The following is a 265,518-nucleotide window of genomic DNA, read 5'->3' on the forward strand; positions in this document are numbered from 1 at the left end:
AGAGAGAACACAACTGTTTTTATAGAGAAATAAAACAAGGCTACTGGCCCAAGTACAATTTTTGTTTAAAAAGCTAAAATTTATATTTGTCCATACGGAGGGGTGAGGAGAGGAAGAGGTTAGAGGTAGTGGTGTGGGTGTGGTGTGTGAGTAAAGGTTTTGGAATTAGGAATCCACTCCACCCTGCTGAAATAGTTTAAGGGGAAATGTTAATATACATAATACTATAGCATCTAGTGTATGCTATTTTATATTTAATAACCACCACAAGAAAAAAACTGTGATAGAAGGCTACACCACGCTAGTTGAGAGTTTGGTGACATCACATACCCTTCTGCCTCACTCACGTAGTTACCATTTCAATAGAATCACTTCAAAGCTATCCACTGTAACTTTATCTTCAAGTTACCTGTGCAATGTATTAACCTAATATACATCACAACTTTAGAAAACTTCAACAAAAGTGGATTTGACCAAAAGTAACTCATTTGGAAAGAAATAAACAAACAGCTAAAATTTCCTGATGTGTATGTTGGATATAGCAAAGTGCAGAAGATCCAGGTTTCTAGGGGCCCTCACATTAAGACAGCTAGTCCGAGGTAAAAATGAGATTTTCTTTGAAGGAACAGATGTCTAGAACAGATCTAAGAAAATATTACATATATATTTGAAGGTAAGTTTCTAAAAAAAGAAGCCCAGCTCTTCATTGTCAGTTCTCTGCAGGTTTCCCTCTCAGAGTCAACCACTCTGTTTTCCTAAATACAGTCTCACAGACCAGTAGCTCCAAAAGACACTATGGAATTCACTACTGATCCATTTGCTCTACTTGTCGCCGCCGCCTACGGAATGCCTTTAAGTTCCACTTGGTTGGTTCTAGCATAAAAGGTCCATTGTAGACAAACAACACTGTCATTTTTTCAGCATACGTGAGATTCTGCAGGAGCTATGAAAAATGAAAAAAAAAAAAGTCACACTAAGCAACACCTCTTATACCAAGCATCGCTTTTGTATTAATTAAAATAGATTAACATTTCCCCAAAAAAACCTTTGCATGGTGCTTTTACCATTGTTTGCCACTGACCACATATGCATGTCTCCCAGTGCCTGGAAAATCTGGGATAAGGAAATGAAAGGGTGGAAATAACAAACACCATCACCATTTTTCCACCCTAAGGGCAGGTCTACACCACAGAGACTACAGTGGCAAAGCTAAAGCACCATTGCTACTCCAGTATAACCCTGTAGTGTAGATGCAACCTAAATCAACAGAAGGGGTTTTCCACTGCTGTAGGAGCATCATCTCCCCAAGTGATGGTAGCCAGGTCGACAGAAGCATTATTCCGTCAACATAGCTGCAACTACACCAAGGGTCAGGCCATCATAGCTACATGGCTCAATTTTTCAGACCCCTGAGCATCGCAGTTATGTCATTCAAAGTTTTAAGTGTAGACCACGCTTAAGCTATGTCACACACTGAAGTTTAGGTGACCAATGAAAAAAAGTTGGTTTTTGGTAGATCCCTTGACTGCCATATAATCAGATAATTGGTTCACATCAGCTAACATCTAAATAAATTAAGTTTTGGGATGTAGGAGAATGTTACCTTAATACCTTAACTGGTGATCAAGCAATTTACCCTATAATCTCTCCTAATTTCCTGTAGTAAACAGTGTAGGTACTTGCTGAGACTGCATTAGAGAAGGCAACCCCATTGGTTCCTGCAAACCAAACCTCCCAATTCTGTCAAAGTACTACAGAAAAACAAAACTTGTAAATTACGATCCTTCTTGGGGCTGTTGTTTGGGTCAGAACAAATGTAAACCATTCAGCTGGCTGCCACAGGCACAGACAGTATGTTCCCTGGTCAGTTAGTTCTTCACAGCCCTCCTTCCAGAGAGTGCAGCACAATCCCCTTTCAGGCTCGGTAAGCCATCAGCCTTGTGCTCAGGCTTGAATAGTCTTTCCTCCCTAGATGCAGGGTAGTCTGCAGCCCTCTTTCCTAGGACTGCAGCACTGGCCTTCCTAAGCTCTCCCTAAGCCCTCAGCCTGACTGTTAAGGTAAGTTGTCTCACCTTTATCTTTCTCCTTCGTTTGGGCTACATAATTGCCTTTTAATCCTCATCCCTGTTTCTTGAGGGTCCCCTAGTTCCCAGCAGTGTGTACTTCAGCTTGTTTATACAATCAATTGTTCCAGGGAACCACACATTTCAGAATGCCTGTTCTTAAAGAGGCTGAGCCTTGGAACAGAGTTGGTTGAGCCCAGGCCACAACTATCCTTAAAGGGGACAAACTACCCTGTTTTATATTTTTATTTCATCTCTGTCATAGTCTCAAATGAACAAACCAGAAGACATTTATATAGCACCTATATCAATGCTATTTATTCTTTTATCAAAGAAGTTGAGAGTCTCTCTCTCTTTCTCACTCTCGCACACACAAACAACTCTTTTTGTTTAGTTTTCAGTTACCCACCTTTGGTGTAATAAAGAAATACTGAGAAGTGCTCTCTTTACAAGCAGTCTTCACAACCATTTCAAAAACTCTCCTCTCATTGACTGGGTCCATTCCCTTTAAAAAAAAAAAAAAGGAAATCATATATACTTTTACAGTCCCTCTGGTCATTCTATGAACTCCTGTGGAATGAAGTCTTGTTTCATGCACTAGCAACCTTACCTGATTTATTTCATCTACAACCCTGAAAGGACATCTGTTGAGTTCCTGCAGAGCCATCAAGTACAGCATAGTCGAAACACTTCTCTCACCTCCACTCTGATGGTGAGGAGTCAGTTCATGCAGTTGGGTATTACTACGGAATTTAACTCTAATTCGAATCCCATATTTGTCATATTCTTCCTGTGAGAGTAGCCAGGAAATGTTAGACATCTATAGCTTCCTACAGTGTATCTTATTTGACAATGCAGCAAAAGTGAAAGGAAACCATTTTATGTATGTCCTACATTAGGAGAACAAAGTGTTCAGGGTCAGTTATATATAAACTCTTTCATTCTGTTTTAAACTATGGTTTATCTCTTAGCATTGATCTATTCTTTTTACAGATAGAACTTTTCTCTAACCTATTCCCCAGCTAACCGATTTGATATGTAATTTTAAAAAGAACAAGTTAGTAGAATTTTTGTTCTTATACTTTTTTCCCCCCACACTTGTTAGTAACTATTGTATAGCAAATAAAACATTGTCAGCAAGGTGCTTTATAAATAAAATCGTAATTGAATATCAAAAGTTTCATGAGAGGTTCTGTTGTAATAATTGGTCCTAGAAATTTACCCTAATTGTGAGCTCAACTGGAAAAAGTGAGTGAACGTTTATAAAATGTCACAAAAACCTGTAATAATAAATGTTGATGGGAAAAGGTGCAAAAAGGAGACAGCAGAATTGAATTAGTTTTAACAAAAAGACCTCCTGATTTAACTCAAGGACTGTGCTAAGATTATACCTGGTAAACATTCAAGTGTGGAACTGAAAATCAATTGACCAAACTTCTTGTGTAGGAAATTAGACCTACTAAGTGAACAAAACAACAAAAGATGGGCTATTCTGCCCATCACTTCCTTTGGGGGTTCTTGAAAAGAAAAGAGTTTTGGGGGAAAATTAGCTGAAGAAGCTGTCTGCCAACAACTGCTCTAGCGAGCCTCACCATCATGGCTGCCACCCTCACCATTTCTTGGGGTCCACTGTAGCAGTGCTGAGCTTTTGTCACCCTAATCCCAAGAGATGTCCTGACTAGACTGGGCCAGAAAGAAGACCCACATGAAATTATCTCCACCGGCTTTGGCTGAATCCCAGCCACCACCTGTGATGCGAGACTTTGTTGCCCCTTCCCATGTGTCCCTTTCCCTTCTCCTTCCCCATCTTATTTCATCTCTTCTCTACCCCTTTCATTTTGCCTTCTGTTTAAAGAGAGTCTAGCTTAGCTACCTCAAACTGTATATTTTGCAATTCTCCTGTGAGCCAGTGACCAAAAAGGCAGTCAAAAGCAATGACCTAAAGAGCCCCAGCTAATAAGATCAAATGTGTTTTCCAGCAGTGAGTCAACACCAGAAACAGAAGCTGTATTTTCTATTTTTGCTGATCTTTTCCTTCCCTCTGGTGTGCGCGTCTTCTAGGAAACAACAGCTTTAGCAACAGCAACAATACCACCAGCTATAAACCATCTCAATTTTTTCTCCTATCCCCCCCCCCCACGCCAAAAGGAGTTACCACCATCTCAGAGACTGTCAAACAAGGGAGGTTTTCTTTCTAAAATCTCTCTACATCTATGATACTAAGCATTTGTGAGGTTGCTGTATATACCAAACCCCAAACCTTCTTTTAAATTGTTCAGTGTTGGGCAGTTTCAGGGTCATGTCAACACCTGTGACTCTTTGGAACCATGTATTTCATTGGAATTAATACAACAGTTCCCAGCTTACGCACAAAGACCCTATTTATTGTACCTGACTGATCACTCCAAGCCACAATCATTAGTCAATGGTTTTCATATACTGCACTGATACACTGTGATCTGCAAATCTGGGCTGGTGATTTCTGTTCATCTAAATGGATTTTAGGATAAGATGGATTTGAACCTGTTCATTTAGGTGCTATTAAAAAAAATTCAACTTCATAAGTTTTTTTTATGTCCGCTTGTCCAAGAGTCAGTGTACTCAATTAACACAACTCTGTGTTTCTCATTCTTCATTTCTCTGGCAAGAGCCACGATCTTTTTTCAGAAGATTCTATTAATATCATAATTGGTTTTAAGTGATTATAAGTTAAAAAGCAATTTTTAAAAGTCATTATGCTGTCTCCTCTTTTTTTGAGCCTTTTCTTTAGAACAGTACCAGCTGAATGTAAACATGGATTTCATATTTCATTTATGTTCCTCAGCATTTTTATTGTTGTTGCAGACAAAAGCTAACTGTTAATCGTGTATTATACCATGCTGACTTTTGCACAATAAGTTCTGTAAAAAAATTTAAACAAATGGAAAACTTCTTAAGGATAATTTCCTTTCTGTTAGCAGTGTCTCCCACAGTTCTGGAATCAGGACTGCTCTTCTCTGTGCAGCTCAGAGGCGGATCAAACGTTTTGGCGCTGCACAGTTTGGCCACACATCTTTTGCTCCTGCTTACTTCCAGATGAGTTATTCCTAAACTGCAAAACTTGCACATCATTAAAAAATATTCCAGAGATAGTTATTTCATTATGTACATTAGACCAAGAGGAGGATCATGCAGTAATGATTCTACTTAATATCTGATCCTTGACTCATGAGTAAGGCTGAGAGTGTGTCACGGATGTCACAGATTCTGTGACTTTCCGTGACCTCTGCAGTGGCTGGTGTGCCTGGCTCAGGGGCCACCTAAGCAGCTCAGGCAGCCCCTAGGCCAGTCACACTGGCCACTGCTGGGGCAGTCTGTGGCCACCACATCCTCCCCCACCCCCCACTGCCCAGCAGCGGGAGTTTGGCTGTAGGAAGGGGCAGAGGCACAGGATGGGGTGAGGCAGGCTCTGGGCGGCGACATTCCCCCTCCCTCAGCTCCTAGGTGGAGGCATGGCCAGGCAGCTCTGCATATTGCTACCACTCTGGCAGCTCCCATTGGCCATGGTTCCTGGAGCTGAGGAAGGGGGAATGTTGCTGCTTCCAGGAAGGTGTGGAGCCATGTAGGGAGCCTGCCAGCTCCCCCTAATCCAGCAGTGCCCCTGGATTGCCCCCCCAAGCACCCGTGGTACTCCCAGGCCACGCCCCGCCCCCCATTTAGCCAGGGGTATATAGTAGAAATCATGGGATAGGTCATGGGCCGTGAATTTTTGTTTACTGCCCGTAACCTGTCCATGACTTTTACTAAAAATACCTGTGACTAAAAACAGCCTTAGTCATGAGCCATCTAGGGTGGGTAGAACTGCGGAAGATGCTGCTAGCAGAAAGGAAATTATTGGTAAGAAATTTTCCATTCTGCAGCCCTCGTTCCACCCAGGAGGTTGCTAACAATTTTGTGGAGTGTGCCTTGATCCATTTTGGGATAGGAATCTCTGATGATTTGCAGGTTTCCATAATACAGAGTCTAATCCACCTAGTGATGGAGGATTTAGAAGTTCTGAGTCCCTTGCATGTCAGTTGGAGAGACACAAATAGGGAGCCCTATCTCCTCATGGATTCTCTACACTTGAGATAGATTTTTCAAAGCTCTTCTGACATCTAAAGTGTGCCATGCTGTTTCAATTGGATGCTGTGGTGTTAGACAGAATGAAGGAAGCACAACCTTTTTTGAGGCAGGAAAGGAAGAATCTACTTTAGGTAGAAAGGAATCAGGTGTCCTGAACACCACATTGTCCTCATAAAAAAGGCAGTAAGGCTCCTTGTCTGGCAGACATGACAGCTACTAAGAAACAAGTCTTAATAGATAAATAAAATGCTGAAACTGAAGTCAGAGGCTCAGAATGATGACTTGTCAGGGCCCTCAAAACTTCCTATTCTGGGAAGAGTGGCCTGACCACTGGCCTGGCTAATCAGATTGCTTAAGGGGATCTGGCTGTCTGTGAATTGTCTGCTAGGGATCCCAAGGATCCTGTGAACAGCATGCTATTAAAGGCAGACAGCTGATGCTCAATGGTACTGTCCTGAAGGCCTCTGTCTATACCAGGGGTATATAGTTGTGTGCCGAGTCTTCATGTATTCACTCTAATTTAAGGTTCTGCATGCCAGTAATACATGTCAGTGTTTTATAAGATCCCTTTCTATAAGTCTATAAAATAGAACTAAACTATTGTTGTATGTAAAGTAAATAAGGTTTTAAAAATGTTTAAGGAGTTTCATTTAAAATTAGATTAACATGCAAAGCATCCCGAATCGGTGGCCAGGACCCAGGCAGTGTGAGTGCCACAGAAAATCAGCTCTTGACTAGCAATTAAGCTGCAGCATCATCCTGAAATACAGAATAACTAAGTCAATACAATTTTTTAATGCTAAACAGCAAAGAACCATGAGCTGTTAACCAACTACTAGAACTAAGAGGACAAGGAAAGTTGGGCGAGGAAGAGCCAAGGTTTCCATTTCCATCTACTGCAGTGATCAAAAAGGAACTTGGGGTAAGATCAGGGCTGTGGTTCTTTGTATCCCCTTGGTTCTTGTGATGTGACGAAGCATGTGGGTGGCTCCAACAGTCATTGCTTTTTCCAGAAGGTTCTGCTTTGACAGAGAGGGTACATGCACATTCAGAAAGTTGGGATCTAGAAAGATTTAGACATCCTTAAGAAGAATCTGATAGACAAATCTTCGAAATAAGTGGATTACTCAGCTCCATGTGGCTTTGGAAACTTCTGATAAGACTGACTGTTATATAGCTGGTGGTCCTACTTTCATTCGGTTGAGACACAAATTAGTTAGTTCTAGTATTTAAAGAGAAGTTAGATTTTCATGTATTATTAGTTATTATTCATAGATATGGAAATGTAATCATACCTCATTTTCTGTATGAAGATCAACTTCACCAGCACACTGCATAGAACTAAAAAAATTACTGAACTTTTCATTAATTTGTTCAACCAGCTGTTTCAAAGGTGTTAGCCACCTTTCTTTAACCTAAAAATGAAGAGACTAATGTAAAACAACCTCTGAAAGAATTTACATTTGAAGCTATAATTAACAAAATACCAAATTTAACTATTACAGTAAAATTTACATTAAAAATTGCCCACAAATCACTATACCACTTCATAGATCAAGTAACCACCCGAAACAGACCAAGAACACTGTTATATGCAGCCAGGCACTCAGATACCACAGAATATTCTCTGAAGAGAAAGTCTGGGATATACATCTTAACACATTCAAAACTTTCACCAAACAAGGTGTCATAAACAGATAGCTAAGGATTAACGTCTCTTTCACCTGTAAAGGGTTAACAAACAGTGACCTGCAACACCTGACCAGAGGACCAATCAGGAGACAAGATATTTTCAAATCTCGTGTGGAGGGAAGCCTTTGTTTGTGGGTTTTGGGTTTGGCTTTGTTCTCTCTGGGTCCTGGACAGGACTAGAAGCGCAACCAGGTTTCTGCCAATCTCCCTGCTATAGTCTCTTATCTATTCAGAATTGTGAGTAAGAAAAAAGGCGCTTATAGTCTTTTAATTTGTTTTTCTTATTTGCATATGTGTACTTGCTGGAAGTAGCTTAAATTGTGTTTCTGCTGGAGAAACTTTCTTTCTATTGTTTGTAAGTTGAAAGACCCTGTAACTTTTTACCATCTCAATTGCAGAGATAAGCCTTTTACTTTTTTCTTTTTTTTTTTTATTACAGGTTTTGCTTTAAGACCTGCCTGATTTTTTTCTCCTAGTTAAGGCTCAAAAGAACTGAGTCTGTGCCCACCAGGGAATTGGTGGGGAGAAGGGAAAGAAAGCAGGGAGGGAAAGGTAAATTTCCTCTTTGTGTTAGATTCACGGAACTTGAATCTGTATTGCCCCTGGGAGAAGAGGGAAGAAAAACCTGCTCTCGGCATTTATCTGTGTATCTCTCTCCAGGGAAGAAGGGAGGGGAAGTGGTGATTCAAGGATTTGAATCACGGTGGTCTCCTAGTGTAACCAGGGAGGAAGAAAGGAGGGGGGAAGGGAAATGGCTTATTCTCCTTTGTTGTGAGACTCAAGGAATCTGGGTCTTGGGGTCCCCAGGGAAGGTTTTGGGGGGACCAGAGGGTATCAGGCCGTAGAAATTCCTGATTGGTGGCAGTGCTACAGAATCTAAGCTGGTAATTAAGCTTAGAGGACTTTATGCTAGTAACCATATCCTGGAGGCTAAGGTCCAGAATTGGGAATTATACTATGACACAAGGACACTCCACCAGAGAAGTAGATTGCATCACTTGTTCCACCCAAATACTCCAAGAGATCCTGCTTCAATACAGAAATAAAACCCACTTCAAATGCACACCTCTAATTGTTACCTACCACCCCATATTGGAACCCACACAAGATATCATCACACAACTACAACTCAAACTTGATGGCATGGGCGGTGTGGAGCCCCATTTCAGGGAGGCTAGACCCTGGCTCTGCCCCTCAAATCCCCCTCCCACTCCCCAGCTGGAGACCTCCACTCTCCCCGTGACCAGAGTGCTCCAAGACTCCCTTACCCCACCCCCCCGAGGCCCAAGCCCCAAAACCTACTCCCCCGTCTGTGGCCAGAAGAGCCCCAGGCCAGCCAGAGCCCTGAGCACCCCCCCCCCCCAAACCTGCTCGGAGGAGTCCTGGGGCAGCCAGAACCCTCACAACTGCACCTCCCCTCTGCAGACCCCAAGCCACCCCACAAAAATTCAAAAGCTCTTCTCTTCTTCTCTGTCCTGGAAGGAAGAAGAGCTTTTGCTATGCCCCATGCAGGTTCTAGGGTGGCTGAGGAGGCGGTATGTGTTACTCAGACAGCATCCCGGGTTCATCAGTAATCCCCCTAGAGTCCAGTGAAAGTATTAATAAACCCAGGAGAACATATTGCTGCCTCAGTCACCCCAGAATCTGCATGGGGCATAATAAAAAGCAAAAATTTCACCCGCTAAACCTGCAGCCGGGGTTCCGAAGCAGAGCCTCCCCTGACATATTGTACCCGCTGCCCATGCTCGATGGGGACCCCATCCTGAAAGAAATCTTTCCTGAACCCCCTCTTCTGGCCTTCAAACAACCCCCTCAATCTCTCCAAGCTCATCATCAAAAGCAATCTTCCCACAGATTAGGCCACACTAACTCAAAGCATCACCAGACCTTGCCAGAACAGATGCAAAACCTGCAGACACATCTGCACTGCTACAATGATCAACACCCCCTACAAAACATCTTTCAAGAACCATGGGTCCTACATATGTGGAAAACCTCATCCAGTATACTAAAATGCCCCGATAGCAACTATTTGGGTGAAACCAGACAATCAATATGCTCTGTAATGAACTCACACTAGCAAACGATAAAAGATAAAAACACCCTATCATTTGTGGGTGAACACTTTTCACAATGCAATCACTCTGTATCTCACCTACCAGTCCTCATCATCAAAGAAAACCTGCATAACACTTTGAAAAGATGAGCCTGGGACCTTAAATTAATAAAACTTTGCTAGATACTAAAAATCATGGAATGAACTGAGACACTTGATTTATGGCTTATAACAACAATCTGTAATCCACTAACACCTCCCACCCCAGCTACTTCCCCGACTTCCTTTCCTCCCCATGATTGGAGGAGTGTTAACAGGCCACTTTATCTTGAATGGTCCCTTGAAATATGTGTTAACTACTTATGCTAAATTAACAATCTGTTCCACCTTGTATTTAACAGTGACACTCTTGAGTTAGGGCTTGTCTACACTGGCGATATTAAAGCGGTGCAGCAGCAGCGCTTTGACGTGGCTTGTGTATTCGCAGCAGAGTGCTGGGAGAGAGCTCTCCTGGCGCTCTAAAACAAACACCTCCATGAAGGATGTAGCTCCCAGAGCTGTCTACATTTGCACTTTACAGTGCTGAAACTTGCTGTGCTGGGGTGTGGGTGTGGGGGGGGGGGACGTATTTTTTCACACCCCTGAGCGAGAAAGTTGCAGTGCTGTAACCTGCCAATGTAAACAAGCCCTTAGTTTTCCAGATCTGAAGAACTCTGTATAAGTTTGAAAGCTCGTCTCTTTCACCAACAGAAGTTGGTCCAATAAAAGATATTACCTCATCCACCTTGTCTCTCCAACATCCTGGAACCAACATGGCTATAACACTACTGCATACAGTGGTTGCCAACATTTCATTTTCCCTGGCATCAAAACTTGAAATGTCTTTAAAATGAATATGGTGCATTTTAATAGAAGTATATGCCCATTTATGTTTCTCCTACATTCATTATACTACAGTAATGATTTCATATTACCTGTGAAATGTTTTGCCTATAGCTCTCCAATTCGTTTTTCTTTTCCTCTAGTTCTTCCGTTACTTGCTGTATTTCTTGTGCCCTTCTATTATATTCTTCAACAACCTGTCAAGAAAAAGCATCATCCTTCAAAAATATAGTCTTTCAAATTGACAAAATATATATTTATCAATTCAGATCTTAACACTTGTTTACATATAATTAAGCAGTGTACGTACTGTTTATACATTAAACAGGACATACTGGTCTTTCTAAAGCAAAGAGCAACTAAGCCATGGCTGTATTTCCAGTTAACCCAACTATTTTTCTTTAAACAAAAGGCAGAGAACATGCTGTTCTTTTGGAAGAACCTACTTAAAATTCTAATAGATTCAGAATCTGGCATTCACAGCACATTGTTCCTGCTGTCTAGCTTATTGTTACCAAGAGTTCTAGTACAGAGTGGGAAGCAAGTACAATACAGGAGGAAACATACTGAAGCATTTAGGCCTGTGAAGCAGGAGGCTCTTGATTTCTCTTCATTCAGTAAAGCATCAATTTCATCCAATGTGCTCGGAAGGTCCTGGAATGCCTACAAGAAGCATAGTTTAATGTTGAGAGAGGGTTGAAATATGACTAAAAAGTAGCAAGAAATCGGACAATCAAGGACACGGCTAGTCACTAGATCACTTTATTAAGACACAATCCATTTAAATTTAAGTGGCTAGATTCTCTCCTGAGAAGTGCTTGGTGTGGGGGGATGAGGGAGGGCTGTTGGGAAGCTAACCATGGCTCCCTAATTCTCTGTCTGTGCAGGTATAGCCCCAACCCTGGTGCAACTGTTCTAACCTTGTCACCTGGCAATGGTCCACAAGAGCCCCGCTACTTGAGAACTGACGGAGTGCAGTGGCACTCTGGTCATGCATCCAGAAAGGGGATGGTAGTACAGGAGCTGGCTATGCCAGATGAGAGCTTCCCCACACAGGAGGAATACTCGGCTGCCCAGATACATCCAGGATCTGGGCCTTTCATGTTGGAATAGGAAGGAGAATCTGGCCCAAATTTCTTTTTGTAGAAAGTGAGAATTTTGATTAATTAATTAACCTGATAAATTCTCTCCCTCCCCTATGGTGTATATAGAATAAATAACAAGGAAAAACTTTTTTGTGATCAAGGGATATACCATTTTCATAACAGTGTAAAAATGAACTAAACTTAAAATACTATTTAATTCCTGGGGGGAGTGATAGTTAAGTTTATATAGCACCTGCTTTACAGACATGGTCCCTATTCTTGAGAACAGGACAATTTAAGGGCACAATGATCATGCAAATCGTTACATGAACAGTTCTTTATATTGAAATAAATGGCAATGCTGATGCAAGTCTTATTTTGGAGAAGCATAAACAAATGACGGGCAAAGGGATTAGGTGGAAGACTGAATTAAAAATAAAGAAAAAGGGAAACTTCTTTTGAGAGAGGTGCTTTCCAGACAAACATACACCTCCTGCCCAGAAGAGATCATAATGAATACATGACATAACAAGGGAAGACAAAACAGAAAGGCTGAGGTAGCATGCAGGGTGAAGTGGTCAGAGACAAGATGAACATTCAAGAAAGCTTACTTGCATGTATTTTTAAAAGCATTTATAATCAGGATGATTTTAAAGTGAAGGAAAAGGCAGAGGTGGCATTAAGGGGCAATTGGAGGAAGGGGAAGAGTTAATAAGACAAAAGAATGGAGGAAAGAATAGACAAAAAGAGGCAATAAGCCGATGGAGAGGAGATAGGGGAGGTAAAAACAAAAGGGAGGGAAGACTGTAGAGGAACACTGTGGGCAGGAAAAATGAGGCCAATAGCAGAGGGAGGAACTACAGCAGGGGTGGGCAAACTTTTTGGCCTGAGGGCCACATCTGGGTGGGGAAATTGCATGCAGGGCCATGAATGTAGGGCTGGATCAGGAGGTTGGGGTGTGGGCTCCATCCCGACACTGCTTACCTGGAGCTCCCTGCCTACCTTAGCCCCGCGCCGCTCCCAGAAAGGGACGGCACCACATCCTGCAGCCCCTGGGTGGTGGTGGGGGGGGAGGAGGGAGGGAGGCAGAATGCTCTGTGCACTGTCCTCGCCCGTGGGTACCTCCAAACCTCCCATTGGCTGTGGTTCCCTGTTCCTAGCCAATGGGAGCTTCGAGGGAGGTACCCACAGGCAAGGGCAGCACGCAGAGCCCTCTGCCGTGCCCCCTCCCTCAGGGGCTGCAGGGACGTGGTGCCAGGCACTTCCAGGAGCAGCGGGGGGCCAGGGCAGGCAGGGAGCCTACCTTAGCCCTGCTGCGCCACAGGTGTAGCAATCCTGTGGGCCGGATCTGGCCCGTGGGCCGTTGTTTGCCCACACCGGACTACAGCAACTGGAACAGGTGGAAATTAGTGCAAACAATCAATCAACAGAATGTCCAAAGTTCAGGTTATAGAAGGGTTCTAACTCTGTACTGTGTCCAAAACTTCAATTGGAGCTGCTGGGTGCTTAACATTTTTGAAAATTGCACCACTTATTTAAGCACTCTTTTTGATTTTCCAGCCTATTACTTCCAATATCCCCTTAGAAAAACTCATCATATTATGCATATAATCCCAGGATAGAATCTCTGTAACATTTTTCTGATTTTTAATAAATTTTCAAGTTATGATGTTTTAAAATATTTTCCTGTCACAGAATGAAGTTTTCCTCAACATATTTTGCCTCAACATACTTCCAAAAGAACATGTCTCACAAACTCCAGATTTGTTTTATTGAGAAGTGGGTTTTGTTTGTTTTTAAAGGGAGTGGGCAGAATTACAAAGCTATATAACAAGGACTTGAAAAAAGGGTGCACTTGCCCCTTATCAAAGTAGTCAGGAAAGAGATTAACCAGAGGATCAAAACAGGGATCTAGTGGCATGATCCAAAGCCCATTGACTTCAGTGGACTTTGGATCAGGCCAAAAAGCAGAAAGGCAGGGTAGAGCCCCTAAGGGGAAGAAGAAGTGTTTGCCCTGTCTTGCACTCCACAACTGTAAGAACCTGGGGCAGGAAGCAAGGAGAAATTGGGAACTCACCCTTCTGGCTTTCACAAATGAACTATTGTGCTTTAGGTGCAGGTGCACTAGAAGAGCATAGTTCTGAATATTATAAATGAACAGTCTTAGCTAGCGAAAGTATCTCTTCATGTTATACCATTATACCAGGGCCGGTGCAACCTATTAGGCGACCGCGCTAGGATTTGGGGGGGCGGCATTTTCTTCCGTGGCAACCGTAGCAGTCTGATCTTTGGCCACCCCGGTAGCCGCCGGCATTTAGGCAGAGGGAGTTGGGGCAGGGAGGCGCGGGGAGGGTCGCCTGCAACAAATAAGGGTGGGGAGGGGTGGCAGGCAGGGGACCTCCCCGCCCCAGCTCACCCCTGCTCTGCCTCCTCCCCGAGCATGCCGTTGCTGCTTCACTTCTCTCGCCTCCCAGGCTTACGGCGTCAATCAGCTTAGGCACCGCAAGCCTGGGAGGCGGGAGCAGCGACGGCGTGCTCGGGGAGGAGGTGGAGCAGGGGTGAGCTAGGGTGGGGAGCTGCAGCATGGCTCCCCGCGGGGTCGGGGGGAGCTGCCGCAGGGGGATGCTTCAGGGCGGAGGAGGGGTAGGGAGCTGCCACAGGGCTCAGGGAGGGGGTGGAGCAGAGGTGAGCTGCTGCACGGCTCCCCGGAGCGGGGGGAGCTGCCGAAGGGGGGCGCCTCAGGGTGGGCGGTGGGGTGGGGAGCTTCCGCAGGAGGGGCGCCTCAGGGCGGAGTGGGGGAGCTGCTGCAGGGCTCGGGGATGGAGGGTGCAAGGTGGAAATTTCACCTAGGATGCGAAACATTCTTGCACCAGCCCTGTATTACACCCTTATAAAAATGTGGCCTTTTGTTTTTAACACTTACAGTCTGAAAGTCTTTTGGAATTTCTTGATCAGGGCTGAGATTACATGCATGTCTAGCTTTCCTCATTAGTCCCTTGCACTTCTCCAGAAGAACACGTTTTTTTCCACCCAAGTCAGAAACTTGTTGCTAGTATAGAAGAAATAAAAAGATGTTTTATTTTAAAGAAAATTCCATTGCCTTCAGTTACAGTCAATTGATCTGTGACCCTGCATGAAGTTCAATTGTCTTAGAGAGAGAGAGAACTACAGAAGAAAGTTTAATGACAAAAATGATCAATTTTACACACTCCAACTCCACCATCTTCATTAGAACTAACATACTGGATGTAATCATGTCAGATTCAGAGAGTTGGTTTGTGAAATCACAGCAGATTGTTTACAGGGGTTGAAAATAATCCCTCCCTTCAAAAACAACTATCTTCTGGCTTTTTACAATTTTTGTTTTTTGTTTTTGTAACTAAAAGGATGGCAGAGCTGAGTGAATGAATCAAACTGAGCGCACAATTGTAAAATATATGAATGTGTTTTTCACAAAGAGAGCCACAGTTTTGATTTCTGCCTAGGTCCAGATGTAGATCTCTGCTTTAAAATCTGGTGGTGGAAGAGATGGACTATTGCAGCGTTTCTTTATTTTGCATCATGCCTCCCAACTAGCACTAGTTTTTCTACTAGTCATGACAGAGCCATCTAGTAAATAGGATTTGCATTATGAGGAATATTTAAGTTGAAACTATACAGTACAAACAGATTAGCTGTATATTAAACAGAAAATAATGTATTTTTTCTTCATCTCTCATAGGCTACCTTTATTATTACAGGCAAAAGACACTAAGTAACAGTTTCACAGTAATGACTAAGAGCAAATTTAGAAAAATAGTGCTACATGTGTCTATCAATCAAAGCTAGAATCTCTCTACATTGTAAACTCCTTGGGGCTGGAACTAAGATCTTGTTTTCACTTTTGTTGAAAGCACAAATAGTCAATTATATCCAATTTTCATGTAATTTTCATACATTTACACTCCTACATAAACCAGGAATCACATGGGACAAAAATGTATTAAAATGTATACAGTTAACTAAAGCTCAATACTTGTGTATTCTCCTGGATGAAGTGTCTGTTTCACACTTTAAAAATATACTGACAACCCTATAGAGAGGGTGCTTACAATAAAACTTGTTTAAGTTACTCTCTGTCAATGTAATTAGATTAATTCATATCACTGTTCTAAATAATATAACACAAGTAGTAGTAACAGTCATACTTAAGAAAAATGCAACCTTAGTTCTTGCAGGTGTTCAAGAGTTTGGCATGCATATTTTTGACTGACATTTTCTACACTAGGTATCAATCCAAAGGAGAAATTTTTCTTCCCAAAGCATGTGTAATATACATTCAAACATTTAGGCTCTGCATATGGTGGCGGGGGGGGGGGGGGAGGAAAGGTTGAGAGAGTCAGACAAAAACATATTCCATAAATCCTGAGCAGAAGTGTTCACCTGCATAGCTTGCAAACTTGGCTGTTTTACGGACAAAAGTGGTTCAGTATTTCTGAAGTCAGACAAAGTTGGGCAAATTAACCTCAATGTGCCTATTGCTGCACCCTCTGTAAAATGGAAATCGTATTTCTCTATCATCCTTAAGAGGTAATATGAGATTTAATACATTTTTCTAAATGTTTTGATATCTTCAGAAAAAGGTGCAATAAAACCATGAAGTATAAAAATACCAACAGAGTTAGGGACCTTCCACTTAAGGACAAAATAAATGTTCATAAAATTAGTTCGACAGTTCTGAAGTTATGAAAGTTTAAATCAGCATGTTAAAATATTCATGCTGGGCTTTTCAGATTAATTCAGTGCTAGTTTGGTTTGAGACTCTGAATAACATCAAGCTCTGTTGTTTGTATACCTGAAGACCATGTAACAGTTACCTTGAATGTTAATCCATTCAGCTTTTAATAGTCATTATTTTAAATTTCTGTACTAATTTTCTGAAAACTAGGCTAGTTTTGTAGATCTCATTGCAACTTAAAAATCAAGCAAGGCATGACAACTATTTTGAAGTCTTGCGACTGAAAAAAAAATCAAGCAACGCATTAAAGACTGCATATGTAAAGAACTACCCAGTTTGAACAGGTATTTTATAATGATATAAAAAGTTACTTATTTTAAAGTAGAAGCATAGGAGAAAGTTAAGATGGAATTTTCAACCCTCTATGTAGGTATTTTTAAAGCACAAATTACTGCAATTTCTTGATATCAATTCTACCTTTTTTTAGTTCTGAAAATCTGATTTCTCTAATGTTGTGTTAATGCTTTTTGGGGGGGCGGGAGGGGGAACGACTGTGTGCATATAGACAGAAAGGAAGAATTTATGATGGTGTGGTGTAGCATAAAGCTTATTGTCACAAGTTGGAGATGACCCAATTACTCACAAGCCAGAAGTGAGTTACACAGGTCACTCTAAATGAGTGTCAATGAAACCTACATCCCTCACCACATCTGCTCCACTATGTGTTTATTCATGCTATATATTACAGAAAAATATTTAGGAACATTTTCATGAGTTTTCAAAATGTAACCGGGACTATTTTTTGTATCCCAACACTTTAAAAGCCAATTGCCTTCATGACCATGAGTCCAAACGTACGGGGTTCAAAAGAAGCCAAAAGAACCTGTGAAAATGACGTATATTGTTTTTCTGTACATAAAAATGTCAATTTTATAGTCTGTCATCTCTAGCAATTCCAAGGCTAGAAGCTCCCATTTATAACTCTGCAGGACTGCATGGAACAGGCCTTAAAGCGATGTTTTTAGGCTCATCACTTAATTTTGCCTGTCCAGGCTGTTGGGCAGCTGTAATTTTGGGGGAACACATGTATTTGGGAAGAGAAGGAGGAAACATATTGGGGCAGGTTGATTTTTTAAAAAGAAAAAAAGTAGGTGTTTGAAGCTGTTCTGGGCTACAGGTGTTAGAATAAATACCAGGATAAATGGATTAGTAGGTAGGTGAGGCATTCGAATGTGTGAGATAAATTCATTTATCACGACTGATATTTATTACCTGGCTATCACATCCACAAGAGATGGGTATTTTCTCACACATGCCTAAGTATGTATATAAGTACATACATGTGGAACCTTCTATAGACCCATTCAGTTATGATGTGTTCGAATATTTCATAGAAATGTTAACATTTGGCAAGTACAGTTCATTAATCCCATCCTGTATATAAGGGATGGGAGAGTGCACCTTTGGGCACAGGAAATTACTGTCTGGAATAGATGGGTCCTAGAGGGAAATTCTAGCATAAGGGAGAAGACTTAGGGTGAGCTATGTGTTACTGTTATTTCAGCTGACAATAGAAGAACTAATTCAGGAACTGAGGTTAGTCTGGGCAGTCAGGGAGAAAGTTCTATGCTAGAGTGGAGCTAAGGCATAGCTACTGAGAGGCATGCTACTGGACACTAGAACCCTCTCACATTCTATTTTCATAAGCAATTTGTATTCTTTTACGTTCATAAGCAGTGCAATTGGTTTTGTGGGAAATGAGAAACTAGTCAAATAAAATATAGTAGCCAGTAGCCAATATTTTCCCATGCATGTGTGTTTGAATGCATTCTTAGTGACAGTATTTAAATAATTAAAGATGAGCAATTCATACAGAAGGAAAACAGAATTTGCATTTTCTTCAAACTTGGCCTAAAAGAAAAAATAACAACGTACATACTGAGTTTAATACCAATCATTTAAAAAAATTACACCAAATGAACCTAAAAATTAACAAGCTATCAAAGCAAGACAATTAACAAATCTCTTTCAATCATCATAAACACAAAGACGACTGTGCCAATTATCCAATGAGCAGATGGGGCTAACAATCCTCCCTACTGTTCAATATTGGTCATAAACACACACTTGCTTCTCATGCTCATTAGACAAATTAAATATAAAAAGTTGTTAAAACAACATTAAGGTTCTGACTTGAGCTGCCATGACAAATAAAAAAAACCACAAATATGTTGCTACTAACGTGACACATTCTGAAGCATACACGTTGGGAAGGAAAATGCATTTCAATCCAAGTGTCTAAAATATACCCAATGTGCTGCTATTCCCACGGAATCCCAGTGCTGACAACTCACACATGAACATATGCAGCCCTTTTTCCTCTGGAAGAGGGAATGAATTGGGTTTTATGGGCCATTCAAGTCTTATAACAATATTTTAAAGACTAACAACTTTTAATAAAAGAAATATTAGCAAGAGTTCCCCGGATTTCTCACAGGAGCACCACCAGAAATTTTTCACATGGTATGCATAACTGAACCACTCTCACTTTAACTCAGCACGGTGCCACTCAAGTTTGGCCCACCCACCCTTCCATCACGACCGGGTCAAATCTCAGCGAGTGGCATTGTGAGTCACTGTGCAGTATTCCAGTGTCACTCAGGTTGGGATGCCTGGCACCAGAGCAGCTCTACCCCACCAATCGTATGCACCATGTGTAATGTGCATCCACTGTTTTGGATTTTTTTTTTATTGTCCCCTGCTCTAATCTTCACGAATGGCAGCAAGAGTAAGTGATCTGTGGTTGTCTGTTGGTTATTTGGCCATTAATTTGATGTTTAATCATAATGTGTAGGTTTTAATTTAGTTTCACTACATCATTTCTGTAATACCTCATACTAATTACTACTTTGTGCACCAGTCTGTGTACCTTTGCCCGCAGTTTCTTGAAAACTTTATTTTATTATTTCAACTTTTCTGCTGCATGCAGTTGTCAAACAAGTGATATTGATTCAGGTCACAGGTGAACTGAAAATATGGGACCCCTCTTGCACACACAAATTCTCACTTTGTACTTGCAGGATCAGGTCAGAAATTATGAAAGTTCTCATGTCTATCATATATGCTAAATTCCTCCATACAATTGGTTTATGTGAAATGTTTAGTGCATTACTTTCCAACATTTAAAAGTCAGAGTGTAGGAGAAATGGCAATGGGGAAGAAACTTGCTCCCACTCATTCCGCTAGGCCTCCCCAAAGGTAGGAGTTTAATAAAAAGGATAAGGAAAAGAGCTATGGAGAACTAGGGTCTCAACCCTACCCTACTTGAATGTGCTTTCCTCCAGATCTTCATCAGATCCCATTTGGGTCAGTCCACTACCAAGTAAGTGCTAGTTCTGGGAGGTTGGTCCCAACTGGAGCTACTCACTAGAGGAAGATGACATTTCTAAATGACAGACTGGGCCAAAGGGGCCCACTATGCAGGATATTATGCCAGTTCCACACTGTTTAAAAATGTTTAGGGCACATCTTCACAGAAGAGGCAGCCATCTTGGTTAGCATGGGGATGCAAAGCTCCTTTTCACCTGGAAGGGAAAGGGACTGGAGAACTGATGAAAGCTTCACAAAGCACAAAACCTTAGCAACAAGAGTAGAGATACCTATTACTAAGAAAGAGAACAGAAGCAGCCCATTCCTGAGCGCAGAGGCCTCTGGGCAAAAAGTGTGTTTTCAAAGTTGATTTACCAATACACCAAGAAATAAAAAGCAAAGCTTACCTCTAAAGCTCTTAGTTGTACAGTTGCTGCTTTATAATCAGATTCTAGTCTATTCTTCTTAGAATTCACTGTAGTGCTCTGAAGAACCAAATCCACTTTGAGGATGTTCAGTCTTATGCAATTCTGCAGAGCAAAACACAAAAAACTATAAATTGCCTTTGTCGTGAAACACTCGAAACTGATACATTGTCAGCACCATCAGGCTTTGCAAACCAGCTTACAATATATCAATTTTTATACAAAGTTTTGGACTCCAGATTCAGCTCTCCAACTCAATTTTGTTTTCAGTTTGTTTCTTGAAGCAGCAAGGTGCTTGTTTGTTTAAGTATTTCTTGTCTCCCACACACGGAAGCTAAACTTCTATTTTGTAGCAAAAGCAGAGCTCTGCTGGTGTGCACGATGTGCAACTAAACATATATATTTGGTTTTTTTTAACATTACTTACAGCTGCGAAGGTTATGTTAAGATCTAGGAAAATCCTCTCCTTCAAAGTTACAAAAATTATGAAGTAACTTTTAAAAAAAACTAAGATTATATTATTTGAAAAAAGGTGTGCAATTTTTAAAGGTTACAGCTATTTAAAGAAAAACAAGAGCTAGAGTTCTGTAACAAAAAGAGGGGAAAACAATTACTTGTTGTGTCACGTTTCCAGGCCAACAAGGAGTTCACACTCACCACCTGCTTTGCAATTCTGGTTGCCTAGAATACTATGCTGCTGTGGCTCACAGCCCTGACACCAACAGCCAACATACAAGCATGCAGGCTTTCACCATCCAGTTACTCTTTGCAGGAGGACTTCAACAACCCTTCCAGCACCAAGTGCTCCCCCAAAAACTTCTTTCTGCAATATCTAGTCCTTCTCATTGCTCCTTTAAAGAGACCATACATAGCAGCAGCCTGTTAATTTGGCTGAGCATTTTACTCTTCAGTATGAAACACTGTACTGAGATGGTTGTGTAGCCTAGACTGTTGTATAATCGATATACATTCCTGTGACACATAATTAATAACTATCATTCTTCCATGCAGCTGGGCAATCAAATACCTTCCAATATGTATTGTTGAGGAATAGAAAGTATATTAGAGAGCCAGTTTGCTATGGGGTAGCGGGAAGAGAAAAAATAAAAAATACTCCTCCACACAGGGTGTTCACAGGTCTATAACTGTACATGCCACTTTAGTTGTGCTGTTTATGAGAAGAGGAAAACTAAAAGACGGTTACTCGCCTTTGTAACTGTTGTTCTTCGAGATGTGTTGCTCATATCCATTCCAGATAGATGTGCGCGCGCCGCGTGCACGTTCGTCGGAAGATTTTTACCCTAGCAACACTCGGTGGGTCGGCTGGGCACCCCCTGGAGTGGCGCCACTATGGCACTGGATATATATCCCTGCCAACCCAGCCACCCTTCAGTTCCTTCTTGTTGGCTAATCTGACAGAGGGAAGGAGGATGGGTTTGGAATGGATATGAGCAACACATCTCGAAGAACAACAGTTACAAAGCTGAGTAACAGCCTTTTCTTCTTCGAGTGATTGCTCATATCCATTCCAGTTAGGTGATTCTCAAGCCATACGTAGGCGGTGGGGTTGGAGTGAAATGTGGCAGAATGTAAAACTGCTGAGCCAGAGGCTGCAGCATCTCTTGACTGTTTAGCCAGAGCATAATGCGAAGCAAAGGTATGGACCGAGGACCATGGAGCTGCGTGACAGATCTCGTGGGTAGGTACACAAGCCAGCAAGGCGGCAGATGAAGCCTGAGCCCTGGTAGAATGCATGATGATGTGGCTTGGGGAAATATGAGCCAAATCATAACAAGTGCGGATGCACGCCATCACTCAAGATGAGATCCTCTGAGAGGAAACAGGTAGGCCTTTCCTTTGGTCTGCTACTGCGACAGAGAGTTGGGGCGTTTTACAAAATGGTTCTGTCCGCGCAATATAAACGCGAGCGCTCTACAGACGTGCAGGGAGTGCAATTGTTGCTCCCATTGCGTTGAGTGTGGGTAACATGAAAGGCCGAAACCACCTTAGGGAGGAAAGCCGGGTGTGGTTGTAACTGCACCTTGTCTTTGTGAAACACAGTGTACGGCGGAAACACTGTAAGAGCCTGGAGCTCGGAGACTCGTCTGGCCGATATAATGGCTACGAGGAAAGCTGTCTTCCAAGACAGGTATAGCAGCGAGCAGGTCGCTAACAGCTAGAACGGGGGAGACATAATTCTGGTTAAAACCAGGTTAGGTCCCAGGTTGGGGCTGGGTGGCGTACTTGAGAGTGTAAGCGCTCCAAGCCCTTGAGGAACCTTGAACCCATAGAGTGTGAGAACACGGAACGACCACTTTAGCCTGGGTGGAAGGTAGAGATGGCTGCCAAGTGTACCCTCAGCGATGATACCGCTAGGCCCCGCTGTTGTAGGCCAGAGGTAGGCCAAATAGAGGGGATCGAGATCTCAGTAGGAGTAAGATCAAGCGTTTCGCACCTGAAGGAGAAATGCTTCCACTCGGCCAGGTACGTTGACCAGGTGCAAGGCTTCCTGCTACCCCGGTTTAGTCATGCAGCAGCCACACCGTGAGACTGCAGGTCCAGGTGGCGAAGCCTGCCGTGGTCCTGAGTATGAGGTCTGGGTGGAGTGGCAGGGTAATTGGGTTGGCTATTGACAGGTCGAGCAACTCATAGACTCATAGACTCTAGGACTGGAAGGGACCTCGAGAGGTCATCGAGTCCAGTCCCCTGCCCTCATGGCAGGACCAAATACTGTCTAGACCATCCCTAATAGACATTTATCTAACCTACTCTTAAATATCTCCAGAGATGGAGATTCCACAACTTCCCTAGGCGATCTGTTCCAGTGTTTAACTACCCTGACAGTTAGGAACTTTTTCCTAATGTCCAACCTAAATCTCCCTTGCTGCAGTTTAAGCCCATTGCTTCTTGTTCTATCATTGGAGGCTAAGGTGAACAAGTTTTCTCCCTCCTCCTGATGACACCCTTTTAGATACCTGAAAACTGCTATCATGTCCCCTCTCAGTCTTCTCTTTTCCAAACTAAACAAACCCAATTCCTTCAGCCTTCCTTCATAGGTCATGTTCTCAAGACCTTTAATCATTCTTGTTGCTCTTCTCTGGACCCTCTCCAATTTCTCCACATCTTTCTTGAAATGTGGTGCCCAGAACTGGACACAATACTCCAGTTGAGGCCTAACCAGCGCAGAGTAAAGCGGAAGAATGACTTCTCGTGTCTTGTTTACAACACACCTGTTAATGCATCCCAGAATCATGTTTGCTTTTTTTGCAACAGTATCACACCGTTGACTCATATTAAGCTTGTGGTCCACTATGACCCCTAGATCTCTTTCTGCCATACTCCTTCCTAGACAGTCTCTTCCCATTCTGTATGTGTGAAACTGATTGTTCCTTCCTAAGTGGAGCACTTTGCATTTATCTTTATTGAACTTCATCCTGTTTACCTCAGACCATTTCTCCAACTTGTCCAGATCATTTTGAATTTTGACCCTGTCCTCCAAAGCAGTTGCAATCTCTCCCAGTTTGGTATCGTCCGCAAACTTAATAAGCGTACTTTCTATGCCAACATCTAAATCGTTGATGAAGATATTGAACAGAGCCGGTCCCAAAACAGACCCCTGCGGAACCCCACTTGTTATACCTTTCCAGCAGGATTGGGAGCCATTAACAACTACTCTCTGAGTATGGTTATCCAGCCAGTTATGCACCCACCTTATAGTAGCCCCATCTAAATTGTACTTTCCTAGCTTATCTATAAGAATATCATGCGAGACCGTATCAAATGCCTTACTAAAGTCTAGGTATATCACATCCACCGCTTCTCCCTTATCCACAAGGCTCATTATCCTATCAAAGAACGCTATCAGATTAGTTTGACACGATTTGTTCTTTAGAAATCCATGCTGGCTATTCCCTATCACCTTACCACCTTCCAAGTGTTTGCAGATGATTTCTTTGATTACCTGCTCCATTATCTTCCCTGGCACAGAAGTTAAACTAACTGGTCTGTAGTTTCCTGGGTTGTTTTTATTTCCCTTTTTATAGATGGGCACTATATTTGCCCCCTTCCAGTCTTCTGGAATCTCCCTCGTCTCCCATGATTTCCCAAAGATAATAGCTAGAGGCTCAGATACCTCTTCCATTAACTCCTTGAGTATTCTAGGATGCATTTCATCAGGCCCTGGTGACTTGCAGGCATCTAACTTTTCTAAGTGATTTTTTACTTGCTCTTTCCTTATTTTCTCTTCTAAACCTACCCTCTTCCCGTAAGCATTCACTATACTAGACATTCCTTCAGACTTCTCAGTGAAGACCGAAACAAAGAAGTCATTAAGCATCTCTGCCATTTCCAAGTCTCCCGTTACTGTTACCCCCTCTTCATTGAGCAGTGGGCCTACCCTGTCCTTAGTCTTCCTCTTGCTTCTAATGTATTGATAAAAAGTCTTCTTGTTTCCCTTTATACCCATAGCTAGTTTGAGTTCATTTTGTGCCTTTGCTTGTCTAATCTTGCCTCTGCATTCCTGTGTTATTTGCCTATATTCATCCTTCGTGATCTGACCTAGTTTCCATTTTTTATATGACGCTTTTTTATTTTGTAGGTCACGCAAGATCTCAAGGGTAAGCCAAGGTGGTCTTTTGCCACATTTTCTATCTTTCCTAACCATCGGAATAACTTGCTTTTGGGCCCTTAATAGCGTCCCTTTGAAAAACTGCCAACTTTCCTCAGTTGTTTTTCCCCTGAGTCTTAATTCCCATGGGACCTTGCCTATCAGCTCTCTGAGCTTACCGAAATCCGCCTTCCTGAAATCCATTGTCTCTATTCTGCTGTACTCCCTTCTACCTTTCTTTAGAATTGCAAATTCTATGATTTCACGATCACTTTCACCCAAGCTTCCCTCTACTTTCAAATTCTCAACAAGTTCCTCCCTATTGGTTAAAATCAAGTCTAGAACAGCTTCCCCCCTAGTAGCTTTTTCAACTTTCTGAAATAAAAAGTTGTCTGCAATGCAGTCCAGGAACTTATTGGATAGTCTGTGCCCCGCGGTGTTATTTTCCCAACATATATCTGGATAGTTGAAGTCCCCCATCACCACCAAATCTTGGGCTTTGGATGATTTTGTTAGTTGTTTGAAAAAAGCCTCATCCACCTCTTCCACCTGATTAGGTGGCTTGTAGTAGACTCCCAGCACGACATCACCTGTGTTTTTTACCCCTTTTAGCCTAACCCAGAGACTCTCCACCCTTCCGTCTCCTATGTCCATCTCTACCTCAGTCCAAGTGTGTACATTTTTAATATATAAGGCAACACCTCCTCCCTTTTTCCCCTGTCTATCCTTCCTGAGCAAACTATACCCATCCACACCAACATTCCAGTCGTGTGTATTATCCCACCAAGTTTCAGTAATGCCAATAATGTCATAGTTGTATTTATTTATTAGCACTTCCAGTTCTTCCTCCTTATTACCCATACTTCTTGCATTTGTATATAGGCATCTAAGATACTGGTTTGATCTTGCCTCCCAGCTTTGCCCTGACCCTCCTTCCTCTCTGCCATTATAGCTCGTGCTCCCTTCTATTTCCAACCAATCTCCCAGGTCTTGTTCCCCACTTACCTGTGGGTTTTGCTCACCTGTCCCCGTCGAACCTAGTTTAAAGCCCTCCTTACTAGGTTAGCCAGTCTGTGCGCAAATAAGGCCTTTCCCCGCTTCGAAAGGTGAACGCCATCTGTTCCTAGCAGTCCTTCCTCAAATAGCATCCCGTGGTCGAGGAAGCCAAAGCCCTCCTGGCGACACCATCTTCGCAGCCAGGCATTCACCTCCACGATGCATCTGTTTCTGCCCGGACCCCTACCTTCAACAGGAAGAATCGAAGAGAATACCACCTGCGCTCCAAACTCCTTAACCCGTACTCCCAGAGCCCTGTAGTCACTCTTGATCTGCTCAGCGTCACACCTCGCAGTATCATTTGTGCCCACATGGATGAGTAGCATGGGATAGTAGTCAGAAGGCCAGATAATCCTCGACAAAGCCTCTGTAACATCTCGGATACGGGCCCCTGGCAGGCAGCATACCTCCCGGGATGAACGGTCAGGGCGACAGATGGGTGTCTCCGTCCCCCTCAGCAGAGAGTCTCCAACCACCACTACCCTACGTTTCTTATCAGTGGTGGCAGCAGACCTCCCAGCCTTAGGGGTACGAGGCTTCACCCCCTTAACTGTTGGGGGTGATTTCTTCTCTCCTGTATCAAGAAGAGCATAATGGTTATCTTTTACCACAACAGGAGGGTTCGCAGAAGCGGTGGAGCACTGCCTGCTGCTAGAAGTAACCAGCTGGCTGTGTCCACCCTGAGCCTCCTCCTCCACTGGTGTGCCAGATACACCCTGAGGCATCTCCTCCTCCACTGGAGCGTCAGTAGTCCTGTCAACTGGGACAGCACCATCAGCTGTCTCCACATGGATACTGTCCAGCAATTGCTCATGGACATGGATGTTCCTCAGCCTGGCCACCTCCTCCTGTAGCTCCTCCACCTGCTGCCTGAGAGATTCCACCAGTAGGCACCTTTCACATTGGATGCCACCCCCAGCCTGGATATCAGTAAGTGGAAATTGCAAATTACAGTCTTTGCAAGCCCACACCAGAATCTGGGTAAAAGCATCCATGCTTTGGTGCTCTGTCTGGCTACAGGCACAGGTGGAGGAGACAGAAGCAGTGCTGGAACAGGTGTTGCGGGTCCTCCTCACCATTGTAAGCCTCCCTCTGTCAAACTCCCTCAAATTCCCATCTACAGCTCCCTGTCCGCTCCTCTCTGCTGTAAACAGAAAGGTTTTTGATGTGGCTCAGGTTATGGGTTCAGGGGACCAATGGGTCCCAGATGAGACCAACAAGGGACCCCCCTCCCTTCCTACTCCCCTTCCAAACTCTCTTGCAAAACTCCCTGTTAGCAGCTCCTGGTCGCTTGTGCGCAGCTTTATAAAGCCCTGGCCTGAGTGAATGCCCCGCCCACTGGTTAAGGTTCAGCCAATTACCAGAGGCTTCTAGCTTTCAAACCTTCCTAGTAGCTCCACCTCCAACTGCCAGCTACAGCACACGGTCCTATATAACGTGGTATATCAGTGCTGCCTGGACCATGCTGGAGTGATGATGATGATGCGCGCTCTGCCCCTGCAGAGTTTGAGCAGGACCCAATGAATGGTGGGAAGGCATAACGGAGTTGGCCCTTCCACGGCATCAGGAAAGCGTCCGCGATTGATCCCGGGGAGAGACCTTGGAAGGAGCAGAACATCTGGCATTTCCTGCTCTCGCAGTAAGCGAACAGGTCTATGTGGGGAAAAGTCTCCACTTCTGGAAAACAGAATGCATCACATCGGGGCAGAGCGACCACTCGTTGAGACAGGAAAGACCTGCTGAGTCGAAGTGCCAAGGCGTTCCGAATGCCTGGGAGAAAGGACGCTACCAGATTTATCGAGTGGGCTATGCAGAAGTCCCAGAGATGGATGGCCTCCTGGCAAAAGGGGGAGGACCATGTCCCTCCCTGGTTGTTTATGTAGCACATGGCTGTTGCGTTGGCTGTAAACACTGAGACACCATGGCCTCACAGCTCCTGCTGGAACCCCTGGCTCGCCAGCCGGACTGCTCTCATTTTTGGACATTGATGTGGAATGCCAGCTCCTGAGAAGACCCAAGAGCCTTAAGCTCGAAGTTGACTGAGGTGAGTACCCGAGCTGAGAGATGACGTGTCCGTCGTCAGGGACAGTGAGGGCTGGGGCAGATGGAACGGCATCCCTGCCCACACCAGGGAGGGACTTAGCCACCATTCTAGAGAGCCTAGGGTGCTCGAGGGAATGGTGATTATCATGACCATTGGGTCCCTGTCTGGGCGGTATGCCGAGTTGAGCCACACTTGGAGAGGACGGAGGCGGAGCTTGGCGTGTTTGGTTACAAACTTGCAGGCAGCCATGGGACCCAGGAGACCGAGACAAGTGCGAGCCGAGGTCGTTGGGAAAGTCTGCAGACCTCGGATGATTGTTGCCATCACCTGAAACTGCGGCTGTGGTAAGCAGGCTCCGGCTAGGTCGGAGCCCGGGATAGCTCCTAGGAAGTCTAACCTCTGCGTGGGAACCAAGTGGATTGTTCTATAGTAATCATCAGGCCTAGACGTGTGAATAGGTCCTTGACAATGCCCACATGCTGAGTGATTTGTGTCTCGGAGTCTCCTCGGATAAGCCAATCGTCCAGATACGGACAACGCATATCCGATGTCGGCAAAGGTAGGCGGCGACTACGGCAATACACTAGTCAATACCTGTGAGGCTGTAGAAAGGCCAAACAGCAGAACCGTAAACTGGAAGTACTGACGGTTGGCTAGAAAGCGGAGGTATCTCCTGTGCGGAGGGAAAATGGCGATGTGAAAGTACACGTCCTTCATATTGAGGGCGGCATACCAGTCTCCAGGATTCAAGGATGGGATAATGGTTCCCAGGGATACCGGTTCCCAGGGATACCATGCGGAACTTCCACCTTATCAACTGGTTGAGTCCTCGCAGGTCTAGGATAGGTCTGAGACCTCTGTTTGAGTTCGGGATTAGGGAATAACGGGAGTAAAAAACCTTGACCCTTTCGTCCATCGGCGTCTGCACTTCGTTTAAGAGGAATTGCTCGTGAGAGGGGTCCCGGAAGGGTGACAGAGTTGGAACAAATTGGTAGTGGTACCCATACTCCACTGTGCATAGGACCCAGTGATCTGAAGTTAACTGGGACTACGCCAGGAGAAAGGAGGAGTGGGATCCCGACCTGTAACTGGTACACCGCTCTCGGGCGCACCGTCGAAAGTTCGTCTTTGGTCCCGGTGGTGATTGTGAGGGACCTTGATCTTGGCCCTCTAGGGGTCCTGACAGTCATCTGCGACCATCTCGGCCGTGCTGTCTGCCAAAGTCCTGTCTCTGGCTAAGCACAGAATACGGCGGTGTGGCTGGAGACGGAAAGGCCTGCGTTTGATCGCCGGCGTATGCACGCTGAGAGAGAGCATTAGGACCCTGTTGTCCTTCAGGCTTTGCCGCCTGGGGCTGTCTTTGCCGCGAAGAGGCCTGTACCATCAAATGTTAAGTCCTGAATGGTATACTGCAGCTCCGGCTGGAGGTTTGAAACCTGAAGCCATGAGATGCGCCTCATGGCAACACCTGAGGCCAGGGTCCTGGCTGCTGAGTCTGCTGCATCCAATGAGGCCTGGAGGGAAGCTCTGGCCACCTTTTTCCCTGCCTCCAAGAGGGCAGCGAACTCTTGGCGGGAGCCTTGAGGGAGAAACTCCATAAACACCGTCACCCAGGTGTTATAATTATAGCGGCTAAACAAGGCTTGTTGATTTGCCACCTGCTGTAAGGCCCCTGCAGAGTACACCTTGTGGCCGAGTAGGTTCATGCGCCTAGCCTCCTTCGATTTCAGGGCTGGCGCCTGCTGGCCATGCCATTCCCTCTCCTTAACGGACTGAACAACTAGTGAGCAGGGAGGAGAACGGACATACAAGTAGTCGTACCCCTTAGAGGGAACCATATATTTATGCTTGACTCCCCTGGCTGCAGGCAGGATAGAAGCTGGGAACTGCCACGTAGTATCGGCATTCGCCTGGATGGTCCGAATAAACGGGTAGGGCTCCTCTAGTGGGGCAACCGCCGATAGAATGCCCACTACTGGGTCCTCTACCTCCGGGACCTCCTCCACCTGGAGGTCCATATGGAGTGCTACCCTCCTTAGAAGGTCCTGATGGGCTCTCAGGTTGTTGGTGGGCACATCAGTATCGCGGTCCGGAGCATAAGAGCTGTCCGCGTGGCATGACACTGATGCGCGTCTGGATGGCCATGGAGATGCTGAAAAACCATGGGCAGAGTCTCTGACTCTATCAGACCTTGCCCAACTCGGCACCGGGGACCAGTACCGGGAGGCGTACCGGTACCTGGAATGAGATCCAGACCTGCAACCAGAGCGGTGCCAGGAAGTCGACCGAGATCTCGAGGCTCGACGTCGGGAGCAGCTACAGGAGTCACGGTGCCTGTAGCGGTGCTGGGAGCTGGAACAGTGCCGAGAGTAGCGAGTCGGCAAACGGGATACCAACCGGTGCGGCGAGTGCGACTGGTACCGAGGAGGAGAACAGCACTGGTACTGCAAGTGGTGTCGGGAGCAGGAGTGCCGACGGGACCTGGAGCGTCTGCGGGACCGTGCTCATGAACGGTGCCGCTCTGCTGTGCCGACAGAGGATGGTCATATCAAGGGAGGCTTGCCAAGAGACTGTATTACCTGCACCGGCGGTGCCAGGGTCAGACAGCATTGTCTCTGTCATGGCAATGAGATCCCTCGCCGTTGGGAATGTCTCCGGCATGGGGGAACAGTAGGCTCAACCACAGCGCGTACCGGGGAGCTGTCAGGCACCGGATTCGACGGCCCTCGTGGGACCGGGTTCAACGGTACCGATGTTGTGCCTCAGCAGGTGTCGGTGCCGGGCGATCCGACTTAGACGAGCTCTCTGGCTGTGGTGCAGGTGGCACGGAAGCAGCAGGAGCAGGGAGCTCAACCACGGCACGTGCTGGGGAGCCGTCAGGCACTGGCAGGAGTCGTCATAGGCTCTCTCGACCTCGGAGAGAGGGAGCGGTGCCGAGTTGACTTCGGTGCCGGCGATGGCCGGTGCCGAAAGGCCTTGGCAGTACCGGCAGGGTCCGGTGCTGAGGAGGCACTTCTGCCCGCCGATTGATCATCGCTCGGCGCCAAAGGCGGAGGGGTAAGTGAAAGTCCCGCTCCTTTTTGTTCTCGGCTTAAAAGCCTTGCAAATGGGGCACTTAGCTGTCAAGTGCGATTCCCCGAGGCACTTCAAAACAGGAGTCGTGCAGATCTCCTGTCAGCATCGGCTTGTGGCAGGCCGAGCGTGGTTTAAAACCCGGTGAGCTGGGCCTGGGCTCCGGCACCGGGTGCGGGGAAGGGGCTAGACCCTGAACCCCGCTATTACTAAACTAACTATGCTAGTAAAGAAAAAACGTATAACTATATAAATATATATATAAAAGGATTATAACTATATACACGAGAACTACAAGTAGCTAGGGAAGTGGAGGTTAGCTAAGCAGCGCTCCACTGTTCCAACGATCGACACGGGCGGTAAGAAGGAACTGAAGGGTGGCTGGGTCGGCAGGGGTATATATCCGGCGCCATAGCGGCGCCACTCCAGGGGCCGCCAAGCTGACCTACCGAGTGTTGCTAGGGTAAAAATCTTCTGACAAACGTGAACGCGGCGCACGCACACCTAACTGGAATGGATATGAGCAAGCACTCGAAGAACTACATGTTGATTGATAAACACAGTCATCCTAGAGTGTGCTGTTGTTCTTATAAACTGATATTTTAAAATTTAATTTAGAAAATTGTTTGTTCATAAAAATAATATTCTTTCTGAAAAATTAGTTGCTTATTAATAGCATATCACCTATAAAAATTATTTTAAAAAGTAATTTACAAACCCTGGGGGCCCACCGTGCCTTAAAATTGGTTATCTTCTGCAATTCTCTGTGGTTTTCAAAGTTGCTTCAGCCAGATGATCCTACATGATCTGTGAAAGACTCCAACCACTGCCATTCAGGGCTTATCAATACACTCCAAAACAACTCATCTGTTTGACATGATAAGCAGAAACTTCTTTTAATGCTGGCTACTCAGTGCAGCAGAACCAGCATTATTTCACAGGCAACACCCAAAAAAAAAAAAAATAGATTAGAGGGTTAGCCATGTTAGTCTGTATCCACAAAAACACTCACCCCCAAAGGTGGTAGGAAACAATTGAAGACTTTCACAGAACATGGGAGACCATTTCGCACAAGCAGCACCCCCAAAAGTCTTGTGAATTGAAGATCACTAAGGACACTAGGAAGTTCAGACTTGAAATTAGACGAAGGTTTCTAACCATTAGAGGAGTGACGTTCTGAAACAGCCTTCCAAAGGGAGTAGTGGGGGCAAAAGACATACCTGGCTTCAAGACTAAGCTTGATAAGTTTATGGAGGGGATAGTATGATGAGAGAGCTACTTTTGGCAATTCATTCGTCTTTGACTACTAGCAGTAAATATGCTGAATGGCTTGTGATGGGAAGTTAGATGGGATGGGATCTGAGTTACTACAGAGAATTCTTTCGTGGGTGCTGGCTGGTGAGTCTTGCCCGCAAGCTCAGCGTTTAACTGATCACCATATTTGAGGTCGGGAAGGAATTTTCCTCCAGGGCAGATTGGCAGAGGCCCTGGAGGTTTTTTGCCTTCCTCTGCAGCATAGGCACGGGTCACTTGCTGGAGGATTCTCTGCACCTTGAGGTCTTCAAACCACGATTTGAGGACTTCAGTAACTCAGACATAGGTTCAGGGTTTGTTACAGGAGTGGGTGGGTGAAATTCTGTGGCCTGCATTGTGCAGGAGGTCAGACTAGATGATCATGATGGTCCCTTCTGACCTTAAAGTCTATGAAGAGTGGGAAGAATATCTACTCTGATTATTAAAACTTAAGGATTTTATTTTATGGTTTTCTACCTTTCCCAAAGAAGTGGCTATTACCATTTATACAACAAAGGTGTACACAATATTTATAATATGTATGACTTATTTGCTATTCCAAGAAGTTTAAAGTTACTGAAGGGCCACAGACAAATTGAGAAATAGTCAGTTCTTTAAAAACCCCAGTTCAAAGTAATTTCAGCTACTGCACCTGACCCTCCGTTGATTTTTGTGATTTTACAATTGCATTTTGCAATTTGTAAAAAAAAAAAAAAAAGGGCGGGATATGTCTCAGGTGCTGTGTGAAAAACCCACCTGGAGTAGACAAACTAACTATGCAGAGGAAACACAAATGAAACATGCACAAATGCTGTCAAATAGATAAAAACAAACAAACTAGAAAAAATTACAGAAAAGATTTTTCTTTCTGAATTATCATAAACTGGGGTATTTCTTGTAGGACCAAGAAAATAGGTTCTGAAGTTTTTTTGCTGTAGTATGGCTACCTTAAGATCTGCTATTGTGTGGCCAGGGAGGGTGAAGTGTTCTCCTACAGGTTTTTGTATATTGCCATTCATAACATATGATTTGTGTCCATTTATCCTTTTCTGTAGAGACTGTCCAGTTTGGCCGACGTACAATGCCCCTCTGCTATGTAGCCATCCTGCAGCAAAAAAACTTCAGGACCAGACTTCAAAGAGAAACTGCTGAGCTTCAGTTCATCTGCAAATTTGACACCATCAGCTCAGGATTAAACAAAGACTGTGAATGGCTTGCCAACTACAAAACCAGTTTCTCCTCCCTTGGTTTTCACACCTCAACTGCTAGAAGAGGGCCTCATCCTCCCTGACTGAACTAACCTCATTATCTCTAGCCTGCTCCTTGCTTGCATATATATACACACCTGCCCCTGGAAATTTCCACTACATGCATCTGATGAAGTGGGTATTCTCCCACGAAAGCTCATGCTCCAGAATGTCTGTTAGTCTATAAGGTGCCACAAGACTCTTTGCTGCTTTTACAGATCCAGACTAACACGGCTACCCCTCTGATACTATAATATTTAAGTATCCATGTAGTAAATTGTGCACACCAACAACAGAAAGTGGAGTGAGTTTATATGGGCTACGTTCAAACGAAGCACATATTCATGTAGCAGAAGTAAACGTAGCTCTTTTAACAATAAAAACCTACATTTCAAAACATCTCCCACTATTAAGGCAGCTCCACTTCTCTCCCCTCACCCCTTTTTTATTTTTAACTATACTAGGCCCTTCACGACAACGAAAAATGTATAAAACTAAGAAGGAGCCATACCTTTATGAGTTGCATTAATTCTGTAACAAGTTTTGCTTTTTGGACATTAATTTCTTTGATCCTGGCATTTGTTTGTTGAGACTCCTCTTCTAGATTGATGGCATCTTGCTCCATCTGTTTCAAACTATGAAAGAAACCAATTTATTATTAATACTGATTAAATCACGCTGAGATACCCAGGTTCTTAATCCCAAAGGATCCATCATAAATGAACACATTGAGAATTAGAAGAGGTGCAACTGCCCTTACTAAATAAAGAAAAAGGGGAAATGATTTTTCTGCCTCTTGACTTCCTGCCCCTCCCATCCTAAATGATTCTGTAAAAATTCAGCAGAAAATGTTATCTGTAAAAGAGATCTCATTCTTAACTATGGTTCTAAAACAAATCTTACATTCCTCCTCCATTTCCTTTTTCTATTGTCTGTAAGCAGACTAAATGCAGGTCAGCTTTCCAAAAAAGGTGATAATGTTGCTCTATGGATTAGAACACCATCTCAAACCCAAAACTGAATTTATCCTCTTCCAGAACTTAGATTCTTCTACATGATAACGGTACAGCTATCAGACACTGTCTTTTGACTGTTAAGACTGAGAGTATGTATCACTAAGAGTATGCCTGCACTACAGACGCTACAGTCACACAGCTATGGTGCTGCAGATGTGCTATGGCACGGTAGCGTAGACACTTCCTACACTGACAGAAGGGGTTTCTCTGTTGATGTAGGTAATCTACCTCTCTGAGAGGCAGTTGCTAGACTGATGCAAGAATTCTTCTGTCAGCTTAGCTGTGTCTACAGAGGGGTTAGGTCAACTTAATTATGTTGCACAGGATGCAAAAACTTTCAGACCTGAGTGATGAAGCTAGGTTGACTTAAGTTTTAAGTGTAGGCCTAATTTTAGAGTAAAGACTCTTACAACATCCTTGTCATCATCCCCAAACCAAGCATTTTCAACCCAAGAAATTCAGAATTAAGATTACACCTATAAGAAATCTGAACGTGTTAAGGCAAGTAATGCACAATTAAGACACTCAAGCAATCCTAACTGTACCCTGTAATGTAGTCATTCAGTGAGGATAAAATTACAATTAAGGCATTTTAGAGTGTGTTCCCAAAAAGATTAAACTGATATTTTCCCCCTTATCGCATCATTACAAGGCAGAGTTAAGGCTGTTTTCTTTAATTTCTGTTATATGTATTAATTTATGAAAAACAGCTACTTATCTTCTCTTATTGCACTCACCGCAGAAGAGAGTTTGGAAATTTTGGCCTATGTTTTAAAGCCTGGTTTCTCAAAGTTAGGCACTTAAATAACAGCGGCTTGATTTTCAGAGATGCTGAGTATCTGCACTCTCACTGACTTCAGAAAATTTGGCCACTTATTTAGGAGTCCAGTTTCAAAATTTTGGTCAAATATTTTAAGAGTGGTTACACATTAGCACAAAGCTTCAAAAATTATTTGCCTCCTCTTTTTACTGACAAAAAATATTTTCTCCACTATATGATAAACCTTAAGAAAAAAAGTGACTGAGTTTTCTGGTACTGAAGCAGTGCAACATACAACTGATTAGGAGATCTGAATTAAAGAGAAACTTCAGGATTTTGTCTTCACTCGACTAATGGAGATTAAGCGACAGGATTAGTTTTTGGGAGGAAGGTTTAACTTGCTATAACCCATTCTGGCTGAACAACAAAGCAGAACTGAATCTGAATTTAGAAACTACTGTCTATACTTTATCCTCTAATGATATCCTAGGAAAATGAAGCAACTTTGTAACATTAAGATGCCAGGAGGCTACATGATCACATTTAGGTCAGCGCATTTATCTTTGTAGCACTCGCTATAATGTACTTTATTTCCCATCTCATCAGCAAAAAAAAAAAAAATATAATGGTGTTTCATGAGTACTAAGATAATATTTGAAGATGAACCCTTTTAGGATTGAGGCTTCAGTTTGGTTTTTCAAGTGTTTATGAAACAAAGACCAGATAACATCTCTGTTGATCACGTAAAATTGTGATAACCTTGTAACAGACCAAAACACCCATGGGAAACTAGATTAAGGGTTTGTCTATACACAAAGGTCGTACTGCTTTAACTATATTGGTAGTTGAAGTGTACAATCACATAGTGCAGATGCATGTATACCTGTATAAAGGTGCTTATATCAGTATGCTTATTCCTCTAAGGGAAAATAAATACAACTATTAGGAGTATAAAGGTACCTTTATACTGATATAACAACATCCAGTATAATTATTTTATTTTAATCCTCCTCCTCCTCATTTGTATCAGAAACTGTTTCACCAGTATACAAAACTGTGTGTAGACCAGGCTTAAGAGAACTAATATATCCTCACTCATGACCTCAATCACAGATGAACCTACCTATATTTCAAAAGTGAAAGGTGGGAGAATTAAGTCTCTGCATCACCTATACCACCCCATTTCTGAAGCCTAGCTGCCAACTAGTTCTTAAGAATAAATTATATCTTATCAGAATCAACGGGCTAGAGGTAGCCAAGATACATTTTAGGGATTGCTTGTTATTTCCATTTTGTTATTGAAATGGCCCTAGTCACCAACATACAAAATCATAACTGATGTTAATACTTCAGACTTATTTCTGTATCTTAATGCTGTCTCAGCAAGAGAAAATATTTGCAATAAAACAGGCTCATCAGAAGTCATACCTATCATGTTTCATACTAATTTTTGATTCCAGTTGTTTCCTTTTGTTTTTTCTCTCCAAACGTTCCTTCTTTTGCTGCCTCAGCTCATTATCTTTGCGTTCCAGACCCTTCTGCCTCTCATATAATGTATGCAATTGAGAATCCCGTAACTGGAAAAGTCTATTAATATCCTATAGTAAATAGTGACACAAAAAATCTTTAATATTCTCATTACAATCATACCAGATCCAGGCCAAATAATACAGTTTTACTGAACAAAAAATTGGGAGTATTTCAATCTAAGTACTTCGGAATTTTTTTCGAAACACTAAAATATAGCAGCCTACCTTTAGTTGGTTTTCCAACTGCCTTCTTTCATCTGCATCTACTGTGACAGTGAGAAACTGCGCTGGTCTCAGGGATGTGTTACTAGAAATAGTTTGGTTTGTATAAGCAGACACTCTCACTGAATACCTTTCTTCTGCTGTGTAGATTTGCTTAAATTTGGTTTCTTGTATGACCTAAACATGAAAAACAAAGCCATTTGACAAAAATCTTATGTAAGGCTCACCTATTCTGAACAAGGAAGATTATTTTCAGAATAGGAAATAAACTAACTATGATTTGGAGCGAGGATACTAAAATTAGTCAAGTTTCTGGTGTATGAACATGCATTGCATAAAGGAGATTCAACAAGTTTGTTGCATCATTGAATTTGAAGTTTTTGCTGACAAAGTAGCAATAAAAAAAAATACATCACTCATTCTGTGTTGTCATACAAAGTAAAACAACTTCTGTGATGAGTGAATGACTCCTGTATAGACACAAAACTATATAGGTAGTTCTTTCAGATTTTTGGAGAAGAAAGATGCTATATAAATGTCTATTATGGTATTCCAAAGAGTTACCATTTGAGGTAAGTCCCAAAGCAAAATTGAGACTTTAGTTAAGAACAGATACCTGAAAGGAAGTGTGGAATTTATCACTGAATTTATCATTATTCTTTTAAAATCTCATACCTTTCCTGATATATGGTACTTCATGATTCACTGAAGACACTCAAGATGGAGACATCAGAAATAAGAGAAGCCTCATTACAGCCCATGGTACTGCAATATTTCAGAAGGATTATGTGCCATCCTCAATGAATCACGATGAATTAAGAAGTTTCCAGAATGGAAAATAATTAGAAAATTATTAATTAAAAATCTCTGTACAAAATTCTCCCCACAACCTGGATACTGTGAGGTTACTGAGTACAGAAATCTGTGCTTAACTAAGTCTTCATTTTGCTTTGCAGTTCACCTTAAGGTTGAGAGGGCAATTCCATTCTAACTCTTTTTTCTCCTTCAGGTCTATGAGTAAACCTTCCCATGCTTGGTCTGAGCCCAAAAATTAATTTGTTTGCAACACTGTAGTAAAATGAATTTAAGTATTAGAGTTACTATGAGAGCATGAGGAATACCACACATTTCACTGAAAAAAAAAACAGTTGTGGTGCCCAAATAACTCAAAACAGCCAATATAAAATTCACATAACACCTCACGTTGCTGTGGTCCACACAGCAGAGGAAAGAAAATCAGGCCAAGTTTAAGTGAAGGAAAAGGTTTAAAATTATTAATGTTTGAAATTTCATGTTTGTGTAACCACAGTAGAAAAGTTATTAGCTCCTATTCTGGGCTACAGAAAGTATCATTTATGACTTCAAGTGATATAAAATATTAGGTAAGTGCTACAAGAGGAGTTTTTGTTTCAAAATAAATAGCCGATCACATGATCAGTAGGCAAATTATTGTTGACATTTTGGAACTGGTGGGATTCTCTCACCTGCCACCATGAATGATGAATTGGGAGTGTGACAGTTTCCTGTCAGGGTGGGGGGAGAACTACTTGATACTTGAAAGCATTCCCTTCACAGATATTTTAAAACTGCTGTTCTACCCCAGGTATATCATGAACACATTAGGTTGGTGAACTGGGGGCTCCTTTTCATCCATACCCATAGGATGAGTTGCCAGAAGAGGAGAAAAAAAGTTTTTTGGACTTCTTTCACCTTCCAGTAAGTGCCCCCACAGGACATGCGGAGAAGTGTCATTTCTCACATGGGAAGCACAATTTCCAGCAGAGTTGAGGAGCAGCTGCCAGCTCTCGTCAGCTAATGCACCAGAGATGTGTTTTGGACATAGACGGGCACGCCAGCAAATCTTGAGCATGTAACAAGTGACTCCTTTTTCCTCCCCATCAAAAGGATGGGCTTCAAGACCAGTAGATAGCTCCTTTGAGATAAGGAGGTGAAAGGGAATTTCTTATCTTCTAACCATCTCATCTACCCTGCTGTTCTGTCCCTAACATATGAGAGAGAAAGAGACAGATAACCCCTCTCAGACAAATAAGGGGCAAGCTTCCCTGCCTGGAGACCTTATTCCTTGAATGAGCATTAATTTTCCCTTTCTCCTTATTGAGAAGAACAGGCTCCCTTAGAAAATGTGAATTTCCAACCATAACCCAGAAGAAAAAGCAATTTTTCACTTTGGAATTCCAATCTCTGTGCAAGGTGAAAAACAACTGTTCACCACAAACAGAACTACTGGTGCTGAAGGGAGTATTTCTTATTATAGTCGCAAGTGCAAATCTTAAATGCATAAGTCAGCACTGAGTGAGGTATGGGGGGAAGGAGAGAGAGAGCGCGCATGCACAGGCTTCCCAGGAAGGTGACTCTTTCTGTCAGCCCATTTAAATCAAGTCTAAATTTCTTGTATCTCCTTTATTAAAACAAATAATACAATGAGGAGGTTACAAGACTATATTAGATATAAGACATTTCAAGCAGAAAGTATCTTCCAATTACTGCTCTCAATAGTTCACTGTTTCAAGTTGGGGTCATGAGATTTCCTAGCTCCAAAATGAAAACATTTATTTTAAAATTTGGAAAGCTAGTAAATGTTTGTAATTTATTTTACTTTAAAAGTACCCAGAAACTTTCAGACCTGGCCACCCAAAAAGCGTACTTGGTTACTACAAAACAGATTAATAGTTTTGACTTTTTACCATAATAAACCTCTGAGTTTTAGAGATCTGATTAGTGCATCACTAGGGTAAGCTGAACATTTAACTTCCTGTGAAGCACTACAACCAACAGTTTGCTCCAATGTGTTAAAATCTACTCATTATGTAAGCCACTGGCCTTGGTTTTCTCCCCACTAAGTAGGTGAAAAGTTTTATTTGCACCCAAAATGAACTTTTTTCATATCGATTTTACAGCAACTTTCCTAAATATGGTCTTAAGAAAATCATAGTCCTACTCATGTTATTTAGCACCTCTCACCCTTTCAATCATGCTTCTGGTCTTCTCAGTTCCCACAGGGACATCATGAACACGATACTGGGAACAAAGGTAACTCATCACAGGATGAGGAGCATCAAATAACTCTCGTAAATAAGAGAAAAAACCATATTGGCTGAGGAAGAGAAAAGGTGAAAATCACAAATAGATCTTTAACCAGTTTTGTTTATGACAAGTTAGCACAAATATTCAGAAAGAAAAAAAACATTAGATCTTGAGGTAAGAGTTTGATTTGCAATATAAAGGATGGTGCACAGCTACATCATTTTGCACTGAGACCAAAATATTCAATGTTGACAATAGTTTTAAGGTTAAGTATTTTATTACTTACTGCAACTCTTCAACTGATCTTGAAGGTCTATTTTCAGCACATGACACAGTGGGTGCACATACAGCATTAACTTTTAATTTCTGATGGTCACGCACCTAAATGTTACACCAAACAAGATATTCAGTAACAAAAAACAAGAGTTTTGAGTGAAATTAAAATGATACTAATGTATGAAAAAGATGTATTTCATAGAAGCAAACATTTCCTTTATATTGACTTAACCTCACAACCATGCATCTGAAATTATTCTGACTTCCACATGATAACCAGAGTTATTTACATCCACTGAGGCTTTCTTTTTCTCTACATTCAGTTAGCAGAAAACTGTGGTCAGTTGGCCAGTTGAAAGAAAGAAAAGAAGAGTCCTCCTTATGTCCCCCCCCCCCATTAATGATCAATCTCTTTATTAATGTTGCCTTGGTGACCTTCAAAATCCTGGAAAGAAATTAGTTACTGTAGCAAGAAGATCCTTTCTGCGTCAGCATCTGAGAAATATGTAACAGAGATGTGAACTAACCCCTCCAGAGGTTTAACCGATCTTTTTATCAATTCCTTAAATATATATATTTTCAATTTCAATTTACAAGACAAGACGAAATATCCAGTAAAAAAGCTGTTTCAACAAAAACGTGAAAGGAACACAAACCACTAAAACATATGCAAGCATCCATAAAAACCCACAAATGTGGTGCCCCAACCAGCTGAGTTCTCCAAAAGCCACTACCTAACTACCACCATGTAGGAAAAGCTTTTCAAGAAAATACATTAGTCAAAAAACCAGCAGTCACTGACAGTCAAATTCAGAGCCCACTGTCCCACCTAAGTAGCTGAGCCAGGTATGAGTCAGATGCATAGGGAAGCAAGAGCAAAAAATCCTCCTCTCTGGATTATGAAAAATCTTGCTCTTTTATTTAAATTATGCAAGAAAAAAATCAGGTGGGAGTCTGCATATCTGTGGTCCCAGTACAGTTTACAAAAAAACCCTGATCTTACCTAGCAAATGTATTATTACATAGTGCATAAATTATTTAGTGGTCATAACAAGTATGCCCTAAACTGGAGGGCTCCTGCATCAATATTATTTATTTTAAGCTACATTTTTAGCACGTTATATGACCGAGTACTTGCCTCCCGAAGAAATATTTCCATGTCTTCTTGACTTTCAAAAACAAAGGCCCTCATATCATTTACTGAAATGTGATTTTCAACATATTTAGCATGTCTATTGTCTTTCATGTTTATCTGCTCAGATAAAAAGACAAAGGAGGATCATGGAGCGATGTAATATAATTATAAAAATAAAACACATTAAAAACAACAACATAAGACAGGTAATATCCAAGCCAACATTTAATAAAACAAAGGCAATACTTTGTTCTAAGGCAGGGGTTGTCATAGACAGATAGTTAAGGGTTAATGTCTCTTTTACCTGTAAAGGGTTAACAAACAGGGAACCAAACACATGACCAGGGGACCAATCAGGAGACAAGATACTTTCAAATCTTGGTGGAGGGAAGCCTTTGTTTGTGTTTTTTGGTTTTTGCTTTATTCTTTCTGGGTCCTGTAAGGAACTGGACGTGCAACCAGGTTTCTTGCCAATTTCCCTGCTACAGTTTCTTATATATTCAGAATAGTGAGTAATTTAGTAAGAAAGGCGGTTATAGTCTTTTGATTGTTTCTGTATTTGCAAATGTGTAGTTTGCTGGAAGTATTTTAAATTGTATCTTGCTGGGGGGGGAGGCTTCTTTGTTGTTTTTATAAGCTGACAGACCCTGTAACTTTTTACCATCTAAACTGCAGAGATAAACTTTTACCATTTTTTTCTCTTTTTTTTTTTTTTTTTTTTAAAGTTTTGCTTTTAAAACCTGTCTAACTTTTCCCTCTTGTTGAGGCTCAAGGGAATTGAGCCTGTACTTAACAGGGAGGGAGGGGAGAAGGGGGAATCCCTTTGTTTTAGATTCACAGAGCTTGAATCTGTTTTGCCCCTGGGTGAGGGAGAAAGCGGGGGGGGAAGGGACATTCCTCCCGGTTTTAAGATTCAAGGAGTTTGAATCACGGTAATCTTCCAGGGTAACCCAGGGAGGGAAATCCTAGGAAAGGCAATGGTGAGGGAAGGGGTTTACTTTCCTTGTGTTAAGATCCAGGGGGTCTGGGTCTTGGGGGTCCCCAGGGAAGGTTTCGGGGGGACCAGAGTGTATCAGGCACTGGAATTCCTGATTGGTGGCAGCTTATCAGATCTAAGCAGGTAATTAAGCTTAGAGGAATTCATGCTAGTACCCATATTTTGAACGCTAAGGTTCAGAATTGGGAATTATATTATGATGGGGTAGGCAACTTATGGCACAGGTACCAAAAGGCAGCAAGCGAGCAATTTTCAGTGACACTCACACTGCTTGGGTCCTGGCCACCGGTCTGAGGGGCTCTGCATTTTAATTTTAAATGAATCTTCTTAAACATTTTAAAAACCTTATTTATTTTACATACAACTACAGTTTAGTTATATATTATAGACTTATAGCAAGAGACCTTCTAAAAATGTTATAATGCATTACTGGAACGCAAAACCTTAAACTAGAGTGAATAAATGAAGACTCAGCACACCACATCTGAAAGGCTGCTGAACCCTGCTCTAAGGAACGGTGGAAATATCAGAAAACTCCATTTTCATAGCAAGGATATTCATATGCAGTTCTCATTGGATTTCACTAGTAGCTAGTGAGCACATCTAAACATAAATATAGAAACCCAAGGCCCTGTGAGGAGACAGATGATTTGAAATTTACTAGAAGTTAATCTGGTTTTCTCGAAAGAATTCTCAGACAAAACAAATCCATTGTTTAAGATGAAGGAAGGTTTTTGTACCCTGGTAAAATATGGTAATACTAGGAACATATCAGTACACTAAAATATCATACTATTAGCTGTAAAAGGATCAAGATATGTTTGAGAAAACCAACACACACTACTATATAACTCTATTAAATAGAGCGGCAATTGACCAAAGTTTGATTGCTTCCACTAGTGATTTCAGAACTGGTGAGCTTGTTTTAATTGATTTAAAAGTTTCAGATGTTCCTAAAACTCTCAAAGAAACAGGATTATATTGTACAGTAGAGATTAGGGAGAAAAAGATTCAGATGTTCATGAACACTGTGAAGATTAACTAGCCTTGAAGGAGAAAGGTAATGGCCCTTAGATCAAGATATCTTTTTGATTAACTTGACCTGACAACACTATATCCAGTAGGAGCGAATGATCTGGAAAAGGCAAAAATAATATTTGATTCTGATAACGCAAAACCATTTCCGGCATTTCCAAAACTAGCATGAAGCAGCAAGTTTAGAAGGATTAGTTAAACTTAGTTACTGACTTCTGAGTACCTAAAACTATATAAAATGAACATTACTGACAACTATTAGCAATAACAGGAAAGTCTGGCCAAGAAACAAACCAAGACTGAGCACAGACTGAATGCCTCTATGCCTGCAGCTAGATATAGAAAAGCAGCAAGTGAAGCAGGTGGGGAGCAAAAGTCTTCTTAAAACTTTTGTTCTGAATATTCAGAACTATGAGAAGGCTCGCATATAATCCCAATCACCACTGCTTTCTTAGAAGATTCCCAAATTTCAGAGGAATACAAGAGGGATCTCTCTCACCAGCTGGAATTTGTAGAGGCCACCTTGTAGAAGGGCAGTTCCATTGGAAACCTATATGTTGGATGGCTGAAAATACTCTGTGTTCATCCAGGTAACAACATACCCAAGGTGCAAAGAAGTCTAGTAAAACTTTCACACTTGTTATATTACTTGCATGAAAAAAATTACACATCTTAACCAGCTGCAGACTTTGATTTAAATGTACCCCAGTTTGCTAACTCACTGCAGAACAGTAGATAAGCTAGGGAGCCTCTAGATTTTAAGTTTATAATAGAAATAACAACTAATCCAGAATTTAATTTTTTTTAAGACACACTACTAGCCACTAATTAGTATTATACTCAAGCAAATTTTCTTACTGCAAGCATCATGGGTTCACAGACACTTCTTTTAAATCGGTCTTTGTTCTCCCTTAGCCACAGAAGAGCATTGTGTGTGTCTCGGTATCTCCCTCTGAGCTTATCTTCCTTCAGATTCATCATATTGTTAAACTGTACAATGCGATCAGTTACTCCTGTAATTTTGTTTAAGAAAGTTATATTAAGTCAAGCCTACACATCACAAATAAAGATTTCTAATGTTTAATAATTATAGTGCTACAGTATTATGGTTAGGAAAGAGCGTTTCTTATTTTCATACACTTATGACCAGTATCCCATCCATTCTAAAGCACGTATGCCATTAAAATTTTAAATCCCAGAGCTATGTGAAACAAACAGATATGTGCTTCAAAACAGAGATTAACAATATCCAGGTATAAATATTAATATTCAAATTAATTTTTGCAATAGGCCTATTCTAGGTGCAGAGACATTCAAGTAAACAATTGCCAAATAATACAGCCAAAAATCCTGGTCTGCCACTATCTTAAAGAACACCCAAACCTTCTCCTCCACTACTAGAAAAAGGGAGGAGGAAGAGAATGAAATGTTATACTTGTGGCGAGTAGGGGGATAAGAAACTTCTATTTCAGTACTTTTCTATTTATTTATTTGGTGACAACAGAAAAATGTTGCTGTAATGCAAGAATGGTGTGGGAGGGTTCTTGCCACCCAAGAGAGGAAAGGGAGAACTCATTCTCCCTCTGAAGACACACAGAAGTAGCATTCTTCATGTCACCCCCTTTTGGGAGGGACCTTGAGGTTTCCACATGATAAGAAAAAAATACTACAAAATCTTCCAGGAACACACAGAATGTTTCCAATCTACAGTCTCCAACAATGGGGTAGGAGGACAGTCTTGTGCTTAAGACACTGGACTGGGATTCAGGAGACCATGGTTCAATTTCCTATTTTTCTAGACCTCACTAAGCAGGACAGTCAGTCTCTCTGTGCCTCAGTTTTCCATTGGGGTACTGCAAGGATAAATCCATAAATATATGAGAGGTGTTTTGATACCATAGTGTTGGGGCCATACAGACAAAGAATGTGTGGAAGCAAGTTAATCAAGAAGAGCTCTAAAAAGATAAATTTTAATTCTAGCTCTCAAGTTACATCAAGACAGAACTAACACAAAAGGCCAGGCTAATATTAAAAAGCGCAGTGTAATTCGTTAAGGAAAGGAAAGGCTGGCTTCCAAGTTCATCTAACAAAGGCAGAAGGAGAAACAGTCACTAAAATATTGCCATTTTACACATAGCATCTTGGCACCATGCCACATTTAATTCTAGTTTAAATGAATACCATCAATTTAATAAAATGACCATTTCTGTCTGAATTTTTTTTAACTTAATGTTACAAGTAACATTTAAAATTACTATAATAAAGAAAAACCCTTCTGTATTTTGTTTACTTTATGCATCTGATGTGACTGAAAAGTCAGTTTCAGCATTTCTCCTGTACAGTCTATCAGTTTTCCTTTCATTTGTATGGGGCTTTCACATAGTGAGAGAGAAAAAATAAATTTAAATAGAAAAATTCAATTGGAAGAACATACAAACTGGAACATCTGTGAAGAGCAGGTTTATTGAAACTACGTGCAAACATTTTTTTTTGAAAGACTAGTTTTCAAGTTGATGGTGTCCCTTCAAAAACAAGCTATCCCTGTCACTTTTACAGGCCTTGAACAGATGAAAGCACTATAGAGATGTACTAAGGTTTGAAATGATCTAGTGTTTCAGTTAAGTCACTTCAACACAAAAGGACTGCATGTAGTAACCATAGTAGGGAAAGAATCAAGCAATCTCACTTTTCTTTTCTCTCTCTAGGTTCTCTCTCTCTCTTCGCAGATCACTCATTTCACCATCAATATTTGCCTTTTCTTCTTGCAACTGTCTTAGCTCACTGTTAATAGAATCAATCTGTGGTTGAAGATTCTCAGAGTTTCCTGGACTGTTGAGCTCATTCTGCCAGTCCTCTATCATCTTACGAGCGTTGTGTATTCTCTTCTGTCGATCCATTTCTTCATCGTTTTTTATTCTCAAAGCTTGCTGAATTTCTTCAATCTAAGAGAAACACAAATGTTTTCCCAGAATGGCATTTACAAAATGAATTTTTGCATATTCAACAAAAGACAGATAATTACAAAAGACTGTCGTAACAGATACTGAAATGCTGATGTAGTCAAGCAGGTTTAAAAATATGAGATTCCATCCTTGCTCAAAAACCCACCTAACTCAAACAGATGCCTTTTTGTAAAATAACCAGAATTTGTGCCAGAGTTTTAAAGAACAAACATATTACAATCCCAATCTTTAAACAGATTATTACAGATTTTTAGCCCTGGTCTACACTGGCAGGGAGGGTCAGGAGAGGGGGGTTGACCTAAGATATGCAACTTCAGTCGGCATATCTTAGGTCGACTTTACCTGGCTGTGAGGATGGCGGCAAGTCAACCGCTACCGCTCCCCCGTCAACTCCACTTCCATCTCTCGCGAGCTGGAGTTCTGGAGTCAATGGGGAGAACGTTCAGGGATCAATTTATCCACATCTAGACGAGACGCAATAAATTGATCCCCGATAGATCGATCTCTACCCATCGATCTGGCAGGTAGTGAAGACCTGCCCTCAGATATATGTTTATCTAAAATTATAGTAAAAGTTTCATGCTACTGGATATTTTGAGAATTAGTACAAGATTGAATAAATTCAACATAACAAAATGGAATATGCAACTTGAACTCTCCCTCATGTTTAATTTTCATATTTATTGACTGAGTGCTTAGATAAGGAGCCTTAATGTTGCATTAACAACTTTTTGCATTTAATTTTTTTTAAAACTGTGTACATATAGAAGCTCTCTGATTAGCTAACACAAGCAACTATTCTGTTTCTTCATCTGGTTAGATTTAAGGCACCAGGGTACAGTGGATAACAGTAAGTGAGCACTAGAAAACATTCTAATGTAGCAAAAGTATTCAATAAAAGCAAAAACTTGTACATTCCTTATAATAGAACATTCCTTATAATAGAACATTGCATCTAACTTGAGAAGACAGCTGTTCCATGACAGTGCTCTGTTCTACTGATAAACTTCATTTTCCTCGGGGATAGCAATTTTAAGGAACTCCTCAAGTCTGAGTGCTGAGGGTGCTGGGAGATACAATGAATCACTGCATCTCCTGGATACTCTGTCCCCGTTGCCTCCGAATTTGCCTCTGTACACTTTGGAGGGGCTGTACCAATCAGATGTGGGTCCTTGGAGGAGTGGAGGCTGCAGACAGCTTGCAACACTACATTTAATCTCCGGTTGAACTTTCCATCCTGAGTGGCTGAAATATGAGTGTCATTGATGGAATCCAAACACTGACTCAGCCATAACAATACTAAATTCCACAATATTTACCTGAACACTTCATGTGATGTATTTAGTATTATATCAATGCTCCACCGCACCTGGAAACAAGAATTAAAAAAACCCCACACACATTAAGGTTCTCTTACTTGTTTGTCTTTCTTTTCCATAGCATCTTGTTTTTGTTTACATCTTTGAGATGTGTCTTTGATTTCAGCAGTCTGCATACAACAAAAATAAACGGAAAAAAAGCAAGAAAATAGCCATAATTATTTTGTATATGTAACTTTTTAAAAATAATAGGAAATATGCAAAAATCAGACTTTGGAAGAACATTCTGTTTGGAGCACCAAATATTTACCTACCATAAAATTTATATTTGACAAAAGCTGCACATTCATCAGAAGGAAATTGTTTCTAGACACCAACAGTTGTTTTATTTCATTGTAATTAGTCTAACAATTATATTGTCTATAGTTTGTACAGAACTTACACTTGCAAGTGGTTTAGGAGCCACAGTGCAACATCAGCTACAGAGCTGTACATTTGGATATACTTGCCAATAAAGAAAGGCTCACAACATAATTCTGAAATTAAAATCACAATGCTCTTTAAGGATTGTAAATAAAAGAATTACATTTAGACTGTTATATTTTAACAGGTGGCCTCCTTCTCTGTCTCCAGAACAACTTTCCCAAGGAAGATCTAATTGACTTAGTGCTCAACTGTTACAACAATCCCAGAGTAAGTGGCAGTGTATTGCTGCATTGTCCCAAGAGCAACCCAGGAGAGAGTCTGGGACTCAGAGAATAAGTCTCACTCCCAGGTCTTCTGCAGCTCAAGGAAGAGATTAAACTGTACTGCATCTATATTCTGCATATCTATGCAAGCTGACATGCTTGAGAGTGAGATGGGGTATTGAGCCAATGTATTTCCCCTGCCCCCACTTCTGAGAAGAAAGGGTGTGTGGCATGGTAGCTCTGTAATCTGTTCCCTGACTGAGATGCTATCTGTCATGTGGGTAACTAGGGAGGGGCCATAAGGAGGTAACTTGCGTTGTCTTAAGCCACTCCACTGCCATCCTAGACATGCCACACTTTGGCTTCGTAAATCTTTCTTTTTAAAAAGGCATTTAAAAGGGACCCCACCAATATGAGATTTAATAAGAATTTTTTTTAAAATATATACTAAAGCAGTTTTAGGTACTATGCATGTCTGAGTCCTTCTGGCAAATTTTGTTATTTTAAATCCCATTTTCCTACTTATTTTTTTTTTTAAACGTGTCTTACACTCCCCTGCAACTGTATTCAAGACCCATGCAAACACGAGAAGGAAGTAATTGACTATACAGCAGAAACCGTGAAAAAGACTACACACAAAGGGCATAAACTCCATTGATCTCAATGAGTGTCCTGAATTCAATGAGAGTCCTTCCAGTGACTTCAACGGGCTTTGGATCAGAGTCAAAGTATTTTCAAATTCACAGAGTAAACAGGAAAAAAAACCCTAGAAAAATACCTCCTCTACTTTTTTAACAATCAGTTATTGCACTTAGTAAGTGATGATAAACTGAGGAGTTGCTTGCACAACAGTTGGTAAAAAGTTTTCAGATGCAAAAGTGGATTTTTTTTATGTTATGGTGCCCCTTTAAAAGAAATAGTAAGTGTTAAGTAAAACATCTAAAGTAAGATATATTTTGGATACCTGAACTTGTAATTAATAACAGCACCTGTGTGACAGCACCACTGTCTAGTGGAAGTATACTGTACTGACACACAAGGATTTATCTGTAATTCCCACCTCCCTGAGCCACCAGAGTTGTAGGGCGGAAAAAATCACACTGGCATATAGGGAGCGATGAAAAACTCCTGTGGCAACTGTTTGGTGAAACTCAAACCAATACAAAGAGGGAAGAACAATTCAGAATTCTTTTGCCAGAAGGAAGACCTGACAAATGCAGGATGGTAGTGAGCATCAGCATACTGGGATCAGAAAGAATCTGGAAGGATGGCAATGGATCCAGAATTTAGAAAAACTGGAACACACAATCAGAAGTAGGGTGTCCAGTTTTGAAAGGAGGAGGGAATCAGGAAGGAGAGATGCTCCTAAAGTATTGTATTTTTGGTTGTAGATAGGGAAAGATGCACAAAAGCAAGAGGAGAATGAGATGGGTTTTGTCTTGTTTTAATCTATTTAGTATATGCTCACGCAAAATAAGTTCTTCATCCCTCTGTGTTCTATTGGACTCTAAATTCTGACAGAATATCAAAAAACATTAAGGAGCATTCATCAATATTTTACAGACAAACAATTTCTCTAAAGAACTAAAAGAATGAAATATCTGCCTGGTATTATGAATGAATTGAAAGTACTGTATGGCTGCATATGGATGGAGTTTAAAAATACTGCATTGGAGGCACATCACAACAGGAAGATACACTTCTACTTGGCTCCCTCAGCAATTGGTATCTAGCAAACTTAAGTGTTAAATCTTACCAATAACTTATTTATTTTGAAGACAATATTTAAGACTTCAGCCAATCCTACAATGCCAAAGATTAAGAAGAAAGCCAGCTATTAAGATTTCATGTGAAATTGCCCACTGCTGAGATGAAGGATCTACCATCTTACTGTGAAGCAATTACTGTTTCTGCTCCTGCTGAAAAGTGGACTAAATCAAAGAAAACCTGCCAAAATGTAATGCCTGTTTCCAAAATGTGCAAGAGGCAATAGCCATTATGGATGGGGAAAATGAATTCCATCAACTTCAGAGTAGTGCAAACGGAAGCTAAATAGACAACAGTACTGAAATTAGACCCTTCAGTGTAGAAGCCACTACACGATACATGACCAGACAAATGACTTTTGGGGCTAAAGATTTAAACAGATCTCACTACCTGGCTGCCACATGGAAATACTTGAAACTTATGACCCTGAACTACAGTAGTTACCTACATGATAGATAGCATGTCAGTCAGGGAACAGGTTACAGAGTTGCCATGCCAAACCCCCTTTGTTCTCACAGGTGGATAGAAGGAGAGAGAATGGAGGTGGTGGTGGGGGAGGGAAATTGGCACCACACCATATCTCACTCTCAGGCATTGCAGCTTGCACAGATGTGCAGGATATAGATGCAATACAGTACAGGGACTACTACAGATGACAGAATCTTTATTGAAAGAACATAGTCCACTGCAGTAAGAGAAATACCAAAGAACCCCACCTATCAACTACAAAAGTTACTATACCTCTATCCCGATATAACGTGACCCAATATAACACGAATTTGGATATAACGCAGTAAAGCAGCACTGAGGGGGGGGAGGCCTGTATGCTCTGGCGGATCAAAGCAAATTTAATATAACATGGTTCCACCTATAATGCGGTAAGATTTTTTGGCTCCTGAGGACAGTGTTACATCGGGGTAGAGGTGTATTTTTAAAGCAGGGATAAGGAAAGAATCTTATGTGGAGTTAGATATGTGAGAAATTGTCTTTAAAAAGTCATAGTGTTCTTCCCTAGACCTAAATCCCAGTATTCAGACAAAGAGAGGATTATTAGTACTAATTTAAGACCCCAATCCTGCAGCTGACTGTACACATTTGGTCCGAAGCATCTACACATAGTCATTGACAGGATCAGGGCTTATTACAATATTGAAAATATTGATGCTGTAATCCTCTTTCTCCCCCCCCAACCCCCCCCCCCCCCAAGTAGGCATTCTAGAGAGAAATATTTCTCTTCTGAACAGTTAGCTGCAACACTTAAAAAAAAAAAATCCAAATCCCTCAACATTTTCAAGGTCAGCACAGGGACACTTGACATCAACTGGAAAATTAATTCTAACTAGCTTATGACAGACATTGTTAAATCATATGTACATTTGATTTACATTCATATTTTATATATGTGAATAACCAACTTTATCTGCCTTTCAATTTTTATGACCAAGAAGAAATATATTTTTGTATTAATTTGTCAATTTTAAAAAAAAAAATAGGTCTAAACGGCCTCCTCCTGTGTAAACCCCTTTGAAGCTCTCCAAGAGGAGGAAGACTCAGCAAGGTTCCCCTCACGGATTCTTCCCAAACTGTTCTAGGGGGAAGGCTCTCTCTTAACTTCCAAAATTAGCAGGATTTTATTCCTCCAGATCCTGCGATTCCACCTAAGGCACAGGGTCTTCCCACGCATAGACAATCTGATTTCCTTCCAGCTCTCCAGTCTCTGATCCTTCCCTTACTTCACCTTTCTTATCACCCCCTTAAAATAGGGTTCTTAGCCAGAGAAGAACTATAGAAAAGTTAATATAATATCAGATGCATTAATTTTCCTACAGATTTGCTTTCAGACTTGCCTCCTTCGAACCAGAGATGCCCAGTACTACAGAGGGCTTTTTGCAGGCCCAGGTGGAGCAGTGGGGACACAGACATGGGCATGAAGAGTGAGATCTCAGGGAAACAGTCAGGCTTGTAAATGTTTGATACTGATGTCAGGCACAAATGGCCTGAAGAGAATCTTGTTACACAACTGGTCATAACATGCCTGAAACTGAAACAGAACTTTAAAGTTGGACTGCTTCCACCCATCAACAAACTGAGGATAAACAGAAGATCACACAGTTCTTGGACCAAAAGTATGGATTTATATTGCTTCCCATAACAAAAATAAGTGTCAATCTTTTGATTACAATTATGGAATAACAATATTTTCTATATTGATATAGTGAAGAGATTTTAATCTTTAAGAATGTGTGCAGTTTCTCTGACTTATTTTAGGAGAGGACAGCCATGTGAAGTAGCCTGTGTTAATGTGTACTATTAAACTGGTTGATTCTTTAACATAAAGCAAAAAAGAATGTGAGCATGGTCTTCCCATGATGGTACAACCACTTTAGTTGCTGCCCCGACATCTTCTGCTATTGATGCCAGTGAACTTTCTCTGACAACAAATCAAGGAGTTTTCACATGCCAAGAAAAGGCAGGGTCGGAGCAGAGTGAAAATCAATTACCAATCCCCAAAAGGGAACTACTGGCACAAACAACAATCAGTAAAACAATATCACTAGCTCTATGGCACTACTTACAAAATACTGATCCTGCAACTGTGATATGACAATGAGAATTTAATTTGATGTTCAGGAATTATTCAATTTGTGTGGCCCCCATTAATGTAATATATAACCCCTACTCACCACACTTTTCCTCACAACATAGCAAGAAAATAGGAAAACATTAATACCTCCCCCTTACAAATGGAGCACTGAAACAGAGATAATGAGAATAAATTCCTGGCACCATTAAAGTCAATGGCATCTTTGCCATAGACTTTCGTGGAACCAGGATTTCATCCTAAGTGACTTGCCCAAGATCATACGGAAAGCATATGGCACAATCAGGCACAGAACTCATCTCTGTTAAGTTCCAGTCTGTTGCCTTAACCATCAGACCATCCTTTCTTCCCCAGAATAGAACAGTGCTCCTCAATCTTGAAGAGCACTGTCATCAAAGCGAGTCTTAAACACACCAAATAATATCAGCACAAAATCTTGTGTTAAGGCAATATCACATCACAACACATAAACTGTAAATTAAATCAATCCAACCATAACAGAATTCTAAATTAAATCAACTGTAAAACAATGTTAGAATACTACAGTGAATATTCGATTACTCTTCCATTTGGAATAAATGATGTATTTCCTCTACCACCTCTTTACTTTTTTCCTGATAGGAACACAGATGGAGTACTGCTGAACTACAGGCACAGTTTAGACCTGCCTAATTTACACACACAGGCCTCGATCCCACAATGGAACTACTCACTTGCATAAAGATTAGCGAGTGTTTATAGAACAAGGGATTGGATTTGTTAATCTGACTTCAGAAAACAGATGTACTGATTCAAGTATAAACAACGAGAAGTCCTTGTGGCACCTTAGAGACTAACAAATTTATTTGGGCATAAGCTTTCGTGGATTAGAACCCACTTCATCAGATGCATGGAGTGGAAAATACAGTAACAGGTATAAATACACAGCACATGAAAAGATGGGAGTTGCCATATCAAGTGAGAGATCAGTCTAATGAGACAATGCAATTAACAGCAGGATACCAAGGTGTCAGTAGGTTTCACCGCGGTATAGGGTGGTGGTTATGTGACCATTGCTTATTAGCACTGTAGTGTCTAGGAAGTGGATCTCTTGTGTAGACTGGTCCAGGCTGAGGTTGATGGCGGGGTGGAAATTGTTGAAATCCTGGTGGAATTCCTCAAGGGCCTCCCTCTCATGGGTCCAGATGATGAAGATGTCATCAATGTAGTGCAAATAGAGTAGGGACGTTACGGAACAAGAACTGAGGAAGCATTGTTCTAAGTCAGCCATAAAAATGTTGGCATACTGTGGGGCCATGCGGATACCCAGAGCAGTCCCACTGACTTGAAAGTATAAATTGTCCCCAAATCCAAAATAGTTGTGGATGAGGACAAAGTTACAAAGTTCAGCCACCAGGCTTGCTGTGATAGTATTGGGGATGCTATTCCTGACGGCTTATAGTCCATCTTTGTGTGGAAGAACGTTCATGTAGAGAGCTTCTATATCCATAGTGGCTAGGATGGTGTTTTCTGGAAGATCACCAAAGGATTGTAGTTTCCTCAGGAAGTCAGTGGAGTCTTGAAGACAGCTCAGAATGCTGGTAGAGTAGGGCCTGAGGAGAGTTTACATAGCCAGATAATCCTGCGGTCAGGGTGCCAATGCCTGAGATGATGGGGCATCCAGGATTCCCAGAATAAATGAACACAAATTCGATATCAGGAATTATAACATTAAAAAACCAGTAGAACACTTTAATCTCCCTGGTCACTCAACAGACCTAAAAGTAGCAATTCTTCAACAACAATTCAAAAACAGACTCCAACGTGAAACTGCAGAATTGGAATTAATTTGCAAACTGGACACCATCAAATTAGGCCTGAATAAAGACTGGGAGTGAGTGGGTCATTACAAAACCTAATTTTCCCCATACTAAATTTCCCCCTACTGTTACTGACACCTTCTTGTCAACTGTTTGAAATGGGCCACTCTAATTATCACTACAAAAGTGATTTTTCCTCCCTTGGTATCCTACTGTTAATTGAATTATCTTGTTATACTGACCTTTCACTTGATTTGGTAATTCCCATCTTTTCATGTGCTGTGTATTTATATCTGCTACTGTATTTTCCACTCGATGAATCTGACGAAGTGGGTTATAGCCCATGAAAGCTTATGCCCAAATAAATTTCTTAGTCTCTAAGGTGTCACAAGGACTCCTGTTGTTTTTGCTGATACAGATTAACATGGCTACCCCCTCTGAAACCTGATTCAAATATGTCACTCAGTCAGCTGGTTTGACCCTTTTCCATCACTTTTATCATTCCTATCAGCTCCTCAGCTTTGGCTCCCACATTTACATAGCACATAACCCATAATGAAGAATTTCTTTTCTGTACAAGTTAAAACAAAGATGCTTAATATATTTTCCTGTGTTTTTCACACAGAGCATAACTTCTTCATTAATACAGCTCTATATTTCTAAGAATTATGGCAACAGTTGTTCACAGCAGAATTCCTTCCTGCTTATAGAAATCAGTTAATTAATTAAAAATGAGAAAATGATTAAAACTTAGCAGGATAATACCAAGCTGTGCAAATGCAGCTTTGCATTTAACAAGAATGTAAGACTGTACAGCATTATGAAAATTAATCTCAGGCTTCCAGCTGTTAAATTCCCTTTAAGGAAACACACATACTTTTACAATAAAACTGAAAATAGTTCAATGTGTTTCTTTAAAAAAAGAAAAGACATTTTGAACCACAGCAGCAAAAAAACAAAAAAAAACCTTAACCTTTCCCCTACTCCAAAGAAAAACAACAAACAAACTTTGAGCAGTATTGTGGAGCATGAAATTCAAATATACTTGCATTTATTTATTTGTAATGGTCGAGTTTAGCAAAAACATTGTTGTCTTTGAAGTAATATAACAGTAGACTCAGCCTTTAACAGAAAATGGTAGCATGCACTTTTCTGTTAAAAACACATGAAGCACGTGATAAAAGAGTAGAGCTAATTAAACTTTGTTACAAAAAATAGTTGCTAAAAACTTAGGTTCCAATTCTGCAAGTTCCCCCATGTGAGCAGACATCTTCAGGTGTGTGTTCATTCAGGCGGGAGTGGTAAGCAATCAAATAATTTGGATAAATAATTTTAATTATATCAGTTATTCATTAACTGTTTGCTTTGCCTATTTGTTATTCATAGACTCAAACTTTGAGGCCAGAAGGGACCACCATGGTCATCTATTCTGACCTTGTGCATAATGCAGACCACTGAACCTTACCCACTCAGTCCTCCCTTGTAATAGATCTATAAACCTCTGGTGAATAACTGACATCCTCAAATAATTATTTAATTTAAAGACTTCAAGTTACAGAAAATCCACCATTTAATCTAGTTAAAACGAGCAAGTGACCTGTGCCCCAATGTGCAGAGGAAGGTAAAAAGAAGTTCAGGGTCTCTGCCATTCTGACTTGGAGAAAAATTCCTTTGTGATGCCAAATATAGTGATCATTTGGACCCTGAGCATGTCAACAAGACCCACCAGCCAGATACTACAGTGTATTCTTTCCCAAGTAACTCAGAGTCCTTCCCCTCTAGTGTCTGAGCTCCTGCCACTGGAGATATTTGCTACTAGCAGTTGCAGATGGGCCACAGGTATTGTAGACCAGGGGTCAGCAACCTTTCGCACGCGGCCCACTGGGGTAATCCTCTGGCGGGCTGCAAGGTGTTTTGTTTATGTTGACCATCTGCAGGCACAGCCCCCGGCAGAATCGCGGCCACTGGTAGCTGTGGGGGGGAAGGGAAAGGGAGGGCATGCCTGCGGACAGTGAACTTAAAATGCCTCATGGCTCACTAGTGGATTACCCTGATGGGCTGCATGCCAAAGACTGCCAACCCCTGTTGTAGACAATCTGATTGTAGCATCCCCCCATAAACTTATCAAGCTCAGTCTTGAAACCAGTTGGGTATTTTGCCTCCACTGCTCCCCTTGGAAGCTTGTCCCAGAACTTCACTCCTCTTACGGTTAGAAATCTTTGTCTAAATTCAAGCCTGAACTCTATGGCAAATTTACATCCATTTTGTTCTTGTGCCAATGTTGGCATTTAACTTAAATAACTCCTCTCCATCCCTGGTACGTTGTGATTGGTGAACTAAGCCATTAGTGTTGCTTCTACACCTTTACACATTTTCAGGGTGAATTAAAAAAAGTTTATTTTTTTTAAATCGGACTTATTTAAATTGGATTTTTGGAATTTAAATTAACTATGTTTCTTTTATTAAAAAATAAACCTATTTAAAATTAAATTTGAAACTGACAGCTTATGTTGAAGCCTAAATTTACTATAATCTATTAAAATCATTCACATTAAATAAAAAATATTAAGCAGTATATTTGTGGTAGGGCTGCCAATTAATCGCAGTTAACTCGCGATTAACTCAAAATTAATTGAGATTAATCGCATTTATAAACAATAGAATACCAATTGAAATTTATTAAATATTTTGGATATTTTTCTACATTTTCATATATATTGTATTCTGCGTTGTAACTGAAACCGAAGTGTATATTACTTTTGATTACAAATAAAATAATTGCACTGTAAAAATGATAAAACAGTATTTTTCAGTTCACTTCATACAAGTACTGTAGTCCATCGCTTTGTTGTGAAAATGCAACTTACAAATGTAGAATTTTTTTTGTTACGTAACTGCACTCAACAACAAAACAGTGTAAAACTTCAGCGCCTACAAGTCCCTTCAATCCTACTTCTTGTTCAGCCAATCGCTAAGAGAAACATGTTTGTTTACATTTACAAGAGATAATGCTGCCCGCTTCTTATTTATAATGTCACCAGAATGTGAGAACATGCATTTGCATAGCACTTTTATAGTCGGCATTGCAAGGTATTTACGTGCCAGATACGCTAAACATTTTTGTGCCCCTTCGTGCTTTGGCCACCATTCTGGAGGACATGCTTCCATGCTGATGAATCTCGTTAAAAACAAAAAGTGTTAAATGAATTTGTGACTGAACTCCTTGGGGGAGAATTGTATGCCCCCTGCTTTGTTTTACCTGCATTATGCCATACATTTTATGTTCATAGCAGTTTTGGATGATGACCCAGCACGTTGTTCCTTTTAAGAACACTTTCACTGCAGATTTCACAAAACGCAAAGAAAGTACCAATGTGAGATTTCTAAAGATAGCTACAGCACTCAACTCAAAGTTTAAAAATTTGAAGTGCCTTCCAAAATCTGAGAGCGATGAGGTGTGGAGCATGTTTCAGAAGTCTTAAAAGAGCAACACTCCAATGTGGAAACTACAGAACATGAACTGCCAAAAGAGAAAAATCAACCTTCTGATGGTGGAGTCTGACTCAGATAATGAAAATGAACATGTGTCGTTCCCTACTGCTTTGGACTGTTATTGAGCATGCCCCTGGCATGGTGCTTGAAGCATGAAGGGACATATGAATCTTCAGTGCATCTGGCATGTAAATATCTTGCGATGCCGGCTACACTAGTGCCATGAGAAGGGGCACTTGGGGTGGGATCCAGACCCACTCTGCCCAGCGGCTGCAGGGAGGGGCCAACAGCCACGTGGAGTGTGCAGGCAGGAAACCGCTCTGCTCTGCTGCGCTGCTAGTGGTGAGTAGGGGCCCTGGACTGTTTTAAATGGCCCGGGGGACGTGCGGAGAGGGCAGGGCCAAGGGAGAAATCCGTCCCTAAACATTGCTGGACTGGGCCCCGGGCCAGGAATATTCCTGCTGCCCAGGCACGACGGGCCCATAGGACTCACCATGGTGCTGCGTTGACTTGCAGACTCTAAAATCTTACATTGTTTTAAGTTTAATTCAGTATTTTTGCACATAATTCTAAATTTGTAAATTCAACTTCCATGATAAAGAGATTGAACTACAGTACTTGTATTAGGTGAATTGAAAAATATTTCTTTTGTTTTATTACAGTGCATATACATGTAATAAAAATAAATATAAAGTGAGTACTGTACAATTTGTATTGTGTGTAATTGAAATCAATATATTTGAAAACGTAGAAAACATCAAAAATATTTAAATAAATGGTATTTGATTATTGTTTCACAGTGTAATTAATTTTTTTAATTGCTTGGCAGCCCTAATATGTTGTCAAGTTTTAAAGAAAGTGAAACCACTAAACTGGTGAAAGTCACTGGCTAAGCATCTGGAAACAGAGTTTGCTGAAGTGATAAACCAGCTTTTGACAGCAGCAGCCCCTTCTGCAGGTGCAAAGACAGTATTTTCTTCATTTCAAAATATTCAACCAGTTCAGTTCAATTACTAATTCATTCAAAATTAAGAAACCATTGGGAGTTAAAAAGCAGAAAGCTTGTTTTCCTCTTCCAAGCTATGGATAAAAATTAGGTGCGAGAGGGTGAGATCTACTAGCTCTATCATCTTGAAGGACATAGTGAACTGAACTGATCGTTTCTGGTCACCAACTACAGATAACACTACTTTTGTTTAATAAATCAGTTGTTTTTCATTTAAAACTATGTTTTGATAAATTTTCTGATATGAAAAAAGTTTATGTATCCTACATTTGGGTAATTTTATTTAATAAAAATATTAAAATCCTGCTTCTGAGCATTTTAAATTTAATTTGAAGTTCCATCCAAATAGAGTTCGCAACAAATCACAAATAAAATATTGTCAAGTATCAGAGGGGTAGCCGTGTTAGTCTGGAACTGTAAAAAGCGAAAGACTGTCCCATGGCACCTTATAGACTAACAGAAGTATTGGAGAACAAGCTTTCGTGGGTGAATACCCACTTTGTCAGACTCATGCCCACGAAAGCTTATGCTCCCATACTTCTGTTAGTCTATAAGGTGCCACAGGACTCAGTCACTTTTTAAGTAAAATATTAATCACCTTGTAAATAAGAAATGCATCACTCCATTTTCAATCATCATAAAAATGTAAAAAGTAAGCGTCTGAATAAATGTAAAAAACAGTTATCTTTTTGGTAACTGGTGTTCTTCAAGATGTGTTGCTCATGTCTATTCCACAGTAGGTGTGCGTGCTCGCCATGTGCACTGGTGCTGGAAGTTTTTCCCCTAACAGTACCCATAGGGAGGGTGCGCCCCCGTGACCCCTGGAGTGGCGCCTGCCTGGCGCTGTATAAGGGGAGCTGCGCGCTCCCCCCACCCTCAGTTCCTTCTTGTCAGACAACGCTGACAGAGGGTGGGATGTGGAATAGACATGAGCAACACATCTCGAAGAACACCAGTTACAGAAAAGGTAACTGTCTTTTCTTCTTCGAGTGATTACTCATGTGTATTCCACAGCAGATGATTTCAAGCTGTATCTGTTGGAGATGGGTAGGAGTACACAAGTCCCCAGGATGGAGGACAGCCCTGCCGAACCCGGCGTCATTCCTGGTTTGGGAGACGATCGCATAACGTGAGGTGAACATGTGAACTGAGGACTACGTGGCAGCTGACAAATGTCTTGGATAGGGATGTGGGCCACGAAGGCAGCTGACAAGGCCTGCGCCCGGGTCGAGTGTGTCCTCACAATGGGCGGCAGAGGAACACCAGCCAGCTCATAACAGGACCGGATGCACGAAGTGATCCGGTTGGAAAGCCTCTGGGTGGAGATCGGCTGGCCCCTCGCACACTCAGCCCAGGCAACAAACAGTTATGGCGACTTTCTGAACGGCTTAGTCCACTTGAGGGAGAAAGTAGAAGCCTGCCGCACGTCACTGGATGCGTGAGGCTTGGGGCAGAGGACCAGTAGAAAAATGTCCTAACTCATGTGGTATGCGGAGACCATCTTAGGGTGGAATGAGGGGTGTGGACGGAGCTGGACCATGTCCTTGTGAAAAACCATGTACGGGGGTTTGGAGGTCAGGGCCCTGAGCTCTGAGAATTACTTGTCTAGCTGACGTGATAACAACCAGAAATGCCACCTTCCACGAAAGGTGAGACCAGAAGCATGTGGCCAATGGCTCAAACGGGAGCCCCATGAGACGAGCAAAGACCAGGTTTAAGCCTCACTGTGGAACCGGGAGTTTAGAGTACGGGAAGAGGAGTTCCAGACCTTTAAGGAACCGGCCAGTCATAGCATAGGAGAACACCCTGTGTCCTTGTACTGGTGGATGGAAGGCCGATATGGCCGCCAGGTGCACCTTGACTGACAAGGAGGGCCCAGGGCCTGGCACCCTCAGATGAAGGAGGTAATCAAGGACAAGCTGGAGGGGGCGGACACTGGGAAGACACCCTGGTCTGTCACCCACTTAGAAAATCAGGACCACTTAGCCAAGTAAGCGCGGCGAGTGGAGGGCTCTCTACCTTCAAAGAGGATGCACTAAACCTGTTCTGAATACGCCCTCTCCTCTCCCAACTATTGGGCAGCCACGCCGTGAGATGGACAACCACCAGGTTGGGGTGCAGGAAGCGGCCCTGATCCTGTGAGAGCAGGTCCAGGCGGAGCTGTAACTGCCATGGTGGAGCTACTGCCAGGCTCATGAGGGTCCCATACCAGTACTGCCTAGGCCACGCCGGGGCAATCAGGAGGGCTTGGGCCTTGTCCAACTTTATCTTTTCCAGGACCCTGCTGATTAGAGGGAACAGGGGAAAGGCATAGAGGAGCCTGCTTTACCAGGACAAGAGAAAGGCATCAGAGATAGCACCCCTTCCCAGGCCTCCCCAGAGCAAAACTGGTGGCATCACCCGTTCTGTTGAGATGCAAACAGGTCCACCTGGGGAGTTCCCCACCTTCGGGGGAGCTGGTGGGCCACTTCCAGGTGGAGGGACCACTCATGTTGCAAGGAGAAATCCATGCTTGGGCGATCTGCCCTCTCGTTCTGGCTGCCTGGTAAGTGGAAGGCTTTAAGTGGATATTGTGGGCTATACAGAAGTCCAATAGCCTGAGGGCTTCGTGTCAGAGGGAAGAGGACTGGGCCCTGCCTTGCCTCTTGATACAGAACATGGAAGCCATGTTGTCCGTGAGGACCTTGACTACCTTTCCCTCCAAGCGCGAGAGGAAGGCCCTACACGCCAGCCACACCGCCCTGAGCTCCCTGACGTTTATATGTAGGGTCAGGTCTTGAGCCAACCACAGGCCTTAGGTCTGAATGCTTCCCAGGTGGACTCCTCAAACCAGGTCCGACGCATCAGACACCAGCTCCAATGATGGGGCATTGTCCCTGAATGGGACCCCATTGCTTGGGGTGGACGACCGCCTCAGGGAGGTGATCACCGAGCCTGGCACTGTGAGGACCTTGTCCATCCCATCCATGGCCTGGGAGAAATTTGAGGCCAGACAGTGCTGAAGGGGCCTCATCCTGAGTCTGGCATGACGGACCATGTACGTGCACACTGACATATGGCCCATGAGCTGCAGGCAAACCCTGGTTGTTGTAACCGGGAACCTCGTGACCAAGTTGACGAGACACTTCAGGGTCTCGAACCTGTCTGGTGGGAAAGAGGCCCTGGCCGACACTGCATCTAGAAGCGCCCCAATAAACTTGATGCATTGGACAGGGACTAACGCGGACTTGGTATTGTTTACCAGCAGGCCAAAGGTGGTGCACGTGGACAGGAGGAGCGGTAGATGATCCCACCGGGAGGTGCCTTGACAAGCCAATCAACCAGATACAAGGAAATATCTGGACTCCGCCCCGGCATCTGAGGTAGGCCGCTACCACCAACATGCATTTTGTAAACACCCTGGGGGCAGTGGACAGTCCAAACAGAAGACCATAAATTGGCAATGATTGTGTCCCACCACAAACCGGAGGAAGCGCCTGTGCCTCTCGAATATGTGGATGTGGAATTACACGTCCTGTAGATCGAGGGCAGTGTACTAGTCCCCAGGATCCAGGGACGGGATGAAGAAGGCCAGGGAGACCATGCGGAACTTGAGCTTTACCATGTGTTGATTTAGGCCCCGTACGTCCAGTATGGGTCTAAGCCCCCCTTTAGCCTTCGGGATAAGGAAGTAATGGGAGTAGTACCCCTTGCCCGTGAACTCCTCGGGCACCGCCTCTATCGCTCCTAGTTCCACGAGCCGTCCCATCTCCTGCTCAAGCAGAGCTTTGTGAGGGGGTTCCTCAGGGGGGACATGGGGGCGAGAGGTGGTTGGGCGGGGAGGATGTAAACTGGAGGGTGTAACCCTGGGAGACGGTGTTGAGGACCAATCAGTCCAAGGTGATCTGCGACCATTCTGGGAGGAAAGCACATAACCAGTTGGGGAAGGGAAGCTTTATTGGGGTTGGACCTCTGACGAGGACTAGGGGGATGCCCCTGAACGTCACATCAAAACTACCTTTTCCCCGCCTGCTTGCCCTTAGAGGGTTCAGCCTATGAGGATGACTCTTATAGTCCCGCTGCTTCTCATGGGCAGCCTCGTACTTCAGGAGGGCAGCCAGGGTAGAAATCTGCTGTGGCTTAAATTTAGGTTTTGCTGGAGCCAGGACATATAGGCCCAGTGTCTGGAGGGTCGTGTGGGAGTCCTTCATGCCATGCAGCCTTGTATCTGTTTCCTCTGAAGACAGGTCTTTCCCATCAAACAGGAGGTCCGGCATGGAAGACTGTGCCTCGCTGGACAGCCCAGAGAGTAAGAGCCATGACGCCCGTCTCATGGACACCACTGAGGCCATTGATTGCGCGGCAGTGTCCACAGCATCTGAGGCAGTCTGTAGGGAAGCTCAAGCTGCCATTGCCCCTTCCTCCACGAGCATCCTGAACTCCTCCTTATCATGCCCCTGGAGGGAGTCCTCAAATTTGGGCAGGGAACCCCACAAATTGAATTTGTACCGGCCCAGGAGAGCCTGATGGTTTGCCACTTGTAACTGGAAACTCAAAGACGAATACATTTTTCTTCCGAAAGAGTCCAGTCTCCGAGAGTCTTTGTTCTTTGGGGTCGGGGCTGGATAATCTTGTCGTTCCCTATTGACCACCTTGACTACCAGGGAGTTGGGTGCCAGGTGGATATATAGGTACTCATGCCCCTTAGCGGGTACGAAGTACTTTTGCTCAGCCTTTTTTGATATGGGGCCAACGAGGGCATTGTTTGCCACAGGGCATTCGAAATCTTAGCCACCCCTTCATGGAGCGGCAAGGCTGCTCTGCCCAGTGCTGATGGGGACAACACGTTAAACAGGGAGTCCACAGGCTCTTCCACCTCCTCTGCCTCGAGGTGGAGGCTTACTGCCACCCTCTTTAAGAGGTCTTGGTGGGCCCTAAAGTCCTCCTGCAGGATGGAGGGGGGCGGGGCTGCAATCGCCTCCTCCGGGTGGGGGCAAAGAGGCCAGCGCAGTCTCTCGGTGTCGTCCAACACCAGAGGATCCACCCCCTGGTCGGACACAGGGCATGATGCCGAGGACGTGCGTCCTACCAATGCCTTCGTCAGGGGTCTAGAGATGGATGCCGACAGAGCCTCCAAAACTTTGGCCACCGAGCGAGCTCCCACCGGGGGCTACGCTGGAGCCCACGGTGCCCACTGGTACCACATAGCTGGTCACGACGCTCGGTGCCACTGCACTTGCTGTGGCACCACTGGGGCTGACTGTCCGGGTTGCCCAGTTTGGCTCATCGAAGGGCGGCTATGAGCAGAGACCTGGCTGGCATAGAATCCACTGCTGTCTCTCAACCGGGAGGAGTGGCAGTACTGGGATCTTCAATGGTCACGGGACCGCAATCTTGACATGGAGGACCAGTACCAACGATAATAGCTGTTCCGCAAACGACCTCGACAGGCAGACCCATGACAGCGAGATGACGGCGATCGACGCCCGGGGCTGCAATGTCTTGGCAGAGACTCGGAGTGGGAGTCTGAGTGGGAACGGTGTCAATGACTGTGCCATGACCAACTGCGGTACTTTTTCTGCTACAAGGACCGACAACAAAATCTGCCGCAGTCCCATCGATATCTGCTCTCTGAGGAGGACCGGTGCCATGAGTTCCGGATGGATGGAACTCAGCCCGACAGTCTAGCTGGCATCGGGGGCGATCCACGTGGACTAAGCCCCAAGCGGACACTGGGCGGTGATCAGCATCAGGAACGTTCCCTTGACTGAGACCACTACCGAGCCAGGGGCAACTGTGGAGATCCCAGTGGTGGCTTGCCTCTGGAGAGTGTGGGATCGACACTGGTGGGGCTCTGGGCACCAGCACGGACATGACGTCCTAGGCCACTTGGAGGGTTTTGGGTGTGAAAGGCATCCGGACATCTGGGGAGGCCTGTTCCGAAAAGGCCATGCTACTCTGCTCTACGTGAGTCGGAGGCCAGGGGATCGAGGACTGCCCAACATGGGCCTAGCCTCTTTCCCAGACTTCTCTCGGTGCCACTGCAAGGAGGGAGTCTTGGTCCTCTTGGCGTGTCCTGTGGATGGAGAGCGGTGCTGACTGGTTGAAGGCCCTGGCTGATCACCGCATACCGACACCAGGTATCAGCTCAGAGCGGCGTGCCAGGGTCAGGGTCAGTGCCAACTCCATCAGAATGGCCCGGAGCTCCTCTTACACCACGCCAGGCAGGTGCCACTCCAGGGGCGGCGGGGGGTGCTCCCCCCCCCCGGGTACTGCTAGGGGAAAAACTTCTGGTACCAGTGCACATGGCAAGCACACACACCTACTGTGGAATACACATGAGCAATCACTCGAAGAAGAAATTAACAAACACCAATTTTAGTGCAAAGGCATATCATTATGTTTCAATAGTTACCAACTAAGGAGAATCAATCTTTAGGAAAATAATTAAGAAGTACAAATGTAAAATGATTAAAACTGATTTTTTAAATCAAGGTTTCCTGATTGCTTGATTTAAACCGTGATTAAAATTGGTGATTTAGATTGCTTTAATTCAATCCACCCTGCTCACCATTTTTTAAAAGAACAAATAGCAAATAATGAATACAGTACATCTGATACTCAGGCTAAAATAGTCATAGAAATCTTTCAGGATTCATGAACATTTTCCAATGGTATGAATACATGGCAGTTATCCAAAAACTCTCAAACAACATATTACACCACAAAACATTGCTAAATTAACTGTTTTTATTCATAAATATTATTATGAATCATGGAGGAGGACCAGTTACTATCTGACAAACTCTATCATATAGGTATTTATAATAGGGTTAAATGTAGATGGAGTAACAGCTCAGAAAATCAGTAAGGCCAAAATATTTAAAATTGGATGCATAAAGCTAGCTACCTAAACTAAATTGGCCTGATTTTCAGGAGGTGCTCATCAATCAGAGTTCCCAAATTAAGAAATTAAAGCGCTGCAGGTGCTTGACACATCTAGAAAAAAAAATCAGGCCAAATTAATTAGATCCCTAACTTTATGTACCTAGGTCTGTATATGTTGGCCTAAAGATTTTTAGTATAAGAAAACCATATAGCTGTGTCTATTGCTATGGTGCTTTTACAGTAGTGCACCAAATGTGATCATGGAAAGTGAACTAAGTAGTACCTAACTCCACATAGTCATATTTAATTTCCTTTTAGGGAGGAGAGGCACAAAGAACAGAGCAGGGAAAATGAGGGCAAAAATACTTCCATTAAAATCTCTTCTAAAAACAAGCTACTTCTACTATACAAAAATGAACATATTCTGATTGCTTCATATTCCATTTTCAGCTTTATTAAACACATGGAATGTCTAAATATTTTAACCGAGAATCCAAAATACATACCTTCTCTTTGATTTTTATATCCAAATTCCTCCACTGCTTTTCAACTTCTTGAATTTGCTGTGTCATTGGAGACTGTGTTTGTTGCAGTTTTTTTAATTCTTCCTTTGCATGGTCACGGTTTTGTTTCACCTCCTCATGCTCCTGGCGAACGTTTTCATATTCCTTGCAAGAATTTCAAGCAAAACAATGAAAGCCTTTTACCTTCTGTGGTTAGCTGGATACATATATTATGCCCTTGCAATGCTCATGTTTAATTCAACAAGAATCATGCAAAAAGTCTGTTTTACAGTGACAGAGTTCCAGTAATGGTTCAATTAACTTGCTAGGTATGGATCAGCTTGACCCTGAGATACAATGACCAACCTATTCCCTGCTGATCAAAAGCATGCAATGACATTTGAACAATTTTGCTTTAAAGTATGAGTTTAAACATCCAATTATTCTGTGACTATCCTGACGTGTGTGTGCGTCCTGGACAATACTGAACTTGGAGAGTTTGTCCTGGTTTCAGTACAGCTCACCAGTTGACAACATCAACCCATCATTCCACTGCAACTCCCAACACCAAGATGAACTTGGAAACTCTACTGATATCTACAGGACCCTGAAATGTGAGTTCAAGAGCACAAGAGTCTGAGGTACTCCAAACTCTGGGGCATGCAAAAAACAGAAATGCTCATATTAGGATTTCACACTATTATCTATTGTTTTTGCTGTATGTGTTGCTACCTTTTCCCACATGGATATTAATTTTTCTACTTGTAAACAGAGAACATTTTTGTACTGCTGCCCAAGTTACTTTGAAACATTCTTTGTCAACTCCTTCCAAAATGGTCAGTCTCAGAACAGCAACTTAATCCTCTGGTGACACTGACAGATAAACAGTTTGTTCTCCAGTTACTGTTGTTCAAGATTATTGCAGGGACAGATTTAAAGTCTTGGGATGCACCTCACAATGCCACATCCTTGCCGGAAACATCTAGAAAGTCTTGGCCTATGGACAATGCAGCATCAAAGGTTGAGCCCCAAAGGGTATATAAAGGAGCCATTGGCCTGCCCTGCCCCTCAATTTCTTTCACTATTTCAAAGTACACTAGAAGGCTCAGAAATAGTTGGGAAGGAGGACTGATCATGTCAATTAACCTACACAAGCTAGCACCTCCAAGTTATTCAGTTATAGGTGAATATTGCTTTTTCAAATGTTTTCTTAAGAGAGCTATTCTCTGTGAATCTGATTTGCAAAGATTCTTGTAAAGGTGGGTAGGAGGACCTAACTAAACAAACAAACAAACAAACAAACAAACAAACATTATTCTACCAAGCTGAGTGTCAGATCTTAAGATAAATCTAGAATGACACGTATATATATGAACCAAGTCACAGCTCTACAAATGCCAAGTATGGGAATGTTTCCAAGAGAAACTGTGGAGATTACAAATAAGCAATGGAATATACATTAAGACTTTTGGGAATCATAACCCTCACAAGATCATAACACTTTGTAACTACACCGCCACCCCGCTATAACATGACCCGATATAACACGGGTTCACGTATAGCACGGTAGCAGCTGGGCTCCAGTGGTGATTTAAAGGGTCCAGGGCTCCAGCTGCTGCGGGGAGCCCAGGGCCCTTTAAATCACTGTTGGAACCCTTTTGCCTCTACCCCAGGGCTACAGCAGCGGGGCTTGGGCAGTGCTTTAAAGGGTCCGGGGTCCCCACAGTGGCCAGAGCCTGGAGCTCTTTAGATTACTGCCAGAGCCCTGCTGCTGCTGCTACCCCAGGGCTGTGGCAGCAGGGCTTGCCGGCAATCTAAAGGTCCCAGAACTGCTGTGGGGAGCCCCAGGCCCTTTAAATCACCGCTGGAGCCCCGCCGCTGCTACCCCGGGACTGCGGCAGTGGGCTCGCTGGTAGGTTAAACGGCCCAGGGCTCTGGCTGCTGCAGCTCCCCACGACTGCATTATATCAGGGTAGAGGTGTATATATATTCTCTATGTAGGTAATTTTAAACTATAAAGAATCTGTACGACTACTTGATGGGTTTATTTCCACTAAAGGCAGTAGATAAATGCTCTTTTTACACCTAGGCTATGTAGTAAAGTTTTCCCCAGTAATTAATGTAGTTTTTGGGGGGGGAAAGAGAAGGAAAGTTAAACAGGTGGTTAATAAAGGGATATCAGAGTAGCTCCATAGGTTTCAAGACTGGGAGGGACCATTATGATCCTCTAGTCTGATCTCCTGCATAACAAGGTCATAGTAATACCTGTACTGCACCCAATAATTTGTGGTTGACCTAAACCATGTCTTTTCTAAAAGACATCCAAGCTCCACCACCACCATCGGCATTGCTGTGAGAACTCATGTTCAGTTAGTTATGAATAATGACTGCCAGGTCATTTTGAAAGTCACTCACTTCCAACATAGTCCAGCAACCTGTAAGTATCTAAACTACCTTAGCTAATCATTTGGACTATGAACAAAATCACCAGTGGATCTTCATAGAGAAACTTGATAAAGTGAAATAGTAGTCCAATAAACCGAGTTCAGCCTGACACTTGAGAGGTTTTTTTGTGTCAAAAGATAATCATCATCAGAATAGTAGCAGATGTTGGGTTAATCTGGTTTTGGGCTGCCCACACAGGGAATCTCTTACATTTTGCAGCACATTTGTCTAGTAGAGTGCTTACAAATCTGCATCAGTATCAGCTGCACCTCCAAAACACACTAATGGTTCTGTCCTGTTAAGATTTCAAAATCCATACATGAAGTTGCAAGGATTTTTAGTCCAGGTGTAGCATGCTGTCATTTTCTGTGAAAGAATGGGAATTAGTGAAAAAGAGGATGGAAGCTCCAGATTAGCCCCCAATTGGACTTATTGGTACTGGATATACCAGGAGCACTTCTTCTCCATCCTCTCCAATTTTCCATTATTCTCGGGGTCAGCAGTATTGGAGTTAAGGCATAAAGAAAAGAAAGCATGAAAGGGGAAATAATGTCTTCCTCTTTTGAAGACAGTATATGGTATCCTCTTTCGTTGCCAATAGATCTATCCGTGGGATTTTTCCATCTCAGAAACAAGGAACGAAGCACTTTTTACTTTCAAGACCATTTGTGCTAGAAAGTGAAATTTCTGCTGAGATTGTAGACTAATGTACTCTATATGCCTCACAGGCCAACAGTGTTAAGGACACGATTTTTGAATGCACTACCTTCTCAAGGAATAGCTTTATTACAAGAAGCAGATCTGGCTCCACCCTGGTAGACAATATAGTTCAACTTCATGCTACTGCCTGCTAAATATTTGTATTACTTGATCCTGTACTTGACAGATAACAGACCTGAGAGCCAACTAAACCATTTGTTCCAGTACAATGGTATGTAATCTGACATCTGCCAAGTTACAGAATTTTAATTGTGACTTAACTAAGCAAGCACTCCAACACATGGCAGAGACACCTGTTGACATTACTATACTGTGATTCAATGGTTGGAAAGGTTCAGGTCTTCTCTGTTCAAATCCACTGTGCAAGTGAGTTCAGTGTTCTGAGGGATAGCCACTAGCATGTAGGGGTCAGGCTGACTGCTTCTTGTCCACCTTCAGACCCAAATGTTCAGGATGCCAAAAGTGTGGTCAATGCTTTCTACAAAGTTCTTGGGAAAATTTAAGTGTGCAGGTGTGTCTCAGCTGTGTGAATCTACAAAGGCATTACTCAAAGAACCATTTATTTCCAAATGTAAAAGTCAATTCAGAAATGTGTGTTATGACAAACATTAATTAGTTTTCCCCTTAGTCTCTATTGATTAGCCTTCAAAGTACTGCCCAAATAACAGTGATGTCAATGCTCTTTCCTGATTAACTGTGCACAGCCTGTAGCTGTCCTGTTTAAAGAGATACTTTTTATGCCTTTACCGAGTTATCCCCTACCACTACAGGAGAAATTCACTTCACCCACATAAAAAGAAAAGGACAAAGTTCATCCTCCACTGCCAGGTTGGAACACTATAGCCCATGTCCCCCAGTAGCTGTCCTTTCATAGCATTTGTACTGTGGGTTGGGGCACCTGAGTCACATAACTATGAATCCTGTTGCCTTTCCTCAAGTGTACTCATCAGTGGCTGGCATGGAGGCTTCTTCCTTAATGTATAGAGAGCTTCTCTGTGGTTGCTACACCTGCAACTCCTCTCATACAGCGCCACTACACAGCTAACCTACCGTAAAAGGCCAGGCTTTCTGCACCCTCTGTGAATTTCAATCACTGTAAATGAGATCCAAAAATTTGCCACATATACTTCATTAAAGTTTCCTTCGTGGGCTTAAATGAATGGCATGAAAGCAGAGTAAATATAATAATGACATAATGCCTCAAAATTCTAAACAACCCCAGCTTAATTGATGGCTTTGATTCTCCAATTCTGAGTCAGTTTTGAAATATCACATTTTGTAATTCAAAATAATTCAGACTCTTGTGGATATAAGAAGATGGTTATTAAAGCAAGCCAAAATAATTTATCTTTAACCCAGCAAGTCTCTTATTTATTTTGATTTCTTTAAAGCACTTATGTCCCGCTCTAGGCACCTCTATGACAAAACATTTTGTGAAACTCACTCCAAGACTTACTTCTGAAGCAACAAAAAGACCCATCATTCATTATGCTGTAGGGCACAAGGTGAACAGCTGCTTGGAAATACCACTACCCCATGATACAGTACTGAACGACTGGTCTAGCGGAGGGAGTCACTCTGCCTTCCTTTTAAAGCATGAAGTACAAGCCATTGCTGGAAGTAATAGGTGCAACTAGGCAAAAGCTAAGTGAGGCCAGGGAAAGAACACAATGTTTCAGGACAATTATATACTTTCTGTAATATCGGTAGTGCTTGGGCTATTCTGGGGTGGAAAAAACTTATTTCACTGCATAATAACTCTCTCTTTTTAAAAAGATGGTGGGTTTATAATAGTTTTTCAGAAAAATTGGAAAAAAACAAAACTTACCACCCATGGTCTTTTTCTCTCAAGCATCTCTATTAAATCTAGATGACGCTTGCGTTCATAGTATCTCTCCACATCTTGCTTATACCGTTCATTTCTTTGCTTCATTTTCTCCAAGAAATTAGTTTTCTCTTGCAATGAATTCTGTCAGAAAATATATTTTATACTATTTACTTTGCTCTACTAAAACAACTAAATACAAAGGGGTATGCAGAAATTATGAAAAATATGTCAATGAAAAGAAATTAAGGATTAGACAGAAGTTTCAGAACAGTAGCTTTTTGTGTTTTCACTGCAACTGAATTTCATGTTTCAAAAAAGGGAGAGTCAAGCCATTAGTTACAGCCATCAGTACTGGAAGATGCATGACGACTTTTCCCACATAATTGTGGCATGGAAACTCAAGTTTGATATAGGTAATGAGATGCAAGGTGGGTGAGTCAATATCTTTTATTGGACCAAGTTATGTTGGTGAAAGAGACACGCTTTCAAGACTACAAACTTGAAAGCAAGACTCTTTCACCATCAGAACCTGGTCCAATAGAAGATATTACCTCACCTGCCTTGTTTCTCTAATATCCTGGGATCAACATAGCTACAACAACAATGCAAATAAGAAGTAACCAGAGTAATTCAAACACAACTTAATCTTTAAAAAACAAACATTTTCTGAACAAATTATTCTCTACTGGTCAACAGGAGAGGGGTGAAACTATTTTTAATTACCACCTTACACATTTTGTTCTTTCTTGAATGAATTCTTAACTGAACAAAATATCTCTACTTTCACTACTAATTAGAAGAGATTTTATAACTATTAGTTTTGCATATCTTTATAATTCCTTTATCTATCTTATTTAGTTACATTAACAGGTTATCACAGAGACTATAAAGATATTATATGGCAAATAAAGTGACATTTAATTACACTGCTCTACAGCCAAAATGCTTCTGAAATAGATGTATTCCAACTTTACTAATTCTGGGTCACTGAGAACGAAAATCATGCTTAAAATTGTTGATTGGCTCTAGTTTTCAAGATATACTATTGGGTCAGTATATACGACCCTTGACTTGGGAACGGTGGAGGATAAGTGAGTTATAAAGGGAAGGGATCTCAATTTAAACCAGAAATGACTAAAATACATCTTTGACTGGATCTATGAATAAATCTATGACTGGGTTTGGACAGTACTTGCTTTTTAGGCAAAACAATGAATGATGCAATCTGAAGCTGGTATTGCGTCATACATGATATGAATTGCATCATGTTATTCCTAGAAGTCATGGATGATGCAATCATAACGACGCTTACATCACTCTGCTGAATAAATTCCCTAGATCAGCTCTAGAAATCATCCAGTGTCGTGGTTTCTTATTTGTCAGTGTTTGATTTTGCAAAGGGACACATTTCTGTTTAGCCAAAGTGAGCAGAGATGCCTCGTACTTGTGTGAACAGTGCAGATAACTTCTGCTATGTTTGCGGTGAAGTGACTTTTGCATCACAAAAGCGCGCAGTATAAGTTTAAAGCGCGCACTATGGTTAAGAAAGCCTATCACCTTTATTTTGGCTGCAAAATTGGAGATCAGGACAAGAGGTGGGCCCCACACATATGCTGCAACACTTGTGCAACAAATCTTCGCCAGTGGTTGAACAGGATAGGAAAATCTATGCCTTTTGCAGTGCCAATGATTTGGAGAGAGCCAATAGATCATACTAGCAATTGTTACTTCTGCATGGTGCCTCCAGTTGGGAAAGGTGTGTCAAAGAAGAAAAAGTGGACTGTGCATTATCCAAACATTCCATCAGCTATTCGCCCAGTACCCCACGGAGAAGGACTGCCGGTTCCTGATGCACCAGAATCATTCTCACTTGAGTCAGATGAGGAAGAGGAAGAGGATGAAACTTCTGGTCCTGAACCATCAATGTCACAGGACCCACATTTTCTCCCATCCTCCTCCTCTGAACCACACCTCATAACACAAGGAGAACTGAATGACTTTGTCAGGGATTTGGAACTACCCAAGAGTAAGGCAGAGCTGTTGGGCTCCAGACTACAGCAGTAGAATCTCCTGGCAGGCTATCAGGGCAAATGAAGCCCATCAATGCTTGCAGACTATTGCTGGACAGTGACAAGAGATGCTCCATTTAATGAATACAAGAGACAAGCCAAGAAGCGCTGAGTAGACACTGAATAGGACTAAACTATGTACAACATAGTTTTTTGCCTTTTGTTTCATAATAAATTTTATTCATATAACCCTTTTGCTGATTTTTAAAGTGTTACATAAACAGGACAGGTGAAATATTATCATGTAAAGCAACCATAAACACATGAAAAGACCTAGGTTTACAATTTATGATTAAAACTCTACTATCTACTATATACATAGACATAAAATGTAAAAACTTAAATATCTTAGAAACAGTAGCCAATCAGTTGTTTTAATTGTCATATTTGAATTCAGCACATCAAAATACATAATAAATAGCACATTTTATCTCTGAAGCAGACGACTTCTCAAAAATTGTAGACCAGTGTTATTAGCTTGGTATCTCCATAGTACCTAGTCAATGACACTGTTTGTCATATAATATTCTATCCCTTAAGTTAGGAGCTGTGAGCATGTCCCCACTCAGCTCCATTTCCCTCACCATTATTATTCTTTATAACTGGAAAATAAATTATGTTGTCAACATACTAAACTTTATTCAGAGGACAGGTAGAGCTGAGATAGGGTACTGTTATGTTGTTAAGCATTAACAGGTGTAATTAATTAGTTGTTTGATCTACAGACAATGGCATAAGTGATTGAAGCTGTAGCTGTACTAATGAGATGGCAGAGGCTTTATGTGCACCCATTTTTTTCCCTATGAGTTTTCAAATTTCCCCCCAAATCAATAATGTTCTGGACACTTATGCCTAGAACATTCCCGGAAATTTTGGACGTGATTGGATGTGGCGTTCAAACATTATTGTATTACATACAGAAGACAAAAGCCACTGAAATGAGTTAAAGGCCTTTGCAAGCTTGGCCAGTTAACTCTACCTTGACAGGTTTCAGAGTAGCAGCCATGTTAGTCTGTATCCGCAAAAAGAACAGGAGTACTTGTGGCACCTTAGAGACTAACAAATTTATATGAGCATAAGCTTTCGTGGGCTACAGCCCACTTCATCGGATGCATAGACTGGAATATACAGCAAGAAGATATTTATACATACAGAGACCATGAAAAGGTGGAAATAGCCATACCAACTGTAAGAGGTCTGTCATAAACAGATAGTCAAGGGTTAATAGAACAGAAGTACTTCATGTCTCTTTTGCCTGTAAAGGGTTAACAAGATCAGTGAGCCAGGCTGTCACCTGACCAGAGGACTGATCAGGGGACAGGATACTTTCAAATCTTGAAGGAAGGAAGTTTGTGTGTGTGCGGTTAGATTTTGGTTGTTCACTCTGGGGGCTCAAAGGGACTGGACATGCAACCAGGTTTCTCTCCAATCTCTCCAATACAGGCTCTTATAAGTTTAAAACAGTGAGTACTGGATAGATAAGGCGAGCTAAGCTTATGTTTGTTTTCTTTATTTGCAAATGTGTATTTGGCTGGAAGGAGTTTAAATGTGTATTTGGCTGGAAGGATTTTAATTTGTACTTGTATACTTAGGCTGGGAGGGTATTCCCAGTGTCTATAGCTGAAAGACCCTGTAACATATTCCATCTTAAATTTACAAAGATAATTTTTACTGTTTTTCTTTCTTTAATTAAAAGCTTTTCTTGTTTAAGAACCTGATTGTTTTTTTTGTCTGGTGAGACCCCAGGGGACTGGGTCTGGATCCACCAGGGAACTGGTGGGGATAAAGGAGGGAAGGTGAAGAGAAAGGTTAATTTTCTCTCTGTGTTAGGATTACTCTCTCTCTCAGGGAGAGTCTGGGAGGGGGAGAGAGAAGGAGGGGAGAAGGTGGATTTTCCTCTCTGTTTTAAGATTCAAGGAGTTTGAATCACAGTGATCTTCCAGGGTAACCCAGGGAGGGGAAGCCTGGGAAAGGCAACAGTGAGGGAAACGGTTTACTTTCCTTGTGTTAAGATCCAGAGGGACTGGGTCTTGGGGGTCCCTGGGCAAGGTTGGGGGGGGACTAGAGTGTACCAGGCACTGGAATTCCTGGTTGGTGGCAGCGCTACAAGTACTAAGCTGGTAATTGAGCTTAGAGGAATTCATGCTGGTACCCCATCTTTTGGAGGCTAAGGTTCAGAGTGAGGAATTATACCATGAAAAGGTCAATCAAAATCTACTATGTAGGTACTTACCTCAAGTTCTCTCTCTCTCTCTCTGAAGTTTTTTAGTTCACAGTGGAATTGGTACATTTCTGGTGGGCCAACTGATTTCTCTGTAGCTTCAAGAAGCTCAGTCTTGGACAGTTTTGCAAATTCCCCAACTTTGTCCTGCAAAGCAGAAACCAAAAACCAATGTCATCGCAGGTCTGTTATAATATTGCAAAAAAGTAATATTTTATTGCAATATATTGGCCTATCTCAAGCTAATATACACATACTACACAGAGTTACTTGTCAGACAGCTTTGGAAGTTAGTTAATAAATTATTATTAAATGTGCACCTCAGTTATGTATTACAGCCAGCCCTGTAACTCTGTTATAGTTAGCATATGATCTATTCATATGCATATACTTAGCATATGATCTAGTCATAGTTCTCCTGGCTGAAAAATCTAATTGTTATCAAATTCTGTCCATGGCTTTCTGAGAATCGCTTTGAACACTTCTCCAAACAAAAATAAAAAAAACACCCTCAAAATTTCACTCTGCCACATTCCCAGAATTTGTTCTAAGGTCATTTTCCTGCTAAGGTCTAGTCTACACTGAAAAACTGATTTTAAACAAATTTTAGCTACTGCATTAATAAACATAGTTTAAACACCACCTGATTAAAATAATGTCGGCTGGCATGTTTTAAAATGACTTTTTACCCCTAGTCTAGATAGCGTCATATTAACTTTGCCTGGTCTCAAGTTCAGACATGTTAGGAGGCCAAGTACATAGATAATAGAGCTCTCTGCTACTTTTCTTTTCCCAAATATACCCAGGTTTCTCCTGGCTTTGTTCTGAGAATGTATCATATATTTAAAGATACTTAATACTTTAGATTATTTCTCATCCATAGACTCAAGGCACTTTCCAAACTAGGGCAAATACCAAGACCCCCAATTCAATGAGATACAGGGGGGAAAAGTAATTTGCCCAAGATCACATAACAAGCCTAGTGCAGGCCTCCAGCCTCCTAAACTTGATTACTATCCATTGGGCCATGCCATCTCCAACACATGCTCCCTTTTTTATGGAAGATTACCTAATTTGACAAAAATTAGTGAGCCTTAAAACATTATGCATGCCATACACACCCGCGCACACACAAAAATATTAAAAATCATTCATGAGTCAATCGTTAAAACTGGGCTTGCTTTTTTTTTAAACCCAAACCCTTTTTGGCTTTCCAAAGAGCTACCTCTAGTCCCTCTACTGAAAGGCCACATTTAAAAAGTCACAATCCCCTTCTCCCCTCCCCACCCACCCACCCCACCAAAAAAGAAATCAGTACTCAATTTGTATCTGTTATTGTCTCTCCTACCTGAGGAAGAAACTGGCACAGATTGCCCACTTGGATATTTAAGGCTGCAATCTGCTCCTCTACTATTTTCAGGGTTGAAGGCTTTCTATTGACAAACCACACTGATGCATTGTTTGCTACATGAATCTCACGTGTGATAATGAGATTTTTAGGAGTCTTAAACCTGATTAATAGGAAAAAAAAAGATGTTAAGTGTTAACACTTCAGCAACTTTGGAAATATACATACAGACTGTACTGGTAACACATCTTGTTGCTTTAAAAAAGAAAGCTCCAAAATCTCTGATGGCAATGACTCTATCACTAGCAAGTGAATAATAGCTTTCAAATGTTAAAACAAAAATTACTGGATACTAGAAATAGCCAAATTCAGGAATGTAATAGGAACTGCTGCATATTATCTAATGGTACAAGGTGACAAGTTAATCTTACAAGCCACTACTCACAAAAATAATCCCTGATCACATGACTAGACCCATTAGTTCCTGAAAAATCTTCACTCAACTGAAGCCAATGAGATCATTCGAATATACTACTGTGAATGTATAACTGTTTCAAAAACATGTGTGAACAGTAGCAATATTAACAAGTACTAAAGTATAGTAAATGGATTTTTAAACACACACACAGCTATAGTTTAAAACATCTGAAATGTCTCTGTTACTGCATAGTACAGATTTAGATGTGTATGTATATTCCATATGTATTGTACTCATTCCTGAGGAAAACAATAATCTTATACTACTAAACTAACAAGTATTACTTTGTTTTTATTTTCTGTTTAACACACTAAAAGTGCAGTATACCAGATACCTCACAAATAAATATGCAAACAAGATCTCTGTACTGAAATGCTTACCATCTAATTAGCAAAACATGAGATGTATCAGCAAGCAAATAAGCAGTGAAGTCAGCATTCAATCTTGAAATTGCCATTAGTTTGGTTTAGTTTATTTTTCTACTGTCTATTCAGTTAACACTTCTTTAAAAGGGGAGAATTAGGTTTATAAGGCCTTTCAGAAGAAGTTTATTTTAAGCAGGGACTTAAAGGAGCAGAGCTGGAAAGAGAAGGTGGGGTTCCAAGCTTGAAGGGTTGCATGGAAAGCAGCACTAAGATGCGAGCGGGATAAGGATGTGAATACCTTTTTTGTGAAGCCTACGTCTTTCCTTACAAATGCCTACCATGTCATTAATGATATTCCATTACAGTCACCATCAAGAATGCTTCACCATTGTATACATGATGATCTTGATTTTAGTTATGATCTTAGAGTCAAATTCACCAAAGCTGGCACAGAGGGGTACACATTTCAAGTTCTAAAGGGCATTAGGATCCCATCAGTAGGTAGTCCCAAATTTGATCTCTTCCTCATTCTAATCTTTCATCTGAAAATTTCCCTGTTAAACAAAGTACTGAATTAGATTTGGACTTCTGCAGCTAACACAGCTAATGGTCTCCATAGACCATTAGACCCTCTCCATACTTCAAGTGAGATATGATTGGGTTACTTAATTTATCTCCTTTGACCTGCCTTACTACTTCTCAGAGAACAGTGTGACCTGGAGACCCATTGCAGCACCAACTGCCCCCGATTGTCTTACTTTGGCCCTTTTCACAAGGCTGAATGTCCAATCATATAGCTTTGTATTTGGGAGCATAATCCCATTTTATCTTGATCACTGTATTGGACAGGGCTCATGCAAGGTCTGTCCTCTGTCCCACTTCTTATCAAAACAGCATCTTTAAATACTATGCTGAGATTGACAAAAGGTTATATGCTGCAATATAGTTAATTTGTAAGACAGGTACTATCTTTATTAGGTTGATCTTTTCTATAAGAGAGTGGAAAATTCAAAAAAAAAGATTTAAGCTAGATTTTCAGATGTGCTCAGCACCCACAACTGGGATCAGGATTTCAAAAGGGTGTGGCTCCCATTTAGGCATCTAAATGAACTGGCCAGGTTTCGTAACAGGCTTAGCACTGGGTGTTATCAAATTTTCAGAAATCTTCCTCCATGGGTGGTGAGCATTTGAGAACTCAGCCAGCCACTTCATTTGGGTGCTAAATGGGAACTAAACAAGTTTTGAAAATTTGAGCCTGGAAAAGCATTAAGGGGATCTCTTTAAGGCTTGTAGGCATCCTTTGACTTTGGCAGCATAGTCAATATGTGTCCAAGATCACCTCTTCATTGTGTGTTTTGAAAATCCTCTCCCCTCCATTAAGTAAAAGGTTATCCTTGGCCAAAAAGGTGGTCTAAGTAACTCATTTCAGCAGAATTTAAGTTATTTTGAAGATCTAGCCATTGAAGCTGATCATTGCCCTAGTTAACCTTCAGAAAGCTGTCTTCACCAGTCCACAAACAGCATTAGTATTCTGCTGCTGCTGAAACCTTGCTGACCAGAATGACCGAATTTGTTAATGGTTCAGAAATTACTATTAAGATCCCTCGAGGAGAGTAATGAAATTGTCTAGAATCACTTCTACTCTGCTACTTGGGAGCACTAAGAACAAGCACAATAGCTATTTGGTATAAAGGTAGGGTGGGAGAGAGGACTCAGAAACTGAAGAGCTACTCTTTACTTCCTGCACTATGCCCTCACAACAGCCAAGAAGCTCCAGGGCCGCCCAGAGATAGGGGAGGCAAGTGGGGCAATGTGCCTCAGGCCCTGGGCCCCACAGGGCCCACCACGAGAATACAGTATTCTATAGTAATGTGACTTTTTTTTTTTATGGAAGGGGACCCTGAAATGTCTTTGCCCTAGGCCCCCTGAATCCTCTAGGTGGCCCTGGGAAGCTCTGGGTGAAGGAAGATAATTCCTTCTCCCTTGCAGCCTACAAGGGGAGATACACCATGGAGAAAAATGAAGGAATTCCAATTGATCAGAAACTCCTAGCCACAGACAGATGTGAAAGGTGGAGTTCCACCATCAATTTCTGGGAACAGCACCCTCTCCATTTATGGAAGGAAAGAAAGAAGGAAGAAAATTTTTACTAGTGCTTTGCTGATTCATCCCCATACCTATATTTTACATTAGTCTTTGGCTAATAGATAATCCTCTGGATAGTAGGTGTCTAAAATGTCTCAAGCCCTGTATGCACCATTTAACCTGATACCTGGTTCTCTGCATTTGATCTTAGCTAGATGTTTTCCTACACTTTTGTTAAATCAAGAACATTACAGAAATGTATGACTTTCACAGAGTAAACTGGATATCATCTACATAAGATACTATTCTGGACTCCAGTGATCTTATTCATCCTTTCTCTGATATTTCACTTTGTGCTCTAATTGTGGTATGCCATTAGCCTGTCCCTTCCTCTCCCCATTCATAAAATAGCATTTTACTCTAATCGGTAAGTAGCAATTCTACAGAAAAGGCCATTTTTTTTTTTTTGGAGTTAAATGCACCCACCCTACACATACCTCTCTCATTTGGAAGCTTATTTTACATATGTTTAGATGAGGTATAACGTGGAGATGCCAAGTAGTGCTGTAGGTCTACAGGTGAGATGAAACAGTGGTTCCCAGAACGAGGAAAAAGTGTTAATTTTTTTGCACAGTTCCAGAAACACTGTAACATGACTATCACTACAGTTTTAGTTTAAGTTAATTTCAACGCCTTAGTGTGGTGTTTACTGATCAAAGGTACCAAAGGAAAGTGTACAGAGATTTTTATTGGTTTTGTATGGGCAAGTATTTTTTTTTCCCCAAATGAAGCTGTCTATATTGCAGAATGTTGATTTTTGCCATATCTAACGTGAAATGTTTTCACACTGCATATTCTTAATTGTCAAAGTATATATCACAAGTAACAACATTTCCATACCTTCAATTAAAATTTGCTGACCATATCAATATCACACTGACAATTGCATGCCCATAGTTTGTACCAGATAGTGGGCATATATAAACGTACATGAACTCCTAATTTAATGCTTCTCCATTGTAAGTTTTACTACATACAATGTAGCATCTAGTATGCCCAATGGAAGATTTTAATTTGTAATTGCCTTTACATGTACCACTAGCCTTTGAAATATTGTATAAACTAGCTTTTTAATTCAGTGACACTTATACACAGGTCAGTATTACTGTTAGATGACAATACACAGCTTCATACAAAGTTTCAGTCAAAGTGCTCACTAAACAAAAATGGTAATTTTGATAGTAAATTTAGAACTAATTCATATCTAATTTAGCACAGGTCTGTATACTTGTACAAAATGAAAAATGGTGGCAATGTTAACAATATACATTGGGAATTTTATCTCTATAGGAAAGTTTCAGTATATGAAGACATGGAAGTACAAGTCCCTTTAAAGTTCCATCATGTGATGTGCCACCAATGCTCTGTCACAGGGGCTGATTTCAGAAATATGCAAGCAAGTTGAATTTGGCATGTCAGACTTGTACTGAACCAAGGAAAGAATAACAGACTGAATCTGATCAGAGACCATCACGTTCACCTACTTCTATTGCCACCACAGCAAGCACGTCCTGCAGCGATTGGTCCTGTTGCACTATTTGCATAGAAAAAAAAACAAGACAGCAACAAATCTAATGGAGGCAACATTTCAAAGAGATGACGTTCTGCAGAATATCTGTGGAAGACTTAATTGCTAAAGATACAGTTTATCACTCAACATGCCTTTCTTCTTATTTGAGTAAAATGAATCAAAATAAAACCATCTAGTTACGTTGCAACAATATTCACCTTCCAACATTGCATTTCATCACCTGATTGAAGAGACAGACAATGATCTTATGTACCATAAGGCTCTTCTCTTGTCTAAGCTGCTAAAGAGATATTAAGTTCTGCCTCCTTCAGATGTAGAAACTGCAAGCTATTCCAGTAGCAAGTTACAGACAAAATTAGAAAAACACTATGGTTCTGTAATTTCATTCTATGCACAGTATGGACAAGGCAAGTCTACCATTGTACTGTGGAGAACAGTAACATTAGACGATACTACTCAAGCTGCTAATAATCTGAAGCAGGAACTCAAGTCATTCAAAGATTTTGGGAATGTTCTTTTGGTGAGTGAGCCTGATGAACTACTTTCAAACATACAAGTGGTTTTGCATAATGCTGCTTCAATCCTTTGGTCTGAAATAGCTGAAACAAAAGCCTCAGAATATTATCCAAAGCCAGGTGATTGTCATTTACCAAGGTCAGCTACTTTTGTGCCCCAATTGGTATAGGACAGTGGTCCCCAACGCGATGCCCACGAGCGCAATGGCGCCCGCGGGAGCATCTTAATGCGCCCGCGGGAGCATCTTAATGCGCCCGCGTCCTGGACCTCAGGAGAGTACCTTCTGAAATGCCACTGAATTTCAGCAGCATTTTGGCGGGGACGCCTCTCGATGACGATGCTTGTCGCCAACAAGTGATGTCATCGAGAGGCATCGCCCCCGAATTTTGGCAGGGGCGCCTCTTGATGTCGCTTGTCTATGGCAAGCAGCGTCATCGAGAGGCGTCGCCACCGAAATTCGAGGGCAACGCCTCTCAATGACATCACTTGTTGGTGACAAGCGTCGTCATCGAGAGGCGTCACCGCCGAAACGTCGCTGAAATTCGGTGGCATTTCAGCGGGTGCTCTCCCCGCGTGCAGGACGCGGGCACATTAAGATGCCCCTGCAGGCGCCATGGCACCGCGTTGGGGACCACTGTCCTATACCAATTGGGGTACAAAAGTAGCTGACCTCGGTAAATGACAATCATCTATGACAGGGGAAGGTCTCAGAGCCCAGGATCCAGCCCAAGCATCCATAAAGTTGCAGTATAGTCCTTCAACCCGAGCCCAAGCCCCACAAGGCCAAGTCAGCTGACCCAGGCCAGCTGCAAGTGTTTTCTATACCAATAGACAAAAATGTAGAGAGACCACTGATAGAAAGAAGGCCTTCTACTCAATGGCTAGAGTGGTATTTCAAGAACAGTCTGCAGATATTTCTTATGATGCTGGACTACCATTGAACCATGGGAAAGAAAAAGACACTTTCTCCAGGCAATCAGAATTTCTTATGCAATCTGAAACATTTGAAAAATCTAGAACACCTCCAGAACAGAATACGCATGAAAAAGTATTTGAGAATAACTCATTACCTACAAATGAACACTGGCTGAGATCTCCGCTGTGGTCTCTTAAGACTACTACCTCGTGATGTCCTACCAATACCAAATGACAATGATATAGTGAGAGACAAGGTGGGTGAAGTAATATCTTTTATTGAAGCAACTTCTGCTGGTGAGAGACAAACTTTCAAGTTTACACAGAGCTCTTCTTCAGGTCTGGGAAACTAAATTAACTAACTAATGAACTCAAATTTCAAGGGACCATTAGTTAGGTGATTTAGTTTTCCAGACTTGAAGAAGAGCTCTGTATAAGCTAGAAAGTTTGTCTCTCTCACGAACAGAAGTTGGTCCAATAAAAGATACTACCTCACTCACCTTGTCTCTCTAATATCATGGGACCAACATGGCTATAACACCACCACATATAACAATGGGCGATACAATCACTTGAATGTGAACAGTATTTTGGACTGGTTTCAATCACAAGCTTTCACGATAGAAGAGCACCTACACGGCTGGTGCATATGCACTAACTCTTGCTCCAAAGAGCAAAATATGCCACATTTATAGGCAAGCAGCAGATATGATTGATTTGGTTGACTTAACGTACTCCTGTGGATGCCAAACCAGCTGCCATGGCCACAGTCTACACTAAAATATTGAAAGGTAAAGAAATGTCAGCAGCTTTAGGACAACAGCATGCTGTTCAGACCAGAGATTCAGACCATCTATGTTGTTGCTCAACAAGTGAAATGGACCTTCCTAAGTGAACTTGATACCAATGTGATTCGCTTGGGTGGTTTTCACACCCTGTGCTGCTTTACTGCATGTCCTGGGAAATTTTGAGGAGACTCAGGATTGCTAGACCATGTTGATTCTGATGTACATGTAGTTTGTGCTGCAGATCAAATGCTTGCTGGCAAGCAATTCAACCATGCTCTATGTGGCTTGACTTTAGCATCTGTGGCCTGGAGCATGCTGTACAAATGTATTATTAGATTTTGTTTTATCCTTTAGATGGCTATTGTAAGGCTGTGAAGTCAATTTTATGTCCTGAAATACACAGAGTCATTAAACTAACAGAAAAGAACGCAAATATTTTGCACTGATCATTTTAACATGTTGACGGTGTCACTGTTTATCCCCATTTCTATGATAACCTTAAATTAGACACAAGCTTTCAGATAATGTATGACTTCAAGTTAAGCATGTAGACAAGTGTTTGCAGCAGATGTTAACATTTTTATTACAACTATTTGTAGTGACAAAATCTTACTTCCAAAACAAAATGTATAAGTATAGTTTAATTGTTAAGTGATTAAAAATAAATACTAGCCAAGTTTTTCAAAAACAGGACGTTAAAAATATGCTCCTAAATGTTTAGGCACCTTATTTAGGATGGCATTTTCAAAAGCATGAAAAGTAACTTTGGAGCACAATTCCCAATGACTTCAAACCCTGATGAAGGAGTATAGCCTACTCAAAAGCTCTTCAGCTTTTTTAACTTGTGAAAGTTCAATGTATCAGATGGCAGAGTTGGTTTCAATTATCATACAAGGGCTCTTTGTATCAAATTTTGCATTTGATTGAATTGTTCCCCCAGTAAGGATGTTACTGAGACCCTATACTTGTCATTTTCAGCACAAATTTTTGTAATGTGAGATTTTTCAGTAAAAGAAGTCTATGTAAAAAACTTGCTTTAGGAAGGGCAGCACTATCTGTCCCTGAGATTTTATTACATTTAAGCCATTTGACAGGCTATCTTTTATCACATATAGCATCTACATACCTTGTTCAAATAAATATAGCTATGCTGAGAATAAACTAATTGAGGTTTATTCTTCCAAGAAGATTCACTTATCCCATCAGTAACGCATAGGGTTTGCAGTCTACTTTGTGACTAACCACAAATGTCTAGAATTCACTTCCACTGTATATATGCATGTCCCAATCATGCCACTTTCCTCTGCCTTTCTTTACCTTCTTGTACTAAGATCTACCTTAATTAGTTTTGATATGGTGCTATTATTTCTTGTTCTTTTCTTACCACTTTCTGCCTCTATTTACAATACTTTGTATCATCAGAAGCTAGGGATCTATCATATTCAGTTTCTTTCTCTTCCCATTGTCTATGTATTCCTTGAAGAGCCTCCTGGATTTTGCTAATTCACTCTTCCTGTACCACCCACAGTGTGATAGGCCTCTCTCTGAGACAGTATTCTCTGCATGACAGCAAAATTCTCATTCTCTGACTTGTATGGAGAGACTTCTGTTTATACCTGCATTGGTGACTGCACTCACTTCTTCTCACCTATCGGGTTTTAAGAAGAGAGTGTCCCTAAACTATGCTGTACTAAGTGTTCACCTTTCATTCCTTTGCCTGTGTAACAGGGTAGTCTGACTCCTTTAAGGGACATTTTGTTCCAGGAAAAGCCAGTTCTGTTCTAAAACTTGGAATTGTGGGATCTGCATTTCCCCAGAAGGAGAGTGAAAGAAGTATTATGATAGAGGTTGCTCCATAGTAGTTTACCAGTGAGAGATTGGCTACTCAGACTCAAGTAAGCAGGAAGACTATCACTTGATTGAACTACATATTTTGTTACCAATAAGCGACATGGCAGGCAGAATTGTAGAAAAGAGATCTTTATTGCATATGCTGAATGGCCAGAGTTAAATGTTGAGGCTCTAGAGTTTGAGCAAACAGCTTAACTCCACCTTGCCTTCTTGAGCCTGGTGCACACGTAAGTAGGTCTTTGACCCTCTTCACCAAGTTCCATACACCCCTTGCATTTTCCCCATGTTATGAGCAAATTAACATACATAATTAACTTCCAGTTCCACTTATACTATACTGCCTGTTCTTAAAGGGGTTGATCCTCAGAACAAGGTTGGCTAGCTCTATTCCACAAGAAAACATAATGCCCATTTCTGTTATAAAACCACAGTATTTTGTCTTTAAACTGTATGTTACAACATGTAAATCCTCAAACACACCAGAAGAGGAAACTAAAACATACAAAGAAGAAAATCTCAAAAGATCTACTGGGGTGAAGTAGATTCTTTTAAGTTCTACCTTTTCCTATTATTGTCTATTCGCCAAAAGTGTTGTCTGGTATTATATTGTCCAGGTGAAAGACTGTTTCACCATCTTTAACAAACAAAACACACACCTACACCATCCCACACCTCCTTTCTGGTGATGCAGTCCTTGCTATCTTCCTTTTATACTATCCTACAAATTACTCATAGAATCATGCTATTAGGATGATGATTGTACTCTGTTTCCATGCTCAGGAGAAAAAAAAACATCCCCTTTCATTAGCCATGATTTCCCCCATTACAGTTTCTCTCCTTTGATTTAAATAGGAGAGCAACAGAACCTCATCTTGAGCTAAGGAAGCAATTATTCCATATTTCTTCTTTCTTTCTCCAATTCTGCAACAAAATTCCCACCCATCATCAAGCCATGCAGATGTTGGCAGGTCAGTTATTGCTTGTCCTAGAACCAACTTCACTGTTTCCTCAAGACCTCGGATAACCTCCTTCAGTTCCCGCCCCCAGGTAATCAGCTGTCACCTTGGCACCTCTTTCCTACCCAAGCAATATTTTTACTAGTTTACCAGCTTCTAATATCACGTCCTGTGCTTGGTTTCAAAGAAGTCTCTTTGGAATGGATCAGTCTTTGTTCAACCACCCCATCCAGGTTTGAGGCCAACTGTTTGGTCCCTTTTAGTCTACAGGAAATGTTATGCTACTTTTTATTACTTTACCCTGCCTCTCCTCCCTCCCTATTCTTCTGTCTGTTGTCTTTTCTGTTTGTTTGATGCAGTCTAAGTTCTTCGGGGCTAGGACCCACAAGCACTATGCAAGAATATGTTGCAATGTAAGGTTGGAGAAAGGTTCCTGGAGAGAGTTTTACTTTTATTTTTTATTAAATATAGAACAATTGGATATAATCACGTTATATTAATGGTTAAAATAAGGGTTTACATAAAACAGTATTTGCATCATAACATTAAATACACCAAAATCTAACATGATTAAGTCAAGGCACTTGCTTTCTATATACGACTTTTCTTTCCTTTTCTGCATGCCGGGAGCCTCCCTTAAAAATTAGGCAAGCTGCAGCAGAAAATGACAAATCATTAGCTAGCTAAGGGATCATTTCTTACAAACCAGTTACCTGACACTTTAAAATGTATTATACTAAGCTTGTGCTTCAAGAAAGTACTCTTTTCACACCACAAATCACCAGTGCTTCAACAGATGTTGACTACAAAACTTTTTACAAATCTGTTTATTAAAACAAAAACACAAGATAAAGTCAGCTAAAATGGTTTTAGTACTTACAGTTCAATTTCAACCAAGCCTTTTGAGCACCCTCGCTTTACATACAGACCAACCTGCAGAGCAAAAGTTACAGGAACCAGTATTTTAAAGTATTAAATACAAAAGGTATCTATTAAAAATATATTTAAAAATCAGACTTACAAAACAATTTAGATTTAACAACTGATTTGGAATAGGTATGCCAATAACAAGTACCAATTTACAATGCTACATGCATACAATCCCCTCATATGTAGTTACAAAAAAGATTACAGCTGGGCAATCACTAGAGAAATCCTGTTACGAGGAAATCAGAATTTTATACAAAACTTCTGCCTGCTTGCCTGCCCCCCTCCCTCCCTCTCTAAAGCTTCAGTTTCTTCTACAGGGGAAAGAGAGAGTATGGCTCTTTTTTGTCTAAAGAGCTCTACAACAGTTTTTTGTACTTCATGATCTGCTCCAAGACTGATACCCTATAATAGACTGGCCCTTGAATCAAGTTACAGAGAGGAAGGATTTTCAGACAAAGTCATACTGCCTACTGCTGGAAAATACAAATGAATGTGATTAAGAGATGAGTACATTGATTCGGCCCCAAACCCACCTATTTTTACAAAAAACTGAACCCCTTGGGCATGTGGAAGAAAAAGTCATTAAGAAGTCTGGAATAGGTAAAGGGATTCAGCCAATTCCTGACAGCTGTATAAGCCATCCATTATCACTAAACCAACTTTAAATATACCCTCTTAATTTTCAAAAATGCATATTAAAAGGTCAAACCAACAAATAAGCAGATTAGAAAATCCTACTGCCTATTCAAAAGGTCCACTTTCAATATATCATAAATACACTACACTTTTATAAAGAAGTGTATTATTAAAGAAAAAATGAAATTTTATTCACCTGTAACCAAAGTTCTTAAAGATGGACTCTACATATTCATACTCACGGAATACGCTGACAGTGCAGCTCTGATGGTGGAACTTTCTTTTAGCAGTGCTCATTGGAGCATTTTACTATCAGGGCTGCAATGTCACTGCAACATATGAATAGGATGTGCAGAGCCCACCCAAAGAAATACATTTAGGGATTCTCTACACATGGAGTTGTTTCCAATTAACCCCATATGTTGACATTCTTACTCCGGAATAAGAGTTATTTGTTCCTGCTTAGTTGAACATATATCTAAAATGCATTAAGATAAACAGCTACAAGGCACTCTTACTGGATTAAGGGTGTTCATATTGCCAATAATGCTGTCAGTAACATATTTCAACACTCTATAAGGCTCTTACCCAAAAGCATTATGTACCCCAAAATCATCTAATCTGCTCTCTAACACAACGCCATTTGATATCAATCATCAAGAGATAAGCACCTCAGACTTTCACAGACTCCATGCATTTTGGAAGTTCTGATGAAAAAAATACTTAAGTGATTAAAGTAGTAAAGTGAAACACTAAAAAGTTAGAAAATGTAGGAATTAACACTATTCCTACATGCTTCAATTTCTCTAAGTAGGTTAAATTTAAAGAGGTCCCAACATGAATCAAGTTCTTCCAGACTGAACACAAAAGCTCAGTCAGGTTGATAAGCATCAGACCAACATTACAGCTGAGCTGGACAATCCAGAGAGGTTTTGTTTCTGCAGCAGATTGACCTGCTGAGGTATAATTATCCACTTGGAGTTTACAAAGCACCAGAATTATGGTTATTCCCTAAATCATTAAATTAAATGTCTAGATCTCAAAAATTTGCACTCACCTTGTCCGCACGCCCTATGAAAGAAGGTTTTCCTGCCAATCCCAGACAAATGGCACAAACAATGCTTGACTTTCCTGTTCCATTAGCTCCTACTATCATGTTCAAATGGGGTCCTGGACACACTTCACAATTATCATATGTTCTGAAAGAAACCATCATTTTAGGTTAATAGACAGTGATATAGACCAGAAAAATCAATCACAGTTTCATGCAAAACAAGCATATTTGCCTCAGTACCATTCTGACATTGTTTAAAATATGATAAAGCAATACTTCGTATTTAGAAAAGTCTTCAATCTTAGGTTTTCTAGAAAAGCTCAACACATGCAAAAAAACTAATCACATATCTAACACAATATAATGAAAATATACCAGCTGCAGCACATGTCTGTCCTTTACCATGATGACTGGGGAAAATGAAAACTTTAGAGTAAAATCCTGGCTCCATTGAATCAAATGAATAGCCTCCCCCTCAACATCAATGGAGCCAAAATTTCATCCTTAATATTTTACCCATCTGTCAAAACAAAAAAAAACAAAAAAAGTTAGTCTTTTAGGGAAAATGGACAAATTGAATTTTGCAAGGCTGATTTAAACACTTTTTGTTCAGTTGATTGTTTCCAAGTCTGTCAGATTTGACTCAGGTAGGCAGAGGGCTGCCTCTTGTAGTTGCAGATCTTAGGCCTGGTCTACACTATGCGTTTAAACCGAATTTATCAGCGTTAAACCGATTTAACCCTGCACCCAGCCACACAACGAGGCCCTTTATATCGATATAAAGGGCTCTTTAAACCAATTTCTGTACTCCTCCCCGATGAGAGGAGTAGCGCTGAAATCGGTATTGCCATGTCGGATTAAGGTTAGTGTGGCCGCAAATAGACAGTATTGGCCTCCGGGCGGTATCCCACAGTGCACCATTGTGACTGCTCTGGAAAGCAATCTGAACTCGGATGCACTGGCCAGGTAGACAGGAAAAGCCCTGCGAACTTTTGAATTTCATTTCCTGTTTGCCCAGCATGAAGCTCTGATCAGCACAGGTAGCGATGCAGTCCCAAATCCAAAAAGAGCTCCAGCATGGACCATACAGGAGATACTGGATCTGATCGCTGTATGGGGAGACAAATCTGTTCAATCACAGCTACATTACAGAAGACGAAATGACAAAGCATTTGAAAAAATCTCCAGGCTATGATAGACAGAGGCCACAGCAGTGTGCGCGTGACAAGCGTAACGGAAAGCCAAAGAATAAATGGACGCTCAAGGAGGGAGGGAGCGGGCACTGAGGACTCCAGCTATCCCACAGTCCCCGAAGTCTCCGAAAAATATTTGCATTCTTGGCTGAACTCCCAATGCCTGTAGGATCAAACACATTGTCCTGGGTGGTTCCGGGTATATCTCGTCAATTTACCCCCTCTCCTTCCCTGTGAAAGAAAAGGGAAAAAAAATCGTTTCTTGACTTTTTTCAATGTCACCGTATGTCTACTACATGCTGCTGGTAGACGCGGTGCTGTGGCACTGAACAGCAGCATCCTCTCCCCTCCCCTCCCCTCCCCGGTGGCAGACAGTACAGTACAAAATGACTGATAGCCGTCCTCATCATCCTGTGAGTGCTCCTGGCTGGCCTCGGTAAAAATGGGAATGACTCCGGGTCATTCCCAGCAGATGGAACAGAACAGCTGGTAACCGTCTTCATCATAGCAACTGGGAGCTGAGTTTCATCACCCCCCCCCCTTTCATGTCTAAAGAAAAGATTCTGTACTGCCTGGACTATCATAGCAGCTGGAGGCTACCTCCCCGTCATTTTATCTCACTAAAAAGTCAGTGTTTCTTATTCCTGCATTCTTTATTACTTCATCACACAAATGGGGGGACACTGCAACGGTAGCCCAGGGGGGTTGGGGGAGCAGGGAAGCAATGGGTGGGGTTGTTGCAGGGGCACCCCTTAGAATGGCATGCAGTTCATCATTTCTGCGGGATTTGACACGGAACAACTGTGCTCACTGGTACACTGGCTCTGTAGTACACTTGCCCCATATTCTAGGCAGGACTGACTCTATTTTTAGATAAAACATAAAGGAGGGAATGACCCGGGGAGTCATTCCCATTTTTGTCTTTGCGACCTCAGCCGACCTCAGCGAAGGCCAGCCAGGAGCAGCCATGACAGCAGCAGACAGTACAGAACGACTGATAACTGTCATCTCATCACCAATTTACAATGGCATAACAAACAGTACAAAGGGATGGTAACTGTCTCTGCTACCTTGCAAAGACAAATGAATGCTGCTGTGTAGTGCTGCAGTACCGCCTCTGTCAGCGGCATCCAGTACACATACGGTGACAGTGACAAAAGGCAAAACAGGCTCCATGGTTGCCCTGCTATGGCATCTGCCAGGGCAATCCAGAAAAAGGGCGCAAAATGATTGTCTGCCGTTGCTTTCACAGAGGAAGGAATGAGTGACGACATTTACCCAGAATCACCCACGACACTGTTTTTGCACCATTATGCATTGGGATCTCAACCCAGAATTCCAATTGGCGGGGCAGACTGCGGGAACTATGGGATAGCTACGGGATAGCTACCCACAGTGCAACACTCCAGAAATCGACGCTAGCCTCAGTAATTCGGCGGTGTGCGCCCATGCATTGTGCTTTGTGTGGCCACGTGCACTCGACTTTATACAATGTTTTACAAAACCAGTGTATGTAAAATCGGAATAATCCTGCAGTGTAGACATACCCTTAGAAGGCATAACCTGTACTAAAGGCCTGTGTGATGCCATAGCAAGCCAGATCTAAGATCTGCAGCATAGTTCCCAGCTTCTGTCAGTAGACTGAAATTTCCAGTCCAATAGGAAATTTGTGATAAATTCATTCAGTTACAAAATCTGAGAATTTTAATTAAAACTAATATTAAAGAGCTCTTTGGGTAGAGACAATGGTTTTGTTACATGTTTGTACAGTGCCTAGCACAGTGAAGTCATGATCTATTACTGGAGTTCCTAAGTGCTAATGCACTACAAATAATTAATACAATGAGTACAGTCAGTATTGTACCTCCTGTGCCATTTATTTTTACATTAAACTCAGTATCTTTTACTGTCCATTCATTTTCAATTTTCCAAATGCCAGAGATTTTACTGACAACACTTAGCCGCAGTGTAGAAGAGCTCAGTGATATAAGTAATGGCTTGTCTCCATGTATAGCGGTACAGCTGCACCACCGTACCACTTCACTGCAGACGCTACTATGTCATCAGGAGAGCTTCTCTTGTTGGGGTAGTCTGTCCACCTCCTCGAGGGGCAGCAGCTATGCTGGTGGGAGAAGCTCTCCTTTCAACACAGCACTGTCTACCCAGGGGGTTAGATTGCAAGTTATACAGACAGTAGTCTGTAAAGCAAACGTTGGCTAAAGGATTTGGCTGCTGGGGCTTTTGGCACCTGAAGGAGTGAGAGACAGGCTGTGGAGCAGACAAGTAGCTTAAATATTTCTTCTTTAAATGATCAGCAGTTGACTACTTCATGCTGAGGCTTAAACTGCCATATTTTAGGAGTCAGTGTTAATCTATTGTGATACATAGGGCAGTCCACACCTCCAAAAGCAGGTGTTTCCCAGTCTGCTTGTAGAGTCAAGAAGACATCAGTACTGACTTTACATTTACAGCCATAATGTTAGAACAGTTTTTCTTGGAGATGTGGAACACGAAAGACCTGGGAAGGACACAGCAGAAACTAGTCAGTACATGACACCTTGCCCAAGCCATTTGTGAATGATGGCCAGGCGCTGTCCAACGCTGAAGGTACAGTCAGTGACACACCCGCTGCCACAGTTTTACAAGATAGCCAACACTCAGCCACTCTAGTCTCGTGAAGCCACTAGTACAGGGGTAGGCAACCTGTGGCACACGAGCTGAATTTCAGTGGCACTCACACTGCCCAGGTCCTGGCAACAGGTACTGGGATCTCTGAATTTTAAATGAAGCGTCTTAAACATTTTTAAAACCATATTTACTATTGTTGTATACAAAGTATACATAGATTGTCTGTCTATCTATCTGACAATCTGACTTACAGAAAAAGATCTTCTAAAAACGTTAAAATGTCTTACTGGCATGCAGAATCTTAAATTAAAGGGAATAAATGAAGACCCCACACACCACTTCTGAAAAGTTGCTAGTGCGAGGAACTAGGCCAGCCCCAGTAGCCAGAGCCCCAGCAGTTAGAGCCCCAGGGCTGGGGAGGGGAAGGGAGAAGCTGCACCGGCCAACGAGGTCTGCTCACACGTCTGGGGGGCAGGCCCTCGCATCCCCACACCGGAGCCAGGCTCCCTCCCACTATCGCGCGTGACAGCAGGACAGTCCCCTTGGCGACCCAGGGCGGGCCGACAAAGCCTGGCGTGATCCCCTGACTCCCGGAGCTGGGCCCTTAGCCGAGTGCCATTTACCCCGTCCTCACGGCCCAGCCAGCGGCGAGGGGGACTCGCACTGCGGCCGCAGTCCCCCAGTACGAGTCGCTCCCCCACCTCGCTCTCTCCCGCCGCCTCCCCTCGCCCCGGTGCAGAGGGCGCCGCACTCACAAGAAATTCTCCATAGTGACCTTGACTATAGAGCCCTCAACGAAGCGCGACTGCGGCTGCCCCCGGCCGCTTCCCTCTGGCCCGGCAGCCCCCGAGCCTCGCTTACTCCACCCGGCGCCGCTGTCGCTAGTGGCTGCCCCGAGTTTCCGTTTGCCCGAGACCGCCATCTTTCCGCCAATCCGAAGCACCGCCCACCACCTGAAACTTTTGTCACGCCCGACACTCGCGCCCTATTCCCATTGGTAGACAGAGTGGGACGGAAGCGGAGACGCATAGTCCATTGGCTGATGAAACACCATACGTCACGTGAAACGTCAGTGGTAGAGAGATGGTGGGGAGGGGCCAATTCATGACTTTCAGTTCAGTATGAAGGGTCCGTTCGCGCGAGATCGATGGGAGGAGCCTTCACACAGCCGGCCAGGGCACGTGGTGCATTTGTGACGTTGGTTGTTGCGGGCTCCCCTTTTAGAATTTTATATGGTGATTGTAGGGGTGGGGGTGGGTAATAGCAAGACAGCCCGGGGGGGGGCCAAGAGGGGCAATTGGCCCCAGGCCCCGCAAGGGCCCCTACGAGAGTTTTTCGGGGCCCCTGGAGCGGGGTCCTTCACTTGCTCCAGGGGGCCCGGAAAACTCTCGCGGGGCCGGGCCCAGAGCTTCTTCCGCTCCCGTGCTTTGCCGGGGGGGAGGGAGGGGGGGTCCTTCTGCTCCGGGGGGAAGGACCCCCTGCCAGCGAATTACCGCCGAAGAGCGGGCTGCACTTCGGCGGCGGGTCCCGCTTCGGCGGTAATTCGCCGGCGGAGGGCCCCCGCCGCGGGTCTTCAGGGCACTTGGAGGTAGGTCGGAACGGAAGGGTCCCCCGCCGCCAAACAGGGCCGGCTCTAGAATTTCGCCGCACCGGGGGCGCCCTGCCGCTTGCCGGTCCCGCGGCTCCGGTGGAGCTCCCGGAGGTGTGCCTGCGGATGTTCCACCGGAGCCACGGGACCAGCGGACCCTCCGCAGGCACGCCTGCGGGAGCTCCACCAGAGCCGCCTGCCGGCCCCAGGCCCCCGGAATCCTCCGGGCGGCCCTGGGTAATAGCGTCCCAACTTGAACCCTTGTTTCCGCGTAGACGCGCGCCTCATTTGCATACGACGGAATCACAGAGGTTTGTCTTCCACCTTACAGGAAAACTGCCTGCGCCTCGCAGCCTGCTGTGCAGCCATCAAAGACTACACTGCCCAGCACGCAGCGCGGCAAGCGGGCACAGCCGTTCCCTGAGACCGGCGGAGCATTGCATGCTGGGACACGCAGTTCTCTTGAGACCCTTACCCGTCCCCTACTGTGAGGGCTGCTGCTCTCTGGTTTGGGGTGAGAGGCGGTCTCTGTTTTCCCTGGCGGGGCTGATTGCCCCATGCGCTAAGTAGCCTCAGCCTTTCGGGCTGGGGAAGAAGGGCAATTGCTCACCCCACCAGTTGCCTTCACCCAGGTGCATGAGGCAAGCCTGAAACTGCCTAGAGCGGTCTCGGACACTGGGGTTCGGGATTCAAGTGGCGGCGGCAGCAGCTCTCACTGCTGTGCAATGTGCCAGGACAGGCCCCCGCAGACTGCTGCACCGCTTGTCCGACGCTGCTTCGGTGGAGGTGGTCAGTTACGCTCACGTCACGGCGCTGACACCTGTGGACAATGTTTTAAGTGGTGTATAAAAATGCTAGACTTCTAAAGACTATGATGGGTGAACTGAAGTGTCTGGTAGTATTAGGTGAGAATATTGATGTAAATGAAACATAGTGGACTTCTGATAATCCATAGGACACTAATACCATAGTGTAAAATATATAGGAATGACAGACTAGGTTGCACCAGAAAGAAGAGAGTCAAATATAGTAAAAATCTTAAATGAATTAAAACTGCATGCTAGAATCTCTGTGGATATAAATTTCATACTTGAATAATAAGAGTATAGGAGTAGCAATATAATACCGACCAGCTGACCAAGATGGTGATTATAACATGCTCTGGGAGATTAGAGAATAGATATTTTTATCAGAATAGAAAACAGTAATAATGAAGGATTTTAACTATCCCCATATTGACTGGGCACATGTCACCTCAGGACAGGATGCTGAAATAAAGTTCTTAGACACCATAAATGACTGCTTTTCGGAGGAGCTAGTCCTGGAACCCACAAGGGGAGAGGCAATACTTGATTTAGTCCTATTAATTTCATTAAGGCAGTCCTATCACACCATGTGCCAGCAAGAGGATCTTCAGGAGGGAAGGTGATCTTATTTTGGAGAAGCAAAGGGCAGGAGAGAAGCTCGGAGCAGGGCTCAGATGATTTAGAGTTAGTCAGATGAAGAGTTCCTGGCCTGGACATAGGCTAGCAGCTGGTCTCTTAGTATTGTTTGCTGACATCATATCCGTTTACATTTTGATTATAGCTCAAAGTGCCATTTTTAATTCACTCCTCTATCCCCTCCTTGATATTTGAAATTGGGAAGCGTAAAAAGTATTGCTATTACAAAAAAACACATTAAGGTGATTTCAAACTGAGGATGGTGTTATTGTCTTTTCCACAAGATGGCAGCATAATCTAGCAGTTCTTCCACAGAGAAAGAATTTTAAAGGCATAGGGGATATACAGTAATTAATAAACAACTCCTTCAGGAATATGCACGATTTAGCTATTTGCAGTCAACTAGGGAGCATGGGCAGAGATAACCAGCTTCCATTTTGAAGGCTAATTGTAAGGAAAATTAGTCATAGGGATTGTTCCTAAAAGTCATTGGTTATTCAACATCCTTTCCCCTTTTTTTGAGGAGGACCGTCAACAGATTCACGTTAGGGATGGGTACAGGTATTCCACCATCACTATTGGAACTAGCAGGACTTCCACCAATGGCATTAGGGTTTCTGCAAGTTCCTTTCCTTACAGCTGAGCTAACACTCTCAGCTGCCAGTGTAGCTTCCAGACATAAACAGTGGGGCAACTAGATTAATGAGTTACATGAAAGTAAAACTGGAGTAAGAGTGATGAACCAGGCCCTTATGTTAAACCAAGATTAATCTAATACTGGTCCAGAATCTGGTCTCATTTACACTAGTGTAAACCCAAAATAACTATTAAATTTGATATAAACTGGATTTACACCAGTGTAACTAATAAGAATTTGTCCCTCTGAAGTAATAAAAATATGCAAAAAGATGAGGTAATGGAACATACACAAACAGCAAAATACGACAATATTACAAACAAAGAGACAATGGAAAGGTCTGTCCTGCTCTCAGGACAATGCCAGTTTTACTGCAATACAATTTGTTTCCAGAACAACCAAATATAAACCATTGATTGTTTGGGATCCTGTAGTTGCTTTTGAGGGCTCTGTTTACAAAGGTATACTGGAATAGTCCACAGAACTGGGCTCAGCAGTTGCATGCAGATTTATTTTTAAGGCTTCTGAAGAGATTTTTAGATGGCTGATTTATATGACATGTCACATAGTTTAGGTATCAGCCTCAATTCTTTGCTTTGCTGTGGTCCAGTTATGCTGCTCCAGTGATGCACGGTGCCATATAATAGATGAAACTGGCCTCCAGATCCAGGATAGTCCTCTGGTGTTGGTGGTTTCCTACTTGGCAGAGACTGATGGAATGACTATGCTGTCTCCCTCCCCTATCACAGCATAGAGACTTGCCAGTTGGGGGAGTATTGTGCATGCGGCCTCTATTCTTAATTGGCCATGGCCATCAAGGGGTCATGTGCTGCCCTGAGGCTGTGAATTCAGGGGGCACAAAGTGGCTTAAAGGCAACTTTTCTCTTCCCAGTGCAGTGGTTTTCAATCTTTTTTCATTTGTGGACCCCTAAACAATTTCAAATGGAGGTATGGCCCCCTTTGGAAATGTTAAGACATAATCTGCAGACCACCCACTGTTCTATAGTAACAACAACATTTTGTGGACCCCTTTGACATAGTCTATGGACTCCATGTTTAAAATCACAGGAAGTATTGGTTAATTAACACATCAATATATTGTATTCAACAAAATCAAATCCTTTGATTGTGCCTCCAATGTTAAAAAAAACACACCAAAAACCTACCTGACTGGAGGCATAAGGTAAATCTACACAGCAAAAATAAAATCCTTGCAGCAGCGATTCTAAGAGCCTGAGTAAACTAACTCGGTCTTGCACTATGGGGTAAAAATAGCAGTTTAGATGACTTTTGGGCTCGGGCTGGAGCCCAGGCTCTGAGACCCACCCCTATCACCAGGTTTCAGAGTCTGGGCACCACCCCAAGCTCAAACATCTACACTGCAATTTTTAGCCCTGTAGTGCAAGCCCCAGAAGCCCGAGTCAGCTGATGCAGGCTATGAGACTTGCTGCCTCAAGTCTTTTGTGCAGTGTAGACTTACTGATAGAGGGCCATATCTTCAGATGTGGCTAAGGAGTGTTCAGTGCAGCTTGTGGAGGTGGGGGTCGTGGATTGGACTCTAGATGCAAATTAGAGCAGCCTGAAGGCTATTCCAATATGCACCAGGTGCCAGCAGTCCCAAGGGACCATTACAGCAGCTGGGGATCACAGGTGTACAAGGGAGCATTGGCCACTCCTGTTTCCTAGGCCACATACCCTGTTTTAGCAGCCAGAATGGGGATTGGCATAGGAACTGTTACAGCATCTACATACAGAATCCTCCTGTAGCTGGTTACATTGGCTTTTGGGCTGCTCTGGGCTCCTGCAATGCCAAATGTACTGGAGGATCCAGCCCATAATTTGTTCTGAAAATTCTAGGCTTGTTTGCATATCATCATGGCAATAACTAGAGAACATAGTGTTTGAAGTACAGCAATAAAATAAGACATTATTTAAAATTACATTTTATTAGATAGTTTGGTAATTTTAAAACAACCATATTGTAATACAAAACACACATATAATGTCTTAAGAGTTAACAGATTATGTGAGTTAAGTTTCTTTTTAACATAAATGCAAAACATTTGTAGTTTGGTAAAGTATATAAAAAGTGTGAGTGTAGAAACTGACATTTAAAAAATGAGGCCTGCAGTCCAAACAAAGAGTGCCTCCTCTATTGCATACAAACCAACAGCAGTGTATTTTAATATAATATTAACTTACACTGAATCACACTGGAACATTGATGGAAGTCCTTTTGTTATGCACATTGATGGCAAATAGATTCATTATAGTAATTAGTCTGGCAAAGAATAGTGAAAAATCCATTCATATGGAACATTTAAAGTATTACCAGTAAAAGACTACATTTTCCCAAAGAGATTTGTCATCATGAATAATTGCTTTCAATGTGTAGGATATTATTAATATCCAATATTATTTACTTATTTCAAAATATGTATATGTCTTGAAATAAAAACAAAACCCACTTTCTATCCAAAACAAAACATTCATTGAATGCAGATTTAAGATAACACAATATCTGATTTTAATTGTGCCCTTTTTACCTTCTTCTCTTTACCTATGCGACAAAAAAGATTTACCAAAAAGCATTAGTATTTTATTGCTTGATCTGTGCAAAATGGGAAGCTTTTATATAATAACTAATATCACACGCAAAAGAGAAAAAATCCAATAAGAACAGTCTAAGACGCCCTGAGTCAGTAACTTTGTTACAAAGGCCAAGGACAGGAGTGTGCTGAGTTCTTCCTATACATAGGTGACATATTCAAAATAGTCCAGTATTTATCATTTTATACAAAATGGGGGGGGGGGAAATTGTGTAGTTTCTCACATATAACTTACATGGTGCTTCATTCATTTCAGCAGAACTTACTTAATACTCAATTTCATTTAAGTCATCAGAATCCCCAGATGAATGCTGAGTAATTTCTCCCATTTCTAGAACAGAAAAGAGGGAAGAGTATTAAGTGTTTCTTTATCACTTTTACATACACAGAACTGAATTACTGTGTTGGATTTTGAGCAAAAGACTGGGCTTACACCCATGTACCATGGGATCTTTACTTACCACAAGCTATCAGGACTCTTGTTTTACGCCTCATCCCAAAAATGGCTCCTCCAGCAGCACGGTGCTCCTTAACACCACACTACTGTGGGACTGATTCAGTGTTGACTCAGAAAAATAGCAGGGACTCACTAAAACCACTACCTGTAGTACCTAGGTGTCTCCTAAAAGAATTATACACAAATATAAAATTTACCGTTACAGGGTCCAGCCTGAAACAGAATATCATCTATGGCAATGTCACTTCTTATTGACACTCCACGGACTGCTTCAATAATAATCTGTAAAAACAACCCATATGGTTTTCATAAATATCACAGCTAGAAAAAAGTACATCTTTTAAAAAATGCAAAACCCTGATGCAGGCTACTATAAGATATAATGCAACCCCAATGCTGTTCTAAGAAAAAATTATATGTTCAGTGATTAGCATATTTTAATAGACTTCATTCTAATTGGTTAGAGAACTGGGATGCATGTGACACCCAGAAAAGGCCAATCAAATCTCAGAATTTGGTATGGAACTGTTTTGTCCTAAGGATGACTGATAAATAATCAGTTAGTTTTCATGCTATAATGCTTCTCTTGTTTTTTCATTGCCTGAGTGTTGTCCTTATCACCCAGGCAAGTTGTGAGGGCAGAAGTTTGTGATAAACCAGAAAGTTTACTCCTTACTTACTCTTACTCCTGTAGTTGAATTTAGCTCTTAATAAAAAGCAAAATTTTTTCTAATTAATCTCTAGACATTTAAGACAAAATGAACCCATCAGTATATGTTTTCTATTAATAGTTAATGCATTTTGGGGCTAATCTTGCTCCAATAGACATTAGAAATGTTACCACTGACTTTAATAGTAGCAGATGCAGGTTCTTATTGTACACACCACAGTTAAAATCCTGGCCTCATTGAAGTCAATTGCAAAGCTCCATTGACTTCACTAGGGCCAAGATTTCACTCTAGAATTACTGAGGCAAAGCCACAAGAGGAAACACAGCAAAAGGGGTCTCTGTGCATTTAATTTTTTATTTGTTAAGTTCTAAGTGTGTGAGGGATTTTTTTATAAACCAAATATAAGATCTGATACCCTTGGGTAGCTAAATTCTTCTAAGCAGCCTATCAACAGAGAATTCTTGTCAGCAGAAGTATGAGTTCTCCTTGATAATAAGCAGTTGTCTCTGTTCTGGATAGTTTACAAATTGAATTAAGCATTGCAAAGGAATACAACGTGGGCATATTTCGTTTGGTTGTGTGTATGCATCTGCTTGTTTGTTTCATTTACACAAGGGCCAAGATGGAGCAATTCTGATGAAAGCCAGGAGGTCCTGAATAGTAAGAGTGTGATAGGAGAGTCTATTTTTCATCCAAGTTACATAATTTTAGAGGTCTGGCTGTTGGTTAAGGAGTATGGAATAACTGAATCTAAAGATGAGTTGCCAGATGAGGTCACATAATAGATGACCAATGGCTGGACAGATGACATTGGAAACTAAGGGATGTGCGCCGAGACCCACAGAATGTGCATCTTAACCAAGAGAGATGCATCATTAATGAGTCAAAATTTCAATGAATTGAGAGTTTATTGATCTATAGTGACGTTGAAAGAGAAATCTAAAACCAGTTGTGGAGAAGAAATACATGCAAAAATGAACAGAAATATTAAAAAGGGACTGAAAGATTTTCTTCCTTTAAGATTTTTATGTGCATATCTATGCAATCAAGGTATTTGGGTCAATAAGGGTCTAAGTTATTTTTGTTGTCATCTTCTGTAAATCAACATACAATTAGATTTAATAATCATTCATAGTAAAATATTCCAAGTAGCACAACCTTGTCTATTACATCATCTTCCAGCTGTTTTATTTCCTGTTAACTTGCACCAGTGCATTTCTAACCTTCATATCTGGATATTCAAAATTGGTTCAAATACATCTCTAAATTTAATGTCAGTGGGGCCCAGACTTTCATAATTATGCACACACTTTCATGGCTTAGTTGCACATGCAATGTAACTGCATGAGCAAATGACCAGTTGGACTTGCACAATCAATTAATGTAATTACATGGGCAATCACGGTAATTTTGGCTTCAAAAAAGGCATGTAAATATGCCTGCAATGGAAAATGTGCAGTTCAGAAAATCTAGATCTATCAAGAATGATTATTATTAGGGTCCAGTCCCATGAGGTGCTGAGGGTCCTCAAATTGCACTGAAATTAACCTGGAGTTTAGGGCAGATGGCGCCTCTCAGGACTTGGCCCCTAATTGGCAGTTACATCTTCAGCTCAAGCTTTGTGCCAAATTCAGAAAGCCACATACTTGAAGAGGCCTTGAGAATTGTACCATAGTTTTGCAATTATGCCAACTCCAGAGAAGGTTGTTTTGCAGTTGGAGAAAATAAAACATTTATGAGCTTGAGATAAAAATGTGATCTAGAAGATATAGCTAAGACCACTGGCAAGAAAGGGTGGAACGATATCATTTAACTTAATATATACAAAAACAGACATGATCAGTAATATAAATTGAGACATTCATGTTTGCAACCCACTTATGACTGTATCTGGTATATTCCCTCCCTCTTATAAATTGGGAGAAGTTCTCCAGTATTTCACCTTGCTCAAATTAAATGCCACATGCAGCACCAGTCAAGAGATCCTGAACAAGAAGCATCTCAACACTTTCTCTGTCATGGACAGAAGAGGACACAAGCTCTGAATAGCCTCATGAATTTGATTTCCTCCCTCTAAAATCTCTAGATCTCATTGAAACCCCACCTATGTCAGTTTTTAATTCAGACTTCAAGTGGAGCCCAGTCTCTGAGCTAAAAAATGAATCCCAGAGAACAGTGCAATTTAATCTTCCATGTGGCTCAGTCTTTTGCTTACCTTATGGTATTTATCACATTCATATTCTATCAGTCCCCTTAGCCATGTGATGCTCTGTTCACCTCTCCTTCTCCATAAGAGGGTTTCTTCACTATCACCTTCCTTTTTCACATAAACATTTAACAATCCAGTCCCAGCTCCATGCATGTGATAGAAAAATGTCAAGCACTGCTTTCCAGAGATCCCTCTTAGTGACCTTGAAGTCAGACGTGCTTTCTGTCCATAGATCATATTGGATGCCTCTATGTACATGTAGTATCCTTAAAAAAATACAAGACCAAATAGTAGTAAAACAAAATGGTTCTTTCTCTCAGTATGTTCAATAATAAGCCTGTATGTGAAACCTGTTTAATAAATGCACGCTCTTGTTCACAATACAGTTCAGAAGTGGATGACTGTGTTAGTTATATAGTAAAGCAGAGTATATAAATGATTAATGAAAAATATTTTTAAATTAATATACACTAAATGAAAAAAGTGTACACAAAGAAATAATCTAACATGAATGGTGATAAAGGGATAACACTGGAAATAATAAAGGTCTGAAGTATATAAATATGGAAATATATATTTAAAATATACACTGTTTAAAATTTTTGCTTATGCAGTAGAGTCGTACTGGTGGAACTGAGCGGAGATTTTTTACCCTGGTGTATAGTACTTGAGTATAGTAAGAAATACTGATTTAGATCAACCTCTAATAATTCAAATAATGCTATGAATTTAACAGAAGTAGAGATTTAATTATGTTAATATATGGACCAAATTCTGCCTTCAGATGAATGAACAGGGGATCTTTCTGACTGCAACTGTTCTTAACCCAGGGGTATGGCACGAGAGAGGCAGAATTTCACTGATCTGAGAGTTTATTGATCTCCTGGAGTACAATGGGAGTTGTGTACATGCATCAGAGGTCAAAATTTGGCCTATATTTAGAATTGCTGCTTTTGATAAATCTAAGGAATAAAAATAAGTCTTTGCCACGGAAGACATCAATCATGTGTCTGTTTCAGTGAACAAGATGTAAAGATACAAGTCGAGAGAACTGATTAGCCACAGTGCATAAAGGATTATGCTCTGAAGTCTGAATTGTGGGAAAATTGGTTATTAATTGGTAGAAGACAAATGATTTTTCCTCTGAGGGCCATCACACAGCTATTTCAAGCTGGAGCATACTGATATATCAGAATACTGGGAAGCTTCCCAATGTCCCATCTGTTCTGCATGGAAACTATATTGCATGTTGAGGCACACACTCCACCAGTAACTGGTAAGTTAAAATTTTGCAGCAGCTGTTCCTGTGGTCCCACTGCTCCCTTCTTGTCATGTTGGCAAGGAAAAGCTGCCCTTCCACCCCTATGAATAATAGAGTTTACAACACTTTTGGGGAGACAGGGAATTCTTAAGGATCAGTGAGACAAGAGGAGAGCAGAGAATGGCAGGAACAGCTGGTAGATGCTCTGAATGTCTTTGATGATATTCAGAGTCATATTATCTAAAATCATTCTGAAGAGGTCCTCTGTGGCCAAGATTTTTTTCCTTTTTCTTTTTTTTTTTTTTTTTTGGTGGTGAGTGGCAGCAGGAGAGAGGAGAGAAGATGAGCAGGGGTGGAAGAGTAGAAGAATATCTACAGCTGCGGATCTTCAAACAAAAGCGCACTCCTTGTCATCTGTCAGAGGAAATTCCCAAGGCTATTATACAGAACTGAATGCATGCTGGTTACAGAAATTTTAAACTACTGTTTTGCTTAAAAATTATTCTTGAAGTAAAAATCCATCCAAACTCAGAACTAGTGTCATTAGAGTAAGTTATATAACAAAGCAATAAAGCCCTTGGTTTCAGTTTTGAGAGCCAAATCAAGTTATAAACTAGCTGGAATGTCTAGATCTGATCTAGATTTCATTATCCCATGTTTGTAAAGTTTCCAGTATATTTGGGTGAGCTAAATAAGTGAAACGATGATCATTTTGAAAAATATTTTTATGTGACAGAATTAAGACTGACAGACCAAAATCACTCTCTTTCAGCCCCTTTGAAAATCCTCTTGGCTGTCTCAATGGTTAGTGGTTTATACAACCAGACAATAGATCTGAGTTCAATTTCTGCTTCAAAGATCATGAGCACTTTGAATAGAGCACACTCATTTCCTAGGGTGGAGAATCTCTTTACAATGTCTCCTTCAGCAAGTAGATGGGCTTCAGTCTTGGGAAATATGGGTCCTGGAATATGTACTAGAAAGGGGATAATAGATGACACCACGTAGAAAATCCGGCTGGGAGAGAAACAGTAAACAAACCTGCGCCCTACATTTCTTTATGACAGTGGTTTTCAACCAGTGGTCCACAGACCCCCAGGGGTCCAGAGACTATGTCTAAGATTTCCAAGTGTCCACACCTCCATTCAAAATTTGTAGGGGTCCACAAATGAAAAAAAGGTTGAAAACCACTGCTTTATGACAATATAGCCTGGTTATGAAACAAAACAAAGCTGGCAAAGCTGATTTAGTGTAGTCCTTTTAGATTACTATATATAGAAAAGGAAGACTGTATAGTACAGTGATAGTCTACACATACCTATACAGGTACCACACCACATTTAAAAAATATTCAGTCAAATGGATTTAAAAAAACACTTGGAAAAATATTTACCCTGTCTTTCTGGCTGGATTCATGCAAATCTAGTTTATGCAAAAGAAGTGGGTGTTAAAGATGGCAAAGACCTACTGGTATTAGGTCATTATTTCATAGCCTGCCAGAGTAGGATTGTTTCCTATGCTACATTTTCTAGCATTTTTCCCAATTTTAAATGGACCAAGAAATAAGGCTTCCATCATTTCCTTTTGGAGACTATTTCACAATATTGAAGGCATCATCATTAAGACATTTTTTCCTGTTATTCAGCCTAAATTTTCCCTTTGCATAATTTAACCATAACAACTGCATCAAATATGCTCAAACTTATAACTAATTTGGTTGCTTCCATTTTTCATTTCTAATATAGCAGGAGTTTGATTTGAGCTTTGGCATTCCTGAAATGTATTAATACTTCTGCCTACATGTAGCACTGGCTAGCACTGATTGTGGGAGAACATAATTGCTTTGAAGACTGAAAACTACAAGTGAGGTTAAAACTCTTCCATGTATATTCTCAGTTCAATGCTCAGGGCTTTGGCCATGTAGTCCACATTGACATGAAGGGAAATTGTGTAGCTGAAGCTCTGTAAACAGTCAAGAATATTCTCCTCCTCCATTAGCATCTCTTTCCTTTCCTGCATTAACACAGAATTTTCCAATCCTGCCCAGGACGTAGCTACTGGAAGGGCTTTATTAAGAAATGGAAAAGTGATGTTCTGCTGAGTATACACTTCTTCTGTGCACAAATATCCCTCTAGACAGAGTGTGATTAAAGAAAAGGCATTTTTGGTATTTTGTTAACTAGAAACAAATTAGTTTTGCAGGTGCTCTTGAATGCAGCTCTATAATCCTCTACATACTCAATTGAAACAACTATGTTTAACAGTGTTAGTATGGTTTAAATTCAGTTGTACACAGACAGAGTTATAACAATGTTTGGCAAGTCATTTTGGACAATCCCAAGCTGTGTTATAATCAGGCTAAAAATATGTTCATCATAGCAATCAGAATTGTTATAATTCAACTCAGCTACTGAGTTTAAGCTTTACTGCATGAATTTCAGCCCTGTGCAAGAGGCCCAACAGAAGTCACCACTTAAGTCTGCAAAAGTATTCGGAGAGTTTAAGCAGTTATGAGCTGGGTGAAACCTTACTAACGGTTGAACTCATCCTTCAGTTGATATATCTGTAAGCAAAAACCCCACCAAAGACAAAAGGTGTGCATGAACCTGCCCCAGGAGTTTTTGGATGAGGCAGGGATGGGAAAACTTTTTGGCCCAAGGGCCACATCTGGGTGGGGAAATTGTGTGCAGGGCCATGAATGTAGGGGCTCAAGGTAGGGGGCTGGGGACTTGGGTGCAGAGGGAGTGCGGCAGGAAGTTCAAGGCAGGGAGTTAAGGGACTCAGGGCAGGGGGATAGGGTGCAGGAGGGGTGTGGCAGGGGCTTCATGGCAGGGAGTTAAAGGATTCAGGGCAGGGGATTGAGGTGCAGGTGGGGTTTGGGGTGTGGGCTCCGGCCTGGTGCCACTTACCTTGAGCTGCTCCAGGGTGGCAACAGCATGCAGCAGGGGTAAGGCAGGTTACCTGCCTGCCCTAGCCCTGTGCTGTTCCCAGAAGTGGCCAGCATGACCGGTAGCAGCTCCTGGGGGTGGGGTCGGGCAGCCAGCTCCGCTGCACGTTGCCCTTACCTGCAGGTACTATCCCTGAAGCTCCGATTCGCTGCGGTTCCCCATTCCCAGCCAATGGGAGCTGTAGGGGGTGGTGCCTGCAGGTGAGGAAAGTGCACAGAGGCCTCTGCTCTCCCCCAGGGCCTGCAGGGACATTGTGCCGGCCTCTTCTGTGAGTGGCACAGGGCCAGGGCAGATAGGGAGTTGGCCTTAGCCCTGCTCCACCATGGGGCTGGCGATCCCGTGGGCTGGATTAAAAGCCCTGACAGGCCGGATCCGGCCTGTAGGCCATATTTTGCCCTCCCCTGGGCTGAGGGATGTGTTTGTGCACACAGACATGTAGAGATTATATAGAAACTGAGGTTAGACAAGAACAGAGCAGCCTGAAGGAGCAGCTGAAAGCACAGTGGCTGACCCTGGAAGAAACCTCAAAAGAGGATTTGGGATCAAGGGTGCAGGCTAAAGAGTGTTCTTAGTGCTGTGAGTGTCCTGCTATTTGATTCCTTCTGCAGTTCAGGGACACAGGACTTTGTACATTCTTTGTAAATAAAGCTACATCAAACAAATACCTATCAACAATTTCCACTCCCAACCAGAACACCTACAGGGCCCAAACTTTGATGAGCTGCTTAGGTCAAAAGTGGGCCACATGGTACATAGGCCTTAGGCTGGCCTTCAGCACAGTGATTAATTTAATCCATTATGCTGCAGACAGCAGAATTAGTTTTAAGGACTTACACTGGTGTAAGTGAGCCATAACCCAGGGGCTGCGCCAGGACCCAGAACGCCAAGTGCATGCTTGGGGTGGCAAGCCACAGGGGGGCGCTCTGCCTGCAGAGGGTCTGCTGGTCCTGCGGCTTCGGAGGACCTCCCGCAGGCACGCCAAAGCTGCGGGACCAGCGGACCCTCCGCAGGCAAACCGCCGGAGGCAACCTTCCTGCCGTGGTTGGGGTGGCAAAATCTCTAGAGCCGCTCCTGCCATAACCCATACTATATTAAAGCAGCCAGGTGACAGCAAGCACACGAAAAGTCCTGCTAATTAGATTGCTCCTTGGTGAATTGATGTAAAAGGCAATCTGAGGTAGAATTCTCTTCTTCAGGACAAGCAAGCTTTAACTTAGACACAAGGCAAACTGCTTTATAATTTAGGTCTGGTTAGGGTTGCCACAATCTTTTTCATGTTTTTGTGAATCTTTGAATATTTTAAAAGTAAAAGGACACCATGAGTCCACTCTCTCCTGTTTGAAATTACTTCTGTATAATTAATGAGCTAGTAAAGGGCAAAAATTCTAGTGCCTGCACCTTTGTTCTCTGAGGTAAACAGCTATTCTGTGTATTTTATAAACACCTGAAAGGCATCCTTCAGATCAAGCAGTGAGACAATATATTGGAAAGTTTTATACTACTAATTTTCTGACTCATGGAAAATACTAATATGTATCCTGTTTAATATAGCCAGTTAGTTATCTCATTGTTTTGGGTGGAGAACATGCAGTAACCATTTAGGTTTGTCCTTTCAGTCTCTTGTTTTAGTCTTCTGAGATCTAGGAGGGTAGAATCCTTCAGATTTTGGAAGTATAAAGAAGAAAATAAAACCATTTCAGATGAAAACAGAGTTGCCAGCCATGGAGGATGGGCTTATTGGGGCTGAAATTTCTCCTCTGTCAGGGCAATTGGAGGTCAAGAGGTACAAAACAGCTCCCTTGATTCCCCAGGCCCAAATATCCATAGGGTATTTTTTTGTTCCTCATCTCTGGTCTCTTCTCTCGTCCTTGAAGCAAGGAGTTCATGCAAAAGGGCTGAGTGCCCACCCCTTTATCTTGCCTCTTTCCCCCCTGTGGAGGCCTCACAGAATCTACTGCAGCTCTGTAGTGACTGTGGACTTGGGTCAGAGTCTAGGCTCAGTGTGAAGTATAGACATACCCTGTAACTCCCACATAGCTGCTATATCTTCAGAATATTTGAAACTAGTGCTAAGCCCCATATGGAGGGATAAGGGGCTCCTTTCTCTTATATAAGACAGGGCCAGGATTTGGCATTTACGGTCAAATTCTTCCTTTGTCTGCACGTATGTGTCTATCACTGAAATCAGCATAGCCCTGGCATACACATACAAGTTCTAAATTTTCACTTAGCTTTTACAGCTTTCAGTCACACCCTGGATCAAATCATTAGCTTGCCTAAAATGGCATAGCTCTACTGAAGTAATATAAAATAGCTGTTTTGAAATCAGTGGAGGTATGCTGATTTACAGCAGCTGAGATTTTCGCCCTCTGTGCATATCCAAAGCCTGCTGCAGAAAGAAGAAAAAGAAATTAATAAAAAAAAAAAATAAAACAAAAAGCAAAACCTACTTTATTTGCATTTTGAAAACACCACGTTTTGTCTAGCGTTTGTGTGAACATTTATTATAGTAACTAGAAAGTGTGTTTAATACTGACAGACCAGAAAGCCAAGCTCTGTTTAGCCACCGAGAATTTAGAGCACAGACACTGGTAGTTTGCACTTCCTCATCGATATACCCAGACACTGTTCTGATGGACTACCGCAAGACGGGAAGGGTCCGTTTCTGCATTTCCATTCAATCACTGATCTCTCTATTACAAACACCAACTAACAAAGGTGGGAACTCTGATGCTATTTGTGTTGTGAACACCTTTCGCCTCTGACAGCCAACTCATTTCACACAATCCAAATAAAGACGAGAAAGAGAGTAAGAAACAGAGCCTATCATCTGATCCTTCGGTCCCATGGTTGATACTGTCCAAGAAGTTGCCTCAGTCTCTATATTATAAAATCTTATGTTGAGAGATTTAAAAATACTTTGTATCATTCACTTAAAATTAATCCTTTTTAACTAAAGTCTGCAGTACCATCCCACCCCAGCACAGAGAACAGGCAAGTCAAAAAGGTAATCTCTCAATGTGCATGCATTAGCTATCATTAATGGAATATATGCAAGAACATCCAGAGAAAGACAGACACCTGAGTTCAAAAATGAAGGGAAAGACTATGCTCATCACATGGTGTTAGAAGCACCCTTGACTAAGCTGTGTTAAAAGTGGCAATGACGGCTGCCTTAAAGCAGGCTGTATGTTCAAGAATGAGGAAAGGTGCTATCTAGTCCCATGTAATCCAGAGTAAAAAAGAGGCAAACCAACAAGGAAAGAAGTGGCCCAGAAAGAAGAGGCTGATACTGCATTACTCTGCACTGAATTCCAAGGGGTCACTTACAGCTATATCCCAGATGCTGTAAGTGCACCCATATGCTATCCATGTCTCCCACTTTCACTATTATAGGATTTCATTTGACTTTACCGTAAAATTTGTAATGCAATTAAACTGTAGCAATCATCATCACACATATTGATAAAGGGATGAGGGCTGTTAGCAACGGGTACTTGATTTGTAAGAATAAGTCAAATGATGAGTGAAATTAAAAATAATTTCACTACCACCGAGAAGAAGTCCCTATGGATGGGCACATAACATAGATTAAAACATTATCTTCCCAAACACAGCTTATCTGAAAGATCCTACTATGAATATAACAGATTTCTTGCTTGTTTGTTTTTTCAGAGTTTTGTTTTGAATAACTATTTTGGATACGAAGGGTAAAAACCTTTTTACTTTCCTCTAGAATATCATTTCAAAGGACATTCTCATTTAACTGTCACTCTGCTCTGAAAGTTCAATGAGAAGCTTAACTCACCCACCCCAGTAGTGTGGTCTCCTTTTGGTCCAGTGTAAGAAGTGGGAGTTTGACCCCTCCTCCTATGCCAACTGCTTCGGTTTCTTCTCTCCTGGGTAAATGCACATTCATCCTTTTCAAAAGTACATTCTCCAGGAAAAGATGACCACATCTCTGCAGTGAAAGAACACTGAGTTACATCTGAAACTGTATGGTTGGATACATTACTTATATAATCTATTTTATCCATCTCTTTACAATGTCTCTTTATGCATAGAGATATTTTTGATATACACACAGTGTATGAGAGAGAGAGCTCCAAACCCCCTATTTTCACAGCTCTGGATCCTACTCTGGATCTGAATTTCACAATTTGCACCCTTCTCTAACATATATTAATATTCTTTTAAACAACCCTGCTGTTCACCTGATAGGTCATCTGCTTGCTGTGGCCCTGATCCTGCAATGGGATCTGCTAGTGTCAGGGCTGGCTCTAGGTTTTTTGCTGCCCCAAGCAAAAAAAACAAAACAAAACAAAACAAACTTCTGAGAGCGCAAGAATGCCAGAATGCCGCCCCGGGAATTCGGCCGCCCCAACCACCCAGAATGTTGCTCCGGGAATTCGGCCGCCCCAAGCACATGCTTGGTTTGCTGGTGCCTAGAGCCAGCCCTGGCTAGTGTAGGCCCATCCACCAGTGTGACAACCCAATGAGCTTAATGGAATCTGGGCATACATAAGGGACTGCACCAGTAGATCCTACCATAGGATCAGGGCCTATGTTCCCTGAAGTCAAATGGAAAAGATTTAGCCTGCTGAGACCACAGTACAGGATTCTATGTTTCCTTTATTTCAGCTGATAATAGCACAACAATATGCATTCCCTAAACTACTTTAGCTGTTTGGAATATCATTACATGATGCAGAAGAAATAGACAACCCAGAATTCAGATCCTGGCAGGAATGTAAAAGGAGGAACCGCCTTTCAGCTATTCTATTGTAATTTATTCATTAATAGTTTAACTTGCTTTTACCCTAGACTTTCCCTTTATTCCTCAACCACTCTGGCCTGTTGGGATATTGCAGACATTTTTGCTTGTATCGGCCATGAGTCCCAACATGTGAAGTAAGTAATCCATATAGGAATATCAGTTTAAGTATGTAAGGAACAAGGGAGTGTCTGTGAAAATTCTGTCTAAAGTACAGTATAAGAAACATGTATTTAGTCATATACTGATTGGATTTTATTGCTCTTTCTCCAAGCTACTTTTCCCCTTTTTATTCAGCCTGCAGTGGTGGGAAATGAGAGTAGTACCAACTCCTCACCTCTCCAAACTGCCCCTTATATTCTAATCAAAATAGCTCAAGATTACAATAAAATCATCATAAATACCAATACAAAGGTTGATTCTGATTTTTATTGTAAAGAAGACTTTTAGGACCAAATTTAGCTCTGGATTAAGCACATACAGCAACCACTGGAGACAATGGAGTTAATCAGGATTTACTCTAGTGCCAAAATTTGGCCCTCACAGTACATGAAAGCAGCATTACTTCAGTACTTGATTGACATCCACGAACACCAGTGTTAAAGCTAGCTAGGGAATGAGAACTTAATATAATTTTGTTAGGAAAATGGACACAAAAGCAGGCTTTTTATAGCAAGGACTGAGATTGGACAGTGGCTGTAGCAGAACAAAAACGTATCAGATTTCAAATGCACATTGTCTTACCAGTGGTTTGGCAGCTTCCCAGGCTCACTGATATGTCATCGAGTGCCACCAGTCCACAATCCCAAAAGCTTTTGCACCAGCTCAAAAACACCACCTTCAATTTATGAAGAACATAGGTCTCAGGCATATTTAGTGAAACCTGGCATTGTAAGCAGTCCTGAAATTTTAGACTTTTCTTGGTGCATTAATAATTTAAGTGCTGAACATTTTTTCCCAATAATTCTTGTCATATCAATGTGATTAAAACATTTAAATTAACTGATTTTTAGACATAAAAATATCCGACAGTACCAATAGAATCATTTTTCTTCATTTAATTTTTTAAAGCTAATGATCAGTCTAAAAATAGATGCCACTAATTTAAGTTCTCTCCATACACTGTTATTTTATTAAGGCACACATCTTTATTAATATAGGAAAATGAAAATGTCTAATCTTGGATCTCACTTCATTAAATTTCCTCTGCAAAAAAACCAGTACAATTTTAGATTGTTTTCTATTAAACTAAAAGAAAATTTTCACCCCAAGAATGGTTAGAGTTGAATCAAATATGGGCAAAAAGGCATATTACAGGTTTGACAAGATCCATGTTATTCTACAATTTCTGAAAATGAGATAATATAATATAGCCAAGAACAGAAGCTTTTTATGATTACATTCAACTCTGATAAACTGAAAAATTACATACGGTATTCTGGTTTTACAGTCTAAAAGTCTAGCATTCAGTTTGGTTTCATGCAAACTGAATACTAGACTGTACATGTACAGTATTATAGTGACTGTACATGTCACTCTAGAGCACTGGGATTTTGAATTCTCTGGATTGTGTACACAATGCTCTGGTGCATTTAGCCAGCAATTCAGGGGCAGAAGCGGGCCTCAATGCAGGGAAGCTGGTGTTTCCAGAAGGTTGCTGTAGAGCAGGCAGAGAAGGGGACTCCACATCCTTCTGAATGGACTCTTCACTTACTTCTCATAGGCCAGTGCAGAGGTGGGGATTAGATGGGGAAAGGGGTATGACTAGTTGGTCTATAATTACATAAATCCAATGATCACAAACTATCAACTAAGAGGGGTTGCAGCTCTTATTACAAACAACTCAGGGACCATAATAGCAACTGTAGAAATGCTGACTGGCTGTTTCACACAATGCCTGTGCATTGGGAGGATGAATACAATCCTTCACAACTCCTGCATATCAGCAGATCCCACGCACAAAGCCTGTTTACTTGTGTAACAAGTTTCAAACATTAAAGGGGCATTTTCTCCTAAAGAGAAACATGATTCTGGGGGAATATCCTGAATGACATGTGCAGCTGTGATACATTAACATTCCATTAGTGGAATGGATGTACTTGGTACATTCAACAACTTAGCAACAGTCTTTGTATGCTATTACAAAAGAGGGACTCCTCAGATGAAAATGTTTTAGTGCCAGCTCTTTCATACTATGGAGACAGTCCCCAGTCCTAGGGTCTAAAACTCTTCTCTTACTTTTTTATTTATAGTCTTGAAAATAAGAAAATATAAACTGCTGCATGGGATTTTCTGTTAGTCTTTGTATGCTTCTTCCAGCACCAACTAAAGTTGCTCTCACATGCCCATCACAGCAGCAAGCACAGAGCAAGGTTTCTCCTCCACTAACTTCTCCTGACCATCGGGGGCTGCTGTGATTTCAGCACTGAGGCCAGGGAGATTTCTTCTCCACTCTGAGAGCTGCAGGTGCCTGGCTAGAATGGTGCCAGAGTGTGAAGAGGAAGTGGCAGCAGCTGGGATGGAGTTAAGAGAATGGTACGGGAGACAAAATGGCCAAGCAGGCTGGGAGGGACAGTGTACTGCTGTGTCTTTGCTCTCTGAACAACATGGATCAAAAGGGAAAAGCTTGGGGGCAAAATAAGAGAATGGGGGATTGGGGCAACAAGCTAGGGGAACAAGGATTCCTTCTGAGCCCTTGTAGCCCCATTCTACAGCCTTCCCCCCAGCCTTCTCTCTCTCTCTCTCTCACACACACACACGCATGCACGCACAGTTGCACCTTGCACCCATGCTGAGTGTTCCAGTGAGAATGCTGCTTGAGGACAGTACAAATATTGCACTGGCACGATTGGCAAGAATAAAGCCATTGGGAATTAAAACAATGTTATGGATGCACCAGGGATGTAAAATGTTAACAGGTTAACCGATAAGGATGAGTCTTATTGGTAAGGTATTCCAGTTAACATTTAAACTCTGCTGCAGGATCCCGGCTGTCACGCTGCCCCATACCCCTGCCCATGGTCCTAGCTGCTGCACCCTCCCCCTCACGCCCTGGGTCCCAGCTGGTAGCCACAGGTCCCAGCTGCCGGCCCCACCCCCAGGGTCCTGGCTGCTGACTCGTGCCCAAGATCCCGGCTGCCAGCCCTGTGCCCTGGTATGGGGCGGCAATGGAGTCCCCATTGTGGGGCCGGCAGATGGGACTCCGGATGCCGGGCCAGCAACAGAGTCCCTGGTTTGGGGTGGCAGGAGAGCCCCAGGCTCACACGGTAGCAGCCAGGACCCCAGATGCACAGGGCAGCAGTGGAGCCTAATGGTTAAACATTTAACCGGTACCATTTTAATAGTTTAAACGTTTACTTTTTTTAAACGCTATGGGATGGCCACCAGAAAAGGCCCAGGTATGCTTCAAAAATAAAGACATACAGTACTGGGCTTATAGAAATTAAATTGCTCCATAAAATGGGATTCTCTACAAACCAGATCATATTACTATGCTGCCAGAGGTTGAAAATGCTAAGCGTACTCCATAGCGCCCATCTAGATACCGAGAAGTGTAAGAGGAGTCCAAGATGTCCTATTTTGGCCAGGCATGAATTCTGCCATGAAAAATAAAGTATTCAAGTATGTAATCTGCAATCAATACAGCAAACAGAATGCAAAAGAACCACTGAAACAATGTGAGATTCCTGATTGCCCTCGGATCAAGGCTGGTGCAGATCTATTTGAATTAATCAAAAAAATACAAAGCTTATTTGCTGTACGTATTGCTGCAAAGCAGTAGATGGGCAAATAATAAAAATTGTGTATCTGACCGTAACAGAAGTAATTTGCTTCAATCATTTTTGGGAAACTTTTCAAAGCTATTCTATTGTGATGAGGCCATGACTTAGTGGCTAGGTATGTTTCTCATGGCTGATTCACACTCCAGTACAAACTGTTAATCCCTCAGCTGCACATTTGAAGTTCCCTGCTCACTTACAATTTTTGGCTTATGCTGAAAATTAGTTGTTATAAAAAAAACCATGTATATACTTTTAATCACTTTTCACTGTCTTTAACAGGACCTGTGGTACCTGCTAATATAGTAGTTAAACAGCGTAGTGTCAAGTTGCTTAACCATGTAATATTTATTAAAACCTGCAAATGCATTATGAACAGTCAAATAACCAAACTTAAATCTTTAAAGAATACATGAATTCAGTTGCCTGGCATTAAGCAATTTTTACTGTTTAAAAGCATTTTATATTCAACACCTGTAGTCCCAGCACTACAGATTGTTTATTTTGTGAAACACATAGTTGTGGGGCATCACAAGTGTTCACAACAGCTCAGTGTATAGTGGACTAGAGCAGGGTTCCAGTCTCTTTCCAATCACGTTTTTGAAACCTTTTGCTATGGAGAGATAAAGTTTTCATCTTAATATGATTAAACAAATGATAAGACAATTCTCAAGAAAAAAGCACAATCTATTCATTAAAAATGCAGTGCCTTGGAATAATTGACACAATGACACATATAACCACTATGGCATATGTTAACATCTTTCACTATAAAATAAAAAGTTCAGTGTGGATGACTTTTCGCTACAGAGATGGTATTTTCATAAGCCCCCCAAGTTCCAACTTCAAGAAAGTGGCATGTGAATGGATGAGTCCAGATTTTACAATTCTTAATAGTGAAACAATGTTTCAACACTTTGGGCCTAAAGCTGTGCCCAATTAAATTTTTCCATTGACTTCAATCAGAGCAGGATTCCTTCCTGACCCCAAATCTGATAATGAATATGATGCTGAGCATGTCAGCAAGACAAAAAAGCCAGGCGTCTAGGAAGAGGATTCTCTGTACCACCTCAGAACACTTGCCCTATCATCCATCTCTAAGTGTGGCCACGCTCTGCCACTTCAGAGGAAGGCAAAGCCCACTCCTACTACTTCCTCAGAATACATCTGCCAATTGTGCACTGGGGGGAAAAATTCGTCCTGACCTCTGCAGGCAACAGGCTAATGCCCTGAAGCGTGAGATTTGATTATAATCATTGTCTTAATACAGAGCTGCAAGTGTTAAGAGAACGATGAGGGCAATGCAAGCAATCTTGTTCTCCCCGTGGCCCATAAAACAAGGGGATGAACAGAGGGACTCTAGATTCAGATGCTCAAGGCCAGAAGGGATCATCCAGCCTACTCCCCACCCCCACATACATAATCTGTACAATTTCTCCCAGAATATGAATTAAGGTGTATCTTTTTTTAAAAAGCGTAATCTTGTTTTAAAAATTCCAAGCAATGGTGAGTCCACTGCCTTCCCTGGTAAACTGTTTCAAAGTTTAATTCCCTTCCAAAGGATGCTACAAAATTGCATCTTATTTCAAGGATAAATTTATTTAACTTCAACTTCCAGCTATCAGATCTTGGTATGCTTTAGTCATCAAGGTTGAAATCCCCACCCCACTCTTATGCTCAGATCTCTTTTCTGTGTGTAAGCACCTATACACAGCAATCAAGGCCCCACGCTACCTTTTCTTTGATAAGCTGAATACTGGGAGTTTCTTAAGCCTCACTGCATCAGGTTTGTTTTCCAGGACCTGACTCACTTTTATGGCCCTCCTTTAAACTGACTAGTATTTCCACATCCCTCTTCAACTGCAGACACAATAACTGGACACAGTATTCTAGCAGTGGTCTTACCAATGCTTTGTAGAGAGACAAGAGCACCTCCCTTGGTAATCCCCTTTTTCACATCCACAATTAACCCTTTTTGCCAGAGCATTGCATGCATATTAAGATACTTTTCTTTGACGATCCCCAAGTCCTTCCCTGAGTCACTGTTTTCCAAGATAGAGTCTCATCTCCTACAGGTATAACCTGCATTCTTGATTCCCAGATGTATTACTTTGCATTTGGTTCTTTTAAGAGACATTTTGTTGAATTGTGACCACTTAACCAGGCAATTCAGATTACTCTGTAAGAGTAACCCATCTTCCTCATTATTTACTACCCCACCAATCTTTGTGTTGTCTGCAAACTTTACCAGCAAAGATTTTCTATCATCGTCTAGGTCATTAATAAAAACATTAAATAGTACTGGACCAAGAACTGATCCTCGGGGAACCCATTAGAAACAGCCCTGCTCGTCGATATTCTTCAGTAACAACTACATTTTAATATCTGTCAGTGAGCCGGTTTTTAATCTATCTAATGTGTGCCCTGTTAATTCCATATAAATGCAAATTTTTAATCAAAATGTCATGTGGTACTAGCTCAAATGCCTTGGAGAAATCTAATTATCCTGTATCAAAACAGTTGCCCTTATCAACCAAACCTGTAATCCTGTCAAAAAGAGACAGCACGTTTGTTTGACAAGACCTTCCATGAAACCATGCTGACTGGCATTAATTATATTTTTCGATATACAGTTACCCATTAGATCTCACAGAAAGCAGCATGATGTAATGCTTTTACAATAGGTATTATTCAGTTAAATCCTTGACTGGCCAAGTACTCAACAATTCCCCCAAAAGATCCATTCATTTTAGTTCAGCCTTTTAGCTTTACCAAGCAACAAAGACTATCAAATGTGCAGTTCTGTCCCAGTGTCTCTATGTGTACCTTTAACCCTGCTAAATTCTACCGTTGGTTTTTGAAGTAGTGAGTGACATGCTCCTGCCACGTGGCTTAATGTTTCCATGGCTACTTTGCTGGCTAATGCTCAGGAAAAGTGTATATTCCAACACAGAAGTAGCATAATGCAGTGTGTGAAGTTGTCTGGTGTTCTCTTGACTAATTCCGTGTTTCTGAAACCTTCCTTTAGTTACATTCCTTGTGCCATTGTGAGGAATGGGGTAGAAGACATTTTTCTTTAGCAGATCAAATATATATACCCCTTATTTGTCCCTAACGTCTTTAATTGTAATTTTGCCCATTTAAGCCTGCTTGCAGCTCACCTGTCAGTTGGATGGTATCAGTAGTTTTTCAGTCTTTTGCTTATTTTCATTTCAGGTTTGGCCTCTAAATCTGTCCTTCATACTGCACCTAGATCAGTGGTCACTAATCAATCGTCACGATCGACTAGCCGATCCTAGAGGATCTCCCAGTCAATCACAATCTCCAGCGGTGCAGTGTGGTTGCCCCTAAGGCAGATTCCCTGCCTACCCCGGCCCCATGCTGTTCCCGGAAGCGGCCAGCACAGCTCCTTTGCCCCAGGAGTGGGAGGGAAGGAGGTCTCCCTCTGCACGCTGCTCCTGCCTGCAAGCACTGCCCCCCCGCACTCCCATTGGCTGGGAGAGCTGCAGGGGTGATGCTTGCAGAGAGGGGCAGTGCACGGAGCCACCTGCTCCCGCCCTAGGGGCGCATTGGCCCCTTCCTGCACCCAGTCTGCCCCAGTCCATAGCCCCCTCCTGCATGCAAATTCCCTCCTAGAGCTTGCACCCTTCACCCACTCCTGCACCCCAAGCCCCTGTCCAGGCTCAGCCTAGAGCCCTCTCCCACACTGCAAACCCCTCAGCCACAGGCGCTGACTCTGTGGGTGCTCTGGGGCTGAAGCACCCATGGAGAAAAATTAGTGGGTGCTCTGCACCCACTGGCTGCCAAGCTCCCCCCTTCCAAGGGCATTATGTCCCCGCTCCTCCATCTACCTCCCAGCGCTTCCCACCCAGCCACCGCCAAACAGCTCTTTGGCGATGTGCTGGGAGGGAGGAGTAGGAGTGGGAACCTGGCACGCTCAGGGGAGTAGGCAGGGCCAGGGCAGGGATTTGGAAAAGGAGTTGGAATAGGGGCAGGGAAGGGGAAGATTTGGGTTGGGGTGGGAGGGGGTGGGGCTGGGGGCAAGGAGGGGTCAAGCACCCACCAGCAGGAGCAGAAGTCGGCGCCTATGCCCTCAGCCCCAGCCCAGAGCCTGCACCCCCTCCAGAATGTCAACTCCCTGCCCCAGCCTGGCAAAAGTGAGTGAGGGTGGGGAAAAGTGAGAAACAGAGAGAGGGGAGTGATAGAGTGAGCAGGGTGAGGGTTTGGGGAAGGGGCAGTGCCTTAGGGAAACCCACGATCTATCCCACCCCTTCCCCTAGATTCAAAAAGTGATCTTGGGCATAAAAAGGTTGGAGGCCACTGACCTAGATGATGACTGAGTGTGATCAGATTTGAGCTTTGCAATATTTACATTTATATTAATTTTGACTTAATTTCTTTTCACAGGGTAATTCTTCCATACACAATCCCCAGTGAATTAATGCATGCGATAGAAGAGAGAAAAAGGGCAAAGTGCTCAGCTCATGTTTTCTTTATTTAACATGACAGAGGATGAATATATTTATTATTTCAGTCTAGAATTATTAAAATACCTCTTGAGTTTGTGTGTGATATCCTGGCGGTTAAATTAGGAAACATTATTGGATGCAGTCAGTTGTTGCCAATATTCTTGAAGTTAAAAAGTGCTTTCCTCCTTTACCTCTGCATTTTGCAGTGACTAATGGGAGATGCCCAGGACATTATTCAAGCATCTGTTTACAAATCTTTGCATCAGTTTCTCGAAGCATGTTTGATTTATGTTCCAGTGCTTACTTAATTTCCTTAGTCTACAGCATCAAAAATCGATGATCAAGTCTTGTAATTTATCAGCCACATAACAGTAATTGGTACAGAAGACAACAACATATTCATATTAAATAGAAAACACAAGCATGCAAGTAATTTTCAATGATGATTCAAAACTCATCTCTGCATGATACAGAGTTGGGTTTTAGTTCACAGGTAATATTGAGTTAGGTTGAACGATTCCCCGTTCTCTTTTTCTGTACCTGTACCAGGAGGATTGAGGGTGAAATCTGTATATATGAAGTCTACCTGCTCCTAGAGGGGGTGGGGAAATGGGAGGACCTGCTGTAAGTCTCTTTGCCAAGGAGGAACAGGCAGTAACCCTGACCTTTCAAAGGAGAAAGCACTTGACATAGAAGCCTGCAAAAGAAGCCTTAAGCCTAAAGAGGAGCTAGGCAAAGGACCATTCGGGAGCCCTGCATGAAAAGGGCAAAGCTCTGAGAAACAGGAAGAAAATCCAGCCAGATCATGATGTAGCATAGGAAGCTGGGTTTTTCCTTTTGCACTGTTTGTTTACCTCAGAAAGGAGAGCTTTGGTTCAGGTAAAGAGCTAGACCACCCAATCAGGCAGGAAACTGAGGCACTGGCCCAATCTGAGGATGGGTTGGTAAACTGTGCCCTGTAAGCAGGTTATGTTGCCAGAGACTGACATGCAGTTTAACCTGCAGTAGAGCTGACTATTTGATCAGAGCCTAAAAAAAACCCAGAAATTTTAGTGCTGTAAAATGCAATTGTACTATACACTACTGTACACTTTTGTGAATTTGAAAATAACTTTCAGATGTTTTCAATTATGTTGCTGCTGAGCACTCCCTCTCACTACCCAGCAATAAGTTTCCCTAGTGTCAGTCCCCCAAGCTGATGACTTTGTCGCTGACCACCGCTTAGACTTTGGAAAACACACTGCTGTGCAATGTACTCTGTGAAAATAATGGCATGTGAATGGCTGTTAAACTCAAATCCATCAAAGAAATCTGAACCAAGGATTTCAAAAATTATCAGGGATTTTTTAAAAAAAAATATTGTAAACCTCAAGACTATGAGCAAGAAAAAGATGTTTTTGTTTTAAAACTTTGAATTCTTCACACTTATTTAAAATATGTGGCATTTAGTCTCAATTTTTAAAACAGAACCTCCAAGTGCTGAAAAAACGTTAAATTAGCAAAGAAAGTACGAATTATTTCATTCTGCTGAAGGGCCAGTCCTGAGAAGTGCTGAGCACATTCTGGAGGGCGCAGAATGCCCTTAATTCCCACTGAAGTCTAGATGAGACAGTTCAGCCCCTCACCGCACACACTCAACATCTTGCATGAGTAGGTCCCTTAAGCTCAATTCCACTGAAGTCAACGGAAAGCCTGCCATTGACTATGAGGAGAGTTGGGATGGGCCTTACATTAGTAGGAAAAATTATAAACTTGACATAGTGCAAAGAGATATTAATAATCTTGCCAAATCCAAATATTGCATTCCGATACAAATAAAAATGTGCTAAGGTGTAATGAGCCAGTTCATAACGTTTTCACAAAACAAAAGGTTGGGCCTGATTTTTCACTCTATCACACTGTTTTTACGCAAGTGTAACTATGTTAAGATAAAGTTTCACTAGCATAAAACTCGTATAGCAAAGGGGAGAATCATGCTAATTGGCTCAAGGCTTGTCTACACTGAGGAAGTTGTGCCAGTTTAACTTTAATAGGTTTTTAATCGAACTGGTGCAAATAGCTTTATTTCAGTTTAGCCCAGGTTTATTTTGATTAGCTAAATTGATAGAAATTGATATATGCTTAACTGAAATAAGTCACTCAAACTAAAATAAGAATGTCCACAGTTTAACCACTTGGCTTAAAAATCACACTAGGTTAAATCAGTGCAACTTTCTCACATTACAGATTACTCAGATAAACTGTGTATGTAAATGCTATGGATTGTAAAGAGCAAAAGAAATAGATCTGAAAAGCTGGCGCATATTGACTTGGGAAAGCCTGGTAACATCAGCTAGTAACATTTGGACAAATATTTCTGAAATGCACTTCTGTCCAAGTACAAATAGATTGCAGAATGAAGAAGGAAAATGGGAAGCTCACAGAACAAATTAAAGCCACAGACTTTAGAGCCACTGCCACATCTATATTCAATGGATTACATTATCTAGGAGAGAATGCTGTCTGTAAGGAAAAGTAAATAGACTAGTGACATGTTATGAGTCCCCCAGAGCCCTGCTAGATTTCCCATATTCTATTATAAGTTTGTTCCCTCCTTAATGAAACTGTTTGGTTCTTAGATTTTTGGGGGGAGGGCACGCAGGGGGAGGTTTAGTCATATATCTCTGGCCACATCATTAACATGATAATATCACAAGCTGTTTTAGACACACACAGAACCTCTTGGAAAGCAATATTAAGTGCAGAGAACAAAACTGAGCAAGCAAATAAATGTCAGTTAAGTTGTGCAGAACAAGTAGGTTGGCATAATGGGTATAAAATATTCAATCTTCATCTAGCTGCTGGGATGAGTATAGGAGGATTTATATTTCCTAAGTTTTTAAATGATTATTTTCTTTAACAGCTTTTCTAAGGTGTTATTTTCAAAAGTGGATATCAAATGTCACAGAAAAGTGGATATCAAATACTGATCACCATATTTTGAGAAATCTTATGTTATTTGAAATTTTAACCATGAATTCTCAAAATGGGATTTTCAATAGCTGACGTTTTAGGACTATTTTCTTTGGTTTTGGGGTGAGGTTAGTTTCCCTGCTGCTTTAAGTTGCACACCCACAAGTCCTCATGAAACAGCCATCACCCTTCCAGCTCAGAGACTTCATGGGAGTTACATGTTAGGTAGTCATAAGGCTTTATGCCCTCTTTCACTTGATGTTGGCTGGAGAACTGCCCTTTATAAATGGTGATTTGGCCGTGATTGTCCATGCTTTCATGACTTCCAAGATTGGATTATTTCAACTCGCCATATTCAGATATACAAAACCTTGATAAACTTTGTTAACCCAGAATGCAACAGCCCAGCCGATCAGCAACATCAGCCACCAAGTGAGCATCAGCTTGATGCTGTGTGTTCTACACTGTCTCCCCATAGCATACCAGGTCAGGTTTAAAATCTCAGTTCCAGTCTTCAAACACATCTGTGGAACTTGTCCAAGGTATGTAAGAGAGAATCTCCCTCTCTCTTTTTCCGTGTTAATGATCTCCCCTAGTAGTTGTGTTTCTAAGGAATGAATCTATGTTCCCATCAACTTAAAGGGTGAAGCTCATGAAAGTGGGAGACAGGGATTTCTCAGTGAAACAGTGTGGCTTGCCCCTTAAGGGCTAGAGGTCTGGGGCCAACCAACCATGATTACCAAGGGGGCAACACCTGAGGAGGGATCTGCTGATTCCCTTATAAAATGAGTAGCAAAAAGGGGTAGAGGAAGAGTTCTCAGGGAGAACAGAATGAAGTACAGAGGCTGCTGGAAGTGACTAGGCTCGAGCAGGACCGCCCAGAGGATTCAGGAGGCCTGAAGCAAAGCAATTTCGGGGGCCCATTCCATAAAAAAAGTTGCAATATTATAGAATACTATATTCTCATGGGGACCTTTCTGGGGACCCTCACTTGCCCCCCTCTTGCCCCCCGGCAGCCCTGGGCTCCAGTAGAGAAACTTGGAACTCAGGGACTGAGACTACCAGCAGGAAAGACCTGGAACAGACCTAATAAGGAGGTAAATAGATGGACTTGAAAATTGTCTTGAATGTTTGTTAATTTAATAAAGTAGAATCTGAGAAGGGCTGTGAATGGACAAAAGGGTTTGAGAGTTATTGAAGAAACACCTTGAAAGAGAAAACTGAGGTGGGGGGACTGCTTGCAGGGCTGCCCTGAGGCCATGAGGGGGTGCCCTTGAGATGGCAGGCCTGTTGAAACTCAGCAATAAGGACAAGGTTTTAGAATTCATTCCTGGAGAATAGAATGATCGCTAAATTCACTGCCCTCACAATGGTGTATGAAACTTACCTGTTTGCTTTTGCTTTCCCACAACTATAACTAAAACCAACTATGATGAAGCGTGAAGAAGGAAGAAGAGCAGAAATGAAGACAAGAAAGAAGGGGGCGGGGAGGAAAGGTGAGAAGATGAAGAAAATAAAAACTCAAAGTGGTCTCTGCTATGCTGGGGGAGGGGGAGAATTAGGTTACTGTTTGGTGAGTTTGGTTTTAAATCCATGAGACACACTCAGATACTACAGGGATGGGTACTATGATAAAACCCTGTGTGAATGGCTAGATAATATTAAATGTTAGCTTTCGAAAACTGCTCCGAGGTTTGGAATGTTCTATCAGTCCTAGCAGCACTGCTTTAACCGGGCAGAATTGAGGTGAGTAGGTTAACTTGAGTTCAAAAGCTTCAACTTAATCTCGGGATGTAGAGTTTATTCTATGTTAAATAAAATATTTTTTCCATGGTTACATGCACACAAATGTAAATTCAAGTTGTGTTGCACATGTTTGGAATGCATTTGTTTTAAGTGGATTTACCTACTGTGCGGGGGATGGCTGTCCCACCCCCACGTGAGAGGGGGCTAGAGTAGGCCAGAGAGGCTGTGCAGGCCAGCAGCAATCAGGAGAGGGCTTACTGAGAGCCAATCAGGGCCGAGACTGGAGACAGCCAATCAGGGCTCAGCTGGGTTATACATAAATACTGCCCAGAAGAGCAGCAGGCAGCCAGTCCCAGACCTTCATGGAGGAAGGTCTGTCTCCAGAGCAGGAGACCAGCACCTGGGACAGCTGAGTGCTGGGCAGACTCAGGGGAGTAGAAGGGAACTCCAGCTGCTACCTGCCAGGCTGCAGGCCCTGAGGGAAGGGCTTAGCCAGTGCAAAGAGGCCAAAGGTGAAGTTGTCCAGGGACAGATGGACAAGGGGAGAGAAGGAGAGCAGGGAGGCTGCCACTAAAGGGTCCCTGGGTTGGGACCCAGAGTAGTGGGTGGCCCTGGGTCCCCCCACTTTCCCTTTGTACTGCACCTGGCCATGCAGTAGGGTGGCTGAAACAAAGGGCAACTAGCCCTTGAAACAAGGGGCTAGACTTTCGAGGTTGTGGTTGGTCAGAGGCCAGTGCAAGGACTGTTGCTACCCCACCCCCTGATGGACTAGAGGGCACTGCTGGAGGGCCGCCAAGCAGGGAGCAACACGGGTCCAGACAATGGACAGGACACCACAAGCAGAGAGTGCTCCCCATGAACTGAGCTAATTCCCAGAGGTAACCAGTAGAAGGCACCACGGAGGTGAATCCTAACCGTCACACCCCCACACATCCCACCACATTTAATCCACCCCGTCACATTAATACTGAGATAACAGATTTGGAGTCAATTTCGCTAAAATGAAATGCATTTCAAAGAATCCAAACAGCTCAATGTCATTTTTCATGCTACCATAAACAAAACCTTAATAGATGATGGGTTTGATTCATGCCCATAAATGCCAGGATCTTCCCTCTGACCTCCTCATCCTCACACTTGTTCATAAGAATTGTAAAATTTGAAAATGGTAGTTTTTATGTACAGAACCATATGCACTTACACCATGAGCTAAGGACAGAGTAAGAAAGGGCAACTGAAGTTCCTTCCTTTTCTGAGGTTAAGTCCATCTGTTAACATTATTCAACATAAGCTTTGTGTTCTATTTGAAGTATGTATATTAAAATTTATGACTTGCTTGGGTGACTCATATCCATCTAACTTTTGGCGTGATACTTTCAAAATGCCTTCTGGACAGCAGCAAGCTTCCTGCTCACGGAATTCAAGCCAGCAAACCACTCCCAGACTCCAGTTTGCTAATTCAAAAAGAACCATTAAAAATTATACAAACCAGGATCCTCAAAAGTAGAGAGCCTTTTATTAGGCTGAGACAAGTACTAGCTTCGACAAATACTACTTTGTCTCCAAAATTCATCAGAAAAATCTCAAAATGTACCTTAAGTTTTGGGGAGTAATGTTTGAACCCTACATCATTCCTTACAGTGAGGAGAAAGATGAAGGAAATATGCAATCAAACGTTTTGTAACTATCATTTTCTGGCAATAGGAGTTTTATAAAACTTTCAAGATTCTCTGGCCAAAGAAAGAAACAGAATAAAGATCTGAGTCTCTGACCTTATTTGCCATTAAGGGGCATCCAAGAGATTATATCACCAGAGGCTGTTTGCTATTTCCACAGACACTTACTTAGCCAACCTATTAAGTAACATCCATCAACCAAAAGCTTGATCAAGCAAATTACCATGTACATTTAAAAGTTCTTCCTAGAACTAGTTCTAGACCTGTTCTGTCTCAAAAACATACATGCATCAACTATGATATTTTATAAATAAAATATGCAGAGCTAGTCACAGTGCCTATTATTAAGATTGCCCCATAAGATTATCCCATAAGACAAGACCCTGTTTTCAGTTACTTATAACTTTGCCAAACTCTAACCATTTGGGCTGAAATTTTCCCTGCCAGGTTTTGGGGACTGGCTGGGCAAGAAGACTGGGTCTGGAAGAGAAGGAAAGATTGGGACAGGGAGTCTGGAACTAGAATGAGAAGCCTGTGGAGTGGAGGCTGGTCCAAGGACTTATGGATGAGGAAAAGAAGACTGAGATGTGACAGGCTGGAGGGGATGAGACAGAAAGGATCACATACTGGGCAGGAGGAGGGCAGGGAAGGGCTAAAAAAGAGAGTCTACACCTCACAAAGTACTTTCCTCTATAGCCTAGAATGGAACCCAAGATTCCTGTGTCTCATAGCATTCCCCTGCTGTCAGCAAATATCTGAAAATGTACTGGCAAAGTGTGTGCCTAATCCTCCTCTAGAGCTGGTCCACACAGAAGATAACCACCTATTGTTATCAGTTAATCTGTTAGTTCAAATGGCAGAGGTCTGTGTGATGCATCTAAAAATTCCATCCCTGCTGATGACCCACGTGTCCATATGATGCTACATAATGGAGTTTTTCTTCAGTTTGCTTTAAAAAAAACTAGGAAATTACACACAAATTGTGTAAAAAGAGCAGTAAAAGGTTCCAAAGCCTACCACTCAGAAGTTAGGAAACACCAGAATTAAGGTTGCCTATACCACCTTAATTTAGCCTTCTTTGTGTGTCTGCATTATGGTACAGTCTTTAATTACTTGATGACACACTGGGTGACCCCTGCATCATCCAGTGCATAGAATGGAGTTGCTCTGGGAATGAATCAGGATTGTATAGTAAAAGAAAATGTCTGTGGGGCCCCTGCTTTGTTTGTTGCAAAAGCTAGAAGGTGCGTGGGTAAGGCAGTTGAATACTGCCCTGGAGAACTGGATTCTATTCTTGCCTCTAACACAGAGTTCCTGTGTGATGTTGAGGAATCACTTAAACCAGAAATAATCACAGGCAGTCACTAATAGTGTGATCCTCATTTTCTGGATACCTAACTTGTAGAACTTGAACACAAAGTGCTATGTAATGTTAAGTACTCTGAAAAATCAAGTCCTATGTGTCTCAGATTGGACACTCAAATTTAATGGATACATTTGACCTTAATCTCTTGGTGCCTTAGTTTACCATCTATGAAATGGGGATGATAATATCCCCTCATCTCACGAGGGTGTTATGAAAATAAAGTCATTAATGTTTGTGAAGAACTCAGATGCTATAGTGATGAGCATCAGAGAAAAACCCATGAGGAAATTAATAATTCTGTCTTCATAGCAGGCTTTGAATAGTTTCCAGTAAATGAGGCCTAGGGCCATCCACTGAATAATAAAGAACAAAATATTGAATAGCTACTCAGTAAATGAGCACCATTCACCGTGTGTCCTGAGTGAGCCAGGGGTCCTGTCAAAAGAAAAAGTATGTGATTGTGTAATTAAAGACTCTAATACATATGCATAAGGAGGCCAAATTAAGCTTGCGGAGGCAACCTTAATTTTGGCATTTTCTAACTTTTGAGTATTTGACTTTGCAACCTTAAAGTTCTTTTAATGTAGTTTTGTGTGTGTAATATTTATACACATGTATACGTATGCCTTGTGAAGGCATTATAGGTATTGTCTTCAATAGGCTATTTGTCTAATCGAGAATTTATAAAACTAAACTATATATAGCCATAGAGAAAGCTGTAAAGCAGCGGATTCATTATACAATTAAGATATTCTGTTTTTCGTTATTTATGACAACTACTACATCATTAAGATTGGGCTTATAGTGGAAACTAAGTTGCAACTTTGCCTTCCAGTCAACAAAAAAGTCATATCAGCCTTAAAATGAGTAGGCTGAGTCTACACTCAGGTAGGGTTTTTTCCACAATTTTAAGTAAATTAGATAAAGAGTTCCTCAATTATAAAACCCTCAAAGTAGGTATTCTCCACAGCTCAGAAAGTCTTGTGAGAGGAACACAGAGAAAACAGAAATAAACGTTAAATTCACAGGAATAACATTGCTGAGACCTACTGCACAGTATAAAAATTTAGCTGATTACAAGTCTAGTTTCAGAAGTCATTAACTTGTAATACTGCTCTACTGAGCTGAATACAGATCAAAGAACTGCTGAAGACCCAAGGTTTTGTTTAAAAGATGTAAGCCTCTAGTCCTTTCTCTTGCAGAGAGATGTGTCCCCATGTAAATCTATTCCTTTTCCCATTGATACTTTCCCATCCAAAAACCTCTTTGGGCAGCCACTGAAACTCCTAAGACGTGCCAGGAGGCCAAGGAGCCTGAGCCTACAATTGCATATTGGGTTTCTCCCACCCACCTGCAGGTTTCAGGAGGTCCAACGGAAGATAGGAATACTCCCTTGATTGCTTCTCAGCCAGTTTAACCCTGTCTACAGACATCCTGGAAATTATACATACAAACTGTATTTTGGTTATTTATTTGCTAATCAAGTTTTTAAAAGAAGATTTTTAAATGCATTAAACAACTTTCCAAACAATTTAAAAAAAAAAATCAAATGAGTTTCTAAAGATTTTCCAGGTAAGTCATATTTAAAGAAATCAAACTGGGAATATATTTCTTCCATTGTCCTAGGAAAATTATCGGAGCCATTTTCCCATCACACCATTTGAAATCTCTCATGGAATTTTTGCATTGTTTTCCATATTAATCTGAAAATGCATACAAGAATGTCATTACTATTTATTGTGACTTTGCAATTATAGCAGTCACCTGACACAGCCTGATATTCTGTAGTTAAGGTTGAGACTTTCAGTACAAAAACCCCTTTTCACATGTTCATAAGATTATTATTTTTAAATTCTTCTTTTGGGGTGTGCTTGGTCTCAGCCCAAGGAAAAATTTTCCCTAGAAAGTTTAAACAAAAGAAATACCTTTAACTATTTAACTACAGGAAGGTGAAAAAACATTTTCCCATTGTAGGAATGTTTTAAGATGCTGTTAGCTTACGCATAGCTTCAAAATCTGTCCAGTGTATGTTTTTGTTGGGTTTCACACATGCATAGTAGTAAGTTTTAGCTCTCATTTGAAGTGATTGTACTAACAGCACTACAGAATAAAATCTGCACTCTTTTACTCACATAAATAGTTGAAGTAGTCCCATGCAAGTGGTTAATGGGACTGTTCGCAGAGGAAGGAACTACTCAGGTAAAGATTTACTGACCAGACCTTTGTTAGTACCATAGTTAAAAACCTATGTAGAAAGTTTCACAATAGGCAGATTTCAATGCAGAAGATTCCTTTATGGTTTTGTAGAGCTTGTGCTCTCTCCAGGAGGGAAGCCATTGTACTGTGTGTCTGATAATATGGATAGTGCATTGCAGTACTCAACTCTCAGGGGAGCAAAGACAGAAATAAGTAGCAAGATCTACATCTAAAAGATGGGCATACCCCTAATCTAGTGCAGACTGAAAAAACTATGCTGGCCTCACCTGTCAGAAGACCCTTGCACTGCAAACCTGCATAACAAATGGCAGCTTGCTCCCTCAGTTAAGAACATTAATATAACTCACAGCAAATCTTACAGTTTCTTCCCTGTCATCTAGTGTCATCTTAGTCTTGTCTGCTTGAAGCCTCAGCCAGTTAGCCTTAATCCAGGCCCCAGTTACATACATACCATTCTATCACACTAGCCTGGTCATTTGCCTCCTGGCAAATGTCATCAACATATTGAAGGAACTATAACCCATGTCTCCTCACAGACACGTTTTACAGCCTAGTATGTACCTTGAACAAGAGTAGTAGCAAAAACATATCCTCTCAATAGTCAGCACTTATGCCCTGAGGAGTCTCTTTTGCAGTTACACAAAGCTACTCCACAGTATTACTCAAAGAAAGGAGCAGAGCCAATCACAGGCAAGTCTATCTGCTACGTGTCAGGAGAATGGACATATTAGCACACTGACAGATCTACTGGTGCCAGGCAGCAGGGTATTGTTCTCATCTATTGCATAGGGAGTGGTGTCCTAAACCTATTTCACCACTATGGTTTCTGTAAAGTTCCAGACCTAAAATTAGATTGGCTGGAGTCAAGGAAATCAGAGACCTCAAAATATCAGCAAAGTTAGCCCATGAAATCCTGCATTTGGATACTCAAACTGATATTTAGTAGGTGCATAAAGCAGATGTCTCTCTGTGCCTGTCTGGGACTGGAGCCCACATACGAAATTGGACATACAGTCATTGTGTGTACACACCACACATCTTCCCGCCCCCCCCCCACACACACACACGTATTCAGGGCTATATTGAATTAAATTGACTGTTTGCTAAAAAGAATGGCAATATCATGTGGCAGACTTGTTAAGATAGCACCATTTTAGGGTTCAAACAGCAGCATCTTATCTTGTCAAATTTTCATGTCTGTACCACAACCTCTTAAAGTTTTAAGGAGCTCTGTAAAAGTATTAATGTAGGTCAGGATCTATGACTGCCTGTCTCCTTCTGCATTATCATACTGTTCCTGAAGTTCAATTCCTTGCTACTACTAGTCACTTGTAGAAGCATCAGAAAGGCATTAACATTGTTTAAGTTTACTATCAAACTCTCAAAATCTAAAATAGTGTCATCCATTTTTTTCATACTGTGATCCAACATTCAGCTGCTCGCAACTGGTCCTCCTGAAGTGTCCCCCAAAATCCTTTGCACCATTTGCAATGATGTTCCAAGGGTATATCTACACTACAGCTGGGAGATGTGATTCAGAGTTTGGGCAGACATATATGCTAGCTCTGTTTGAGCTAGCTCTCTAAATATAGCAGGGCAGGTTTGGTGGCATGGTCAGTAACTTGAGCTAGTCACCTGAGTACAATCCCACCTGACCCTCTGTGTACACACACAGGTGGCTATCCCGAGCTGTCACCATGGCCACATTACTATTTAACATGCTCGCTTGAGCAGAACTAGTGTGCATAAGCCTCCCAGTGCTGGAAATCACACCTCTTGTAGCGGGGTGGCCACCCTGCTCCGGTCCTGAAGGGGTTAAAGCAGCCCTGGAGAGGGCTGTGGCTGGAAAAAGCAGCCACAGTTGGGGGCCATGCCTCAATCAGGCCATAGCTGGCCCTATAAAAAGGGCTGTGGTCCAGGAGCTCAGAAGAGAATCTCTCTAGCTTCTGAGAGAGAAGGACCTGGCTGCCAGGGAGTTGAAGGGTACCTGAGGTGGAGCAGTGCTGGGGAAGGGCAGAGGGAGCTGGGGAGCTCCAGCCTAGTAAAACCCCAGGCTGTAGGCCTTGCTAAAAGGGGCCTATGAAAGGGACTGGGACTACAGAAGTATAGCCTGGGAATAGACAGAGGCAGCTGGTCCAACCCCCCTTGCCAATGATGAATGGTTTACAGACTGCAGTCTGCCCCAGAGAGCAGGGGCTAGATGAAGACTGGCATTAGCCACTGAGGCAAGGTGGGGACAGAGGGTGGGGGTTCCCCTGAGGGCGGGGGGGGGACTCAGAATGTGGGTCACTGCCAGGGGGCATGTAGATGGGTTCAGCCGGGGCTTATCCCCCTCTGGGGCAGCTGGGAACCAGCCCACCTTGCTACAGGGCAGCACCCCAAAATAAAGGGGCCCTGGAGTCTGGGTGGGACACGGGGGCCTGCAGTAGGTAAGACACCGGCCTGCAGCGGGCAGGCTGAAAGAGCTAATTCCCAGGACGATAAGCAGGAGGCGCCATACTAGTGAGGCGTTGCCCCGCCACATCCCTGTGAAGCAAAACTAAAATGATATGGACATGGAGCCCATGAGAATCAAATCCACCGAGTTGCACGCAGCTGTAGCTGTAACTCAGACTAATATCCTGTGGAATAAAGTGAGCACCAGGACTACTCAGATGGCAAACTTCTTGGGGCAAGGATTATCTCTCTCTTCATTATCCGTATGTAACATGCCTAACATAACAGACCACCAATCCTTGATTGATGGCCTGGAGGCACAACCTCAATACAAACAAATAATAGGATAAACGTGCTAACAAGTGCCCTAAGATTCTGACCATCTGCCACAAACTGATTGCCCGCCACTCCATCATTGACTCCACTGGAAGCTAAAGACTCTCTCAGCACCTTGCAGTGTTGGGCCAAAGATGATTAACATTCCCTCTAGAAAGAAAGTGAATTAAAAATCTCCATCTACACCTTTGAGAAAAACAAAACACAAGAAATGCTGGTTGTTACCTTGCAAGGCATAGGCTTTTTGAAGGTGATTTCAGCTTGAGTCCAGACTCCCTTTGGGGATTCCAAGACAGACCAGATTTTCTCTTGAACCACATGATTCTCCTCAAAGATATAAACAGCCAGGGTGTCGCTCATTTTGAAAAATCCATATATGGCATAATAAAACCGCAGACAATACTGCAAGTTTCCTGGCAGTGAGGGGCCATACAGACGTCCAATGTATCCAGGCTGTGAGGTAAACTTTGTATTCGCCAGCAAGTAATAACCTGTGAAACAGTGCAATTATTGAGTCTAATAAACAATTCACAAAACCTATTCACAGGTAAAAGAAGCTTTAGTCATTTCAGCAGATTTTGGTGCTAATGAGAGAGTGAGTTTCCACTAGCAGGTTAATAAATTATATAAAAACCCTGTTTGTAGTGCTCAAAACAAAATCCTAAATAAACTCCCTGCCGTTACAAATTTAAGACTGCACATAGCCAGATTCCAGTCTTCACTGGAGATCAACACTTTGAAGAATTACCTTAAAAAACCCTCAATTTTATAGCATCCTGCTGGCTCCATTGGCAGCCTGACTCAATTTCAGAGCTACCACTCCCTTATCAGAGGAGATAACGCTAGCGCACTTGGCACTTTATTCACTGCCAGGTCTTCACTGAATAGTTCATACAGAAGATGCAAGCCTCTTTGGTAGCTGTGGTTGAATGGTGGTGAATGCTACACAAAAAGGTTCTACATAAGCAGTGTCAGGAACCACAGTGTAAAAAGGATATTCCTCAAACAACCAGATATCCTGAGCCCCTGCCTTGGAGAGGTAAGAGCATTACTGGTATGCAATTCTTGCTTTTTTAATCAGCAGGATGCTTGAATAGAGTATATATTCATGTGCCTAACATGTCTCCTTATTAAAAAAAAGTTACGCAAAACTCCTATTATAAATTCTTACAAGTAGTTCATTGCATGCTTTGCAAAACAGTATGGGACAGATCCTCACTGGGTGAAAATTTGTGTTGACCTATTGACTTGAATGTAGCTGCATTGATTTAGATCATCTGAGGATCTGGCCCTATATTTCCCAAAGAGAAAGGGCAAGGTTTTTCCTGGCACTTGTGAGGGTGTAGTGATGGGAGTGCACAAGGATCCTCCCCTCTTGAAGTGCAAAGGCCAGACACAGTCATAGTCCTTTAGGACCTTCACAAGGACAGTGCAGTATGCATGCTCCTTCTATATGACTGGGAGCTTGGGACAGTTCTCAGGATGCCCGTGACTGAGAGTCACCTTACAACCCCTGCCTCCAGCAAGAGGGACACTTGTTTGTGCTTAACTAGGTGCCAACTCCCGGATACCTCAGTCTGCTAACTAACTATCTTCTGGATTATAGCAACTCCTGCTTTGCCTTGCAGGTTAACAATAGGTGTACCCCAGTCCCCAAGCCGCTTCAAAGTGTTCCCCTGCAGGGTCAACACCCTACACACTCCAAGAAACATCAGGTTTGCTCTCCCCATGAGGACAGGGTACATTCCAGCTTGTTTGAGTCAACTCAGGAGCAGTTCTTGTATAATACCACAGCACTGAGATATAGTTATAGTGAAAACAATCAATAAATAGTTTATCATCAATGATCAAGGGTTAAGAGACAGTGAGTGAGGATAATGGAAACAGAAGGGTTACATATACAACAAATCATAACACAATCCCTAAGACTAAGCTTACTTTAAGAGACTACCTTCTGTCTAAATAAATTTCTCACCCCAAAATGTCCTTTGCAGCATTTTCCACCAAGTCTGGTTGAGATCTCATTTTTAAGAATGTAATCACACTGCCTGATTACTTCCTAGATGCAGGATAAAGGGGTGTCTTCCTTGCCTCCTGCATATACTCTCACCCCAAGTCCATTTTCTTTGCACACAGCTAGGCTAACCCCCATAGCTTGTTTTTCCCCCTTGTTGCTCCTTTTCTGTTGACTCTCTATGTAAATGGGTCTTCTATTGTGTTGGCTTGCAATGCTTAATTTACATTTCAACAGATATGCATCTTACCTGTTTTCTTCTTTGGTTGTGACAGATGTTAAAATATATTTTCAGTACATATACACAACTCTTTAACTATCATCTGTACAGATATCTTGCAACAATTCTGAGGATCAGTATGACAACTGTTTATTAAAGGATGCACATGACAATCTGGTGAAACAGAATGTACACGACAGACTCGAGAGACACCTGTCCTCTCTATGCACCTACTCTGTGGCCCTTTGCCAGCTGGCGCTAACAGGTTCTTGTGTTACAAAGCTCCCCCTGGGGCAGCATCTCTCTGCCCTACCCTCAATGCAGAGCAGTATGTCAACTGCACAGCCTGTTCTGGAATAAAAAGAATAATTTAACCTTCACATCCAGTTGGACTTTTCCAGTTAAATGAACTTTTGATTTACCTAGTCCAGTAGTGTGATCTCCTGTCCTATACGCATTAGGCTTTACTTTCACTCTGCTCCAGCCAGGGCCATCCTTGTGATCCTGATAAAAATTACACAGATCTTCCTCAAAATTGCAGCTTGCCTCAGCAGGATTGAAAGAAAATCCTGCAAAAAGATAAACATGCTCTGCTAGGAGAAGTATACTGTAGTATGCATAAGTATTTGAAGAAAAAGAATGCCAAAATGTATTCTGTTTTAACTCTGTTCATGACTAGTAATTGGGTGTATTGCAGAAGACAAGCAGATACACACACTTTATACATATGGCACGTAGTCAGGCTGACATCAAACTATAATTTTTGTATGACAAATGGATCCTATTTTCTTATATTCTGCCAATGGGGGAAATATACCTCTTTCACAGTCCCCATAAAAATAAATAGGCAAAAGACGTCAAAAGAAAATAAAATCTCTCCTTCAGGATGTAATGCATAAAGGCATCCAGACTTCTTTTTTTGTCCTACTCTATTCAAAAGATATCCAGACAAAATGTGTGTATAATAATATTTAGATTTCCAGTGTGATAACCTTCTAAGACAAATATTTAAGATTTATTCATTCATTTTAACAAACCCTCCTTTCCTAAAGGTAAGCAGGGGTGTGTGTGTGTGTGTGTGTGTGTGTGTGTGTGTGTGTGTGTGTGTGTGTGTGTGTGTGTGTGTGGTATTTTTTATTTATGGCTACTGACATCTGGAGCTTTGCTCAATTCACATTAGTATTGCATGTTTCACTGCACAAAGGAAAACATCACTATAAATGGTGTAATTTATTAAAGAGTTGAGCTAATCTCTTCATCCATGCTGAAGGCTTTTTGGTTTTCCTGCTGTGTGGAATTCAAAGGCCAGAATTTTAATCTAAAAATATCCCCACCCAGCAGGCAGCTTCTAAGAAAAATGCTTCTCTCTCAAAGATATTCTCAGATCATTTTTACAACTTATTGGGAGAAAAAAATCAACATATGGCAATCAGGTGATGTTCCTATAGGTGGTAGGTCATGTCTATGTGAGCTCTGTGGTGGCCTGGCTCAGTCCTCCCTAGCATTACAGTACAGTAGCTAATACAGGGATTGAAAAGTTTGCTTGCTACTGCTAAGTAGGAGCTTTCCCATAGTAAGTGTGGGGATCCATGCTATCAATTTCTGTGTACTCTAAGCTTTAGTTTAGCAAAAAGGAAAAAAGGTTCTAGCCCTTGTAGTTGTAAAGATAACCTTCTGAATGTGAACCACACGTAAATTAATGCAGTGCTATCATCCTGAGTCTTCAGACATATAGTTTCCATGCCTCTACTACTGCTCATGGTTTTCCCAAGCTACAGAAGACTGAAAACAGACCAGCCCTATTAGCAACCAACCCTATTGCAGCAGCTAGGAGAGTGAGGGCAGATTAAATGTTTTGGAGATACTACTCCTTACAACAGCTGGAAGATCCTGAGTAGAAAGGAAAAACAGAAAGCAAGTGCTCCTCCTCCTTTCTAGCAGACAAATAGGGCTGTGGTGGCTTTAAATTTAACAGACACCTACAAGCCAGCTGTGAAAGATGGAGGTGTCAAACAAGGTACAGGAACAGCACTTCAAAAGAATCCCTGCACCCTGACTCTGGGTGCTGATTTAACTCAGCTTTTCATTAGGGCATTGGCCTGAAGAGCAAGGGCCCATCTTTTGAATCAGCCTGTGGCTTGTAAGTTTAGTCCTCTGACAAATGGGTGGCTGGTAGATTTTTGAAGACCTGAGGTAATATTTGTGCACTTTTGAATCAGGACTCCTAGAAAAAAAAAATCAAACTTAATGTCACTATTGTACAACAAAGGATTTCAGATGGAACTGACACATAGTCTCCTGGACAGCTGGAGGCAGAGAACCACTAAAGCCAAGCAGAAAGAGAAAGCAATTTCAGAAGTATTCAAAGCAATTAAAGATGGAAATATGGAACTGGTGATGAGACTGAAGTGTTAAAACATAACTGAACATATTTCAACAAAACACCAAGGAAATTACTGGCATGAATTTCTCACACACAAAAACGTAATAGGCCAAAATCAGATCTGGCATAAGTGGATGTAGCTCCACTTACAACCTAGAGTTCCACGCACTTACAGTGGATAAGAATTTGCATCAGGATATTTAGAATAAACTGTGGTGTTCTAAAGAGGTAACAGACTGTATTTAGCCCATCAAATAAACATCTGAAAGTTAAAATAGAAAAGGACAATACCTTACAGCATAAGTAATAAATGCATCAAAGTGCAACATTATTGCAAACATAATCAAGAAATCAAAATACATAAATCCCAAGCATAGACTGTTACAAAAATGTGTAAAACTAGAACAGGAGGAGAGAAAATAGAGATACAAAAAACTACATTCAATAAACCAATGCTGATAGATTAGCAACACATCTGGGACCTCAGTCTCATGCCCTCCCCAGAATACATCTTTAAGTTGTGCAGATAAAGTCTGCAGAGACCACGTACAGATGTAAAAGAGGAAGAAACTGTTTTCCACTAGATCAGTACAAAATGGTTTTTTTTTCTTCCCATTTCAAAATAAGTCAAAATTGTGACCAAAAGTTTCATAGGAAATAGTTAATCATTTTGTTAGAATGTTACTTAGCAATGAAAAGCAACATTCAAACTAAACAGTATTTGGCTAGTCCAGGGACAGACACTGTATCTGCCAAGGGCTGAATCTTGGCCCTAATTGCCCCGCAACAACAATCATGTGGATCTATGTTGTTTAGTTCTGTTGTTGTGGAAACGTAATAAAATCCTGACAGAACTCCCCTCTCAGAGGCAGCTAGTCACTCCATCAACTGAGGGAAGTGAATAGGCCACACGACCCCAAAAGACATCTTCCGATGTACAACTCTGAAATGACATACCAGGCATGTAGAAGGATAGGACATGTCCCAGTGTTAATCACTGTGGGAAGGATACAGCCCTTGCCAGTCACTTGTGGCCTCCTCCCACCATGGCACCTTGTTTATTTAATTTTGGGCACCTGTCCCAGTCCCACACTCCCTCAGAGGCATGCTGTACCAGCTTCAGCCTCTGCGGTAATTTGTTTAACCTCAGGGAGATAGAATTGCAGCATTCTAACTAGTATTCCTGTTGCAGCATGGAGTATGCAACTTGTCAGGGAGGAAGGGCAGACCATTCTATTTTGGATCAATTGCCCAAATGAATGACATTCTGTAAATATGTTGTAAAAACGTTCACAGATTCCAAGGCCTGAAGTCTGACCTAGAAGTCTGCCATAGAAGTTCCTCTAAATAATTCCTGTCTGAACTAGATCATATCTTTTAGAAAAATATCCAATCTTGATTTTAAAATAGTCAGTGATGGAGAATCCACCACAACTGTTAATAAATGGTTCCAATGGTTAATTACCCTCACTGATAAAAATTTATTTCCAGTCTGAATTTGTCTAGTTTCAACTTTCAGTCATTACCTTGTTATATTTTTGTCTGCTAGATAGAAGAGCCTATCATCAAATATTTGTTCCCTTTGAAGCCACTTGCAGACTGTGGTCAAGTTACCTGTTAACCTCTTTTTTAAGCTAAATAGACTCAACGAGCTCAGCCTATCACTAGAAGCATGTTTTCCAATCCTTTAATCATTCTTGTGGCTCTTCCCTGAACCCTCTCTAGATTTATCAACATCCTGCTTGAAGTGTGGACACAGTGTTCCAGCAATGGTCACACCGGTGCCAAATACAGAGGTAAAATAATCTTTTTTATTCCTACTCAAAATTTAAAATGTTGTGCTTTAGGTTTGAAGCTTTGGTGATCTACAGATTCACAGATTTTAAAGTCAGAAGGGACTACTATGATAATCTAGTCTGACTTCCTGCATAACTCAGGTCATAAAACCCAACCTAGTAATTTCTTCTTCAAGCCTAACACCTTTTAGAACAATTTCCAGTCCTGAATTCAAAACTTCGTATGATGGACAATCCACCATATCCCTAAGTATGTTGTCAATGGCTAATAATAATAATAAATAAATAATAATACCTAGTTCATATATAGTGCTTTTCATCATCAGATTTCAAAGTGCTCTACAAAGGGTAAAATTACCCTCACTTCTAATCTGCATGTATCATTTATTCTACAATCCCATTTTATTTCTTAAAAGGAGGAGGAACCCAGTGGCATTGCTAAATTGAATAGGCTAGTATTTGAATGTCACTATAGTATATTCCAAGACTGACAAAAGGAGGCAGAGAAAGGGAGAAAAGCTATGGAAAGTAAATACCCAAAGAATTCATACCTGTCTGATTGCTGCAATAATCTGGAGAGAAAGAAATGTCATCAAGAGCAACGTAGCCTCCCTTGGCACTATTGAAAGCAACTTCAAAAACAACCTGAAAAAAATAAATGGCAATTTAATACTTATCTATTGTGTACATCATTACAATGTGTTAACAAAGCTTCACCATCTGGCATTCTGATCAGATTACCTAGAAAAACTACCAAACCTCTTTGAGAGGATAGTGCAGATATTGGGATTAACTCAGTTATATCACAGAACACTGCCAGTCAAATTCTGGTCCATGCATATGAACATTTCAAGGCCGGGGTGGTGGTGGTGCTGGTGGTCAGGAATGGAATCTTCTTCCCATTCTGTGAAGCATCAAGAGTCAGCAAAGAATAAACAACCCCTTCTACATGATATTTCTTTTGGATATCCTTGATATTTAGAATAATAAATAATAGAGCTCAATTTTAGCTTTCAGAGACAGTTCTGTCAAGGGGGGTTGTGGAGGAGTAAGATCTAAGCTGTGCTTGCTGGAGGCATCCTATCTGAACAGGGGAAAGGAATAATACAGCCCAGAGAGTATGCTCAGGTGCATTAGCTACCACAACTTTTAAAAAGTGCATTTACTTTCAAATGAGATTGCAATGGGGTAGGCCACGATAGAGGGCAACAGTGCCTATTAGTCAGCCCTACCACTTGGCTTGGCCCTTTAAATGTTCAGAAGAGTTCAAAAGATACATGTAGAGACCTAAGAGTCTTGGTAATAAATGGTGCTTAGGGAAAGAATCAGAAGACTGTACCTTTAAAGGCCCAAATCCTGCAGAGAGGGCAGGGCAAGGAAGGGATTAGGAGAAGAGGAGCAGTATCAAGTCTTCCTCCTCCATCAGAGCAGGCAGATGCTGACAGCAGAAGTCTAGCCTGATGAACCCTCCAGACTGAAAGGCCTACTAGGAAAGGTGTTCAGCTGAGGGGAGCTGGCACAAAGCCTTGCAACTGACTAATCGAAGGTAAGAGGCGTGAGGCATACCTCTAGCTCCAAGGAGAGGGCTGAGAGGAACTCCTGTTCATAGAAGACAGCTACTGACTGCCTTGAAAAAGGGGGCAAAGAATTGCTAGCACTACAGTCCAGAGAGGAACTGAGACTGGCCTGTAGCAGATGCCTCCCGAGCTAGTCCCAGGAGAAGCTGTGAGGAATCAGAGTCAATGCAGGTACAACAGAGCCTGCTGATCTTATGAGGATGCTGATGTGTGAAGTAAAGGGAAAATGGTGGTGGATTGAAGGAACAGTCCTTAACTACCTAAATAAAGGTCCCCAGGCTGGAATCCAGAAGAGAAGGCAGACAGGGGTCCCAGACCAAGAGGGGAAACTCAGGCAGAGATAAAAAGCCAAGAATATCAAGCACCAGATAGAGGTCAGGAGATGGACTTTGAGTTTCCTATTTTGGGGACTGTTCTATTAAGCCTAGAAGGGGAATGAACTGAACAGAGACCTCGTAGGAGGACTAGGCCATACATAACAAACCAACAAAAAGGAGGTGCTAGACTGAGACATTCCTTGCAATGCCACATCTGGACACTAGGAGGCCCTCTGAAGGTAAGAGACATGATGACAGAAATACACATGTTCTATTTCAGTGGCTCAATCTTTTACTGGTGACCCCTTTCATAAAGCAAGCCTCTGAGTGCAACCCCCCCCTTATGAATTAAAAAAAACACACTTTAATATATTTAACACCATTATAAATGCTGGAGGCAAAGCAGGGTTTGGGGTGGAGGCTGACAGCTCACGATTCCCCACATAACCTCGTGACCCCCTGAGGGGTCCTGAACCCCAGTTCTATTTGATTTTATGACATAGTAGAGAAGAAGCGGTATGTCAGCAGCACTGACATATGGAGCTGAAATGCAAACTGTGAAAGATACAGCTAGACTGCACAGGTATTTGATTGTCTTACCTCCATTGGGTATGGTGCATCAAAATCAACCTCTGCTAAACTCCAGTCTGTATTCATTGTATTGTCTCTTTTCCAGATCTCTTCATAAAAGCCATTTATATCTCTCATATAGAGAGTAAAAACAATGATGCTCTCCTGCTGAAGTTGGTAATAAAAGGATAAGCAGCCGGACATGGGGGTTGTTGTCTTAGGTGAAACCAGCTGGGCCACTTCTTGGAAATGCTTGACATAAATAGAGTCTACATACATGTAGTGACCTAAAATATATACATAAAAACTCTTGAATATACATAATGGTGAAAATGACAAATAAATAGATGTATCAATAGATGAGCAGTGTATCAAATTTCTGCACATCTACATCACACACATTGGATAACTACCATGAGGGCCCCCTTAGAAATGCTAATAGTAGTAATACTCTCTTCACTTGAGAAATTACAAACGTTGCTTCCCTTTCTCTTCTCTCCTCCTCTTCTGCACAGTCCAATGAATAGCATATTGGTGGCTTGTGATTTTGTGAGACTGGGATTCCAGAGGTAAATAAATCAATCACAACCCTTACCTGTTGCTGTCTCGAGTCATTTAAGTCTTCAATTTTACCTTAGATTGAAAAAATCTGCTCTCCAAACTCACAGATGAAAAGATTCATAGGACAGACACTTACCATGTCCCATCAGATTAGAATGGAAGAAGAAGGTTACTTCCTGCACACACATGATGAGAGATTCTCAGTTGGTGTAAATTGATGTCATTGACTTCAGTGGATTTATGCTGATTTACACTAACTGAGAATTTGACCCTTTATATGTATTTCTGTTTATCTGAACTGCATGTGTGTATGCCTACATGTATATTTACATTCTCTCTTTCTCTGATGTACACTCAGAGTTGGCACAGTTATAGGACATAAAATAATATATACTGATTAGAGATGAGGTTTATAATGGAAAAATTTTGCTCAGCAGGTTGAAAATATATACAACAGTGGAGTGAAATGCCACAGCCACAGGCTATTTCAGAGTTAAAATTTTAAGGTTTGTATGTTGGTTTGTATAAACTTGTTGCTGGGGAGGTTCCTCATCTCTGCAGCCTAAATAATTAGCTGATATTTTATGAACTTGGAAACTTTAGCTGTTGACCACTTCATCTTGGACTATGAGAAGGGCTAACTTGGCCATCACTGCCTCTTTTAGTAGTCTGGCAAGTTCCTGCCTCGCCACCCTCCCAACCTAGGTTTCATTTCAACTGCAGTTGGCTTAGGGCATTTTTGGTGCTTCATTGTTTCCAGGCAGTGTTACCAGTTGTCACAGCTTAACTTTCACGGTTTGTGGCAAGCTCATCCACAAATGGTGAAAGATTCTCAACAATGAGTCACCAAATGTAGGCTACTGAAAGTGTAACATATTAAACTCAAGTTAAATTGGTTACCAATTGCTTAGCTGTCTGGGGGCCGAGCAGTGTTAGACTGATACTCTGTACTCAACTCATACAATTGTGGGAGTTGGGGGTGAAAGGTACAGCTGCATGAGTTAAGGAGGTGTCATCCATCACTTAATTTCCTGTTTTTTTGTTTTGTCACACACTTCATATTGTTTAAGATCTGAATTATAAGTCTTGCCTATTGCTTCCCTTAGAATGCCCTCAGCTTCTTTCCTGTAACATCAACAAGGAACTACAAAGTCTGCCCTGTCTTTATTATAGTGTAAAAGAGACACTTCGAACGAAGTGGTGAAGAAAAGGCATCTACTGCATAGGTTTTATGTACAAGGAGAGATCTGAAGGATCCTCTAAGCCTTTAAAGTGCTTTGTGTTCTATGACCTACAAGAACAGAACTCTAGTTAAGTTAAAGAAGTAAAAGCCTTCTAACCCCATCTAAGTCGATGTCATAAATGAGTTGTATTTCATCCCCTATGCCAGGCCTGCACAACATGCGGCCCGCAGAGGCTCACTGTGCGGCCCGCGGTGGGATTCAAAAGGCTCTGAGCTGCCTGCAGCGGCGGGGAGCTCAGAGCTCTTTAAATCCCAGCCACGGCAGGGATTCAAAAGGCTCTGAGCTGGCCGCTCAGAGCTCTTTAAATCTCTGCTCACTGTGCGGCCTGCGGCAAGGATTCAAAAGGCTCTGAGCTGGCCGCAGCGGCGGGGAGCTCAGAGCTCTTTAAATCTCAGCCGTGGCAGGGATTCAAAAGGCTCTGAGCTGGCCGCAGCGGCGGGGAGCTCAGAGTCCTTTAAACCTCAGTCGTGGCCGGGATTCAAAAGACTCTGAGCTGCCCGCAGCGGCGGGGAGCCCAGAGTCCTTTAAATCCAAGCCGCAGCCGTGAGTCAAAGGGCTCTGGGCTGCTCACAGTGGCAGGGAGCTCAGAGCTCTTTAAATCTCAGCCGCGGCCAGGATTAAAAAGGCTCTGCGCTGCCCGCATCGGCAGGGAGCTCAGAGCCCTTTAAATCCCAGCTGCGATTCAAAAGGCTCTGAGCTGCAGGCAGCCGCAAGCTCAGAGCTCTTTAAATCTCAGCCGCAGCTGGGATTCAAAGGGCTCTGGGCTGCCCGCAGCTGCAGAGAGCCCAAAGCCTTTTAAATCTCAGGTGCCAGGGCCGGCTTTAGGCCAATTCAACCAATTCCCCTGAATCAGCCCGCCCCTAAGAGGGCCACATGCCCAAGCCCCAGTACGGTGTACCAGCAAAACCCAGTCCGCTGTAGCGGGGTGGCCCAGCTTCCCCAGGGGGCAATTTAAAAGGCCTGTGGCTCCCAGGCCCTTTAAACTGCCACCAGAGCACCACTGCTGGAGCCCTGGGGTAGGGCTGTGGGGCTCTGGGGGCTATTTAAAAAGTCTGGGGTTCCCGTTGCTTCTACCACCCCGGCCCTTTAAATAGCCAACGGAGCCCCACCACTTCCCCAGGGTTCCCGTGGGTATTTAAAGGGCTGGGGCAGTAGAAGAAGGGGAGCCCTGGGCCCTTTAAATACCCCCAGAGCCCTGGGGTAGCGGGGGGCTCTGGGGGCTATATAAAGGGCCGGGGCTCCAGCTGCCTCTGCCACCCCGGTCCTTAAATAGCCGCTGAAGCCACATCGCTTCCCCAGGGCTCCCTCGGCTATTTACAGGGCTGGCGAGGTAGAAGCAGGGGAGCCGTGGGCTCTTTAAATAGCTCCCAGAGCCCTGGGGTAGCGGGGGTGGTAGTGGTCTCCAGATGCCTTTGCTGTCCTGGTCCTTTAAATAGCCCCTGGAGCCCCACCACTTCCCCAGGGCTCCTGCAGCTATTTACAGGGCTGGGGCAGTGGAAGCAGGGGAGCCCCAGGCCCTTTAAATAGCTCCTGAGCCACGGGCTGCTACTGCTATCCTGGTGGGGGAGGCAGGAGGAGGGGGCACTCACCATACAGGATGAGCTGTACCCTCTGTACCTGCACCAGTTGCCCGCAGTCAACCCCTGCCGCACCTCTTGCCCTGCCTGCACCAGTTCCTGTCTGCAGCCAGCCCGTCTCCAGCCAGCCCGTCACCCCCTGCCTTGCCTTCAGCCCTGCACCAACCCGTCTCCAGCCAGCCCCTGCCGCACCCCCCTGCCTGAAGCCAGCCAGCCCTGCCAACCCATGCTGCCCCCACCCCCCCGTGGCCTTGCCTGAAGCCAGCCAGCCCATCCCACACCCCTTGCCCAGGCTGCAGCCAGACCCTACCTCCAGCCACCTCCCCCCCACCTCCAGCCAGCCCCATGTCCACTGGTGCCCTGTAGTTCCCAGGGAAGTAACCCTGCACACCTGCTTCAATGAGGTGGGCAGGGAGCAGCTGGGACCCACACGTGCACCCTAGCACACCCTCAGGGAGAGGCGGAGCTCATTTCTAGTTCAGACATATCTTTTTAAAAAAGAACTTTAGGTAGGGTTAACATACATCTGTACTTTCCTGGACACGTCAGGGTTTTGGGATCTTAAATCACCATCCAGGAGGAAAATACGGATGTATGGTAACCCTATTGGTACAAAAAATACATACTGTGGCAGAACTTTTTATAGGGAACTGGTTGCTAAGAAATGAAAGGCTTTTTTTTTTACATTTTTTTTCCAGTCATCTCTTCCGGGGCCCCGCTGAAAATGTTCGAATTGGGCCCCGCACTTCCTAAAGTCGGCCCTGCCAGCTGCAGCCAGGATTCAAAGGGCTCTGAGCTGCCCGCAGAGATTCTCGGCCGCGGCTGAGATTTAAAGGGCTCAGGGCTCCCCGCCGCCACGGGCAGCCCAGAGCCCTTTGAATCCCGGCGGCAGCTCCAGTGGATGCTCTGGGGCTGGGATTTAAAGGGCTCGGGCTCCCCTCAGCAGCAGGAGCTCTGGGCCCTTTAAATCCCTGCCCCAGCCCCACAAAGCTCCTGGTTCCTGCAGCCGCCGGAGCCCTGGGCCCTTTAATTTGACCCTGAGGGCTCCCAGCCAGCTCTTCAGCTGGGAGCCCCTGGTTGATTTAAAATCAAGTATCACCTCCCCACCCCCAACCTTCCTTTTTGGCCCACAGCTGTTTTAATGGGGCGGCATTGGGAAAGGAGGGTTTGTTTCTGCAGGGCTGGGTGGTGCTGGGGCAGAGTGTTTCTGCTGGGCCAGGGCGGGGTGGGTGGCTTTCGGCCCTCAGCTGTTTTCTTTGGAGTAATGTGGCCCTCGCCGCTTTACAAGTTGTGCAGGCCTGCCCTATGCTTTCTGCTCACTGAATTCTTCTATTCAGTATCAATGATAAGCAAATGCTTGGAATATGTATGGGTCAGCATTACAAGGATGAAAATGTTTCTGTAACTGGCAGCACGTTGTCATATACCATAATTTTAAAATCCAGACAATGAGTTTTCAGTATTTGTAAACGTATAACAGCTGTCCTAGATATAATTGTGAGTGATTTCTTTTTTCTTAAACTGACTACAGAGCACAACAATCATGTATAAAGATTTCAGAAAATTTGTTAACTTTTTCAAGTTAACTGAATCACTGATGAGTTTTAATCTCCTTTCATGTCTTTTTCCCCCTACAAATGACGACAGTCAGAACAGGGTCCCAATATAAGATTTTTAACGTGTGAGTTTACATAGATTTTATACCTGAATCACAGTCACTGCTCTAAATATAACAGCATTACTTTCTTTTGTTGTACTATCAAAATCAGTAGATCACATGAAAATCAATAAAGTCTGTTAAAATGGCAAAATATGACACCTGCTCTATTTTTAGAGCACAAGTCAGAATTTAACTAGCTTTTGCATTCATGTTCCTTCCTTCAAGTTAAACAGGTTCAGAATCTACAGCCAAAATTTGTAGAAGAGTTTGCTAATTTTGTGTGCCTTAGTTTTTCAATGCACAAGTCAAGATACCTTGTGCCTGATTTTCAGAAGTGCTGAAGACCTGCAGATCTCATTGGGGTTACATCTTAAATTCATCCAGAGACTAAAGCTGTTGCAAAATGCAGCAGTCTCCTCTAGTCTAATGTTACAAACAATAAAAGTGGTGACAGATATCTTGGTCTTGTTTCCCTTCTAAGGGGCATTTATTTAGAGCAGGAGCCATTTACCAGGATACTAGTTCTTGGAGCGATGTATAAGACATTCACTTGCTTTCTGAATTTTGGGCCAAATCCATATGGAAAATACATATGAATATGTTCAACACAGCCCACTTAGAAATGGCCACTCAGCCCGGTATAATTCCTAATACCTGCTGAGCAGAGCTTTTGGTAATACATACGGCTTTAAGGAGAATTAGATTTTTTAGTCTTTCTTACCATTGAGGGAGGAAAGTCAACTTTTTCCCCCATGCCAAGTTCCTTGTATATTTAAAAAGGAAAACACATCTGTTATATGTCTGAGGCAACTGCTTCACAAACTATATCTCTAATATTTACAAAGCAGTGTTCAAGTAGAATTTTTTTCATATCAAAAGCAACTCCGACTCCTAACTTTTCATTTAAAAAAAAAGTTTGTAGCAATTTGCTGTTCTTTCAGTAAGCTATAAGGCCCTTACATCTTCTCAAGTCTGGACTGGGCGAAGAGTGGAATGTAAAATATGAATGGAACATGAGACTAGAGTAAAGGAGCACAATACAAAAGGAGGAAAAGTTGCCATGAGAGTGATACTTTAGGCCTAATCTTTCAAAGACTTACACACGTGCTTAGCTCTACACACTGAGCAGACTGCTCTTAAACAGTGGCGGATTTAAAAAGTTAACGGGGCTCTGTGATCAGCTTCATTTTGGGGATTCCCCCCTTGGGACCCAGCCATGAAAAAGAACATTCTCTTATTCCCCCCCCCGCCAATTTTTCTTCATTCTCATATTATAAGCAATGGGAAGTAAATGAAAATAAAGTGAGGTACCTTGATTGGGGATGGGGGTTGTGGTTCAGGAGGGGGTGCTGTGGATGGGCTCTTGGAGGAAGTTTGAGTGTGGGGTGCAGGCTCTGGGCTGGGGCAGGGGGTTGGGGTGTGGGAGCGGCTGACGGGTGTGGGCTCTAGGAGGAAGTTTGGGTGAGGGGTACAGGCTCTGGGCTCAGTCAGGGGCTGGGGTGCAGGAGAGGGGGCAGGGTGGTAGTGCCTACCTCAGACAGCATGGCTCTCAAAGTGACTGGGACACACACCCCTCCGGCAGTAGCTCCTGGGGGGGGAAGGGAGGGCAGAGGGTCTCGGCGCACCGCTGCCCACAGGCACCATCCCTGTAGCTCCCATTGGCCACAGTTCCTGGCCAATGGGAGCTGTGGAGTCCATGCTCAGGGAGGGGGCAGCACGATGAGAAACACACACCCAGGAGCTGCAGGCACATGTTGGCCACTTCTGGGAGCAAAGCTGTGTGGAGAAAGGGAGGGAGAGCAGGCACAGAGCCGCCTTAGCCCTGCTCCACTGCTGTGGAGCCACCTCCTCCACCCCAGCCAGGGGCGCGCAGAGATGTGCCAACAGTCGGATGCTTCCGGGAGCAGCGTGGGGCCATTGGCCACAACATGCAGGCAGACAGGACTCGGGGGCAGGTTGTCAGATATTTGTCCTGCATTTTGGGGGGCCCTGTCTTTGGGGGTCCTGTGCCACCGCATGGTTTGTTTCATAATAAATCCAATCCTGCTCTTAAAGCAGACTGCTCACAGTGCAAAAAATTAAGTATGTGCACAAAATCTTTGTAGAATCAGGCTTAAATCACTGAAAGGGTTTAGTCTCCTATTAATGCTGCAGATACAATTGATTACAGTAACATATCAGTGATAATAGGACTTACATATGAAAGTTACCTGACCACTGAAAGTAAAACAGACCCAAAGGAATGATGAGAATGAAAGAAAATGAAGACAAAAACTTAATGAGAAAGAAACAGGATCAAAACTTTTAGAATCATAGATGTCAGTGATAGAAAATGCCTATTAAGTCATCTAGCCCATTCTTCATCTGCCAATGCAGGATTGTTCCTTACAGTATTTTCTCCAATACTTTGTCCACTCTTGTTTTAAATATCTCAAGCCATGTGACTCCCACATTCCAATGTGAGAAACTTAGAACAGGAAAATGTTGGAATGAAAAATAAATCAACTTTTTTCCAGTCACATACAATATTAAGAAGTAGATGAGGAGAAATATAAAGAGAACAAGGAAAGTGTAAATACCTCAGAGAGTAGGTGAAACACAATCTAGGAAAAGAATGGAGACTAGCTGGCCTTTACACCACCTTTCTGTCCTCCTTAGCCTAGATCTGAAGGAAGTAGCCTCAGGAGGAGTGGCAAAAAGTGGAATTATGAGTAGCAAGGACCTGGCCTCCTAACTTTCTCTTAAAGCACAGACCTTCCTTTGCAGCATATTTGCCACAATATTATTTGCCAACCATTTGTTTTATTTTTCATTGACAAAAGGGTAAGCAAAAGTAAAGAAGTCTTAGTTTATCTTTCGATCATATGACCTGGTTGGGTCCTTTAGTTGCTACTGCAAGTTAAAAGTTAGATGCTTTTGTGAGCAAAGATTATTATTAGTTTAGATAATCTACTTGTTGCTTACCCAATTCGCTGTTAAGCGTGTGGTCTCTGGGAAAGATGGATTGCGAATTTCGAATATTGCCTCCACCAACAAACCAGTTTACATTGGGGTTCCATTGGTTCATGAAGCCACAAAGATGATTTTCTTCAAAGTCACATTCTGCAATTGCAGATAACATCAAGATCACATATGTTCATTACAGAAGCAGCAAGAAAGGCTATTGCTAAGCATCCACTGTATTGTCTTAGTAGAGACCACATATTAGCCTTCTGTAATCTAAGAAAAAACAGCTACAGGGCTTACTAGCTAGCCAAAGGAAGCAATATAAACTGCAATGCTACCATAGCCACTGACCCTTGATGTGTGCTATGAACTAGCATGTCACATCCTGTTCAAGCCCACTTGTTCTTTTGACATTTGCTAAGGTATCTCACTAATTGCTGGAAGTTAGCACCAATTAAAATATTGCAAATGCCAAAACAGAGACTCAGTGTACTACTTTCTGACCCTCATCAGGCCTGTCAGACCAGAGCTCCCACTGGATCCAAGAGAGACTGGAATGGGGCTCAATTAAATGGGGTGTATGTGCAGGGAGCTACAGTGCGGGGCTGGCTGGGGTCTGTAGTCACATAGCCAGGTAGACAGGCTAGGAAGGGCAGCTGGATAGCTGAGATTTATAGCAGTGACTGTTGTAACTGGAGCAGGGCTGGCACTATAAAACAGAAAGGCCCACTGTCTATTGAACGTTCATTGCAGAGCTAAACAGATGTAATGATTATTTTTTAACTTCATGTTTAAAAAGTAGCCTGCCCAAAGAAGAGTAGAGTAAAGTATGTGTGAATTATCAAGCATGCGAGGCTTGTGATAAATAAGTTATTAGGAGCACAATAAAATGTTATGCTAAAAGATAACATTTCAAAGTAAGTGTTATTTATACACACAAGGATGGAAAAATGCTGATTCATCCATCACTACATTTACCTAAAAATTTAAATATTTCTTGCTCATTGCAATTTTATTACTTTGGTAGGGATCTCTGGGAAATATCATGGGGAATTAAGGGATTTAAATTCCTACTTTAAGTACAATAATCAACACAACTGTAACTATGGAACTGCTCGGACATGTCCATAACGAAGCATGAATGGACAGTTAGTCATGGGATTGCAGCTGTTATGTCCAACATTTGCAGCAGTCTAGCTTTCTGAGTCCTACAATAGATCTTGAATGTGCAATAAATAGCCCAGAAATGTATAAATTTAAGTGAAGCTCTGTGTCATACAGACCTATAGATGTACACATACAGTTTAAATATAGTGAACATTTTACATGGACTATGATAGACTATTCCCTATTAAAAATATTTTTTGTTTTCACCTATGCAGATGGGGGGAAGGATGGTACTTACCAATACAATATCCACTAGTTATTTTAATTTCAAAAACTGCTATACTGGCAGAATTATCTTGTCCCAGTACACCTTCCAGTACAATCTGGAAAATATAAATACAATAGTATAATTGGGTGCTAATATTTGTTACTATATCAGATATCTAAACTTTAAAATTCAGATATTAGAGTAGCTAAATAAATGTAGTGGTCTCATCCTGTGTTTAATCACTAGCGGTGCCCTTGCTGGCAGCCCAACAGAGAGACCAAGGATGGAATGGGCATGGAGACTGTATTGCTCTCTTTCCTCTAAGTCAGAGCTAAAGCACATTGATGGGTAATGAGAGGAAGCCTACATTTTACCCACTGTGTTATACCTGTTTTGCAGATAACAGACTTCAGACCCATCTGCTGTTGATATGGCACCTTCAGATGCACATTAAAATTTACTATAAAGAGATAAAACACCCACAGATCCTCTCTCTCAAAACTTCACAATTATGGCTACTCTTAAGTAGGATGGGCTGAGCAGGCAGTCTCCTGCTTCCCCTGCTCTAAAACTCCTACATGGGAGGCAACTATGGCTGCAACTGCTCCAGAAGCAAATGTCCAAAAGAGACATGTCTGATCAGAATGGGAACAAGGCCATGGCTCCAGCCCCTGGGCCCCAGCTAATGCTGGCAAGGCAAACACTTAAGGGTTCTGCATACTACTGCTGGTATATGGATGTATCAATATGCCTCCCATTCCTCCTGGAGGCTATTGGGAAAAATTCAACTCTTAGGTATCTCCAGTGACTTGAACAGCATTTCATCACAGTTGAATTTAACCTACCATATTTTACACAAGCATGGAACCCGCTCCTGCTTCCACTAAAATCAATAGAATATTTCTCATTTACTTTCCTGGGGACAAGCTCAGATACAGAACTACCCCTGCTGTAGTACCACTGCTGGGGCAGAGCATCTCCCTCCAACCTCAAGCTTTTATGCATGTGTATATGCACAGTTTGGGGACATTAGGGGGGGAATGACCATCCTTATCATTCCATCACAAGTCTTTATTGTTCCCAAGAGCCCTGTGACAAAGACAAGACCAAAAACAGGGGCCTAGTGTAGCTACTGCCATCATTCAAGACAATGATTTTTTCAGGGGTACTTGCTGAAATTTTCTAAGCTTGTATGTCAACATAAATGGAATCTGGGGATGAGTCTCATGTAGTCACTCAGTGAGGTAGTGATGTCACAGGGACCTGTAGAAAAAAAGCTCCTAGATGGTTCAGTGAGAGCTGGAGGCAGCTAGTGAGGTAGTGCGGGAGCTAGCAATAAGCTGGGAGCTTTGAGACCAGACTGTAAAGTGAAGAAAGCTAGTGCCAGATACTCTATGGAAAGGAGCTTGGGTATCGGTACAGCCCTGTAAGCCTCTAACCCTCTGCTCCTTCAAGGATAGGGGAGCAGAAGCAAGAACCAGTGAGCATGGGAGTAACAAAAGTTAAGCAGCTCTCTAAAGAAGAGTGGTGACGGGGAACTAATTACTGATCTGAGGACATAGCTGATTTATCCAAGTGGGGTAAGAATTGATTAATTTGGGGGGGTTACCAATTGATTTCATTGGTGGGGGACAGCATTAATTATTTGATTTTAGGGACTGAACATATATGGAGGTCATCATTAAGTATTTGATTTTAGGGACAGAATTAATAGATTGCTATCCCAAATCAGTCTCCAAATCAATCAGTTTTAAAATGCCTAGATGCCCTGGAACCAGCAGCTAACAGGTTACAGGAAAGATTAATTCTTTCATCCCTGGCAGTTACATAAACTGAGTACCATGCACTCTATAGGAGTTTTTGGAAAGACCTTAAAAAGTGAGGTCCTATTTGCACCAAAGATACCTTTTGTGAAGTAGAGACCTGTTTACATACATGCAGTTCTATGCCTACTCTTTCTGTCCAATTACTATGCGTGCTCAGATCAGATTTTTGCATACCACTCTGGCAGCCCCAGCTTGATCCCAGGCTTATTTGGAAAATTGTCCCTGACAATATTTCGGCAATTATGTATTAATCCAGGGGTAGGCAACCTATGGCACGCATGCCGAAGGCGGCACGTGAGCTGATTTTCAGTGGCACTCAGGTCTGGGGGCTCTGCATTTTAGTTTAATTTTAAATGAAGCTTCTTAAACATTTTAAAAACCGTGTTTACTTTACATATACCAATAGTTTGTTTTTATATATATATATATATATATATATATATAAAAAATGCACAGAGACCTTCTAAAAAAAATTTAGAATGTATTACTGGCATGCGAAACCTTAAATCACAGTGAATAAATGAAGACTCGGCACACCACTTCTGAAAGGTTGCCAATCCCTGTATTAATCTGAAATCCTTTGTGCACCTAACTTCCACTGAATTCAATGGGAGTTTTGCATACATTAGGCCTGCATGTTCAGGTTCCTGAACATGTAGCATAGGAAAGTGGGTGAAAACTACAGTCTGGGTTCCAGTGAAAAAGCTTTCATTTTCCACTGAGTTCTCTTTCTGTGTTCTCACTACTCAAGGATTCTCCTACTGAAAACAATGAAAGCCAAGAAGAACGTCAATGTTGTTTGCAGTGTTGTTGTAGCTGCCCTGATCCCACGACATTAGAAAGACAAGGTAAGTGAGGTAATCTTAGTGGACTGACTTCTGATCATGAAAGAGACAAGTTTATGAGCTACACAGAACTCTTCTTCAGATCTATGACAGTTTGTTGAATAATACTGATTACTTTTTCCAGACCTGAAGAGCTCTGTGCAGCAAAAAAGCTGGTCTCTTCCACCAGAAGAAGCTGGTCCATTAAAAAAGATATTATCTCACCCACCTCATCTCTCTGGTTAACAACAGTCAGTACATTCCAGCATGTGCACAATAAATCCAGTACTATCTTCTACAATTGTGCTTACTTTGTACTTTTTTGTGGTGTTTCTTAAATCAAGACTGGCTATGAGCCAGCTATCTGAAGGCTCCTTAGCTGACCACAGTAAATGATCAAAGCTCTCTCCTTGTAACCTCAGATACAGGTTTAGCCTGGTAGGATCAAATGAAGTCTCTGAAGCTGTTGCAATCTGATATATAAGCCTGATGCAGCTCCACTCTTCAGAATGTAGTTCAGGACTGGTAAGTACTGCTTTTTCACCCTGAGTTCCCCAGGAAGTATCCACAGAAATGTAATGGCCTAGGAACACAAACACACACAAAAAAAATAGGACAATAAATGTCAGATACTTATCTTGTGATGCATAAGTAAAAAGTATTCATTTTAGGGAGGAAATGTTGTATAGAGGTTAGACCAGGACATTGAGGCAGGACTCGGACATTTTATTTCCAGCTCCTCCACTGACTTATTGTGAAAGACATTTAATCTCTCTGAGACCAATTTACTCATCTGTAGACAAGATATAATCTACCTTACAGGTACTGAGAATCTTAATTAGAAGTTTGTAAAATGCTTTGAGATCCTCAGATAAAAGATGCTATAAGTGCAAAGAATTAATTTTTTTTTAACAAATTCTGGTTATTTTACTCAAGTATTGTCCTTAAAACCTATAGTTTTATGGAGTCATTATTTATATAGATAATAAATGGATATCCTACAGGAACATTCAATTATTTGCTGGACAGAAACATGTCTAACTTCATTTTATAATTCAATTTTTTAAAAATAAAAATATATTTTAACTGACACTTGGTAAAATCTAAGCACTTCTTGTAGTTTTGCAGTAGAACTTGAAATAAGCTGTTGGCAGTTCTTTCTAAGGTTACCACTGAAAATATACACTAATATGTGCAAGTGCCCTGATTCAGATCACTAAAGCACATGCTTAACTTTAAACACATGGAGTAATCCCCAAAGAACCAATAGAACTAGACTTGTACTTAAAACTAACTACATGCTTAAGTGGTGTTGTTGGTTTAGAATGGGACCTAAGCCACTAACCTAACATCAGGAATAAAGATCCACAGGGCTACATGTGTAAGCTGAAAAGTGAAAAAGAAAAGGAGACAAATCTGATGTAAATGAGAAACCCAGTCCTGCAGACTTTATTTACATAAAAGTAAGACTAATATTTGGGGACTACAGAGGAATAAAAAAACAAAGCAAAGAAAGCTAGTAGTCAGCAAAACAGAGAAACAAATTAAGAAAGCGTCAAGGAAAAGCCAGTCTTTAGAGAGTTTGTTTCTACAATATTATCTGGCCAAAATGAGTAAATAGCACAGGACCCCATGAAACTACCCGTGGCCAGTCTGATGCCATCTTCTATATTTGCATATCACCTAGACCACCTGTAAAATGATCTTGGGCAACCTACTGGGAGCACATAAGGGACAAATCTTATTCCCATCACCTACCCCAAATGGTTAGGCTGGGAGCCAGGGCTCTCTCTGGGGGCAGGGCTAGGAGAAGTTCTGTCAGAGTGAGTGGCTCTTCAGAGCTGCAGTAGTATCACACGCCCCATCACTCCCTTCTCTTCGATTTTTCACTCAGTGGCTCCACATGGCTACAAATTCAGGACCCCATTCAGCAAGGTATCTAAGGGAGTGCTTAACTTCAAGCCCATGAGTAGCGTTGAAGTTAAGCATATATCTAAATACTTTGCTAAACTGGGATCTGAGTGAGCACAGCCCAATTCCCAACATCCCAACTGTGCAATGACAGGGGGAAAATTAAACCATCTCAGATTCAGAAGGCTGTGGCCCTTTGTACAGCAAATAACCTAGAAACACAGAGCTCAGTTCCCTGCCCCGCCATCTTCTTTGTTCCATTCCTGTAGCCCAAAGGGGATGGAACGTGATGGTTCTGTGACCCCAGCAGGTGTAGAGCTGGCATACACAGCTCCTAACTTACCCTTCCGTAAACTCCTGGCATAGGCTACACATCAGGGGCAGAGGTTGCGGAGTAAGTGTGGCTGAAGTATAGTGTGCTCCAGCTATCCTCTGCCAGCAAATAATCCATTGGTCACTGTTACCACTGGTGCACATTACAGCATCCACCAGGCAGCTCCCTGACACCATCTGCAGCTCTGAGTGGCAACTCTGGACAAGAGAAATTCTGGCCTATAATGTATATGCTTGCACTGTAAACTGTTTGGGAGTTGCTTACAAATATTGGCTGTTCGCCTGCCTTCAAATAGCTCCTTAATACTGCCATTTATTTTGGTCAAATATGTGACTGCTGCTCACACATCCAAAGCACAACCTATTAAAAATCTTTGTTGTATTTTTTGGAATGGATTTTCACATCTTGCCACGATCTCTCCTTGCAAGACAGATATCTACAGTACACAGTTTTAGTCCCTAGGCCTTGGAATATGTGCATTATGGCATGTTAATCACAGGTGACTTGCTAATGCAGCAATATGTAAAAGAAAAACAAATCAAGGGCCAAATATTTAAAAATGGGCAACACTTGTGCTTGCCATATATGAGTGTGTGCAGCTAAACAGGTAACTGAGTATTGTGACAAAGCTTCAAGCCTGTGTTGGTTGGTCCCGCGCTTCCTAGCAGATTCAGTGGCCTCAGAAGCCCTCTAAGGCCCTCAATATGACCTCCGTTTCACAGCATGGCAGCAAAGGTTACAGCTTATTGAACTACTTTCATCACAGGCCAGAAGAGGAGGTGGGAAGGTAGAATACCCACAGTCTCTGTTGCTCCTTAGAGCTCAGTAGGCACAGTTTGGTCTCCTGACTGGACCAAAGTCTGTTTCTCCTCTCAAGGGATCTCTGTAGAGCATGGTGGGGGAAAGAGGGGAACCTAGGCCCACCCTCTACTCCAGGTTCCAGCCCAGGGACCTAATGGTAGCAGCTATTGACAGCTTCCCTCCTCCACTGACGCCACTTTGATTCCCTGGGCCACTTCCCATGGTCCCCTTTTCCAAGCTTCACCCTTACCTCAGGGTTCAGTAATGCTTCCTCTCCTCCAGCTCCTTTCACCTGGGCTCCTCTTGAGAGAATTAGAAAGGAGAGCTTTTAAAGCAGTATAAGTGGGACCTTAATTGGTTCCAGCTGTCTCCATTAGCCTAACAGCCTTAATTGACCTTTTGTCAGATAACTGAGGTCAAGTGCTGGCATTAGCCTAATGACCTTAACTGGTTAAACTGGCGTCAGGCATCTTGACTGGCCTGGAGTAGCCCTTGTTTGGCTATCCAGGGAACCTGCTCATTCTGAGGCTGATATACCTGCCTTGCACTACCCTCTTATATCCGTCTGGCCTGAGTCCGTCACACTATACAAAAGATGCAGTTGCATGTGTGTGTTTGTTTTTATCTCTTCTTACCAAGATCTAGAACAGTATCATGAAATGTTTATCTAAATGATCTTTAAAAAGACAGGAATTCTATAATTAATATACTCTCTGAAAAATATTATCTTCTTATCTCTGGCAGGTTTGTCCTTACTCTAATCCATTCTATAAGAGATATTCTAGTTCATACACAAGAAAGTTATTAAATACAGTCCTGCTTGTGAAATGTGAATTGTTTTAATCAGAGTTTTTCCTTTAGTATACGGTTTGCCCACTGTCTTTCAAATTGCAGGAAGAAATTGATATAGAAATATATTCATGGATGTTTACTTGGTTTGAATGACCAGCTTGCATGTATGTAAAAACCTGTTTTTACATGCACAAAAAGAAAACGTTAGGTCTGATTCTGATCTCACACTAGATTTACATCATTGTAACTCCACATATTTCAGCAGAGTGACTCCTGATTTATAGCGATAGTTGACATTAGTAGGCTCCACATTCAGAAAATGCATGTAATTTTTTAAAAATTCTGAACAGAATGATGCAGAAACATTGCTAGGGGTTTTGCTTTGTATTGAGTTAACCAGCAATATCCAGCTCAGGCAAGGGATTTGATTTGCAAGATGGTCCTACTTTTGCCCAGTTTTAACACATGGATACAAAGAAACATAATTCGGTGTCCAGACATTGCAATTGCTGTTTAGATTTCAGTCCTATTTTAGTCTAGAATTTGGGGTTTCTCACAAAGGAAACACAACCTTCTTATGGCTGCAAACCATAATACTCACTATTTTGTGTTTTTCAAAAATAGATTAGTATAAAGACAGGGAAAATACATTCAAATAGAGACCTCAAATTACCAGCTACATGGCTCAACTGCCTTTCTAACTTGAAAACTTAATTATAAAGTAGACGAGGGTCTACTTTTCTCTCATAAATGGTAATTTGTTTTAAAATGTCCTCTAGTGACTCCAGTCTAGATGTTTATGCCACCATAAATTTGATTCTGCTCCCTAAATACATGATACACTTGTTCTCATTTGCTCCAGACTCCCCGCGAAAGTGAACAGCATATTTGATCACAAAGCTGGAAAGCCTGTCTCTTGAGTCAGGTCTCTTTCAGATTAATTTGACTAGTTCATTGTTATATGCTAAAGCCCTTTTGCAGCAGAGGTGATGAGACTATGGGTATGTCTACACTACGGGATTATTCCGATTTTACATAAACCAGTTTTGTAAAACAGACTGTATAAAGTCGAGTGCACACGGCCACATTAAGCACATTAATTCGGCGGTGTGCGTCCATGGTCCGAGGCTAGCATTGATTTCTGGAGCGTTGCACTGTGGGTAGCTATTCCGTAGCTATCCCATAGTTCCCGCAGTCTCCTCCACCCCTTAGAATTCTGGGTTGAGAGTCCAGTGCCTGATGGGGCGAAAATCATTGTCGCGAGTGGTTCTGGGTAAATGTCGTCACTCATTCCTTCCTCCGGGAAAGCAACGGCAGACAAACATTTTGCGCCCTTTTTCCCTGGATTGCCCTGGCAGACGCCATAGAATGGCAACCATGGAGCCTGTTTTGCCTTTTGTCACTGTCAATGTATGTGTACTGGATGCCGCCGACAGAGGCGGGACTGCAGCACTACACAGCAGCATTCATTTGTCTTTGCATGTAGTAGAGACGGTTATCAGTTGTTCTGTACCGTCTGCTGTGCCATTGTAAATTGGCATTGAGATGACGGTTATCTGTCGTTCTGTACTGTCTGCTGCTGTCATGGGTGCCCCTGGCTGAGATCGGCCGGGGGCGCAAAGACAAAAATGGGAATAACTCCCCGGGTCATTCCCTCCTTTATGTTTTATCTAAAAATAGAGTCAGTCCTGCCTAGAATATTGGGCAAGTGTACTAGAGAACCAGAGAGTACAGCTGCACCATGTCAGATCCAGCAGAAATGATGAACTACATGCCATTCTAGGGGGTGCCCCTGCAACAACCACACCCATTGCTTCCCTGCTCCCCCAACCCTCCTGGGCTACTGTTGCAGTGTCCCCCCATTTGTGTGATGAAGTAATAAAGAATGCAGGAATAAGAAACACTGACTTGTTAGTGAGATAAAATGAGGGGGAGGCAGCCTCCAGCTGCTATTAGTCCAGGCAGGACATTAAGCGGTACGGGGGAGAGGAGCCCAGCATCCCGCTGCTATGATAGTCCAGGCAGTACAGAATCTTTTCTTTACACATGAAAGGGAGGGGGCTGACGGAGCTCAGCCCCCAGTTGCTATGATGAAGACAGTTACCAGCCGTTCTGTACCATCTGCCAGGAATGACCAGGAATCATTCCTATTTTTACCCAAGCGCCCCCGGCCGGCCTCACCTGAGGCCAGCCAGGAGCACCCACGGGCTGATGATGACGATGGATAGCAGTCGTATTGTACCGTCTGCCACCGGGGAGGGGAGGGGAGCAGATACTGCTCTTCACTGCCGCAGCATCGCGTCTACCAGCAGCATTCAGTAGACATAGGGTGACATTTAAAAAAGTCAAGAAACAATTTTTTCCCTTTTCTTTCACGGTGGGGAGGGGATAAATTGACGAGATATACCCTGAACCACCCCGGACAATGTGTTTGACCCTACAGGCATTGGGAGCTCAGCCAAGAATGCAAATGCTTTTCGGAGACTGCTGGGGACTGTGGGATAGCTGGAGTCCTCAATACCCCCTCCCTCCCTCCATGAGCGTCCATTTGATTTTTTGGCTTTCCGTTACGCTTGTCACGCAGCACTGTGCTGTGGACTCTGTATCATAGCCTGGAGACTTTTTTCAAATGCTTTGGCATTTCGTCTTCTGTAATGGAGCTCTGATAGAACGGATTTGTCTCCCCATACAGTGATCAGATCCAGTATCTCCCATACGGTCCACGCTGGAGCTCTTTTTGGATTTGGGACTGCATTGCCACCCGTGCTGATCAGAGCTCCACGCTGGGCAAACAGGAAATGAAATTCAAAAGTTCGCGGGGCTTTTCCTGTCTACCTGGCCACTGCCTCCAAGTTTGGATTGCTGTCCAGAGCGGTCACAATAGTGCACTGTGGGATAGCGCCCGGAGGCCAATACCATTGATTTGCAGCCACGCTAACCCTAATCCGATATGGCAATACCGATTTTAACGCTTCTCCTCTCGTTGGGGAGGAGTACAGAAACCGATTTAAAGAGCTCTTTATATCGATATAAAGGGCCTCATTGTGTGGACGGGTACAGCATTAAATCAGTTTAACACTGCTAAAATCAGTTTAAACGCGTAGTGTAGACCAGGCCTCAGAGAAGCTCGGTTCTATAAGATGCTGAGCACTCTGACTTCAGTCCAGCAAAGCACTTCAGAACATACTTAATTTTAGGCATTTTAAACATTGCAGCTCAGACATAGACACAGACACATCAAGCTCAAACACAGACAAAATTCTAAACCTCTTACAAATGAATGGTGGCACTGACTACATGCTGCCATTGCAGCATAAGGACACTGTCCAGCAGAAAGGACTACAAGTACTTGGTCCAGAGCCATGGTGGGAGAGAAGTTAAGAGGTGCTCATGAGGGAAAATACTCCCCTAAGTAGAGAGGGGGGCATATGCAGAGTTGTCCTCCCTCCAGCCAGAAAAGGAGAAAAATGTTGCCACCCGAAGTTCACTTCTGTTTGGGGAAATCTTTGGAAGCGGCTGAACTTGGTAGATCTCTTGTTAAAGACTTATTGCAGAGACAACTTTTAAGGCAGAGTTCTCAGTGAACCTAATTTTATTTTCTAGCATATCATATATACAAATATTCCTCAGAATCCCCTTCCCTTCAACAGTACAGAACATTTCACTTACTAGTAATCAGAGAGAGTTATCAGCATGGGCCAGAATGTAACAACCATATGTCCTAGGTAGCTGCTTCATCCCATGCACAGACCAGAGAACAATGACCCAGTCACAACTCTTCCCCTCCTCACCCCTTGCTCTGGGTGGGAAGTATGGTATTTCAACTATTTTCTTGGAGCAGTTTACTTCCTACTGTGCCATCCAGCCAGCTACTATGGCTGCCAAGTTGGTGGGAGGTGGCAGAGCGAGAGGTTCTCCAACTCTCCATCCTCTCCCTACCCACTTGCTTGCAGGGGGGAACTATCAGGCAAATAATTCCCCTTCTACACTTGTGGCTGGAAGACAGTCTAACAGGGGAGAAAGTTCATCTCACCCCCTTCATGTCCAAGCAAGGGCGGTGACAATCTAGACCTACGGCTGTAGAAATAAATCCTGCAAAACCAATTGATGTCAGTGGGACTGCTCACATCAGCAAAGTTTGAAGGACGAGGCCTTCCTCACTCATGGGAGTTTAATGGCTCTGACCTTGCTTCTCTAATAATCAGTTTCTTAATGACTTACATTCAGTTTAAATTGATTAGGCTAGGGGTAGGCAACCTATGGCACATGTGCTGAACGCGGCACGTGAGATGATTTTCACTGGTACTCACACTGCCTGGGTCCTGGCTACCAATCCAGGGGGGCTCTGCATTTTAATTTAATTTTAAATGAAGGTGCTTAAACATTTAAAAAATATTATTTACTTTACATACAACAATAGTTTAGTTATATATTATAGACTTATAGAAAGAGACCTTCTATGAATGTTAAAATGTATTACTGGCAGGAGAAACCTTAAATTAGAGTGAATAAATGAAGATTCAGCACACCACTTCTGAAAGGTTGCTGACCCCTGGATTAGGCCACAACCTTGCCATTTTTTCACACAAACACTGCACTTCTAGATCACAATGATTTTATCTTTACTTAGCAAATTTCAGTGTTTCAGTGCTATTATAGTAAAATCTAAAGGGCTTCAATATATCACTAAGCACTGATTATAGCAGCATTTTTTTTTGCAGCATTTGTTCCTCAAAACAGTAAGAAAATTACACTGATTGCACATTCTATGAGTAACATGAAAGACAGGAAGCCAGATATTGTGGCTAACAAACTAAACTACAGGCCATTAAAAAAGAGATCACAAAGCATTTGTAAGAACTAAAAATTACCAATTCTACTGATGTAACAGGGTGTAAACATGTGGAACTATAACCACAGATATGTTCCACCCTTCACAGGCGTTTATGTCTGGTGCAGCTGTTCATTCAACCTAGCAACAGTACAGTTTTAGGGGGGAGGAAAAAAGTCATGTGGCTGTTTCCTCTGTTCCTTCCATACAAAAATTAGAAGAGGTATCATCAAGGTTTCTAGGATCAAAAATTTGCTCTATGGATATCTCCTTTGGCATAACAATATCTAGGGTTGTTTTTTTTTAACATACCATTCTATGGCCAAGAATAAAAGAACAAAGTAGACACCGTTTTTCTAGATGTCTACACAATTTTACAAAATATGTATTCCTGCAACAATGGTTAGCTAACAAACACTATTTCCCACAGCCATGTAGACATCATTTTGCACAATGAAGTTTGCACTATGAAGGCAGTGTTTAGATCTGGTTTAGGTTAAGGTTCAGGTTTGATTTGACAGCACTGAAATCTTACTGGCTGTTCTCATGAGATTTTGGCTGAAAACAGCAGAAGTTTCATGAGATTAGATTTAAGGTGTTCAGCTTCAATATTCCATATTTGGTCCAACCTTTTAAGGAAAAACTGAGTTTTCGCCTAAATTAAACTGTTTGCTGAAGTTATCTGTCTTCCACAAATATTTTCAGTTTTTCCACCAGAAAACTGAACACCTGAAAACCAAATACTTCCGGCTGAAAACTGAAAGTGTTTTGGTTTTCAGCTTTCCAACAAAAAGTTGAAATTTTCTGCAGGAAAAAAAAAACCACCCCTATTTTCCAAGCAGCTTTACTTATTTTAAGACACTTTACCTGTAGTTTTTTCATTTTACAAAGTGAAAGGACTCAGCATATTAGCACAAAAGCAGAGCCCAATAGTTAAACAAACTGACTATCCTGGGAGAAGACAAATATGTGTGTGCACACTGCATTAACATTGATCTTCTCTGAGGAGAAGATTAGCATACAAATCCAGTAAGAAAAGGGGGCTAGGGTGAGGAGAATCATCCAGTAGATTCAAAGGCAAAGCATCTATATATTATTTTCACATGCACCCAGACTTTCATGCCAAGGTTAGGGAATCAAATTTAAATTGTAACTTTAGCAATCACAGCATGCTCATTCAAGGTTTGACTCCGCTGTGCACTGCCCTTTATATACAGAAGCATGCCTATATGCAAACTCTAACCCTAACTTAATGAAGGTAAAGCCTACATTCCAAAAAGTCCACAAATTATAGTGTTACTGTTCCTACAGCAATGCAATTTGACTGCATTGTGCATATGTAGTATTTTCTATTCTTGTAAATTGTGGCTGAGTGTATTTCTATTTAGGTTGTCACATTTATACCATAAAATGTGCACGACGTGCAGGGTGGTCAAATTAACATTGTGGCAGGAACCTTAATTGTCACTTGTACTGACTTCTTTGTCTCTTAACTGTTTATCCTTAAAAGTGACTATGAAAAGAACTTCATGGGGTTCCATGTTTATTGTCTTTCAGTGACAAACATTTTGGAAGAAGCGCCTACTGCACCATTCCGACTGCGGTGTATTGAGTTCCTGCCTGCCTACAATGGTGAGTCACTGTCCTTGGTGCAGTGGTACAAGTAGAAAAAGTTTAAGGAAGAGGTGGGCAAACTAGGGCCCATGGGCCACATCCAGCCCGCATGACCCTCCTGCTCAGCCCCTCAGCTCCTGTCCTGGGAGGCTAGCTCCCAGCCCCTCCGCTGCTGTTCCCCCTTACCCACAGCCTCAGCTCTCTGTGCTGCCATCGCAATGCTCTGGGCGGCTGGGCAGCACAGCTGCAGAGCCCATGGCCTGACCCGGTGCTCTGTGCTGCACAGTGGCATGGCTGGCTCCAGCCAGGCAGCGCAGCTGCCTATCTTGGTGCTCTGGGCGGCACAGCTGGAGCAGCGCCAGCCACCAGTGCTCCAGGCAGTGCGGTAAGGGGGCAGAGAGCAGCGGGGGTTGGATAGAGGGCAGGAGAATCCAGGATGGTGGTCAGGAGGAGAGGGTGTGGATAGAGGGAGAGGAGGTCAGAGGGCGGGGAACAGGGGGGTAGAATGAGGGCAGGGATCCCAGGGGAGCAGTCAGGAATGAGAGAAGGGGTTGGATGGGGCAGCGGGGGGCAGTCGGGGTAGGGGTTCCTGGGGTCATCAGGGGACAGGGAGCAGGGGTGGTTGGATGGGGCGAGGGGGCACTCAGAGGTGGGGGGTCCAGAGGTGGTCAGGAGACAGGACAGGAAACGGGGGGTTGGATGGGGTAGGAGTTCCAGGGAGGGGCATCAGTGAGCAAAAAGCTGGGGGGGGAGGTGGATAGGGGGCACAGGCTAGGCCATGCCTGGCTGTTTGGGGAGGCACAGCCTCCTCTAACCAGCCCTCCATATAATTTTGGAAACCCGATGTGGCCCTCAGGCCAAAAAGTTTGCCTGCCCTTTGTTTAAGGCCTTCCTCTGAAGAGATGTGCTCCTACTACTGCTAGTAGTAAGTGATATATTTACTGCTTTTTGTGCGTGGGCACAAGGCACTTTTGAAGCATTGCTACTACCAGCGATGGTAATGCTTTTTTGCCTTGATCTATCAGCCCAACTGTAACAATCTGGCAAGTTCACTACATGCTGCTGTTTTCTGATTTAAAACATCTGCTCCGCTACAATGGTCTCATTGGTGATACTTAATTGTAGAATGTTTGGCAACAATTGTGACCTCTCTTTACTCTCCCTCTAGATGTCCCAAGATTCTTACATCATGTACAGATTATACCAGATTCTCTGTTTGTTCCAAATGCAAGCATATGGATTTGTTTTCTTTTATAACAGCCTCATATACTGTTATACTTTTCTCAAGTTTTCCTTTGTTGTTGTGTTTTTCAGCTGTTACATCAGCTTCAGGGGCCTGGTGTTCAAAGCATTCACAAGTCCTTTTAAGTTGCTCATGTGTGTATTTTGTTTGTCAAATCAGTTATCTACTGCAGTAAAAGCCTCCAGATATGTTGAATTTTCCAATTTATTGCTTCCAATAGCTCTTTCAAGAAGCCATCCCTGTGATTTTTTGTTAGTACATTTGAACAGGACAGGGGTCAGATTCTGAGACCCCTCTGTGATACGGGTTTTTGAATTGGAAGGGAAATGGTTTAGTAAAGTATTTCCTTTATTCTTTCGCATCTTAGAAAAGTTTCCATTATTTTATATACTTAAAAAATATTTAAAAATTAAAAAGCATCTAAAAAAGGAAACATCCATGCATTCATTTGTTCACAGAGCAGTTCTCTCAGGTTCCGAACTCCATCTTTTCTTTGAATTGTGTTTTTGACAAGGTGTCCTGGGCGTTCTTACTAGACAATTGTTTGTTCTGCCAGATACCAGTACAGGATAGCCCTAACACCTCTGTGAGAAATGTTAAATGTTTCTCTTTCATCTATTGTATTTTAGTTGATTGTTTCCCTCTTTTATTTACACAGATGCACATCATGACTGAGTCGGATATGTATGTATGAAATTGTGAACTCCATCTTGTATTATGTGTTGAACACATCTAAACTTGCCCAAGGCACTCCTACTCAATTGCATTCCAGACAGCGTTCCTGCCTAGGAAGGGTACATAATATCTCACTGACTAACTCCAAGAAGCCATAAAAGCTGCAATCTGGGGCCATTAACTTTGAATTAACTTTGTGCCCCCCGCCCCCCCCCACGAGCTCCTGTGTAGAAAAAACATATAGGGTGCAGGTGGGGGAGCATGACTGTGGGATCTGTGGCTTCTCAGTTGGGGCACCTGGAGCAGAGACAGGGCCCCCCTACTTAAGAGCAGGAGTGAGATCAGATATGAAGGAAGGTATGCCTCAGGACTTTTGTTGTTTTCAAAAATCTGTAACTCTAGAGTGCTTTGAGATTAAAGGGACTATGGTTAAGAAATTCCTTTCCTAAGCTTGGGTTCCTTGATTTCTTGCCATATTGTCCCCAAAAGGGTTAAATTAGAACTAGAGTACATAGGTTAGGTGGAATTTTGAGGGAGCATGTGTAAGCAACGGGAGAAGGGGGACTCATGAGGTCTGAGGCACTGACTTCCAGAGTTTAGGGCAGATAGATGGAGCCATTCCATATCCTAAGGGGGGAGGGATAGTTCAATGATTTGAGCATTGGTCTGCTTAAACCCAGGGTTGTGAATTCAGTCCTTCAGGGGGACACTTAGGGATCTGGGACAAAAATCAGTACTTTGGTCCTCCTAGTGAAGGCAGGGGGCTGGACTCCATGACCTTTCAGAGTCCCTTCCAGTTCTACGAGATATACCTATCTCCATATATTATATTATTTAAAAAAGAGTAGAAGCAGGTGGCTTGGAAACACATTGGACCCAGTGATTGGTGGCAAAAGATTAGTGACTTTACAGTGGGGTACTAACCCAGATTGTAAAACATGCTGCTTGTGTCTTTGCCCTACCACCGCTCATAGTACTCTTGATTTTAGTTAGGAAGGGTTTTAAAAAAAAGACACTAAAAATTGAGCTTTGTTACAACACATATCTGCTCCATCTGCATCTTCCAAGTCACATGCATAGTTAGGACCTGCTGTGTTGTATGAGGCTGTCACTGTCATAGGTAACTGCTTTTCATGTACCAGAGACAGTGTTAATACAATTATGTAATTCTTCCCTTTGGGTTCAACTATGTAAGGAATGATAGTTACCCATTAAAGTTTACTTGCTCTGCATGAATAAAATTGTTCTTATACCCACACATAAACAACTCACATCAGCCCCAGTCCAGCAAAGTGCTTAAAGTATGTAGCTAACATTAAGCAAGTGAGTTGTCCCATTGACCTCAATGGAACTACTCATGTACTTAGAGTTAAGAATGTTCAAAGGCAGCTAGGCTGCATATAAACACTGAAACCCAAAACTGATTTTAGGAGGAAAAGACTTTTTACTCTGACCCAGTTAAAGTGTAATCACACCTAGAGTGTGTGTCAAAAATATGCTGTTCAAAATGGACTTTCTGCATATCAAAATATATAGGGGAAGTTATAAGCATCTGTCTATAAAACAGGAACTAACCCTTCTTGTGCATGTCTGAGTGAATGTATGATTCATGTATTCTCAGGATTTCAGTTCCAAAATTTTGCTAGCTTTGTATTTTTTTTAATTATTTTTTGAGCTAGGACTTTTTAGGATGGTTGAGATAATGCCTGTGGATTGACCCATGACCTCAGTGTCTCAAAATACCTATGGATCTGCTGATTGATTGAGTATATTTTTGGATCCATGGAAATCCAAGCCCGAAGTTACTGGAATGGGGAAGTTCTTCATTTGCAGAAAGTTGACTTCAGAAGGAGTGTCCCATTCTGATTCACCAAGAAGTTCCTGAGCGGGGTTCCAAGAGGAATGCATCAGCCAAGCCACCATCTTCAAAAACTGAATGAAAAGAAACAGCCTGACTGCTGTGACTACTGGCATATCTGTTTCTGGCACTGATTGCTAGCCACTGGTTGTGCAATTCCACCGGGCCTGACAAAGAGGCCTGTGCTTGCTCCATCATCCCACCCAGCCAGCCAAGAGTAGGAGCCCGGTATAATTTCATTTAAGTATAATGGATCCAGCACCTTACCTGTTCCCTCCAAGAAGATATTCTTTAAACAGCTCACATTCATGCTTTAGGTCCGCGGTAGATTAGACCCAAGGGAAACTGAGCAGTAGGGTTTTGGTCTTGATCCCACTCCTGTCAGTGATTTATAGTTCTTTCTAAAGAAGAGGAGTAAGGACTGATGGCTGAGTATGGTTAAGTAGAAAATGATAAAACTAGCAAACCTAGAGCCAGAGCTGGCCTCCGGAGCCTGGGAAACCTATGGCCGCAGGGCCCCTTGATTTCAGGATTTTGTACATATCAAGGCTTATCCTACTCTTCTTTCTTTCAAATTAACTCCACTCCGTTTTGGTAAGGAGATGGCTTGCAAAATATAAAAATTCAAATTCAATAGCTAGGATGAAAAGTTTTTCACTGTGAATTTATTCCAGAAACTCACATGATTCCCCAGACAGTTTTCCAAAATTGGCCCTAGGACTCATTCAGTTAAGTCCTTAGATTTTTGAGGAACTCCAGCCACATTTGCAGCTGTGGGATTACTAGGGTCGCCCTGAGACCTGGAGAATCCTTAGCATTCCACCGGAGTGTAGAACCATCTATGAAGAGGCTCTGTACCCCAGTGGCTTCCCCCCAGTAGTGGCTATCCCTGGTATATCCCATGAAGGGGGATCCCAATTGCCAAGGAGGGCTCTGTGGAATAGGTAATACAGATCTTGAGAAGACAATGTGGCCCAGGATTTATATTCACGAGGCTCTATCAATTAATTATAAGGTCCTTACTTGGGCAAATTTGCATGGAAGAGCAGGGGGAAGAAAAAGAAACAGATATTAATGCAATCTTACAAAGCAGGTGGAAGGTGAATTCTGTCCATTACACGTGAATCTGTGATCATGGATGGCCTTAATCCATAACATTGTTAAACTTTTGTTTTCTTTTTCCTAACACAGCCAGGCTGATCCTCCTCTAGCGACCAAACATAAATTTAGTGAATTAACTAACTAATGCGCTAGCCCTTAAATGTAAACAAAAGTTTAACTGAGGCCGAAGATGCATTTACAGTTTCACATACATGTCAAGATTATCCTTTAAGAAACAGCTTTGCTGTATATGCCAATCTTTGTGTGGTCTTTCAATAAAAATACTGCATTAAGTTCTATTCTGAAATCCTTCCTTGGGGCAAGAGTTATATTTGTCTATGAAATCATTGCAATAATGTGTACTTCAAGAGTTATTCAGGATAAGGCCAATAATTAAATTATATCACTTTTAGAGTCAAAGTTTAGTAAATGTGCTGCAAACAAATAGTTTATAAACTAAGTCCTCACATATCCTATATATTCATGCAACTTCCACAAGCACAGTGGACTCGGTACTGAAAAACTTTGGCCTATAATGTGCAGATTGGTTTAATTAATATTGTGATGGGAAATGGAATATGCCAGAATGTTGACTTGCAGGTTCATTATCTTCTGCACTTGACAACTCTGGCTGGAGTCCTGGCATGTCTGACTGGATCACTGACAATGACTCATCCTTTCTTTCTGGTGTCAAGAAATAGACTTTCAGTTCTCTAACTATGCTGTCAATCCATCTTGATAGGCAAAGAAAACCAGCCTGCAGCTTCCCATTGGCCTGATGAGTCAAATATTTCTGTTTTATTAACAGCATTCTTTTTCAAAGAAACTTGCAGTATTGTTTGCCTGGGGTGATATGGAGAGAATCTGAACACACATGGATGTTTGATATTCAGCTCATTCCACCCATCGGTGTGTGTGTTCATATTATCTCCATAATCTATAGTTAAGATGCAATTTACACACACACCCACACACACCCCTGCATGTAGCCTACCCCTCAACCTGTAATGCAGCTCGTCTACAATTTCTATTCTAGCCTACAGACTGGAAGAGCAACAGCAGCCCATCTGGGCCCTGATGTAGGGGATTCCTGCCACTAGATCCACGTAAGCACAGATCTCATTCCCTCTCCCCTAATTTGTGTGCGATGCCCCCTTCCTACAGTGGCCTCTTCGGGGATGGAGCAGAAACCACAGCATCCAGTGGCCATTTCACCCCTTCACAAGGGTCAAGCAGCATGAATGATTCTGTACGGGCCCACCATAAATGGTTATCTACTGAGAATAGAGCAACAATCTGGCAGCTAACTGTTTAACTGGAAAAAGAGAAAGGGATACAAAGCCAACCAGAGGAGCCCGAGAGCATGAGAACAGAATGTCAAACTGGACACTGAGTTTTCTGGTTTTTTGTCAGGTTGGATCCTAGCCCTAACACTGATTCAATTTTCTTGCCCTTTTACATTGTTGTTTCCCACTTCCCTCTCCTACTGAGCTCAAAGCCATGAGTAAATCAGATCATGGGCTAGTTGCTTGCCAAATTTCATCTTTGAAAAAAATCAAAGCAAGTTTTCATGACTGTTAGAAGCCCCCAAAACATGTTTTCAATGTGTAATATGGACATAACCTTAACTACTGAAGCACATAATCATCAACCATTATAATCTAAAGGGGGAAAAGGCAGTGACCTGTATACCAGTCTTCAAAGCCTCCAGACCATAACATTACCAAGATGCTGACTCAAGCTGACAATATGTACCGCGGTATTCCAGACCCCGTGCCTTTCACCACCATGGCTAAGCTCATATGCTCACTGAATTGTCTTAGTTATAATACAGATTTTTTTTTAAAAAGCTATTTTGGTGAAGGAAGTAATAAGAAACACTATCAAATAGTTAAAGAACGCACCTTTGCTGAATATTAGTTATTTATGTAGTGCCAATAGCATGCTAGGCTTTCAGAGAGAACTACATATAGATCAGAGATGCAACACAAAGCAAGTGATGAAACTGGGATACTTAGCATATCTTGTTAGTATTTTTTAATCACTTCTTTGAAAAGAGGACTAGAGTTTATAGGCCTCTTACAAACTTAGGAAAAAAAAAAAGCCCAGTCCTCTCTTACACTCTGGCAGCACAAAGGGGCCCTAAGGGAGTGGAACTGGCAACAGGTGTTCCCTAAACAGCATAAAGCTGGTGGAATGTTTCTAAGCAAGCTGTCCTTGCAATCTCCAGCATAGGCAAGATGTGCTCCAGCTATTTTCAGCTGCAGGGATACCCATGTATGCCATCACAGAAGAGAATAAGTTGACCCCTGGCAGAACAAACAGAAAAGTGACTGTGGCAAAGTTGCTGCCACACTACATCCCAGTGCTGTATATGGCATTGCAACAGATGTGCCTCAGTTTTCCCCATGCCTTCTTTGGCCTATTTCAGCTTTTGGTATGACCTTGCCATCCAGTCAAGCCAAGTAACAGGGGTCAAAAGATCTGCAGGCTCTCAAATTGTTTCACTTAAGTCTAACAGAAAATAGCAAAACAACATAATGTTCAATACACCCGGGCTCAGCTAGTAGCCTTCTTTTCAGGCTAGCCCTGCTTCAAACCATTCCAAAAACTAATCCATATTCCTGCCTTCCGCTCCTAATGCCCGAGGGAGGGCAGGGCAAGTGGAACTCATCCTTCCCTCAGCCTACAGGAGGAAAACTCCCAACTACCTCTCACTTGGGTCTTGTCCCTAATCCTTCCACCAGCTACAATTTGATCCTTCCTTTTTGAAGGCCCAGCCCCTCCCTAATTGAGTTTGATCACCAGTTATGCCTAATGCCCCTCCAGGTGCAGCCCAGTCAATTAATTGGCCTCTCAGGCCACTTTAACCCTTTCATCATGTGTGTGTGTGTATGTGTGTGTGGAGGGGGAGGTATATATGCCATCACAGTGACTTTATGTCTATATCATTGGAGTCAGGCTATAGGTCTGTTTAATTGTGGTGCAGACTTTCAGGCTTGGGCTGGAGCCCTGGCTCTGGGGCAATTCCCCATCCTGGGGTCCCAGAGCCCAGGCTCCAGCCTGAGCCCAAGCCCGAATGTCTACACAGTGATTAAACAGTCCCATAGCCCAAAGCAGCTGACATGGGCTAGCCATGAGTGTTTAAGTGCAGTGTAAACATATCCACAGAAACTTTTGCCCTCCCCCATCCATGTGCCAAGCACAGCTCAATCGGAAGAGAGAAACCAACCCCAAAAGTCTTTATCGGTGTTATCTTCTATTTGATAAATGTAGTTTCACAAATATGAGAACATGTTTGTATTTACTCCTTTGTGTCCTAATATTACTCAAATATCAGCAATATGCTGGGGACAATGTATATTCAAATCCTGCATTACGGCCAGTCATGGGAAGATAAGGGTATAAAAACAAATTAATGACTTTTTTGCTTAATTCCTTTGTGATGGAATACTGCATGAAAACTCTCTCATGTGAGACAAAGGTTGTGTCTAGCTCTTTGATAGTTCCATAGTAAACATCTCTGAGCACAGAACTCCAGACTTGCTAAAAACATGACATATTAGATACAAGCTTAGCTTGCTGTTTTACTGACAAAATACATCTACTGGAACCTGAATGCATTGTAGTGTCTCTCTTCTGGTGTACAGCTTTTTGTTAGTTGGCAGGGAGGAAGTGCTTTTGTTATAGAGTTGTGTCTGAATATATCAGATGTTAGTCAGCGAGATGATTTCTGTTCTAGTTGCTATGTTGGCATCACTGGCTGGATATAACTACATTGCCTAGAAACTACTGTGTTTTTTTAACAATACGTACAACAGTGAGAACACCATTTCAGACAACTTTGGAGAACTACAGCAGAACTGATACACAGGGTGAGAGCCTCATCCTCCAACTGCCCCCTTTACATTAGGTAAAAGGGCCAAAATTGCACAAATGGAACTTAAAAGCCCCACTTCTGGCCGGGTAAGAATTCCGCCAGTGCAGGAATTGAAGCAGACAGCCACAGTTCCTATGGATTAATCTCTAGTTGTTTAGGTTATGCTCACTACTGGGATTTCTGACTGCATTCCCCATTATCCACACACCTGCTCCTACACTGTTTATAAGCTTGCTTCTGTTGATGTAAGATGCTGATATATACTAACTACCCTTTCTGCACTGCAGAGATGTGATCTCTCACATCAGAGCTGATTACTTTCATAATTTATCTATTGGACCTCCAGGAGTCATAAATGAGGGTGCTTTTAATCAGTAAAGTAAGCACTACCTTTTTCTTCTATGGCATATCTGCTCAAACTGAAAGCTGTACCTATCTTTACACTGAAAATTTGTGTGAATTTGATGGGGCAATAGGGTATAAATTATGCTTCCTTATTTAGAAGCAAACTTTGGAGTATTCCTCTTGCTGTAGCCCCGCTTTTAAAAAAAAAACAAACAAAAAACTACCCCCACACACTCCAGAGAAGACAAGATAGCTAATGCTCACCACAGTACTTTCCCAATTAAATTATAACTAACCTCAGAGGCATCACATTGTGCATGCAAGAGTTTTGACAGCATCAATTCAAATATTGTCATTTTTCCTGCCGAAACCAAACTGTAGGAGTATCTCATTATCAACCTGCCTTGAAAGTTTTTCCAGAAAAATCAGAATTTTACTTTTATGATTGCCCTTTTATAATTACTTCAATAGTGCTGAGAGCTATAATACAATGAATTTATACCAAGGGTGGCCTTTTAATAAAGATTCAACATGAAGGAGAAATACACTTTCTACTCCAGGATATTTAAAAGCTTTTATTTTAGTTTGTATTTAGTTATTTTATGTGTTAATCCCAGCTCTGCCAGCTAATTACTAAGATTACATCTACACTATCCCTGATGGTGGCAAAACTTACACCACTTAGGGGTATGAATATTCCCCCACACATACCGCCCGAGCAATATAAGTTATATCAAGATAAGTGCTCAGGTGCACAGTGCTGTGTCAGTAGGAGAGCTTCTCTTGTCAACATAGCTTCTGCTGCTCTCAGAGGTGGGATTTTATATACCAGCAGGAGAGCTCTCTCCCATTGGCATCGAGCATCTTCACCACATGCGCTCAGCAGCACAGCTGTATCAATACAGCTGTGTTGCTGCAGCGCTGTACGTATAGACATACCTTTACTGGCAATGGAACATGGAAGCCCAGATGACAGACCACACAAACAGACAATAATTCTAATAATGAAGCATGTAAACAAATAGAAAACAATTTCCACTGGAACCAAACAGCATCGACCATTCTTGCTGTAGATTTTTTTTTGCCAAGTAAAATAAACCTAGTTGAATCATTCAATATAAAAAAAAATCCAATGTTACAATATTAAGAACCTGATAATGATGAAAAATCTCCATTGTGAAATTCAAGTTTAAGACCAATAATTGATTTTAAAACAGGTACAAATAATATTAGATTGTGACTGTACAGGTAATTATATAATAAGCCTTTTTTATTGGGGAGGAAATGGGGAGTCCTAGCCAATTATTCTAACACCCAGCAGTCACAGCCCACTGAGCTGAGATAGGAATGGACTGACTTTCCTTAAGCTATTCGGACGTGTCAAAGAAATAAAAATTTCCATGTTTATACAGCATTTCAGAACACTGTAATTTTAGACCAGAAGCAACAAAGTTAGCATTTATAAATCAAGGAATAAATCTGTTGTAGGTACCTGTAGAAATGTATTTGCAATGGCTGTAGGCAACATCAGAATCAATTAGTTTTTACATATGGGTGATCACCTTGTCTTGATTAGGATCAAGTGGGTTGTGCTTAATTCCTCACCTGTTTAAAACAACAATTTGTGGGTCCACTAGATACAACTTATTTTACCCCTCTTCTCTATTGCTTACTGGAGTAGCCATATAATAGTTGCAGCCTACTGCTCTTTGTCTCCCTCTGCCTCCAGCCATCTTGCTGCTACCAGACTGAATTCTCGGCTGCAGATGAGCTGTGGCTGGGGAAGATGGGATGAGATGAGGGCATGGAGGTTAGGTTTCTTCACCCTTATGCTCCTCCCCCGAATCCTGCAGCCAACTGTAAGTTTCACTGGTTGACTATTTGCTGACACTATTTTGAGAGACCCAAATGAGGAGCCAGGATCTGTGTGAACAAAGAGAAGTCTGATGTTGCATTCTGTTTTGTATTCCAACGGGACTGCTCTTCTGGACATCTCTCTGACAACAGGTCAGCTGTGGATGAGCTAACTAAAGCCTTGTAGGTTTGAGACTCTCTCTATTGCTCTGGACTTCTGACTGAGCACTCCAATAGGGCTGTATCTACTCTGAGAATTGTAGGTGAGTCTCCTACCATTGGTTTAGCATCAGGGCAACTCCAGGAGTGCTAGTAATGGTGCAAGCACCAATGGAGATTCCACAGACACTTTTATCACCGTGCCATTCAACACTGCTCTGGGCAGGTCTGGACTCCGTGACTGGAAAAATGCCTGTTGCCTTCCTCCACTGCTGTTTATACCATTGCTAGCACAAGTGAAATTGCACTGGTGCTAGAGCAATGGTGGAAAAATTGCCTATAAATCTATGTACAACATGGCTTAGGAAACTTTCACCTGCCAGCAGCAGTGAGCACTGCATTACTATGGGCACTCTGCACACTGCCACTTTCCCTTTCAGGAAGAGCTTTTCATGGTTCAGTAAAGGGCTGTTTTATGCACACACTGCAGCCTGTGATGGCAGAGCCCCCAAGTTAGAAGGGGCCCCACAAGGGAGATATAGATATGAGAGCTGTCTAGAAGACAACAATTCCCTTTTGCAGCAACTTTCAAAGTTTCAAGATTTGGTTTTGCTCTTCACTGGAATGAAAACAAAACCTTTTTAATGTTTTCCCAAAACAGAATTGTGTCAAGACATCTCGTTTTGGATGGAAAAGCTCATGTTTTCAGTTTTAATCTCTCATGTCAGAAGTGACCAGAGAGCCCTGGTCCTCAGAAATCTTTCAAATGAAAACTTAATAAAAACTGACACATCTCAGCTTTGAGGATACAGCATGTTTCCATGAAATTTCATTTCATGAGAAACATCCTGACCAGCTCTGATAATTATATATAGGATTCTCACTCCTCCTCCAGGTCATAAAAGGAATGATCAAGAAAACTGTGCTACACATTTCCTTGGGTTGACTGGAGAGATTGCTGACCAGCCCAGATTGAATCAGACAGGACTTTTTGCAGCCAGTCAGTGGCATTTAAGATGTGATAGAGCTACTAACCAGGGGACTACTTCATCAGCCCCTCCCTACTACATTCCCCTTTCTCCTGGACAGGTAGAGAAAGATCCTGAGCCAGGAAGTGACTGGGCTCTGTTGGGAAGCAGCAGCTGCATAGCTAGTCAGGAGCTGCAGAGAAGCTAGATGCAGAGGAATCCCCAGGATCTGTATGCATAGCTGCATGTAGAACAGGCTGTGACTGCTGGACATTATAGACAGGTGCAGGTCTGCATGGGACTTACGGGAGAGCAGCAGCAGCGGGGTTGGGAACCAGTACAGAGGGGCCCCAAAGTGAAACACTAACTGAGCCTGGCTTGGAATCATGCAAAAGCATCTATATGCTTGACTGGAGAGGGCAGCCCAAGGCCTGAAGAGCTCAGATTCTCAGTTGGACTACCCCAGGGACTTAAACAAGAACCACTATTGCTCACTTTGAACTCTGTTTAAGCCTCTGTACCTAGGGTATTTGCAACCTTTCCCTTTTCTGCCAGTCCTAGTAAAATGCCCTTGCCCTTATTCATGTGTCTGAGTGGACCCACCAGGGCTAGCACCTACATGGCCCAGCTACTGAAGCACCTCTAGCGCTTGTCTCCAAGTTAAAAGAACAGGAGTACTTGTGGCACCTTAGAAACTAACAAATTTTTTTGAGCATAAGCTTTCGTGGGCTACAGCCCACTTCATCGGATGCAGGCAGTGGAAAATACAGTAGGAAGATATAGATATATAGACACACACACACACACACACACACACACACACACACACACACACACACACAGAAACAATGGGTGTTACCATACACACTATAAGGAGAGTGATCGGTTAAGGTGAGCTATTACCAGCAGGAGAGAAAAAACACTTTTTGTAGTAATCAACTGCTGCAAATGGACCATTTTGATTACCACTACAAAAAGTTTCTCTCTCTCCTGCTGGTAATAGCTCGCCTTAAGTGATCACTCTCCTTATAATATGTATGGTAACACCCATTGTTTCATGTTCTCTGTATGTGTGTATATCTTCCTACTGCGTTTTCCACTGCATGCATCCGATGAAGTGGGCTGTAGCCCACAAAAGCTTAGGCTCAAATAAATTTGTTAGTCTCTAAGGTGCCACAAGTACTCCTGTTCTTTTTGCGGATACAGACTAACATGGCTGCTACTCTGAAACCTGTCTCTGAGTTGCTACTGCCACTCTAAGGATCTGTTAGACCAGTGGTTCTCAAACTTTTTTTTTTCACAGACCACTTGAAAATTGCTGAGGGTCTCAGCGGATGACTTGATCTTTCCAAATGTCATTTGTACCGTTAGTTAACAGTTGTAAAGCACTTCGGATAAAAGCACTATATATATAAAAAATCTGAATAATTAACTTTTTTTGGTTCTGCAAATAAAAGCACACAACTCATATTTTAGTATCAGTAGTCTTACCTTTCTAATGTGATGGATGTGCCCTCTCTCTCCTGCCACAGCAGCCCCTAATCTGGGGCTGGGAAGGAGGGGATCTCTTCCCCACCACAGCAGCAACAGTGCTGAGGCTGGGAAGGAGGGCTGTTTCTCCCTGGCAGTCGCAACCCTGGAGCTGGGGAAAGTCGCCTCTTTCTCTGCCTGCCACAGCTCTGCACGTCCCAAATTCCCCCCACCCCTCTTCTCACCCCACTGACCCCTCCCATCTACCCCTTATTACCCCCAAGGCCACCACCTCACCTTACCTGTGCGTCTTCTCCAGGGTCCAGGCACCTAATTAGTGGAGCCACGCCTTTGGGGCTCCACTAATTAGGTGGGTGGCCCTTCATTCTCTCGTGTGCAGCCACTCAGGCGCACACCTTAGAGGGAACTATCTGCGGACCACCTGAATGGAGCTCGTTGACCATAGTTTGAGAACTTCTGTGTTTGACAACAAACACCCACAGCTTCCAGTCAGATACTTGATGTTTAGATTGGGGGTCAAGGCCCTCTGCCTTCTTGCCTTACCTGCTTCTCCCACCACTGGCAGCTCCTCTAAGGCCTTCTTGATAAAGCAGCCTGGGTGCTGCCCAATACCCCAGGCCTGAATCAGTTCTAGGAATCCCTGACCACTGCTGCCTGAGGCCCAGATGCTCCCCATTCTCCTTAACTGGGAGCTGCTCTTGGGCCTCTCTCCAGACACTGCTCACTATGTCTGCCTCTCCATTGCACTCCCCTCTATTGCCCTACTCTGCTTTTGCACCATTCTCCCTCAGAAGAAGGGGTCAAAAATGGAGACTCCAGCAAAATGAGTCCACAGAGGACTTGCATGTGTCTGAACTAGCCATGGTACAAGGACCTCCACATCACAGCTCTTCACTCTTCTGCTCACACAGTGTGAGCTTGCCATTTTCACCTCCCCAGGTGGTCCCTCATTCATGGAATGCCCACCGTCCCCAGGTCTTTTCAAACCCCCACATCTCACAAAACTAAAGAATGAGTGAGCCAAACCGAAGGAGTACACACTGAGAGCAGTCTGGTTAAAAGTGAAGGATTGTGGAGGACCTCTTCTTCTAAGAATGCTGGACTGTTTTCACATTGGCCAAAGTGGAATTTGGCCTGGAAGTGGAATTTCCTGTCAGAGACATAGCTAAAAGGAAGGATCCTCGCTTACATGTGCTGAGCAAAAACATCTGTCCTAATGCAAGGCAGATATGCCATTGCTGCACATTATGGACTCACAAAAACTATGCCCTTCAGCTTTCAGAGGTGGACAAAACCCTCTGAAAACTGCTGGAGTTCCCCAATTTGGACTTCATCAACCAGTCCTATGTCAGGAAGATCAAAATGACAGGATCATCCCCCAATCTATGGTTGGAATGATCATCTCCAATCTCATCAGACAGGATCCTGGAAAGCCTTGGTCCTAGACTCAGAATTGATTATTCACTTACCAGTACCAGTCTCGCTTCATCCTGTATCATGACTCTTCCACTTCCTCGCCACTGATCCAACAGAGGCAAGCAATTACCTTTTAATACCGACTCCAAAAGGCACAAATTCTCTCTGCCCTCTTGAACAAGTCACTTGAGAATTCCTAACAGGTGGCTTCAGCCTGGCTATCTCTGATAACCACAGGCGCATTCATACAATACACATTGATAAGGTCTGGATAAGTCTGAACCATTACCCCCTGAAGGGAGTTTCAGAGTAGCTAAAGTTCTGCTGTCCCTTTGATACAAATCCATGGCAAGACAGCCTCCTTTTAAACCTGTTCTACCTCCTGAGCAGTAGGGGAAGAAAGACAGTGCCTTCATTCTTGGGCCTATAGAAGTGGTGCCACAAAAGAACATTCTGGAAGACTTAGCAAACTCCATATCTGCATTTCCAAAGTTGAATAGGGGTTGCCAAGCAGAGGAGCCAACTTTTACCAGCACTAGTGGGTGCTCGACCACCCCTTCGCCAACTCCACCCCTGCCCCACCCCCTCCCGCCCCTTCCCTGCCCCCATTCTAACTCCTTCCCTGTTATATCCTTGGGGGCAGCCGGTTTGGGAAGAAATCATTTGAGAGCAGACGGCAGACAGCTAACAAAACTACCATTTATTTACAGACACAGAGCTCGCCTAACCAGCCGAATCTGGCTGGGCTATCCCCTAATAATCTAACTCAGTTGCCATAGGAACAAAAACCATGACAACCAAATACACAACATATTCCTCCCCCCCAGTAAGAACATCCTCTAAATAAAACACACACTACACTAGAGAAGGAGGGTAGACTGCCTCCATTCCCAGCTAAACCCTGGGAATTATTTTGCCCCATAACTGTGGGTTCGCCCTAGCTAAAGATCCAGCTGATGAGGAGGCCTTCTGTCTCTAGGTGGATTATGGCAAACTTCTGGTGTTGTTGCACCCGAAAGTACCATGGGCTCAGGGTCCGCAGCATGAACAGGTAAGGAGGTGGTATCAGCTCGTGCTGAGCAAAGGGGTATCTCAGCCGCCTGCAGTAATGGAGGAGAACAGTCAGGAACAGATGATTCGTGATTTGGTGTCTCACCAGAAGAAGTGAAGTCAGACCACTCAACTGCAGATGTGTCCTGAGGACTGGCATGACCTGGCAACAGCTGATCTACATGTCACCTCCAGGTAAGAGTCTCTGCAGGCCGGACTGTGTAGGAAACAGGTCCTGTTTGAGTGATGATCGTGGCAGGGACCCATTTAGCTCTGGAAGTATAATTCCGAGCCAAAACTGTCTGTCCCGGGCTAAAGGTTCGGTCTTTTGCTAGGGGTGCCCATCTGATGACTTGATATTGCTGCTGATGTTGCACAATTTGTCAGGGTTCAGAAGGTTTCAGCAGATCAAAGCAAGTGCGCAGTTGTCGTCCCATCATTAGAAAGGCTGGGGATGCCTGGGTCGTAGCATGAGGTGTGTTTCTGTAGGAAAGTAAGAAGGTATCCAGATGCTTTTGAATGGAGTGTTGTCCCCTTGCTGATTTCAAAGCGTGTTTCATTATCTGCACAAATCTTTCAGCTAATCCGTTGGTGGATGGATGATATGGTGCTGATGTGATGTGGTGTATCCCATTTGCCTTCATAAAATTTTGAAACTCCTGAGAGACGAACTGCGGTCCGTTGTTGCTCACAAGTTGTTCTGGCAGACCGAAAAGACTAAAGAGTCCCCGTAGTTTTTGGATAGTACTCTCTGCAGTAGTGGACTGCATTATAGGAGACTTCTGGCCATTTAGAATGGGCATCTACTGCCACCAAGAACATGCTTCCTTCAAGGGGGCCAGCGAAGTCAATGTGAATACGTTACGATGGGTTTTCAGGCCAGTCCCATGGATGTAGGGGTGCCCACTGGGGTGCATTCCTCACACCCTGACATGATATACAAGCTTTTGCCTTCTCTTCAATAGCACTGTCCAATTCAGGCCACCAAAAATAGCTTAGTGCAATTTCCTTCATGCGCACTATTCCAGAGTGACCGGAATGTAGCTGTTCTAACATCTGTGATCTCAGTGGTGGTGGAATAATGACACGTCTCCCCCACAACAAACAACCAGTTTGGACCAATAACTCTGTCCTCCTGGACATGTAGGTAACAAGGTCGGGTGAGACCGGAGAGGTTTGTCGAGATTTTCCATGCATCACCAGGTCCATAACTTGGGACAACTGGGTCAACGTGAGTTGCCTTCTTTATCTGAGTAGCAGTAATGGGTGAATTCTCTACCTGTTCAAAGTAGAAGATTTCCTTTTGGGCACTATCTTGATGTTTGACCGGCAAAGGCAACCTTGAGAGGCCATCTGCATTGCCATGCAGAGTGGATTTCCAATATTTGATTTCATATGTGTGGGCTGAAAGTAACAATGCCCAACGTTGCGTAGGACTAGCAGCTAATGGGGGAATGCCTGTGTAGGGTCCAAAAATTGACATCAGAGGTCGATGGTCTCTGAGAAGAGTAAACTTTCGCCCAAACAGGTACTGATGAAACTTCCGAATTCCAAAAACAATTCCTAATGCCTTGCGTTCGATTTGGGCGTAGTTAGTTTCTGCTTTGCTTACAGTGCGTGAAGCAAAAGCAATAGGTCTCTCTTCTCCCGAAGGCATAATGTGTGACATGACTGTTCCCACTCCATAAGGGGAGGCATTGCAGGCCAATTGTAGGGGTAAGGATGGATCAAAGTGATTTAGAACTTCAGAATTTAGCAATGCATCCTTAGCTTTGTTAAATGCAACATCACAGGCTTCAGTCCACTTCCAGGCCTTGTTCTGCCCCAGGAGCTCATGAAGTGGTTTTAGCAGTGTGGCTAATCCAGTGTGGAGATCCAAGCTAACTGTGAGATGAACTTTCCATAATAGTTCAGTAGTCCTAGAAACGAGTGCAGCTGGCTTTCATTTCGAGGTGGGGGAGCCTCCACAATAGCTTTAACTTTTGCAGGGGCCTTATGAAGACCTGCAGAATCAATTATGTGTCCCAAATATTCAGCTTGAAGAATTCACACTTGTCTTTGCGAACTCGTAGGCCATACTCTTCCAGTCTTTGTAGGGTAGCCTCTAAATTCTTTAAGTGATCCTCTTCATTCCTTCCAGTGACCAGGATATCATCCAGATAGCACTGAACTCCTGACAAACCACACAAGATCTGGTCCATAGCCCTCTGGAACAGGGTGGGAGCAGATGTTATTCCGAAGGGCAGGCAACAGTATCGATAAAACCCCTTATGAGTCACAATAGTCAACAGCTCTTGGGACTTTTCATCGATGTGCATCTGTAAATATGCTTGACTCAGATCAATCCTACTGAATTTTTGTCCCCCAGCCAGGCTTGCGAAGAGGTCATCGATGCAGGGAAGCGGGTATTGCTCTGCACACAACACTGGCTTGACAGTGACTTGAAAATCACTGCAAATCCGGAGAGAGCCATCTTTCATCACTATTGGAATGATAGGAGTGGCCCATGAGCTATGAGTAACTGGTATTAGGACTCCATTGGTGACCAGGCGCTCCAGGTCTGCTTCAACTTTTGGCCTGATGGCATATGCACAGTTTGGGCTTTCAGATATTTTGGTGGACTGTCAAGTTTAACATTCAATGTCACAATGATTCCCTTCATAGTTCCCAAATCATCTCCAAAAACAGCAGCATGTTTCCTTAGTATAGGGGTTAGACTGGTTTCTTCTTTAGTCATCCGGTGCACTTCTGCCCAGTTCAGCTGAATCTTCCCAAGCCAAGACTTACCCATTAAGTGGGGGGAGGAATAGCTCAGTGGCTTGAGCATTGGCCTGCTAAACCCAGGGTTGTGAGTTCAATCCTTAAGGGGGCCATTTAGGGAACTGGGGTAAAAATTTGTCTGGGGATTAGTCCTGCTTTGAGCAGGGGGTTGGACTAGATGATCTCCTGAGGTCCTTTCCAACCCTGATATTCTGTGATTAAGGCTGGGTAGTTACCTCTCACCACAAACTGCGGCAATTTAGCAGCCTGTCCATTGAGCTCCACCTTAACATCAATAGGGCCCAACATGGGCACATCTTCAGAACAGTTTTTGTTGCCTTAAGTGGAAGATGCTGTAGCTTTTCTTTATACACAGTCTCGGAGACCAGCGAGGCGGCTGCACCGGTGTCCAGTTCCATGTGTATAGGTTTGCCATCTAACAACGGGGTTACCCAGTATTCATGTGAGCCCACTGCCAAAGACAAAACATGCAGAGGCACTTCCTCTTGCTATGAGGTGTCACCTTGATCATCCTGGGTCTGCTCTAGGGTATGCGGGGTTCCTCTTTTTGTTGGCCAGACCACAGGCCTCTTTTTCTTTTGTTTACAGGCACACTCAATGTGTCCTTTTTTGCCACAGTGTCGACACACCAGGTCCTTACACCAGCATTCTGATGCCTGGTGACCTGGCTTACCACAGTGGTAACATTCTTGACTCTGCACAGTTTTGTGGGTAGGTTCTTGTGACACTTTTTGCACCCTAGGGGACGCATCGATGTATTGCGCCTCCCTTGTAGCTAGTTCCATGGAGACAGCAATATCAACAGCCTTCTGTAATGTAAGCTGAGCCTCTGTCAGGAGGCGCTTCCATATAGCTTCACTGTAGAGGCCACAGACTAACCTGTCGCGCAGGGCATCATTTAACATCTCTTTAAATTCACAATATTCTGCTAGCTTTTTTAAAATTCCTACAAATTGTACAACTGTGTCATCTTCTTTTTGGTCTCTTTTGTGGAACCGATATTTTTCAGCAATTACCAGTGGTTTTGGGGAAAAATGGGACCCCAGGATTTCCACAATGTCACTGTAAGATTTAGTTTCAGGCTTAACAGGGTGTAGTAAGCTGCGTAGCAGGGAGTAGGTTTTAGCCCCTACAACTCTGAAGAATATTGGCACCTTCTTCGCTTCTGTAATGCCATTTGCAATAACAAAAAGCTCAAAACACTCAGTATACACATGCCACTGCACTATATTCTCATCAAAAGGTTCCAGTGGCCTGGTCAGAGTAGCCATGATTTTTAGTTTCACTTTCACAGTCAGTGCAAACAAGTTTTTTTGTTTGTTTGTTCTTTACCTTAACTTCTACTTCCTTCTGTTACTGGAGCAGCACCGGAATCCCATCCTCGTCGCCACTTGTTATATCCTTGGGGGCAGCAGGTTTAGGAAGAAAATCACTTGAGAGCAGACAGCAGACAGCTAACAAAACTACCATTTATTTACAGACACAGAGCTTGCCTAACCGGCCGAAGCTGGCTGGGCTATCCCCTTATAATCTAACTCAGTTGCCACAGGAACAAAAACCATGACAACCAAATACACAACATTCCCCAAAGTCCCCATCCCAACTCTGCCCCCTCCCTGCCCCATTGGACTTCTTCCCCAAATCCCTGTCCCGACCCCACTTCTTCCTCAAGCACACCGCATTCCCGCTCCTCCCACCTCCCTCCCAGCACTTTCTGTGCAAAATAGCTGTTTTGCAGCAGCAAGTGCTGGGATCTAGGGGGAGAAGCAGGGGCATGGCGCACTCAGAGGAGGAGGTGGAGCGGAGGCAGAGGTGAGCTGGGGTGGGGGGGACCTGCCAGTGGGTGCAAAGCACCCACCAATTTTTCCCCCTGGGTGCTCCAGCTAGGATGACCAGATGTCCTGATTTTATAGGACAGTCATGATTTTGGGGACTTTTTCTTATATAAGCTCCTATTACCCCTCCCGCCCCACCACATACCCACACCCTTTCCCGATTTTTCACATTTGCTGTCTGGTCACCTTAGCTCCAGCCCCGGAGCCATGGAGTCGGCACCTATGTTGCCAACAATCAAATTTGAAACCCCTTAATCAGTTCATAACCACACAGCCATTTTGGATAGATGGCTTAAGAAGCTGAGGGTCATATAACACAAAGTTAACTAACACAAACAGATCTGGCCAAGCCGAAATTATGAGAGATAATGAGTAGAAGACTCATTTATTTTGGAAATGAGTCTTCTACTAAGGGAGGGTGATTGTTTTCATACTGTGATCTTATAACCCTCTTTTGGCTTGTACAGCTCTGCAACTGTGTAGTCTACTCCCAGTTAATCAGCCCTCTGTTTTTAGTAAGAGAAAAAATGTTGACACTTACATTTGACTTTTACTTACCCCTACTTGTGTGGAGATCCAAGCTACACCTTCCTCAACATCACTGCCATATATAACAGCCTCCCAGTGAAAAGTTCCCTGTTCTTTTTCAAAAAAAGTGCAATTACTTCCATAATAACTCCCTAGCTTGACACTTAGTTTAAAATAAGCACTGAAGTGACTATATTTAGAAAACTATTGATATAAAATCTCTCGTGTTTCCACTCAAGTGCATAAATGTACTCTTAGTTAGGAAAGAAATCCCTCTGGAAATTTCTCACACACTTAAAGATCAGAACAATGCACCTGAATAATACACTCTCAGTAATATATCTGCATATGAACAGGTTAAAATATATGTATTTTAACTAAGCCTGTTAATTCCAAAACTTCAAGTAGCAAACAAAACAGCTTGACTGGCACATATGAATCTGCAAGCTCCATACAATAGATCAAGGGTCAGCAACCTTTCAGAAGTGGTGTGCTGAGTCTTCCTTTATTCACTCTAATTTAAGGTGTCACGTGCCAGTAATACTCTAAGTCTATAATATATAACTAAAGTATAGTTGTATGTAAAGTAAATAATGTTTTTAAAATGTTTAAGAAGCTTCATTTAAAATTAAATTAAAATGCAGAGCCCCCTGGATCGGTGGCCAGGACCCTGACAGTGTGAGTGCACTGAAAATCAGCTCACGTGCCACATGCCGTGTTTGGCACGCATGCCATAGGTGGCCTACCCCTGTCATAGGTTATCATGGTCACCTCAAAGACACTTGGGGCTGGTTTTTGGGGTCCAGGACAACCAAAGGTCCAAAGACTTTTGTGAGGACCCAAAATCAATTCACAGCTTTGGGGATTAGTGCTGATGGCACCATGGATGCTGCAACCTCCTTACAAACCCACTGCCTGTGATGAGCAAGCTCCTCTACTGAATAGTCAACAGGGCCTGAGGCCACAAGGATCCATAACATGAGAGGAAGTGTAGTCTAGCATACTAAGTAAGGGACTAATCTCAGCTCTGAAACTAACTTTTCATCAAGTTATGTAGGCCAAAATTGTCAGTCACCTACAGTTCCAGTAAGGAGATTTTACTGGAGTGTAGGGGCAGTTTGGTACCTATTGGAGAGCAAGGTTGTTATACACAATCTTATTAAGCAATATGTAGCAATGGGACTATATTTGTAATTCTCTCTCCCCTATTGTTTAGAGCTTTCAAGTTGTCACAACTTGCCCACTGCTAGATTGGAAGTGATGCAGGGCAGGGAATTTGCCTGTCTATACATTCTGTAAGGCAGCTAATACTCTGAGGGGGGGGGGAGGAAATAGTAGCTATATACATGAACTGCAAGTGTTTGCCAACTTAGGGTTTGATGGTCCTAGAAACTTAAGTCCTATTTATTTACAGAACAGATGCACCACAGAGAGCAGAAATGCTGCATCTGCTTCACCAATGTGCCTCCAATCTCTCTTGAAGGATTGAGAGGATAGTTCAGAGACTATCCCCATTTATTCATCAGCCTCTCTGCTAAACAACCATGCCAACTACTGTCAAATATGACAGTAATGTTTGTCATGTGACTTGAGATGAAAACACCTGTTTGGCTAAACAGCTATTAGATCAGAGGTGGACAAATTACAGCCCGTGGCTATCCCCTGGCTCCTCCCCCACTGTCCTCCCTCCCCCGCAGCCACGCTGCCGCGTGGGCAGCACTCTAGATGGCGGAGCAACGCGCTCCTGCCAAGCAGAGCGGCAGCGTGTCTAGCTGCGACCGGGCGGCGCGGCTGCCAGACATGCTGCTCTGAGCAGCATGGTAAGGGGGTGGGGGGTTGGATAAGGGGCAGGGGGTCCTGGGGGAAGTCAGGGGATGATTGGATGGGGTGGAGGTTCTGTGGGTGGGGGGCAGTCAGGGGACAGGGAACGGGGGGGGGGTTGGATAAGCATGGGACTCCCAGGGGACCTGTCAAGGACTGGGGCTGTGGATAGGGGTCAGGAGAAGGGAAATGCGGTGGGGGGGGGGCGTTGGATAGGCATGGGGTGCCGGGGAGGCCTATCTGGGCAGGGGTGTGGATAGGGGTCAGGGCAGTCAGGGGACTGGGATAGGGGGGTTGGATAGGGGGTGGGGTCCTGGAAGGGGGTGGTTAGGGGTAGGAGAGTCCCAGAAGGGGGCGATTAGGGGATAAGGAGCAGGGCGGTTGGATGGGTTGTGGGCTCTGAGGGGGTCAGTCAGGGGGCAGGAAGTGGGAGGGATTGTATAGGGGGTGGGGGCCAGGCTGTTTGGGGAGGCACAGCCTTCCTTACCCAGGCCTCCATACAGTTTTGCAACCCCAATGTGGCCCTCAGGCCAAAACGTTTGCCCACCCCTGTATTAGATGGTGTCTCAGTCAAGGAGGCTTATTTATGGAATGAGCCGCCAGGGAGATTAGACAGAGTAGATTTGTTTTCTAAAGGTTTCCCATCATAACTGCAGTGTGTAACTCACCATACACAAAAAGACATCCTCAAGTAGAGGTTACTAGGATCTTGGAAGGGTTCACAGCAAAATCCTCTAAGAAGTCCATTCTGGAGAATTCCACATAGACTTATCTATGTCACACTTGGGGCATATCTACACTGCAATTAATCAATCCCAGTTATTTTACATGTCTCTACAAAAACCAAGAGGTCATAATCTCCTGAGGTTTGTGCAGCACAGAAGAAACACCAGAACCTGCCTAGAAGTGCCAACCAAAACCTCCTGCTTGAGGTGCTGCCATATCAAATTATACCAAGGAGATGGTGCCATATAAGACCTGCAAAAATCCAAAATGAGAGATGTGGCCCAGTGAAATACGGAAGGACTCAGGGAAACACCGAAGTGTTATTTATATTACCTAGCAAAAAGTCAACATTTCTTATTACAGAAAAAATACCCTAAGGGCCAAATTATCACCTGCGCAAAAACATACAGAAGGGGAAAGTTAAGGCTAAAACACGGTAAGATTTAATTTGCAAAGGTTCAGACACATTCTCCCTTCTCAGAGCAAGATTACTGGCTCCAAAGAAGCTGAATGGTATGGCCTCTTACCCACATGGATCCCTGAATACACCTGCAATTTCACTGTGTGAAGACCCAGCTTATCCATAGTGCTCCCCAAGACACAACTCTTCCTCCCCTTGCAGCATAGAAGCTGTGCTGCCATTGGTCCCCTGGCTCCACACTATCTCACTGAGGGGACAATAGCTACAAATGGTAACTTAAATGATGCTATTAGCTTTAAGTTACATGGGTAGTTCCATATGAAAATCCCCAGGGACAACAGGAGATATCACAGAACAGCTGCTCTCCATTTCTGCCCTTCTAGAAACTCCATCCAAAAGTATGTGACACGCCAGCTATGGAGATTTTGCATGGAAGGGTGTTAGTGAATTTATGAACATGGGCAAACTGTGCAGGCTCTCCTTCCCCCTTGTTCATTATTTGCATTATAGTGAAGCCTAGAAACCTTATTGGAAGACTCAAGACCCATCACAGTGTGGCACACCATACAGTAAGTAACACTGTCCCTTTTTGACCAAAGCAGCTAGTCAAATTTCAGGACCCTAGGGATGTTCTAGTTGGAAATAGAAATTGATGGAATCTGGAATTCTCTTTGACACATCTTGTTTATTTACAAGGATTTCACAAAGTTCTGCTTCTCCAAGTGTGGGAAGAACTAAGAACAAGAGGAGCGGTTTCAGTCCCCAAGCCTCTTTAGCCAACAGACCTTGGCCAAAAGCTCATTCTAGCTTTTCTCAGGGTCATATTGTGTTCACAGGCTACTGCCTGGCTTTCTTGCTTTTTGCCTTTGTCTCCTCTGTTCTTGCCTCTTCTCAGTTTCTGTGTGTTCTGTTCTCTCACACCCCTGGCAACAGAACCAACTCTGGCAACTTCCCACCTCCAACCCCCACATGGGGCTAGCTTCTGCGCAGACTCTAATAGGCCTGTTTTAGGTGGAGTGCCTTAACCTTACAATCGTTTTAAATGAAGAGAATGTTCACACATCAGTTTGAATGAGGTTTTAACTCAACGCATAACAAGGTTTCACTCAGCTCAATCACAACCCCACCTCAGCTTCACTCATCCTCCTGATGAGGCCTTAAATGGTGGCACAATTTCCTGAGAGAGAATCATAGAGCAGGTCTGCTTAGTGCAGCACAGAGAACCATGAGATATGCCCCCCAGAAGTCCTCATGACACACAGGGGAAGGCAGCAGCACTAGTGAGGGCACAGTAACTCAGGTAGGGCTTTGCAACGTGGCTGCTTACAGCCAGGCCAGGCTAACCTGGATATCTATCACCCAGGCTAACTGCACCACAAACATACCCACAGACTGCAAAGGTACAAAATAAAATAGGATCTCCAACTCCAAACAGAGTAGCATCCTATCTGCTGAACTTGTCCCTTTACAATACTACTCTAATGACTACAAATGTTTTAGCTCCTAAATGGCATGGTCCATGCTGGGAGACAGCAAGGTTCAGCAAGTGGAATACTGGTCTGAATCAAAAGACTTGGTTCTATTCCAAGCTCTACCAGTGGGGGTGTCACTGGGCAAGTTTCTTGACTAGTCTCTATGTCTGCTCTCCAGCTGTAAAAACAGCGATAGTTCTAGATCTCTGTAAAGTACTTTGAGATCTGTGGATGAAGAGTATTTATATGGTCACCTTCCCCATGGTTCCAGCTTCAAAAAGAATGAGATAACACTTCCCTGTGTACCACCTTCAGGCACAATCTAGAAACACATCTATTTAAGATAATGTTCAAAGTGAGCCAATGTCATTACTCTACCTACCAGATTAATACATCCCTTCACTCTTGATTGATGGTTGCCAAAATAAACATGTTGAGAAAATAACTATTCACCATATAAGAATTACCAGGTATGTTGTGGATGAGAAAAATCACCTATAAGTGGTGCTTTAAAGTTACAGGATTCTTTAGTTTGATTCTTAGGTAGACACTGCAATAATATGAGTGATGGTAGCAACCAGCCTGGAAAATGTTGGTATGCATAAAAACAAGAGAGTATTAAGATACAAAAAATACTGAGTCCTCTAAAAAGATATAATAAACTATGCTCAAATTGCACTGATGTTGCTAAGCAACCAAAGATGACAACATGCATTTAAAGGGTCACAGTCAATCACCTTTCTGTTTAAAACATCTTTATGTACTATTATTACAACAGGTAAGATATCTAAAACTGAAAATATACATTTCTTTATTTTTTCAATTTGTTTACTTGGAGCGTTTGACAGCACTTGGTGTTTGCTTTGATAAGTTAGCCAGTTAGTCAATTTTCAGGGTTGTTTACATTGGTTTTTCACACAGCAGTCAGGAGAGAAAAACAACATTTAAAATAACAGTGAAATGTGACAGTAAAACTATAAATATTGGCAGGAGGCCTCAAGGGGAGAGAGCTGAACTACTTTTAACTTATTTTTTGAATCTGTCAAGATTTCAAGTTGACAGTGGCCCTTTAAGATCAATAGGACACCTTCAGTTTAGTACAGCTAAGCCTACAAATCACAGTCTCTGTGGTCCACAATGACAGCAAAAAGCAACAGAATCCTGTGGAACCTTATAGACAAACAGAAGTATTGGAGCATAAGCTTTCATGGGTGAATACCCACTTTGTCAAACTCATCAGACACAAGGCAAAGACAGCAAATAAATTCTGATTAAGTAACAGCAATAATAATGTTTGTTACCTGTGTAACTTCACATTTTCAGGATCTGGTATTACCAATAAGAGTTCAAACTGATTACTCTCAAGCTGTAAGCACTTGTTTCTTCCCCACAAATCCTGGCCTAGATGAGCTCCAGGGTTACACCGTGGAGACCCACAGCCCTGGAAATGCCACTCAGGTAGTAGGCCGCAGCAATGTAACCTCCCCTAAGCTAACGTGGCTTTTAGAGAGTATAAGCAAATCCCCAAAAGTGTGCGATGCTAGCTGGCAAGGCTGTGCGGCTAGAGCAGTCAGGAAGTACACTAACTCAGGAACTTGTTTCTAAAGATCCTACCAGCACAGCTACTGGTACCAGTTTTACTGAATACCCTACATCCCAAAGTTCCTAAATACAAAGTCTAGCTGTTTGATTAATTTATGTTCCTCGTTTACTGGGAAAATTCAAAATATTTCTACTGTTTAAAAATAAATGTGTTTGCATGTTTATAAATTTTAAACCAATGGGTTTTAGCGAGTTTCAACAACATTTTCAAGTTTAGCACAGTTTTTATGTATTTTATATATAAATTTAACTTATTTTTTAAAGTAGAACAATAGCTATATGTCATAGAGCTAAAATTGTTTTCTGATAATGGAACCTATTCATCTCCACTGGAGTCAGTAGTGCAGTTAGTACTCAAAGTCCTATGTCTCGGTCCTTGTAGTCTATCCATAACTCCTCAACCTTTTTACTGCAAAAAACATACACACCTTTGTTTTTACCCATGTACACAAAAATGTGCTCAAAAAAAAGGCACCAGGCATCTACTATGTGGTAGAGAAAGAATACTTGTATTAGTTTTATATGTTTAAAAAGAGGATGTTTTGCAACTTTGTAGCATTTTGCAAGGTATTTGCATTAAGATTTACAGTGTCATGAGACAATGGTAAAAAAATAAATCAGAGAAGAAGCTGCTTTGTTCTAATATTTAACAAGGAACTTCATTAGAATAAGGAAAACAGTGTTACTTATCCGAGAAGCCTCTCTCTCTCTCTCTCCTTTACTGTAATACTTTGGCCTCTAGTACCTTTCCCCAGCCCTCTTTTAGGCAATTTCCTACTACAGATTTAAAGAAGCAATACATACATCCTTACATTATACTATTAATTATAATCAATGATAACCTTTCCAGTTACTTGAATACTCCAAATCAATGCATAGAGCCATATTAACCCATTTTCGTTGTTTTGTTACAAATAAAGTCACAAGAGAGGCCAGGCGAGTGAGGTAATCTCTCTAATTGGACCAACTTCTGTTGGTGAAAGAGACCAGCTTTTGAGCTTACATAGAGCTCTCCTTAAATAAAGTCAAGCATTTTGGCACATGCTTCAGGGATATTTAATAAATAAGAACTTTAAAAACAGCTGTCACACTTATCTTGCAGTCAGCCTCACTGTTTCAGTGTGAACAAGTTAAAATAGGTTGTTGATTCCCAAAAATACTCAATTTGTGACAACTGTAAAAGAAAACATGATCCTGATAACTGTATTATATTGGGGAGGAGAAAGAATGCTTTGAAACTTGTCTCTCATATTGTGATGTACTGATAGCAATCTGGGATTGGTTTATGCATCCTAGAACAGATGGGAAGCCAGTCTTACCAAAGGTGTCACACATTGCCTGTTGTTGATGCTGGGAGTCTCTTGCGAATGTAAATAGTACTTTGTTTTTGTTGATGGTTTTTTGGGAATTGTATCTGAAGCTGAGCTAAGAGTAAATAAAAAATTCTATTGCACAGAAGCCTATGTCAACAAGAGATATCTGGGCAAGTAAATGTTAGATTTGTTGCACATCAGATAAGGACAAGAGAAGAGGCTGCAAACAAGACTGAGGGGCATCAGGCACAGCTGTACTAAGGGTATGTCTACTTTGCAATTAGACACCCACAGCTGACCCATGTCAGTTAACTTGGGCTCCTGGGTCTTGGGCTCAGTACTGATGTTTAATTGTGCTGTAGATGTTCAGGCACGGGCTGCAGCCTGAGCTCTGGCACCCTCCCACCTCACAGGGTCCTAGAGCCGGAGTGCAGCCCGAGCCGGAATGTCTACCCCACAATTAAATAGCCCCTTAGCCCAAATCCACTGGAATGAGCCAGCCTTGGATTTTTAAATGCAGTGTAGACATACCTTGAGCTGCCAGTCAGCAGGGAATGTGTGAGACTGAGGGCTTGGCTACATTTGTGAGTTAGAGCGCATTCCTGAGAGTTAGAGCGCATTAAAGCAGCCCCTGACTTCTGATGTGTCTACACTGGAAAGGCACACAGAGCTCCTGGACTCTGCGGCTGGAGCACCCCTGGTAATCCACCTCTATGAGAAGCATAATGGTTGCTGCACCACTAGTGTGGATGCACTGGTTTATTAATGTGCTCTCACTGGCTTCTAGAAGTGTCAACAACAACAACATATAGAGATATACCTATCTCATAGAGCTGGAAGGAACCTTGAAAGGTCATCAAGTCCAGTTCCCTGCCTTCACTAGCAGGACCAAGTACCATCCCTGACAGGGTTTGTTTGTTTTTGGGGAGGGGGTTGCCCCAGATCCTAAATGGCCCCCTCAAGTATTGAACTCACAACTCCAGGTTTAGCAGGTCAATGCTCAAACCACTGAGCTATCCCTCTCCATCCTACAATTCCTCTTCCAGCCACTCTGGTCATCACTTTGAACTCTACTGTCCTGCCCTCAGGTGACCACCTTGTCAGACCCACCCTTTAAAGTCTCTGGGAATTTTGAAATTCCTCTTCCTGTTTGCTCAGCAATGTGTGGAGTGCTCTCAACGCTTCTTTGCAGGTGACCATGCCTCCACGCTCCAGGTGATCCCCAGTACAAAGCAATGGCGAGGTGCTAGACCTCATCAGTGTTTGGGAAGAGGAAGCTGTCCAGTCCCAGCTGCGCTCCAGCCATAGGAATGACAATACCTTCAGGCAGATATCAAGGGAGATTATGGAAAGGAGCTATGACTGGGTTAAAGTGAAGGAGCTGCAGAATGCCTACCACAAAGCGCGGGAGGCAAACTGCCGCTCTGGTGCTGCCCCCACGATATGCCATTTCTATAAAGAGCTGGATACAATACTTAGGGGAGACCCCACCTCCACTCTGAAGACCGCCATGGACACTTCAGAGCCTAGTTCAACAACCCAGGAGGAGGAGGAAAGTGGGAGCGAGGGTGCTGAGGAGGACGGGGGACAGCCTGGCATCCCTAGATGCATGCAGCCAGGAGCTATTTTCAAGCCAGGAGGAAGGTAATCAGTCCCATTAATGTCAATGAAATGCCCACGGTGATCCACAAGTGCCTGGAGAACCACAGAGAAATACCCCTTCTGATTTATGTACTCTGAGGCCAGGTGGGCTGGTGCCAGAATTGGAATATGCGTCCCATCTATCACCCCTCCACAGTTAGGGAAACACATTTGTGCAAAGCCAGCCACAATGTCATGCACGTTACCCAGAGTCATGGTTCTTCTGAGCAGCATGCAATTAATGGCCCTGCAAACTTGCATCAACACGATTCCAATAGTCAACCTTCCCACTCTGAACTGCTTAGCAACCGATTGGTAGCTGTCTGGAGTTGCAATATCCACCCACTTCTCCACCGGCACAGCAGCTCTCAATCTCATGTCCCTGCACCCAGGGTGGGGACGAGCTCCTCACACAGTGCCATGAAAGCGGCTTTTCTCATCTGAAAGTTCTGCAGCCACTGCTCAACATCCCAGACTTGCATGATGATGTGATCCCACCACTCAGTGCTTGTTTCCCGAGCCCAAAAGTGGCATTCCACAGTGCTTAGCATGTTCGTGAATGCCACAAGCAATCTCGTGTTGTATGCATTATGCGAGTCAACATCGTCTGACTCCTCACTGTCAGTTTGTAGCTTAAGGAATAACTCTACTGCAATTCGTGACACGCTGGCAGCAGTTCCTCAGCAGTTCGGGATCCATTCCCGCAGACCGAAAGGGCACGCAGTACAAAAAACCATTGAAAGATGGCACCAAGAGTGGACGGAAGCACAGGGATTGCTGGGATACGAAGTGATGCATCGTGGGGTGTTGGGACAGGACCCAGAATAACCTGCACCCACCCACCCCCTTCCCACAAGCCACAGTGCCAGAATGGGAAGAGGTGCTCCGCGGGATAGCTGCCCATAATACACCACTCCCAATGCCGCTGCAAGTGCTGCAAATGTAGCCATGCCAGTGCACTTGCAGATGACAGTGTGAACACACTGCAGCACTTTCCCTGCTGTGGTCTCTGAGGGCTGGTTTAACTCACAGTGCTGTATATCTGCAAGCGTAGCCATGCCCTGAGTGAGAGAAGAGAAGAGGAGTGAGCTGCCTCAGGGCAAGGAGAAGGAGGTGGAGCAGAGCAGACCAAAGAACTGAACTGCTAGTCAGAGGGGAGTGCACAAAGAGAAGAGAAGTTGAGCAAAGCAATTTAGGCCAAATTGGCAATCAGAGGAGACAGGGATGTCAGACACACAAACTATACCTAGGAGAAGGAGGTGGACTCAGGAAGGAATTTACAGCTGTACACATGTGAGGATGGACCTCAATTTAAATGTTATGTTTTTTTTCTGCTGCTGTTCTGCTCATAGGTCTGTGGTGACTGGGAAGGCAGAGATTGGGTCTGTACTTTTCAGCTATAGTCAGGTAGTCCAAATGCAATTATTTTTGCCAAAAAAGGCAAGCAACCGTTTAATTTTCCAACCAAGCTAGTGGTGGCTGTGTTGCAACTCTTAGAGTTTTACAAACTTGGTTGCTTTAATCTTAGATTAAGCTTTCCACTCTCAGTAGCATTACAGATTTTTTTTAGAAAGATGGTTGCATAGTATGATAGAAATGTCCCATAGTATGTCCCAGAAATGTACTACAGACAGCTAAAATTACTACTGTGCTAACAAATCTATAACTCAGCAAGAGAATGAATATATCACATTTGAACTGCCTTTGCTGACATAGCAGACTCAGAGTCTGGGACAGCTAGAGGTAACATACAGGGTAGCAAAACAGCTGAAGATGTTGTGGTGACCAAGGTGGTGACCAAGGTGGAAGAACTCATATCAACACACATAGGCCTGAATTTAAATAGTGGAGTTGTGAATATGGGCTACTCAAATGGTGTGCAGGTAGACCAGATGTTACATATGAATGAACATAAGAATGATGATATTGGGTTATATTGGACCAATGGTACTTGGGTAATTGGGTTATATTGGACCAATGGACAAAGCCCAGTACTTTGTTTTCCGACAGTAGCCAGTGCCAAGTGCTTCAGAGGGAATGAACAGAACAGGTAATCATTGAATGATCCATCCCCAGTCATTCACTCCCAGCTTCTGGCAAACAGAGGCTAGGGACACTTGGAGCATGGGGTTGCATCCCTGACCATGTTGGCTAACAGCCATTGATGAACCTATCTCCCATGAACTTACCTAGTTCATTTTTGAAACCCTGTTATAGTTTTGGCCTTCACAGCATCCTCCGCCAAAAAGTGCCAAGGTTGCCATGCGTTGTGTGAAAAAAGTACTTGTTGTTTGTTATACACTTGCTGCCTATTAATTTCATTGGGTGACCCCTGGTTCATTTCTTGTGTTATGCGAAGGTGTAAACAGCACCTCCCTATTCATTTTCTCCACACCAGTCAATGTGGATTTTACGGACCTCTATCATATCCCCTCTTAGTTATCTCTTTTCCAAACTTAAAAGTCCCAGTGTTTTTAATCTCCCCTAATATGGAAACTGTTCCATTCTGCTATTCATTTTTGTTTCTCTTCTCTGTACCTTTTCCAGTTCAAATATACCTTTTGTGAGATGAACTGACCAGAACTGCACACAGTATTCATGCTGTGGGTATACCATGGATTTATATAGTGGCACTATTATATTTTCTGTCTTATTATCTATCCCCTTCCTAATGGTTCTTAACATTCTGTTGGCTTTTTTGACTATCGCTGAACACTGAGCACATTTTCAGAGAGCTATCCACAATAACTCCAAGATCTCTTTTTTGATGATAACAGCTCATTTAGAAACCATAATTATCTATTTTTTAGTGGGATTATGTTTTCCAATGTGCATTACTTTGCATTTGTCAACACTGAATTTCATCTGCCATGTTCTTCATGTTGGTGCGTACTATCTCGTCCACAGCCTTGTGCTTGCTATTCTGGTTCTCAAAAAAAAGATTATCCTCATCTTAAAAAGTTTAAATTTTGAAAAACATTTTCAACAGTTATTATTTAAATGACACATGACAACAGCAACGTTAGCTCTCTGGGACAGCTATGATCTATTTCAGACATATCTGCCGGGCATGCTGATTTACTAATCAAGCCAATGTTCAAATATGGTCATCTGACGGTCAGCCATTTGGAACATACTACAGAAACTGGGTCTTGGACTGAAGTAGCTCAAGTTGTAGCATTCGTAAGGGGATCAAGACAGGAAAATTTACGTGCACATTGTAAGTCAGTATGTACTTAATCTCCATTCTGACTGAAGTCTCTCTTTTCAAGGACAGAGTCTCTTGTGTGAATTTTTGCAAAAAAAAACTAGAAAGTTTAATTCTGGAACTCATAGCAGCTAAAAGCAATCCTGTCTTTATGTCCAAAAATTTACCCTTAGAGATGACCAATGTGATGGGGTAAACATTTCCGGGTCTGTAGAGGAAAAGCAGCAGATCAATCAAATCTTAGATGCTTGAAGCTGCATTGATCATACAAACGCCAGATTCCCCAGACTACAGCAGGCACCGTCCACGTAGCTCTAACAGTTTGGCTCCATTCAATTCATTATGGAAAAGTACTAACGGAAAGTCTACTAGCAAACATTACACAGGTAAGTGTAGAGGAGATCCCTACATCAGTAGTTGCCTTTAAAATTGCTGCTAAATACCACTAAACCCACAAATGATGCCAGTGAGCGCACACATTTAACAAAGCGTTCAACCACCAGACTCCTTGCCTTTCAGAATATATTGCTGTGAATGGAAACAATGTTCTCATTGTCTTGGAGCTCTGCAGTGGTAACACAATGGTAATCAAAACAAGCTCACACCAATATGTGCAACACAGCACAGTCCAGGACTAGGTGCAGATATGAGTCAAAGGCCCAAGTGTGGATGTTTTTCAGCTCTATTATAAAGTTGTTTCCTGCTGATTTGAAGGGAGACCAGGAACAAAAAACACTCATTGACACAGGCAAATTGAACACAACAGCAGTAACAGGTAGCACCTATGATAGATTAAACTAGAGCTATTCTTGACAAAAGTATCAACAAATAAAGTTCTTCACAGACATAACAAGGATGGACCCAGATTCTTGAGTCTAAGGAAACCATGATTTATAATTTTGCGATGAATATGCTGTGCTTAGGGCCAGATTACAGCTGGCCCTTGTGAAGGTTAGGTTGTGGGGGAGGGAGGCAAAAGAAAACCAGAAAGCTTACCCCATTGCACCATCTATGCAAAGCAGCTACAATTGCAGTCCTTGCACTCTTCTGATTGCAGAGACTGTTCCCTTCCTTCATTCCAGGTGGACCTATATCCCTGTCTCTACTGTTCCAACCACAATTGCTGTCTGGCCATGAATAGGGGCACTCCCTGAACCTTCCTAAACCACAATGTCTCTTGGAGACATCCCACACAGTCAACACAACTGTGCACCAACCCTAACAAAATCCTGTGATGTTGAGTGACAGAGGATTCTGGACAGTAAGGAGATACAATTTTTTTTGTTAGTAGAAGAAAGTTTTATTTCAGAAAAAGCATTTTCTTTAACAAACTTCCCCTTCTGCCAAAGAGTTAATTGTAAGCCTAAGTTATTTGTAAAATCCTTCTACACTACCTTTAAGGATTTGTAATATAAGTAACCGTACCCCTTATTGTAGAGAAGTCTGATTTCATCAATTCTGTTAACATTATAAACCATAAGAGTAAAGCTCAAGTGATTTGACCATATTATCAGAACCTTAGCATGGAATTACAGCCTAGATCAGAGCTGGCCTTCAGGAGTCTGCAAAGCCAATGTCCACAAGGTATCTGAATATAAACCTGGGCCGAATTTGACCCCAGAATGCTATTAGTGACAAATATTACTGCAATAGTGAATTCTAATTCTGACTAAATATCACTTGTATTGGTGAATATGGATATGCCTTCTGTCTCTCTCATAAACTAATAGGGAGAATGATATTTGTCTCATACTCCTGAAAAGGAGTTTTATATGTAAATTCCTGTTCAGAGACAAAGTGCATTCAAGGATACTTATGGTAAAATGGAAGTAGATCCCTTGCAGACTCTTTTAAAGTTACTGAAGGTCACTACTAGCATGTCGGCTGATGCATACTATTGAATAATAATATTTAACACTCACATAGCTCATTACATCTTCAAAGCACTGTACAGACATTAGCTAATCTCTTGGTCACCAGTTTATGTTTAAAAGAATACATTGTGTAATGCAGCCTCTTTGCTATGCAACAAATTCACAACTGTTTTCTTTTTTGCATAGCTAACAATATAGAAACATTTTTCACTATGTACATTAAGCACACAGTGGAGTCCTCCATTATTCATACACATTACATTGCAAACTGAACTCGAACACTGGGAACTGTGTTGCTGGACATATAATGTTATATTTACTCAGCTGGGGGTCAGTTCTCTAGGGCTCACACATTACTGAACACTGTACACTCCTCTGTACGGGGTAGACATTTTTAGAAAGAGAGTTTGTAATATTTTGAGACAATTTTAGTTTTTACATTATTCTTTACCAAGTGATTTTCAGCAATACATGATAATAGTTTGTGGCATTTATATTTTGGAATGTAAAATTTTAGTAGTAAGTGACCTCCCCAGAACAGCGAGGGAAAAGGGAACCTTGCTGTTTATAATATTATTAGGCCCCAATCCTACATTTAGATCCACCTGCGCAGAATCTTAATCCCACACAGAGTACCACTGAAGTCAATACAGGTTCATTTGGGCACAAGAATCCATCCCATTAATCCTATTGCAGGACTGGGGCCTTAAAGCTCAATCTTACAGTCCTTTCTCAGGCACAACTCCTGTTGACTTTAACACTGAATATTTCTGTTTGATTTTCCAGTGGGACGTTTGCTAAAATTAGGACTGCAGCACCACTCAAGCTCACTTGTCAAAAGATCAGGTAAAAAGTTAAACTTATTTAAATGGTAAAACTGTATGGTACTCAACTTCTTTTCCAACTATCCCAACATGATCCTTATCTAACTGACCCTCCTCAAAACTCTTAGCTAGTTAAAGAGAAGTCATAAGCATTTCAAAGGGCAGTTGCACTCATGCCTCCCCACTGATCTAATTGGCAATACACAGGTATAAACCAGAGCAAAATTTGGCCCCTTATGTACAATCTGGGCCTGGCTCTTAAGTACAGATTGGCATCCTTGGCAGTTGGGCAAAAGGCTTTCAAGTAAGGAGTGGAAATTTCTCAGTGGGATTTAACTATGCACATATCACCTAAACTGCTTGGCATGATACCATATTACTGAGAGATTTATAGGGATGAAAGAGCTGAAAGATTTTAAACAGCTAGTCAAGTAGTCCCTATAAGGGTATGTACTCCAAATAGTAAATGCTACTTTAAAACAATACAAGATTTTAAACAACCGAAAATAAATGAAACAAGTCACAGTTAAAGTTGCCACTCTCATCCTTAACTTCCTCTGTCATGCCACTGAACACACAACTTATGCACACTCTGATCAGAGACACCTGGGATAGTCTGCAAATATCAGCTCCCAGTACTGTATTATGGAGCAAAACAGTATCTGAGACAAATTGGTTATGTACACCTGAAAGCAAAAGTTGGATGAAACATTTTAAACTAGTTTTGGTTACAATACAGAATAAATTTCAGAGAGGCTAATACCCTGTATGCCAAATGTCAGCCTGAAATGTCTTACTACCGCTGAGTTATAAATCCTTTTTCCAGGAGTTTGTAACGGAAATATTGACAGAGCCCTACCTATTAAAAGTATTACTACCCAAACTGTCCTCCCAGAGTGAACTTTATAATCCAGTTATATATTCCTTAATAAAAATAGTGATTTCCAGTGACAGAAGCTTAGCTGTTACTGCAATGTTCAGGTAAAATAAAGAGTGTTGCAACGAACCAAACTAGTGCTCTATGAGCAGGGCCGGTGCAACCATTTAGGCGACCTAGGTGGTCGCCTAGGGCGCTGGCATTTGGGAGACACCATTTTCTTTGGCAGTGACCGTGGTGGCCGGATCTTCGACCGCCCCGGTCGCCACCGGCATTTAGGCGGAGGGAGCTGGGGTATGGGGAGGGCCGCCTGCAGCAAGTAGGGGGGGTGAGCGGCACATAGGGGAACTCCCCGCCCCAGCTCACCTCTGTCCCGCCTCGTCCCCAAGTACACCATGGCTGCTTCACTTCTCCCTCCTCCCAGGCTTGCGGTGCCTAAGCTGATTGGCGCCACAAGCCTGGGAGGCGGGAGAAGTGAAGCAGTCACGGCGTGCTCGGGGAAGAGGTGGGGCAGGGGTGAGCTGCTTCACTTCTCCCACCTCCCAGGCTTGCAGTACCAATCAGCTTAGGCGCCGCAAACCTGGGAGGCAGTAGAAGTGAAGCAGCCACAGAGTGCACTGCTCGGGGTGCTCGTGCTTATGGGCGGAGCCGGGGTGAGCCAGGGCACTGTGGCTGTTAGTGCTCCAATTTGGTTTCTTTTTTTCTTTCAAGCACCCTAACAGTTACTCTTCATCTCATACTGTTGCCCCTGCAGGTGTTGCTGCCAATGTCTCACTGCTACTCTGGGCTGAATCATGAACACTTTACACAGGACTTCCTGCCAATCACGAAGAGGAAGTGCTGTTTTCAAAAGAGCCAATTCAATGAGGAGTGATGCTAACAGACAGAGTAGTGGTAGCAAAGACTGTTAACATTGCTTCCATTTGGCTCTTAGGAGCTGCATTGTTTTGTATTGTTATTTTAAATAGTTAGAGAGAGGGATTGGAAACACAAAGAGAAAATCTTTTAGTAGTTGGAAGGCTGAAAGGAGAGCAGACGAGAGGATTTATCTATAGGTATCTATACTCACCACTTTAGTATACCTGGACCCTGTTTTGGCGATTTATGTCGCCGCCATAACCATGGCTAATAGGGCTTCCTTTTATTATGTGAACCCAAATTTAATCTTATGTATGGCATGGTATCCACTGCCATACCCCAATATAAATATTTTAACTTCCCAGTTATACCCAAATTGTGTTTATTATATAGAGCACGACAAGTTCTGCAATCATTACTCTGGCAACACTGCCTGTGAAATCCATGGAAATTTGGACTGTCACATACTTTCCCAATATAGCTCAGTAATACAATGTAAAAAATAGTGACTTGCAATTTTTCCTCTTCAATTGTAGGTACCAGACAATGGACCAAAAAGAATATTGGAACACCAACAGTACTTGGCAATCATATATTACTTTTCCTCCAGGGATCTCAAAACATTTAACAAACATTGCTAAATACACCTCACAACAACCCTATGAGGTATGCATAGTAATGATAACATATACAAACATCACTTCTCCTGCCATAGAAATGCAGTCACTTCTGGGATGGAAGAAAGCATATGTTTAATATAAACAGCAATATTTCATAGCAGTTTCAGACACAAGGATTCATATATAAAGGTAGACAAAGAGAGTAGGCAGAGCCACAACTTTAAGGAGATGACTTAAATTAGGTCTGAAATACTGATTTTGTAAAAATGAGTTTTTCCTCAATAGAGAAACCAAAAATGGTTAAACCAATAGAAAGTTACCATGATTTCTGTAAGATTCCCATGGAAACAAGTATTTTAAAACAACTTAATCTCTCTCTGTAGTGCCTATAAACTAAACATTACAAGGCTGAGAACCAATGAAACTATAAACAAAAGTGAACAGACCTCAGTGGTATTCATATAAGAGAGTTAAACAGCATCAACCATGAAAAGTATATTGGAAATTTAAGATTCTTGCATTCTTGATACTTTTAGTTTATTGTAGCCTAGGTACAAAAATGTATTTGTTCATTTTTAAGCACAGTGCGTCCCTGTAAAAACCAAAAAGCCATCCTTACCTTCTTCATTTAAAATCCACGGCAAAAATGTATAGTCTGATTCATAGCCACAAGTGCTGTCTTCAAAGGCACAAGACCCAGCAGAGAGCTCAACAGCTCCAGCAAACAGCAAAACTGTAGGGACAAAGAAAGCTCTGTTCACACAGATAGCACTGCATTGCACTCCGAATGAAAAGAATGGTGAGAGAAACCACATGCTTCTCTGCAACTTGGACAAGCAGGTCTCATGCTCATTCACTCATGGAAGCACCAGGAATAAGGGCAGCAGATGGAACCTGTTGAATTCAACACTCCTTTTTCACTTTGACATCACAGGTTACATTATAGCCCCCAACAGAAAGATGCTGCCTCACTCACACCTTCCAAAGTGAGGCTGCACACACAGGACCTTTACAAGCACTTCACTGCTTTCACAAGCAAACAGCCCACAAAGGCAAGAAAGGGATTAACAGCAACAAGCACTAAGTTTGCTGGTCCCTCCACCCAACTTCTCCCCATATCTGGGCCCCCTTACCTTGCACAGTGAGGAGATACAGTAGAAGCATAGTCGCCGGTCCAGTGAGGAAAATAATACAGCTCTTTGGGATTGAACTAATAGAGGGGAGAAGGGGTGGGGGGAAGTAAATGAACCCTCGAGGGATTATGGCAAATAAAACTTCCAAGCAGCAGACAAGTTCCTTCAGTGTATGTGTGTTTGCACCAAGCCTCCTTATGTGCTCAGGACAAGATACCGGAATGGAAGCAGGCGCAGCGGTAAACATGAGCTGAGCCTGGAGAGGGAAACCTACCAGCTACACAGCTGGTCCTTGGCTCTAACAAGGATAGGGAGGGGCTACTCCAGGACTCTGTGTTCCTCAGGCACTGCAGCTTATAACACAGTTCATCTCCACAGCCACTCATCTCAGGAATAGAAAGGAAGAGTGAAGGAAAGACTGAACGTAATACATGCAATTTAGGAGGTCTACAAAACAGAAAGGGGGATGAGGGGCTCTCCATGAGTGCTATGGTCATTTTACAAGTAGGTAAGTTGTACCATGCACACAGAACAACTTCCCACAGCTGCATTTTGTTCTTCACTAACATTATTTCGATGTCCTCATATCTAGTTAAAATACGACCTATCATGTATGCTTTTTTTCCTTAATATTAACAGTACTGGAAGATGGAATTTCCTTAAATTAGATTGCTTGAAACTCTGTAAATTTATAGCAGAAGGGAAAGATTTTCCTATTCAGCACTACTGAATGTTTCCATCTGTCTGTAATGCTTACATCACATATGTGGATATGCCAAACAGTTCCATGCACACGTTGATAGCATGTTTAGTCACTAATAAGACTTTTATGGTGTCACATTGAAGGATTTGTTTTTAAATGTTGTTTCCTATATAAAAATAATACAAGCCATGCAGCTGAATAGATCATAAGCAAACATTATATCAGAAAGATATGAACCATCAGACATAATGGTTAATTGTGACTGTTTGTTTGTTACAGAATATTTGGATGGCTGTCAGATACAGGAGCATTCTGGGAACTGTAGTTCAATAACCAAGCCAGTATAACATGGCTCAAAATCCCTTTATTTCTGTTTTAATCATTTTTCCATTATACAATCTTTATTGTATCAACAGTAGTTTTGAAACACAGTTTTTCTATTAAAAGGTTTGGGAAAACATCAGTTGTAAATGATCAATTGTAAGAATTTCTCAGGTTGTTGCTAGGAAATTTAATTTCAGTGGTGCATTTAATTGTTTAATTAAGTGATTTGAATAATTTGAACATAAAGAATTAGTACACTCTGAACTACAATTTGTGCTGACTTACATACTGTGCAACTCCACTGAGGCCCATGGAATTGCACACAATGTAAGTCAGGTTACATTGTTGATCTGTATATGTGGGGGAGGAGGTGTTACTGAAACAAGAGGAAAAAGCGAAGGTAATGGAGAGGATATGTGAAATGCACTTGCAGACCAAATCTGCCAAGACTTAAGTAATGGCACAAGTTATATACAAAGCTGGTTTGGGAAAATGACTTTTGTCTAGATCAGTGGTCTCCAACCTTTTTACGCACAAGATCAATTTTTGAATTTAAGTGCAACCCAGTATCTACCCTGCCTCTTCCCAGAGGCCATGCCCTGCTCACTCCACTCCCCTTTGCTTCGTTGCTCACTCTCCCCCACCCTCACTCGCTTTCACCGGGCTAGGGCAGGCGGTTGGGGTGCTGGCTCTGGTCTGGGGTAGAGGAGTTTGGAGTGTGGGAGGGGGCTCCAGGCCAGGCCTGGGGTAGGGGGTTGGGGTGCAGAGGGGGGTGAAGGATGCAAGCTCTGGGAGGGAGTTTGGGTAAAGGAGGGGGCTCTGGGCTGGGGCAGAGTACTGGGGTGCAGGAGGGGGCTCAGGGCAGGGGTTTGGAGTGTGTGAGGGGGCTCAGGGCTGGGGCATGGGTTTGGGGTTCTTTCTTTGAGCGGCTCCCAGGTGGTGATATAGTGGGGCTAAGGCAAGCTCTCTGCCTGCCCTAGCCCCACACCACTCCCAGAAGCAACCAACATGTCCCTGAGACCCCTGGGGGGGCATGTGGTTCTGCACACTGTCCCATCCCTGCAGGTGCTGCCCCCGTAGCTCCCATTGGCTGCAGTTCCCCCTTCCCAGACAATGGGAGCTGCGGGGGTGGTGCCTGCAGGCAGGAGCAGAATGCAGAGACCTCCTGCCCTCCCCCCATCGGGGGCTGCAGGGACGCGCTGGCCGCTTCCGGGAATGGCGTGGAGCCAGGACAGGCAGGGAGCCTGCCTTAGCCCCGCTGTGCCACTAGACTTTTAGTGCCTGGAGATCGCAATCAATTGTCAGAGGCTTCAGGATCGACCAGTCAATCACAATCTACTGGTTGGTGACCACTGATCTAGATGGAAACACTGTAGACTCCATTTGAAAGGATTCAACCAGGGCCGTAGCAACAAAGAACGTGGCCACCTCTGAACATATGTCCGGGGCCCCTTACAATGCAGAAACTGGAATGCGGTATTTATTTTATACGATATACAGGGTTCATATTATGTATACATAGGCCTACAGTGTACATGTATTCCGTATTTATGCAAAGCGCTTCTTTCGAGCCTCGTTCTCCGCAAATTGGTTAATCAATGCGTCATAGTCCAGAGATCTGGCAATCTTGTTTTCGATTGAGATAACTGGAAGCGCAGAAAGCCTGTCATCTGTCATGGTTGAGCGCAGGATATTCTTGATCAGTTTCATTCTGCTGAAGCTCCTTTCAGCACCAGCAACAGTAACTGGTGTGGTCAGAAGAATTCTGATGCAAATGCAAAGATTCGGATATATCTCCTGAAGGCTGTTCTTGTATATGTACGTTAAAAAATTGTTTGCCGTGACAAGTCCTCTCTCTTTCTCGATGACATAAATAAAACGATTCAATTCCATTATGAGTTCGTTGGCATCAATGTCTCCCATTTTTCTTTCAAAATTTTTGCTGTGATTCTCCAGTTCATTTTCTCTGTGACACTGCTTCAGGCTGTTAGCGTTGTACAGAAATCCAAACAACTTATACCACTCCACGAGTTGGTCAAATCGCGATGAAACAGAAGATATGGCCTGATCAGTGAGAACAAGAAAGAACTGCGATTTGAATTTTTCTTCGGCAGAAAGACGACTCGAATCATCAGCACATTCGTAATCAAACATTCTCTTCTTACGTCGCACCCTGGTTTCTGGAAACACCTGCTCAATACCCATATGCTCTGCTATTTCACATGCATTTGTGACCACAGAGTTATATCCTGTATTTCGACAGTCTTCCAAAAACTTCATTGTAGCACCGACTTCTGCCTGCAGTACGTCAATTGACACATCTGGTGACTGAATTAATTTGCTGGTTTTATTGACGTGAAATAGTATATCATACCACGTGTACACAGTCAGAACAAAAGGCCACGTAGTAACATGGTCTAAAAGCGCACCGGCTTCTGTTGCTGTATTGCCATCTTTCTTTTCGGGCATATATTCTCGCAAAGATGACAAAGCATTGCACAATTCTTCAAGGTGATAATGCAATGGCTTCACAGCATCAATTCTCGACTCCGAACGAGTGTCTGATAACCCTTTAGCAGATATTGGCATATGTTCTTGAAGTATATCCCAACGTGAAGGTGAAGAAGAAAAGATAACGTATATTCTGTTAATCAGACCGAAAAAATCAACGGCATATTTCGATGACTTTGCCACATCTGAGATCACAAGATTCCAAGTGTGAGCTCCACATGGTACATACAAGGCACGGTCATTTATTTCTAGCATGCGGGCTTGAACTCCTTTATTCTTTCCTCTCATATTTGCACCATTATCATAAGATTGGCCTCTCATGTCAGCAATGTCTATTCCTAAGTTGTTTGCCTTTTCAAGAAATGCTTCCAATAAGCCCTCGCCAGTTGTATCATGAACATTAAGAAAACCAACAAACGCTTCACGAATATTGACACCATCTTCACCGTTGCATTCAACAAAGTGTAACACCACAGACATCTGGTCTTCATGTGACACGTCGGGAGTACAGTCCAAAATAACTGAATAATATTTTTCTTTTTTAAGCTGTGCTATGTTGGCCTCTTGAATGTTACTGGCAACAAGTTGAATCAGCTCATCTTGGATCTGTGGACTGAAGTACTGAACATGTGTCTCTGCCTTCTTAATCCTCTGTAAAAGTTCGCTGAGGACAGTATCATACTTTGCAAGCAATTCAAACAGTCCCAAAAAGTTGCCATTCGAAGGATCAACGAGCTTTTCATTACTTCCTCGAAATGCCAAGTTTCTTTCAGACAAGAAAGTAATGACATCAACCATGCGTTTGACAACATTTCTCCAGAAATCTCTTTCTTTCAGAAAAGCCTGCAATTTGAGTTGGTCAATAGATGTACGGTTTACTATGCCTGACCGAATGTCAAACCATTTCACCTTACAGTCTTGATGACCTTTGCCTGTTTCATGCTGCTGAAGTCTTTTTGACAGTGCTTTCCAAGCAGATGTTCCACGACGTAGTGGTATGTCGCCAGTGCCAAATAATTTACAACAAAAACAAAAAATGGCATCTTTCTGAACTGAGTACATTAACCATGAACATCTTATTTTCTCGCCATTTGCCATGGTTCGATAGAAATGAGTACTTGTGAACCTCCGTCTTTCCTCGTTAAATGGAAATTCAGAACTTTCATTCTGCTGCGGTGGGCCACGTGCAACAATGTCACACACTTGCCTGTCCGATATTATAGACGGCCAATCTCCTAGATCATCAGTCAGTGTTTCAGATTCAGATACTTCTTTCCCGGCAGCAGCTGGAATATCTGTCACAGATTTTTTAGTAGAACAACTGGCTTCACCTTCGACCTCACTTGAAGCACTTCTGGATACGATTTTTCGCTGCTAGTGCTGTCCGTTTCATGTGCCTGTACCGTACGTTGGATTGCAGCGCAAAATATGTTGACAACTTTGGAATTTTCTCAAGTTCCTTCTCGGCATCTTTTGCTGCCTTTCGTTTACTAGCTCCGCTCTTATACATTCTCTTAGACACCACAAAGCATGCTTCTGCGTTGGAAACGATAAAAAACTAAACAACTAAATTAATAACATTTATCCGCCGACCACCATTATGAACGCAAATACACATTCTTTGAATGGGTCCAACTAAAATTCGAAACTGACCGACAGACAACTGATGTAGCCAATAGCTTTATGATGTATCATAATGACTTCACGGTTTTGTCAGTAAAACCGACATGGATTGTGCAATAGCGTCAATAAATGTCACTTACCTAGTTATACCTTACTTTTTTTTGCCACTTTTAGGGGCCCCCTTCCTTGCGGGGCCCCCTCTGGTCGGAGGGTACGGAGGGCGCTTGCTACGTCTCTGGAGTTAACTCTCACAAATTTGTCATAAGTATTGCAATATTTGATGCTTTTCTTAAAGCCCCAAGTCTGGGAGGCATGTAATTGGCTGAGACTCTTGGCTTTCATTTGGGAAGAAAAAAAAAAGTACGATTTTAGCCCTCATAGTTGTGAAGAAAAGCTTGGAAATCTGAACTCCAAAGTACAACACCAGAAGATAAACAAAAAGCCCCTCAAAATTGTTGTTTCTAAAACTTTCAGGATTTTAAAGATAATCTCATTATTTTTAGCATCTGATCCATGATTTTTGAGCATTTGGACTTGGCAATACTGAGTCTACTATATCAGATGTAAAGATAGACACACAGATGTACACATTTCTTCCTGAGTTTCTTAAAGGTGATATACAAGTATATGGGAAAAATATGTAAAATGACATTTATGTACTAAACACCTCAAATACCAAGAGGTAAGAGGGGGGCTTTTAGAACAAAATGCAAATGACAGCTCATCTGCTCCATCTGGTGTCCTAAATTCTTCATAACCACCATGTAACCTTGATGGACCAGGCACCCAGTCTAAGAGATTATGGTAAATGGTGATTAGTTTGTTTTTGCAATATGGGGCTGTGCACACAAATCGTAATTCCATCCCTGCTGCTGACTGTATCATCAACTGCTTCTTTTATATTTTTCAGTCTTTGGCTTCTTAGAAATTTGCGAAACTGAAAACAGACATCTGCCTAGAAATATCCCTCAGTGGTGCAATACACTAATATTTTTAACTATAAAATGAACAAATGTGCAATTCTGCAGTCTTCATGCTGGAAATTGTCAGTCTGTCATACGAGTCATATCCAATGTTCTGTAATATTAGGGTGACCAGATAGAAAGTGTGACAAACTGGGACAAGGGGTGGGGAGTAATAGGCGCCTATATAAGAAAAAGCCCCGAATATCAGGACTGTCCCTATAAAATTGGGACATCTGGTCACCCTATGTAATATCCTGAACAAATCTTATGAAATTAACAAACTTTATTGCAGAGGTCAGCAACCTTTCAGAAGTGGTGTGCCGAGTCTTCATTTATTCACTCTAATTTGTTTCGCGTGCCAGTAAGATATTTAAACATTTTTAGAAGGTCTCTTTCCATATGTCTATAATGTATAACTAAACTATTATTGTATGTAAAGTAAATAAGGTTTTTAAATGTTTAAGAAGCTTCATTTAAAATTAAATTAAAATGCAGAGCCCCACAACCTAGTGGCCAGAACCTGGGCAGTGTGAGTGTCATTGAAAATCAGCTCGCGTGCCGCAGGTTGCCTACTCCTGCTTTATTGAATTAAATTAAACCTTATGAAATTAGGGTTAATGCCATTTGGGCACATTGTATTAAAATGCAGGTTTGTATGTGCTATTGTGGCTTTGTATGTATCTGCTCTAGTGGGGGATGCTAGTGTACTTCTGTGATCAGCCCTTTGAAGCCACTCCGCTCCCCCAAGAGGTTTGGATATACTAGTTCAAACTGGATTCTCCAGGGACCCACAGACAAAGAAAGGGGTTTTGGATAAACAGCCTGGTTTTAAACTGGCTCAGGGAGTTCTTCCTGATCCAGCAAATGGAGAGGACACCTGGTCCACGGAAGGCCTCAATCCTCACAATAGGGTTGGAAGGACTGGGTATTTGTTCTGAGCTGAAGCTGTAATGAACTTGTCACCACAAGGAATCCCCTTGGTGGGAGACTGAAGGATTGCTCCCACCAGAGTCCATGTTAGGGTGATCTCTGGTAAGCTTGTTAGCATGTGTGTATGTTCTTTTATGGTTTGTAATATGTTTTCTCTGTACCACCTTTTTCCTTCTTTCCTCTGGAGGAAACATAAACATATTTCAGACACATCATTATGAAATCAGACAAATCAGAAATTAGACAAATGAGAACATAAATCAGACAAATCACTATGAAAACTTCTATTAAAGGGAGATTCAAAACAGAGAACAACCCAAATGAGGCAGTGGTTTAATTATTAGAATTGCCATGGAAACCTATTGATTTAACAAATGCAGGATTGGACCATAAATCTTTGGAGGTGGAGGATGACCCTTAGATAAAGCACAGGACTGGGACTAGGAGACCTGAGTATTATTTCTATATTTGGCACAAATTTCCTGTGTGACATTGAGTAAGTCATGTACAGGCCCTGTGACTCAGTTTCTCTACCTGTATAAAGGAGATAATAATATACCCTTACTAACACTGGTGTTGTGAGGGTTTATTCATTAATGTTAGCAAAGTACATTGAGTTCCTCAGACAAAAGGTACTATAAAAGTGCAAAATATCCTTGGGGTTGCAGTTTTAGTCTTTTGTGAATCTAATTCCTTTTCTGAAAACTGATATAAAATAGAGATGGGCCGAACCCACCATCTTGCATCCGAGCCACCAAACCACCCTCCCCAAAATTGGGGTTCAGGGTGCAAAATCTGAACCCAGATCTGGATCTACCTTTTGCAGCTGGCCTAGTCCTCTATAGTGGGGTAAACCTAAGTCCTACTCACAAAAAATACACAAACTTAAGGGGGAGGGAGGAATAATTCAGAAATAAGATGGGCACACATCAATTCTTCTTGAGAATTAATTTGCTTAATGTACTGGGCTATATTAATCATTTGTTTGCTTAGATCATCTCACAAATAAGGTGAATTTGAGATCTTGGAGTCATTGTTACTAGATCTCTGAAATCATCCACGCAATGTGCAGCAGCAGTCAAAAAAGCAAACAGGATGTTGGTAATCATCAAGAAAGGGATAGATAATATGACAGGAAAATATCATATTGCCTCTATATATACATGGTACGCCCACACCTTGAATACTGCATGCAGATGTGGTCACCCCATCTCAAAAAAGATATACTGGAACTGGAAATGGTTCAGAAAAGGGCAACAAAAATAATTAGGAGTATAGAACAGCTTCCGTATGAGGAGAGATTAATAAGACTGAGACTTTTCAGCTTGGAAAAGAGGTGACTAAGGGGGGATATGATAGAGGTCTATAAAATCATGAGTGGTATAGAGAAAGTAAATAAGGAAGTGTTATTTACTCCTTCTCATAATACAAGAACAAGGAGCCACCAAATGAAATTAATAGGTAACAGGTTTAAAACAAACACAAGAAAGTATTTTTTTATGCAGTGCACTGTCAACCTCTGGAACTCCATGCCAGAGAATGTTGTGAAGGCCAATACTATAACGCGGTTCAAAAGGGAACTAAATAGATTCATGGAAGATAGGTCCATCAATGGCTATTAGCCAGGATGGTCAGGAATAGTGTCCCTAACCTCTGTTTGCCAGAAACTGGGATTGGGTGACAGGGCATGGATCCCTTGATGATAACTTGTCTGTTCATTCCCTTTGGGGCACCTGCCATTGGCCACTGTCAGAGGACAGGATACTGGGCTTGATGGACCTTTGGTCTGACCCAGTATGGCCGTTCGTATGAATTTCAAACTGATCTATCAGAAAGAAAATGCTTCTCTCTTGATTGAAGTCCTGTGCTCTTTAAGAGTTAAACAAAAAAAGATTCTGCAATTTGGTGGAAAAGAAACATTGCTCTTACATTCAATTGCATTATTAAGTGCTGACAAATTCAAAACAACTGTTCTGAGTAATGCACTGGGAAACTCCAAAGTTAAGTGAAGTAATAGTATTGAAAGAGTAATACTCTGTTTTTTTCCTAAAGGTTTTTGGATTCTTTCTCTTTCTCTTTTTTAAGAGCTTACCCTCTTTTCTGCCAGGCTTATTTACTAACTGTTAAATCATAAAAAAGGCTCCTTGCAGTTTTATACAAATATTTAGAGCCTCCATAACAGAAATGGTATCACAAAATATCTCTACAGGAAATTCTTTCAAGTCCTCCGGCATGCAGGGTGTGGGCTTACATAAATGTAATGGAAACTGGTTACCCAGCTGGTTCTCAACTTTATTTACTTTTGTTTCCATCACAATAACCTCTGAAGTGCTATCCATCCTTAAACAGCCTGGATGCTTAGGATATATCCAAAGGCTAAGTGTGTGCCCATCTGACCAAAGGCTCTGCAGCCATGAATGGTGAATCACACTTTCTAGTTGTCTGAGGAGCTCCTTCAGTGACCAGGATGAAGAATCTGTCCATCTTCAAGCAGTGACACTTCCTGATACTGTCAGTCCAATCCAGAATTATTTTAGAGTTCACACAGACTTTTTAGACAAAATAAACTAAACAAACAAAACCAAGCACCTCTCTATATTTTGTGTGGCTGCTTTCCCTCTCTCTTTGTCTGCTGTCTCTACAGTATAACTATAATTTTATGTGCTGACTACACCAAAGTTAGCAAACCCAAGATCAAACTGCAAAATGACCAAGACAGGTTAGAGTAGTGGGGATAGCAGGCAGAGAATGAAAAGGCATCTCATTAAAGCAAGTTTATTTTAATCTTGTCTGCTTAAATCCTGCATTATATTTTACCCCTTCTACTGTGTGTGTAGAAGGGGTAAAATACACACACACAAGAGTAGAGTTTCTACTATGAATAGAATGTGTATGATTAGGATTGAGAGACTAAAAGCAGCAGCTTTCCATACAAATTGCTCTATCTTAAGAGCTGGCCTATAGTAAGAGGTCCACTGTCTTAGTGTAGGGGTTTTATACTGCCACCATATAACATTAATATTAACCTTGTAAGGTAAATTATATGTATCACATTCGAGGAGTTACATGCTTTTACTATCATGGCAGAAATTCATGTTAACATATGTGCAACACTCCATACAATTTTAGGGGTACATGAGCATCATTCTCTTTCAAAGCTTCAAGGCATTCTGCATTTTTTTAAGAAGTGCAGTAGCACTTTTAAAAGTGAATAGCACCAAAATAGAAATATCAAAATCTAAAATTGCCAAAGTCATAATTCCTCTTCAAGAAAAGAAACATAAATCACTGTTTTATTTCACCACAAATGCTGACATTCTACTTCACCAGCCTGTCCAACCTCTGGGCAACTACACATCATGCTACCCAACTCAAACCTGTGTCGTGTCTTAATATAATGTAGTAGCACTATACAGCCTTCAGTGTAGCTATTCTTTAACATTCTACAGTTTGAGTCACATGGTCCTAATCATATGCACCATGGGTTCTGGATTTTCTGATGATCACAAAACCCTTCAGAGCTAAACTCTTCAGAGCCCTACACTATCTTCTTTCAGAAGGTATCTGCAATGAATCATTTTAGGCAGTTGACTGGCTAAGTATTTCTTACTAATCTTTGAAATAGATAGACTTGTTCTCCTTTTTTTGAAGAGCCAAAAATTAAAAAAAGATAATTAGTTCTTTTGGCATATAACTTATCGACTTAGGCAGAGATATCCAAAGTCATCTTTAGGATTCAGAGGTCCAACTGACATATATTTTAATTTTATGGGAACTGGATATCCACATAGCTTGGGCGGTGTTGAAAAATTGCATCCTTTCAGGGTATTTTTATTTTTATATATATACACACACAGTCAAGTATTGTACCTTCCTGCCTTAAATCCTCTTAAGTTATAGCTCCTACCTTTTCATGCTGATAAACTAATGAGGTTCTCTACTTCATGTCAGGGAGCAACGTAACTCAAGTGTGGCTGTCTTAGCTCTTTTCACAAGTGAAAGCAAATGTCAAAAGACTTATGCAGTATATATGAGCTTCTCATGTGCATTAATGTGTTCTACTAATGGTAGGGTTCCCATGGTTATTTCTTCATGGACTGTAAATGGTTAGGCCTCACATATGTTTCCTCCCATTTAGGAGAGAGAACATGGGAAATCTAAATTAAACCCATAGGGACAAATTAAACTTTGTTATAATTCCATTGATTTCAGAGGGCTTGCACCAAAGATAAATTTGGTCCATAGGCCCTGATTTGCCTCCTGTTGCATTATATGAACTTCTTTCATTATTTCTGATTTAGTCCAGTAGAAGAGAATCAGGAGCATGATGATTAAATCCTGAACTTCTCCATATTGATTCCTAGCTACAGATGTTTGTTTTGAAGTGGAAAATACATTTTAGAAAAGATCTCGCTGCATGCACGGGTCAGAACTTTCTGCTTGTTCCCAAAGCGTGGACATCAGTATTATTCTGAGCTGGAAATGCATGTTGGGTATCTGTGTGCAAATTAGCATGGTTCATTATTTGTGTTTCAGCATCCCCATGTCTAATATTAACATTATAACTATGCATTATTTATTTTTACAATACCATGGGTGTGCAGGGCACTTTACAAGCAAAATCAGGCAGATGGCCAAGACAGATTACTTACAATTTTTTTTTTTTAAAGAACAGTTTGAGTTAAGACTATCTCACTGTGCACATAGCTAGACTCTGTAACAAATCTTCCTATCACTGGAACTCTTATCCTCCCCTTTTCTGTTCCTTCATTTATTTGCTATGCCCATTTATTGCTTCTCATCTTAATTTAGGGACATATTCTGCCCACCCCCACCTCCACTCCATTAACCACTCTGTAGTAGTACCTCACTCTAAGCAATCCCACTGATTTTAATGGGGCTACTTGCCCAGTAAGGTACAACTCAATGTAAGGATGACAGGTTCTGGCTTTAGGACGTGTATGGATTACTGTTACACTGATTATATTTAACTCATGTTACTCAGCCTGATTGTTGCAACTGTCTCTTTACTATATAGCTCACAGCACAATGGGGCCTTAATCTTTAGTGGGGCCTTTGGGTGGTACTATTATACAAATTAAGGAATATCCAGAGCTGTGCGTCACTGTAAACAGGAAACAACTCGATAGGAGTGCTCTTAAGGAAAACAAGCACTTCTCTTTTGTTTCAGTAACTAGTAGAGCTAAAACTTCCCTATTAGAGTTCCTTATAAACAGGTCCCATTATATTTATTCACTGTTTACTTGTCACGTTACCTTGGAGTTAAATTCATTCCGAGGAAACAAGAGAGAGGCTTAACAGTAGTCATTGATAACCAGTGATTGTGCTTATTATATTTGTTGCCATTACTTTATTTGCAGTTATTCTGGAAGGAGGCAAGAGAGGCAAATAGGTATAAGCAGTACTATGGAGAAAAGGTTTAGACAATGTAGCTCTATTTTCTATGATCACTATCATGTCATACGACTTGCTGCAAACTGCAGTTACCTACTGAAGCATATTGACAGCTGCCACTGCTGTTAGCAGCATGTGGTGCAGGTGTATGTCATTATTGTGGCAACATCTGGATGCTTTTTATAGCAGTTTTTTAAAGGAAATTTTATCCATTCTATTGGCCTGATTCTGAACTAGGTTTTAAAGGCACATCTACCCTGAACAGCCTGTTACTGTTTAGTACTAACAAAGAACATGTGTCTGGCATGCTAACTCAACATAGCGTATCCTGCTTCAGCACATTTGCACATTTTCTCCTCTCTGGTGATTTGCACTCATGACACTGAAGTGAGAACGGAGCTCTCTGATATTGCTAATTTGCTAAAGGGTTGTTGGTAGGAGCAGGTTGCACAGCTAAAGAAGAGGAAAAGGGACCTTGAGCTCTCTGACAAAATTTGCAATGAGTCTGTTTCTGATTCACCAGCAAACATTGCCAGGTCATGGGTATCAGTCATGGGTAACCATGCAGCTGCTGCACTTGACAAGATTACTTGGCATCAAGATTAGTCATACAAAGCACCTCAATGCCTGGGATACAACTGGAGTAAATCTACCCTTTTAAACTGGAACACTATCTAGATATACTGCTGTAAGCCTCAATAAGAATTTTATTTGTGGCATAACTGAACAATCTATACTCCAAGTTTTTTATATTTACACACACACGGCTATGATCATAGTGTAGAAAAGGCCATGAGGGACAAGCTCATAAATGGCAAAGTCACACAAGAAATCACAACCTATAAAGCTGTCTCTCACTGACATAGAAAAAAGTTCCTGGAGCTCATGTTTACATTAAAAACATCAGCCTCCCTTATTTAATCAGTTTTCCAGACCTTGTTTAGATCTTCAATAAAAAAGTACCAACAGCTTGCAGCGTGGCAGGAGCAGGATTCTGCAGCATATCATCATGTCATTTATTTAAACAGAAGTAAAGGAAACAATCAAAAAGGATGTTCAGAAGAGGAATTATTTAAATAACTTGAAACCCAATGATCTGATTGCTTCTTTGTTTGTCATAACTCTGCTGGCACTAAAACTGGCAAGTTAAACAAGAAAGGACTGCTTCCTGAGTGGAAAATCAAACTGATTCAAGATAAATATTTAAGTAAAAAAGCTCCTGATTCAGTTTTAAAACGAATTAACATTTCCGAAAAGCCACAATATTTGACTTTCATGGATTGTTGTTTTTTAAACCAGACATGAAGTACCTCAGCATTGGCTAGAGGCCTTGACTACTCCCAGCTATTCAGGTATTGGCCTGTATAAGGGACTTGAGCATTTAATGCTATTTTTTTAGGGGCAAGTTCTTCCTTTCCTCTGTGGTCACAGAGGGTCCCTGAGGCTGCAGGACCATTGCAGTTTCTCTGTGTGGGATGCAAGGGGCAGGAATTGAAGAGATCCTTGCCTTCTTCATGCCACCAAATCAAACTCTGCAGGATGTTCCATACATCCACATGCACTGGGGTTTGCAGACCAGAGGCACCAGTGAATCTGCAGCTCCTAAGGCTATGGGGGATGGGCAGTTGCACTGAAATCTAATGGCTCACCCCCCAGCCTAAGGGGAACAGTCACCAGTCTTAAGCATCAAATGATCATGGGGGGCAACAAATGAAAAATCAGGGACAGGAGTCAGGGTCACAGGGTCAAAAGCAGGAAGCCAGAGGGGGAGACCAAGCAGAAAATCCCAGACAGCATCCACTGCTCCTTGAAGGTGTCCAGGGAGCCAGAGGATGCAGCCTAGAGGAACTTTGCCCGGAGATGTGACCTCATGGAGGAGCAGAAATAGGCCCTATAGTCACAATGCACCTCCACGTCTAGCATCCTCCTCCTGGTATGGTAGATGGGCACCTTGGCCAGTACCAGGAGCAGTTGACGAGTTGGTTTTGTGACTTCGTGGAGCCACAGATGGGTGTGCAAATAGGAGGAGGTGTGGGAAAAAGTGCAGCCAGAACCTGAAAAGGTTCTGGAGGAATTGAAAAAGGGGCTGCAACCTGGCACACCCAAGATTGATGTGCTTCCAGGGTCTCCGTCATGCCACAAAAGGGGTAAGTGTCGGGAAGGGGAGTGAACCATGCCAGGTACACGTCCATGCTCACGGCTTCATGAAGGAGCCACAAACTAATATCCCCAGCAAGCTGGTACCAGTTGCTGCAGAAGCAGCCAAAGCTTTGGCCATTCAAAGAACTTTCTACAGTTTTGACTGGATTTTCTCTGTCCAGCGCTGATTGGCTGTTTGCTCCAACCCTGCCCCCTCCTTCACAATCTCATCATCTCAGCTTCACTCCACATCTGTCCCTCTTATCAGGGCTGGCTCTACTGGTTTTGCCACCCCAAGCACTGCGCCAAATTGCTGCCACGGATGGCGGGGGCAGTCCGTGCGCCGTTAGGGCGGCTCGTGCATTTCCATGGTGGCAGCAATTCAGCGGCAGCTTCTGTCTTCACACAGAAGACAGAAGCTGTGCCGCTGCGGACAACTGAACGTAGATGCTGCCGCCGAATTGCCGCCACCGTGGAAATGCGCAAGCTGCCCTAATGGCACACGGACTGCCCCCACCATCCGGCGGCAATTCGGCGCACTGCTTGGGGGCAAAAACACACATACTGCTGCCCCTTCCAGATTGCCGCCCCAAGTACCTGCTTGGAATGCTGGGGCCTGGAGCCAGCCCTGCCTCTTACCCTTTTCTCTCCTGCTCTGTCCCTCTAAAGGTTCAGTGTTTCCTTTCCCACTACCTTTCTTTCCATTTAGCTAATCCCCTACTAACTAACCCCCCTCCTCTCCCCTCCCAAAAACTTAATGTGGAACCAACATGATAATTACTGCCATCACACTGTTCGCGCTGCTTGTGAGTTGTAGCCCTTTCCCCCAACCTGTGTCTGTCAGTCTATTTATATTGTAAGCTCTTCAGGACAGGGACTGTCTGGCCACTGTTTGTACAGCGCCTAGCATAAGAGGGTACCTGCTCTTGGTTGGTTCATAGGTCCTACAGTAATAAACATGAGAATAATTAATAACAACACCAGCATGAATGCCCCCACAGAATGGGAGCCCAGGAATGGCAGGGACTACTGCAATCTCAAGGCTGTGGTAGCTGCTGCAAGGAGAATCGTCTGCTGCCCATGATCACCAAGGAAGGATTCTTTTCCCCCTCAGTTCCCAAGGATTCTCCTTGCACAAACCCCTGCTAATTGTACAGAAGAGGAGGAAGACATTAACAATTAAAACTCCAGTTTGGTATTTTTGGTTCCATTTCTAAACAGGTCTAGTTCCCACACCAAACCACAGAGCATGCTTTCATATTTTAAACCAGTCACTGTACCAGGTGCTCCATTCTTACAGAGTTCCATACTTGATGAGCATTGGTTAAAAGGATCAGGTGTTCCAGATCAAACTCTTCCTTTCAGCCCAGGGAGGGATAGCTCAGTGGTTTGAGCACTGGCCTGCTAAACCCAGGGTTGTGAGCTCAATCCTTGAGGGGGTCATTTAGGGAACTGGGGTAAAAATCTGTCTGGCGCTTCATCCTGCTTTGAGCAGGGGGTTGGACTAGATGAGGTCCCTTCCAACCCTAATATTCTATAACCTATTCTACATCTGGATTCTCCATAAGCACTTTGGAATGCAGAAATGTGAGCCCTGACCAGCCATTTTTGGTTATACAACCCAGTTACACCAGTTTATAGTTGTTTGTTTATATGTACAATGGCAAATCTACTATGGTAAGTCTTCCATATAGTCTAAGGGACTTCTCTGTCCCTTAAGAAAAAACAATGGGGAAAATGTTGACTCTTCCACACCACCACAGTTATTAACAACCTTGTAGTCTATTGTTATTTATATAGTGGTAGTGCCTACGAATCTCAGTCATGTACCAGGACACCATTGTCCTAGGTGCTGTACAAATGCAAAACAAAAAGACAGTCCCTGCCCCAAAGAGTGTACAGTCTAAGGCAGGGACAGGCAATAATAAAAAACCAGTATGGAATCTTCAAAGAGAATATAGGGCTTTTGTGAAAGACAGAAGAATGAAGAAGAATCAAAACAAAGTACTGGTTCAACTCCTGAAGTCCTGGTTCAGGTCAGTGGAACTTACATTGGCTTCAACTAGAATTTTGTCTGAGTAAAAGTTTCACTTATAGACACATTATTATTAAGTAGTAGTGATGCATAACCTTTCAGATTTGAAGGGTTTGGTTCAGAGAAGCTTATCCAACCCTAACTTGGTTAAGAATTTAGGCTGAAAATATTTTTGAGAACTGAATCTCTCAAAAGACTTCCAGTTCTTCCAGGTTTAGAATGGATCAGAAACATTGCAAGATTACATTAGTTTTCATCACATTATTTTTTGTATTTCTGCTTCTGACTCCAGCTGGAACTAAAGAGTACAGTAGACAGACATGAAATTTCAGATTAACTTTTTGGTTCATCAAACTTTGTCAAAACCCATAAAAATTGTTTTGGTTTGATTTTAAGTGAATCTTCAGTTTTATTTTATCCAAATATGTTCATCTATCTCTAATAAGATGACTTATATTACCCTATGTTCTTGCACCTCTAATATTATATTAACTATATATTCACTTATTCAAATAAAAACAACAAACACATTGATCACTGATCTATTTTTAAGGGCTTCTTTAAATGTTTACTGGGTTGTTTATATGGGGAAGTTATATTGGTATAACCTAACGTGAAATTAAACTGATATAGTTATACAAGTTAACCCTATTCACCCCCGCACCCCCATTCATGTAGACATGCTTGTCCAGGATGAGTGCCTTTTTTTCAGTTTAACTTATGTTGCCTGGAAAGAGGTTTTGGTTTTTAAAAATTCTTTGTTTCACCACTACTGAGAGTCACCATCACCACTGGATATCAGAGTATGAGTCAAATGAGAAGATATGGTTATTTTTGTTTCTAATAATCTAAAAAGAACAAAATATGCTGGGCCAAATTCTGTGCTGATTTACATCCCATGCAACTCTGATAAAGATATCACAGGGCTGTGTGAGTATAAATTTGTACCTTGATAGCAAAATAACATAATCAAATATTTTACAAATAACTAACTCCTGTTTCCAGGTGTGACCAAACTAGTAATATGTACATCTGAAACACATCTTGTTTAAGGAACAGCCCACTTTTTCTCCCTTCTGGAGTCCATGTAACAACCTCTATTATGGAGGCTTTCATTCAGATACCAACAGCAGAAGAAACAGACTAGAGCCACTTTCTGGACAATAGCAACTTCACAGCTGAGAAAACCGTATAATGGAAACAGGAGTTGCCATAGTGAAGAAATGTGAATAAACACATAGCCCGCGGTTAGTTTCTTCTTTAGACAGAGTGACCAGATGTCCCGATTTTATAAAGACAGTCCTGATTTTTGAGTCTTTTTCTTATATAGGCTCCTATTGCCCCCCCTCCCCCATCCTGATTTTTCATACTTGCTTTCTGGTCCCCCTATCTTCAGATGACACTGCTTTGGAGATCTTGAAAGGAAACAAAAGAAAAAAGCAAAAAAGAGAGGATACATGCAGAGATGAAAGACAAAGAGAGATCATGAAGATGGGGAGAAAGTAAAAGGAGGACAGTATGGAGAAAGCTATGAGGAAAATGAAATAGGGGTGAAAAGAGAGACTGAGCATTGACTATTTTTCAGGTTTGTAGGAAGGTGTATCTAGAAATCCAGGGAGAGATTCTCAGTCCTGCTCCAGCCCCCTCGCTGGTTAAAAGTTACAGATGCCTAAAGTGTCTCTGAAGCCCCATACTGGCTGCAGGAGGGGGAAGGCACTGTAGAAATAGCTGTAAGCCTTACTTCAAGGACCCCTTCACAAGGCCTGGAGCAGGGGGCATGCTGCCAGAAGCAGGTGGGGCTGGGGCCAGGAGGGGTATGTGTCAGATTCAAAGCTGCATCTGTAAGGTTGTGGCACTACTGTCACCCATAGAGCAGCCTCGTGAGGCTACTCACTGTAAATTAGACATGGCCGGGGTTGGGAGACACTACACACACTCTGCCCAGAATCTCACGCCCAAGATGTTGTCCGTTTCTTCGTCAGCGCACTCTCTCCTCTTTTTCATCTCCTTCATTTGCCAAGGGTCTCAGTTTTTCCTCTTGAAATAATTACTTCTTTCCAAATAAACAGAAAATGAGGAATACACTGTGGGGGCCTAAATAAAAGTAGAGAATGTCTTATAGCAGTAGCAGTTCTAGAAATCTGAAAATACACATCTCTGAAACAGAGATGAGCCTGCAGCTGAGATCTTTGCTTCTGCTTTATACTCGCTTATGCATAATCTGTTTATTTCAATATATTTTAGATGACCAATACTTCTTGAGGCAATCTTCACTATGGAGGAGCATCGAAAAATGCATGAATCAGAAAATCCTAAAATACAATAATATTGCTGAGATTTATATAGCACTTCTATCCAGAGAAACTAAAAATGAAACTATAAACTCACTGCAAAGCCAAGAATATCCCATCCAGCTCACGCTATAAAGAGAAATTCATAGAGAAGCAGCTGAAGGCTAACCTCCCTACTCCTGCACTACCAGGAAATTTTTAATTATCACAAGCAGTCAGAACCTTATCTTTACATCACATCCAGGCTACAACACCTCCAGTAGCTCCCAGCAGGCATTCTAGTAAATGGACAGAACTTAAGGCAAATTTATATCAATAGGAACTGTTTAGGAAAGTATTGCCACAAGGCTTTTACAGCCTGTTCATATTAAAAGCCAGCATTTAATAGGCTTTGTAAAACAAAGAAAACCTCTCTAATGCAGCATCTGCCTTAACCAGGTCCACTTATTTCAGTGTTGGGGTTTTTTTTTCGTCCTGACATTACACTTATTTTGTTTCCACTGGTGAAATGTTGCAGCGTTCAAGAGGTGTGAAGGATCATAAGTGAGGTGATTATTTACTGGTTAAAGATTATCAAAGCAAGGAAGGATAAGGATGCCAAGGGTGATGGTTATATGTATACTTATGTTTTGTGCAGGAAAAATCATGTTGTATTAAAAGATGAAGGAGCTTGTATTTTATATTTTGTTTCATCATTTAAGGCCTGATTCTGCTGTCCTTTACCTCAATTTTACACTTATGAAACTTCATTGATTTACACCAAATTAGGATTAATTCTATTTAAGTGTGAGAAGAATCAGCCCTGGTCTATGCTTACAAATTAGAGCAGGGTTTCTCAAACAGGGGTCGCCATTTGTGTAGGGAAAGCCCCTGGTGGGCCGGGCCGGTGTGTTTACCTGCCCCGTCCACAGGTCCAGCCAATCGCGGCTCCCACTGACCGCGGATCACTGCTCCAGGCCCATGGGAGCTGCTGGAAGCGGCAGGCTGAGGGACTTACTGGCTGTCCTTCCCACAGCCCCCACTGGCCCGGAGCAGCAACCTGCGGCCAGTGGGAGCCGCGATCGGCCGGACCTGAGGATGGGGCAGGTAAACACACTGGCCCGGCCTGCCAGGGGCCTTCCCTACACAAGCAGTGACTCCTGTTTGAGAAACCCTGAATTAGAGTGATCTACCTACATCGCTCAGGGCTGTGACAAATTTCACATTTTGTGCCATAAGTAGGTTGACCTAACCCCCACCATAGATGCAGCTAGGTTGACAGAAGAACTCTTCCATTCATTTAGCTACTGCCTCTTGGAGAGGTGAACCAACTACTTTGCTGGAGAAACACTTTCCATCAATGGAGGAAGTGTCTACACTCCAGCAGAATAGCTGCAGCTGTGCTGCTGTGGCGCTTGTAGTGTAGATATAGCCTCAGGTTGCTTACATAGAAAAACTGTATAGCCAGAGGTGAGGGAGGCTGGGACTCAAAAGAAGGAGTTACATGCTTCAAATTTTAGAGGCAAACAAATATTGCCACCTACTCTGATTGCTGAGTGTCAAGTTGGGTCCATGAAACACATGTGTTCACAGAACGCTTTGGTTATCACAAATTAATTGTTTTTTTAAAAGTACTTCTTTATAAGTCAGTGATGACAGCAACATGTTCATGCAGGTTTAAGTGTTTAATCATCCAGAATGTGTTAACTGTAGTCTCATGAACCATATGGCGCCTCTTCTTACATCCATTTTCACCAAAGGCATGACTGAGGCACAAGACAGAGACTGTATAGACAGAGACTGCCAAGACAAATACAGAATCTGGAATTTCAGAAGCCCTCATTCCTGCTTTTTAAGGCTAGTCATCAGACCAGACTGCCTCTTCTAATTATTTTTATTTAGACAAAAATCAAGAAATAGATATATGTCTTGTGGTTGTGGTTTGCACTGTCAGCTGAATTGATGCATGTCTGAAAACAGTGACACTCCTATGTGTTGGGCAACTCACAACAAGCCAAAAATATCTAACATGCAAGTAACGATCATTGTACCAGACACAGTATTTATGTTTTTGCTTTTGTGATGAGTAAAACAAATTGAAGTCATAAAAAAAAAAAGACAATTCTGTGGTTTCTTTGAATAGCTTGAAAAAGAAAAATCAGCGACCGATGATGACAGCAGTCAGTAAAGTAGAAGAAGCGATTAATTATTGACAGAAATTGCCACATCAGAAGATTTCAATGCCATGAAGTTTTTCTTGTATGTTTGATTAATATGAGAAGCATACAAATACAGGAATGACAATATGAATTGTGCTTTGCTCTGTTTGGAATGTACTTTATTTTTAATTCTAGCATAATGTTCTCATTACAAGATGTATCCTGTAACCACAAGCTGCCAAATTCTGCACCAAGTGTCAGGTTCCAGACAGATTTCTATAGTTGCTAAATTATCATCTACTAGCAGCTAGGAATCCAGCCAGCCCCCTTGTCTGCACATGTGGCCTACAAATGACAGACAAACCCCTTTGTTAAGAGATGGCAATGTTACTTATAGCCACTCTTCTGGTTGCTTCCCCCCTACCAACCAACATCAGAGTGAGAGCGAGCCATCTAACTCTCATCCAGGCCCCCTGCTATCCCAAAACTGGGCTAGGAAATCCACTATTCTAGTTGGATCATATGATCTGGAGATACAGAGCTGGGTGTCATCGGCATACCAAAAGCACAGCCACCCCCATCTCCTAACAAATATTTTCAGGTGATGGAGCAGTATAGTCGCTGAAAGCCATTGCCATCTGGCTGTTTATATAGTATGAATTGGTGGTGCCAATCCATGTCATAGTGGACAGCAGACTACATCACACAAACTGCTATCATAATCAGAATGAACAGGTAGTGAAGCGAAGAACTGAATGGACATTGAGAGACTGTACTGCTCCATCACTGTAGAAATATTCCCATCAGGTCAGGTTTGAGACACGTTGGAGAGGTCAGTAAGAGGGAGCCGGTGCAGCATGTACTGTTCTTGTTCTGTGGATAAAAGACAGAATGAAACTCACCTACTATATCAGGAGCATTAAATTCACTCCTCCCCATCTGACTTTTCTCCCCAATCCATGTCCCCTCTCTGCTCTCCTGCCTAATTCCTCTCTCATCTCTATTGCCAGGATTGTGAGAAGACCAAAGATCCTTTGATGACTGAGAGTAGGATTTACTGATGCTATACCTCTAGTCAGTGCTTCAGATCAGGCCGCTCAGACAGCTACACCTGGATCTAAAAATGCTCAGCAACCAGAATAGAAGATAATTGCAGGGGTCGCCGTTTGTGGTTACCTGCGCCGTCTGCAGGTCCGGCCGATTGCAGCTCCCACTGGCCGCAGATTGCTGCTTCGGGCCAATGGGAGCTGCTGGAAGCGGCGCAGGCCCAAGAACTTACTGGCCGCCCTTTCCGCAGCCCCCATTGGCCCGGAGCAGCAATCCGCGGCCAGTGGGAGCCGCAATCAGCCGGACCTGCGGATGGGGCAGGTAACACACTGGCCCGGCCCGCCAGGGGCTTTCCCTACACAAGCAGCAACCCCTATTTGAGAAATCCTGAGATAATGTAACCTATAACAGTCAAATGCAAATGTTAACGGAGACATTTTGGCTGCAGGGGCTTTTCTCCCAGGTTTAAAGGGACAGCTACCAGATAAAATGCTGGGAAAGGCTCATAGGAGGGTGTCAGTCTAAACTGAAGAGGTCAGTAGTGACAGAGTATTTACAAAGAATGTAGTTTGTAGGCCAAGGGCTCAGAGCCCGAACTTTGCAAAGCAGCGATGTGGGGGGAAAGCATTCTGAGATTTCCAGAACTAATATCTGGTGTGCTTTATCACAATGGTAGTTATGTTCTTCAATTATAGATTAATAGATTCTAGGGTCAGAAGGGACCAATGTGATCATCTGGTCCTACCCCCTGCACAAAGCAGGCCACAGAACCCTACCCATCCACTTCTGTAACAAACCCTTAACTTATGCCTGAGTTATTGAAGTCTTCAAATTGTGGTTTGAAGACCTCAAGCTGCAGAGAATCCACCAGCAAGTGACCCATGCCCCACGCTGCAGAGGAAGGCGAAAAACCTCCAGGGCCTCTGCCAATCTGCCCTGGAGGAAAATTCCTTCCCTACCCCAAATATGGCGATCAGCTAAACCCTGAGCATGTGGGCAAGACTCACCACCAGCACTCAGAAAAGAATTATCTGCAGTAACTCAGATCCCATCCCATCCAACACCCCATCACCGACCACTGGGCATACTTATCTGGCGATAATCAAAGATCAATTGCCAAAATTAGGCTCTCCCATCATACCATCCCTTCCATAAACTTATCAAGCTTAATCTTAAAGCCAGATATGTCTTTTGCCCCCACTACTCCCCTTGGAAGGCTGTTCCAGAACTTCACTCCTCTAATGGTTAGAAACCTTCGTCTAATTTCAAGTCTAAACTTCCTAGTGTCCAGTTTATACCCATTCGTTCTTGTATCTACATTGGTACTAAGCTTAAATAATTCCCCTCCCTCCCTAACATTAATCCCTCTGATATATTTACAAAGAGCAAGCATATCCCCCTTCAGCCTTCTTTTGGCTAGACTAAACAAGCCAAGCTCTTTGAGTCTCCTTTCATATGACAGGTTTTCCATTCCTCGGATCATCCTAGTAGCCCGTCTCTGAACCTGTTCCAGTTTGAATTCATCCTTCTTAAACATGGGAGACCAGAACTGCACACAGTATTCCAGGTAGGATCTCACCAGCGCCTTATATAACGGTACTAACACCTCCTTATCTTTGCTGGAAATACCTCTCCTGATGCATCCTAAAACCGCATTAGCTTTTTTAACAGCCATATCACATTGGCGGCTCATAGTCATCCTGTGATCTACCAATACCCCAAGGTCCTTCTCCTCCTCTGTTGCTTCCAACTGATCCGTCTCCAATCTATATCTAAAGTTCTTATTATTAATCCCGAAGTGCATGACCTTGCACTTTTCACTATTAAATTTCATCCTATTACTATTACTCCCGTTTACAAGGTCGTCCAGATCTTCCTGTATGATATCCCGGTCCTACTCTGTGTTAGCAATACCCCCCAGCTTTGTGTCATCTGCGAACTTTATTAGCACATTTCCACTTTTTGTGCCAAGGTCAGTAATAAAAAAGTTAAATAAGATTGGTCCCAGAACCGATCCTTGAGGAACTCCACTAGTAACCTCCTTCCAGCCTGACAGTTCACCCTTCAGTACGACCCATTGTAGTCTCCCCTTTAACCAGTTCCTTATCCACCTTTCAATTCTCATATTGATCCCCATCTTTTCCAATTTGACTAATAATTCCGCACGTGGAACCGTGTCAAATGCCTTACTGAAATCTAGGTAAATTAGGTCTACCACATTTCCTTTGTCTAAATAGTCTGTCACCTTTTCAAAGAAGGAGATCAGGTTGGTTTGGCACGATCTACCTTTAGTAAAACCATGTTGTACTTTGAGGTCAATGGTAATTGGGACAATGTCCTTAACTATTTTCTCCTTCAAAATTTTTTCCAAGACCTTACATACTACAGATGTCAAACTAACAGGCCTATAGTTACTCGGATCACACTTTCTCCCTTTCTTAAAGATAGGAACTATGTTAGCAATTCTCCAGTCGTACGGTACAACCCCTGAGTTTACTGATTCATTAAAAATTCTCGCTAACGGGCTAGCAATTTCATGCGCCAGTTCCTTTAATATTCTCGGATGAAGATTGTCCGGGCCCTCCAATTTTGTCCCATTAAGCTGTTCAAGTATGGCTTCTACCTCAGATGTGATAATATCCACCTCCATATCCTCATTCCCGTTTGTCATCCTTCCATTACCCCTAAGCTCCCCATTAGCCTTATTAAAGACTGAGGCAAAGTACTTATTTAGATATTGGGCCATGCCTAGGTTATCCTTAACCTCCTTTCCATTCTCAGTGTGTAGTGGTCCTACTTCTTCTTTCTTCGTTTTCTTCTTATTTATATGGCTATAGAACCTTTTACTATTGGTTTTAATTCCCTTCGCAAGGTTCAACTCTACTTGGCTTTTAGCCTTTCTCACTTTATCCCTACATGTTCTGACCTCACTAAGTAGCTTTCCTTGCTAATCCCACCCTTCTTCCACTCCTTGTAGCTTTCTGCTTTTTCTTAATCACCTCTCTGAGATGCTTGCTCATCCAGCTTGGTCTAAAACTCCTGCCTATGTTTTTTTCCCCCTTTCTTGGGATGCAGGCTTCCGATAGTTTCTGCAGCTGCGACTTGAAGTAATTTCAGGCCTCTTCCGCATTTAGATCCACAAGTTTTTCAGTCCAATCCACTTCCCTAACTAATTTCCTTAATTCTTTAAAGTTAGCCCTTTTGAAGTCAAAAACCCTAGTCCCAGATCTATTTTTGTTTATCCTTCCATCTAGTTTGAACTGAATTAGCTCATGATCACTCGAACCAAGGTTGTCCCCTACAACCATTTCTTCTATGAGGTCCTCACTGCTCACCAAAACCAAATCTAAAATGGCATCCCCTCTTGTCGGTTCTTCAACTACTTGGTGAAGGAATCCATCAGCTATCACATCCAGAAAAATCTGAGCCCTACTATTCTTGCTAGCACTTGTACTCCAGTCTATATCTGGGAAGTTAAAGTCTCCCATGATCACACATTTCCCATTAGTATTTACTTCCTTAAAAACATTAAAGAGGTGTCTATCCATATCCAGATCAGATCGCGGCGGTCTGTAGCACACCCCAAGCACTATCTCAGGGGAGGCTCTAGTAGCTTTTTTTCCCAGTGTGATTTTTGCCCAGACAGACTCTGTCTTGTCCATTTCATCACTTCTTATTTCTTTACAGTTAACCTCCTCATTGATGTACAATGCTACTCCACCACCTTTGCCTTTATTTCTATCTTTCCTAACAGCACATAGCCTTCAATACCTGTACTCCAGTCATGACTACTATTCCACCACGTTTCTGTTATCCCTATAATATCTGGTTTCACCTCCTGCACCAGTAGCTCTAGTTCCTCCATTTTGTTTCCTAGGCTCCTCGCATTAGTGTACAGACATCTTAATTTTTGCCGTTTGGCTTCACTCACATTCTGTACCCTGTTAGGCACAGACATTCTACCACCAACATCACCTGTTAGTCTGTAAAAGCAGCAAAGAGTCCTGTGGCACCTTATAGACTAACAGACGTTTTGGAGCATGAGCTTTCGTGGGTGAATACCCACTTCGTCAGATGCATGTAGTGGAAATTTCCAGGGGCAGGTATATATATTCAGGCAAGCTAGAGATAATGAGGTCGTTCAATCAGGGAGGATGAGGCCCTGTTCTAGCAGTTGAGGTGTGAAAACCAAGGGAGGAGAAACTGGTTCTGCCAATTACAGAACAGGGCATCCTGCTAGAACAGGGCCTCATCCTCCCTCATTGAACTACCTCATTATCTCTAGCTTGCCTGCATACATATATTCCATGCCCCTGGAAATTTCCACTACATGCATCTGACGAAGTGGGTATTCACCCATGAAAGCTCATGCTCCAAAACGTCTGTTGGCCAAAAGGTGCCACAGGATTCTTTGCTGCTTTTACAAATCCAGACTAACACGGCTACCCCTCTGATACTTGACACCTGTTAGTCTGTTATCTACACTACCCTTCCTCCTTATGCCAATTCTTCTGTCCACAGCTGTATCCCCTCTTACTTTGTTTACTTCCCTCTCAAGGTTAAATTCCGGCGTGGAGATCTCCCAAACATCTCCCAACCATCTCCCCCAAATTTCCAGTTTAAAGCTCTCTTAAGCAGGTCGGCGAGCCTCCATCCTAAAAGTCTATTTCCCTCCTTGCTCAGGTGAAGTCCATCCCGAGAGAACAGTCTTCTGTCCGTAAATGCTTCCCAATGGCCGTACATCCCAAAGCCCTCCTTATAGCACCACTGCCTGAGCCATCTGTTGATCGCCATAATCTTGTCACACCTTTGTCGCCCTTCTCTAGGAACTGGCAGAATCCCACTGAAGATCACCTGAGCCTCGATTTCCTTAAGCGTCTTCCCCAGTCTGGCATAATCTCCCTTGATACATTCCAGAGAGTATCTGGCCGTATCATTCGTTCCCACATGAAGGACAATCAACGGATTCTTCCCCGCTCCCGCTAGTATCTTTTTCAACCTCAGGTCCACATCCTGTATCTTAGCACCCGGCATACAGCACACCCTTCTGTTCTCCCGATCAGCTCTAGTCACAGGCCAGTCTATTCTTCTCAGTAAGGAGTCTCCAATCACGTAGACCTGCCTTTTCCTGGTGACAGTGCGCTTCTCCGGTCTATCTCCCACACCCACCGGCTGCAAGCCCTCTCGATTCCTATTCCCCCTTGCAATCCTCCTGGGGCTTATATTTGGTGTTGCCTCCATTGACTCCTCCCCTCCTCTTGCAGGTCTATCAGTTCTTCTCTTTTTCCTTGCCCTCTTTCCTTCAGCAACCACCTGCTGTGCCCCTTCTTCATTTTCCAACTCTGCAAATCTGTTCCTGAGTTCTATTTCTCCTTCACTGGCACGTCTTTTCCTCTGCCTGGTTCTTAGTCATATGCTTCCAACGTCCACTTTCCTCCTCTGAATTCTTTGGTCCTGCTTCCATCTGCACATCTGAGCTTATTCCTTCAGCCCCCTCATGTCTGTGCTCCATCGTCTGCTCAAACCCCCTTCTGAACTCAACCAGAGTTTCCACCTGCAGCTCCAGTCCTTAGATCTTCTCTTCCATCAGCTCTATCAGGCAGCACTTCATGCAGACAAAGCTCTTTTCAGGCGCCCCCTCCAGGATCACGTACATGCCGCAGCTTCCACATCCAGTCATCCTCATTGTGTCTTTCACTGCTGCCTCTGTATCAGTCATGGCCTTCACACCTGACGCCTGGTAGTCAACCCAACACAAGCCCCCAGCAGGCACCAGACCACCACCCTATCCCTTGACTTGCTTGTTGGTTCCTCTGTCTTAGTCTCCCCTGCAACCTCCCCCTGGAAACTCCCACTGAAACTCCCCTGTTTACAGCTCTGTATGCTGGCTCCTGTGCTGCTGCTGTATCTATGACATACATTTATAAAGTTCAATATTAAATCAGGTGCTTGTGGGACATCAATTGTTTCCTGTGCTCAGGTCCGCCTGGGAAGGTGAAAGTGGGGCAATTTACCCCGGGCCCTGCAGTGGCCCCACAAGCCCTAGCCCGGCGGTGGTCCAGGTCTTTGGTGGCGGGGGACCCTTCAGTCACTCTAGGTCTTCGGCGGCGGGGGCCCTTCAGTGCTGCCGAAGACATGGAGTGACTGAAGGACACACACACACCCCCGCCGCCAAAATGCCACCGAAGACCCAGACCTCCGCCAGGTGAGTACAAGTGCCGCAGCTCCCCTGCTTTGCCTCAGGCCCCCTGAATCCTCTGGGAGGCCCTGCCTGTGCTTACAGTTCACTACTACCTCATCACAACATCATTTACAACACTGCAGAGTTCAGTTCTTAAAAAAAAGTATTTTACATTAGACTTAAGAATAAACTTGTTTTATTCTAACTTTTGCATCTGTCAGGGATTTTTAAAAGTGTCTTGTAGGTAATCTAGGAAGATGAAAGTGACTAGAAATAAAGGTGGGAAAAGTCTAGGTCTTCCCTGATACAGCTAATTAAACAAAATTATGTTACAGTAAACTAACGATGTTAACGTCTGAATTTCTTTTGTTGGGCATTACTACTTCCATATTGTTTACCACTAACTTACATATTATTGAAGAGACAAGTATATCTTTTTTCTAATATGATGATGCTACAAAATATTGCTCTCAGAACAGTTAAAGAAAGGAAGATCCAAGAGATGATGATAGAAATGGTGCCGAGGGAGATATACTGTGATGGTATATTTCTGAAATTTAAGTAGTTAAGAATGTCTTTTTATGGCTATGCTTAAACTTCCTTATGAAATACCATACATATTTATATGTCAATAGCATAAATTGTGATAGCTGAGTGTTTGCTTGTTAAACTAACTGATTATTTAGGCCCTGGCCCTGAAAGCTGATCTCTGCAGAGCCCCATTTAAGTCAATGGGATTGCACGAGTGCAGGAGTCAATGGGTATGGATCAAAACATAACTCATTACATATAGTATGTTGTTCTGGGAAACCTTCTCTTCCTTTACACAGATAACTCCAACTTTCTCTGTTTTCTCCCTTAACATGGGCAAAGGGTAAATCATAAAATACTTACAAAAACCTCTCCCTGGGGTACCTCAGAAATATTGCTAAGTGAGCTGCTGATTGTCCAGGAGATTAATAAATGTTTTTTCTTCTGTCACAGAGAGGCAGTCATAAAATCATTAAGAGAAACACCCCATTTGTCTTGCAAACCATCTGGACGAAGACTCCCCCCTGAAGTTAATGGGCGAAGGGTTTCATGCATGTAGCACTTGTTAGGAATTATGCAACTTGAATCTGCTTTTTGCACTCAGCAAGGCATTGGAGGCAGTGCAGAGGAGCTGCAGAGTAGTGTCTTCAGGAGGAGTTTTGACTGACTCCCTCAAGGAGCACACAGTGAAGCAGGAAGCATCACCACTCTGGGAGCCTCACGCCGCCACATAGGCCGCTGTCAGAGAGCAGGGCCTGCACTCTCCAAGCATACTGGACAGCTGGATGGAGGCTTCTGACATCTCACGCTCCCTATACGTCCTACTGTGTACCTGCTCAGAAGCTCAGAATGAATTAATACAATATAAATGTTATCTCTTTTCATTAAAACTTGGAATAATTACATCCCCTTCGTTCCTCAAACTACTTCCTGAGAGTGTCTTATTTTAGCAGTAACAATATTGCAGCTCTGGCATTTCCTAGAGCTTTAAGCACCTCATTACAATGGGCTATTCTTCAGATAACCATAATACACATATTCATCTTTCAGCAGCTGTTGCTAGAATTTTAAACATAACCTCCTTTAGAATTGCTCAATTCAGCTAGGATGTCTCTCAGTAATGGAGTATTCTATTAAATAGCCTGTGAAGTGTGTTTTTAATTTTATGGATTTGGTGCCAGAATAATTCATTTCTGATATCCCCAAAATACAAAATACATAGGTGATTTTCAGTATGATTGTATATTCTTCAGAAGAGGTCTGAACAGTTAGAAAAACTGCATCTAAAATTATAGAAGAATTAAAAAAAGAGTTATCACTTTCCACTGAAATCCCTTCCAAGAAGCGGAGAAAGGAGTTGCATGTGCAGTGAATATTATATCAGGTCAGCTTTTATGTCCCTAAACTGCTGCTGTATTCTTTCTCACTAGCCTTTCTGCAGAGCACAGAGGAAATCAACTCTCTCTCCTTTACCCACCCCCTAATATTTAAAAGGCGCAGTGGATAACTGAATGGTAAAGCATGTTTGCAGCTTAAAAAAGGTTGTCTCCCATCCCAGTAACAAAGAAAAATCTCAGTTTAACCTGTCTTTTGTCCTCCTTATTTTCAGTCCTTTGATGTAAATATTACTGTAACCGATAAGCAGATAGCTATGGTTTTCTCTCCCAGCTTGATCCAAAGAGTTGGGGTTTATGATGCAGATATAATAAGAATGAATCATATTATTTGCTTATGTAACCCTTCTGCCCTTCTGAGTTGGCAGCAACAAGGGCCGGGTTCAGTATCCAGGGGTTCTGTTTCAATAACCCAATGCCAAACCAGCTCGAGCCCCCACCCAGTGACCTGGGAAAATCTTACACACACCCCTAGGCGCCTCAAAGAGGCAATGCTTCCCCTCTCGCAAGCACAGAGTCTCGGTGTAGCAGAAAAGGTTTAATACATGAGATAACAACAAACACTAAATTGGGAAAAACACTTCAACTAGAGTTCACAGACCCAACCGTGAGCAAAGACCCACCCCAGGAAATTGGGCTGTGTCTTTTTTCCTGGGCTCTTGAGTCCAGCAACCCCCCAAATCACCCACAGTCCCAAAAGTCCCATAATCCCAAAAGTCTCTGTCCTGGGTCAGTGCAGCCCCCAAAGTTCAAGAGTTTATCTGCAGAGGTCCCTCCCCCCAGCCTGGGTAGAAAGGGGCATCTTACGTGGTCCGGGGCCAACTGCCCTGCCTCTCCGTGGGTTCTGCTCCCACCTTCTCCACGAACTGCTCCGCTTTACCGGCAGCGCCACTCTGCTCCTCCAGCCGTCCTTACAAACTGCTCCGCTCCACCAGCTGCTCTGCTCCACCAGCTGTACTGTGGGCTGCTCCAGTTGTCCCTAAAACTGCTCGGCTCAGTGCGCTCTGTGGGCCGCTCCACCCGTCTCACAGCTACTCCGCTCTGCCAGCCGCTTTGCTCCATCAGCTGTCCCGTGATCTGCTCCAGCCGTCCACGCAAACTGCTCCACTCCACCAGCAGCTCTGTTCCACAGTATAGCTTTGGGCTCCCACTAGTTAGCACAATACTCAGTGCTCTCAGCTCAATAATTTCAGCTCTTTAGTGATTTTCAGCTCTTTAGTGATTCCAGCTCATAGTAGGGAAGCCCCAGTGCTAGTGCACCATTAATCAAAGTGATTTCAGCTCAGTAACCTGTATCTAGAGTCTTGAGGGAATAAAAAAAATCAACTCTGATATTCCACAGTGGAGAGAGGAGGGGGTACAACTGGTGCTTCTGGCTCCACAAGGAGACTGCACCACCAGGCACAGATACCTGTCCCCGGCCTCTCTCAATTCTCTGGGTTTTGGAACCCATGTCCCTTGTCTAGCAAGTACCACCCAACTGAGGGTGAGTCATTTGTCACCAAGCAGTCCCACCGCTCAGCAGTCTGGGATAGGGTAGGCGTGCCTATGCAAATACACTCTCTGAAATTCTTTCCACCAGATGTCAGTGTAGAGCTTATCCTGACACTGCTTACACTTAATTTAGATTGATTACCCCTATTTGGTAAATCAATAAATTTTGTTTTTCAAATTAGTTTAAAAGCAAATGACATGCACATTATCCAAAACATTATGGGCTGGATTCTGGCTGGTCCTTACAGAGGTGCACAGTGGGGGGCACGGAATAAAGAGCCTCTACCTCTCCTTGTGTGGCCGGTATCAAGGCCAGGAAGAATTGTTCTACTTCCTAACCACTGCTCTGAGAGTTCATGGTGCCCAAAGGAATGATGGCCTGGTGAGATGAGGTACTTCTTAAGGTGTGTATCAGTGTGTGTACCCCCCGCCCCCGTGCACCCTGGAGACTTATGGCTTGATTCTGAACGCAGTTACACAAGTGTAAAATGAGTGTCAGTCTATTGGCTTCAGTGAAGTTACTCCTAACTTACACCAGTGTAACTGGGGAATAATCAGTCCCTCAGTATCTATAATGCATTTCAATCTGTTATTGGTAGACTAGAATCAGTATGAAGTCCAAGCAAAGCAGAACCTGCCAGGCTAGAATATATTATCAGCAAAGAAACTGGGCCAGGATCAAAAGTGCAAGAAAAAACAAGAAAAAAAAAACAAAGAATAACAGAAGCAGCAGAATTTCCATGAAATCATCAGTCTATGTAATCCTAAACCCAAATTAATACTTTAACCCAAAATAAAATGCTTGCTCATCTTCTTACTCACATCAGTGTAAATCACAAGTAACTCTATTGATATGAACGGAGGTGCACTGGTGTAAAACTAGTGCAAGTGAGAGATTCTAGTTCATAGACTTCAGCAAAAGTTATTGGTACTAAAGCATAAAGGTACTTGTCGACGGCTTCCGCCGGGGCTCGACCCTCCCTGAGAGGGAGGGGAGCCACACCAGCCTCACTGTCATCCCCGGGGCCGCTCCTCGGGCCCGTGGTCCTGCCCTGGGGAGGTCTGTCCCTGCAGTTACAATCAGCTCTGGCCCTTTGGGGCAGGGCAGAGCAGTGGCAAAGTCAAAAGGGGCCCAGCCCTTGGTTCGGGCGGGGCACCAAACACAGTACAATCAGCTCCGGCCCTTTGGGGCAGGGCAGAGCAGTGGCAAAGTCAAAAGGGGCCCAGCCCTTGGTTCGGGCGGGGCACCAAACACAGTACAATCAGCTCTGGCCCTTAGGCCGGGGAGAGCAGTGGCAAAGTCGACAGGGGCCCAGCCCTTGGTTCGGGCAGGGCATCAAACACAGTACAATCAGCTCTGGCCCTTTGGAGCAGGGCAGAGCAGTGGCAAAGTCAAAAGGAGCCCAGCCTTTGGTTCGGGCGGGGCACCAAACACAGTACAATCAGCTCTAGCCCTTAGGCCGGGGAGAGGGGGAGTCTGCCACCCGGATACAGGTGGCAGGGGGAACGCAGGCCCACCCACTCCTCTGTGTTCCAGCCCGGGGCCCTGGTAGCGGTTGTCACCGCTACTGGTAGTCAGTGGGGGTCCTGACCGAAACACACTGACATTGGCAAAGTTAGGTCTGCAGCCTGACTGGAGTCAGGCTCCCCCGGGCTACTTCCTATTTCCCCCTCTACTCCTACCTGGTCCGGGGCCTCCGTTCTGGGGAAGTCCAGAACCATCGGTTCCTCCCAGTCCGGGCTGGGCGGCAGGTCCGGTTATGTTTCTGGGAATGGAGACCAAGCCTTGTTTGGGGGCTCCTCGGGGCCGTAGTGGGGGCGAGGCAGCTCTGGCAGCTCCTCATCGTAGCAGCCTCAAGAACGCTCTGGCGGCTCCTCGTCGTATCGACCGCGGGGACACTCTGGCAGCTCCTGGTCTCAGCCTCTGGCTTGGGCAGTCTCCCAGTTACGAGCGTCGGTGGACATGTCTGCTCCTGCCGGTGGCAGACCTGCAACTGAAGGCTGGGGCCCGGCTTTTATTCTTCCGGGTTGCCGCCTGATCCTCTGAGGGGCGGGACTTCCGCCCAGCGGCCCCACCCCCATGGATGACTGACGGGGCTCAACCCTCCCTGAGGGGGAGGGGAGCCACACCGCCTCGCTACAGTACTGTCTTCCTGGCAGATAGGCTGAAGGTTGTGTGTTCAAACTGAATGAATAACTGTAGGCACTCTAGTCATTACTTCAAGTATGGAAAAAGATATTATCATGCGGCCTTTGTGTTTATCAAACTCTGGAACTATTGCCCTTCCCTGAAATCATGTACCTTTAAAAAAAAAAGCCATGGAGTGGATAGGTATTATGCTATATTATTACATTTTTGTTCAGTGAATTAAAGGAGACACTCAGAAAATTATTAGTCATCAAGATTAAAATCCTGAAAGATTATTATAAGAACATGTGGCATGCACCACTGAAAACTATAAATTCAGAGATAACATTTCCAGTAAGAAATAAAATAAGTTAAAAGTAAATGAGATGTTGTTAGGAATAAGGCAATAGAAAATATTTGAAAGTTTGAATTGTAGTGAAGAGTTCAAAAGAATGATGACCAGTTCATAACTGCCACACTCACCCTGCTCACTAAACTGAAACTATTCTGAAAAGCTTTCTTAGACTCCTGCCAAAATAGACTATGTCACTCTGAACAAGCCAGCCCTCCAATGGAAAAGACCTGTCTAGAAGCTATGCCATGATCAACAGTCTTCTTGCCCAAACACCTAGCATTTAACAGTGCCAGGCTAAGAAATTACTTACTTTTTGCCCTGTTGCATACAACTACTGTTTAGGAGTATAATCTTTTACAAGACATGGAATACAAGCAACATCCATTCTTTTCTAGAGAAGATCAGATACAGGATCTGTTGGCACACAATATAATTGACTTTTGCAAAGAGTCTTTCATACAAAAGTATCCCAGAATACTTCACTGAAATTATGTGCCCACAGAAGCCACTTGCTGCATCTTTCATAAGTAGAAAAGTTCTCCAAGTAACTGCCAAAAGGCAAGGGAGCTACAGTGAAAGAGTGGTCCAAGAAGGAAGAGTTTAAAATACTTTCAAGTCCAAAGAACAGAAAGGAGGTGCAAAAAACAATGGAAAGATAAAATTTCACAAATGTACTGTACTAAAAATACAAACCATATGTGGACTCTGGTCCTGATTTCAGGCATACTGGTGTAAATCAGGAGGAGTAACTCAACTGAAGACAGTCAAATTACAATGTGTAAAACTGGTGGGAGGAGAATCAAGCCCAGTAAAGTTACAGTTGTTTTGTACCAATGTAAGTAAGATGAGAATCAGGCCCATTTTGTTTAGATTACAAGTCCCTTGAAGCAGGGTCTTTGTGTCTTGTACAGCTTTAACAATGAATAATACTAATAATGTAACATGTTAAGGACACAGGATGAAACATAAAATCATAGAGTGTGAGAACTTTTTAAATCAAAGCAAATCTCACCTATAATATGCCCTAATTTAGAAGCCACTGACAGTGACATGGATTTAAATAAGGAACTCCACAGAGCACTGCCAACTGTCTGCCCCCAAAGGGTGCCAAACCTAGCACTTAGGTCAGCTGGATGAAACATGAAGAAATCAATGTGATATTTTTAGGCAACTCCATGGAACCTGCAGCCAGCACCCTAGTGAGTCACAGATATCAGCTAGTACTTAAGAACCCAGAAAGGAAAGGAGAAATTAATAATAAACAAAGTTAAAGACTGAATTACACAATTCTATAAAACTTCAAAAAGACCTGATAAGACTGCATGGGGAAAATGCAGCCCGCTGCAGTATTATGAGAATGTTGGCATAAGGCAGAATTAAGTACCAAGCCTTTTTAAGTCTGTCTCATGGTGATGGATTTCTCCTATTTTGTTCACAACTCAGCTCTGAATATTAACTAAGTTTTTCCATTGCTAGCTACAGAATGATGAAACAACAAATCCAGTGGAATAAATGAAAAATCAAGGGAGTAAAAGATCAGGTAATAACAGAGAATTACTGTAATTCTTAAGTTTGGAGGGAGGGTGGGAAGAGGAAGCAAAACCAGACCAGGATCAGAAGACAGTTCCTTGCAGAAAATGTAATAATGAATGACCAAAGCTTGCTCCCACTGAATTTGAGACTTTAACAGAAGCAGGATAGGGCCTTTGGCTCCTTAGAAATACAGCTAATGTAAATGAAGCACATTCATAAAAATCAGGGGCAAAGTAACAGAAAATTATATTTTCCGGTGTTATCTAGGGCTAGAAACGAGAAGGCAGTGTTATAGCACCAGAAGAAATTCAACAAATCCAACCCCAATAATCAAAATGCTTAGCAATTTTTACCATGATAGCCAAGAGTCATTTCTCAAGAGATGGAAGCAAGGATCTCTGACTGACTCAGTGAGTTATTCACCACAGCTCTGACAGAAAAGCTTACTACTAGGATTCCGGAAGGAATAATTGCAGGAGGGTAAGTGGGGAGGAATACAAAATTTGGATACCCACAAAGAAACCACCTTTCCTTTTCAGCTACATCAACCTAATTCTCAAATACACCCCACAGGCCAAATTCATTCTTTTTGTAATGCAGGGAGAACTTGGCTCTATGTTTTGCTTATTCAGTGTCTCAAGAGCTGTTCTGAATCTAAATTAATGGAATTAATGACTAATCTAGGGGATATTTATTCTGAAAACACTTGTCTCTGCATCTCTTTTATAATTTATGCTTATTTCTTTACACATCATGCACCAAATTCTGATCTCAATCCCATCTGGGATAATTCAGTTAGCCCATATTGTCCTGTCTTATAGCAAAAGCCAGTCCTTGGGATCATAGGACTCTCCTTCGCAGTAGTGGCTCTGGGAATCCCAAGGGAGTTTGGGAAAACTGTGTAAAAGTTAATACAGTTTAGGACAGGGGTGGGCAAACTTTTCGGGCCGAGGGCCACATCTGGGTGGGGAAATTGTATGCAGGGCTGGGGCAAGGGGTTGGGGTGTGGGAGGGAGTGCGGTGCGCAGGAAGCGGCTCAGGGCAAGGGATTGGGGCAGAGGAAGGGTGTGGGGTGTATGAGGGGGCTCAGGGAAGGGGGCTGGGGTGAAGGAGGGGTGCGAAGTGCAGGAGGGGGCTCAGGACAGGGGGTTGGGGTGCAGGAGGGGTGCGGGGTGCATGAGGGGGCTCAGGGCAGGGATTTGGGGTGCAGGAGGGGTACAAGGTGCAGGCAGGGGGCTTAGGGCAGGGAGTTGGGGGGCAGGAGGGGGTAGGGCTCTGGCCCAGCGCTGCTTACCTAAAGCGGCTCTGGGGTGGCAGCGGCGCGCACCAGGGCCAGGGCAGGCTCCCTGCCTGCCTGCCCTGTCCCCAGCCCTGCGCTGCTCCAGGAAGTGCTGCAGCCCCTGGGGGAGGGGTGGCGGAGGGCTGCCCTTGCCGCGCCTCCAGGTACCTCCCCTGAAGCTCCCATTGGTCGCAGTTCCCCATTCCCAGCAAATGGGAGCTGCGGGGGGCAATGCCAGAGCCATCTGCCCCTCAGCCTGGGGGCCACAGGGATGTGGTGCCAGCTGCTTCTGAGAGCTGCCACTGTGAGCAATCCCACGGGTCAGATCCAAAGCCCTGAGGGGCCAGATCCAGCCCACGGGCCATAGCTTGCCCACCCCTGGTTTAGGATGTCCATTATTAATGTAAGTTTTGCCAAAGTGTAGGGGTAAAAACTGCTCACCCTCATCCCCTGGACCATCGTAGCAGATCTTCATCACTTACACCAGCATAAATCAGGAGTAATGGCATTGAAGTCAATGGAGTTCCATGATGAAAAACGAATATGAGATCAGAATAAGGCCCATTAGCTTCAATAGATTCACTCTGACTTGAACTAGTTTAACTAAGGGCAGGATATGTACATATACCATCGATATGAAGTCATTAAAAACAAAACAAAACAAAAACAAGGCAGGTGGCTCCTATTTAAACAGATTTCACACACTGAACAGCACGTGGGGGAACTGCCTGCAAAGAAACACATTCCTGGGTACGAGTTGGGAAGAAATCCATAATGGTTATTGAAAGCATCCTGCCTCACCACATCCATAGCACCATAAAGACAGATAAAGATTCCCACCCTGGTGGTGGCCTACTGTGATTTATAGCTGAAACAAGCTGGGACTAATTAAATCTACTGTTCCATGAATAGGCCATTTTCATTACCTCAGGATATGTTTTTACAGGCTCAAGCTCTAGATCTTCTAATGCACTTTAAACCCCATGAAGCTAGAATAAAGCAAAGGATTTTTCTTTCTTCCTTCGTCAGCCATGAATAAAGTTGTAGAAGGTCAGAAAGGATACAGCAAGCTCACTCAGAATATCACCTCAGCTATAGATAAGGTGAATGCAACTTCACTGTAATGGAACCTTAAATAACTGCTAATGAACATGTTGCGTCTGTCTGTTTCTCTTTGTGATATGTTGGCTTTCATCAGAGACAATGGGCCAAATTCTCTGAGTTACTCTAATATAAATCCACAGTAATTCCACTGATATTAAAAGGAGGAGAACAAGCTGCAGAAGGAGCTGGTTTCTTTCAGCAGGTGCACTATTATGAAACTTTAAATTATTTTCCTTTAGTTTTCATTCAATTTACATAAAACAATTGTGGTTAACCTTAGCAATCTTTTACTGTTTCTGCAACTGCCAATCAGGAGCTGCACAGTTTAGGGCTGCAAAGAACCAATTTCCTACACCAGCCAAAAGCTCAGGTGCTATTGTAGTGCCCAGTCCAACTTCCTCTGAAGTCAATTCGAGCTGGATCAAGTCCTTGGAGAACAGTTCCTTTAAAAGTGTTTTTCCATAGGCTGATTTGCATTTGAAAAAAGGTTTCTGTGTTAAAATATTTTTTTAGAGCCTTCAATTAGCACACAGAAGAGTCCTGTCAGAGGGGTATCTGCAATGTCGGTTTCAGACCAAGATTTAATATTGGGGGTTTTATGGGCCTTTGAAACTGACCCCAGAACAATTGTCCATGTTTACAATAGTGAGCTTTAACATCCCACTGGGGGTTGTTTCATAGTCACTAAGAAAAGAAAAGAAACTACAAAATTCAGAATTCTGCCAGAAAAATAAGTAGGTTAAATCAGGCAGACGTTTAATATTAACCAAAAGAATGGCCAGATTCATGATTTTCTTTTTCCTTAACAGCAATATCAACAAACAAGTTTAACCTAATTGGAAAAAAATCATCCTGTACCCACTTAACTATTCAAGTGCTGGATCTGTTAATCAGTTCCACTTCTGTGGTTATTAATGGCTTCAGTTCTGTCCCTCTTTATCATGTCAATAGCAATGGGGCAAAGCACATCTCCCATGCTGCTCCCTATACCTAGAGAATCCGTATGGATGCATCTTTTTTACTGCAGCATCTGCTGAACATGTATTTAAAGCCCTCTGCAAAGTCTTTCTTCTCCATTAATAGTGTATGTAACAAATATTCAGTGTATGTGGTGGTTGGGTTTCAAAGATTTGTTAATTCTTAAATATTAATCTAACATCAGAGGACATGCAGAGATGCTTTATTCATTTTTATCCAGTTGTGTTTTTTAAAAGAAATGCAATGGGTCAAACACAATCTAAAATTACCATGTTTGGTATAAAAATAGAAACAGTTATGTAAATACAGAGACAATAGGTAATGAGAGAAATGTGGCTATGTTTAATCATCTCAGCAAAGCAAAGCAAAGACAAAGGACACAAAATAAACTCTTTAGTTTAATAAATGGAAAAATTTATGTTCAGCACATAAAAAGCTCTTACTATAAAGCTTTATTCTTTTTACCTAGTTCTTCAGAAAAACAAAGCTTTGTTATGTCTTTATAATGAAGACCTGTTTCCCAGGTTACTTCCTGTTTGGATTACTTAAAGGCTGATGATGCCACATTATACATTTTTAAAGACTGATGATACTATCCTTAAATCTATTTTGACTAGTAAAAATTCTGCTTTTAATTGGAATCAAGGTTTGAAAGAGAAAATAGTCTGCTGTCTCTAGTATCTGATAGGGTAGATTTGGTACATTCCAGTGGGGCTTGTGTCACTGTTTGTGCAGACCAGCCTTGCTATCAGTGTGTAATTAAATAACCCACAAATGAAGCCTTTAAGACTGTTCTACTCGATTATTTATTTATATTGCAGTAGTGGCTGGGAGCACCAAACTAGCAAGGCCCCACTGAGTGAGGCACTCTACAGACGGCAATACGAAGACAGCTCTTGTGCCAGGGAGCTCCCAGTCTAGCCAGACTCAAGAGCTGTACCTCACTTTCAGACTTTCCTAACTAAGCTATCAAAGTCCTCGCTTCAGAGGTTTGGCTCTGAACAGTCGCTTACAGGTTTTTTTTTATCATTTTGTTATCGTTCTAATGTGAAATTCTGGTTTCTGCTTATTAGGTGGAATGGTAAATTAATGTGCTAGGATCAGATCTGCCTTGCTTTTACACAGTAAGTTCAGTGGAGTGACTCTAGATTTACAAAAACATAAGAGAGATCACAATCTGGCTGCTGGGTTCAAATCCTGAGTAAGTTACAAATGAAATGAGTTTGGTGGCCTCATCCAGCTTTATGAATATTTATTATTTGGATTACAGTAACACTGAGAGGATTGGGCCCTGTTGCACTGTGCAAACACATAGTAAGAGTAGTCCCTGCTCCAGACAGCTTAAAACCTATATAGTCAAAGAAAACAAAGGATAGGAAGAGGGGGAGGTACAGAGAGGGGAATTGATCTATTCAAGATCACGTGACACATCAGTGACAGAGCCAGGATTAGACCCTGGTCTCTTGAGTCCAGCAATTTATCGACTAGAACTCACTGTCTGTCCCAGGATTTGATTTTAGTGTTGTTGCAGCTGTGTTGATGTCAGGATATAATGTAAACAATTGCCATGATTCACTGTCTGTGCTCAAGGGAGGCCCAGAATTCTCATAACAAGGGTGATGCAATAAGGATTGCGATGCACTGCCAGAGCTCTGTAGAAAAGCTTTGTGCACCTACCTGCTTTACGTATGTCTTAATCTAGGGCTATTAGACCTTTGACATTTATAAACACAATGGGTACCCAATAGATTTTATAGGGGTTTTTTAACCTCCCTTTACCACTTGCTTTTACGGCAGTCTTTTTTGTACTGCTTTACATTCTTTACATGCTCAAGAGTCCGCGTACGTGCTTTTATACACACTGCAGGCAGATAAATTCACTAAAACGCTTTATAATGTTCAGGAACATGAACAATTCAGACAATACTGTCTTATAGCACCAGATGGCTGGATTTCTGCTGATAGTGAATTACAGTGTTTCATAAGAGATGATAGAAGTTTTCTAATTTTCCACTATGCAAATACAAGAGCAGGAAAAGAGACACTACTTTCTCTCCTGAACTAGCTTTATGAAATCATCTGTGACTCTTCTTCCCACAGATGGTAGCACATCATGTCAGCTAGACATGATAAGAAGTGATCTAATGACTGATCAAAAGCCAGTATAAGAACTGATTGTTCATCTTAATTCTTCATACACTAGTGTGTCAGATACAAGTGACTGGCATTGCTTTCCAAGTATTTTTGTTATCAGGCACTGATATTTCTGCATTTACACCAACAAAAATGATCTGTTGCAGCCTATGAACTTAAGTCATCAGCTCACGAAAGCTGATTCAGCTATACAGTAGAACCTCAGAGTTACAAACACCAGAGTTATGAACTGACCAGTCAACCACACACCTCATTTGGAACCAGAAGTACACAATCAGGCAGCAGCAGAGGAGGAAAAAAAAAAAAAGCAAATATATTACAGCAGGGGTTCTCAACCTTTTTCCTCCTGAGACCCCCAACATACTATAAAAATTCCTCGGCTGGCCTGTACCACAACTATTTCTCTGCATATCCAGTAGTTAAAAGCCAGGACTGGCATTAGGGGATAACAAGTAGGACAACTGCCCAGGGCCCCACGCCACAGGAGGGCTTGGGCTTCAGCTTTCTGCCCTAGGCCCCAGCAAGACCAACGCCAGCCCTGCTCTCTAGTTTGTTTTGGTGGAGTCCCTGAAACTGGCTCGCGGACCCCCAGGAGGCCCCAGATCCCTAATTGAGACCCACTGCAGTATAGCACTGTATTAAACATAAACTACTAAAAATATAAAGGGAAAGCAGCATTTTTCTTCCATATAGTACAGTTTCGAAGCTGTATCAAGTGAATGTTCAGTTGTAAACTTGAAAGAACAACCACAACGTTTTGTTCAGAATTACAGATATTTCAGAGTTACAAACAATCTCCATTCCCAATGTGTTTGTAACTCTGAGGTTTTATTGTATTGTAGGAAAGATTACATGCTTCTGGAAACTTAAACCATGCACTTTTAACCAAATAAGAATTGGCATGAGTGTATGCATCCCCAGATGGCTTAATGCGAGGTTGGGTCCTTTCCTGATTGAGCTGGGGAAGAATTTTAGAGGTCTTTGATCAGAAACTGGGGTATCTACGAGGCCAACAGTTCTGTTAAGGAGCACCATTAGGGAGAAAGCAGGACTATAAGGCCTTATCTTCCACTCATAACACCTAGGTAAAGGGGGGAGAACTCCACTACAGGACTTCTGTTGGGGGTATCCCCTAATTATAGAACAATGAGGTGAACAGGACAGCAAGCTCCTTCACATTCTCTTCTTTGAGAAGAATGGGCGTGGGACTAATGTTTCCAACCATACTCCCCACCTGAAGATTTGTGTATATACCCTGTCCTTGAATTCATTTTATTTCCCCACTTAGGGACCTATATGCATTCTCATTAAGAAGCTAATTTATGCACTCTACTTCCCTCCACTCCAGGCTTTTCTGCAACTTGCTCCTGTAGAGTTGTTCCTTTCTCTTTTTGCTCAGCCCTCTGCAACAAAGCCAAAATTCTTGGCCTTCTGGGTGTTGCATGGCTCAGAACACCGTGGATATTTTCTTCTTGGATTATATTTTACAGTTGCATAGTCTTAGCAATAACAACTATGGATTTCTTTCCTATAAGGAACAGCTGCTTTTCATGATTTATTTCTGTCTCTTGGGCCACTACACCAGAAGATTCAGACGTCTGCATCCCTAACATGGATCTAATTCTTACAAACAAAACGGGAATATTTCAGCCGACAGGATTTCTTTGAAAGAATTCCTACTATACACTGTAAGCAATAATGTGGGTAAAATGTGTCATTAGGAAGTCGCTACAGGGTCAAGAGAAACTCACAGAAAATCTTAGGGTACTCTGCATGGGTTTCTTTTTAAAAACATACATTAATGACATTTTAATAGTTTACAGGCAGAACAACAAATATAAAGACTAGTTAAACACACATCTGGAGCCAGATACTCCATTTTTTGTGCACCAAGTTTGCAGTGTGTAGGGAAAGGTGATTCAGACCCATACAATCCAAACTAGTGAAATATTCCAGAAATTACAGCCTCATAGAATCACATTTTGTTGGATTTATCCAATCCACTTTGCAAAACTACATAATGAAACTATCTGCTGCATAGGAGCTGCAGAAGGACCACAGTTCAGCCCAGAACTTGGAGAAGCAGCCACAAAGGGGATATGCTGCACCCCATGACTTGTCCGGTGATCGTGGGGGATGAATTCTAGACTACCAGATCTTGCTGCTTTCTCCTAACAAAACCTGAATAGCGGCACTCTGCACGGAAGGCTAGAGCTCTTCCTTAATATTGTCTCTAGGTGCAGCACACACCCATAACCAAGCAAAAAAACTGAATAATTGGGGTGCACAGGTTTACCTCATCTTTCTTATTGAATTCTAAATCCCATAACTCTTGTATTCATTGCATATTGGCTCTTCATATTTTCCTGTTTTGTGTTCCACATGCACACTACGGTTCAATAGTATGGGTATAACTGTCTCAACCTTAGTATCACCATGCTAGCCTGCTTGTCCTTTATCCTATTGTGCTCCATTGGAGGGGGTATTCCTAGGCAGTAGCCTCTCTAGCAATGGGGATTAGTAATTCAACTGCATACTCACAGGTGGGGAAATCCATCTGCACATGCTTTAAAACTGACCATTTTTAATTGGTCAGCAGTGCAACCAGTTGCTGGTGAAAGTGGGAACAAGATAAAGTTTGGGGTAGGGCTTTCTCTCTCTTCGCAGAGGCATCCACAGGAGATAGTTCAGTTAGAAGATTTACCTACTTATTACCATGCATGCAGTGGGAGATGGTTGTATAGACGGTTGTATCCTTTGGTGCACCGGAAGATGGTCCTAGCTGGTACCACCAGCTTTGGAGACCTCCTGGACTACGATCAGAGGGACTGGGTGAACCCCATGGCACTCAGCCAGCACATGGGGCTGCCCACCCTCTCATGTGCTCCAGGAATGAGGGTAACCTTGCCTCCTGCTTCTCCCACTTTCCTCAAGCAGGTCAATCTCCCTGCTTATCCCTCTCCTCTGGACCTCCAGAACTCATTCAGCCAATCCACCTCCAAACTGCACCCAGAGAACATCTGTACACACTCGTGCATCCCGCCATCCACTTCCTCATGTCCTGCTCCAACATCTGCTGCCACCTGAGAAGTGTGAGAAACCCCAGTAGGCCAGCCTGTAATCCACTCTGGTCCCATGACTTGCCAGGGATATTAGTTGACAACTCCCCAATCAAGTCATGAGCATGGGCTCACAAATTCCACTGACATTGTCCCTTTTGTGGCAAGAGGGAGACCCTGGCACACATCTACATAGGGAGCATCAAATTGAAGCCTCTCTTATGGCTACACCAGAACTTCTTACTGAGGTTCTGGCTGCACTTCTCCCTGCATCTTCTAATTCTTGCCCACCCCACCTGTAGCCCCACAAAGTCACAGGACCTCCTTGTCAACCTTCTCCTGCCACTAGAGAAGATGGCCATTCTTTATAACAGGAGGAGGAAGCTGGATGGGAAGGTACTCTGGGATTGTGGGGCCTATTTTTGGTCCCTCATGCAATCAGGCCTCTGGGCAGAGTTACTCTGGGCAGTGTCCACTGACTCCCTAAATGCCTTTGAGGAGTGGTGGGCACTGTATGGGGTTCTCTGCTCAGTCTCCCCCTCTGGCTCCCTCATTTTTAACCTTTGACCTCATTCCTGTTCCTATTTTCTCTTTCATTGTCCCACATACTCACTTGCAGCCTGGACTTAGTGATTCCTCCCCATTAGCTGAGGGGGCAGGCCTTTAGTTCTGGGCAGGACTAGACCCACTTGATCCAGTCTTGCAAATAATACAAGAGAGATGTAAAGAGCATACAGGGTAAAACAATGAAGTTAGCTTTGAGAGAGAGTATCCCAATCCCTACCACACTAATTGATGCAGCCTTTAATAATACTATGTATTTACATTTTGAAATCATTATTCTTCATGAGTATTTTTTAAATGTCAAAGTAAATATTAGGTAAGATACTAGACACACTTAAGGAGGTGCCTGTTGTCCAATAATTCTCCATTAAGGTTATGCTGACACCTATAAAATGTCTTAGGACACATTTATGTGATTTATGACATCAGCTGAGCCCTATTAACAGATAACTATTGCATTTGGTAACTGTTTATTGGTTTCTAATTATACCAGCAACATTAGCAAAAGAATCTACAAAACCTTGACTTCTACCCTGACCTAAGAGATCAATAGAAATACACATATGCTACTTTGAATTAAAGAAACATTTTGAGGATGAAAACGTTCTATGACATTTTAAAACTGCCAATTCAAAACTGTCATTTTCTAGATTTGATTATTCCACCAGTGAAAAGGATTTCTATGTTTTTTGTTCTAAAAGAGCAATAGTTCATCTAAATGACAGAATCCTAAATCTCAGGACCAACCCTACTACAATAAACTAAGGTGAGTACACAGAGCAGAGGGAAAAAATCGTTAACCACTTCAGTATTTCCTAATTTACCACCTACAGTGTGCACAAGTGCTGCCCATTAGCCTTGGCATATCCACTTTGACAATGGAACACTAGCTTTTAAAGTAAAATTTCTAGTCTGAAAAGTGACTCTAATAATAGGATTGTGGGCTGCAAGGCTGGTTGTCTCAATTACTTCTATATCAAATGCACTCAGTTTATGAGTAAAAATATGCTTTGCTACCTTCTGGCCTTGGAACCGCAATAGGGGTGCTGTGAGTCAAGTTAGGTTTACTCTGTTGCATCATCACCAGCAATAAATGTTCGGCAGGCCAAATTAGTCCTTTGGCTACATCTGCCAATCCAGTTATCTTCAAATTGTGCCATCGCTCACACCTCTGCAAACCCTCTGAACAGATATAACTGACTGGTACTTAATAAACAATGACACTGGCATAGAAAGAAATGTGGATTATCTGTGGCTCAAGAGTGCTGGGCACAGAGGAAGAGAAAGAGAGAATGGATGCAAAAATGACTTGGAATCCTAATATATGAATACACACAGGGTCAGATTTTAAATAGTACCATACTCCTCTCGGACTACTCACGGAGGAAAGTATTACTCAGAGTAGGGCTGACAGAACTGGAGCTATAGTGAGCAAATCTGTTGAGTAAACATTGGCTTTTTTCCTCTCTCCTCATTATCTCTTTTCAAAGTAGAACCATACTTTAAAAGATTACAAACACATCATACTCCAGCAGAGACAGCAATAACACAAGTACATAGAGACAAAATTAGAAAGACCAAGGCATAAAATGAGATTAAACTAGCTAGAGCCAAAAAGAGTAAAAAGAAAACATTCTACAGATACATTAGAAGCAAGAGGAAGACCAAGGACAGGGTAGGCCTGTTACTCAATGGGGGGCGGAAGGGAGGGGAGTGGGACACGATGGACAATAACAAACACTGTGGAAATGGCAAAATGACTTTTGTTTCAGTTTTCACCAAAAAGTTTAGTAGCAATTGAACATATACCTTAATGAATGTCAGTGGAAATAAGGTAGGATCAGAGGCTACAATAGGGAAAGAATAAGTTAAAAAACGCTTAGACAAGTCAGAGTCTTCAAGTCACTGGGGTCTGATGAAATGCACCCTATAATACTCAAGGAGCTGACTGAGGAGATATCTGAGCCATTAGTGATTATCTTCAAAAAAGTCATGGAAGACAGATGAGATTCCAGAGGACTGGAAAAGGACAAATATACTGCCAATCTATAAAAATGGGACTGAGGACACCCCAGGGAATTACAGACCAGTCATCTTAACATCAGTACCCGAAAAGATAATGGAGCAAATAATTAAGCAATCAATTTGCAGACACCTAAAAGAAAACATAGCGATTAATAGCCAGCATGGATTTGTCAGGAACAAATCATGTCACAGCAACCTAATAGCTTTCTTTGACCAGGTAACAAGCCTTCTGGATAGGGGGAAAGTGGTAGATGTGGTATATCTTGACTTTAGTGAGGCTTTTGATGCTGTCTCACATGACCTTCTCATTAACAAACTAGGGAAATACAACCTAGATGGAGTTATTAAAGGTGGGTGCATAACTGGTTGGAAAACCATGCCCAGAGAGGAGTTATAAGTGGTTCACAGTCAAGCTAAAAGGGCATATCAAGTGCAGTCCTGCAGAGATCAGTTATGGGTCTGGTTCTGTTCAATATCTTCATCAATGATTTAGATAATGTCATAGAGAGTACAGTTATAAAGTTTGCAAATGATACCAAACTTGGAGGGGGTGCAAGTGTTTTTGAGGATAGGATTAAAATTCAAAATGATCTGGACAAACTGGAGAAATGAAATGAAGTAAATAGGAAGAAATTCAATAAGAACAAATTCGAAGTTCTCCACTTGGGAAGGAACAATCAGTTTCACAACTACAAAATGAGAAATGACTGCCTGGGAAGGAGTACTGCAGAAATGGAACATCCAGGGTGTGTGTGTGTGTGTCATAGTGGATCATAAGCTAAATGAGAGTCAACAGTGTAATATTTATGATGTTGCACTCCATAATGCTTTATAGAAATATGCTTGTGAGTGACAATATGACATAACTGAAATATGTTTTATGCTAGATGTGCCATGTAACATGTCTTTGCAAAGGTTATGATCTACAGAATATATTCATCCTGTTTGTATGCATGTATCATTTTTATATCTGAAATTATGAGCATTGGCTCTATGCTAGTAATTAAAGTGTTTACTGTAGGAAGCATATAAGGCATCCCTCGACTCGTGTCTCTTCCCACAGCCCCCATTGGCCTGGGGTGGTGAACTGCAGCCAGTGGGAGCTGCGGTCAGCCGAACCTGTGGACACAGCAGGTAAACAAACTGGCCCGGCCCATCAGGGTGCTTACCCTGGAAAGCTGCATGCCAGAGGTTGCCAACCCCTGGTCTAGATAAAACTTAGTCCTGCCTTCGGCGCAGGGGACAGGACTAGAAGACCTCTCGAGGTCCCTTCCAGTCCTACAATTCTATGATTCTATGAATGGGTTAAGGAAACAGACTCAGTTTCAAGCTTTCAAGGAAATATGGAAAACATAAGGGAGGAAAAAACTTTTAAAATTACAAAAATGTTTGTGGCTCCTTAGCTGCATTTTGACTAGTTGAGCTGTCAATATTTCTATTTCCCAGCTTAACAGGAGTCATTTCAGCTGTTTATTTTTCTTAGGGTGTTCATTTTGCATTGCAGAAATGAAGTATATGCAAAAGCAGATTATGGATGACGACATCTACAAGTTAAACAAACAACTTGGCTTTTCTTCTGTGTTCATTTTCAGCTCCAGTGCTCTGGATAGGAGAAATATTTACTTATAAAAATTTTCCACTCTCCTCCTTCATGAAGATTAACAATAATAATAAATAATAACACAGACCACTGTAATTGATGGAACTCAGAGCAGGATTTGACCCTGCTTCTCTGGCCATCTGTAGCACTCTTCTTCTGTATATTTGTACAATGAAGTACCAACCTATTTAGATAAAATAGTAATTCCTAGAGAAAAGAGCTAGATCAACATACAATTTTGGCATCATTACTTGGAAAAAGCAAGTGATGGGGATCTATTTCAGGTAAGGAAAGCTTATGTTCATCATAGCAATTAGAGCCACTCTGAAAATAAGCATTTTTCCTGCACTCTGGCTATTATGGGATATAAGATGATCCCTTAGGGGCCATTACAGCAAGCCCGCCCCAGAATTTACTGAAAGCCACGTTTGACCTTTTGCTCTTGGGCTGCATTGAGCTCAGAACAGCTGTAGCCCAGAATCAGGGCAAGCAGGTGCACCCAGAGAGCACACCTCCTGGGCTACTGAATACATTAGGAATATCTTTGTGTTCCATTTGAATCTGTGTTGTGTTGCCAAAAAATGTCCTAAAAGCTGCACTAAATCTTACTTATGAACTATGGGCCATATGCTCCTGCTCATGCAGCATGAAGGGAACGGAAAGGACCAAGTATCACAAAGAAGAGTCCTCACATGAGGATTCATGGTATTTTCTTCTTCACTGAGAGCTACCTGCCTTCCCTTAGCAGTTACTTTAATCATTTCTGGTCTGCTCAAGAAATGGAGGGGTTAGTACTGGTGCCATAGGAAGGCAAAGTCTAGGAATGACCCATTGTTCATGGTGTATTGCCCTTCAAATCCTTTAAAAGTAACAATGCATAAAACATCTTAAGTTACTATTGATTGGAGCAGTAACTCCCCGGCCATGGATCTGGCCCTGGTGAAGGGGCATGTTCTGATGGAGAGACCCTACGTGACATGTAGCCAGGATGATGGCAGGGAGACCTGTGGAAGCTTGGGCTTACATGGGATTCTTCTCTGTGGGTGGCAGCATGCAGCCTTTTGTTTGCTATTCCCCATCCCACAATTGTTAGGTCCCATTTTGGCCAGGACATTTTTTAAGCCCTGTCCTGGGTGTCCTGACTTTTTTAGAAAAAGTGGGCATTTGTCCCATTTGCTCTTTCCAACTTGATCAGTTGGTAAGAAGAAATGGGACAAATGCCCATTTTTGTCAAAAGTAGGGTGCAGAGGAATGTGCGGAGGAGGGGTGAGTGGCGATGCCAGTCCCATGTAGGGGGGCAGGCAAGTCTCAGGTTAGCACCAATGCCAACCCCACTTGGAGTAGGGGGACCTGGACGAGCGGCTCGGGCCAGCCCTGCATGGAGGCAGTCGTGGGGTGGGTCGGGGTAGCCCCATACTGTATCCCAATTTCCCTTTGGGAAATATGGTCACCCTAACAATTGTGCATCTGCTATCTAAGCATCCAAAAGGGGTTGATTCCACAGTGTGATGCTAGCCCAGGACCTGTAGATTTCTTTCCTTTTTGTGCCTTTTAAGTTACAAAGATCACAATTTGTCAGTATGTGACCAAACCCCTAAGAGATGCACTCCTTGAGAGCCAAGATTATTCATAAAATATTAGAGCACTAGAAACACCGAAGAGTAAAGAGTCTGATCCCATCATCCCTATTAAATAAACATTTGTTAATAACGCTGGATTACATTTAAGAAGGGATAGTTATTACAGAAACAGGAAACATTGCCCAGAGAGACAAACACACTAAAAGTTCCTGGTTGATAGCAGAGTTCATGTACAGATCTTTCAAGGAGACCACTTAATCCTTACAAGGCTAAAGATATTGGCAGCGATTTCCCTATTGTGAGTGTCATGGTGTGACACTGTCGTTTTAAGAGGGTAGAGGCCAGAGCACCTGTGACTGGGCAGGTGACCCCCAATTACTCTTAAAAGAGGGCATCTGGGCCCTAGAAAGAGGAAGCTGTAAAGGGACTGCAGAGAGTGAAATGGCTCCTGCAGGGAAGACCCTTAGACAGCAGGAGACTTTTGAGACAGTACCAGGGTGGGGGAGAAGGGACTGTGCCCAGCTTCTAGGGAGAAGACCATTTTTGGATTTTCTTGAATTTTAATCCAGTAAAACCAGACCCTAAGGAGTGGTATTACTGAATGAAAAGAAAGGGCCTATCTTCACTGTGCTTCACTCCAAACTATGGGGGTATGAACTGCAGAGCACACCAAAATGTTATGATCTGTCGTATGTGGGCACTGCGGCATGAACTAAAAGGTATTCAGTTCGTATTAACATAGCTGTGTTTGAAAGAGGACTTTGTTAATACAAATGAGGTAGGTACCTTTTAGTTTGTGCCAGCAGCGTTCACTCAGCTAGAGCACATTTTGGTGCGCTCTGCAGTTCACACCACCATAGTTCACGCTATAGTGCAGTGTAGACGTAGCCAAAGACTTTGTGGAGTTCTTAAAAGGCCTGAAAGAGGAAATGCTCCCCTCCCTGCCCCCCCAAGCCGTAAAGGGACACTCAGATGGTTACAGCCTAGGTTTGCCAACCCTCCAGAATTGGCCTGGAGTCTTCTGAAATCGGCATCAATCTCCCAGTGACTACTGAAAACAATCCAGATTTTAATAGGATATTTTAAGAAAATGACATTACATCATGTTGGGGAAAAAAATCTGCTAGAATAGCTTCAGTCAGATTTAGCAACGCTATGACTGCCTGTTAGAGTGGGACACAATCACCAATCGAGGGAGATTTGCCAGCAATAACTGAAACAAGCCTTAATGACAGAAGAGATAATCAACACTGCTTTCCAACCAAGCAGAAGACCAAGACTTCACACTTGGTTGTTTAAAAAAACAACTGGCTCTCTTAAATTTTGGGCTATGGTTTCATTCACAAATAAATTAAAATGAAATATTGTTTCTGCTATGAATGTCTACAGGTAATTTTCTTTTGAGGGTTATTGTGCCAGGGTTTCTCAATCTTATTCTCTTCTTTCATATATTTGACTCTCACTTGGTCTTATATTTAACTTTGTCCTAGCTTCAATATTCATTAAAATGTCACTGTTACCACCTGTTTGAGAGAGAGAGTCAGATACTATGTAATTTATTTCAGTCAAGTAGGAATTCTAGAGCATAAATAATATTATGGATAACGCAACAAAGAGTCTTGTGGCAACTTATAGACTAACAGATGCATTGGAGCATACGACTCTTTGTTACTTTTTACAGATCCAGTCTAACACGGCTACCTCTTTGATTATGGATAATGTCACCTGCCAACACCCAGGAAATCATAGCCAATAGATCACTACTTACATCTAGACACAGGCTGGGAATGGGAAAAGAGGGAAATGGAATGAGGGAGAGAAAGGAAGACAAAGAGGTCCTAGCATTTACTTCTCTTCCCCTCACCAGCACTTCTTTTCATCCTTACTACTAGCAACAAAGAAGATTTTAATCCCCCTCTCAGGCCTGGGGGATGGGATAGTGTAAGTAGGATCTTTACTCACTCTCAGGCCTGGGAGAAGAGGCCAGGGGGATCCAAAAAAGCTGCTGCAGATCCAGCAGGGATGTGCTGAATTCACAGGGATGACTGTTGCAGGAATAGTCTGACCCTGTATTTGCAGGAAAGGAGGAGGGACACCACCCTGATACATTAAAATAAAATAAAATCCCAATAAAATAATAATTTCATTTATAACCAGTGGGATCAGCTCAGGCCCACCTGCTGGTCACAACTGTGGTATTACAGCATGGGGAGAGAGGCAATCACTCAGTTAGGTCATTCCCAGGCCAGTTAGGCCTTTATAGTTCAAAACAAAGACTTTATTCTACCCTTGGAGATTGATGGAGAGTCAGTGCAGATCTCAGAGAATTGGTGCCAGATGTCTCCAGCAGGACCTCCTGCTCAATAATTGAGCAGCTACACCATCTTCAGTCTCCAAATAGCTTTAAGGTTTAGCCCAATGTGGAGTGCGCTGCAATAGTTTAATCTCAAAGTAACCAAAGGCATGAATGCGGGTGGAAAGATCTAAACCCGAAAGGAAAGGTTACAACTTCCTAGCCAGACACAGATGGTAAAAAACTGGGTAACCATTGTAACATGATCATCTAAGAAAAGGTGGATTAAATTTTGAAGCAACCAGAGATGTAAGGTGCTCTTCTTTTCCTATTCACAAATTACCAGTCTTAGTAAAATTCTCTTATAGACTATCAGTTTGTACATTGCTATAATGAGCCAGTTCTTTCTTACCACTAGGCCAGGGAGTGCCGTTAAAGCACTCAAACAGTATTAATGGTGGTGGCTGTAGCCTGGTAAATTTGGCACCTGTATGGTCAGATGCAGTTCCAAGCAGATATGTCTGATTTTTCTGTAGCTTTGCCTCTAGAGACCTGAAAATGTTTATCCCTTCAGATTTGCCATCTTTAACTATATGTTTTCAGACATAAGGATTGAGATTGTCTTTCTAGCCAGGAGTTCTAACATAGCACTTTCTAACTTTTGCAAATGAGTGATCAACTCCTTGAAAAAAATGATACTTCAGTCACCACGGCAATTAAGTCCATCACAAAGTTGTGTGACCCCAAAACTACCTATCTTAATTGGTCACCTTAAAAATGCCCCTAACTTGGCCTACATCAGCCCGACTCAGTTCTGCAATATGTTCCAAATGGGTGATGGCCAAATGATCATTTTGATCACAGCCTCCAGTACTCTGGCATGACTAGTTCCTTCTAAATAGCTCATCACTTGATCAGCAAGAGTTATAGTTGCATTGTCTTTTGGATTTTAAAAAATAAAATTTTAGATTGGCTTTTCAAAATAAAACCAAACTTTTTAAGGTTGGGTGAAGATCAGAATAATCTTTGTTGAGATCCAGAATAGTAATCTCGGGATTGAGGTTGATGCAATGCACAGCAATGCAATTGAGAGGATCTGTCTAGACTTGGCACTCAGCTCATTCAACAATATTCACAGTTACATTATCTAAATCCTGACCATTCTGTTTTGATATGAGCTCTTCTGCCTTGATTGCCATAACTCCTCAAGCTATCCTAATTCCCTGTGTGTTGCCATCAGCTGTCCTAGATTTCAATCTACTATGTCAACAAAGAGAGTACAATGCTTACTCAGCTTCAGACCTGACATTGGATCCATCAACATTCACCCTAGCTTTCTCGTCAATATTCACTCTAACTTTCTGGACAATATTCACTCTAGCTTTCTGGTACTTCTGAGACAATCCCCAGCACCCAAAGCCAACCAACTTTTTTTGTCATGGCCCCAATTCCACAGCGGGGTTGCAAGAAGAAACTGTGGGTGGTTTGTTTTTTGTTGGGTTCTGCATAGGAAAAGGTTGATAACTACTCTACTAGATAGCCACCAGTGGGTCACTTCCAGCTCTAACAATTTTAAGGCTCTCTGATACACCCACTCAAAAGATCTTTCCCGTTGATTTTTTGTTTGAAGACCTCAGTAAACAAACAGAAGAAAACATGTGCTCCCACTGGAGCTGTAGAAAGCATACTCAGTGATATCAGATAACAAATATTCCTAAGATTTCTGTGCTATACTGTGTCTGATTTCTTCGTTGGTATCAGGAAAATATCCTGATTTGGTAAATCAAACTATGATGGAAATCTGCTCATAATACTTGTGGTGACAGTCAATAAATATAGTTAATCACTATGGTTGCAAACACAAATGCCATTTACAGAAATGTGGTTGACCAGAATAAAAGAATTGAGAAATAGAATAATTTACTGCCAGTATTAGATTGAAATGTGAATTATTTGAGAAAAGGTGAGCCAATGAGCATGAACTGATTCAAACAAAATTATTAATGTAACTTTATAGCAATAATACCTGCTGTCACTCATCAGCTATACTGCCTCAACTCTGCTGCATTTCCTTCTTTTTACATCTGTCACCCTTTCACTTATGATCTATGCAAGAAAATAACTTGTACTGTCAACAACTTCTGTGTAATTAAAACAAAGTAACTGGAAGAGTCAGTATTAAACTAACAACAGATTTTCTGCTGGAAGCATTCAGCCATGCTACAGTTGTCAAGCTGTTAGTACAGGGAAATTATGAAGGCAGCAGAGAAAGAACTCTTGTCATTGTTATAAACCAATGATTGCTATTAAAGAAGCAGTAATTCCCTTTAATATGCTCTTCTCTGCAAACATGCCACTTTAATAGAAAGTTAACTGGCTGGGTTTCTTCTTCACCTGTGAATTGTCAGAATGGACATTCAGGATGGGATTTTCAAAAGTGATTGGCTTTGACCTAGCTCTGCTCCCAATGAAACTATTGGTGAAGCTCCCACTGACTTTAATGGAAGCTGAGTTAAGCCAACACTGAGTGCTTATGAACATATCTAACCCTCAGATCTGTTCCTGCATCACCAGAGTCCATGTGAAATTTGCAATTGACATACATGGGAGCAGGATTGGCCCTAACTAACCACATCAGCTCTTTATTTTTGTAGTGAGGCCTGTGTAAAAATAAAACAACAGCTGATGCTGTTATTGGGTCTGATCCTGCCCCGTGAAAGTCAGTAGTAGTTTGCTGCTGGAGTGCTTTAATGGGATTAGGATTAGACCCAGCTCTGTATTTGTGATCCAGGTTTGTGACAAACAAAATAAATAAATAAATAAAAGCAGCCATACTAATGCATATTGTCTTTTTCTGTCAATATAGTAGATACAGTGTAAGATCACTCCCTACTCTGCCCCTTTCTATGCTAATTACAAAGCAGAGCGCAGTGTAGCCAAACTGGACATATTAGGCTACACCCTGGAATAAGCACAAATTCTTGGAGCATGACAAGACAGTAAAAGTACAGTCAGCACCAGAATGTGAATTCTAATGTCAGTGTAACCCAACAATATCATTTAGTATAAGTAGGAGGGGTTATTGTTTAGAGAAGGATACAAAACAGGAATCAGAAAACCCCAAACTCTGGAAAAGTTTGGATTTGGAGACAGTTTCATTGCTAAGGCCTGTTTGAGTTGTTTTATATTTTTCCAAAAAACATACAGAACATATACAAGTATCCTCCAGGTAAGGGCTTATTTCTCAAACATGCCCCTGGCAAACATGCTTCAATCAGGCCTGTTTTGTTTTCCTGAGGTAGTAGTTTCCAGAATGAAAAGCACAATAGGGTGATAATCAGACTACCCCCATGCCAACTTTGCAAAGGTCTGATGCCATGTTCCTCCCTGAATCAGCTTACTCTGCACCTACATTTCTCAGTTCTTTGTAGCTCTTAGTTTAGAACGCAGTTCATGCCAATCCTGAATGCTGAGAATCACTAGTAGTTGTTTACATTTCTCAGTGTTGACCTCCATTAAATATAACGGATCATTCAAACACTATCATTGTTTCTCAAACACAAAAAATGCAAAAGCCATCAAAAAGAAAGAGGGAAAATGTTCTGTCTACATTAATTCACATTTTGTTTTTTTCCTTTTCAGTGACAATTTATTTTAATGATACCTTGGATATTTCCAAGTCACAGTCGATACCCATGGAAATACGTATGTCATCCACACATTTACCAGATGAGTTCACTGTGATTAATGCTACTGTAAGAAATCCCAAATTAATTAATAATGATGAGATGTTTAAAATAAAATGTTACTTTGCTTTTGCTAGGTTCATAATCAGTAGAAAGAAGTAGCTCACGCACAGGGCATTTTTGGTGGTAACTGGAGGAATGATACACAGCAACAAAAATTATTAAAAATCTTCAGCTCCTAGTGTTTTGCAGGCTTTGCAGAAGCTAAAACCAATTAGTCTTTTATCTTTCAGGAACAACCTGGGAAGTGTGATCTTAATTCAAGCTCAGCATGATTTCTATGCCATTGAAAATAAGGGATGGTGGCAGCGATGGTAAAATGGGAAGCTGCTGATCAAATCTCATTTGAGTTTTAAAAGCTAAATGTTTGGAAATGTTCCAATAATTTGAGATAATTACACTTACATCTCTCCAGATTTCATAGAGGCATATTACTGCATCTATGCTTGATATACAAAATATCATAATATAAAAGGGTATCATGTTAACCTTCAAAGTAGTTTCATATCCCCAGATCTATACAGTGATCAAGTACTGTATGTTCTGATTATTAATGGTAATATTCTTCCTATTTCTTACGTTACAATGACAGAAAGAAGCCAAGTGATCAAAAAGAATTCTAAGATGTTTGTGTGAAAAGCCCTAAATGAAATATACAGCATGTAACTCTGGGTGGGGGGAGAAAATAGTTACATTTATTCCATTTACTTGTAGAATTTAGGCTAATCTGTCTGGATTTTTAAATCTACAGGGATAATACCTTCCTGAGCAGCCCTGGATAAAGGAAATGTGGTTGAAGAGAGAAAAAGGGTGGATTTATTGTTAGATTATGTTTGTAAATATCTGATAATAAGTCTTAGCTGACATTTGTTAATTTGTTTTATATTATTTTAACATATGCTTATGCGCAGTTGTGATGACTGTGTTGGGCAATTGCAGGGCATGGGCAGTTGCACCATCTTGTAGAAGCTGTTGGGTGTGATAGCCACCTTCTATTCATGCTAAATGAGGGAACTAAATGCCCTTTTGTTTAGTGATAGGTGAAACCATGGAAAACCACCACCCAAGGACTAAACTGCATGCAAGCCTGAGCAGTGACTAAGCCAGGAAGTCCAAGGAGTTTTCCAGCGGTCAGATAACAAACACGGGTTAGGGGTTGATTTCCTTATGGGGGAGGGGAATGTGCATGCGCACAGATGTGCATGCAAGAAAGAGAGCAAAGCAGCATAAACATCACAGAAGTATGCAAAGAAAGCAACAAGAAAGCCTGACTGCCAGCCTGAGAGGCACTTGCAGCATGACCCTTAAAAAAGCTAAAAAAGAGCTTTTGGGTAAAGTGCTGGCTAGAAAGAGGAATTCTGAGCAAAGAAACTCTCTTTTGATAAAACTTGATTCTTGTGTTCAGGGAAACAGAAGTTTGTACATTCTTTGTAAATAAACAGGATTGCATCAAAGAAACACCTACCAGAAACAGCCTGCAAGACCCTGAATATTAGCTAATGGCTAGGGCTAAAAGGAATAGCAGGTACATATTGAAAGAAAATGAGAAAGAAAACACATTGAAGACCACCTACAGAAATAACAGTCAGTATATCAATAATAAATAATCCCCAATGTCTCAATAATAAATAAATAATAAAACTAATAACTTTCAAATCAATGTTTATATTTTGCTTGTATGAATATTTTCTGTGGTGGTTTTTTATTTTGTTTTGTTGGTTGCTTTGCTAAAAGTCACAGGCATACGACACCTTTAATACAAATCTGATTTCTGTGCTGCTAGAAATTCACAAGTAGTATGGAATTATGAAACCGAGCCAAAAGTGGATGTTAGTGTGAGTGCACTTCTGAGAATGAAAAACAAGATGGCAGTGCATCCCTACCTGTGTTTGTGTTGGCTCTGGGGATGTGGAGGAAGGTGAGAAATAGGACAGCATCCTGATGGAAAGCTTGCCAGACTCAGAATACAGTAGTATATTCAGAAATAAACATTTAGCCTGTGTAGAAAGAAGAGGGAAATGTACATTGAAAAGGAAAGGATCCTCAAATCCTACTAAGCAATTCATTTTAAGGGCTACTTTAACTACTAAAAAACAGAGTTTTCAATAATAAAAGCCTGCTTCTCCGACTACATTTAATAAGTAACCCAAATGACTCAGTTAGTCCCAAGAGTTTCATTTTAGTTACTATGTAGAAACAGTACTTATCATGATATTTGGGCTTCACTCCAGAGTTCATACCTGGGGTGATTATTATAATTGAAATGGCAATTGTATGTAGTTTATACATGGGTGCAGGAATTCTAAGTCAATGTATAATAAGACTACACTTGGCCTAAACCTAAATTCAGATACATAAATGTGTATCACCCAAAGGCTGAACAGTCTGACGCCCACATCGCAGCCAGTAGCTGTTAAACTCTAGCTCTTTGGGAATTTGGCATCCTCCAAAAAATGTATTTGAATAGCAATCTATGACTCTTACATTTGTGCTTGACAGTTCCCAAAATGAAGAAGGATTTTTAAACTATATTCCAGTTTCTTTCTTTCTATGTGGAAGCATTCCCTGGCTTCAACCACAGTATCATCCAGAGCAATGGAGGAAACAACCACACCCCCAAATATTACTTCTAAGGGCCAGATTGTAGCCAGCTTCTGCACAGGTGCAAAAGGAGCTTCCAACTCTTGTAAACCCTATGCAGCAGCCAGCCACAGTTATAATCCTTGTGTTCAGACAGTGCAATGACTGCTCCCCAGTAGTGCCCAAAAGAGGCAGGGAGAAGCTGTGGCCATGATGCTGTGGATCCTTCCTCACCAGCCAATGGAGTTGTCCAGCCATGAAGAGGAAAACACAATGCACCCACTTATGGGTAGTAGTATAGGGATGTATGCCTGTATGCCTGGGAGCTTGTGAAGGCAAAATGCCTCCAGAATTCTCACAGGAGTGGAGTGGCTCCATGCTGATCCCAATATGGAGCAGTACCTAAAGACATGATGGAATCCTACTTCACTATCGGAAAAAATCCCTAAGAGAACAATGTATAAATCATTGGAAACAAGAAGTTTGCACTGAGCTACCAGAGATCCCTAAACAGAAACGTCACTCTGTCTTAACCCAGTAATATAGGCAAAATACAGGTAGACAGACTCAACAGATACAGGATCAGCTATCACAAACTGGACATTGAAAGTGGGAAATACAAAGCATAGAGTGGAAATGTAAGGTGAAATCCTGGCCCCTTTGAAGTCAATGGAAGAATTCCTATTGACTTCAGTGAGGTCATAATTTCATGATTGGAACAGTATAAAATGCGTCAGAACAAAATCAAGAGACATTTTCTGCTCCATTTTGCCGTGATATTAAGGTGTGATACTTTCTGAAATTATAAGAAATGATAAAAGACTTTTCATCAAAAAACAAAGAAGCAAAACTGTACAGCTCTTGAGAACAGGAAAGAGACAGCAGAAATAGTCTTATGCTATCCAGCAGCCTGCCATTGTATAAGAACCTGATCCAACTCCACTCAAGTAAATAGAAATATTTCAGTGGGATTTGGATCAGGAGATTAACTGTGACCAAAGGTAATAAAACCCCAAACACAGGACAGATGCTTGATGCAGAAGTAGTTGTGACAGATATTATACTCACAATAGGGCTGGTTGAAACAACTGTTATGAATTTTGTGGTATTTTTTCACATAAATTAACTGAATTTCTCCCATTGTGTGCCCCAATTACAGACTAGATAAGTAATACGTGGACACATTTCTCAACTATATTTCACAATTTTAAATAATAAAATAATTAATATTTGTTCAGGCTCTATCTCTTTATGCTTTGACAAAGTTAGTTATGCCAATCAAATATTATTTATGCGATTCGGTTCCTTTCCTTGCAATTCAAACAAGAATTTCAAAATAAGTTTCCTGAATGTAAGGTACTTCATGTATATAGTGGAATAAACACCGCATGTAGCCAATATACATTCACCAACACATCATTCTAACACATCTCACAAGTAACTTACACTCAAATGCAAATCCAGCATTCAGCAGGTAAACCTGTGACTATCACTGCAGGACTGTGGGATCATAAACTAATCAATGGATTACATTTATCCAGGGATATTGTTTTTCCATCTATGATAATATCATGGGCAATAATTTTCGTTTACTAATCTACATATAATCAAAACAAGCTAGCATTGTAAGTAAAAATACCCTTTGGGTCAAATTCTGTCCTAATTCCATTGATTTCAATGGGGTGATGTCTGCAATGAATTTGGTCCATTTTATTTAACTATTTCTGAGCACTATGTGAGAGATGGAATGGACACAGACTGGAAATTGCTTATACAGAATGTGACCGGGACTTGCATCATTTGGTGGCATGTGGCACAATCTGCAGTGAAATGACAGGCATGTCACATGATACCTTTTCAATGTTTCATGTCAATAGCAGCTGTGTGACATGCCTATCACTTGGCTGATTTGCTTACTGACATGACACTTCATGCTGATCAGTGCTATTAGGCAATGGATGCAAACTAAACTATATTACTGCTGGCCAGTCAATCAACTGAGACAGGAAGTAAGACATAGCAACTCTCTTCAAGGCAGAAATATCAATATTTCAGTGAGAGAGAGAATTCCATTGAAGCTGATATTTAAGAGAGTCCATGATTTCTACCACTGCTAATTTCAATGAGAATTGCCTTGACTGATACTTTGGTAACCAGTTATATACCTTGAGAATTCACAAGCAAAAATTGTTGAGTGAAGCAATAACTGGGGAAATTTTTCAAATGCTCCATCCATGCACTGCAGAAATGTCTTGTATATTTGTATTTGGGTTGCCTTACAAATAGGTCATCTCTAAGACTCTGCAAGGAATTGGCAGGTGGAACTTTGCCTACTGCAGATTTGTGAAAATGGTATATTTTTATTAATTATTATTATTATAATTTTTAGTGGAGCAAAACCTCCATGAGAAGTTATTGGAATGCTGGAACATTTCCTCTTTTGCCATTTTAATCAGCATTGTGCATCAACAATGAGTGGAAGAGGATTACGGAGACATCAGTAAAATCAGTGTCGTTCTTCTCTAACATGTAAACTTAGATGCTTAAGCTCTGACTCCAACATGTTCCAGCCAATGTCTCAGCTTTGTCTGTTTTGCCTGCAGGGGTCCTAGAAAAGTCTCCAGGGCTTTTATAATAACATCTGCTCTACCAGTTCTTGAGGGAGCTTGCTCACATTTCTTTTCAATGTTCCATGGTAGTGTATAGTGGTCCATTCTAGATTTAGGCCCTTGTCCACATCACCTGTCTTCACTTTACCCCATGTATTTTTAAGTCTTCATTTGCATATTTCCTTTAATACAGTCATTAAAGTTCATATGGAGATGCTGTGAAATTCTTAGATGGCCAGTATCCTATAAGCAGTCAGTAAAATTAGAAATACCATCATCTTTTTTTCTGTGTTATTGTTTTAGCTACGATATTTATACACTTGAATGGGCTTCGAGCAATTTATCTGAGGGAGGCCTCCTTTTACATCTAAGACTTCCACTGATCTTAATGAAAAAATCTTTCAAAAGCATTTTCAAATTTCATATCTCCTCGATTGGCATTGTTAAGAGTTGATATTGCTCCACTTAATAATAAACCACCAGTGCATAGAAATACAGCATATAGCTATTGCATATGGTTTTGTTATCCAGAGCAGTGAT

The 265,518-nt window shown here is 42.4% G+C and overlaps 2 protein-coding genes across 4 annotated transcripts; both read right to left on the reverse strand.

The window, feature by feature from the left end:
- Positions 1–237: 237 nt before the first annotated feature.
- SMC5 (structural maintenance of chromosomes 5) lies at positions 238–94,283 on the reverse strand. Of its 2 annotated transcripts, none has more exons than XM_030566493.1 (24): positions 94,106–94,283; positions 89,533–89,674; positions 87,790–87,842; positions 77,365–77,527; positions 76,029–76,163; positions 71,727–71,867; positions 66,737–66,898; positions 48,107–48,178; positions 46,413–46,668; positions 44,585–44,739; positions 41,698–41,811; positions 40,570–40,664; positions 40,221–40,353; positions 37,242–37,415; positions 36,916–37,085; positions 34,223–34,346; positions 20,376–20,498; positions 14,806–14,931; positions 11,365–11,460; positions 10,890–10,994; positions 7,463–7,582; positions 2,674–2,853; positions 2,473–2,568; positions 238–943 (listed from the first exon to the last, which is right to left on the reverse strand). In XM_030566493.1, exons 1-24 carry the CDS (start codon positions 94,270–94,272, stop codon positions 806–808), a joined length of 3,240 nt encoding a protein of 1,079 aa, XP_030422353.1. In that variant the 5' UTR covers positions 94,273–94,283; the 3' UTR covers positions 238–805. The 2 variants fall into 2 exon arrangements, with proteins under 2 accessions (XP_030422353.1, XP_030422354.1); XM_030566494.1 differs by having other exon boundaries at positions 94,126–94,205.
- A 4,716-nt stretch (positions 94,284–98,999) lies between these two features.
- Positions 99,000–203,994, reverse strand: MAMDC2 (MAM domain containing 2). Of its 2 annotated transcripts, XM_030567451.1 has the most exons (14): positions 203,671–203,994; positions 203,157–203,270; positions 154,125–154,396; positions 151,194–151,278; positions 149,807–149,944; positions 141,831–142,087; positions 139,888–139,981; positions 135,580–135,726; positions 133,149–133,414; positions 112,691–112,784; positions 110,981–111,133; positions 102,970–103,229; positions 100,281–100,365; positions 99,000–99,957 (listed from the first exon to the last, which is right to left on the reverse strand). In XM_030567451.1, exons 1-14 carry the CDS (start codon positions 203,915–203,917, stop codon positions 99,893–99,895), a joined length of 2,277 nt encoding a protein of 758 aa, XP_030423311.1. In that variant the 5' UTR covers positions 203,918–203,994; the 3' UTR covers positions 99,000–99,892. The 2 variants fall into 2 exon arrangements, with proteins under 2 accessions (XP_030423311.1, XP_030423312.1); XM_030567452.1 differs by lacking the exons at positions 99,000–99,957; positions 100,281–100,365 and having other exon boundaries at positions 103,112–103,229; positions 110,985–111,133.
- Positions 203,995–265,518: the final 61,524 nt, after the last annotated feature.

Source organism: Gopherus evgoodei, chromosome 6 (genome assembly GCF_007399415.2).
Source record: "Gopherus evgoodei ecotype Sinaloan lineage chromosome 6, rGopEvg1_v1.p, whole genome shotgun sequence".
Lineage (NCBI taxonomy): Eukaryota > Metazoa > Chordata > Testudines > Testudinidae > Gopherus > Gopherus evgoodei.

Excerpts from the sequence above, each read along its gene's own strand:
- SMC5 (XM_030566493.1), bottom strand. The coding sequence starts at position 94,272 with ATGGCGGTCTCGGGCAAACGGAAACTCGGGGCAGCCACTAGCGACAGC. Across the intron at positions 77,528-87,789 it reads GGCTTGGTTGAAATTGAACT|GTTTAAGACTCCTAAAAATC; the intron begins GTAAGTACTAAA and ends CCTATTAATCAG. Across the intron at positions 76,164-77,364 it reads TGTGCCAGTTTCTTCCTCAG|GACAAAGTTGGGGAATTTGC; the intron begins GTAGGAGAGACA and ends TCTGCTTTGCAG.
- MAMDC2 (XM_030567451.1), bottom strand. The coding sequence starts at position 203,917 with ATGTTTACCGCTGCGCCTGCTTCCATTCCGGTATCTTGTCCTGAGCAC. Across the intron at positions 142,088-149,806 it reads CACGCTTAACAGCGAATTGG|GTCACTACATGTATGTAGAC; the intron begins GTAAGCAACAAG and ends TATATATTTTAG. Across the intron at positions 99,958-100,280 it reads TCAGGCTGGACCCTGTAACG|AAATGGGAGAAATTACTCAG; the intron begins GTAAATTTTATA and ends TTTCTGTTCTAG.